Source organism: Pinus tabuliformis, chromosome J, assembly GCF_031772625.1.
Source record: "Pinus tabuliformis cultivar Carrire ecotype Pingquan chromosome J, CPIR1, whole genome shotgun sequence".
NCBI lineage: Eukaryota > Viridiplantae > Streptophyta > Pinopsida > Pinales > Pinaceae > Pinus > Pinus tabuliformis.
In genome coordinates this window covers 1161669120-1161957477 of record NC_142295.1, presented here as the reverse complement: position 1 = coordinate 1161957477, position 288358 = coordinate 1161669120, and the positions used below count along the sequence as shown (strand labels likewise).

General features: G+C 36.5%; 1 protein-coding gene across 1 annotated transcript; it reads right to left on the bottom strand.

The window, feature by feature from the left end:
• Positions 1 to 93719: 93719 nt before the first annotated feature.
• LOC149231221 (transcription factor bHLH146-like) lies at positions 93720 to 95019 on the bottom strand. The gene has a single exon (XM_089376233.1). The coding sequence runs from the start codon at positions 94668 to 94670 to the stop codon at positions 94101 to 94103; it is 570 nt and encodes a 189-aa protein (XP_089232359.1). The 5' UTR covers positions 94671 to 95019; the 3' UTR covers positions 93720 to 94100.
• Positions 95020 to 288358: the final 193339 nt, after the last annotated feature.

The following is a 288358-nucleotide window of genomic DNA, read 5'->3' as shown; positions in this document are numbered from 1 at the left end:
CCATTATTTGTCCTCAACACCTTTATCTTCTTCTCTGTCTGGTTTTCCACCAAAACCTTAAATTCTTTAAACATGTCAAAGACTTCAGATTTTTTCTTAAGGAAATATATCCATGTATTCCTCGAGAATTCATCTATAAATGATACATAGTACACAGACTTACCTAATCATGGAACCTTCACAAGTCCAAACACATCACTGTGCACAAGCTCTAATATATGTTTCTCCCTCTTACTATCAGAGGGGAAACTCACCTGATTCTACTTACCATATACACAATTTTCACAGAAATCGAAATCCAGAGAGCTATTAGTAATACCTTCTACCATTCCTTTACCGTGAAGTATCTAAAGGCCCTTTTCTCCAATATGTCCAAGCCTTTGATGTCACAACATGGTCTTCTCTCCAGAGACCACTAGATTTTCTGCTCCACTTTCAGGAACCACAGAACTATTGCACCCATCAATAACAGTACTACCTTGTAGCTTGTACAAATTTCCAATCCAAACTCCCCGCATCAATACCTGTGCTCCCCGAACCATCTTGCAGGTATGATTCTCGAACATTGTTTTTACACCTGCACCATCCAGCTTGCTTAGAGAAATCAAATCTCTCGCCAATGCAGGAATATGTAGAACACCCGGAAGTGTTCTAACCCTTCCACCTTGCAACTTCAACTTTACTTTTCCGCGACCAATGATTCTAGCCTTCCTGTCATCCCCCAAGAAGACATCACCACCATCATATTTCTCATACTCGGAGAACCACTCTCTATGGGGAGTGAAGTGAAAGGATGCACCTGCGTCAATCAACCATGCCTCATGATCTACATGTGTACTTCAAGAAGCCAAGTACACATTCCCACCTTCATTTGAGGTGGTTTTTGCCTCGGTAGAAGGAGCCTCATCAGATCCCTTTCCTTTTTCAGGAGTTTTAGATTAACAGTCCCTTTGGTAGTGCCCTTCCTTTCCACATTTCCAGGACACCACCTTTACAAGTTTTCCTGGAGATTTAGATCTCCCTTTAGATTTAGATCTCCCACTCAATGACTTATTTTTGTTTCTGTTCTGGGTCCACCCTCATACCACCATTTTGGCTCTCCATATTTTTCTGTCTCATCTCCTCCATTAGCAAGGCTGAGACTATTTCATCAAACTGCAAAGTAGTTGCATTACTACCTATTGCAATTACTAGACTATCCCACGAATCTAGTAGAGAACACAACAAACTGATGCACTTATCTTCATCTGAAATTTTAATATCAATAGATGCTAATTGACTTACCACAGTATTAAATGCATTTCGATGCTCTGTCATCGAGTCTCCATCTTTCATCGTCAGGTTATACAACTTTTTCTGCAAGAACATTTTATTCACCAGAGACTTATATTGGTACAAAGTCCCTAACTTGTCCCACAAAGCCTTCACCATAGCTTCCCCTGATACATTCTACAATACTGAATATGAGACACACAATCATATTGTGCTCTTTGCCTTTTGATCCAACTTCTTCCATTCTTCCCGGACCCCATAAAGTGGGGTTAGGTGCCCTCAAACCCCCTATTAACTACGTGGAAAAAATATAACACAACCCAACATAATGTTGGGTTGTGTTATATTCTTTACATGTAGTTAACTACGTGGAAAGAATATAACACAACCCAACATTATGTTGGGTTGTGTTATATTATTTCCACATAGTTAACAGAGATTTTCCCCTGGATCCAAAAACCGGGACTACCAGCTTGATTTTTCATTATGTTCCTTTCAATGTTATAATACATATTTATACATGCTGAAGCATCCAATACCATGGATCGAAAACCGTCACGTCCAATACTATGGACCGAAAACCATCGTGTCCAATACAATGGACCGAAAACCATCGCGTCCAAAAAACATGTGCAAAAATCATGCACAAAACGGTAGGTGGGTCTGCCCAACCTAACATAAGGTCCAAAACCAAAATTTTCGGGGGCACTACCCTAAACCCCATAAAGTGGGGTTACGGGTGCCCCTCAAACCCCCTATTAACTACGTGAAAGAATATAACACAACCCAAAATTATGTTGGGTTGTGTTATATTCTTTCCATGTAGTTAACAGGGGGTTTGGGGGCACCCGTAACCCCACTTTATGGCGTCCGTGGGAGCTCCCCAGAAAATTTTGGTTTTCGACCCTATGTCAGGTTGGGCAGACCCACCTATGGTTTTTTGCATGATTTTCGCACATGTTTTTTGGATGGGATGGTTTTCGGTCCATTGTATTGGACACGATGGTTTTCGGTCCATAGTATTGGATGCGATGGTTTTTAGTCCATGGTATTGGATGCTTCGGCATGTATAAATATGTATTATAACATTGAAAGGAACATAATGAAAAATCAAACTGGTAGACCTGGTTTTTGGATCCTAGGGAAAATCTCTATGTATATGTGTTTTATGTGTTCTGCTCTCGTATTATTTATTTTATATGTTTTAGAATGTGTATGCAAGTAATTTATGTAAGGGGTTAAAACCTCTCTCTCCCTTTCTCTGTCAACTCCCTATGTCCCCCCCCCCATCACTCTCTCTCTCCCCTCCATCCTCTCTCTCTGTCCCTCTCTCTCTGTCCCTCTCTCTATCCATCCATCCCTTGTCACTCCCTCTCTCTCCACGTCTATCTCCATATGCCTTAGTCTTTCCTCCCTCTCTCTCCACCTCTATCTCCCTATGCCTTAGTTCTTTCCACCCTCTCTCTCCCCCTCAAACTCCATATCTCTCTCCCCTCTCTCTCTTCCTACCTCCTTCTCTCTATCTCCCCCCATCACTCTTTCACTCTCTCTTTCTCTCTTTCTCTCTCTCTCTACCCTCCATCTTTGTCATTACCTCCCTCCCCCTCTCTTCCCTTCACTTTGCTTGCTATCATCACCTGGATCCTTAGCTAAGATAAATCTATGTTGGTTCTTACTAATATTTATATTATATAAATTTCACATCTTTAAATACAAAAGTATTCTCATTTTTTATTTTATTAAAACCTTAATTTAATTTATATGGGAATAATTTTAGTAGTCGTGAGGATAAAGGGTTTATATATATCTCAAAACTAATTACAACCATTTTCCTATTAGCTTCAAATAAAAGATGTTATAAAATTAAATTAAATTAAAATATTTTTATTGTGAAATAAGTTATGGTTTTTCGGCATGTGGTATTGATAAGGCATGATATTGGCCCATGGTATTGTAACAAAGCCTATTTACAAGTTAATAATATCCATGGTAAAGTGGGGGTGAATATCGATGGTTAAGAATCTTGTCATATTGTTATAAAATATTTAGATTGTGAAGTAAGATATGATTTTTTGGCATGTGTTATTGATAAGCCATGGTATTAGCCCATGTTATTGTAACAAATCCTATTCACAAGTTCATAATATCAATGACAAAGCGGGGGTGAATATCCATGATTAAGAATCATGTCATATTCTTATAAAGTATTTTGATTTTGAAATAAGTTATGTTTTTTGGGCATGTGATATTGATAAGCCATGGTATTGGCCCATGGTATTGTAATAAAGTCTATTTTCAAGTTAACAATATCCATGGTAAAGTGACAATAAATATCCATGGTTAAAAATATTTTCATATTGTTATAAAATATTTTGATTGTGAAATAAGTTATGTTTTTAGAGCATGTGGTATCAGTAAGCCATAGTATTGGCCCATGGTATTATAACAAAACCAATTTTTTACAAGTTAATAATATCCATTGTAAAGTGGGGGGTGAATATCCACGGTTAAGAATCTTGTCATATTATTATAAAATATTTTTGTTGTGAAATAAGTTATGGTTTTTGGGCTTGAGGTATTGGTAAGCCATGGTATTGGCTCATGGTATTGTAACAAAACCTATTAACAAGTTAATAACAAAATCAAAATATAACAAATTGAATTTTTATTATTTTTATTATTAATTGAGCCAACATTTAGATTTTTGCACTCATCCCCATACTTACTTTTATTATTATTAGAAATGTTTACATACTTACATTACACCTACACATCTACTCTATACTCTATAAATATTGTATTTATTGTTTTTTAGGGAGGGAAAATTTAACATTTTTGAAAAAAAACAGCCTTAATTTAGATGTAACAAAGCCCTCCTAATTCTAGTCTTCATGTACTTTCTAAAACAAGTAGTATATTTTCACTTTTCATAGGGCGGAGGGAAAACTAGTAGATATTTTCACTTTTCACGGGGCAGGAGGGAAGCGACAAGAAGAACTAGTTCAAAATTCACTATTTTTTTCATCCTTTCTTTTAAGTTTAAGAGTAGCATATTTTCACTTTTCGCAGGGCAGGAGGGAAAACGAGATTGAATAGTATTTTGAATTAAGGTTTCACCAATAGGAGACTGATATCGAACCCCACCATTGGATCTTCAATCCATTAATGGCGCCCATGTATGTTTCATTTCTAACCTCGCTTCCACCCCACTTTAAGTCTTCTTCCACACAGGGAGGAGTACACACACCTCAGATCCCCCACCATTGGATCTTCATTCCATTAATGGCAGCCAGGTATGTTTCATTTCTAGCCTCGTTGCATTTACACCCCACTTTTACTCTTCTTCCACACTGGGAGGAGTACACACACCTCAGATCTTTGGTTCAAAATTCACTATTTTTTTCGTCCTTGCTTTTAAGTTTACGAGTAGCATATTTTTGCTTTTCACAGGGCGGGAGGGAAAACGAGATTGAGTAGATTTGTGAGTTAAGGTTTTACCTCTTCAATCCATTTATGGCACCCAGGTATGTTTCATTTATAACCTCCCTGCACTTCCACCCCACTTTTAGTCTTCTTCCACACAAGGAGGACTAGTTCAAAATTCACTATTTTTTTCATCCTTTCTGTTAAGTTTAAGAGTAACATATTTTCACTTTTCACAGGGCGGGAGGGAAAACAAGGGAACATAGGTAAAAGCATATGTATTTTTCCTTCTTTTATGGTTTATCTCTATAGAGTTGATTTTTCTAGGTGTACATTGTATGCATCACAAAATTTCTCTTTAGGAAATCCTATTTTATTCTTTCGAAGAAAAACTCTCTGGGGAGTCCCAATGGAATGTTTCCCCACATTCATGGATGGCATCCCTCTGCCAGCACAAAACTAGCCAAATACCAAGTAACTTTAATGACATTCATTTGGGCTAACCCCTTGGGCTCAATAAATCATAATCAACTACATTGTTTTCCATATTAACATATTGATCCTATTTAACATTTTGTTAGAGAAACCATAACAATCCAAGCTTGTTACTATTTTTATTCTAGTTTTTAATTACTTCTTTGGTGTGGTGACAACTTTATATGACTATAGAGATGTTTATTTTTGTCAGAGTATAGTGAAAAGTAGATTCTCTCTTACATTCTACCTTGTCTATTATGTATTGACAGAGTTTAGCTTCATTAGTTGTGACCAAAGAACTTTGTCAGGCATGTATACAAGGATTCTTGTATCACTATTTATAAACTGAACATTGTCCTTAAAAAAGAAAAGTAGATCCTTAATGCTACATGTTTGTATCTCAGGGAACTTCCAATCCTAATAAATGAGGTGAAATTTAAGTGTTTCCAGAATCCAAATCTCAGGTTTTGTGAATTCACTCATATGTGGTCCTAGAAAAGCAAACTGAAATTTAATTATTTCCAAATCTTAAGTTTTTTGAATTCACTCATATTTGGTTCTAGAATCTTTTGAGCAAACACGAAGAATTTCTTTTAGTTGCATTCAAATTTTCAAAAAATAATACTAAATTTCTCCTTGACTAAAATTCTCCTTGAAATGGCTTTGGGATTGAAAATTTTGTAAATATTTTTAGGGAAGCAACCCAAAATAATTTTTCTAAATTAGAGTTTTATAACACTAGATACTAAAACAATCTTCTATTTTCTGCTGCAAATGTCTGATAGAGTCTTCCCAGAAACTGATCAGAAAATTGGGTAGATGTGCTAGACGGACTAAATAATTTTTAATGAATAATCACTTAACATAAATGATATATTAGGTTGCATAAATATATAACTTAGAAGCATGAAATGAAGAATAAATCTCAACGAGATTGACATATTCTTAATTGAATTGAATGAGGCTAAGAACAACTTTGACTAGAGGGTGTTCAAAATGGCATAATTTTGTTCTGGTTGGATAAATTTAGAAGTAAAAATCAGCAATTTTCTTGCTGCATAACTTGGGAAAATTTTTGTATCTCAAGTCTCAACCTTATTGAATAGTATGAGTTATGCCTTGCAATGTTGAGATATGTTGTGATACCACTTGCTAGTAACCTAAACACTTTGTATGAAAATTTAGTTGTGAATTTTACTTGCAAAGGATATAAGTGAAAATATAGATTAATTGTCCCTTGTGTATAATTTCCTTGAAATTCTGCTACTGCTTGAATGAATAAATCTGAAACTATTTGTTGCATGAAGACAAAAAATATCTCTACCAATTTGTAGTGGAATACAACAGAAATAGAACATAGTCACACTATAGCAAAAAAAACAAATTTTCTAGGGAACCCAACTGGGAAAACCCTCTGTTAGATGTAGAAATTTAAAATACTATCCATATTAGACTTTGAGACACCTTCTTCAAGACCAGTTACATCGATGCTTATTGCTTTCCATATTGATTTTCATAAGCATTAGGGTTGTTGTCCGTCAAATCAGAGTATCTAGAAAGTGTCTCTTTGATTTCAAAAAGCAGATCATGATCAACTTCATCCAAGAATCCCATAGAAGGCTCATCAGTAGCAAGAAGAAAGGTCTTTTTTTTATTTTATTTCATCACAAGAATCCATCATTCTCATTGATTTGTCTTCATTTCATTCACACTCATTTTCAACGTTAGATGCAAAAGGTAATTTAGTATGATATAATCCTTAGGTAACCACCTCAAACATATTGTTGGTTAATTTATGTTGTTTGAAGTTTATTGAGTTTGATTTTTATCATGAAACTACCAGAAGCGTACTAGCATGGGTGAATTCATTATCTTGATAACAATGTTATGGTTTGATCTAGTCCTTGAAAGGAACTTATAGTTGATGGTAAGAATTTCGCAGTCCTTTCATTTTTTTATCTTCACATATAGCAAATATCTTTATGTTATAGCCTCTAGCTAGATATATACAGTAATTGCCACTCAAAAGCTGGATGCCATCATTTTGGATCTTGAGCTTACTCAAATTACCTTTGATTGAGTTGAAAATGTCATTAGATCTCATTATATTGTCTATTGCAGAGCATGAATCCAATTTACCTTTGTTTTAGTTAAAAATGTAATTAGATCTCCCTATATCATATTTTGTAGAGAATGAATCCAATTTCTCATAGTCCATTTGCTTGAGGTATAAGAAAGCTACTTTAATTCATTAAACTTAATTTTCATATTCTATTTACTGATTTTGATTTTGCAGGCTACATCTGCATTGGAAAAGGGGCATATTTAATGAAGTGTGGAAGGAGAGGGAAGCCTTAGTTATGTCCTTTCAAACTTTCTAAGGTATGTAATAAATTTTTAAAAAAATCTCCATAGAATGTTTTGCTTTAACTTATTCTTTTGATAATGTATTATTTATGTGATCTCCCATCTCTCACACACAACCAAAGTCCAGACATACATTGTTTTTTGGGATATGTGGACAATGGACAGATTTACACTAACCATTTATCTAGAAATTTACACTGTAGAAGATCAAGAATTTATATTTGAATATTTCCTTGCCACTAAGTTAGAGTTGAAGAGTCGAACTACTATTTTTCAGGAATATACCTCACTTTTAAATCAATTTATTGTTGACTTTGTATAGACCTTCCATGGGAGGGCAAAGAGTGATCACTACCATTGCTTAATATTTCTGCAGACCAAGTAAAGATTCCAAATGTGTATGAATTAGTGGAACCTTGGAGAATCTCAAGAGTGGCACTATTGCAGCAACAAGAAATTCGTTTATTTTGAGTTCTTCATTAGTTCATTGATAGTATATTGTTTATTCCATACAATACCTCAACAGTGTATGATCAAATTACACTTAATATTGTCATAATATTTTGACTTACCCTCTTTTAAAGGGAAACTAGAGTGCATGTCAAGCTTGCACATCACAATTGTATCATGCAAAGTTTACCTGGGACACGTTTTGTGGATCTAAGCAGCAAGATACCTATTGGAATTCAAGAGGCAACAATAATACAAAGAGGGAAAGAGGTTTCACAGTTAACTTGGATTTCACATTATGGTTGGAGTTGGTTTGTTGGCAAGATGTTGGATACCCCAACTTCCTTTTACGACTGAGTGCAAGATTCAATCCTTCAGCATATTCCTTGCTCAATTGTCATTAAGTGATGGGTTTTCTCAAAAGTGTTGCACACCTATAAACTTTGCTAGAGTTGTTCTTGAATCTTCAGAGGTGGTTATCTTTTCAAAGCACACACGTACAAGAAGAGGAGAAATAATATGCCCGGCTAACTTGAAGTTATCTACCAATGAATAGGGTGTTCCCATTCATAAACCTAATGACTCGCTCTACTTCTTTCTAGTGAACAACTTTTGGACTTGCTATGAATCGTGAGACAATTCCAACCCCACAACTATAAATTTCTTATTTAAATCCATACCCAATAGATTAGGATCCGCACAAGGAGAACTTCATTCTTGTTTCAAAAGAACCTGCAATCGACTTGTACGATGCTATTTAATCTTTTCTGTATTTATTCGCATCCTTGGTTTGTGACATAAATATGCAAGGCTACCTTGCATTTTCTATACTAACAATCCTAAAAAATAATAAAGTATGCCCAAATCTATCATTTCAAATGATCTATGTAGCTCACCTTCTAGTTTTTCAATTATCGAAATTGTTACCTATATTGATGAGAACTTCTACAACCAATACCATAGTCACAATATGTGTTATAGTTTTATCCATGCTTCTTTGAAGGTGTTTCTCCTTCAGTAGAGCATCAATACACTGTAGTTTCCATTTAGGGAAGAAGTGTACCCAGTAGCAACCGTGGCCTGTGTACAGATTGGTTGAATGCACATTAGACTCTATATGTTGCTTTGAAGGTGTTTCTCCTTTAACAGTACTTCATATTAGTAGATACTTTTGGTCTGCACCTTTAGTACATGCATGCAATCTTGGGACACATGTCGTAGATTATAGTTTTCCTATGAGGTTGTAGTAGAGATGAAAGAAGTGCATCGATTTTAGGCTTACTTAGTATGCTTTTATAGTTTGACTTAGATGTTCACTTTCCTTTATTTAGGTGTTTTTCTTAGTGTTGTTTTATGCACAGATTTATCTTTAAGAAAAGAGCACAGTAGAGAAGGGTTCTATATTTTGAGCAGGGGACACACTTCTAGGTAGGAGGAACTCTATTCTAGGAAGCTTTTGCCATGTAGGTTAGGTGCTTTATCTGAGAATCCCAAGAGGTTCTATTGTAGCAATAAGAAATTCGTTTATTTTGAGTTCTTCATTAGTGCATTGATAGTGTATTGTTTATTCCATGCAATACCTCAATATTGTATACATCCATATTTAGTATGCTTTTACAGTTTGACTTAGATGCTCACTTTTTTTAGTTTAGGTGTTTTTCTTAGTTCTGTTTTATGCACAGATTTATCTTTAAGAAAAGTGCACAGTATAGAAGGGCTCTATATTTTGAGCAGGAGACACACTTCTAGGTAGGAGGTACTCTATTCTAAGAAGCTTTTTCCATGTATGTTAGGTGCTTTATCTGAAAATCCCAAGAGGCGCTATTGTAGCAATAAGAAATTCATTTATTTTGAGTTCTTCATTAGTGCATTAATAGTATATTGTTTATTCCATGCACTACCTCAATATTGTATGATCAAATTACAGTTAATATTGTCATAATATTTTGACTTACCCTCTTTTAGAGGGAAACTAGAGTGTGTGTCAAGCTTACACGTCACAATTGTATCATGCATAATTTACCTGGCATGATTTTTGTGGATCTAAGTAGCCAGATACCTATTGGAATTCAAGAGAGAACAATACTACAAAGTAGGAAAGAGATTTCACAGTTAACCTACCTTTCACATTATGGTTGGAGACGTTTGTTGGTAAGATGTTGGATACCTCAACTTTCTTTTTATGACTAAATGCAAAATTGAATCCTTTGACATATTCCTCTATCAACTGTCATTAAGTGATGGGTTTTCTCAGAAGTGCTTCACATCTATAAACTTTACTAGAGTTGTTATTGAGTCTTTGGATGTGGTTATTTTTTCAAATCACACACATACAAGAAGATGAGAAATAATATGCCCGACTAATTTCAAGTTATCTTCTTGTGAATAGGGTGTTCCCTTCCATAAACCTGACGACTCATTCTACTTCTTTCTAGTGAACAAATTTTGGGACTTTTCCTGAATTCTGAGACAATTTCAACCCCATAACTATCATTTTCTTATTTAAAGTTATACCCACTAGATTAGAACCCACATAAGGAGAATTCCATTCCTATTTCAAAATAACCTGCAATCGACTTATACCGTGCTATTTAATATTTTATGTATTTCTTTGCATCCTTGTCCTGTGACATAAAGACACAACAAGTTACCTTGCATTTTCTATACTAACACTCCTAAACAATAATAAACTATGCCCAAATCTGTTATTTCAAATGATCTATGCATCTCACCTTTTGGTTTTTCAATTATCGAAGTTGTTACCTATATTGATGAGATCATTGACAATCAAGGCCACGGTGACAACATCTATTATAGTTTTATCCATGTTGCACTAAAGGTGTTTTTCCTTCAGCAACACTACAATACATTATAGTTTCCATTCAATGGAGAAGTGTAACTAGTAGTAGCATTGGTCTGTGTGCAAATGGTTTAAATTCACAATAGACTTTATATATTGTTTTGAAGGTGTTTCTCCTTCAATAGTACTTCATCTCACCAGATCCTTTCAATCTACACCTTCAACAAATGCATACAGCCTTGGGGTACATGTTATAAATTCCAGTTTTGTTGTGAGGGTATAGTAACGATGAAAGAATTGCATTGATTTTAGGCATCTTATTGTTGGTGTATGAAAGCATGCTTGTATAGTGTTTCCCAAACTTATATCAAGTCATATTTATTATACTTTTATAGTTTGAAATAGATGCTCACTTTTCTTAATTTAGGTGTTTTTCTTAGTACTATTTTATGCACAGATTTATCTTCAAGAAAAGTGCACAGTAGAGAGGGTTCTATATTTTGAGCACGGGACATTCTTCTGGGTACGAGGTACTCTATTCTAGGGAGCTTCTTTCATGCATGTTAGGTACTTTATCCTAGACAGAGTTCCAAGTCCTTGCCTCCTTGACAAAGTCCCTGCTAGACAAGACACCCGTGGATAGAGTTCCAAGTCCCTAAATTTTCCAAAAACCCACCTAACCCTAGCTATATAGCCTAAAATCCTTTACGTTCCAGTCATTCTTGGCTGTGATTTCATAGTGAGATCCCTCTCTGGTTTGGTAGGGCTAGCTACCAAACTAAAAGCTTGGTCTTTGGTTACCTCTATTGATCTCTTCATCAACTGATGACATTATGGAGGATAACAGAGGGCATGAAAACTAAGGAGTGCCAAGGTGTTCTAGTGAATGTCAGGTTTCCAAGTCATGGAAAAATGCAATGCTAGTTGTGAGGTCATGACTGCCAAGGTGTGTTAGGGAATGATAGGACATGTTAAGATGTGTCAGATAGTACGGAGACATGTCAAACAAGCTAAGATGTGTCAAGTGTTAAGGCATTCCAAGATGTAAAAGTGTTCCAAGTCCATGCCTCCTCTTCTTCCATATTATATCCACTTATGACATTTTCCTTGCAATATTTGGTGCATTTCATAGTTATAGGTCATTTATAGGTTATAAAGTCTTCAGAGTTTCACTTCTAATTGAGTATTCAACTGAACATATTGATTCTCTTATACATAACTATTTCTCTTTCCACCCAATTTTCATAGCTTCAATAAACATTATTTAGGGACCTACATCTTCGATGTTGCTTTGCTTGTTTAGTAAAATATTATTGAGACTTTAATTTATTGAAAGTTGTATAATTTACAATTTATGAAGTTTCAAGGTCTAATGTTAAAAAATATAATTCTTTAATGGGTGCTAGCTCAATGGAAGAGCACATGCTTTATAAGTAGGAGGTTGGTGGTTTGATTCCATCGTACCCTGACATCCATATGGAATGGAGACGATCAATTTTTGGTGACAGAGGCTCTTTTTACCATCACCAATGAGCTTTGGTGACATTTTTCGACCCTCACCAAAAATATGAAATGGTGACGGTCAACGAACACCACAATATATAGGCATCAATAGTGATGACCCTCAAAGGTTAGTAACCATAAATCGTTGTTGTTGATATGAAATGGTGACGATCGTTGTCCATCATTATATTCATTATTCGTGATGGACATTAAATATCACCACAGCACCTATACTTCTAGCAATGCGGATTTTGGTGATGTTCAATGAACGCCACCATATATATGCACCAATAGTGACGGCCATTAAAGATCCATCACAATAAATCATTATTGTTCATATGAAATGGTGATAGTCACTATCCATTATTATAATCAATATTCATGATGGAACTTGAATGTCACCATAACACCTATACTTTTGGTGATGCCACCTTTGGTGACATTCAATTTTTGGTGACTGAGACTATGGTCCATCACCATTGCTCATATGTAATGGTGACGGTCGCTATCTGTCATTATAAATCATTATTGGTGATGAACTTTGAATTTCACTACAACATCTATACTTTTGGTGATGCCACCTATGGTGACATTCAATTTTTGATGATGGAGGCTATGGTCCATCACCATTGCTCATATGAAATGGTGACGGTCGTTATCCATCATTATAAATCATTATTGGTGACAGACTTTGTTTTTCACTACAACACCTATAGTTTTGGTGATTCCACATTTGGTGACGTTCTGTTTTGGTGACGAATGTTGTTTTGACCATCACCAATGAGCTTATGGTGACATTTTTTCCCCTCACCAATGTCTTTTTTTCTTGTAGTTAATTCATTGTCGATGGCGGAAACCAAAAGAATCTCATTCCAGTAGCGATCATGAAGTGGCTGGGACAACCAACCATACTACAGTCACAACCATATAGCATCTAGTGGCTTCACCAAGGATGATATCTTTACGTTCGCCAGTAGTGCCACCTTACCTACAAGATCAATCCCTTCATAGATGAGGTATTGTGTGATGTGGCACCGCTTGATGTTTGTGATGTATTATTAGGCCAACCATACTTGTGGAAGCGATATGTTGTGTATTAGTCAAGGCCTCGAACTATTATTATTTCTGTCTAATGCATTATACAAGATACCGGAGGTAGCCCCACCCACAGCCACTTCTTTGATATCTACTAAGAAAGGTTGTAAGATCATCTCCCAGACTAGGAAGTTTATTTTCTATCTGGTTCACCCTCAAAGTAAGGGGAAGATCTTAGCCACATCCATGGCCCCCAGGAAGGGTTCTTCCATGTAGCAGAAGCAGGTGGATACGTTCATGAAAGAATATAGAGACATCTTCTGCTCACCCACAGGGGTATCGTTGCACTTTCAGGTCAAGCATTCCTTCAATATGACTTCCGGAGCACCTCTACCCAATGGGCTGATCTATCACCGGTCCATTGTGGAAAATTCCAAGTACAAGCAGTGACATGATTACCATCAGGTACCATACAAGTTTTAATTGGGCGACAAAGTATTGTTTCATCTACAGAAAGAACGCCTTACAAGATCCCATCAGAAGATTAGACCACTATGATATGGTCCTTACACCATTACCAAGGTTGTGAGAAACAATGCTTTGGAGCACAGTATTCCCCCATTCCTTCTCTTGCACCGAGTGTTCAATGTGGACTGCCCTTGACCATTCTTTCCACCATTACTTGACACATCAAAGGTTGCAGAACAACTCACCAGGGACCAAGTTCAGTAGAAGTTTTCTCATGTCATGGAGGAACTTAACGCAATGGGGACAATTTCTTCCTAAGGGGGCAGGACTAATCCAGGTGGATTTTGGTGGACACCCACCTATCCCACTTGGACCCCTACAACCATCTCTTTCAGTCTTTACATTTGCTTAACTATAGCACAATTTACTATTTTTGGTAGTTTTTCGGGTCTTGGACTTCCGGAATCGTTTTGAGGCCCTAAACGACATTTTTTTGGAAACCTAGAAGCATCATGTGTCTATGGCCCAATTGTTTTGACTCAAAAGTTGTAGTCCTAGGATAGATCTTTCTAACGAAGTACTGTGCACATCAAACAGAGATCATATGTCAATGTTATGATCCCAAGAAGTTGATGTACCAATTCACCCAAACGAAGCCCATAGTTTGGCACTTTATCTCCTAGGGTTAGGTTTTTGGATGTTTAGGATTTTCCATAGTTTCTCAACAATAAATAGACCTTCAAGCCTCATTGTAACATAGTTGAGAGGCATGTAGTTGCCACATCTCTTCTGAGAGATAAGCTACCATCGCCCTAGTTGGTTTATTTTCATTTCTATTTGTAAGCATATTTTATTATTTTACATTAATGAAATGAAGTATTATTTCTACTGCATTTCAGTATTTATGGTTATATATGTAATTTTTTGTGTTCCTGTTTAAATCTGGATGAGTGGTATTAGAGCGGTCTGGTCTTTCTTTGTTTTTCTTTGCATGTCCCCAACGAGTGTGGTATATAAGGCATTAGGAATTGAACTAGTTGAACCTTTGCAAGATCAACCTCACAAATCCTGACAGCCTCCCATAATGAATGAAAAGAAAGACGAGCGGGTAGGAGATCCTATAAAAATATTGCTCGAAGAAGCCCTTGAGCGACAAAGGAATGCGATGATGGAAAAATTTGCCCAGATCCTTCAGTGGCTACCCAGGGGTGACGCATTTGCTTCCAACATCTACTCTGGAAACTCCACGCCCTTTAAGGTACAAGTTGGCTTTGAAATCCCCATATTCAAGGGTTAGATAGATGCAAATATCATTGATAAATGGTTAGATCTGCTAGAAGGGTATTTTCTATTCATGATTTTTCCAACCGGGAAAAGATTACCTTCACTCTTCTCAAAGCAACCCCCCACGTCAAGGATTGGTGGGAAACCTACTGCAATCAGAAGGATGAATGTACAAACTCACTATTTTCAGCTGCACCCACATGAAATTTGTTTTGCGATGCCATTAAGGAGTAGTACTACCATGTCAAAGGCTATGAGGATAAATACATAAAGTGGACCATGCTATGGCAGGGAAGGGACCAAGATCTGTCGGAGTTCACAAATATTTTTCATACCCTTCGCACCAAATTCGGTATCAAGGATTCGAAGATGCACTTAGTAGTCAAATACCATGACTTTCTACATAGGTACATCCTAGACATGATGGAGTTCCTATACATCTCCTCGCTCAGCATGGTATAACGATACACTGTCAAGATTGATCAGAAGTTAAAACAAAAGAAGTGATACTTTGGATCCAAGAATCCGAAGCACAGGAAAGGTTTCCCCAAACCACAACACCAAGGAAAAATCCAAGACGTGTGACCTAAGACAACTCAATGAAACTGCAAGAAAATAACAACACCACAAAGTCAATTAAGGACAGAGGAAAGTGGTGTGAGTTCCATAAGAGCCTCACTCATAACACAAGTGAGTGTCGGACCAAGTAGTCATCCGCGGCCAAGTTGAAGTCTTCAGAATTAGATGCATTTTCTGACCCTAAGGTAAAACCCGACAATGGGAATGACAAAGGGAAGAAAATCATTGATGCGGAGAATAGTGCCACTGGTGCCACCACCAAGGACTAGAAGAATGAGCCCAAAGATCTAGAGGAGGGGGAGCATCTTTTCCACTCACAAATGTGGGTAAAGGGTTCGCCATTGCAATTCATTGTCAACACTAGCAGCCAAAAGAACCTCATTTCAGTAGAGGTCGTGAAGTGGCTGGGACTACCAAACATACCACACCTACAATTGTACAACATTGGGTGGCTTCACCAAGAACGAGATCTTTGAGTCCGCCAGCAGTGCCGCCTTGCCTACAGCATCAAGCCCTTCACAGATGAGGTATTGTGTGATGTTGCATTGCTTGATGTTTGTGATGTATTATTAGGCCAACCATACTTGTCGAAGTGACATGTTATGTATGAGTCAAGGCCTTGTCTATTATTACTTTTTTGTGTAATACATTATATAAGATACTGAAGGTATCCCCACCTATTGCCACTTCTTTGATCTCTGTTAAGAAGGGCAGTAAGATCATCTCCCAGATTAGGAAATTTATTTTATGTCTAGTTCACCCTCAATGTAAGGGGAATATCATAGCCACATCCATGGTCCCCAGGAAGGGTTCCTCCATGCAACAAAAGTAGGTGGATACGGTCATGAAAGAAGACAGGGACATCTTCTCCTCATCCACAGGGGTACCATTGCACTATCAAGTCAAGCATTCATATGATCTAACTTTCGGAGCACCTATACCCAACGGGTTGATCTATCATCACTACATTGTGGAAAATTCCAAATATAAGCAACGACATGGTTAACATTAGGTGCCACACAATTTTCAAGTGGGCGACAAAGTCTAGTTGCATCTGCAGAAAAAACGCTTTACAACAGCCCATCAAAAGCTCAGACCACTCTGATATGGTCACAAAATTCCCCCATTCCTTCGCTTACACTGAATATTCAATGTGGATCACCCTTGACCATGCTTCCCACCATTACTGGACACATCAGAGGTTTCATAATAGCTTACCAGAGACCAAGCTCAGCAGAAGTTTCCTCATCTCATGGAGGAACTGAATGTAATGGGGACCATTGCTTCCTAAGGGGGGAGGAATGATCTAGGTGGATGTTCGTGACCACCCACCTATCCCACTTTGACACCCACAACTGTCTCTTTCAGTCTTTCATTTTCCTTAATTATAGCACAATTTAGTATTTTTGGCATTTTTTTAGGTCCTGAACTTCCAGAGCCATTTTGACGCCCTAAATGATGTTTTCTGGAAACTTGGGAGAAACATTGGCCCATGGACCGATGTTTGTCACTCAAAAGTTGTATTCCTCGGATAGATATTTCCAGCGATGTACTCTGCATGTCAAACAGAGATCCTATGCCAAAGTTACGACCCTGGGAAGTTGATGTACCAATTTACCCAAATGGGGCCCATAGTTTGGTGCTTCATCTCCTAGGGTTAGGTTTTTGGATGTTTAGGTTTTTCCATTGTTTCTCAAAAATAAATAGGCCTTTGAGCCTCATTGTAACATAGTTGAGAGGCATTTAGCTGCCACATCTATTCTTAGAGATAAGCTACCATTGCCCTAGCTAGTTTATTTCCATTTCTCTTTGTAAGCATATTTCAGTATTTTACATTAATGAAATGGAAGTATTATTTCTCTTACATCTCTATATTTATGGTTACATCTATAATTTGTTTCTTTCTTGTCTAAATATATATCATTGGTATCAAAGTGGTCTTCTCTTTCTTTGTTTCTCTTTGCATGTCACCAATGAGGTCGAGATATAAAGAGTTAGGGCTTGAACTGGTCGAACCTTTGCAAAACTAGCCTCACAAATCTCAACGGCCTCCCATGGTGGATGAAAAGAATGATGAGGGGGCAGGAGATCATATCAAAATCTTGCTCGAAAAAGCCCTCAAGCAACAAAGGAATGCGATGATGGAAAATTTTGCCTAGATCCTTCAGCGGCTACCCAGGGGTGACGCATTCGCTTCCAACAACTAGTATGGAAAGGCCACACCCTTTAAGGTACAAGTTAACTTTGAAATCCTCATATTCGAGGGTTAGATAGATCCAGATGTCATAGATAAATGCTTAAATTGGCTAGAAGGGTATTTTTTTGTTCATGACTCTTCCAACCAGGAAAATATTACTTTCGCTCTTCTCAAAGCAGCCCCCTACATCAAGGATTGGTGGGAAACCTACTGCGAGCAGAATGATGAAAGTATAAACTCACTATTTTTAGCTGCACCCACTTGGAATTCAGTCTGATATGTCATTAAGGAGTAGTACTACCCTATCAAAAGCTATGAGGATAAATACATAAAGTGGACCACGCTATGGCAGGGAAGGGACTAAGATGTGTCGGAGTTCACAAATATTTTTTATACCCTTCACACCAAGTTGGGTATCATGGATTCTGAGCTACATTTGGTACTCAAATTCAGTGGCTACCTACATAGGTACATCCAATATGAGATGGAGTTCCTGGAAATCTCCTCGCTTGGCATGGCATACCGATACGCTGTCAAGATCGAGCAGAAGTTCAAACAGAAGAAGCAAGACTTTGGATCCGTGAATCCAAAGCAAGGAAAGGCTTCCGCAAACCACAACACCAAGTGTTGGAAAATACTCAGAGGTGGGGTGAATCATTATTCCTTAACAATTATCACTTTTAAATCTTTTTAGAGCATTAGTTAATGTTCAATTATTATTAATTTTTATGCAGTAATAACAATAAATAAAAGAACCCAAGAGGCACAAATATTTTAGGTGGAAAACCCCCTCTGGGTCAAAAAGCACCAAATTATTTTCTAGTAAATTCTTTAATCTTCATCCCCAATTCAAATGAAAGCAACAACTTCCTAGAATTGTAGAAAAGCATTCTTCTCTAGCTCCCACTGGATAGATGCTCCAACGCCCAAGAGTCTTCAGTAGTTTACTGAACGGATGCTCCAACACCCAATAAGCTACAACTAACCCTAGCACCACCCTACTATCCTAAATTTTTCACAGGATTGAACCTGTTGGTGACTTCATGCACCAATCTAGCACTACCCTACCACCCTATAGAAGAATAAAAGAAGATTGGACTCCCGTACCAGGGAAAATGATCCACTTTACAATGATATAGAATGATGTAGAAGAAGAAGACACGCTAGACCATAACCCCAAATATGACACAACCACCTAATGATGATCCTAAACCTCCCAACACTACCTCTTAAACTCTTGGAAGATAGACACTTGTACAACTTTTACAAATATGCTTTTACAATGACTCTGTACAATGATACTTTTATAATGTCTGTATGTAGTGCTGCCAACTTGAAGACTTGTTGTGGTGAAATTCTTGCTATTGTTCTGCACCTTGATTGCTGCTCTTGTGATGGTACCCTTTCTCATTCTTCAAGACATTAGGTTATGCATTGATTCTTCTCTTGATTCATATATAATACCTGCAAAAAGTCTTCAAGGAAATATCGATGACATGATAATAGGAAAACTTAACTCATCCTTTAGAGCATATGTCAGTGCTAAACAAAAACAAAAAATTAGAATACAAAGATCCTAATGCAATTAAGAGATGAACATGCATACATAGAAGGGTCTTACCTGTATCTTACCTCTGCTACATTATTTTGCTGCACCTTGCTCTTTGCTACTCTAGAAAGTCTGGTCCTTTGCACCACTTGACTACAATTGATATAGTTTTTCTTCCCTTCTAAGAGCATGATATTTAATCTGATGTATCTTTGTGATTTCAGATCCCCAACATGTTATCTACAGTGCTTTAGAAGCCCTCTAAGTCTTCTTTCCAATGCCACAAGTCTGACCCGATTTGGACTCTTCATGACAAAGTTATGCTCAATCTCTCACAATGACCTAATTACGGACTAGTTGAGTAGAGCGAACTTGTACGATGTGTCACGTGTCATTGTTTCCTCTTTCAGCTTTGAAATCGATACACATAAAACTAAATTCTATGCACTATCTTCAAATTTTTACAAAATTCCAATCCTCTTCTCAGAGAGAGAGTTATGACGATTTTCGCAAGGTCACTTCTTTGAGATGAAATTCAGAAGCTTGCAAAAATGATAACTTACACAAATCATAGCTTCAAAAATATAGCAAAACAATATCATAAAAAGGTCACAACTTTCATCAGGATTGCGACTGAATTGGGTTTTAAATTTAGAATCTAATACTTTGCAAAAATGAAGTTATAGTGAAAATGCCACGATCGCTACATTTGGAGGATATATGAGATTTCTTTTTATAGAGTTGAGAGGGGCTTCAATGGAGAATGTTGGAGGGATTTTAGGAGCTTGAAAAATTATTAATTAATGACTATTCAATGACAAAAACCAATTATGAGTGCCATGCCACAACCCCATAGGGCTTTAACCCACTAATTGGGGTTACTAACTTCAAACATGAATATCTCTCAATCCATGAAGAATTACTTAGCGTGCCATATATGAACAAAAACATCTCGACGAGTAGAATCTATCTGGAAGATACTTGACTCGAAATAGAGTAATTTTTCAGGTCAAAATTCCCTTGCAAGATCAAGGTAGCCCCTGGTGCTGCTTGGGTTGACATCAATGATAACCTCAGATCATCTTTAGATCAACAATATCCTACTTTGGCATTGATGGCAACACAATTACTCCCCCTGTGATCAAGGCACCTCTTCCTATTACCTTCTCTCCCCCTTTGAGATCAATGCAAAAGGGTAACTCCTCTGACACACAACCATCCTTCGGACCTGTACACACTTCCACTCCCCCTTTATTTTCTAAATAAAGAAAATCTAATGAGAACTTGGGAGAATCCCAAGCTTTTGGTGAAGATATTCAAATGCTTCACGAGGTAAAGGTTTAGTGAAGATATCATAAATTTGTTCTTTTGTACCAGCATATTCAAGTTTGATATTCTTTTCAACTACTTGTTCTCTAAGAAAATGATGTTCTATCGGAATGTTTTTTATTTTTGAATGCATGACAGGATTCATGGAGATGCTAATGCCACTGGTGTTATCACAAAAAATGGGAATAGGCTCACTGAATTGTACTTGAAGATCTTGAAAAGTTTGTTTCATCCAAAGGACTTGAGTACAACAAGCTGCCACTACAATGTATTCTACTTCCACTTTAGATAACGAGATTGATGTTTGCTTTTTGCTCAACCATGATACGAGATAACCGCGTAGATAGAATGTTGCTCCACTAGTACTCTTACGATCATCAATTCTTATTACCCAATCGACATCTGTAAAGGCTTTAATAATGAGATTGTTTCCCTTTGGGATACCACAGGCCATATTCTGTTGTGCCCTTTAGATATTGATGAATTCTTTTGACGACAATAATATGTGATTCTTTTGGTGCTGCTTGAAATCTTGCTACTTGTCCAACTACTTGCCTAACATCTAGTTGTGAGGTTGTTACATATTAAAGACTGCCAATCATAGATATGTACAACCTCTAATCCACATCGTTAGATGAGTTGTCTATGCTCAATTTGCAACATGTTACCATAGGAGTAAGGATGGGTTTGCAATATTCCATTTTGAATTTCTTGAGCATTTCCTTGATGTACTTGGCTTGACATATAAATATTCCTTTCTCTTGCTGAGATATTTGAAGCTCTAAGAAGTATGTCAACTCACCAAGTAAAGACATCTCAAACTCACTTTGCATCTTTGTAGCAAATTTCTTACTTAGTCGATCATCATTTCTACCAAGGATTATATCATCCACATATACCTCAATGATTATTAAATTATCTTTGTCTATTTGTACATAAAGATTGCCATTAGTAGTACCTTTCTTGAACGCTTGTTGACATAGATATCTGTCAAGATGACCATACCATGCTCTAGGAGCCTACTTGAGACCATACAGAGCCTTCTTTAACTTGCACACATGGTCTTATTTTTCTGAAAGTAGAAAACCTTCAGGTTGTTTGATGTAAACTTCTTCTTCTAATTCTCCATTCAGAAATGTTGACTTAACATCCATTTGGTAGACTTTTATTTTTCTTGAACATGCATAGGTGAGAAACATCCGGATGGCTTCCATTTTGGCAACTAGTGCAAATGTTTCATCAAAATCAATTCCTTCCACTTGTGCATATCCTTTGCAGACTAATCTTGTCTTGTTCCTGGTAACCTGTAATCCTTCAATTGTTTTGCTCCCTGTGAACCTTTAATGAAACTACCATCTTGTTCAAACTACCTTCTTGTCAATCATAGACTTGTGCCATATAATGTTGCATAGAATCCTCTTTTACAAACATTAAGGATTGAAGAAGCCAGATTGTTCGAAATAGTGAGTCACCTAATGGGCCATATTGACTTGAGTCATTATCTGAAGAAACTGCTAATTCCTCATGACCTTTTTCTTTTACTAATCTTGAAATCATAACTGTTGAAACCTTGTTATCTGCTTTGTTGTCCTATACCTGTTTCCTTTTCCAAAATTTCTTATTCCAAGAATATCGAGCCATAGTTATGACATTTGAAGCATTGAATTTTGTCCATAGGCGATTCCATCCAATATCTACAACCACGAATGCTATGGCCATAGTTATTGCATTTGAAACATTCAATATTTGGCCCATCTAGCACGTATTCTCTTTTGATAAAATCATCGTGGAACCTGTCTCGTGATCCTAAAAAATTGCTTCTAGGGTTTTACAGATAATGATTATACCTATCAAAAAATTCATAATCCCTAGCCATATGTCCACAATTAGCAAATAAAAATAAATAACCATTAAATAAATGAACATACCTAGAATATTTTTCCTTCTTCTTTGGAGACAATGTTGTAGTTTCTTGTGGTCCTCTGTTCTTGATTATTTTGGTCTTGTTCTTTGGAGTTGAAACATTCTTCTTTGGATTTTCACTTTGATCAACTTCCTTCTTAGAATCATCTTGCGAAGCTGTGTAGCTTGTACCTTCATCAAATGGAGCTTTACCATCTTTAATCGCCTTCATTTTTGCTTCTTCATCTATCTTATCTTGTAAGTATTCTTTTTATGATCCCTTGAGTTTGTTGATCTCATCAAGAGTTGCATGAAGTTCTTCTTGCTTTTGAGCAAGATCTTCTTGAAACCATCTTTTGAAGATCCTCCCTTTTTTTTGCGTCCTCAACCTGTAGCTTGAGAAGAGTGGTCTTCTCTACTTCTCTGTTGAGAGCCTGTATCTGTTCCTTCTATTTCTCATTTTCAATCCTAAGCCTGTTTATTTCTATTGAATATGTTTCTAATTCCTTTTTCTTTTGGTCAACAACAGATATGTATCTTTGATTAGGTTCCTTCCTTTCAATTTATGCTTCTTGCATCCGTTGTGTGATCCTGTTAATCTCTACAAATGATGTGTCGAGTTCTTGTTGCTTCTGTTGGATGTCTCTCTTGAGGTCTCGTGTTGCTATATAATTGATTTCTTCCAACTTATTTTGAAGTGACTCTTCAAAAAATTTGTGTTATTCAAATTCAATTTATAGTCCTTGAACTTTTTCTTCACGAGTATTGGAACGGATATTCTCGGCCTTGAGCGCTTTTATAAGCTTCATTGCCTCCTTAGAAAAGTCTTCTATGGTCAACCGTCTTCATCATACTCAGAAGGATCCAAGTTTTCAATAAGATCTCGACCTGATTTCTTTGTTGAATAGAGATTATGAAGCTTTTCCCAAAGAGCTTTAGCTATTGAACATTGACCAACTTTTATTTTCACAAAATTTGCCAGAACATTCAAAATTACATTCATGGCCTTTGAATTGTACCTTTTAGCTTCATCAATAGATTTGTCTCCAGAAACAATTGATTCCCATACTCCATGTTCCTGCAAAGGTACTTCCATTCTAGATTCTCATATCCATTAATTATCTACATCAAAATCAAGGTTTGGTACACAATACTCACTTTCTTGAGATTTTGTTGTAAATGTACCTTCCTTTGAAATCCCTGTAACCCACTTCTTTGACTTTCCCATCTCTATGCTCTAAAAACTGACTTCCAACAGTTAAGCTATTATTGAAGGAACCAAGCTCTGATACCAATTGTTGGAAAATACTAAGAGTGGGGTGGTGAATCAATATTCCTTAGCAAATGCCACTTTTTAATCTTTTCATCGAATTAGTTAATCTTCAATTATTATTAATGTTTATGTAGTAATAACAGTAAATAAAATAACCCCTCTATCTCAAAAAGGTGGAAAACCCCCTCTAGCTCAAAAACCACTGAATGATTTTCTAATAAATTCTTTAATATTCATCCCTAATTGAAATGAAAGCAACAACTTCCTGGAATTCTAGAAAAGCATTCTTCTCCAGCTCCCACTAGATGGATGCTCCAATGCTCGAGATTCTTTAGCAGTCAACTGAATGGATGCCCCAACACCCAATGAGCTATAACTCACCCTACCACCACCCTACCACCCTGAAGTCTTCATAGGCTTGAACCTATTGGTGACTTCATGCACCAACCTACCACCACCCTACCACCTATAGAACAATAAAAGAAGAATGGACTCTCGTACCAAGGAAAATGGTCCACTTTACAATGATATAGAATGATGTAGAAGAAGACACACTAGACCATAACCCCAACTATGAAACAACCACCTAATAATGATCCTAGACCTCCCAACACTGCCTCTTAAACTCTTGGTAGATAGACACTTGTACAACTCTTACAAAGATGTTTTTACAATGACTCTGTACAATGATACTTTTACAATGTCTGTATGTAGTGCTGCCCACTTGAAGACTTCATGTGGTGAACTTCTTGCTGCTGTTCTGCACCTTGATTACTACTCTTGTCATGCTACCCTTCCTCATTCTTCAGAACATTATTTTATGCATTGAGTCTTGTCCTGATGAATATATAATAGCTACAAAAAGTATTGAAGGAAATACCCATGACATGATAATAACAAAACTTACCTCATCATGCAGAGCATATGTCAGTGCTAAACAAAAAAAACAAATTAGAATACGAAGATCCTAATGCAATTAAGAGATGAACATGCATATATAGAAGATACTTACTTGTATCTTACCTCTGTTGTATCATTTTGTTGCACCTTGCTCTTTTCTACCCTAGAAAGTCTGGTCCTTTGCACCCCTTGACTACACTTGACCTAGTTTTTCTTGCCTTCTAGGATCATGGTATTTAATCTGATGTATCTCTACGATTTCAGATCCCCAAAATGTGATCTCCAGTCCTATAGAAGGCCTCTAAGTCTTCTTTCCAATGCCACAGGTCTAACCCTATTTTGACTCTGCAAGAAAAAGTTATTCCCAATCTCTCACAATGACCTAATTATCAACTAGTTTAGTAGAGCGAACTTGTACAACATGCCACATGTCACCATTTCCTCCTTCGGCTCTGAAATTAATACATAGAAAACTATATTCTGTGCACTATCTGCCACTTTTTACATAAGTCTAATCATCTTCTCAGAGAGAGATTTATGACGATTTTCCCAAGGTAACTTCTTTGAGATGAAATTCAGCAGCCTGCAAAAACCCTAATTTCCACAGATCATATCTCTGAAAATATAGAGAACCAAGATATTAAATTCGGTCACGACATTCTTCAGGATTGCGAATAAAATGTATTTTAATTTCAGAATCTAAGACTTCGTAGAAATGAATTTATAGTGAAAATTCCATGATCACTACATTTGGAGGATATATGAGATTTATTTTTATAGAGCTGAGAGGGGCTTCTATAGAGAATGTTGGAAGGATTTTAGGAGCTTAAAAAATTATTAATTAATGACTATTCAATGACCAACACCAATTATTAGTGCCATACCACAACCCCATAGGGTTCTAGCCCACTAACTGGGGTTACTAACTTCAAACATGAATATCTCACAAACAGTGAAGAATTACTTAGTGTGCCATATATCAGCGGAAACATCTTGATGAGTATAATATATCTAGAAGATCCTTGACTCGAAATAGAGTAAGTTGTCAAGTCAAAATTCCCTTGCAAGATTAGGGTATCCCCTGGTGCTGCTTGGGTTGACATCAATGACAACCTCAGATCATCTTTAGATCAACACCAAGGAAAAAGCCAAGATGGTGTGACCCAAGACAACTCGTCAAAGTAGCAAGAAAAGAACAACACCACGAAGTCAAAGAAGGACACAGGAAATTGGTTTGAGTTTCATAAGGGCCCCACTCATAGCACAAGTGAGTGTCGGTCACTGGTGGCCGAGTTGAAGGCTTGAAAATCAGATGCATGTTCCGACCCTGAGTCAAAACCTAACAAGGGGAATGACAAAGGGAAGAAAATCATTGATGTGGAGCCCATTGCCACTGTTTCCACTGCCGAGGTCCATAAGAATGGGCCCGAAGATCCATAGGATGGGGAGCGTCTTTTCCACTCACAAATGTCAGTGAAAGGTGTGCCGCTGTGATTCATTGCCGACAGTGACAACCCAAAGAACCTCATTCCAGTAGAGGTCGTGAAGCGGCTAGGAATACCAACCATACCACACCTGCAACCTTATAGCATCGGGTGACTTCAGCAAGGATGATATCTCTAATTCCGCCAGTAGTGTCACCTTCCCTACAGCATCAAGCCCTTCACAGATAAGGTATTGTGTGATGTTGCACTGCTTGATGTTTGTGATGTATTATTAGGCCAACCATACTTGTGGAAGCGACATACTATGTATGAGTAAAGGCCTCGCGCTGTTATTATTTCTTTCTGTAATACATTATACAGGATACCAGAGGTGGCCCCACCTACTGCCACTTCTTTGATCTTTGCTAAGATAGGCAGTAAGATCATCTCCCAGACTAGGAAATTTATTTTATATCTGGTTCGCCCTAAAGGTAAGGGGAAGATTGTAGCCGCATCCATGTCCCTTAGGAAGGGTTCCTCCATGTAGCAAAAGCAGGTGGATATAGTCATGAAAGAAGATAGGGACATCTTCTCCTCACCCACAGGGGTACTGTTGCATTGTCAAGTCAAGCATTCATCTGATCTGACTTCCGAACACCTCTATGAACCGGGTCAATCTATCGCAATTACATTGTGGAAAATTCCAAGTACAAGTAGTGACATGATCAGCATCAAGTACCACACAAGTTTCAAGTGGGTGATAAAATCTGGTTGCATCTATAGAAAGAACACCTTACAAGACCCAATCAGAATCTCAAACCACTTGAATATGGTCCTTACACCATTACCAAGGCTGTGGAAAATAATGCTTTGGAGCACAAGATTGCCCCATTCCTTCGCTTGCACCAAGTGTTCAATGTGGACCACCCTCGACCATGGTTCCCACCATTACTGGACATATTAGAGGTTGCATAACAGCTCACCAAGGACCAAGTTCAACAGAAGTTTCCTCATCTCATGGAGGAACTTAATGTAATGGGGACCATTTCTTCCTTTGTGGGGAGCAATGATCCAGGTGGATGTTGGTGGGCACCCACCTCTCCCACTTGGACCCCGACAACTACCTCTTTCAATCTTTCAATTTCCTTAATTGTACCACAATTTACTATTTTTGGTAGTTTTTCGGGTCCTAAACTTTCGAAGCCGTTTTAAGGCCCTAAACGACGTTTTTGGGAAAACTTGGAGCAACATGGGCCCATGGACCAATGTTGCTCACTCAAACGTTTTAATCCTCGGGTTGATCTTTCTAACGAGGTACTATGCATGTCAAACAAAGATTGTATGCCAAAGTTACGACCTCGAGAAGTTGATGTACCAATTTAGCCAAACACGGCCCATAGTTTGGTGCTTCATCTCCTAGGGTTAGGTTTTTGGATGTTTATGGTTTTCCATTGTTTCTCAACAATAAATAGGCCTTCGAGCCTCATTGTAACACAATTGAGAGACATGTAGCTACCACATCTCTTCTTAGTGATAAACTACGATTTCCCTGGCTGGTTTATTTCCATTTTTGTTTGTAAGCATATTCAGTATTTTACATTAACGAAAGGAAGCATTATTTCTGCTGCATCTTTGTATTTATGGTTATATCTGTAATTTATTATGTTCTTATTTAAATCCAGATCAGTGGTATCAGAGCAGTCTACTCTTTCTTTGTTTTTCTTTGCATGTCTACAATGAGGTCAGGATATAAGGAGTTAGGGCTTGAACTGGTCGAAACTTTGCCAGACCAACCTCACAAATCTGAACGGCCTCACATGGCGGATGAAAAGAAAGATGAGGGGCAAGAGATCCTATCAAAATCTTGCTCGAAGAAGCCCTCGAGCGACAAAGGAACGTGATGATGGAAAACCTTTCCCAGATCCTTCAGCGACTACCCAGGGGCAATGCATTTGGTTCCAACATCTACTCTGGAAATGCCACACCCTTTAAGGTACAAGTTAACTTTGAAATCCCCATATTCGAGGGTCAGATAGATGCAGATGACGTAGATAAATGATTAAATATGCTAGAAGGGTATTTTTCTATTCATGGTTTTTCTAGCCGGAAAAATATTACTTTCGCTCTTCTCAGAGCAGCCCCCTACGTCAAGGATTGGTGGGAAACTACTGCGAGCAGAATTATGAAAGCACAAACTCACTGTTTTCAGCCGCACCCACTTGGAATTTGTTCCAGGACGCCATTAAGGAGCAATAATACCCTGTCAAAATCTATGAGGATAAATACATAAAGTGGACCACGCCAAGGCAAGGAAGGGACCAAAATGTGTCAGAGTTCATGAATATTTTTCATACCCTTCGCATCAAGTCAGGTATCAAGGATTCTGAGGTACACTTGGTACTCAAATACTGTGGTTGCCTACACAGGTACTTCCAAGACGAGATGGAGTTCCTGGACATCTCCTCACTTGGCACGACATATCGATACACTATATCGAGGATAAGTTCAAACAGAAGAAGTGAGACTTTGGATCCGCAAATCCGAAGCAAGGGAAAGGCTTTCCTAAACCACAGCACCAAGGACAAAGCTAAGACGGTGTGACCCAAGACAACTCGTCGAAGCTGCAAGAAAGGAACAACACAATGAAGTCAAAGAAGGACACGGGAAAGTGGTGTGAGTTCCATAAGGGCCCCACTTGTAACATGAGTGTCGGAGTGAGTGTTGGACCAATCAATCGCTAGTGGCCGAGTTGAAGGCTTCAGAATCAGATGCATGTCCCAAACCTGAGTCAGAACCTAGCAAGGGGAATGACAAAGGGAAGCAAATCATTGATGTGGAGCCCAGCGCCACTGTTTCCACCGCCAAGGTCCAGAAGAATGAGCCCAAAGATGCAGAGTAGGGGGGTGTCCTTTCCACTCATAAATGTGGGTGAAGGGTTCGCCGCTACAATTCATTGTCGACAATGGCAACCAAAAGAACCTCATTTCAGCAGAGGTCGTGAAGAGCCTGGGACTACCAACCATACCACACCCACAACCGTACAACATCGAGTGGCTTCACCAAGGACGATATCTTCGAGTCCGCCAGTAGTGCCACCTTCCGTAAAACATCAAGCCCTTAACAGATGAGGTATTGTGTGATGCTGCACCACTTGATGTTTGTGATGTATTATTAGGCCAACCACACCTGTGGAAGCAACATGCTGTGTATGAGTCAAGGCCTCGCGCTATTATTATTTATTTGTGTAATACATTATACAAGATACTGCAGGTAGTCCCACCTACCGCCACTTCTTTAATCTCTGCTAAGAAAGGTAGTAAGATCATCTCCCAAACTAGGAAATTTGTTTTCTGTCTTTTTTTCCCTCAAAGTAAGGGGAAGATCATAGCCACATCCATGGCCCCCAGGAAGGGTTCCTCCATTCAACAAAAGGAGGTGGATACGGTCATGAAAGAAGATAGGGACATCTTCTCCTCACCCATAGGGGTAGTGTTGCATTGTCAGGTCAAGCATTCATCCGATCTGACTTCTGGAGCACCTCTACCCAATGGAGTGATCTATCGCCACTCTATTGTGGGAAATTTCAAGTACAAGCAGCGTCATGATCAGCATCAGGTACCACACAAGTTTCAAGTGGGCGACAAAATCTGGTTGCATCTGTAGAAAGAATGCCTTACAAGATCCCATAAGAAGCGCAGATCACTCTGATATAGTCCTTACACCATTACCAAAGTTGTGGGAAACAATGCTTTGGAGCACAACATTCCGCCATTCACTTTCTTGCACTGAGTGGTCAATATGGACCACCCTCGACCATGCTTCCTGCCATTGCTGGACATATCAAATGTTGCAGAACAACTCACTAGGGACCAAGTTCAAGAGAAGTTTTCTCATCTCATGGAGGAAATTAACGCAATGGGGACCATTTCTTCGTAAGGGGGGAGGAATGATCTAGGTGGATGTTGGTGGCCACCCACCTATCCCACTTGGACCCCCACAATTTTCTCTTCCAGTCTTTCAGTTTCCTTAATTGTACCACAATTTACTATTTTTGGCAGTTTTTCGGGCCTTGAACTTCCGAATCCATTTTGAGGCCCTAAACGACATTTTTGGGAAAACTAGGAGCAACATGGGTTCAAGGATGGATGTTGCTCACTCAAAATCTTGTAGTCCTCAGATAGGTCTTTCTAACGAGGTACTGTGCGCATCAAACGGAGATCATATGCCAATGTTACAACCCGAGAAATTGATGTACCAATTTACCGAAACGGGACCCATAGTTTGGTGCTTCATCTCGTAGGGTTAGGTTTTTGAATGTTTAGGGTTTTCCATTGTTTCTCAACAATAAATAAGCCTTCGGCCTCATTGTAACACATTTGAGAGGCATGTAGCTACCACATCTCTTCTTAGAGATAAGCTACCATCGCCCTAGCTGGTTTATTTCCATTTCCATTTGTAAGCATATTTCAATATTTTACATTAATGAAATGATGTATTATTTATGTTGCATCTCTGTATTTGTGGTTATATCTATAATTCATTGCGTTCCTATTTAAATCCGAATCAAATTTTCTCTACGTAACGGATATCTGCATATACTACACAGTTTAACGTTTTGTTTAGTTCTCAAACATAAATACCCAAACATTGCACAGTTCTAAAAATACACAAAATTTAGGCACAATCACTCATTTGTTGCTCAAAAATCCCTTGAACTCTCTAGGACTGACTCTGTTCTTCCACTCTACAAAACAATATCCATCCATCATCTTCAAAGAGGCATTGTTCCTCCACCCTACAAAACAACATCCAACCATCATCTTCAGAGAGGCGTTAAGAATCAATGATCCCTAAACCTACAAATTGAGAGTCCCTTGCAGCCTCTTTATACAATGATTTTCTCGAAAGAAGCTACAAAGAAGTAATGGACAATGAGAAGTTCACTTCAAAGCCATGATAGAGGTGGTTAAAAAATGCATTCATCATGCTTATGTAACCGTTCAGGCGATTGGGAGTTGACAGTTGAAGCAGTTGTCGATTGTGGGATCTAAGGGCCCAAATTTTTTCAATCGTTTAATAATCAATCAAACAATGCAAAAGGGTAGAAAGTGGTAACCTATAGGAGTTGATTTCAAAAAGAAACAAGGATATTATTATTTTATATATTTTAAATTTATTAAATAAAACACAAAATAATTCATTTTATTATTCATTCTATTATTTGTTTTCCAACCTGGAAAAAAAAGTATTTAACAACCCTTTCTCTCATAGTCAATTGGTATACATATATATATATATGTGTGTGTGTGTGTGTGTGTGTAACTTCTATTAAATCATTTAATGATTTAATCCATTTGCGAGAGTAAAGAGAACCAACCACCGATGCGATTTTGGAGCTTTACTATTAGTTATATTTAATTTTTTATCTTTTTTTTTAAATAATTTATATTTTTTTGCCTTCTATTTAAAAAAGTATAATTATAGAATTTAGGTTTTTGTGATTTATATTTATTTTTTAAACATTTTTTTTTGTGATAATCACGTTAAAGTTCATTTGTGGTCATGTTTTGAACTAACTAATTTAATCTATCCCCAAAACAAGATGAAGAATCAAGGTATGACAATAAGTTAAATAAAAACAAATCATTCCTACCACTATAATTAAACAATTACTTTTAACTGAATAAAAAATTAAAAAAAAATATATTTGTTAATTTAAATAATTAAATAAAATATATATACCATTATTAATATTATTTTTATATAAATATGAGTGTACCTCACAACCATTTTGAATTCATAAAACTTTTAGTCAGTCTTCATTGCGTGTTTGAAATTCTTGCACGCTACTCAATAAGAAGTTGGCACACATGGGCTTGCAGTTAAATCTAAAATAGAGGTACGGCTGGGTTAGGTGTCAGTTTCCCTCTAAAATTTTATTGTTTATAACATTCCCTACCAATAAAACATATAAAAATAAAACAAATATCCGAAAAGACATAGCCATTCCTTTCCTCCAGCACGTGCTCACGTGATATCCTTCTTACCATAATATATATATCGATGCACCAAATAATCACATGGGGTGGCGCACGTTCCGTTACTGTATATATTACCACAATAGAATCTTCAACTCAATGTCATGGCATTTATCTCAAAATGGTTGACAATTTCTTAAGGAACGCAAATCTAATATAACCACTATATTCAATATATAAGAAGAGAACATAAATGTTGAATATTAATGATAATATACTACCCGACTTCTATAATAAAATGAATTGGGAGTAATTAAACTAGGAAAACCAATATATTTTAGCTAGGATAATAAGAGAAATTAACGATGCCACGGTATTTCAAAATTGTAGTGTGAGGGTTACCGAACTATGTAAGCAAAGTTTGCTTCTGCAGCGTGGCTACGAGCACACTCTTACCATCCAAAAGACTTGGTGGCATGTTCTCGTGAAAATGCTGATATTACCCACAATATCACTCCATCCACCAAACTCTGATCATGTTTTTTTTTTTTTGGGTTGGGTAATTATATAAATTTTATTTTAAAATAATTTATTTAGTGAATATAATTTATGTGGATATTTTTGTTATAAATAATATAATAATTCATTTTTTTATTACAAAATTTTGATAGAGAACTAGTAACCCCTTTAGATATATACAATATCTTGCAAGTCACATATATTATGAATTTATTTTTGAGTTAATTGATCGAGATTTTTGAAGACCAGAGATTTTCAGAATTGGAGCCTTGATCCTGACTCCAATGGGACACCTATCCTTCAAACCTTATTATGATGGGTCATGTCTCTTGGACTTGAACCCGAATGGATGGGATGACAAACCACCATCCCTATACATTATAGGTAATTTTTCTTTCTTAAAGACATTATAAAGCTAGGTCAATCATTGCCCCTTGTAGTCTCTTTCATTGTGCCTAGGGGTAGTCTATTGGCTAGTATAAGGTAAATATGTAGGTGTTAGATATTAGATGTTAGACGTTAAATGTAACTATTTTTTTAACTCAATTTTGTCATATAAATATACACATGAAATTAAAATATATAACATATAAATAGTAATTATAAATTAACATCCATTTTACCATATAAATTAAAATAATGATTTTGTAACCATATTTAAATTTAATTAATAAGCACATAAAAATTAATACCATGAATATTATTAAATGCTAAATAGGATTTATTACAATACCATGGGCCAATACTATGGCTTATTAATACCACATACCCAAAAATCATAACTCATTTCAAAATCATTTTTTTAAAATATTTTAATTTAATTTAATTTTATAACACTTTTAAAATTAAAACATAATGCTTACAATAAACATATAATATAACAAGATTTTTAACCATGGATACTAACCTCCATTTTATGATAGATATTATTAACTTGTAAATAAGCTTTCTTACAATACCATTGGCCAATACCATGACTTATGAATACCACATGCCCAAAAACCATAGAAGAATCAAAATATTTTATTAGTATTTTATTTTTATTTTATTTTATACCATTTTAAGAATTAAATCTAAAAGCAAAAAGCTATGGGAAGATATTGTAGTGGTGTAAATGTTTGTAAACATTTACATGTGTGGTCTATTAAAAAATAATAAAAAGTTAAAAGTAATTTCTTGACCTTCTCTATGGTTGACCTTCTCTATTGTAAACATAGTAGGTAAAGATATTGTAATATCCTGTAAACATTTTGACTAGGTCAAAATAAAATTAAAAAAATAAAATTAAATAAAATTAAAAAATTAATCATGAAAATTATCGATAAAACATTTTGACTTTTCCAATTACATAAAACTTAAATAAAATATAAAATGTAAAATTAATAATTATGTTTATAATTATAATTAAATATAATTAATAATAAAACAACTTTAGAATCATTTAACTTTGGATCCACATAGTGCCTAAAAAGATCAAATTTCTTGAAATGTAAATTTATTTTAGAGCCAAAAGAAATTTGATATCTTTTGTCTCTTTATAAGTCCATAATTAAAATGAATCTAGAATAATATTATTAAAACTTGAAATAAATCATAAATGTAAAAAAAGCTGTTTTTTTTTAAATTTAATTATTAATATTTGATATTTTAATATAATTAAATTATTTTATATAAATAGGTTATATAATGATTAAATGATTTTGTTTTTAAGTATAAAAATGTTTCAAAATCTTAAATAAGATTAAGTTTGATAATCTAACTTATAACTTAATATTAAATAAATAATATTTATCTAATTAAAGAAAAAAAACCTAAATTATAAAATACAATAGGTGGGATATTAATTTCATTAAAAAAAATAAATTATAAAATACAACATTTCAGTACTAAAAATTGAGGTAAAAATAGAAAATATCAACCATACCAAATAAATTATATGGTTAGTGTTAGTTATTACCAACTAGGTAAAAATAGAGAAGGTCGCCCATATCAAATAAATTATATGGTTAGGGTTAGATATTACCCACCATAAAGATAATGGTATAATACGAAGATCAAAATCCATGACAATTAAAAATTTTATTATATAAATAATAAAAAATAAAGATTATATGTATTTATAAATAAAAGGGTTATTTAAATAAGATTATATGTGTTTATACCGGTGTAGTTTGACTTACAAATAAAATGTTTTTTTTTTTTTTTGGGTAATTCCATGATATAATTTGAAGTAAGAATGTGATATTTTTATGTTTAAAATACATTCTTGAATGTATAAATGGATTTAACATTGAATTTTTTTCTTGGGCACTTGAATTCTATAGATTAAACAATTTAATCTCAATTTTATTTTATTTTAAATCTCTTTAGGATTTTGATTAAAATTAATCATAAATATGCTTTGAAGAAAGACTATTTCATCTATAAATTAAACTACATCATTTATAAATGGAGTTACTTTAAATATAGTTAAAACAACAAATATATCTTATTATACGATAAAGTACTATTTTTTTAATAAATAGACATATTACTTTCAAAATTTCAAATTCATTTTTTTTGAGGTTTGAACATCTGATTTCTACTATCTTAAACTTAATCAATCTACTTATTAATTAGAAGAAGACCAATCCAACCACAATAAAATTCTTATCACCCCGATAAACTTATTCTAACTTTTAAAAGATATATAGAATGAATATGTTGATGATCTTTATCCAGCATCCATAGCTGAATGGTTAAAGCGCCCAACTCATAATTGGCGAACTCGGATTCAATCCCTGCTAGATGCAGGGGAATTGCACATATCCATTATTGATGGAATGGGAAGAAGTAGAAAGAATAACACCAAACAACTTTATAATATCATAAATACTAATTTTCTAATAAGCGTCCTAACACGTTCAAAATTTTAGATTCATTCTTTTTTTAATGAACATCTTAATTTTTAATTGAATGAAGTTTTTTTTACAATTATGCACTTAAGCTAGTGTGTTATTGCTAGGTCGGTTTAGGACACGTTGTAAACCTAAGCTATTGTGTTATTCCTAGCTCGGTTTAGGACACGACGTAAACGTTGTTGAAGTAGCACGTGCAATACCAATAGTATTTTATTGACATGATTATATACAAATTGTCTTCTAGGTTTCTTTTCGTTCACTCATGAATGATTACACGGTTTTATAATAAACTTACAAAAAATAATATTTTATGGTTTTATAAAAGTTTACTCAGTAACCCCTATATCACTTCTCTAGCCTAAACTCTTACCCTTTATTCAAATTACAAAATCTATGATGATTATATTGAGCTCACTAACCACATTTTTTTTTTAATATATACTATTGTCCATGGTTGCAATTTCATCGGTAAAGACATTTAAATGGTAAATGTATTAAATAACATGAAATGCATGCTTCTGATTCGAGTCATTGTATAAGAGGAGTAGATTTGATTTATTTTATACTTAGGTGTATTTTAAAATAACTAATCGTCTCCTCTATATTATCTAAGTTACCAACAACTCTGGGCTATAACTAAATTGATCATGGGTACTATTTTTTGACTTCTCTCGTTGCCTAGTGATTGCTTATTTATTTAAGTATTTTAATTTTTTTCATCACGATTTGGATTGACTAAAACATAAGGTATTGTGAGTTTGTATAAGTTTTATTAATCAATTGTAAGGATGTTTTAGTATTTTGTGTAATCTCTTAACGATATTACATTTGTTTATAAATTAATATCCTCTTCGACCCCATTAAAATGGATTGATAATAATTTCCCTTTCGTGACTAAAACATAAGGTATTGTGAGTTTGTATAAGTTTTATTAATCAATTGTAAGGATGTTTTAGTATTTTGTGTAATTTCTTAACGATATTACATTTGTTTATAAATTAATATCCTCTTCGACCCCATTAAAATGGATTGATAATAATTTCCCTTTCGTTTTTATAATTTATAAATTATGGATAGTTGTGATAGGAAATAGTTCTCCAATTATTAGGGTTGAATTAATGACAATGTAAAGAAAGATACTAAAACTATCTTTTCAAATTAGTTTATGTGGATTAATGTAAACAAGAATGTGGGACAACAATACATGTGGAGAGGAAGCTAATCTCTTTTAATTTTATCTTAAAAGTATTTTGAAGTGAACTCTTAATATTTTAAACATGTTAATTCTTTCTTTAAATTTGTATACAATAATAAACACTACTCTCCTCTAATAATTAAGTATTAAAATACAGAATGATATAAGCATGAGACAAAGTAAATAACTAATAACTAATGAATCCTAGTTGACATTAGGTAACACATTTCTCCCTCAAACATGTAATTGAAAATGATGAATAAATAAATTAAATATTACTTGTGGGTTCGGTCCAGGGGATGACATGGGTGTTGAAGAATTGATATCTTTATAATAATAATTTTGTTTATAGTAGCAATCTAATACTTCAATTTTCCATGGGAACCTCCATCACCAAAATCCCACACTCTTCCTTGTTTGCATAAGTTATAAACTTCAACTCCACTTCAAAATACGAGTAGAAAAATAAAAAAATATTTAAATCCCAAATATGAGCAAGAATGTCCAATCCAAAGACAAGGGTTTGTGTGTAAGGCAATGATCATAAAAATACAAGATTAAATTCTCAATGAAATCATTCAACATAAAGATACTAATATGGTAGTTGTCACTTCTAACATATGATCCTTATTTATACTATTAGAAATTGGTTAAGTTCATTGCAATGGAAATGAAGGATGTAAAATGTATGAACTTGTAATTTTTGGTCAAGAGCATGTAATTAATGATTGTTTCTTTTTACAACTTTTGGAATGGTTAATAACCTTGCATGAATGGAAAGACCATATAATATGCTTGTCACCCAATGTGAAAACATGTATGCCAAGTAAAAGTATCTTTAAAATGTATTTGAGTGAACAAAGATATTGAAATAGAAGTATCTTGGATAAGTGAGTTATTAATGATAAGTAATGAGCAAATAATTATACAAAAGATAACACCTAATCTATGAGGTTAAAAGTGAAGCTAAAGGCTAAAATACATTAGAATACTATTGAGGAATTTGATAAGTGGAACCTGATAGAGTCCAAAAAACTTAGTATTAGAAAAACATCTATAAAGAAAACCAAAGTATCGATTTTATTTCTTCCCCAAGGTAGGCATACACATGCTTAAGTAGGAAGGAAAACTATTACCACCATAAAATTTCTCACTTACACCTTATTCAATTGTTCTACCAAAATATATTACAATGGTATGTATAACACTCATCCTCCAGCCCATCTACCATGACATGACCTCAGACTTATGAGAATGAACCAAGTCACCTCTCAAATTTGACCAAAAGTGGATAACATTAATAATTAGCCAAAAATTGTACTCAAACATAGATAATTGGCCAAAAAGAGCACACAAATGGAAAAAGTTAAAGCCCATAAAATATGCTCACTAAAAGATCCTTTTTTAGCCTAATCAATGTAGTCTTAATGACATGCTATTAATATGTGAACCTCAACAAACACTAATTTATATTAGTAAACATTGATATACTCACCTATAACCACCATATGGCAGAGCATGTTTAAGGATTTCCACCATACAATTATAAATAAATCCCTTGAGGTCACTCATATAATTCAACTAGTATAAGTAATATAATGAAACTAGAATACCACTAGAATATTGACAATGCCTTTTTCTTGATACCACATTCTAGTCACTTTATCTTCTTTGTTAACTAGGGTTTCAGTTAGGGCACACCAAGGAACCAAAAAAGTCATCCTAAGGAGGAGATTGGAAGGGTGTGCTTTCTAACCTCCATACCTTGCATTCACAGTGTTTAAACTTGAATTTTTTATTTTTATTTTTTAATAGTAAAGCTCACTTCTTTTTCCCTTGATTTCTACACGAAAACTTCACCATCTAGTTTCCATTTATAATACAATTATTGGCTAGTTTTCTGCACTAGTCTAGTAGAATTTTTTGCTCTATTTTATATGCCATATAAGTGCAAGTTTTTCCCAACTTTCTTGTAGCATACCTATTTTAATTCCTAGAGAAATTGTCATAAATTATGTTAAGATTGCATTTGCTGGCATGAACATGGTACGATTGTGAGAATCCAAACTAAAATGTTGTTATAAAACTGGTGGCCTTGGTGCAGGCGATATAGACAAACGTTCAAACCCTTATACAATTTCCTCTAATTCTGGCTGACTCTCTTCTTCAATCCTAGCTGGAGTATCAGTCATCTATTCTAGATTGACTATTTATAAATTTTCCCTTTTCAACCACTATCACCAATCCTTTTCCATTAATCACCCAACCCTTGTATCAGAAACAATTTTCATAACAAAGCCCCTTTTCTTCACTATCGGAGTTGTAATTCCATAGGAATCATGTAATTCACTATCGACGCTCTTTAGAATGGAAATAACGCAAATATGTGTAAAATATAGTATCGACAGTTTCAATTGCCCATAATGCAATTACATATAAAACACTATAGGAGCAATTTTCCCCAAAGGAACGCGTTAACACGCAAATACACTATCAGCGGGGTTTATTCCATAAGAAATAGAATAACACTATCGGCGGGTCGCTATTGGCGATTCCACAAGAAATGGAACAACATTATCGCGCTACACTAATGGCCCTTTCCCGATGCAATAACACTATAGTATTATCGGCAATCGTAATCAACGGCTTCAACGTTCCTTCACCAAGATCTTTCCGTTTAAAACTTGTGATGTGATAATGCTTCACGGACCTGATAGACTATAAGCCCTCCTCTATAATATTTCAGATTCGAATGTGTCACAACTTTGGATTTCGGTGGTTCAAAAGGCCAATCCCTCTCCACTCAAGTGTTGCGCTGCGATAGTGCTTGTGGACCCAATATGGGTATCAGCCACAATTAATAAAATTTCAAGTTCGGATTCTCAATTCAGACTAAGTTTTTCGCTGGTTCTTAGTGTAAACCACAATTTAGCTTGCGGGACTAAACGATGCGTAAAATGGAAACAAAGCATGATAATATGAAGGAAACACATTCAAATTGACTTCAATCAAAGTATTAATTGGGAAACCAGGCCGAACCACTGTTGTAAAGACTTAAAATAAAGCACGCATGAGAGCCAAATATATGTGTAAATAACAGATTTAATAGACAAACAGGTGTTCAGATGCATAGAAAGGGTTTCGAAGGTCACAATGCCTCTGAGATCGAACAATACACAGAGATATCCTCCTCTTTCCTTAAGCAATATGAGATAAAACCACTCGGTCAAAATCCCTTTACAATAGCATAAAATTTACATATATACTAGTTCATTCTAACAACTAGATCCTAAAACAGAGTCTAAAATTTATTACTTCTATCAGTTCCACGAGGCATTCTCCTCGAGAAGCTCCACTATGCTAACTAATCATATATGTTCTATGAGGTATTCTCCTCGAGAACCTCCACTACAACTTAACTAATCAACACTTATTACATCATGATTTATTCCTAGATTCTATCCCTATGCTTAACTAGAAAACATGGAAATTGATGGGTAAAGGATCCCACTCCTTTGGTTGTAGATTTTTATTGTATTTTTGAAATAATTTTAAAGTATTTTCCCTCCAAGTCTCATGCTCCTGCATCAGACCACTGAGGACAAAATTCTTCATGGGCTCCTGTCCATGAGCTCTTCTACAAAACTGCCCAACTTCTGTAGCATGTTTTCTGTTACCCAGGTAGCTTTAGCAATTGGTTTTTCCTTCCATTTGACCAAATACTGAAAGTACTACTATCCTCTAGTTTTCTTGAACACTTTCTTGTCCAAAATCCTTTCTGGCTATAATTCCTTTGTTGTAGGTAATTGTTTTACCTAATCAATTTCATGTGTCTCCTGATCCTTTTCTGTATCATCTGTAGTTTCGCCTTCATACTTGTACAAATCAGCAACATTGAAAAAGATATTCAAACATGAGGGGGTAATTCATTTTCATATGCATTTACAAAAAAATTTCCTTAATACTCTGCATGGTCCATTTTTTTTGAACTTCCATTTATTATACTCCCTCTTTGAAATATTTCCTTCCTTAGGTGTGCTAAAACCAAATCTACAACTTCAAAGTTCACCTATCTTCTTTTCATGTATGCTCTGGTTTTTTACTTGATGTTGCTATCTTGTAGCTATTGTTTCACCTATTCATGTATTGCTTGCATTTCTGAAGAAAAATATTCACCCTCTGCACTTCTCATCTCATCTTTTCCCAAGTTTCTTAACTCAGATACTCCTCTTGGATGAATTCAATAAACTATATGGAATGGACTCTGCCCTGTACTCCTGTTAGGTGAGTCATTATATGCATATTCAACCTGTGCCAATACTTGATCCCATTGCTTTGGATTTTCTACAGTAAGACTCCCTAAAATATTACCCAAACTCCTATTTACAACTTCAATCTGTGGATGATAGGCAGAACTGAAACTCAGTTTAGTTCCCAACTTTTTCCATAATGTCCTCCAGAAATGTCCAACAAATTTGGAATCCCTGTCTGAGACAATACTCTTAGGCAACCCATGTAATCTTACAATCTCCTTGAAAAACAAATTAGCAATGTGATTAACATCACTGGTTTTATAACATGGAATAAAATGTGCCATTTTTGAAAATTTGTCCACTACAACAAAAATTGAAACATTTCCTCTTTGAGTCTTTTGTAAGCCCAAAACAAAATCCATACTTACCATATCCCAAGGCTTATCTAAAATTCGTAATGGAACATACAAACTTGTGTTTTGGCTTCTTCCCTTTGTATATTAACAGACTTTGCAAATTTTCACATACATTTCCACTTTAGATCTCATTTTCAGCCAGAAATAAAATTCGTTCAACTATTCATAAGACTTATCTATACCAAAATGTCCTGCAAGTCCACCACTATGTTTCTCTTTGATTAAGTTCTCCCTCATAGAACAGTTTGGTATGAACAACTGATTTTTCTTAAACAACAGTCCATCTTGTAAGAAATAATCCAACCATTTATTCCTATCCATCAAAATAGGATTCTTACAATCTTCAAATGCTTCTTTAAAATCTAAATCTATCTCATACAATTCTTTAAGAAAATCAAAACCCAACACTTGAATTTGACTCTCTAGATGTATTTCTCCTACTTAAAGCATCTACAACTTTGTTTGATTGGCCATTTATGTGCTTCAAAACAAAATGGAAACCTTGAAGATACTCTACCCATTTGGCATGTTTTTTGTTAAGCTTTGGTTGCTGCATAATATACTGCAATGCATGGTTATCTGAATAAAGTATGAACTCTTTTTGACATTAGATAATGTCTCCACTTGTTCAATGACTATACAACTGCATAAAACTCTTTATCATAAGAAGAATAACTCTTCTTTGAATGATTTAGCTTTTCACTAAAATAAGCGATAGGTCTATCTTCCTAACTTATAACACCTCCAATAGCTTCTCCACTGGCATCACATTTCACTTGCAAAGGTTTACTAAAATCAGGTGAAACCAAAATAGGTTTTTCAGTGATCTTCTTCTTCAACAGCTGAAAATTCTTTTCTACTTCAGTAGTCCATCTAAATGTATGTTTATCCTTCTTTATGGTCTCAATGTTAGGAGCATTGATCTTACTAAAATTCCTTATGAATTTCCTATAAAAACTAGCAAGACCATGAAAACTTCTTACCTCAAAGACACTTTTAGGTGAAGGCCACTCCATGTTTGCCTTGATCTTCTCTGAATCCATCTTCAATCCTTTAGCAGAAACAACAAAACCCAAATACACTAATTCTTGTTTCATGAATGAACGTTTCTTCAAATTCAGCAATAATTTCTCTTGCTGTAACCTTTGTAAGACATAGTTCAGATGTTTCATGTGCTCCTCCTTAGACCTGCTACAAATTAATATATCGTCCAGATATACTATTACAAATTTACTAATAAACTCTTTAAGAACTTCATTCATGAGTCTCATAAACATAATTTGTGCATTTGACAACCAAAAAGGCATTACTCTCCACTCATACAATCCTTCATTTGTTTTAAAGGAAGTTTTCCACTCATCCCCTTCTCTTATCCTTATTTGATGATACCCAATCTTAAGATCTAGTTTTGTGAAATACTTTACTCCACTCAAACAATCCATCAAATCTTCAATTCTAGGTAAAGGAAATCAGTACCTAATTGTGATTTTATTGATGGCTCTTGAATCATTACACATTCTCCAGCCTCCATCTTTCTTTGGACTCGACACTGTTGGTACTACATAGGGACTCAAACTCTCTCTGATCAGTCCTTTGTCAATCAGTTCCTAAACCTGCTTCCTATCCTCTTCATTTTCTATGGGAGTCATTTTTTAAGCTACTTTGTTTCGTAGATTTGCTCGAGGAATCAAATCTATATGATGGCTAATTCTTCTAATGGGTGGTAACTCATTAGGAAAACCATCAACAATGATATCACAATAGTTGTCCAACATTTCTTGAATTTCAATGGGTAAATTAGAAACTTTAGTAGAAATCATTATTACCTTGGGCTTGCAATTTACAACAAAATTTACCTCATTCTCCTCAATCTGCTATAAGTATTCCTTTCCTCCTAGCAATAGAGTTTTTGGATCAGTCTTCTTTCCTGATGCATCCTCTTCTCCCATAGGCAGCAATGTATGATTGATAGCATCTTTACCAAGCTTGTAGGTTTTTATTTTCCCATCATGCATAGCTCCTTTGACATATTGCCAAGGTCTTCCAAGCAATATGTGACACAAATCCATGGGCATCACATCACATACAATGTTATCCTTATATTTGCCCAACTGCAACTCCACTTCACATTGTTCATTCACTAGCAACTAATGTCCCTTTTGTAATGATGACACCTTGTAAGGTGTTGAATGTTTCATTGTCTTCAACTTCAATTTCTCCACCACTTCTGTAGAGACCAAATTATCAGTGTTGCCACTATCAATGATCATCTAACAACATTTCCCTTAAACCTTACACACTGTTCTGAACAAAGTCTTTCTTTGCGATGGTTCAACTATCTCATTTGCTGGCTTGAGTAAAACTTTATTGACTACCAAAGATTCTCCTCTCTCTGGTACATTTTCTTCTTCTGCCACTATTGTTGCTTCTTCCTCAACTTGAGCAACAATTGCATTCCCTTGACTCATTCCTACATTCTTTGGGCACTCAAAATCTCTATGTCCCAGTTTTTTACACCTGTAATATCTTACTTCTCCTCTTCTGCCTTTGCCTCCTCTTCCTTTACAAAAACTCCATCTGCCACTTGCATCACCTCCTGTGGGTGCACAATGGTTTGAGTTGCTGCTAGCTCCATCTTTAGGTGTTGTAGATCTTCCTCTACCACCTTGACTTCCTCTTCCTCGAAAAGTACCTCTTCCTCTGGCAGACTTCTTCCTTATGAGTTTCTCTTCATCTTTCAGTACCATCTAATAAGCTTCTTCTACTATTTTAGGAGATATTATGCTTATCTCATCTTGAAGGTCCATCCTAAGACCATTCAGATATCTAGCCACCTTCTCATCTATATCGTGAGTCTGTCTAGCTCTTATGCTTACCTTATAGAATTCCTCTGTATATTCTCTCACTGTCATAGACCTCTGTCTAAGATTCTACATCTGTCTGAACAAGTTTTGCTTATAATTACTTGGTAGAAACTTACCTCTTAGCTTCACTACCATCCTATTCCAATTTCTGATTGGTTGCTTGTTAATACTCTTTCTTTCTACCTACACTCCATCCCACCAAAGTGCTGCATGTCCTTTTAGCTTCGTGACAGCACACTTTACTTTCTTCTCATCTTCTATTTCTTCATAATCAAAGAATTTCTCCATGCCATTAATCCAGTCTATCAATTCTTCTGGATTCAATCCTCCTTCATATATTGAAACCTCAGTCTTTGGCCTAGCTTTAGATCTCAATATTGATTGGAAGAACCTCATCTCAGGAGTAACTACTATAGTTTCCTCCTCTCCTCTAGTTTCAACCTCAGGCTCACTAATATCTCCATCATCTATATTCCTCCCTGCTGTTAATGCTTCCAATCTAGCCTGCATCTGTTGCACAGCTTCCATCTCCTCAGCATTTGCAACTGGTTGACCTCTTCCACCATGTCCTCATCCTCTTCCAACTCTGAAATCCATATTAGGTTTCATTCTCTTGCTTCTGAGATTTAATTAAGTGTCAATAGGTTGCTCTGATACCACTAATGGTGGCCTAGGTGCAGGTGATATAGACAAACTTTCAAACCCTGATACAATTTCCTCTAATTCTGGGTGACTCTCTTCTTCAATCCCAACTGGAGTATCAGTCATCTATTCTAGACTAACTGTTTATAAATTTTCCCTTTTCGGCCACTATCACCAATCCTTTTCCATTAATCACCCAACCCTTGTATCGGAAACAATTTTCATTATAGAGCCCCTTTTCCTCACTATCGGAGTTGTAATTCCATAGGAATCACATAATTCACTATCGGCGTTGTTTAGAATTGCAATAATGCAAATATGTGTAAAATATACTATCGGCGGTTTCAGTTGCCCATAATGCAATTACACATGAAAAAACACTATCAGCACTATTTTCCCCAAGGGAATGCATTAACACGCAAATACACTATTGGCGGGGTTTATACCATAAGAAATGGAATAACACTATCGGCGGGTCACTATCGACAATTCCACGAGAAATGGAACAACACTATCGCGCTCCGCTAACGGTTCTTTCCCAATGCAATAACACTATAGTATTATCAGCTATCACAATCAATGGCTTCAAGGTTCCCTCCCCAGGCTCTTTCCACTTAAAACTTTCGATGCGATAACACTTCACAGACCCGATAGACTATATGTCTTCCTCTATAATATTTCGGATCCAAATCTGTCGCAACTTTGGATTTCAGTGGTTCAAAAGGCCATTCCCTCTCCACTCAAGCACTGCGATGCGATAGTGCTTATAGACCCGATATGGGTATCAGCCACACTTAATAAAATTTCAGGTCTAGATTCCCAATTCAAGCTAAGCTTTTCACTCGTTCTTAGTGTAAACTAGAATTTAGCTTGTGGTACTAAATGATGCGTAAAATGGAAACAAAGCACGCCAATATGAAGGAAACACATTCAAATTGACTTCAATCAAAGTATTAACTGGGAAACCAGGCTGAACCATTGTTCTAAAGACTTAAAAGAAAGCGCTACGTGAAATCCAAAGATATGTGTAAATATCATATTTAATAGACAAACAGGTGTTCAGATGCATAGAAAGAGTATAGAAGGTCACAATTTCTCCGAGATCGACCAATACACAGAGATATCCTCCTCTTTCCTTAAGCAATATGAGATAAAACCACTCAGTCAAAATCCCTTTACAATAGCATAAAAGTTACATATATGTATTGGTTCGTTTTAACAACCAGATCCTAAAACAGAGGCTAAAATTTATTACTGCTATCAGTTCCGTGAGGCATTCTCCTCGAGAAGATCCACTATACTAACTAATCCTATCTATTCTGTGAGGTATTCTCCTCAAGAACCTCCACTACAGCTTAACTAATCAACACGTATTACATCATGATTTATTCCTAGATTATATCCCTATGCTTAACTAGAAAACATGGAAATTGATGGCTAAAGGATCCCACTCCTTTGCTTGTATATTTTTTTATATTTTTGAAATAATTTTGAAGTCTTTTCCCTCCAAGTCTCATGCTCTTACATCAAAAATAGTATGCATGTATTTTATTAATAAAAATGTTGACACATCTAGCTAGGGATGTGAGCATCAATACATATTATGATACTAAAAGTTGGAGAAAATGACGGATGTAAGAAATGACATCAATATGTCTAAATATTTTTAGCCACCTCTCCTAAATTCCCTTATAATTCCTGATAAAAACTTGTGATAATTACCCTCCATATTCCTTATTGATGTAACAAGATTATCATTGCATGTAGTAAGTGTAAGGACCACCTTCCACCAACATGATATGAGTGGGATGATGTGCGATCACACTTTTGAAACTTATCCATGGGAATGAGTGTCCTAGGGACTATGCCCACAAAACAGAAGGGCATGTTCGTGGATGGAAAAGTCATTATTGGGGATTACATGAGGTAGTTCACCTTACAAAGGGATGAATGAGTGAAAGGGAAGTTCATTGGAAAAAGAAAAATGATATTATACCTATTGAGACACCTATGATAAAGTGAAAACAAGTTTGACTATTTTTATCTAGTTTCCCTTCATCAATTACGTTGAAATAGTTAAGGGAGCCTTTGATATCCATATGGATCTAAGTGGATTATGAATTATTAATTGTTAGGTCAGCATGTGTTGCACTAGTAAGGGAAATGTTTGAGGTAATTGTTGAAGGCTCGAAAATATCTACCTCAACATCAGGGAAAACCACTTAGTCAGGAACTTAGGGTAGCTCTTTCTCCGTTTGGAATGGTGGCTCCGACTGGGTATATGGGACCAATTTCCCTTAATAAAATATATAAAATTGGATGTGTTATATAAGTGAGGGGTTGATTATGTAAATGAAACTAAGAAACATAAATATATATAATTAAAATATCTATCCTGGGAATTTTTTTCTATATATTTGAATTATAAAGATCTCAGATTGAACATGACAATATATATTATCAAATCCTTTATGAGGTTAAAACAAATAAAGCTAACTAATGTAATTAAATAGTTAATTAAACTAGTGGTTGAAACACATCATGCATATGATATATCTTTGTTCATTCATATACTTAAAAGATTTCAATTAAACACATCAATAGTGATAAAGCTTAATTGCTAGCAAAAATGTCTATGATAAACACAAATGTAGTAACCATTCAAATCATAAACATAGTACTAGTATTCAGATAATAGTACCTAATAAACATTAACTCTGCTCATAAGTGAAAAAGTGGTGGTTCCTATTTCTATTAAGATTCCTTCAAGCTACAATAGTGCAAACCAGAATATTTCTTGCTAAAATTTTGAACCCCTTTCTTCATAAAAATGATGGGGATTTATAGTTCGTAATCAAAGTACAAATCTATAAAATTTCCATAGAATACTGAAGTGTTTTTAACAAACACTACTAAAAATAAAGTAAAACAAAATAATAGATTGCAGTTGCAATAATTGACTATCCATTTGTCATCGAATCTCGCATATATCCGTTGTTGGCTTTAATTCCGTTGGATTATGGAGTCGTATAGATATATGTGCAGTGAATAACACATTGTTAAGTGCTAAAAGTAAATGAGTGGTTATCTTGGAGAAACACCTCAGCATTAGTCACTGATTATGTGGTTTGACTAGGAAATGCCAATGTCATTCCAAGTCAATCTTTGACAAAATTTTTATTCTCTTGCCATGCTTTAGTCAACAATTTTACATCTGGCCTATAAAGATAAATACAAGGATAAGTGGAAACTTTCTAACGGAATAATTACTCAGAGCGAATAATCAATTTCATATATATGAATCTATGTCTTTTATTACAAAAATCTTAAGAAATTGTTACGCAACAATGAAATTGTTTAGCACTTTTAAAATCATAAAATTGTTACATTTAGCCATTAAATGATAAAAGGTTGATTCACCTGGGATTTGTTAAAAATAAGCACATCAGAGGATCTTATCGGAGAAACTTTATGGCTGAATCGTTGAAACATATAATATTCTCATCCTCCGATAAGCTTATAGATTTTCCTATATCAGAGGATTGAAAGGATAACAACTGATTGGAATTCTCGAGATGAATGTTGTAAAATGAGTAGTAGAAAGTGTATCAGATATCGGAGGTCATGGAAATATTAGAGATCGGTAATCGGAGTATCAAAGATGTATGGGTTATCACAGATTGGTGATGTCACATATTAGAGGATCAGTGGGAATGAATATCAGAGGTCGGAAGATTGGGAAATATCGGATATCGACGGATGGAGGATATTAGAGATTAGGGACATGAGCATCATATTGAGAACGTATATATTGGAATCTCCAATAATGCTACATGGAAATCATGTGGGGTAGGGCCTTTGCTACTATATTTACAAAGGAGCGATTTTATCACTTTTAGGCTTAAACATTTGAAAACTCAATCGGGGAATGTTTTAATCACAATTTCTCTTTAGAGGATATGTTGACGTATTTGAAATACCCTGATAAATTTTTTCCAATAAGATATTTTAAGCAAAATCCAATGTTTGTGAATATGCGTCATGGACCTAAGCTCCAATATAAAGGTTTCGATAAGGAAAATTTGTCATTTTAGTCAAGTTTTTGGAAAAATGAAACCAATATTATCTTATTTTATTGAAACTTAGAGGATTTTATCCTAAATTAAAAAGAGTCCCCCATATTTTATTACTTCTACTATTAACCATAATGGGGGGGGATGTTTATTAGTACAAAAATTGGTGACATATTGGGTGAAACAATTATCTCTCTTAAAAATAAATTAAGGTTTAAACAATTGAATAAGAAGACTTAGAAATGTAAAAATCTTGAAGTTTTTCTCAGTAAAAGTTACTCTGAATAAAATAACTTATCATCATGTGAATTATCTTATAACATGTTTATTTATGAAAATCTTTATTACCCCTGTTGGTCATTCAATTAGTTATAACGATAAATTTAAGAACTATAAAGGCTTAGCTTTTAAGATATACCTATTTCTCACTGGTAGAGCCACTACTGCTAGCAGGAGTCCATAGCCTCAATAGGGTTACCATTTAACCATATATATACCAGTATCCCATCCACTTATAGTAATATTCTTATAGGTATTTAATATTTTCTTTTAAAATTTTGTTTTAAATTTCACTTGAAAGTCATTGTCCTTGTTTGGTAACCCGATTATGACAATGCCATTCACATGTTATAATGATATTGAACAAGTCGGCTCATGATGAGACCTCTTGTCATATGGTTATATAACCATAGGCCATTATCCTGATTTGGTGGCAAGCATTGATAATGTTAGTATCATTGGCTTCCCATGAGCATGGTAAGTCAACGCATGATGAGACCTCTTATCTTTCAAGATTTATATATTTTTGAATTACACTAAAATTTTTTAAAATTAGTTGATGGGGAGGTATATTCACTCCTTAAGAGTAATGGATGTCAGTTGAAGCCAAAATATGCTAAAACTTCAAAATAGTCTTTACTTTTTAAAGAAAACCTTTTCATGAGCAATCATAGGATAACCTGAATTTATAAGTTTTCAAGATATAAAACATTTACAATTTAATGGATATAAATATTTCAGAGTTTTTTAATAGAATAAATACTAAACTTCAAATTTATAATCATTCTTTCTAAGATCTCTTCTCTAATCATTCAAATTTTATGTAAATGATGAGAGGCCCCAATGTGAAGACAAAAGTGTATTACCTAACATTACTAGGATTAAAGACACCGGTATATACATGTGGTTATTTACATATTTACAAAATGATAGGTATTCTTAAGAAATATATTTTTTCAAAACAAGCCCATTGATGGGGAGAGTGTCCCTCTTTCCCTATAGATCTTGGAGGATAAAGGTTGATGGGCCTAGTTTGTCAATGATCTAAAATGGGTCTAGCCATAATATCTAAAGCTTAGTGTGTTTACCTTTTCCTCCGTGAGCTTTGTCCCATTTCAGAACTAGATCGCTGATTTCAAAAAATTTATTATTAACTAAAATTTCATCAAAATAAGATGTAACCAATTGTTGATGATGGGTATCAACTTGTCTTGCTTTCTTCTTTTTTTCCTCTAGCTTAAGAATTTGGGATATTCTTATTTGTAAAGAAGAGGTAGGTTTTTCTTCAATGGATTAGATTAGGGATAATATGGGATAGCTAGATTATGAGGTAGGATAACTTATTTTCCGTACACTATTTGGAAAGGAGAAGGGCCTACAGATACCTTCTGAGTGATTCTATTAGCCCATAAAGAAAAAACTAAAGCTTTGTGCCAATTTCTTTGATTTTGGTCAACTATTCTTTTGATTATTCTTGATGAGATTTTTATTAGTAGATTCTACTAAGTCGTTTCCTTAAGGGTAGTAATTTGTAGAATGCTTAAGTTTAAAACCCATCTTAAGAGAAAATGTCGTAATGGTATTTCCTGGAAAATAAGATTCATTATAAAAAACAAGGGCATTAGGAATACCAAACCTAGTAAGGATAAGTTGATCAATAAATTCAATAATATTTTCAGAATTGGCCACCTTGAGGGGTATTTCTTCCACCCATTTAGTGAAATAGTCTGTAGAAGTCAATATGTATGTATGCTACTTGGAAGAGTTAGGACCAATATCACCTATTGTGTCTAGTTCCCATTATTCAAAAGGTTGTTCAATGTTAACTGGTTGTAAAGGTAACGCTAGTTTCTTTTGTCTTCCTGAGGCAGTCTGGCAGAATTTACATTTTCTGAGATAGGCATGAGTGTCCTTGAATAAAGTCAACCAATAGTATCCAACATGTAGAATTTTATGAGAAGTGGTGTCTCCACCATAGTGTCCAACAACTAGTCCATGATGTAGCTCTTGCAAGACCTTTTCAGCTTCATACCTTTCTAGACATATTAGCAAAACAAAATCATAATTCCTTTTAAATAAGACACCATTGACAAGTTGATATTCATTATCTTTAAGTCTAAGAGCTCTTTTCTTATTTTAATTGAGTTGTATTGGAGAATAACCATTTTTCAAGGGAAAAATAAGATCAACATATTGAGATTCAGTGTTGATGGGACATACCTCTATGATTTGGACATTATTACCTGAATCTTCATCAGTTGAACTGTCATAAGCTCCAGTAACTAACTTGCAAAAACCTTGACCCCTTACTATTTTAACTGGTTTGATGTCCAGTTCATATTCTTGTAGGGCAACAATCCAATTTTCCCTTTTCTCTCCCAATTTTTTTAGGATAAGTGGTTTTCTGAAAATAGGGAAAGGAACAATTACTTTTATATGTGTTTTTAGGAGGAAAGGCCTAAAATGTTTAATTGATTTGACCATTGCAAATCCTTGATTTTCAACCTCTGAATAATTTAGATCGGCTCCCTGTAAATTTGAACTAAAGAAGGAAATTGGAGCTTCAATTTGTTGCTCATTAGGTTGAGTTAAGACTGTTGCATAGGATTGTTTGGAGGAAAAAGTATAAAGAATGAACTATTTGGCAAAATTAGGAGTTGATAACGAAGGGACGTCAATGATTTCCTGTTTTATTGACTCAAATTCTTTTCTTTCGATCAGCCCCCATTTGAAAATTGACTTCTTCTTTATCATAGTCAACAAAGGAAGTACAATTTGAGAGAAGTCTGGAACACATATCTTAACAAAATTAATCTGTCCAAGGAAGGATTCCATGGATTTTTTTTTGTGTGGTAAGGGGATTTCAAATATCGTCTTGATTCTAAAAGGATCTATGAAGATTCATTCTTTCGACACTACAAAGCCTAAAAGTTTTCCTTTGTCAAGAGCAAAAAATGACTTTTTAAGATTTATGAAGATTCCAAACTTTCTACATCTTTCAAAGATCTATTTTATATCATGTAAATGATTAACTTTTTCTTTATAATAATTTGTAATTTTAGCTAGATACACTACGACTATCTTATTGATCAAACCTCTAAAAGAAATATCCATATCTCTTTGGAAAGTAGATACATCATTAATTAGTCTGAAAGGAATTTTTTTATAAGCATAGGTTCCCCAGTTAGTCCTAAATGTGATTTTCAGTATGTGATATCGATGTAAAATAACATAATTGTAACCTTAAAATCCATCTATGAAAGAATTTAATTTAGAACCAGCAACATATTGTAAAATTTGTTCCATTGGCAGCAAAGGAAAGCTATCATTTTCACATACTTTGTTTAAATTTCTAAAATCTATATAGATACCCATATTCCCATTTGTATTTCTAACTAGCACAAGGTTTGAGACCCACTTAGAAAGTCTGACTAAGAAATTTATTTTAGGTTTAAGAATCTTAAATAGCTCAATTATAATCTGATTTTCCATGTTTGGGTGGACTTTCCTAAGCATTTGTTGGATTGGCATGGCATTTGAAAGCATATGAATATTGTGTTGAGTGATGGATGTGTCATAGGTTTTTAGATCATCATAATTCCATGCAAATATATCCTTGTATATTTTCAACAAATGAATGAAAGCATATATTTCATGTGGTGAAATTCCAAGGCCCAAATTGATGTTTTTGAGGCTTATGATCAAATACTAAGTTAACAAATTCAAAACTTTGACTTGAACTTTGAAGCTTGCAATTAGTTACCCTTTTTAATCTATCTTTCAAGTCATATAAATCTTCCATTTTAACTACAGTTTTAGGTAAATAATTTTCCTGATAAGCTCTATTCAATTATTTGTGATGTTCATCTTCATTGATATCAAATTAGAGTAAGACCCTTCAGATGTTAGAAAACTCAAGATGTCATTGCCATCATTAAAAACTCACGAATTAGTAATGTTATTTGGAATGGAGGGGAAAAAAATTAATTTGATAGAAAATCTATCTGGATTGAAATATTCACATGAAATGAGTTTGGAAGCAACATTTTCTTGGAGGTCATCACTAGAATTCTGTTGAATGCAGTGAAATGAGACATCAGTTCTTGGGTTAAAGATTGATAATGCTTAAGGTGACTAGAAACACAATGGATTTTTTTTCTAACTTGTTTGATAACAATCTTTGAGTCACCAAAAAATTTAAGGTATTTGATATCAAGACTAATAGCCTTCTCTAAACCATGTGCCAATGCTTCATATTCGACAACATTTTTGGTACAGTCAAACTCTAATCTGCAAGCTAGCGTAGTTTCTTCTCCATAAGGATTAACCAAAATGCAGCCAACTCCTACTCCTTCATTAGATTTCGACACATCAAAATAAAGGGTCCAAAATACACTATCCGGCTTATTTACATGGTTTTCTACAACATTAATAAACTTAGAAGAATCTATTTGGGACAAATTTTCAATTTGAGATGAAACAAAGTCAACTAAAAAAGGAGATTCTTGTGCTTTAAAATTACCAAAGAAAGACTCAAAGGAATAACTTCCAAGAATGTTGTTTGTAAAAACTATTGATTACTTTTCTTCATCAAAATTAGTCACTGAATGTTTCATGTGTTTTTCCCTATCAACACGAATTTGATTAGGTTTTCGATTGTAGGGAAGCCACCTTTGTGACCAATCCATTGCAAAGTAGCCATGTAGTTTTTGAGACTAGTATCTACTTAGAACAAGACCATAAAATTGAGGAATGTCTACAACTAATATATCTATTATTTGAGAAACCTTTGAATTGGAAGCTAATCTTACTAAAACATAATTCTTTTCTCCCAAAACTTTGACTTTTGTGTGATATAATTGAACAATTTGATTAAAATATTTATGTGGTGTTATATTCAATTTAAGACATACAACATAAGGCATGACATTTGATGATGCACCAAAATCCACTAGACAATAATATACATTCTTGTTAAAAAATTCAAAAGTCAATAAAAAGGGAGGAGTATGGGCATTTGATCTATCTCCAAACAAAACGGAATCTGATGAGTTAATCTTATTTGATGAGACATTAGCATCTTTCATTTTCCCTTTTGAGGCCTTTGGAGTGATACCAGTAGGTAATGGAGATGAAGGCACTGCATTCAATTCTTTAAAATCTTCTGCTGATTTTCTAATTTACTAACCTCATAAAGAGAAATGTTGGCTTTGACCTTTTTCATGTCTTTGGCAATATTATATTCCATAGTGTTAGAAATTATCAAATTATTGGATGAGGAAGGAGATTTAGAAGTAGTCGGAAGAGAATCTGAAGAAGGAGTAGAAGACTTCTTAATTACTCTTTTTTCCTTATTAGGGAGAGTAGGGGACTTATACTTTTGATTTGATGGAGATGAATTACCAAGTCCCTTACTTCTAGTACTTATTGGTAGGGCCTCTTCTTCTTCTTCTTCATTTTCCAAAGTAGTTAGGAGGAAATCCCATAACCATAATCTTTTTTTGATTCTTTTTCTTGGGATTCTTCAACAGCTAAAGTTAATTCTTCCTCTTCATCATCTTGATCAAATTCAAAATTTGATATAATGGCAGGTGGTTTTTATTATGTTCGCTATGTCCTCTTGAAAGGATGAAATGGATTTTTCGAGGTTTCAGCTACTTTCCTTTTAATTTATACCATTTCATTAGACATTGTGCTCTGAACCTTTTGTAATCCTTCCAAGACAAAAGGGTTCTTGGGAGCTTTCTTCTTCGATTCATCCTTAAAAGTAACTTTTTTGGTTTGGTTTCTTTCATCAAGGGAAATTTTCTATTCAAGAGAAAGCATTCTATTTTCTACAGATAGATCTTATTTTATGTTACCAAGCAATATTGTTTTGTTGGCTCTATCTATGAGCATAGCAATATGTGAAGGAAGAAAAAAGATATAGCATTCAATATGTACATTGGTCCTTGGTCTAGAAGTGGTTGGGATATTATTCAGTAATTTTTTGAATCTTAAATTAAAATATTCGATTCTTTCAGTTGGATTGGTCTTAAGATTTGATAAGTCATCAATCAAGGTGGTAGTTTTTCGGTCATCACCAATTTTCAACAAAAATTTCTTTTCGAACATATCCCAATTTGTTATTGATACAAAAGGAAGAGAAAAATACCATGATCCTACAAATCCTTCAAATTTGTATGGAAAGATTCTGATAACACAATCTTCTTGACTGACTCTATTCAGATTGATGGCTAACATGAAATTATGAATATGTTCCTCTACAGGGAGGCCATCAGGATTAAACTTAAGAAGCCACCTCTCTAGGTGTTTTTGAAAAGGGTGTAATGGTGGATCCATTTGTACTACGCCAGGGTTATTCCATGGTCTTTGGGTCATTTTGGGACTACTAGGAGTAGAAGAAGTAGTAGAAGATGAGGAGGATGGAGATGATTGAGTCGTTGTGGAAGATGTTCCTGTAGTTCTACTCATTATAGTTTCACTAAACAATTGTGTTTGAGAAATGTGAATGGATAGAATGGGATATTGTTTAGAAGAACATAAAGAGGCAGTGGAAGTCGAAGGACAAGGAAAAAGAGTAAGAGGGGAAGATGGAGATGTAATATCGCTAGAAGAAGAATGAGTTTTTGGAGTAGTTTTATTTCCTCGATGAGTGGTTAATGGGAAATCAAAGGGTTTAAATCCAAGTTTTTCACTTTGGGATCTAGTTAATACACTAGAAGACTGTAAGGATGAGGAAACACGTCGTTCGGATATATCTCTTTGGACATATTTTTCTCTAGAAATAGAAATTCCTTGCAAAATTTGGATCAAAGACTGAACATCAGGAGGCTCAGTTGGTATTTGCGAAGAATTTTGGCCAGCTGACTTTGGATGTGTGCTAGGATTTTTGGTGGATTTTTGAACAACTTCATATTTTGGATTAGGAGATTTGGAATGTGATCTAGAAGTTAGTGGTGATTTTGAGGGAGACTAACTCTTAGAATGACCATTTTGTTTAATAGTGGATCTTATTTCCATTCATAGTTTTAAGGCACACCTTCTACCACCAAAAATGTTGAAGGCTCGAAAATCTCTGCCTCAACATCAGGGAAAACCACCCGGTTAGGAACTTAGGGCAGCTCCTTTTCTATTTGGAATGGTGTCTCCAATTGGATATATGGGACCAGTTTCCCTTAATAAAAGACATAAAAGTAGATGTGATATATAAGTGTGGGGATTAATATGTAAATGAAACTAAGAAACATAAATATATATATATATATATATATATCCCAAGAAACCATTTTCTGTATATGTGACTTATAAAATCTCGCATTGAACATGACAATATAGATTGTAAAATCCTTTCTGAAGTTAAAACCAATACATATCAGATATCTTTTTCATTCATATACCTAAATGTTTCAATTAAACACATCAATAGTGATAAAGCTTAATTTCTTGCAAAAATGTCTAAGATAAACACAAATACAATAACCATTCAAAGCATAAACAAAGTACTAGTATTCAGATAATAGTACCTGATAAATGTTAACGCTGCTCATAAGTGAAATAGTAGTGGTTCCTCTTTCTATTAAGATTTTTTCAACCTACAGTAGTGAAAACTAGATGCTTTTTAGAAACATTCCATAGAATACTGAAGTGGTTTTAACGAACATACTAAAAAAAAATGTAAAAGATAATAATAGATTGCAATTGCAACAACTTGACTATCCATTCGCCGTCAAATCTCGCATATATCTATCATTGTCTTTAATTCAAGTGGACGATGGATACATATACGCGTTTGTGTAGTGAATAATGCATTGTTAAGTGTTGAAAGTAAAAGAGTGGTTATGTTGGAGAGACACCTAAACATCAACCATTGATTATGTGATTTCACTAGCAAATGCCAATGGCATTCCAAGTCAATCTTTGATAGGTTTTTTCTTCTCTCAGCCTTCTTTTTCGATGATTCCTCCCATGCTTTAGTCAACAATTTTACACTTGGCTTGTAAACAGAAATACAAGGATAAGTGGAAACTTTCTAACTGAAGAATTACTCAGAGCGGATGACCAATTTCATATGAATCTATGTCTTTTATGAGAAAATTATTAAGAAAACGTTATGAAATAATGAAATCATTTAGCACTTTCAAAATCATAAACTTGTTACATTCTACCATTAAATGGTAAAACATGGATTAACATGGGCTTTGGTACACATCAACACATGAGAGGATTTTATCAGAGAAATTTTATGGTTAGATCATTGAAACATTCGATATTCTCATCCCGTAATAAGCTTATAGAGGGTAGTGGCTAAATTTATAGGTGGCAAGAGATATTGGAGGTCCTATATCAGAGGTTTCATATCGGATGATTGAAAGGATAACAAATGATTGGAAGTCTTGATATGAATGTTGTGAAATGCGTAGTGGGAAGTGTATTGGATATCAAAGATTTTGGAAATATAGGAGATCAACAATCATAGTATTGTAGATGTATGGGTTATCGCAGATCGGAGATGTCTCATATCAGAGGATGAGAGAGAATGAATATTAGAGGTCGACAAGTCTAGAAATATCGAAGATCTATAGATGGAGGATATCTTAGTGACATGAGCATCATATTGAAAACACAGATATTGGAATCTTTGATAACACTACGTGGAAATCTTGTGCGTTTGAACCTTTGTTATTATATTCGCAAAGGAGCGCTTTGATCACTTTTAGGCTTAAACATTTCAAAAATCAATTGAGGAACGATTTAATCGTGATTTTTCTTAGGAGGACATGTTACCATATTTGAAATATCTCGATAAATTTTTTCCGATAAGGGATTTTAAAGAAAAGCCAATGTTTGTGAATATGTGTCTGGACCTAAGCTCTGATGTAAAGGTTCTAATAAGGCATATTTAGGATTTTAGTGAAGTTTTTGGAGAAATGAAACTAATATTATCTTATTTTATTGAAACTTGAAGGACTTTATCCTAAACTAAAAAGGTTCCCCCATATTTTATTAGTTCTACTATTAACCATAATCGGGGGGTTGTTGAGTAGTACAACAGTACTATACAACACTAAAAGGGTTTCTTGGGGTTGCAGAAGCTAGATAAGGAACAATTCAAAATTGTGGAGGCCCTATTCATAGTAGGAAAGAGAAGAGACTTTCTTGTCTTATGGAAATCTTGGATATTTTCCTTCAGCCAACCCATATCTTAAGTGCTTGTTGAACTATGCCAGTGGTGTCATGACCTGGATTAAAGTTGTATATCTATAGAAAGGTTTATGTTCAACTAAGCCTATGTTTGTCTAAAAAAGGATCCTTCCGAATTAAATTGACAACATTGAATTTAATGTAAGTCTCTCCTTATTTATGACACGTTTATATCTATGTGTGTGTGTGTGTTTGCATGAACATGTGCACATGTGTTTGTGTTTGCATGCATATGTGCACATGTGTCTGTGTGTGCACGCGCATGTGCACAACTACTTTCATTTCCACTCTTGTTATTATGAAAAATGTGTATATTATAAAAAAATCTCTGTAAAATGAGTAATTTATTGAACATAATTGTATGGATTTTCATGTCGATTTAAGAGTAAATGAACTCCTTATTTTATTATGGGATTTAACATGATAAATTATTAGATTCGCAAAGAGGTTGAATTCTAAGTATTATGACATGATAGATATGTACATTGATTTGTTATCTTGCATTATTTACTTTGAATATAGGGTATCATTAGTTTCATTGTCTAGACAATTGTAGGCTTAATCCATCTAGTGATGACCATTTCTTGAGGACTGCTATGCATGTTATTTCTCATTTCTCAGTTGTCACAATTCTATATTTCTTGAATGGATATCTATATTGAAGAGAAAGTTCATGCCTATAGTATGAATGTTAAGAAAACATTATGGACTAATTAAGTCATTATTTTTATAGAACATTTATGTAGTCTTATAATGTATTCATCTAAAAATTTGGTTATTCATCATATCTTTGAATCTTTCTTTTTTTAATATAAGAGCCCAGTCTAGTTCTATGTGAAAATTCTAGTTCATTTAGGTTCATGAGAATGCAAAATTAATGAAGTTTTTTACTTAATAATCAAAGGACCATATTTTTTTGGAGAAAATTGAACTTATAGGTGAGTTACTTAGCAAAGTTTCTCTACCTTGAATTTTATTCCTACAAAAGATAAGGAATCAACATGGTGGTTGTTGAATTGTGTGATGTGGTCCATGAATCTTCAAATTATAAAGAATGGCCTATTGTTTACATGCGTCCTACTTAAAATAATTGTGAGTATTGTGTGGGTTGTCATTTATATACCTAGTTACGTTTTTATAACTATTATCATATCCACATGAGTGGTCTATTATTATAACATACCTAGCACCCTTTATACCTTTCTATGGTTTCAAGGAACCAAAATTTTCCTTCACCAATGTCATTTTTAACTATGATACCACACTATAAAACCCACACCACACTTGACCTGAAGTGTCACCTTAATGAAGTAGTGTTATGTATTTTTCACTTTTGTTACTCTACTTGAACCTTAATTCTAAGGGAAACATCACCTTTGGCTCATTGAGAGTTTTACAATGACATAAATTTCATCAAAATACAAGCATGAATCACCAAGAAATGGTCGTTTCAAGATTTCATGTTTGATGCCACATTACCATGATCATGCAACTAACATCTTGGGGATTTTAATTTCTAAAAATAAATAACTGTCTAACTAGACATTAATTTTCCAACCTAGGAAGTGTCTTTTAATTTCAAGGTAGTCGACAAAATCTATGCAGGGAACTACAAGAGGCTAATACTAATACTACATGAAATTATATATTTTATTGATCTTCCTACTTAATAATGGAAAATATATCTTATCCTCACCCTTGCAATATCATAGATTTAGAAATATCTAATAAACATAGAAGATAAAATGTAGAGAGTAGATGACAAGGCTAGAAATAAATGTTGTTCCTAGATTTAATAAAAACTATACTTAGAGAAATAAGATTTGGATGAATAGGTAATAAATCATACTAATTTGGATAACATTTCAACTCATAAGCTCAATTAAGAAACATCATACAAGAGCTGCAATCCTAGTCTGATAGGCTTTCACCAAAAACTATCACTAAGTAACAATAATCAGTATTCAAGAAACATCATTGAGAAATTAAGGAATATTGATGGTGCTGGACCACCCAACATGTAAGGGGATATCCCTAGTAAGAAGTCCCAATTGGACCTGAGACCATTTGGTGTATGAGTCCCATCAGTCAGTCGTACGTAATGCCTTGACCACGATTCCGCATAGAGGCATGTAAGATGTCTCTGTCGGTAGCAAGGGTGCGACAACTACAACAAGCCAAGGAAGGTGCATGAGAGGTTCAAACACACAGAGGTTGAGATGAGTGCACCCCTTGGAAACCTATGATCACACAGAGTTAAGAAGGGAAAACACAACAAAAGATTCATCACAACATGGAAGGAAAGTTAGCTAGCAATCCAAAGTGATGGCTAAACAAACAACATGTTTCAGACAGATTCATACATACATACACAAAAATGTCCATACATGCATGCGTAAACAAACAAATACATATATTATTTAGAGTAAACCAGATAGCATAGAGTACAATAAAACATATGCATGAAACGTGTTGGCTCTATTATATTAATAAGTGTAAGTTCCATTCATACAATACATCCATGTCTAACCACTAGTTCTGAGAGTGGAACATTACAGCCATAACCACATCCTCCTCCAAAGAGATATACTAGCTCTGCATGGTGGAGAAGCCAAGGGTCGTTACAATACTGTCCAAGCTCTCTCTAAGGTAGTCCTATCAGAGGATTGGTTGACCAAAAGCCTTTACAATGAGTTATGAGGTTCTATTTATAGCAAAGAGTGGGGTGACCCTTGACATTCCCCTTTGTGACAGTTCATCTACCCTCATGAATCTTCATCTACTCTATGGCTATTACATCCAACTATCGACACTTGAACTTCCACTTGACAAGATGTTACATTATAATGCACATGTGCCCATGTGAGACAAAATGGCTTGAGAAAGCCATGCAAGGCATCACCAACACTCGGTCCACTATGATGAGACCGACTCTTTGACATGCTTGTGATGGTAAAGGCGGTGGGTTGATGCCAAGCTTGGTTGTCCATGATGGTTTTCATGCACTCCATGGTGACATATTGTTGAAGTGAACTCTTGCCTCCATTGCATCACAGTGCATTGGTGTAGCTCCTCCATCCAAATCGTCTGATAACATGCACATGGTCTTCTTGGGTGGAGCCAAAATAACAACACACTGATGCATAGTGTCTGTGTTGATCTTCCATTGTGTGCTGGTGGTCATATGCATCAACTGTCAACTACATGTTCAGCTCTTAGGTGAGTGTTCCAAATGGGTTAGATCGCATACGTTTGCATAATGACATGCATGTTGTTGAATTCCCTTGCATGCGATCAACAACACCACTCATAATGTCTACTCTATTCCAGTTGTAGGGATGAATCTATAACTTGTACGGGCACAATTTCATCTGTCTATGCATGTTGTGCCCACTGCTGCACCTATTCCTGCTACAACTCATTCTCTCATATTTGCACCTCTTGTTCTTCCTTGAGTTTCTGCTTGAGTACATGCAACTCATTCTTTGTTCCGTTCTTTTCCTTCATGTGATCTTCATGTTGCATCGTCACCTTATAGTCTAAGTCTCCAAATTTACTTTCACCACAAGTAGATCTGCTTGAGTTTGCAACTTTGTTTTTCCTCTATGTTGTCAACAACCTTCCTCTTGCATTCATTGCATCGGCATGCTGCTTTCAACTGTTGTTCATGGTGATGCTTGTTGTGATGCAGCTACCATCATATCTTGATGTCCTTGTATATGAACAACTTGATGTCTTCGTGGGTAGGCAAGTTCATATACTCTTGATCGACTGCATCCCCAAGCTTACTTTGAATGGTTTTCTCAACTATGCTCTCCTAGAAACCATTATACGTATGCTACCGAGAGGCACATGAACACCTTCGATACCTGGAGACATAGCAACAATCATGGCAAGAAATCTATCAGTTGAAAGCCAAAATGAACTTGAGAACTGGCTTGCAACATACCTGTGTGACTAATCATGATGGTTGCATAATTTCCACCAGGAGGTCAGGAGACTGACTGCCAAGACTGCATAAGGCACAATACTGACTTTCAGAATGCGAACTAGTTGCTAGAACTACATACTGCATAGTCCAGCCTGGCTCCTGACTCGTGGAATTACACAATGCCCAATCCTAGCTAGCAATGGTTGCAGGCCCAGTGACTGCATTCTGCAATTTTGTAGGCCAGCAATCACTGTCCCTCAGAATTACGCAATGAAAGACTCAAGGATAGTCACTGGGAAGAAATTCACATTCACTTAGAGGAAGGAAAAGCCTTCCCTTTCAATATTGCACAATGTTGTCTTGGTGAGGTAGTGTCCGGGCCAAGGCTGGCCAGAATCACCGATGGGAAACTGAAAGAAAAAGTGAATGTGAATACATGGCGATACTAAGTGTAAGCATAAGTGAATCATCATGCATGCAAACAATGAATGAAAGATTCAAAAAATGGAACAACATGCATGTGGGTGAGGCAAGCCACCGAATTGGTGATCGTTCATGAAAAATAGTTTCATGCATGCGATGGCAGTGAGATGTTAATGAAAACTGAAATGGTCATGCATGCAAGTATGTATCAAAACAACAACAAGCGATCACTGAAATCAGGCAGACAACATTCATATGAAGCAAAACACAAAAAGCGCCAGAAATGAAACACAAGACATGAAAAGCGGGCCTACCCTAAAATAGTTGAGATGAATGTGCCAATGACTCCTACATGCAATGTGGGATGTTGGAGCTACAAGGCCGATGTGAGGAATGAGCTCTCCAGAATCTGATTCGTGAGTTTTGATAAAATCGAAAAGGTAATGTCCATGCCATAAATATAGGAAGAGTGACACTTGGTGGGAGGCTTTTGAAATGATCCTTGCATGAAACCTTCAGCTGCTACAAGTGCATCCTTGAATCAAGGGATGCCTTTGCATGCTGCCTTTGGAGAATTAGCCCATGCAAGCAAATTATTTTTACTCGGTCTCGGAGGGAACGGGTCAACTCAACTGCACATGCAACAGTCTGCTTAGCTGGGAGAAAAAAACACACATTTCTAGGAGGGAGTTGGGTTGGCTGCCAAGAGGGATTGCGCAATTTCTTAATGAATAGTGATAGGTGGAATTGTGCAATTCTGAAGCCCAGCAGACTGCCAGAAAGAATTGCACAATTTCTAGAGGGAAGCCTGGTTTCCCTCTAGAATTGTGCAATTTCTTAAGGGAGCTTCTCATCCTGTAGCTGGAACAAGTCCAGAGGAACAAATTTTGAGGGGAATGCAACAAGCTCTGATGGAAAGGTTTTCATTCTGCAAGAAAATCACTGAAGCTTGAGTACTTGATGAAGAAAGACATGCTATTGTGAAAGGTTAGTAGGGAGGCTCCAAAACGAAGCTAAGGAAAAAATTTGGAGGGTGGTTCTAGCCACTACAACAGTTGGCGCACACTAGTAGAACTCCAGCTCTCTGAATGGACCTCGTTTGTGACAAAACAAGTCTAACACCTCTGAAAGTATTGCTTAGTTCTCATTTTTTCTTGGTTTCCACACTTGCTTGATTGTAATATGTAGCATTTTCCAAGCTCTTGGTCAATTGACACACATTCCAAGCCAAGTCAACATAGTTGTTTCGATTGGGGTTGAGGGGTATATTAGTGCACAAGCAGTATAGTCATCAGAGTCATATTTTCATCTCTCGTGGTTCTCCGCTACCAGCAGGCCTAGACAGTACCCTAATGGAGTCACATAGGAACACAAGCATGGCTCCACTTGCACCAATCATGGTTAGTACCCTGACGGAGTTACTTGCATCACTTCTCTGTGTTGGAAGCCTTTCTCTTCTTTCCCCTTATTTATTTTCATTTTTTTCTTCAAATATTTTCACTTTTTTAATTTTCTTTTTTCATCTTCATAACTATGCATAACACTTATTCATTTTAGAGGTGGAAGAGGGATCTCAACTTATTGAAAGAAAAAGAGGTTGTTCCTATAGAGAATTAGTTTATTATACCTTTAACATTCCTATTAAGGTTTCCCCCCTCACCTTACTCTACTTGACTGAGCTCACAAGGATTAACCCAAAAACAACCACCTAGAGTAGGTGATACTAGTTAGCATGCAAGCGTTGTGTTTTCACCAAGGTTCACTTCAAATAGTACGTATTTTCCATTGATGTATCATGGACCAAAGACAACAAGTTCTTATATAGGAGAGCGGAAAACAGATGACCAAATGTTGATAGTTGTACAAGTCCTCTTGTACTTTACCCAACTTGTTTCAAGAGTCACACACAGTCCATGCGAAACTAACCTACAAACAAAAACAAGAAAACCAACCAAAAAGAAAAGAAAGAAGCAAAAGCAAAAGTGGAAGCAAAGTGAGTAAGAAAACAAACACACAAAGAAAGAAGCAAACATGCATGAAAGCAAACAACTCAAAAGAAAACACTACTCCTACTCCTAAGCTAACACTGCATGGGCCTGATCACATGAAGTGATACTTCCAATGCATCCATTGATCCATTGGTTGACCCATGTTGGTGAAGGCATCGTCCGTGAGCAACACAGTTGTGCAGGCCACTAGCTGTGAAAGATACAACAATGAATACAGACACACTCTAAGCTTACAAGCATCCACAGAACAAAAATGAGTGAAAGCACATGGCATGCAGTCTGTGGACATACCATGGTGCTGTGTGACACTACGTGTAGAGTTTAAGCATGTGCACAGTCTTGACTATGATATGAAATCATACGTGAGGAAGGTAGAACACTTACATTTCACAAGTGTGCTTGCTGAGTAAGATTCGTCTAATGCATGAACAATGGGATTGTGTAGTTTGAGTAGAGGGAGTAAAATATGAGTGTTAGATTGATCTTCAATGCATACAGATGAGTGACGAGGAGCCTTTCATGTTTGAACAATATCCTAATCGGAAGTGAAACCAACCTCAGGACAACGAGGGCCTGACATAACCATCAGCTCGGGCTGAAGTGCCTCGACAGTCTGTGGGGTTTCAACTTCATTGACAGATAGATCATTGTAGACGACTGTCTTAGATAGATTAACAAGGATTGAATCAACATCATGAATAGATGAAGAAGTAGAGAGATCACGACAACCATGATCAGAAAATTCAAGATGTTGGTCGACATCTTCATGATTCGATGAATTGCACAGAGGGGTAGATGAGAAGCAAGAATGTTCATCCTCTGCATTCCTGGAAAATATAGATGAAAATAAAGTGGATGTTCAAAGAATGATCGTTCCTCTCTGTTTTTCGATGATGGACTGACATCCAGTGTATCCTACGAATGATCAACGATGGGTGCTTCATTAGATGGAGATACACATGAAAAATCAGGGATGGGAGGATCACCAAGGAGGTCAGGAAAAAATGGAGGAGGTATGGACAGATAGGGATGGTCCTCTATTGCCAGTGGATGTTCAAGATCCCAATCAGGCTCTTCATGAATGTCAGTGCATGTTGGTTGTGCAACACCAACTCCATCGATAGATAAATCCTTGCTCAAAATAGGTGTAGAGTCTGGAACGGAAGAACACAAGGCAATGTCATCTGGAGGATTACGCTAGTTTGAAGATGGAGGTTCAGGTACAAAATACTCATGACGAGGTATGGGACTCACAACCAAGTCTGTGCAAAAATTAGAAGGAGCGATGTTGGGAGGATGTGATGGTTGAACAATTGTGTGTGCATGTTCTCCCACATCACTCTGCGATGGTGGAGTTGTTTGATGAGGGGATGGTGGACAGTCAGTTGTGATAATGACCGTGTCCATCTATGATTATGCAGCTCCATCACCGAAGTATGTTGAGTGGGGTTTAAGCTTGAACTTCTTCCTAGGATTGACAGATTCAACAAGGTAGTGTTTGAATCTATCTATGGGACACTGAAATTTCATCTAACTTTTAGGGGCTTCAAACATGAATAGATGAAAGCGCTCCAAAAACTCCATAGGTGATTCGTGTGGGGCCTTCCATTGTTTTAACAATTTTTTATCAAGCACTTTAGGATCAAAATGGTGGAAAACATATTTGATTAGATCACTGAACTGCTTGAATGAGTGCACAGAGTTATGAGGTATTGTGTCATACCATTGTGATGGGTGGTCGCGAAGTGTGTGTGTGAGCAGCAAACAGACCTCTACTTCATTAAAACCTTCCATGCCCTACGTGAGCACATGGAAGTCATCTAAGTGCTCAGGCTAGGCCACTTCACCTTCACCATCGTACGTGAGTTGTGATAAGTGATCCCATAACTCCCTCTCGACATGAAAGATATGTCTGTTGGACAGACATGCTGGAGGGAGAACTGTAACAAACTCGATGATAGATGTGTGAAGATTCAAAACAGATGATGAGGGCTCAACTTGTCATTTGGCCATCCTTCTAGCGCCAAAATGTGGACGTGTTGGACCCGCCAACATGTTAGGGGATCTCCCCGGTAAGAAGTCCCAATTAGACCTTAGACCATTTGGTGTAGGAGTCTCAGAAGTGGGTCATACAGTAATGCCTTGACTGAAATTTCGCATAGACGCAAGTAAGATGTCTCTGTTGGTAGCAAGGATGTGATAGCTGCAGCAAGCTAAGGAAGGTGCATGAGAGGTTCAAACACACGGGGCTTGATATGAGTGCACCCCTTGGAAACATGTGATAGCATGGAGTTAAAGAGAACACACGAGCAAATATGCATCACAACATGGAAGGCAAGTTAGCTAGCAATCTAAAATGATGGCTAAACGAACAACACATTTAAGAAAGATTCATACATACATACACAAAGAATTCCATACATGCATGCTTAAACAAACAAATACATATATATTTTAGAGTAAACTAGATGGCATAGAATACAATACAACATATGCATGAAATATGTTGCCTTTGTTATATTAATAAGTGTAAGTTCCAGTCATACAATACATCCATGTCTAACCACTAGTTCCGACAGTAGAATGTTACAACCACAACCGCCTACTCCTCCAAAGATATATATTATCTCTATGCAATGGAGAAGCAAAGGCTCATTACAATAATATCTGAGCTCTCTCTAAGACAGTCCTATCGAAAGCTTGGCTAACCAAAATCCTTTACAATGAGTTATGAGGTTTTATTTGTAGCAAATAGTTGGGTGACCCTTGAACTTCCCCTTCATGATAGTTCATCAACCCTCATGACTCTTCATCTACTTTATGAATGTTACATCCAACTATTGAAACTTGAACTTCCACTTGACAAGATGTTACATTACAATGCGCATGTGCCCATGCGAGACAAAATTACTTCAGCAAGCCATGCAAGACATCACTATCACTCAGTCCATTGTGATGAGACCAACTCTTTAACATGCTTATGATGGTGAAGATGGTGAGCTGATGCAAATCTTGGTCATCCGCGATGGTGTGCATGCACTCCATGGTGACATCTTGCTGAAGCGAACTCTTACCTCTGTTGCATCCCAGTGGATTGGTGTGGCTCATCCATCCAAATCGTCTGCTAACATGCACATGGTATTCTTGGGTGCAACCGAACAAGCAACACACTGATGCATAGTATCCATGTTGATCTTCCAGTGTGTGTTGGTTGTCATGTGCATCAATTTCCAACTACATGTTCAACCCTAGTTGGACTTGCTTCTTGTCTTTGCCCCAGTGAGTATGCCAAATGGGTTATATCGCATGCATGCACATAATGACAAGCATGCTCCTGAATTCCCTTACATGTGATCAACAACACCACTCACCATTTCTTCTCCATGCCAGCTTTTGGGATGAATCTATAAATTGTATGAGCATAGTTTCATCCGTCTGTGCATGTTGCGCCTTGTGTTGTACTTGTTCCCGCTGCAACCCATTCTCTTGTCTATGTAGCTCTTATTCTTCCTTGAGTTTCTATTTGAGCACATTCAACTCCTTCTTTGTTATGTTCTCTACCTTTGCATGATCTTCATGTCACACCGTCACCTTGTAGCCTGAGTCTCCAAAGTTTCTTTCACCACAAGTAGATTTACTTGAGCTTGCAACTTTGTTCTGCCTTTGTGGTTTCAACAACCTTCATCTTGCGTTTGTTGCATCTGATATGCTACCTTCAACTATTGTTCATGGTGTTGCTTGCTGTGATGCTACTATCGTCATATCTTGATGTCCTTGTGTACAAACAACTTGATGTCTTCATGGGTAGGCAAGTTCATAGACACTTGATCGACTGCATCTCCAAGTGTACTCTGAACGGTGTGCTCGACTCTTCTCTCATGGAAACAATTGTACCTATGCTGCTAAGAGGCAAATGAACACCTGTGATACCTGGAGACATGGCAGCACTCATGGCAAGCAATCTATTAGTCAAAAACCAAAATGAACTTGAGAACTGAATTGCAACATACCTGTGTGACTGATCATGGAGGTTGCACAACTTCCACTGGGAGGTTGGGAGACTGACTGCCAAGACTACGCAAGGCACAATCCATGCTGTCAAGAGGCTGATTGGCTACTCGAACTGCATAAGTGAATGATCATGCATGCAAAGAGTGAATGAAATATTCAGAAAATGGAACAACATGCATGTGGGTGAAGTGAGTCATCGAAATGACAACCATTCATGAAAAAAATTTCATGCATGCGATAACAGTGAGATGTTAATGAAAACTAAAATGGTACCAGCACTAGCTAGTATGTATCAAAATGACAGCAAGTGCTCACTGAAACTAAGCAGACAACATTCATATGAAGCGAAAAACAAAAAGCGTTGGAAATGCAACACAAGACATGAAAAGCGGGCTTACCCCAAAAAAACTGAGATGAATATGTCGACGATTCCTAGATGTAATGTGGGATGTCAGAGCTACAAGGTCGATGTGAGGAATGAGCTCTACATCATATGATTCATGAGTTTTGATAAAATCAAAGATGTGACAAGCATGCCACAAATCTAGGAAGATAGAAACTTGGTGGGAGGTTTCTGAAATGATCCTTGCATGCAATCTCCAACTGCTACAAGTATATCCTCGAATCAAGGGATGCCTTTGAATGTTTCCTTGGGAGAAGCAACCCATACATGAAAACCAATTTTTCTCGATACTAGAGGGAACGAACAACTCAATTGCACATGCAAAAATATGCTCAGCTAGGAGAAAAAAATGTGCATTTCTAGGAGGGAGATGGGCTAGCTACCTAGAGCGATTCCATAATTTTTGGGCAGATCAGCTGACTGCTACCCAGAATTTTGCAATTTCTGGGCTGAGAAACCTTGCTGGGAGGAATTGTGCAATTTTCTCAATGAACAATGGCAAGCAGAATTTACAATTCTGGAGCCGAGCAGGCTGCCAAACAGAATTGCGTAATTTCTGGAGGAAAGCCTAGTTTCCCTCCAGAATTGCACAGTTTCTTGAGGGACATGCTTAGCCTACAACTGGACCAATTTCGAAGGAACAACCTGTGAGGGGAATGCAACAAGCTCTGATGGACAAGTTGTCATTCTAGAAGAAAATCACTCAAGCTTGACTACTTGACGAAGCAAGACATGCCGCTATGAAAGGTTGGTAGAGAGGCTCCAAAACAAAGCTAAGGCAAAATTTTGGAGGGTGGTTGTAGCCACTACAACATGATACAACAAATACATATCTAAGGAAACAACAATAAAAAGCAATGCAACAAGATATATAATTATCGAACATATAAGATAAGTGAAACTCAAACTAACTATTTACCACTCAGCTAAAGAAACAAAAACTAATTAGAAAGAAACAACACGAAACTGAACTAATATATTTTACATATGTGAGACAACACCTCGTCGAGGGGAGTGGGCCTAACTGCCCAAGAGTCAATCTTCCTTTAGAAGAAACAAAGATCAAAATACAAGTAAGTGAAAATAGAAATTAATTGATAGTTCTTTGCATTAAAAATTCTCATAAATTAAATATAATTATAACTCAATTCGTGGATTTGTCTCAAGTTTAAAAATTTTTCATCATCTACCAGAGGTGACTTCCTCTATTTATATATTACAATAGAATTTTGTGAAATGAGGAATGTCCTAAGAAGCAAGGATTCTAAGGACGTATTTTCTAATTTAAGTTAAATATTATATATTCGATGGAGAAACAGAAAACTATGTTACTAAAATTAAATCCTTATCATAAGAACAACCCCCTCTTGGATCTTTCCTTCCAACGAAAAAGCGTTCTAGATGTAACTGATGTTGGTATGCTGGTGTTGCCATAGATGTCACCCGATGGATATCATGACTCATATGTTTATATTTATGCATTTATTATGCATGTCATGTTTTCATTGTATTAAGAAGGTTTTCATGGTGCTTCAAAAGCTTTTCATGGTGTTAAAGGGTCAGAAGATAGATGACATGTTGTCTCATGTTCACTCCTAAAGCTGACCTACTAGCTAGAGGTGACCTGATAGTCGCATAGGGAGATTAAAATGTTTGGATGTCTTGTCATGCTTATCAATGTCTTGATGTTGCAAAGGCGTTGTATAAGTTATCATGATTTATCAAGCTCATTTCTATAGTTAAGCTACATTGTTGATGCCACTTGATTGAGTTCCTAAATTCATGAGTTTGCTCTTGCACTAATGAAATCTATGTCTTGTACAAGCTCAATATGAGGTTTTAGAGTTGTTTCTAAGAATGTTCATGGCTTCAACAAGTCCTACATATGCTACAGAAGTTGTTCAATTAGTTTGGCAAAGTTCTAAGCTGAACGGAGTTGAGTTCTTATATTCTTTGCCATAACTGTTGGGACAAAGGGTCATGGGTTTGGCTCAAATTCTTTAACCAGGTTTCTTTGGTGTTATGTGTGTGGTTGTAATCTTTTTAGCCAATATTTTATAGTGTTATAAGTGTGACTGAGGCCTAAACTAGAAATTCTCCACATTCCTAGTGCATCTTAGGTATTTTATTGGTTTTTTTTATTGTCGTGTTCAAGACATTTCATTAGAAGGTCGAAAAAAGGTTAACTAATTTCTAGAAGATGATTAAAGTGTAGAATGGATCTCATTAAGTGAAGTTAGTGGAAATATCAAGTCAAGGATATGAATTTGTATAAATTCAAGTGTATGAATAGAGTTTCTGAGTGCTCCATCACCTGTAACATTTACTGATTTAATCATCTCAGAAAATTACAAATAGGAGAATGCTATGAGGTTATTTGGTTGGTTATTTAGAGAGAGTGAGAGCATGTCATTGAGAGGGAATTGAGAGAGAAAAGATATAGATGTAGCTTATCGCTCAATATTGTAGAAATATTTTTGTGTGTTGTATGCAGGAACCGAAGATTAGATTTGATGAGAAGATGAAAAGGTTGAATTTCATCAGAGTATATGTTATGTACTGATTTGGTTTTCATTGTTGCTATTGGTTGGATGGATTAAGATATTTGCATGGTGGCTATTTATGCATATTGTATATCATATTTCATTATGCAGGTTTCAGACTTGGTTATGTAGATAATAATGTTCAAAGAAGAGAAGAGGTGGTGGAAATTGATTGATTGAGAGAGACAAATTGATATGGATATTTGTTGTTGCTAATCAATCATGTTTATGTTGTATAGATTGTTTCATTGAAGATATTGGAGTCCACTACGAAAATGAATAAAAGAATGGCTCTGAGAGTTTGATAGGGGTGGTACATCCTTGTTGGTAGAAGCTAGGAAACCAATATGGTGGCAACTGTATCTCCATCTCTGGTGGTAGATAGTCCAGTAGTAGTTGGATGAGGCTCGTTGAAAGTCGTTACTTTCAGGAAGTGGTGATTTGTAGAGTTGTGTGAGTAGAGAATTCCTAGCTGGTGGTTAGCAATAATATTGATTACAGGCATGGTGGGTATTTGTTTAACCTATTTGGAGGTGCAATCAGTTGGATGAGAAAGAGACATTCTATAGTGGCACTTTCAACTACAGAGGAAAAATACATGGCATCCACTCATGCAAGCAAGGAAGCATTCTGGTTGCAGAGATTGTGTTCATGTATGGGGTTAGCATAACAAGATATAAGGATAGAGTTTGACAACCAAAGTGCAATTTTCTTGGCAAAGAACCCTGCTTATTAGTCAAAGACAAAGAACATTGATGTTCAGTATCACTTTGTGAGGGATATGGTTGAGGACAAAAATGTGTTGCTGGTAAAGGTGGAAAGTTTGAAGAATGTTGCAGATGCATTGACAAAGCTTGTGAGCACTGAGAATTTTTCTTGGTGTAGAGAAACAATGGGAATTGTAGGGGTGGACCAATGACTAAGCTTTCTCTTGTGACACCCTTTGTGGAAAAGAAAACAACAAGTGGGAAAATTTTGGGTGTGTGTTATATTCTTTCCACGTCTAGTCGCACGAGCGAGGGAGTCACATGCAGCGGTGTTTCAGGGGGGTAGTAGCCCCTGCCCCAGGAGACTTTTTTTGGACCCTATATTAGGTGGGCTAACCTACCTATCGTTTTCTGTATGGGTTTTTTACATGATTTTGGGCATGATGGTTTCCTGCCCATGGTATTTTGTACATCTGATCAAGGGAACTATGGTTGTGTTCTAGTCTAGGGTTAATGGATTTGGGTTTATGAATGCTTCAACATGTATATATATGTATTGTAACATTAAAAGGAATATAATGAAATATCAATCTGGTAGTCCTGATTTTGGGATCTAGGAGAAATCTCTGTGTATTTGTTTTATATTTTCGTCATTTTTTGTTTACTCGTTTTAGAATTTATCTCCCAATAATTTATTTACAAGGTTAAAACCTACACATGCGGAGTATGTGCATTATGATCTTATTAAGGACCTCTTTCTGGTTGTTAGTATGGGGATGGAATGCAGTGCACATGGTGAGCTTGTTGTCCAATAGTGTCGAGAGGCTTGATTATAATTTGCTCAGGAACCTACTATCTCGATATGATATAATAGTGTGCAGGATCCAAAAGTGTACCCACACTCATTCAAAGAAGAGTTTGGTAGTGTCCTCTGTTGTGATACTCTTCATGCAGGCCACCAATATGGTCATCTTAGAAAACATTTCCACTACCACAAATTCACAGTCATTACCTTCTTGGTAGAAGGGAGGCCAGACATATAATCCATGGATATGGATTCCCAAGGCTGGTTGGGAGTAGGAAAAGGATTGTACAGGACTTTATTCTTGATGCTTGGCTTGGCGACGGCGCAAGAAGTGAAAGATCTGATATGCTTCCCAACATCCTCTTGGAGTTTTAGCCAATAAAATTAATTTTGTAGTACAACCATAGTTTTATCCACACCAAAGTGTCCTACAACCTGACTGTAGTGCGCCTCTCAAATCATCTTGGCACGCTCGCTTGAGGGAACAAAAGGGTGGCCCAGGTAGTAGAATAATGTGTCATGGAGGTCAAAATTAGGAACTTTCTTTCCATATAATAGCATCTGGTATGTGGAGGAAAACTTTGGATAGTTTTTGTATAGTTGCAGCCAACTAGAAGACTCGTGGCCACAAGTGTTGAGAATGGTAAGGACCAAAAAGCATGGAAAATTTTAGGGGCTAATATTCGCAAGTGGGTTAATTTTCCATGGTTTTTCCAAACCAAAAAATTCCAATTTCCATTTTTTTCTAAAAATGGTTCACCCAAATTTTATAGTATAATTTTTTTTTACCTTAAAAATTGTGAAAGTTGTATAAAGAATATATATAAAAATATTAGAAATTTTCATGCTTTTACAAAGATATCAACAAACATTTTATAATTTTAAATTTAGAGAGTAGTAATATTCGCCAAGGTTTCTAAACTTTTAGACAAATTATCATTCTTAAAATTTTCCTTGCCAAAAAGTTGTGAAGCTTTATTAGAGTGGTCAGGGTTGGGCAATACTGAATGACTTGGATGTTAGTTGGATCCACATGCATGCCTCAGTCATCTATGATGTAACCTAGATATTGGACTTGGCTCATGCAAAAGGAGCATTTCTCCTAGTTGGCACACAGTTTGTGTTGTCATAGGGTTTGAAGGACCTGCTAAATGTGTTGCAAGTGTTCTTCCCAAGTCTTGTTGAAGATGATGATGTCATCCTAATAAAAAACCATGAATGATTTGGTGAAGGGCCTCATGATGTCATCCATTAGCCTCGTAAAATTAGCAAGGGAATTTGTCAACCTGAAGGGCATAACCAACCATTCAAAAAGGCCTTCTTTGGATTTGAAGGTGGTCCTCCATATATCTATAGGCTCTTTTGGAACCTGGTGATAGCCAGACTTCAAATCGATCTTGCTGAAATACTTGGCCCCCTTGATTTGGTATAGAAGGTCATTAATCGATGGGATTGGATACTTGTTCTTGAAAGTGATTTTATTTAGTGCCAGATATTCAATGCAAAGTCTTCGAGTCCCATCTTTCTTTTGTACATGGATAATCAAGCTCGCACAAGGAGGGGAACTTAGTTGGATGTGACTTTTTTGCAAAAACTCCTGGATTTTACGCTTGATCTCTTCATTTTCTAGAACTTAGTGTCGATATAGTAGCCCATTGAGTAGAGGTTCTCTGGGAGTCAGATTGATCAAATGCTTGACCTGGCAGTGCAAGGGCACCTCTGTGGGTGAGGAGAAGATGTCCCTGTATTCTTCCATGACTTTATCGACCTACTTCTGCTGCATGGAGGAACCTTTCCTATGGGCCATGGATGTGGCCACAATATTCCCCTTAATTTGAGAGTGAATAAGAAAGAAAAAAAATTTCCCAATCTGGGAGATGATCTTACTACATTTCTTAGTAGAGATCAAAGAGATGGTGGTAGGTGGGGCTACCTTCATTATATTGTATAACTTATTACCCTAAGAAATAATAACATTGTGAGGCCTCAATTCATACATGTCTTGATGCTTCCACAAGTATGGTTGCCTTAATAATACATCACAATCTTCAAGAGGAGCAACATCACACAATACCTCATCTGTGAAGGGCTTAATGTTATAAGGAAGGTGGAACTGCTGGTTAATGTAAAGATCTCGTCCTTCGTGAAGCCACCCAAAAGTGTACAACTGCGGGCGTGGTGTGTTCAGTAGGCCCAACTACTTCATGACCTCTACTAAAATGAGGTTCTTTTGACTCTCGATGTCAAAAATGAATGGCATCGGTGAACCCTGCACCCACATTTGTTAGTGGAAGAGATGATCCCCCTCCTCTAGATCTTGGGGCTCATTCTTATGAATCTCGGTGGTGGGAACAATGGCGTTGGGCTCCACATCAATAATTTCCTTCCCTTTTTCATTCCCCTTGTCAGGTTTTGGCTCAAAGTCAGAACATGCATCTAATTATGAAGCATTTAGCTCGACCGCTAGTGACTACTTGGGTCGACACTCACTTGTGTTATGAGCGGGGATCTTATGGAACTCAAAGAACTTTCCTATGTCCTTCATTGTGTTCATGGTGTTTTTCTTGACATGCGCCTATGACGGGTTGTCCTGGGTAACTTTTCCTTAGATATGTCCTTTTTTCTATGGTTTAGGGGCACCTTTCCCTTGCTTTAAATCCATAGATCCAAATTCTCGCTTCTTCTATTTGAATTTCTGCTCAATCTTAGCAACATATTATTAGGCGGTGCCAAACAAAGAGATGTCTAAGAATTCCATCTCGTCTTGAATGGACTTGTGCATATAATCGCAGTACTTGAGTACCACATGCCACTCAAAATCCTTGATATCCAACTTCGTGCAAAGGCTATGAAAAATATTTGTGAAATTCATCACGTTTTGATCTCTTCCCTATTGTAGTGTGATCCACTTTATGTACTTATCTTCATAGCTCCCGACAGGGTAATACTGCTCCTTGATGGCATCTCGAAAAGAGTTTCAAGTGGTTGCAGCTGAAAATAGTGAGGGTTCCCTATCGTCCTTCTACTCAAAGTAGGTTTCCCACCAATCCTTCATGTGGGGGGTGGCTTTGAGGAATGCAAAAGTAATATTTTCCATATTCAGAAAATCATGAACCAAAAAATACCCTTCCAATAAATTTAACCATCTATCTATGGGATCTGCATCTATCTCACCTTCAAATATGGGAATATCAAAGTTGATTTGTACCTTAAAGGGAGTGGTGACACTAGAGTGGCTACCGGATGGAGATGCGTCTCTTGTGGGCATTCGACAAAGGATCTGGGCAAACTTGTCCATCATCACATTCCTCTATCGCTTGAGGGCTTCCTCGAGCATTATTTTGAATGGATTTCATGCTTCATCATCTTTACTTTCTTCTGCCATGGGAGGTCGTAATAGGAAAATGAAAATGTTAATGAAATTTTCATGTAATGGTGTCCTGAAGAGATAAAATATTACTATGGATTTATGTTGCAATGAATGAATGATGAAGAGCAAGCTATGGAAGGTGACATGTGGTAGTAGTCCACATATAAGCCATTTTTTGAAGAATTAGAGGACATGCATGGACATTGTGGAACAATTGAAGAGTTGCACGAGCCAATAAAGAAACTGAAATTTGAATCTTACAACAAAAAGACAAAGTTGAAGCAATTTAGAGGCTTCAAGATCTGGAAGAAAAGAAAAAGGAAAAGAAATGTAGTTGATGTCATTTTAAAAAAAATTGTAATCCTAGCTAAGAATTATACTAGTAGGCATATTAGTTTAAATTTTCATCGTTGTTATTAACAGGGAGTTTTCGAGAAAATAATATTTTAAATTGTAAGCCTAGCTAAGAATCAGACTAGTGCACATCTTAGGTTAAGTTTTTGTTGTTGTAATTAATGAGGAGTGTTGGAGAAAATAATTCCAATGACCCATTTCCTGTCTACTAGGTGTTATAACTGTCAATTCATGTGTCATATTTAGTTTGAGTTCAATTTAGTTTTGCTAAGTTTAGTTGAGTTTAACACTAGTCATTTATCACTGCTTGTCTCCTATGTAATTTTATTTAATTGTTATTGAGTAATGAAAATACGTACTTCTCTCCATATCTTTCAATCTTAAAAACTTTTAATATAGAGTTTTGTGTACCTCAATTCCCAATAAATATTAAGATTTGGGACCATATACAATTTCTTAAAATCCCACCCTCCATTGAAAAATAAATAAAAATTTATTATATGAATTTAAATTAAAATAAGTTTCAAATAGTTAAAAAATTATACACGTGCTAGAGAAAAGAAGAAAAGAGGAGAGGATTGTGGACCATTCTCATACTAATTTCCCAACAAAGTGTGATTTAATATAGGCCGAAACTAGCTCCAATACTAAAAAAATATCTCTATGAGAAATATTGTGCAACATATTTTATGTTGCTTTTAACCATCTAGACAAAGACTTTACATGATTCAGGTCCGGGTGTAACGAAGGATCCTTCCAAGACCTTTTTACTTTCGTGACATGTTAAATTGCATTTTAAAAGAACATTAATGAATACATTTGCATGCAGAAAAGAAGAGGAACATAATAATCATCAGCACATGAAAACATAAGACGTTGATAATGGAGATCGTTCAAGAGGGACTACGTCTCCAGGCCCCGGTGTCAAGATGGTGTAGGCCGCTACATTAAGTGCTTTCAATAATGGTGATGTAATAAGAGATGATGTCGCGATCATACAAGGAAAAATGTCCTCAGGCAGGAGTGGCTCTAAGAGATGTTCCACAACTGGAACTCTTAATCAAAAGACTCCTATCAGTATGACACAAAAACATGCATGATGAGTATCCCGCCAACATGGCACAAAAGGGATCTCAAGGAAAAACATGCATGATGACAACAAGAGTATCCCAACAACATAAAACAAGGGATCTCAAAACATAACATGATGATTTATGATAGCAAGTACATCACATAGAAGATTCCACATCAAATCAAGCAAGGAATCATGACAACATGTAATAAACAAGATCCTGCATCAACATCAATCAAGGATCTGTGCAACATAATGCATGAAGAAAAAGTAAATGAACACATCATATACCTCACAGCCAAGGACAATCTAAAGAATTGGATGTCACACCGCTGAAGCCGCTTGGACCATCGATCTCAATGCATCGATCGTATGAAGATGACCAATCGTACATGAATGAGGACATCTACACTAGCACTTAGAAAAGTGACTAGAAGAAGAAATAAGATAATGAAAAATCTGAGTGTATCATTAGATTTGTGGCATCGAGTAATGCTGAATCGACTGTCCAAAATCTAAATTTTGAGAAGTTGGGAATTCAGGCTCAAGGAATCTTTTAGATTCCCATGGGATTCCTAAAAGATTTTTCTCCATGGATGGAATCGAAATCTGAAACTCAAATGGCGAATCTGATCTCGCCATTGCGATCCCTGTGGAAAACCATGGGAAACAAGTATAAACTTTACTATATTCCGACATGGAAAAATTTTACCTCCTTCGGAAAATTTCAAGGCTCATGGTTCCACGTGCATTCTAGAAATGACCGAAAATGCAAAAGTCTAATGAAGAAACGGATAGTTCCATTGCTCTCGTGGTGATGAGAGGTTTAGAATCCATATAAAATTTGTAAATTTTTTACAATGTCAAAATTTTGCCCTCGTACAAAATTCATGGTTCCTGCATTAAAAATTTAATTAATCCACCTTGAAATTCATGCTTGTTTCCTACCTCCTCGAACTGTGTGCATGGTAAAAAATATTGAGTTTATATAGAAAATCCTGGGCGGATTTATCAATATGAGTAGTTACGGCTCAATGGTAAAAGAGGCAGATGGTTGAGGAGGGGTCGGGGGAATCAAATCCCACCCCTCCATATATAACTTTTTTTTTAACACCGAATTTCGTTTACCCTGCAGTATGCCTTATTGAATAAAGTTTGCATATGGTATTTGGTGTGAGCAGTTAATGCATTAACGTTGTTTAGGGCCGCTCGCTTGGGCATTGGCCACGTGGGCCAGGTGAGTTCGACCCCTGCTGGTCCGTTAACCTCCGCTGTCAGCGCACTTAAAATCGGCAATCGACATTGTTCGAAATCAACGATCAACACATTTTAATTATCGGGGTTCAACGCATATATTGGCGATCAGCACTTTTGTTGGCGTATGTATCAACGCGTATGTATCGGTGATATATAATGGGTCAGGGGGATAGGGTGTGGGACGGGTCCACTGCCGGTGGCATGCCCACCCCGATATACATTGTTTAATAATATATGCCATGGAGGAGGGTTCGGTGGGGGTTATGGCCACCGATCCCTAAACAAATATATAAATATATTGTTGTTTTCGATTACGATTGCAATTTGGCTGGTGGGAGGTTGTGGCCCGTCGGCCTTATAATAATTAAAATATATATTCAGGGGTGGCGGGGGTGTGGCCTGCTACCTCATAATTATTATTATTTTTCTTGAATTATATAATGAGGAGTTATTTTTGAACTTATTAGAAAATAATGGTCATTGGGAAAATTAACGAGGCAACAATTTCGACAGTTTTCGGGAGCTAGGTTTAAGCCTCAGGGTCGGTCAAATTGTAGGACACTTAAACCTGGCCCACAACCCAATTATGACCAAATTTTTGACTAGCCCGTTCTCCCTCATATGAGCTCGATTTAATGAACCATTCGCACCTCCTCAATCAGGACAATCAGATCTATGCTCTAGTCCTGGGTCGAAGTCATTTTGAGCACTTTGATTTTCAAGTGTTCATAAGCCCTCTTTGTCCTATGTGTCTTTATGGAGCCACCTGGATTAATCCTCCCCACTGAGGAGCTTTTGGTCCTCCAAAAGCATGAAAAATAAACTACAACATTCTCTGTACCCTACCTACATCACAAGCATCCTAAAAAGGTCTCACTTCCATCTCCTTCACCTTTGTTCTTCGGAGCCTTAAGCAATGAGCCGACACTTGCTAGCTCTGCAACCTATAGTACATTGTTTCGCAAATTACATGCTTGAATGACATGACGAACTAATGACCCAAACGTCCCACACTTGCCACGAGTTTATAACACATACTCGGTGGTCAAGTTTACATCGAGATGGATGAAACACCCCAACTAGGACAACAATGCCAACCTATCATGGTTTCTTCAACAAGTGATGGAAAACACATCATCACTGCAACACATGATTTACATACATAAGCCAAAACATTATTGTTTTGACAAGCGATGGAAACATAACATGACTTTCAGAGTTTAAAATACGACTCAAAACATGACCAGACATCATTTTTTCTAAGCAAGTGATGGAAACACATCATCACTTTTACATTTTAAAATGCAACAAATGATTTACAAAATAATGATCATGAAATGACAACATGTCTAGAAACCATTTTTCACTTATCAAGGAGAATGGGTCGCCTCCGTGTGGCGTTTTTGCTTGTCGAACAACTACTTTACCTGCTTCACGCACTGACGCTTTGTCTTTAAGGTGCTACTCTGGATGGAGCCTCCAACAAGTGGCTCTTTGATGGCCATTTCTGTCGCAATGACTCTAGTAGGTTTTCTTCCTCCATATCTGCTTAACCTGCTGTTGCGAGGGTTTTTCACACCTCATCTTTTGGAGCGCTGCCATCCTTTTCCAACACTTAGAAAAGGTATGGTTAGGTAAACCACAAAAGGTACATGTTTTTTGATGCCTTGATATTCGTTCATTATTAACAACATGATCATAATCGAAATGAACATTCGAAGATCGAAAGTGATCATATCTTCCCTTTCTGTCTCTGATGTCAGTATGGTGATGAGAGCTTGCCTCAGCTCTTTCCCTACAATGGGCACTATCGTGGGATGATGGGGAAGTGTTCTCACCATTCTCTTTCCTAGATGATTTCAACAATGTCTTGGATGATTCTAACACCTTCAAGCACTCTCCTTTAGTGTATCTCGAGCTTACAAATCAATGTTCATGCACAACCTCCAAAGGTTGAGTTATGCCTTGGTTATTAACACCAAGTTCGTCTTTCTCCTCATGACTCATCCTTGTAAGGAGCCTCATGTTTGTCCCTGTAACTGAGATCTCCAAATCTCCAACAGACATCATACTATGAGAAGATGAAACCAAAAGGAAATCAACATCTTTTACCTCCTTTTTCGATTTGGAAAGAACTGATGAGGTTTTCTCATCATCCGTTGTTGGTGGTTCGCTAACTGTCATGCCGCATTCCCCAACTTCTTTCCTGACATACCCAAGTCCTGCCTGATGGGGTAATTCCTCTACTTTGATGGGGTTGACAATTCCTTGGCCATTAACACCCAAGCCTTTTCCTTCATACCCATTCTCTTCAATAGTTAGGAGCCAATTCATGTGGTATGATTTTCAATAACACCGAAATCATCATCAAGAAACATACATGAAGATGGAGAACTACTTTTTACCTCGCATGGGTTACGCTGCAGCTTTTCCAAGGCCTTGTCCTTTGCTTGCAGCTATCATAGAAAACTTTGTTTTTCCTCATTCTCTTTATGTAGACACGTCTCCAATTCATCGTTATTTGTTTGAAGATTTTGCTTGTTTTGCTTCAGTTCTTCCATGGCCTCGTCTGTGGCTTGCAACTGAAGTTGCCATTGTTCCTTTTCCTCTGTCTCTTTCTGTAGAGTTTCATACATGATTTCCACTCTTTTGGAAATGTTAAGCTTGGTCTCGTACATCGCTCTTTCATCTTCTATCGCTGCACGTTGCATTGTTCACACTAGCATTCACATCAAAGCAAAGACCGCTCTGATACCACTTGATCCAGGTTCGGGTGCAATGAAGGACCCTTCCAAGACCTTTTTACTTTTGTGATGTGTTAAATTTCATTTTAAAAGATCATTAATGAGTAAATCTGCATGCGGAAAATAAGAGGAACATAACAATCATCAGCACATGAAAAAATAAGACATTGATAACGGAGTTCATCCAGGAGGGACTACGTCTTCGGGCCCTAGTGTCAAGATGGTGTAGGCCGCTGCATTAAGTGATGTCAATAATGGTGATGTACACAAGAGATGATGTCGTGATCATGCAAGGAAAAATTCCCTCACGCAGGAGTGGCTCTAAAAGATGTTCCACAACTGGAACTATCAATCAAAAGACTCCTATCAGTATGACACAAAAACATGCATGATGAGTATCCCACCAACATGGTACAAAAGGGATCTCAAGGAAAAACATGCATGACGACAACAAGACTATCCCAACAACATACAAAAAGGAATCTCAAAACATAACATGATGAGTTATGACAACAAGTACATTACATAGAAGATTCCACATCAAATCAAACAAGGAATCATGACATGTAATAAACAAGATCTTGCATCAACATCAATCAAGGATCTGTGCAGCATAATGCATAAATAAGAAATAGATGAACACATTATATACCTCACAACCAATGTCCATCTGAAGAAGTGGATGTCACACTACTGAAGCTGCTCGGACCATCGATCTCAAGGCATCGATCATATGAAGATGACCACTCGTACATGAATGTGGACATCTACAATGGCACTTAGAAAAGTGACTAGAAGAATAAATGAGAGAATGACAAATATTAGTGTACCATCAGATTTGTGGTGTCGAGTAGTGTTGAATTAACTATCCAAAATCTGAATTCTGAGAAGTTGGGAATTCAACGCTCAAGGAATCTTTTAGATTCCCCTAGGATTCCTCAAAGATTCTGCTCCATAGATGGACTAGAAATCTACAACTCAGATGGCGAATCTGATATCGCCATTGCAATCCTTGTGGAAAACCATGAACAACAAGTATAAACTTGACTATATTCCAACATGGAAAAGTTTTACCTCCTAGGAAAAATTTCAAGGCTCATGGTTCTCCTCCATGTTTTTGTTGAAATCATGGTTCCACGTGCATTCTGGAAATGACCGAAAAATTTAGAACTTTGATTGATAAATGAACAACATCATTGTGCTTGTGGCAATGAGAGGCGTAGAATCCATATAAAATTTGTCAATTTCTGACAAAGTGAAAATTTTTCCCTCTTACAAAATTCATGGTTCCTGCATTAAAAAATTAATTAATCCGCCTCGAAATCCATGCCCGCCTTTTTCCTCCTTGAACTATGTGCATGGTAAAAAATACTGAGTTTATAAATCCAGGGCGAATTTATCAATGTGAGCAGTTATGGTTCAATGGTAAAAGAGGCATATGGTTGAGGAGGGGTCGGGGGATCAAATCCCGCTCCTCCATATGTAAACTTTTTTGTTAACACTGAATTCTATTTACCTCGCCATATGCCTGGTTGAATAAAGTTTGCATATGGTATTTGGTGTGGGTGATTAATGCATTAACTTTGTTTGGGGCCGCCCGCTTGGGGGCCGGCCATGTGGGTCGAGCGGGTTCAATCCCCGTCGGTCTTGTAACCTCCACTGTCGACGCGTTTAAAATTAGTGATCGGTGCTGTTTGAAATTGGTGATAAATGCATTTTAATTATCGGTGATTGGCACATATATTGACGATTGGTGCTTTTGTTGGCATATGTATCAGCGATATATAATGGGTCGGGCGATAGGGTGTGGGCCGAGTCCACCACCGATGACCTGCCCACCCCGATATATAATGTTTAATAATATATGTGATGGAGGACGGTTTGGCGGTACAATAATTAAAATATATATTTAGGGGTGGCGGGGGTGGTAGCCTGTGACCTCATAATAATTATTATTTTTCATTATTTTTATAATGAGGAGTTATTTTTAAATTTATTAAAAAATAAGGGTCATTAGGAAAATTAACGAGGCAACAATTTCCACTGTTTTCGGAAGCTAGGTTTAGGCCGCAAGGTCCATCAAATTGTAGGACACTTAAACATGGCCCATAGCCCAAGTTTGACCAAAACTTTGACTGGCCCATTCTCCCTCATACGAGCTCGGTTTGACGAACCGTTCACACCTCCAAGATCAGGACGACGAGATCTACGCTCTGGTCCTAGGTTGAAATCATTCTGAGCACTTTGATTTTCGAGTGTTCATAAGCCTTCTTTGTCCTGTGTGTCTTTTTAGAGCCACCTGGATCATTACACTTAACACATATAACTTACATCACTTCTCATAGCCCTTCCACACTTTTCTAGAGAATTATTTTTTAGAATGGTATAGTGACAATTTTCTTCATAATTGATCCTTTCCACCATTTACAAGAAAAGATTATGATGTGTGGGCCATTAAGATGATGACCATGCTGTAGACTCATGATGTTTGGGATCATGTCCAGTTTGAGTTTTCAGAACCTAAAAATGAAGAAGAAGAATTAGCCCTCACTAATGCATAGAGGGAACTATGAAGGAAAGAAAAAAAGAAGATTGCAAAAGTGCCGCAACTTATCTAATAGGGAGTGGACCAAACAGTGTTCTAAAGATTGTGATCACGTCTTCAGCAAAGACAACATGGGAGACCTTGGAGAGAAGCTATAAATGTATGGCCAAAGTCAATATTTTTAAGTAGCAGAATACTAGGACAGACTTTGAATGTCTGTAGATGAAGGAGACAAAGGATATCGATTCTTTCATGAATCAGGCCATGACTGTTGTAAATTAGTTAAAAAATTATGGTGAAGAAATTAAAGGTCAAATAGTGATTGATGAGGTCCTCAGATGTTTTTCTACCAAATTTGATGTTGTGGTATTAGCTATAGAAGAAGCCAAGGATTTGGCATCACTAATAGTTGATGAGTTGATGGGATCACTTCTATCACATGAGGCAAGGATAGATAGAAATAAGGATTCCACTTTAGAAACCTCTTTGAAAAGACATGTTTATATTTCAAGAGACAAAGGCCAAGGTAGAAGTAGATCAAGAGGCAGAGGACGAGGTAGAATACATGGTGGTTAGAGAGATTACCAAGAAGAGCATGAATATGAAATTGGAAGCAACAATAGAAGCTTCAAAAATAATCAAAGAGTTGACAAATCAAAGGTGAGATCTTATTATTGCAATAAATTTTGTCACCATGCCCATGATTGCAGGAAGAGGTTAGTTGATCAAGGGAACTAGAGAGCTAATGTCACTACAGAGGGTACTAATTCCATGTTCCTAGATTTCCATACCATACATGAACCTTATGATAATGTATCATTATTAGATAGTGGTTGCAATAACCACATGACTTGAAACAATAATTTGGTTGAAAATTTGGATCAATATGTGAATATAGAGGTAAATTTGGGGACTAGAAAAATTGTGGATTTAGATGGTAAAGGAGTGGTCAACATTCTGACCAGGAAAGGGGAGACGAAAAAAATCTTTGAGGTATATTATGTCCCTGCTATCAAACATAATTTGATAAGTGTTGGTCAATTGACACAGAAGGGATACCAAGTTATCTCTCGAGGAGAATAGTGTATTATATATGACAAGCCCCCAAGAAAGAAGCTGGTAGAAAAGGTGAAAATGACGAGGAACATACTCTTTCCTCTAATTATGAATTATGGTGATCAGGTGAGTTCTTTTACAGTTGCATGTTCTAACAATTATTGGTTATGGAGCTTTCGATTTGGACACTTTCACTTTTCTGGTTTAAGATTGTTGTAGTGGAAACATATGGTTATATGATTACTTCCCATCAAAGAACCTTCTACTACTTGTGAGTGTTGCATCTTCAGAAAAAACACCATGAAATGTTTCTAAATGGAGTTGCATACAGGGCAAAGAAACCTCTTGAGATAGTGCATACAGACATGTGTGGACCTATGAGGACACAATCGGTTGGTGGAAGTTGTTACATCCCCACTTTCAATGATGACTATAACAGAAAGACTTAGGTTTAATTCTTGAATAAAAAATCTGAAACTTTTGCAAAGTTCAAAGAATGAAAGGCCTTAGCAGACAACCAAAGTGATCGATAGATCAAGGTATTGAGGTTAGATCATGGTGGAGAATATGATTCAAAGGCATTCCATGATTACTGCAAACAACATGGAATCAGAAGACAATTTACAACTAGATACACACCACAACAGAATGGTGTAGTAGAGAGAAAGAACATGACAATTATGAACATGGCAAGGAGCATGTTGAAAGGAAGAAACTTGTCTAATGAGTATTGGGAAGAAGAAGTTGCATGTGTTGTTTATGTGATAAACATATCTCCTACAAAGAGTGTGATGAACAGAGTACCAAAAGAAGCATGGTCAGGTATGTCTTGCAGTGTATCTCATCTCAGAGTGTTTGGATGTGTAGCTTATGCACATGTGCCTAAAGAGCTAAGAGGTAAGTTGGATGATAAAAGTGAAAAATGCATATTTACTGGTTATAGTGAGCAATCAAAAGCTTACAAGTTGTATAACCCTGTCACCAAGAAAACCATAATTAGCAGAGATGTTGTGTTCAAAGAACATGAGACATGGAATGGGACTATAGACAAAACAGTTTATGCACAAGTGCCACGGATGGAAGAAGATGATGTTGCAGAAAAGGAGGATCAAGAATCACAGGTGAAGACACCAAACAAAAACACACCAACAAGGGCTCCAAGATTTTTTGAGCAGCATGGATCTTCAAGCAGATCAACAGACCAGAATTCTCCCAGCAGTCAATCAGGTGATGAATCAAGTGATGCCAAGAGAAAAATGAGAAGTTTGAAAGATATTAATGATGATTCGGATGTTAGTTCAAAATTTGCATTTTTATCATTCCAACCTTCTTCGTTTGAAGAAGCAACCAGAGATGAAAATTGAGTGCAAATAATTGATGAAGAAATTGAACCTATTGAAAAGAATGATACATGGGATTTGATTTATTCTCCAAAGGACAGAAATCTCATTGGTGTGAAATGGGTGAACAAGACAAAGTTGAATGAGAAAAGTGAAATTGATATATTTAAAGCAAGACTTGTAGCAAAAGGATTCTCATAGCATCTGAGAATAGATTTTGGAGAAACATTTTCTCTGGTAGCTAGATTGGATACTGTGTGAGAAGTTCTAGCCACAACAACCCAAAACAAGTGGAACGTATGTCATATGGATGTGAAATTAACCTTCTTGAATGGAATTCTAGAAGAAGAAATTTATGTGCAGCCACCTCTAGGCTATGAAGTTGAAGATAAAGAAGATAAAGTTTACAGGTTGAAGAAAGCACTCTATGGAGTCAAAAAAATGCCTAGAGCTTGGTACAATAGAATTGACAACTATACCAAGTGCAACCTGCATATGACACCTTAAGAGTAGTAGAGAGAAGAAGCGAGGTTGCATAAGACTCTGTGAGAGAAACATTTGATATGTGTGTGTATTCATTGAAAAAATGAAAATATCAAAAACTTGAAGAGGAGAATGAAAAAGCCAACTTCTACCAAGCGAGTGAAGGCGAAGAAAATCCATCAATCAAAGTGAGGGTGAGATGGATTGTTGTGTTCAGCTAAAGAGAGTCAAATTAAAAAAAATTGTGACAATAATGCACCCCGAGACAGTTAAGCCAGAGTGTTATAATGCATCTCAAATAGTTTAAAGACGACGTTATGTCTCACCACTTACATAATTTTCTACCTAACATAGCCACACATCATCGAAGACTGTGTTAACAAATTAGCGACACAAATTCCATTGCAAGCGTTATACGCACGAACCCAATTGGGAGCACAATGAATTAAAAAGTAAAATGAAGCGGCAATTGTGTGCATTGGAGTGTTGCGCTCAAACCAATTCATTCGTTTGTTTACCTTAAAAAATTCCTTTCAAGACCTTTTTGAAAAAGTGATTCAATTTTTTTTTAAAAGGGGTTTATGTAATTTCTTAAAAGGACTTTGATGGTATTGTTTTAAACATGATTGTGTATTTTTTTTTAAATGGATTCATTGATATATATTTTTTTTTAAAAGGACAAAGGTTTATTTGAAAACAATAGTCAATCAAATTTGTTTTTTAAAGACGGTCTATTAAAAAAGAAAGAGGGCGTTGTTCAAATCGGTTGTGAGAATTGTAATAATTTTTTTTAATAGAAATAATGGATTTTTTTTAATAGAAATAATGGAAGAGAGATTTGTGAATGATTTTTGGAAAGTATTTTACTCATAGAGAATTTGTAGACCATTTTGTTTTATAGAATTTAAGTGGAAGAAAAGCCACAAAAGAGGCACAAACATAGGCAACAACGATATCTGCAAGTTTATTTTCTTGTTGAACTATAATCAGCCAGCGTCAACAAATAAGAAAATAAAGATGTTGAGAAAATAAAAGAAACAACATGATCTATTTGAATTATTTTTTAAAGACATAGAAGCTAAAAGGAAAAAAGATTTTTTCGCATTAATATGCGCAAAGAAATGCATAGATGAAAACATTATTCCCCTCATTACAGACACAAAGGTAACCAAGAAGGCTTGGGATACCTTTGAGAGGTGTTTTGGTGTAAGGGGTAGTATTCAACTTGAAGATGAAGGTGGATCTATAATAATATATCTATAGCGAGATGAAGAGTTTGTTGAATACCACTTGAAAGTGGATGACAATGATGATTGGGTGTTATCAGAAGCAGAGAAAGAGTGCATCACTGTTTGTGAATCCCATTGTGCTCAGCCACAAATAGATGACCATTCAATGAATCCAACAAGAGAGCTTGTTGATGACAATGAAGTTTCCATTGGAGCAACCAATGCTATAGTGAATCCAACAATTATAATTGTTGATGTTACCTTTGATCAAGAAAAATTAGGTAATGATGAGTGGTTGTACGTGATGCAACATAAAAATATCATAGATATGATGTTAGTTGGGGAGAAAAATCCACTTGGGTCTGAAAACCAAGTGGAATATGATCTGTTTGCAGGAGCAGATGCTAGTAATGAAGTGGAAGCAGCAGAGGCTTAGAAGAAAGTGCAAGAGGAGAAATCTCTCACTGCAGAGTAGAAAGAACTGAATCCATATGATTTTACAGATATTTTAAAACTTAACATTGATTTTGAATGTGTAGATGTTAGCATCAAGTAGGAAGAAGCAACAAAATTTGAAAAAGAATTAAAACTTCTTGAAACATGACTTGAAACACCATGTTTTAATGATGTTTGCATAGAAGTTGCAATAATGAATGTTGAAGGCAACATGGATGTTGTAGAAAATAAATAAGTTAATGAAATTTTCATGCAATGGTGTCCTTGAGAGAAAAAATATGAATATGATTTATGTTGCAACAAATTGATGATGAAGAGCAAGCTATGGAAGGTGACATGTGGTAGTCGTTTACATAAAATCCAATTTTTGAAGAAGTAGAGTACATGCATGGACAACTTGGAACAATTGAAGAGTTGCACCAGCCAATAAAAAAACTAAAATTTGAAGCTTACAACAAAAGCACAAAACTAAAGCAATTTAGAGGCCACAAGGTCTTGAAGAAAAGAAAAGGAAATCCAACTGATGCCAAAAAAAAAAAAATTGTAAGCATAGCTTAGACTCAGACCATAAAATATCTTAGTTTAAGTTTTAGTTGTTGTAATTAAAGGGGTGTGTTGCATAAAATAATTTCAACCACCCATTTCTTATATGTTAGGCCTCATAAGTGTAAATCCATGTGTCATAGTCAGTTTGAATTCAGTTCAGTTTAGCTCAGTTTAGTTGAGTTTCACTATAATCATTTATTACTCGTTGTCACCTATATATTTTTATTAGTAATGAGAATATTACTTCGCTTCATATCTTTCAATCTTAAACATTATTTAATATAATATTTTTCATACCTCAATCCCCAATTAATATTAAAATTTAGGACTATATATAATCTTAAAATCTCACACTTCATTAAAAAAAAATACTTTTATTATATGAATTTAAATTAAGATAATTTTCAAATAGTTAAAAAATTATAAATGTGCAGAAAAGAAAAAAAAATAGAAAAATATAAAGTTTTTCATACCTCAATCCCCCATTTATATTAAAATTTAGGAACATGTATAATCTTCTTAAAATCTCACACTTCATTTTAAAAAAAAATTACTTTTTATTATATGAATTTAAATTAAGATAATTTTCAAATAGTTAAAAAATTATAAATTTGCAGAAAAGAGGAGAGGATTTTGGACCATTCTCATACTAATGTCTCAAGAAAGCATGGTTTAATATTGTCCTAAACTAGCTCCAACACTAAAAATATCTCTCTATGAGAAATATTGCCCAACATATTTTAAGTTGCTTTTAACTTCTGTTACATGGGAACCATTCTCAAGAGTTTGGGAAACTCCTTACAATGGTTCTCGCGCTCCCGTGAGCTTTGGAACTGTATGGGAACATTCCCTTTTCACTAGGAGTTGCAATGGGAGCTTGGGAAAGTTCAAGGAGATTTGAAGACTGTTTGGGAACGTTCCCTTTTCACCGGGAGCTACAATGGGAACTTCGGAAAGTTCTAGGAGCTTTGAAGACTGATTTTTTTTAGTTCCGGCATTCCTTAGGGTTGGGGAATACAAAGTCTCTAGGGAAATATGTTGAACTCCCCACAAAACATGAGCCTAAGTTGAAACCTTCACAAGAAGAAAGGCCAAAGACATCCTTAGCACTTATATCCTTAATTGAGAAACTCGAGAAATCTCTTGATGCGTTAGGGAAGTGTGTGGCACTTCGACGTAAGGGCGATATCTGAGATATCATGTTGATGAGTATTTATTTGATTGTTTATGTATATATATGGCAAAAGATTGGGTGTACATATTGTATGTGGCACTCAATGCTTAACATTAGAGTTGCTTTACTTTTTCTTTTAAGAATAACTAGAAAAACATATGTAAAAACTGTTACTTTGTATTGTAAAGCCAAATTGTTTCCAAGATGTGTTATGTGTCATAATGAATTTGACATTTTAATATTTTATATATATAAAAGGAAGCTACTCACGGAAAGAGATACCCAAAAATATATATTTATATAAAAGAGAGATTATATATTTATTATTTATATATTTAAATTGATTTGAATATTTGAATATTTTGATTCAATATTAATTTTGAATATTATATAAATTATATAATTAATTTTATTTTTTATATATATTGTTAATTTTTTTATTATATTGGAAAATCTCTAACCCTTCCTAGTACCCAAATTCCCAACATTCCGACATTCCAAAAACTTATACAACATAACGTTTAACCATTTATACAAAAGCTTTACACTTAAAGTCATACAACTTACATCACTTCTCATAGCCCTTCCACGCTTTCTTAGAGCATTATTTTTTAGAATGCTATAGTGACAATTTTTTTTTGTAGTTGATCCTTACGTATAAGAAATATTTCTGTATTTATTTCTCCGTTTTAATAATTTTTCCCATTTCGACAGCTTCCTTTCTGGTTCATCCTTACCATACAATACAAGAAACCTTATTGTATTTTTTTTTGACAGATTTGATAATCTTTCCAATTTTTCCATGGCTCTCAGCTCTAAAAACAAGCCCAGAGGAATTTCTTGCGAACCAAATTTGATTAGTATCATTTCTACTTGTGGGCGAGCGAGGAATCTAGAAGGTTAATCAGAGAAATTACCTCTTAATTAATTTAAAATAGACTGAAAGAGAGCCTTCTTTATAAATTTAGCTCGATTGCAGGCCATGTGTTGAATAAGAATATCTGATTTCTCATTTTCCAAACACTACTGAAATTATTTGTAAATCTATTCCAGGCCATGTGTTGAATAAGAAAATCTGATTTCTCATTTTCCAAACACTACTGAAATTATTTGTAAATCTATTCCCACCACTAAAATTCCAAAAACTAGAAACCATTTACAAAAGTTAGGAAAAAAATTTATCTCCACTACATTCATAATCCGGTGGACCCATCAATCGGCAAAACCAATTCTGTATCATTGTTTGGAAAAAGTCCCAATTAATGAATGTTCTAATCCATGTGGTCATTGACCTTTCCCGTATCTAGCTATATCATCGTTCCAGGATTTTTGCTTCATTCAGATGTGTGGATGGCCTCGTGGGCAATGATTAGGACATTTAAGACAGCTTCCATCGCACTCATCTTACTCGCTCCTTAGTTATCAGATCCATCATAGATTTAATCATGGCTGTTAACTACAGGATTATTTTGTATATCTAGAGTTGTACGTAGGCTGAGACTAATAATGCCACCCTGATGGTGATAGAACCAGCAAGTGTACCGTATACGGATCATTGCGCAGCATAAAAATCTGTGACGTGGATGGCGATTATGATCAGATCTACGAAATTAATTTAAAATGTGTACAACGTTCATCACTTTTCTAAAGTTCTTCTACACATTCAGTAAATTAAAGAAAATAAATATATCAAAGCACCCCTGAAATTTTACGTTCTACAGAACGTTTAAACATATTCAATGGGAAAAAATTTAACATATTGAATGGGAAAAAATTTGAAAGATGAAAAGTAACCTGTAAAAGAAATTTGAAACCTTAAATTTAGATTTGATGTGGGAGTATTTAGGTGATTTGTCGTTAAAGACTTCATTTTTTTTAAGCTTTGCAGTTTTCATCATATTCAATATATCACTTTGAAATAAAAAATGGAATCTATAACTTTAAATTAAAAAATACCTTAACAAAACATTTTGTCTATCTAAAATTTGCAAACTTGATTTAAACACTATTACAATATATTTCATAAACAATTTTTCCTGTATTATAAAACTGAACTATTATGGTTAGAAGATTTTCCTCCTAAATATAACTACCTGCAAACCTATCTCAAAAAATAAATAACAGTCATCAAATTTTGACTTAACAGACCACATAAATTTAAAATTTCAGGCCTAGATCAAAATAGAACTTTACACTATCAAATTGATTAACAACATCAGCAATTTACATATGGAAACCTTCGTCCTCTTCGATCTTGATGAAGTTGGGTTTCTTTGTGTCTACTGTGGGTCTTTCTTAGCTTTTAAGTTACTTGTTTTTGATGTTTATCTTTGTTTTCAGAATTTGTTATTTCAATATTTCATTTTTGATATTTTATGGGAAAGAAGTCTAACAATCTTAATCTTTTGCTTTATTCCTTCGATAAAATTTTAGAATCGTCCTGATTATTGAATGCATATTTTCTCATATATACTGGTTCCTTAAAATGAATTTAACGAACTGGACAGTTGATTACTTTGGACTTCATAAACCAACTTCTAATATTTACATTTACTCAGCAGTACAGACCAAGAAAAATATTCATTTCTTTACTTTTGCCTATGCAAACGCGAAAATAAAAAGGACCCAGCAGCTCGGTTTCCTGAACAAAAAAATATTCCAAAATTTTCCTTTACCTGTGCTAGTGCCTTCATGTTTACAAAAATATGATTAAAGCTGGTCAGTGAAAACTTAAAAGTTGACATGAAAGAAATACACACATATTTCATCATTTCCTCCTGATGGGTTATTTCCCGAAACAGAAAACAAGCGAAAGTTCAGAAATGTATCACAATATCATTTGTGACCGGATTCAGGAAAGATTTTGATATATTTCTCGAAAACTTTACACAAATTAGGATCCTACGCCAAGCCTCCTTGAGCGAGGAGCAGTACCTATACAGAGAGTAAATTTATCGGCCTTATACAGCCATACCATACAGTGAGAAACATTCGAGGTAACAACCAGCTACATCCTCGTTGCCTTCATATATACACTGCATAGTTAAAATTATACAGACAAGCAAGCAAGCTCGTGTATATACCATATCAGACCTGTGCAGCGCAGGATGCTGATCGGTCCTGTAGCGGGGTGGACTCGACCACACGACCTGCAGAATTCGCAGTGTAGAAATCTGCAAGAGCTTCCAAACCTTGAACTTGCATTTGAAGATTCAAAATATAGTCGGCGGTCTCCTGAAAAAGTGTATGAACTTCCATTTTCTTGCCGCCGGGAACAATCTTCTGCAGAGTCCGGAGTCTTCTGTCAATGGCGCCATGATCATGGCCGTCTGTTTCAAGATCAACATTATTACAACATTTTCGATGGAAAGATGCCGATTTCATTTTTCTCGCCAGCGTTATGAGGGAGGATTTCTTCTTCTTCGTCATCGTGATGGTCTTTTTTTTGGACATGAGGCGGAGGTTCAGAGCTCGAGTCCAGGCACAGCCCTTATTGGCAGTGCGAGCCAAGCACATGTCAGCTGCGAAACGAATGGCTCGCTGGCGCTGCGGTAGGCTTGAGCGTCTCCGCTTGATCTTCTGCAGTTCAGGGAGAAAATGGGTCAAGTAGATTCGAACTCGAGACATGTTGCTGCACTTCCCTTCCATGGCAAGCATAAAAGTAAATTTCTAAACCTTTGGCGAGACAGATCTGAGATACAGTAGATCATGAGGCAGCCATATATATGATATTCACAGATGAAGACAATGGGCTTCTCCGCACTTTCCCCGGAGCTGAGTCACATGAAACGGATTTGGCGGAATTCTAGAAAATCCTGTTTCCGATGCGCACGCTACGGAAAGCCAGTCAAAGCCAGCTCACAGGCCATATCCAGATGGTTCTGTTGAGGTTAGACGAATGGGAAAGGCACAGGCGGCCGAGAAGAGAAAATATTTTAATGGCAAAGATGAGTACTAGCCTATTCCTTTAGGACACAGTGGCAAGTCCAGTTTCCGTGCCGATTTCTTTATCAACCCTCGTCACATGGTGGCATATGAATGTCGTTTATTCCAATTTCCAACCAGTCATTCCCATGTGCGCGCCTGCACCCTTCGCTAGGGTTTCCATCTGCGTAATTATTGCGACGTTTTTAGCACCGCATTACTGCGGGCCCGCGGGGTCGTGTTTTCAATAGCTTCACGAGATTCATGAAATCAATATATACTAAATGTGGCCACGGGCTTTCCCTGTTTTCTGAGTATTTTATTGGTGGTGGAACGGACAGAAGCCTGCACAACGGGTATTTCAACGTTGCTGCAACCGGCAGCAGCCCTGTTGAAGAGAATTTAATGTTCTCATGTTGGGAGTTTTACGACATCATATTGTGTGGGTTTTGCGGACAGAAAGACATAGGCAGGTCACATGTGAGATCCTTATTGAAAAATTGTGGAAAAAGTAATTTAATAAGGAAATAGCAATGTGGGCGTTGTCTAACGATGTCCGGTTTTCTTTGTCGTGGTCTAACCCTGCTCGTTAATTTTGCAATTTTTATAAATGCACGTTATAGTGTCAAATTTAAAATTTAGGTGTTTTACAGGTTTTTGATGATTTTGAATTCATTTTCACGATTATTCAAACACTATTATTATTGCAAAAAAATTTGGACCATTTTGGCGGCTTTAGTAATTCCTCTATGTAGACATTTTCTTGCTGCAAATCAGTAAAAATAAAAAATAAAAGAAAGATGGATTGTTTAAATCATTTTTTACTCTGAAAATAAGTTCATGATAGTCACTAACCGGTAGGGCACCCAAAATCTTAGACATTTGACAGATATAATCTACATTTAAAAAAAAATCAAATTTTATTATTTTCAAAACTAATTTGCGAACTTTTTAAACTAAACTTGGTGAAATTAGGAAAAAATTACAATTCTCCAAAAAAGACTCAGTACATATAAATAGAGTAATTCAATAAATTGATTATATATTATTTTAATTCACTTATAAACATTTTAATTCTGATGAAAATAAATGCAAATGGTACAACTTTTATATAAGAATACTTACTTTATAATCTAAAAAAATTCCAAATTTAGAAATACTATCATTAATTTTAGACCAGAAAATTTGTTTTCAAACATTTTAATTTTAAAAAATATTTTTATCTCTTTATATTATTCAGTTATTTCAATCTTTAAAGATAAGATATCAAATAAATCTCTGCATAATTTAAAATCATAAATGATTTATTCATCTCAAATCATTTGAGATTATTCGATTATTAATTATAACAAATAATATAATATAACAATTAAAATAATAATAAAATCATTTTTCCTCTGACTTATATGGAATGATGATACATGAGTAATTTATATATTAAAATAATTTAGGTTTAAAAATGTTATATTTTTTTTGGTGTAAGTTTGGTAGTATTTTTCTTTTTTATTAATTATATGTAAAGCGAGTTATAAAATATATGTCTAGTGGTCTTAACGAGTTCGAAGGAAATCAAGTCTATTGGCTATTGATCAACATCATATGCCATCCAAAACATAAATAGTTTGAGGATGTCCATCTAGACTATATACGCTACTATGTCTACTATATGTTTAAACTTACTACTTACAATGTAAATGCTATAAAACCAAATCATTGTAACAAAAACATAAAAAACTATCATGAGGTTCATAACTTCTCGACAGTGAGTCATCTGACAATTCTATGGGAGTCGGGACCTTTGCACTCAACCCTGGAATTTCATTCTATTGTAGGCTTTGTAGTTATTTTTCCATGCAACCAAGGCAGACATTCTGGTGGTACTGTTGCACATGTACTGCTTGGATCTCCCACTGAATATCGTTCAGGGTAGGCCCCTCTTGCCGGGTTTGCGGTAGCTCCTCCAAATTCTTGGTAGTTGTCATTGCTTTTCCCAATAAATTCTTCATAACCTAGTGGAGTTGGACTAACTGTTTGAAGATAATCTTCCTACCTCAGTTGTGTCAAGGGTCTAGAAGCAGGGGTTCCCAATCCTCTATTGGAGATGACTCTGGCACAACCTTGGTGTTCAATTCCGCCTCCCATGACGACATTAGGCACTTCACTTGTGCTGGGGTTAACCCACTGTAAGCATGCTTGAGGTTTGGCATGTTCTCCTCCCGATTTTTCTTCCTCTCTTCCACTGGATCTTGCTGGTCAAGGCCAATGACGTTTTTACTTTGTTGTTGTTCTCATTACAGTTGTGGTGGCACCCTCTTTTCCCCGGCCCCACCTCTGCCTTTACCATGCTGCATTCAACCAGAATTTCCTTCGACATTGGAACCTCCCAAGCTCTTGCCTTGGCACAGAGCAGAAGTGTTGGAGTCAGAGGGAGAAGTAATTTAGACATACCTAAAATAGTAATGTATGCAGAGGAATTAAAAAAAAACATCCAAATGTCTGTATTTTCATCCATCTATTCCCTATGGAACGCAATTATTGTGTCGTGTTTCCTGGTCAGAGGAGTGAAACTCAATTTCACCCCAACCCCCTCATGATTTTCCTTCGTCCTCTCTGTGCCGAGACGTAGGTGAATTTCCTCTACCTGAATCTCTATTGTCCACAGGTCCAACAAGTCCTCTAGCTCCAAGAATTAAGCCTCACCATAACAAAATTGACACACACACATGTGTTGTGATACTCCGAGTCCCTGTTCATGCCCCTTTGGGCTCGCATTTTTCCCAGAGACCAAACCTTGGCTAAATTGATAGACCCACTGGTGTTTGTTAACCTTGACTCCCCATTCATGCCCCTCTAAACCAGAAAATTGTCGGAAGACCCGACCATGACGGTATTGACGGACATACTGGTAAAAGGATGTGCCTAGACTTGACTGCATTCCCTCCCTCTGACTCTCTATTCTACCCGAGGATTGACTAGGACTTTGGCTTCAAGAGTTAAACCACGCTGCAATGGTAGACACACACGTATTAAGGTTCCCCAAATCTCCATTGATGCTCCAATGGACCAAGGGTTTTCTAGGAGACCAAGCTATGGTAGAATTGCCAGACACACGAGTTTTTGGGGGCCTCAACTCCCCATTCCTACCTCGCTCAACCAGAAGTTTACCCGAAGACCAAACTATAACAGACTGAACAAACATACTCGTAATATGAACCCCAGACTCCCCATTCATTTTTCTTTGGCCCATAAATTTGTCGCCCGACCGCAAGCTCTCAAAACTACCTCGGTCCCGTCCATGTCTCAAACACCTTGATTTAAAGGGTGCAAGAACAAAATTTGTGACATGAATGTCGAGAGAAAGACCCAAACCCTCCATGCATGCCCCTTTGAGCCAAAAGAGTTCCATACAACACTAAAATTGAAATTTTGGGCATCAACAGCAATAAACTCAACCAAATTCTACCATAAACATGCAGAACCATCACCCATCCCTGCCAATCCAACCTCCTTTCTTGTAACATCGTCTCCATTTCTAGAACAAAGAAGGCCTTAAATACATATGCGACCCTGTTTAGCCGAAGCTCTGTTGGTGTCATCTTGCTGATGGCGTTGATCTCTACTCCCGCAGGCGAATTCCACTACCCTACTATCGGTGTCTACTCCCATAGGCGAGCTCCACCACAGACCATGCATGCGTACAATGACGACCCTCACCACCTTTCACGCTTGTATTCCCTCCTTTGCCATTTGTCTTCCCAATGCGACTGACACTTGTTACGAGTCTCTCTAGACCTTTATTGTCTTACACATGTGGAGACGTAGGGTGGGCTACCCACCTGCCCTGCTCCTATCCCTTTATGCATGATGACGATCCACACGGAGGCCTCGCACCCCAATCAAAGTGTTTAAAAATAATATATTAAAATAATTTATGTTTAAAAATAACTTATGTAATTTCAAAAATATTGCTTATTATTTACATGCAATTATAAATAAAACCTAAAACCATAAAAATAAAGTCTATAAAACATTACTTATTTTATCTTTAATAAATCACTATTTAATTTTTATTCTCCGCATCATCATTTTCCAATGTAATTTTCACCAATTAAAATGTAAATTTATTTCTCATAAATGTTTTCCAAATCATCTTCAATGTGATTTAAAATTTTTAATATATATAGGGGAGAGATTCCTAATGTTGTGCAGGGACCAGTAATTGATATAGTACTGGTCCCACCAAGCCACCATAAATTGAGACTTTTGAAACCAAAATTTAAACAAAAATAAATAACATTAAGTATAAATAAGTATTAATTTATGTCCAAAATTTCCTCATACATTGACTGGGCCCACAACTGTCCATAAATAGTATTTTACTACTTAATACTGCAAACCATATTGACCCAAGTAGAAAATAGCTAAAGCCATAAAGGCTTCCAAAATGGTCTATTCCAGAAGTACAAAGCAGCAGTCACTTCAACCCCCACTCATCAAAACTGCAGCTTTGCATTCCAATAAATATGCCTACCTGCGCATAACAAAAGGGAATGTATGTCAGCCATAATTGTTGTGTTGTTCAACAACTAAACACCCTATGTTCAATAAATGACACCCAGACCCAATAACTGCAATAAATGACACCCAACTCACTCTATTTCTCATTAAAACAGATCAAAGCACATGGATCAACAAATAACCAATTCCCAACCATTAGATCACATCAAATTAAATCCATACCACACATTCAAAATGAAGCCATTGCAATCCATGTGCATCCATGTCCACCAATTAAATTCAAGTCCCCAAAACTATAAAGGAAGTCCACCCACTATTGAAGTTGCATCTTATGCTTTCAAACTATTCAGTAAACTTGAAGACAACATCACAAAACAGTGGCCAATATATCCAAGTTAGTTATATGAATTACAACTCATTCTTCTTACAGTTCTGTTTTCATTGTTTTCATTTATCAGATTTCTTACATGATCTGTCTGGCCATAACTGCTAGAAGGATACCTGGATGGTTTCACAAACAGCCATTGAAAGTCGTTGTTCTTACAGTTCTGTCCATAGGGTTACAGTTAACCTTTTTTATACAGAGTTCATGTATGTGTTCTAGCTTATTATGGCAACACTTATTCGATCATCAGCTTCATAGTGATTACAGCTTACATATCACAGAGGTTACGTATGTCATGTTGCTACTGTAGTCACAGCTTGTTTAGCTTATAGGAATTGAACCTATTGAATACAGTCGTATCCATCTAATCAACCAACTTGGTCATAGCTCTGATTACATCTTATGCTTAAAACGTGTTGTTTTTTGTATGTTGAATATGGATATGCTTACCTTATGAACTATGATGAAACGATACAAGCTCTGATCATAGCCTAAGCTGAGTAACTATTTAGTGATACTAATGAAGCTTGAGACTAGTGATAAGGAACATGTATTACTAAGGGTCTATGTTTCTTACATGTTATGATAGTGTTAATTAGGGATATACCTATACATATTACTTATAAGTTAGAACAAGTATACTAGTATGATTATGGTCAGAGTACTGGAATTGATGAAACTCGTGTATCTTACTCAATACGTGTTCTAGTATGAAGCTAAGTTGTATAAGCTATATAACATAATACATTGAACAAAGGTATGTATCATATTCAATGGATCTCATTCATCTTATCACTAGTAAGCTATATACACTAAAAAGCTCGTATTAGTATCTAAGCATGGTTTTAGTTCACCCTTATCTATGAGTGAGCTAGAACAAAGCTTGTATAATTACATATGTTATATATATATTAAAGCTGAGTCCAGTCTATTAGGGAGATAACCAACCTGTGATACACGTACTTTATCATATCTATACATGTATTTCTTAGGTTAGTACTAATAGGTAAACCTTTAGATGATGTTACTTATAAAATATCTGTGTTATTACTTATGTCGAGTTTAATGAGAATGAGACAAGCAAGTGATTAGGTAAACAAGCATGGTTAGAAAGAGTCACGTGTAACTACTGTGTCATAATTCCATAGCTTGTCATAAGCTTAGATAAGGTACAAAGATGACAAGCTAATCAATATACAACATGATATCCCGGGGTTCTCGCTCTTAGTCATTCATATTATATAAATACATTTTCTTATTGGTAAATAGAGTACCGTTCTCTCCATAATCAATACATATGGATAGACTGTAATCATTGTATACGCATATCCTAATGTAACAAGCTTTGTTTCCTCATTACTTTGATTTCCATGGTTCTACTTATGGCACTAATTCAACCATTAGTAATGATTACACTCTACTCTATAGGGTAAGTACATATTGAATAGACCTTCGTATTACCTGTATTCCCTAATCTTTAACAGGTATAAGGAGAATGACGTAATTCATACATGTTTACATACCTCATTGGTTTAGCTGTATAAAGCTATTGAAAGTAAATGGAAAATGATATTTGAAACAACTATCATAGAATCCTACTTGAATCCATATAAAAGTTGCTAAATTGATGAAATATGGATTTACTTGGAATGACATTTGCAAAATTTTGACACTGCCCTGTGAAAGTGAAACACATTTACTCTCATTATGAAAACAGATGAATACATGGAAAAATAGCTTAATTGCAAAATTTCTTGGATCACTTTGGGTTTGGGTTATAAGAATTTATAAGCAAGTGCTACATTTTCGGTCATTTGGTGCCATTGTCAGCCTACACAACATATGTACTCCACAAAGATCATAAAGAGTTACAATTGGAACTAGTGGACTCTTCAAGGAATCTGGCATAGATAGATTTACAAGGGTTTAAAGCAAAAACACTTAGGCTATGTATCAAAACCCTCGATCCATTATAAGGCTATTAATACATGCAAAAAACAACATTTCAAATGAATCTAATCCACATCAACAAGAAACAACATCAAAAACACAAAACAAGTAATGCAATTCGATTTCCTATAACATAAGTAATACAATTCGATTTCCTGTAACATACATGTTGATAATTTCCTGTAATAAAGGAAAAGTATTTTTGCAAAAGTAATAAAGCATAAATTACAAATATTCTAATGTCTAAATGCATGCAATAATTTTACAGGTTGTTGCATCTATGGCAAAAGGAAGTTACTCTGCTCATACAAGGAGAAGAAGGAAGCAAGGATTGTTGCAGCACAACGTTGAGCAGATGAAAGGATTGAAAGAGATAAAGCAAGGCAAGTTAAGGACCAACAAAAGCAAATGGCAAGACAGGAAAAGGAAAAACGAAAGGCACAACAAATGCTTGAAAAGGAACAAGGGATGATCAATATGGTTGATAATGATACAAGAATAGCTAATGAAACTAGGATTATTTCAAACTCATTGGACTCCATTGCAGATAATACACCATTATTCCAAGATCTCATAAACATTCAAGTGCCTCACTATCAAATTGAGGGGTTACCCACTTGCCTTATTCCTACCAGAGTTGGTGCCAATTCTATGTATGCTCATTACACACCTCCACTTAATGTAGGGGTTAGTAGTGCAAATGTGAGGTATGGGTACTCAATACCTCCATGGTTGGAAACTGCAAATTGGAGTCAATCATATGGTAGCAATCAACCATTTCCTAATCAACCCTTGACAGGTACGCCAACCTACCTGGCTGAAGAAGGTAACTCAGGGAGTTTTGGCACTCAAGATTCTCAGGGCCATAAAGAATAGGGGTGTCATATGTTTTTGGTTGTAACCACATTATGATGTGGATTTTGGATGGATTGTGTCTTTTTCTTGTCACAGAAACATTCAGGCTTACAACCTAGGTTGTTTTATTGCTTTGAAATGCTAACAACATTATGGTTCTATGCATTCACTACATTGAAAAGCCGACAGTAGCTTGGTTGGTTGTAAAGCAGTTTTATTTGCGAGCTAAGAACAAATGATATCAGTCCACAAAAGATGCTACAATGATAACTTAGATACTTATTCCCCTTTTGAAATTGTTATGTCAATTCATATTATGTCTTGGGGCATCTTTTTCCACTACAAAGATGAACAATATTTCACAAAATAAATCACTTAATACTTCACCATTAGCTTCAAAATGATGCTCCAAAGACTGATAAGTGATTTCTTATGGATATTAAACCTTATAAAAATGATTTCTTCTTACTGAAACAAGTACACCAGATCTCGAAAAGCATATTTCAGATATCAGAAAACATATACCAGACCTTAGAAAAGCACTTGGAAAGTCACCAACAGAAAAACATATGACTTTATTAGCCTCTTATGGTCAATGTGCAATGGTATTGGGCTTATTATTATTGTCTTATGGTATTTATTAAGTCACAGTAGCAATATGCTTCAGATCTAATTATTCATTGCAGTCAAGAAGGATCATAGAAGGTAGGCCACTGTAAGCAGTTTTTCAACTTTGAAAGAATAACCTAGATCTAAGTAAGCTTACCTACAAGCACATACTTCTGTAAAATATCTTAACTCTCAAACACATCCATCTTCTATTGAATAAAGAAAGAAGTTAATACACAACAATAGCTCAAAACCAAAACTCACTAACCAACACAGTGGCGCACCCTACATTTCCTTTCTTAGATAACAAAATAAGGTAAAGTAAAGTCTCTAAACACTTGCAATAAGAACTTGGTTTCACTATGTCAAACCCTAACCCTACTCAGAACACCTAGTACACCCTAGCTCCATGGATAACTACACATCAGGCAAATCTACTGGTGCCTCCTATAGAACTAAGCTCTCATCCAGAAATAGACAACTCCCATAAAAGCACCTTGGACAGCCTAAGGATGTGTGCTATTTGAGAAACGGACCATGCATGCACCCTCAAAACTGAACTAAACTTAAAGCCTACACAACATATGTACTCCACAAAGATCATAAAGAGTTACAATTGGAACTAGTGGACTCTTTGAAGTCATTTTCTTCATTTTTGAAGTAATTATTATTTAAATTTGCTGAATAAAACTTGAAACACTAAGATAATAAGACACAGAGCTGCAAATAAATTCTCAACCATAAATAAGTAAATAAATCCAACAAATCTGATTTTAATATAATCAAATATGTAGTCATATATAGTTCTAAAATAATTGAGCTAAGAATTGTTCCAAGGAAATGAACAAAATGCATGTGATAGAAAAAATTGAATGGCATAGGCAGACATGGGAGATAGTCTTTAGGAACCTAACCCAAGTTACTGCAAGTACTAATAAACTATATGGAATGTTACGGAAGCTCGAAAGGTAGTTGAAACAATAAAAGATAAGTCAATAGGGCCAAATTTGTCAAATTACATGAGTTCGAACATAAAATAATCTCTTTGGGCACATCGAAACTCAAAATCCAAAGCACTTAAATTGAAGGATGTGAAGACCAAGATTTTCATGTCATTCAATCGCTTATTCAAATCCAATATTACCATCCTCTTGCCTATCCCATGTTTTAGAAATTCTTTGATGATGATAAAGAGTGTAAGGTTGTTACTATTGCAAACCTATCATGGAGGAATTTGGTTACACAAGAAAATTCCCGTAAATGCAAAGGATATCCAAGGAGGAATAGGATGTCATTAAAACATTCTCTGTTCACGCTCCAATATTGAAAGGCAGCCTATAATATGGCAGGGACCTGAAGCCTCACAATCTCTTGGTGGATAAGCAAAGAGGTGTAGTAAAAATAGCAGATCTTGGCCTCAGAAGATCATTTACAATTCCTATTAAGAAATATACACATGAGGTGAGTTCTTTAACTACATTTTCCACATTTGCTACTGGTTTTTGTAGAAATTTTCTTTTAGATTTGTTAAATTTGTCTTAAATTTGGAGTCAGTTCCCTTTAAGAAAGACACTTATCCTAACCGCCAAATTCAAATGTAAATTATATCCCCTAGATTCAAAACTTGTTACAACATAGTCCTCAGAGTCAAGCACTAGAACCTAGTACCATACACTACACATGTATGTTCCAAGAGTTGCAGCGTGAACCAAAGTTTAACAGTGGGAGAATTAAATTAATGGTCTGATGTGTCCTAGTGCTTTAAATCCTAACGTATAGCTTGGGAGATCCTCTTCATATCATCAGGTTAGGCAGTGGTTGCGTGGACCCCACTTGCTTTGTTCCAACCTGGTGTAACACCTTGGTTGATCCGGGTTTAAACTGGAATGGAACAGATTAGAGATATAACCATAAAAACAAAGATGTGGTAGAAATAACACTTAATTTCATTAATATCAAATATTAAAATATGCTTACAAACAGAATGGAAATAAGACTAGCTCAGGCGATGGTAGCTTATCTCTGAGAAGAGATGTGGCAGCTATATGCCTCTCAATTGTGTTACAATTAGGCTTAAAGGCCTATTTATTATTGAGAAACAATGAAAAACCCTAAACATCTAGAAACCTATTCCTGGGAGATGAAGCACCAAACTATGGGCCTCGTTTGGGTAAATTGGTACATCAACTTCCTGATGTCATAACTTTGGCATACGATCTTCGTTTAACGTGCACAATACCTTGCTAGAAACATATATCTGAGGACTAAAACTTTTGAGCAACCAACATCAAACAGTGAACCCTGTTAGTCCTAGTTTTCCCAAAAATCCTCGTTTATGGCCTCAAAATGGCTCCGGAAGTTCAGGACCCAAAAAACAACCAAAAATAGTAAACTTTGCTACAAATAAAGAAACTAGAAAACTAAAAGAAATAATGGTGGGGGTCCAAGTGGAATAGGCAGGTGGCCACCAATATCCAACTGGATCATTCCTCCCCCCTTAGGAAGCAATGGTCCCCATTACGTTGAGTTCCTCCATGAGATGTGGAAACTTTTGCTGAACTTGGTCCCTAGTGAGCCACTTGCCCTGGTGAAGGAATTGGTCTGCTTTGAGAACTCGATATAGTTGGATACTTTGCTATCAGGTGTTCCTTATTTGCATGTCCATGATTTGATCATTTGTGTCTTATTCCATACAATGTTGATTTAACTTTGTAGGTGTGAGTTGTTCTGCAATGTTTGTTGTGTCCAACAATGGTGGGAGGTATGGTCTAAGGCAGTCTACATTGAACACTAGGTGCACGCCAAGGAATGGGGGAATGTTGAACTCAAATGCATTGTCTCCCACAACATTGGTAATGGTGTAAGGACCATATCAAAGTGGTTTGAGTTTCTGATAGGCTCCAGTAAGGCGTTCCTTCTACAAATGAAACCAGACTTTGTCACCCACTTGAAACTTGTGTGGCACTCGCTGTTGATCATGTTGCTGCTTGTACTTGGCCTTTCATTTCTCCAGAATTTCATGGACCTACTGGTGAATATGTTGGATGTACTCAATGAATTTTTTTTCCTTATCATCTTCCAACTCAACATGACCTGAGTCTACCTAAGTAGCTGCAAATGGTATGGCCACGTCAATGGGACATAGTGGCTGTAATCCGAAGCCCACCTGAAAAGGGTTGTGGTCAGTTGAGCTATGGAGAGCTTTGTTATAGTTGTGCTGGACATAGGGGAGGCTCTCATCCCATGTGTGTGGATGCTTTGAGTTGTACATGTGCAAAATGTCTATGATCATCATGTTGATGATCTTTGTTTAGCCATCAGTTTAGGGATGGAAAGCTGTGGACTTAATGAGCTTGGTGTCCAAAATCAACTAAAGACTGTGGCATCCCAAAGTGTACCTACACTTGTTCAAAGAAGAGTTTATAAGTGGCATTTTTTATGATATTCTTCTTGCAGGCTGCCATAATGGTCATCTTCGAGAATCTCTGGATGACCACAAAAACACAGTCATTGCCGTGCTTAATAGAAGGAAGGTCCGACATGTAATCCATGGAGATGGATTCCCAAGGTCGACTATGGGTAGGCAGTAGAGTATAGAGGCCTTGCTTCTTGATGGTTAGTTTGGCAATAACACATGCAATGCATGATCTAATGTACTTCTCGACATCTTGTCAAAGATTCCACCAATAGAAGTACTTCTGCAGTACTATTACCATTTTCTTGACCCCGAAATGCGCAACGGCCCGACTGTAGTGTGCTTCCCAAATCATCTTGGCTCTCTCGTTTGAATGAACACAAAGGTGTCCCAGGTGGCATAGAAGGGCATCCTCGAGGTGAAAATCTGGAACTTGTTGACCCTCCAAGAGTGTCTCATATGTGTGGCCAAATTCTAGGTTTTTTTTGTAGAGAAGTCACCAATCAGAAGTCTCGTGCCCACAAGAGTTGAGCACGGTGGTTAATGCCATGATCGATGGCCAGTTGAAGTAGTATGAAAAATTATTGGTGTTTCCCCTCTTATAATTGATATTCAAATGGAACTATTGCAGGTATGTGGACCACTTCTAATGGCGATCATTCTACAACTTCCCTTGCATCTATATGAACTACAAGGGTCGATGGTCTATGTGGATGACCGTTTCCTTCCCAAAAATGTAATGCTTCCATTGTCAACATGCCTACACAATGAAATACATGTCTTTGTCATAAGTGGGATACTTTTGAACTATGCCTGGAATTGTCTCATTGTGATATTCGATTGAATGCCCCTATTGAGTAAGGACTAACCCAATAGCATAGTCAGAGGCATTTGTCTCGATCTCAAATGGTTGTTGCAAGTCTGGTAAAGTGAGCACTAGTGTAGAGAAGAGGCGACATTTCAACTCTGTGAATGCCTTCTATTGAGATTCTAATCCAGGAGCATCTGGACTTAGTCAACAATGTGATTGTATGTTCACATCTTATGGCTAACAAGAGATGAATTTCATTGACCTGAGTGGTCAAAATCAATTCTTAGTAGAGAGGGTTGGATCTCTCTAAAATTATCTTTACCACAATTATTATAATGATTAGAATATTATATTACTTTTAGAATAGGAGATAAGTTGTTAGTATAGGTGTGTATCAGAGCTTGAGAATAGGGATTTAATGGTCAAGTTGATTAAAAAGAGATTGAGTTGTCAATGCAGTTAGGATAGGATTTGATTCATAAAAGAGAAAAGAATGTAATGATAGAAAGATCAGATGATCGAGAACAGAGTGAGTAAGTGAGAGTTTGAGTGAGGGATAGGGTTTGAGATTGAAACAGAGGTTAGACAAACTATTGTAAATGACCCAAGAGGGCCAAGACTGTGTAATTTCCATTTTATTAAATAATTGATTGAAGTATGGTGTGGACGCACTGTTCTGGTGCAAAAATTCATTTGTAGTTGTGTATCGGTGTTCTAGACCCTAATCGGGTATTTTTCTCTGTTTAAAGACTTATTTATAAATCACAGTTGATTAAAACAAATTTCTCAATTTTGGAAATGAGCTTACTGCGTTGTTTTGTAGTAACCAAAGAGATGGCAGTAGGCAGTGCTACCTCCGGTATCCTCTACAACTTATTTTCCAAAGTAATAATAACAACGCGAGGCCTTGAATCATACACAACATGTTGCTTCCACAAGCATGGTTGGCCTAATAATGCATCACAAACATTAAGGGGAGAAACGTTGCATAATACCTCATCCATGAAGGGGTCGATGTTGTATGGAAGGCGACACTACTGGCTCATGCAAAGATCCCTTCCTTGGTGAAGCCACCAGATGGTATACAGTTTTGTGTGTGCTATGGCCGGTAAGCCTAGCTACTTCACGAACTTTGTGGAAATGAGGTTCTTTTGGCTCCTACTATTGACAATGATCTCTAGCGGGGAACCCTTTACCCACATCTGGGAGTGGAAGAGGCACTCCTCCTCCTCTGGATCTTCAGGTTCCTCCTTCTAGATCTTCGTGGTGGCAATGGTGGCTTTAGGCTCAGCATCAATAATCTACTTCCCTTTGTCATTTCCCTTGTCGGGTTCTAACTCAGAGTTGTAACATGCATTTGATTCCGAAGCCTTCAGCTCTACCACCAGTGACTACTTGGCCTGACACTCACTTGTGTTGTGAGTGGAGCTCTTATGGAACTCACACCACTTTCGTGTCTCCTTCTTCATCTTCGTGGTGTTGTGATTTTCTTGTGGCTTTGACATGTTGTCCTGGACCACCCCGTCTTGGCTTTGTCCTTTGTTCTGCAGTTTGGGGGCACCTTTCCCTTGCTTCAGATTCACAGATCCAAAGTCTCGCTTCTTCAGTTTAAAATTATGCTCGATATTGACGACATATTGGGATGTCGTGCTGAGCAAGGAGATGTCCAGAACCTCCATCTCATCTTGGATGTACCTGTGTAGGCAGTTGCGGTACTTCAGTACCAAATGTTTCTTAGAATTCTTGATACCCAACTTCGTACGAAGGGTATGCAAAACATTGGTAAACTCTGGCACATCTTCGTCCCTTCCCTGCCGTGGCATTGTCCACTTTATGTATTTATCCTTATAGCTCCCGACAGGGTAGTACTAGTCCCTGATGGCATCCTGGAATGAATTCTAAGTGGGTGCGGATTGTTAGGGTCCTATAATTATTATAGGGTTAGTTGATGGTGATTATTATATTTGACATGTTGTAAATAATATTCCATATTGTAAATTATTTCCAAATTAGGTCAAAACCTTAAGAAAAATAAAAATATATGCTTACAAGATGAAATGTAGCATTAGAGGATAATTAAGTATGTTTAGATTAAATTAATCAAATCATTTAAATGTGATTAAATAAAACTATGATAAAGGCCTTGGTACTATAGTTTGATTTTATTGTATGATTGAAAATGACAAAAAGGGATTTTTTCACATGGGTTTAAACAGTTGTAGTTTTTCTGCTCTTGGATCCTCTCACTCCATAAATCCATGGCTCACAATTCTTTTCGGTCCCCCTTCTCCATCTTAGATTTACATCCAGGGGGGTGGTCCGAAAAGATGGTTTTACCCCGCCTATCCCACGCCACGTTTCTTCCCCTTTGTGTTTCGCACCCCCCCATCATGATACCCCCAACCACTCTGACCCCCCTTTGAAAATTACTTACCACCTTCCTACATACCACTCTCCTTTCCCACCATCTTTCCTGCGCACTCCTGGTTATGTTACCCTCCATTCCCCAACTGCTATGTCACCTCCCGCATCGATGTCATTCATCTGTCCCATGATCAGTTGAAACTATGTGTTTTCCTATACACCACATTGATTTCAAACCTGGCTTTCAAACCAATGAGGGCTAATTTTTAGAAACAGAAAGAAGTTTTTTCTTCCAACATCCTTGTGTACAAAAACCTCTCTCTGTTTTCTAACAACTATTATGTTTTGGTATATACAGATGAAGATTTGCAGACATATTTTCCCAAATTTTCCTGTTTAGTCATACTTTGGTAGAACATATTGTGGCCAATCAGAGATGACTCTTGAGAAACTGGAAGAGGTTTGTGCTCCTAATATGCCAAAGTAAAATAACCTACTTTATATTTTACACACAAATTGCATAACTAGAGATACATTTACATATTTACAACCTATTTTTTGGAATGTTTAAAGTCCTGTTTCAGTCACCTTTTTGCAGAGAATATTGGGAATAGATGGAGCTGAATTTTGGGAACCTGAGAGATTTTTATGTCAAGAACATATTTATCTACAATAACCTCTCTCATGTTTTACAGAGCTATCTCGGATTGAGATATACAAAGTCATGATTGGACCCTATTTTTAATAATTTCGAGAGGACGATTCTCAAAAACAATTAGCCAGCTCATCAACTAAGATACCTTAGTTTTGAATGTCCTACATTTTATTTCTATTTGCATAAAACAGTTTAGGATATTTGTTAAAAGATCTTGAGATTTTTATCAAGATATTTAGTTTAGATATTTGTAAGCTACTATGTCTACTATATGTTTAAACTTACTACTGACAATGAAAATGCTATCCAACCAAATCATTGTAAAAAAAACATAAAAAACTATCACAAGGTTCATAACTTCTTGAGAGTGAGTCATTTGACTATTCTATGGGAGTCAGGACCCTGGCATTTCATTCTATTGTAGGCTTTGTAGTTGTTTTGCCATGCAACCAAGGCAGACATTCTAGTGGTACTATTGCACATGTACTGCTTGGATCTCCCACTAAATATCCTTCAGGCTAGGACCCTCTTGTTGGGTTTGCGACAGCTCCTACAAATTCTTGGTAGTTGTCATTGCTTTTCCCAATAAATTCTTCATAACCTAGTGGAGTTGGACTAAGTGTTTGAAGATAATCTTCCTACCTCAGTTGTGTCAAGGATTTAGAAGTAGGGATTCCAAATCCTCTATTGGAGGCGACTCTAGCACAACCTTGGTGTTCAATTCCACCTCCCATGACGAAATTAGGGACTTCACTTATGTTGGGGTTTCCCCATTGTAAGCATGCATGAGGTTTTGCATGTTCTCCTCTCCATTTTTCTGCCCCTCTTCTGCTGGATCTTGCTAGTCAAGGCCAATGATGTTTTCCCTTTGCTGTTGTTCTCTTTACAGTTGTGGTGGTGCCCACTTTTCCCCGGCCCCACCTCTGCCTTTACCATGTTGTCTTCAACCAAAATTTCCTTCGACACTAGAACCTCCCAAGCTCTTGCCTTTCTAAAGAATTTCAACAACATTTTTTAAAGTTGTACTTTCCTGTCATTCTATCATCAACAACATTTTCGAAAAGTTGTAATTTCTGAATCACCATTTCTATGGAATTTTATCTAATATTTTGGAAACTATAGTCGCTTTGGGAATTCCTCAATGATATTTTCTATGTTCCCAAGTGGTGTCTAAACTTCCTTCGATGTCACTGGATGTTTTACAAGAACCCCTCCAAATTATCAAGGGTACTCTCCATATCCCCAATGGCACCCTCTAACAAATCACTATCATAAACGCCTTGACTAGGGTACTCTCCAAATCACCAATGGCACCCTTTAACAAAGCACTATCATAAGCGCCTTGACTAGGGTACTCTCCAAATCACCAATGGCACCCTTTAACAAAGCACTATCATAAACGCCTTGACTGAGGTTTGGCAATTCTACATCCCCACAATCCTAATTACTAATGAACACCTTCGGTGCGATTTGGGTGCGCTTAATGGCACTGCTAGATAACTTGGAACATTATTTAAATTCCCCCCACGTGGTTTAGGAGTTTCTGTAGCACCTCATCTCCATTGAATATGGCACTATCCTAAGAAGTGGGAATGTGTAAGATGATTGTTTTTGAGTTTGATGTTCGTGTTAGGTGTAAGTTCCCCTCATTAGGAGAAAGCATACAGGGGACAATTAAATAAATCTTAATGGATTATATATTTCCTATTATAAAACAATATAAACTGTATAATGTAATATGTATGTAATATTAATAAATAAATCCATTTTCCTGATAAATAAAGATGTGGATTTGAAATTTGTCTAACCTAGAAAGAAAACGTGTTATTATTTGAAATTTTATATAAATTTAAGTTTAACTATTCTAAAGATTCTTCGGGATGTTAAATATGTTTATCTATTAAAAATAGAATAAATTATATAAAATTATAATCTAATCAAATATTTTATCACTAAAAGTTTTCACTAACTCTATTCCATTTAAAATATTATATATATTGATGCAAATTTTCTTTTAGATTTGTTAAATTTGTCTTAAATTTGGAATCGAGTCCCTTTAAGAAAGGCACTTATCCAAACCACCGAATTCAAATGTAAATTATATCCCCCAAATTCAAAACTTGTTACAACATAGTCCTCAGAGTCAAGCACTAGAGCCTAGTAGTGTACACTAACATGTATGTTCCAAGTGTTGCAGTGTGAACCAAAGTTTAACAGTGGGAGAACTAAATCAATGGTCTGACGTTTCCTAGTCCTTTAAAGCCCAATGCATAGCTTGGGAGATCCTCTTCGTATCATCAGTGTTACAATGACGCTCAAAGGCCTATTTATTATTTAGAAACAATGGAAAACCCTAAACATCTAAAAACCTATTCCTAGGAGATGAAGCGTCAAACTATGGGCCCCGTTTGGGTAAATTGGTAGATCAACTTCCCGAGGTCATAACTTTGGCATACGATCTCCATTTGACATGCACAATACCTCGTTAGAAACATCTATCTAAGGAATAAAAATTTTGAACAACCAGCATTGGTCTATGACCCATGTTAGTCCCAGTTTTCCCAAAAAACTTTGTCTAAGGCCTCAAAACGACTCTAGAAATAGTAAATTGTGCTACAAATAAGGAAACTGGAAAACTAAAAGAAACGATGGTGGGGGTCCAAATGGAATAGGTGGGTGGCCACCAATATCAAACTGAATCATTCCTCCCCCTTTAGGAAGCAATGGTCCCCATTACGTTGAGTTCCTCCATGAGATGTGGAAACTTTTGCTGAACTTGGTCCCTAGTGAGCCACTTGCCGTGGTGAAGGAGTTGGCCTACTTTGAAAACTTGATATAGTTGGATCCTTTGCTGTCAGGTGTTCTTTATATACGTGTCCATGATTTGATCATTTGTGTCTTATTCCATACAATCTGGATTTAACTCTGTAGGTGTGAGTTTTTCTGTAATGTTTGATGTGTCGAACAATGGTGGGAGGTATGGTTTAATGCAGTCAACATTGAACACTGGGTGCAGGCCAAGGAATGGGGGAATGTTGAGCTCAAATGCATTGTCTCCCACAACCTTGGTAATGGTGTAAGGACCATATCAGAGTGGTCTAAGTTTCTGATAGGCTCCAGTAAGGTGTTCCTTCTACAAATGCAACCAAAATTTGTCGCCCACTTGAAACTTGTGTGGCACCCGATGTTGATCATGTCATTACTTGTACTTGGCCTTTCATTTCTCCAGAATTTCATGGACCTACCGACAAATATGTTGGATGTGCTCAATGAATTTTTTTTCCTAAGTAGCTACAAATGGTATGGCCACATCAATGGGACATAGTGCTGGAATCCCAAGCCCACCTAAAAAGGGTTGTGGTCAGTTTTAGAGCTATGGAGAGCTTGGTTATAGCTATGCTAGACATAGGGGAGGCTCTCGTCCCATGTGTGTGGATGCTTTGAGTTGTACATGTGCAAAATGTGTACAATCATCCTATTAATGACCTTTATTTAGCCATCAATTTAGAGATGGAAAGTTGTGGACTTAGTGAGCTTGGTGTGTAGCATCGACTAAAGACTGTGGGATCCCAAAGTGTACCCACAATTGTTCAAAGAAGAGTTTAGTAGTGGCTTCTGTTGTGATATTCTTCTTGCAGGCCACCATAATGGTCATCTTCCAGAATCTGTGGATGACCTCAAAAACACAGTAGTTATCATGCTTAATAGAAGGAAGGCCTGACATGTAATCCATGGAGATGAATTCCCAAGGTCGTCTAGGGGTAGGTAGCAGAGTATAGAGGCCTTGGTTCTTGATGTTCAGTTTGGAAATAGCGTAGGCAGTGTAGGACTTGATGTACTTCCCGACATCTTGTCAAAGATTCGGCCAACATAAATACTTTTACAGTATTATCACCGCTTTCCTGACCCTGAAATGCCCAGTAGCTCGACTATAGTGCACTTCCCAAATCATCTTGGTTCTCTCACTTGAACGAACACAAAGTTGTCCCACGTGGCATAAAAGGGCATCCTAGAGGTGAAAATATGGAACTTGATAACCCTCTAAGAGTGTCTTGTATGTGTGGAAAACTCTAGGTCATTTTTCTAGAGAAGTGGCCAATCAGAAGTCTTGTGCCCACAAGAGTTGAGCACGGTGGTTAATGCCATAATCGGTGGTAAGCTAACATAGTATAAAACATTATTAATGTTTCCCTTCTTATACTTGATATTAAAATGGAACTATTGTAGGTATGTAGACCACTTTTGATGGCGATCATTCTACAACTCGCCTTGCATTTGTATGAAATACAAGGGTCGATGGTATGTGTGGATGACCATTTCCTTCCCCAAATGTAATGCTTCCATTGTCGATAGGCCTATACAATGGAATACTTCTCTTTATCATAAGTGCAATATTTTTGAACTACATTTGAAATTGTCTCAATGTGATATTCGACTAGATGCCCCTGTTGAATAAGGATTGCCCCAGTAGCATAGTTAGAGGCATCTGTCTCGATCTCAAATGGTTGTTTCAATTTTGGTAAAGGTGCAGAGCAGAGGCGATGTTTCAACTTTGCGAATATCTTCTGTTGATATTCTGATGCAAGAGCATATGGACTTAGCCAACAATGTGATTGTATGTTCAGATGTTGTGGCTAAGAAGATATTAATTTCATTGACCTGAGTGGTCAAAATCAATTCTTAGTAAGGAGGGTTGGATCTCTCGAAAATGATCTTTACTCCAATTATTGTAATAATTAGAATATTGTATTATTTTTATAATAGGAGATAATTTGTTAGTATAGGTGTGTATCGGAGCTTGAGAATAGGGATTTAATGGTTGAGTTGATAAAAATAGAGATTGAGTTGTGAATGCAGTTAGGATAGGATTTGATTCATAAGAGAGGAAAGAATGTAATGACAGAGAGATCAGATGATCAAGCACAGAGTGAGTAAGTGAGAGTTTGAGTGAGACATAGGGTATGAGATTGAAAAAAAGGTCAGACAAACTATTGTAATCAAGCCGAGAGGGCCAAGACTCTGTAATTTCCATTTTGTTGAATAATTTATTGAAGTGTGGTGTGGACGCACTATTCTGGTGCATAAATTCATTTGTAGTTGTGTATCGACGTTCTGGACCCTAATCCAGTATTTTCTATGTTTAAACACTTTATTTATAAATCACAGTTGATTAGTATTAAGGGTTAATATTGAGCTTAAGCGGCTTTCTTAAAATATGAATTAAGCATATGGGTAGTATTTCGAAAGTGGTAAGTTGTAAACGATATTTCTAAATTTCATGTGATTAACCTTAGCAGGTGACACGTAGCATGAGAAAACTACTTTTCTTGCACCCTCTCGACCTGATATCAGTCGTGCAAGAATCTGCACGAGATTGCACAATAGCCATTCGATTGGATAGGTCACATCGATGGTGGAGATTTGTTATAGACATATTTGGGCACATCAACCCAAAACTTATATGTCGATGCATTAGGGCTCATCAACCCCTAAAAGAGTCTTTTCATACCCTAAAGAAGTATAGTCATATGAATACATCATTCCCCAAAAGTTCCATCTGAGAAACCATCCAAAAATTGCCTAAATTGAACCATAATAACTGCTCTGCTAGAAAAGTGTGATGCATATTAAATGGTACACTGCCAGGGTGTGATGCATACTATTTAGGCCTTCTATTGGGTGCAATGGGCGAGGATGGACAAGTGTCTGGGACATTGGTCAATTGGTTGTTCATGGAATCTTCTAGAAACTTCTCCTGTGCCACTTGCCTCTCTAAATTCGCCTAAAAATGAATAAGGGATCTAGGAAATCATCTCAAGTCCCTTCTCTTGTGGAACCAATTGTAACAAGTGGAATGACACTAATCAAATCCCATAGATGACTCACACCCTTGCAAACATCTAGAAATGGATCCCTCATCCAAGAGATCTAGAGGCTCAAATATTGTGAATTGCAAGGGAGTGCTGATAGATTGTAATTGAGGAGAGAGAATTGTATTATTGTTGGTGTGATCTTTCTATTTCATGAGGTGAAGAAGGATTGAAGCTGGGAGGATGATGCTATATCAAATAACTGGGTTGTAATTCTCCTTTCTATTGATAAAGATCTTCAAGTTTTCTCCCATATGATTGTGCAATTGTGAATGTTATCATTTGTGAATGCTAACATTTGTTCATTATATATCTGATTCTGTAATGTTTATGTTGTAGTAGATCACGATGCTTTGATAGTTCTTTGTTGCTGTACTTGTACATGTACTTTCCAAGCGTGTTAAGTATGGGGAGGAGTCGCAGTATCTACCAAAGGGGAGAGAGATCAAGCAAGGGATCAAGCAAAAGTTCCAGGTTGGTTCTATTATCTTTCTCTTATCTGTTACACATAGAAGAAATCATTGAACTGCTTTAAACTATTGTTTCTACGGTAGCTGCCAAACCTAGAGGGCTAGCATTCTTTAGGAATACTAGTTTTCCCAGAAACAAATTGGCGACTCCGTTGGGGATTGAACGGACGTTTTTTTGCTGTTATTTTTTATTTTATGTTCAATTTGATAAGCTATAGATAGAGTCTGAAGTCAGCTAGGTAGCCTTCGAACTGCTCTTGCTTTGCGATTGCATAGTAGATGAATGTTCCTTCAGTCAATCTCCAGTTTAGTTTATGAATTAAACATTTGAATTGCAAGCACATATAGATGCCCTCTTGGTAGCTTATTAACCTCTCAATACATTCCATCATACTTTGATTATTATTGTTCATCAAAACCCAACTTAATTCATTGAAAACAACTCCACATTTGAGCCAAAACCCATTTCAGCTGCGCTCCCTGGACCATCGCACTATGTTCCAATGTGACTCAGTATGCATAGCACCTATCGAGTATAGTAAGTGCAATGCATCTCAATTTCTGTGAAATCTATGTGCGATGATTGACTGAACTCTTTTTCCATCTAGAAATTGAGGGTTTTTTACCTTGTTTTTAGTTTTCTTTGGTTGTTTTGCTGCATATGAACAGTGCCTCTTTACTCAAGCTTACTTGCATCACTTAGATCAGCCTCGATTACATTAAGATTAGTGAATTTTTTTGTGTATTTGTTCGTCATTTACAATCCTTTGTCGAAAAGTTGTTTTAATCGATTTTTTGCTTTGATACAAAAAGTGTCATAATTATCGTTTTGTGTCAAAAAGAGAAGTGTCATAAATTCTTCATGCCCTTGATAATTGATTAAACTTTTCTTCATGTATTTGATTTGATCTTTTTATATTCAAAGTGTCGGAAGCATTTTTATTCAAAACTGAAAGTTTCATTTTCAATCTTCCTTTCCATTTCGAAGAAGAAATTGTCGAAAATGTCGTGTTGAGTGAAATATTTCAGATCTTTGCTGCATTTAGTTTTATTTTTTGCATCTTTCACATTAAGGAAAGAAAAAACAAATACATGCATTTGCATTTAGCATTTTTTGATTTGTGTCCAAAAAGATGATTTAGGGAAATGCACTAGCGTGTGCTCTTTTCTCTTTGCTTAAAAGCACTGTTATCTTCTTTCCCTAGTAGCTAGGATTTTCATTGCTCAAATAAACAAAGATTGTTTATCATTGTAGATTGCATGTTAGGAATTTCAGATCGTCGTCATGCACTGAACCATTGAAAGGAAAACTCTAAACAAGATCAACTTTAAAATGAATTTCAATGAACCTAACAACCCTTTGGAACTTAACGCAACATATCTAGAGGTCTAGGCTAGTGACATGTTCCGACTTCATTAAAACTAGTCGCTATCATTTTCATGGAAGGTTGGGTGATTCCTCCTCCTTGATACGATAAGTGCTAGCACAGACTTGTGCTCCCGTACTGTCGCATATATATTTGGAGACCACAATAGGCTTAAATCATTTATCCATAGGAAACCGAGTCTGTCGCCTTATTGATCACAATGCACTGAACACAACCTTCAGGAAGATTGACTGTCGTACATAAGTCCTTGGTTTTCTCTTTAATTTATCACCACGGTGTATATTGCAGTTTTACGATTGGTTTGGTAATCCCTCTGTCTAGATTTTCCAGAGTAGTCACTTTCGTTCCTTTTCGACTCTCTAATAATCCCTAACATCTATCAAAAATGCATCTCTTACATCTATTTATTAAATTGAATAATAAGACTAGTTTTCCACTAATTCTTTCACATCCTGAAGATGAACCACCATTGATGGTTCTAAACGTTGATCAACAAGTAACCTCATGTGATGAATCTAGAAGATGATCTACACATCTATGAAGATCGCAGAAACCTAAGAGATAGAAAAAACAAAAAAAAGGTCCATCTGAGCACCTGTCCTTTCAGGCTCATTAAAAATAGAAGAAGACTAGAGTCATCTTTAGTGGTTTCTCGACTCTTAAAAACTGAAAAAGCAAAGTTGTTTCCAGGCATCATTAAAATTAACTGAATTCGAAATAACATCATTTTCCCCTTAATTTTGAGTTGATCAAATAATCTGCAATCGTGGAAGAAAGTCAATCAAAACCCCGACGTTCGCGGAGACTAGCGAGTCAACAATCTTTGCCTCTAGAAGTAAAGCCAATCCAGACAAAGCGGTCTCATTTAACTGAGTCCAATTCATCTGGTTTATTTGAAACTTTTGTTTCAACATCATCAGAGACTCCAGTTACTTCGATTATTTCTGGTACATCTACCTTTAGAGAGGAAGTTCTGCAGTTACAAGAGGACATTAGAACTAATCCTAGTGTAATGGTAGACACTTTTGTACCTGAACAACTCCATCTGGAGTTGATCCAGAACCCATTTCAGTTCAAAGCAAGGCTACATTTAAACCAGTAGTTGTTCAAGAACCTCCCTTTGAGACTGAAGTTCATTTACCTGAACATCTGGATGTTGAGTTTCAGTATTCAAAAGGTGTCACCCCTCCAGTATCTGTCACTGCAGAAGCTATACCTTCTTTGGCTCTAGAAATCTTTTATAGACCTAACGGTCTACCTCTTCCACCTGGTCTAATTACTATAGAGGAGATAGCAAAGGTTCCCCCATCTAGTACCCCATTTCATTTTGTAACTGGGATTCATTTGTATCCTTCTACTCCTGAGTTTGGTTCTTTTAATCCTTCTTCATCGCAAGTTCCTGTCGAATTGCTTGGAGAGCTTTTGGATAGACTAAACATGTCTGAGCAACCATCAACATCTAGGAATGTGTCATCTGATGCAGCTATGGTGGAACCTTCTGCTGCTATTCCTACAATGTTTCTTGGTACACATGAGTCATTTTTATATGGTACACCATCTATTCTAGCTGGTTATTGATCACCAGCTGGAGTCCACTGAGGGGCTACTTCAGCACCATGGTCTACTCCTATTTATTCATCCGGAGTCCCATCTGGTTTTTCTTATGTTGAAACTCAGCAATTTGATCCTGCATACCAGTGTCAATTTTGGCAAACCAATTTTCAAAGACCAATATATCCTTTAAACACTGGATTGCCGCCATATGGAGAGCAGTATGCCTATTCACTGTTTCCTCCTAGGGAACAACCATATGAGAGTTTCCAACAATATTCAGGTCAAACTGGAATTACATCTAGTGGTTGGATACCAATACTGTCAGAACAACGAAGGATTGTATATCCAACGCAACCGATCTGACCTATGTCGAATATTCCCACTACACCTGCTATTACGACTATGTCGCAAACACAAGCACAACCTATTGTGTCTCAACCTCAACCTGCTCCTTCTTCCTCGCAACCTCAAGTTTCGAGGCAGAAGACTCAAGTCTCTCAGGTTGTGATACAACAACCACTTGTCTCTACGGCTCAACCGCAACCTCAGGTTAGTGCTTCTTTATCTGGAATGACTCAGGCACCAACGGGTATTGTCAATCCGCAACTTGGTCAATCTTCCGATATTGGGAAACAGCAAATGGTCCAACAACTATGGCTGGAAAAATACCAAGAACCGCAATTCCAGCAAAGCCAACCTCATTTTGGACTTGGTTTACAAGCTCAGACTATATTTTTTCAATATCAAGCCTACTGAGGACCTGGGAAACAAGGGTTTGTAGATTATGGACAACATCATTTTCAAACAGGTTATCAACAACCACACTATACGAGTTATGTCCAACAACCTTATCAAGGTTACCAGCAATAGATGCCTTATGCTAGTATGCAAAGACCTACTACTTAGGTGATTCCATATTATCCTGGGTATGCTCCACCCAACCTGAATCAACATTTGCCTTTTTTAGCAACTCTAGAATTACTAGATTTGAATTGGCTAATGAATGGTCCAATTGCATACACCCTTTGGTGGTTGGTGATTCCTCATAAACTCCCCTATAATATTCATAAGTTCAATGGAAATCTGGGTGAAGATCCATCGAATCACGTAATGAATTTTGATTTGTGATGCTCATCTAACACTCTGAATGATGATTCGATTAGACTTCGCCTTTTTTAGATAACACTTACTGGTCCAGTAGCGAAATGGTATATTTAATGGCCTAGAGCTTCGTTTAATAACTTCACCATCCTTGCCACTACTTTTCTAACCCACTTTTAATTACCCATCAGGTACAAAACTGGAACAGAACTCCTTACCAATTTTAAACAGACCACGTCTACTCACATATCTGATCATATTCATGAGTGGCGGTGTCATTGTCGAATAGTAAAGATGTATGTTCCTGATCAACTTTTAGCTGAGTGGTTTATTAAGTCCTTATTTCCATATATCACTAAGGACGTGGTGAAAGGAGGAGTTGTCACTGAAGAGCAAGTCATTGCTTGTGCCCAATATTTAGATTTAATCTATACACAATCTGGCACACTCTACAGCAAAATTCCTGACACTCCTAGACCAGCCTTTCCCGTTCCACCTCCTCCTAAATCAAGTAGGGACTCTCATGCCAGTGACGGTGTGATTGGTTCCTCAAGCACGCAAACCACAAGAGGTCCATCTGGTCAAGCTCTTGCTATTTCTAGTCAAAATGCAAATGACAATTCTCTTGCCTCGGAGATTAATGCTGTGTCATCTGACAAAGGCAAAAATCCAAAGAAACCATGGGGCAAGAAGAAAGGGAAAAATAATAAGAAGAAACAGGAGAATCCTACTCTTGAAAAATCATCTAAAAACCCTACTGCGGCAAGGAAACCTCCTCGTTATCCATGTTTGATATGTAACAAGGATCATTTTACGATAGATTGTCCACATCGATCTGAGGTTTCAAAACTTTTGAAGGCTTCGAATGCCTCAGCAGTGTTGACTGATCCGTTTCCAAACCCAGAAACTCATATGGTTGCTACTAATAATGCTTCCAGATCCCAAGTGCTAATGCTATCCATCGCAAACAAGAAAAATGATGTTTTGGTATCGACAAGGAGTAAAGATTATGGGAATCCATCGTCGTCAAACAACTAGGCTACTGATTAACCTAGTGGTTCGACAATGACTTCACCAAAAGTTGTTCCACCCATTATTCCTGAATTAACTATAAAGCCGCCAAAGGGAGTTGTACATAAATCGACATTTAATCCTCATGCTCGAGTTGCTCAGAATTATAATATAGTGGAGGTATTGCAAAATTGTCCCTCCCAAAAGCAGGCTTTGTTATCAGCAATAGGTGAGATCGATCCAGCGGATTCCAATCTTGTGGTCTTCAATCATACTGGATATTGTAGAGCTATAAAAGGGTCTCTTTCACCTCTAATTATCTCACATTAATATGTCAATCCGGGAGCACTTGGTTATTACAAAGAGTGACTCAATCCGAGGCTATTTGTCAGAGTAATGCTAGTAGTACAGTGTTCTACAAAAATACAAGAGTAAACAGATGCTTGTCTATAACTAAGTTACTTCAAATGACTAAAGCACACGCTCTTAAAACTAGGCAACTGATCAGTCAAGGGTTCGGTGACGATAACCCATCCCTTTGGAAACTGACGGAAAGGAAATTAAAGCATGGAAAATCACACATTCAGAAAACCAAGCAACTTACCAGTCAAGGGTTCAGCAGCAATAGCCCATCCCTTTGGAAACTGATGGAAGGGAATTTAGAGCATGGATCACGGGTCTGGAAGTGAGGCAGTGAATGCCGAGGCTCACTACAGCCTTAGATCGTCTCTCACACCAAATTAACAAATGCAAGTAAATGGAACAACGAATAGCAAAATGGAACAACAAATAAGGAATTGAACAACAAATCTGGAATGGAACAGCAATAAGAAAATGGAACAACAATCAAACAACTAAGTCTCACGAGTCGTAACCAAACTTAATCTATTAACCCAAATGCACTCTTCACAATCAAATACAATCTTTCACTCTTAAGACGAATCAAGCAGAACTCACTAATGGAACAGCATTAACTATGAATAAATTATGGAACAGCACCAATAGATCATACACACGTAACACACTGGAACAGTAATCTGATCAATCATAATTAACAAGAATATGACTGTGTTTCCAAATAGAACAACATTATTTCTGAATCCAACAATCGTGAAGAACACAACTTCAAATAAATCTATGGCATAAATGTTCAGTACAAGAGCTATGTAACAAAACAGTAATAATATTCGGCCAAGACTAATAATCATTCAATCAACTCTGAAAGGATCAGTAATATAATGCAGAGTCAATACACAATTCTATCTGTAAAAACCTTAATGGATTAATATTTAATAGAGCATGTAATGGCGATTCATAAAGCATATCAGATTACCAGATAACAATGATAAGCAAACCACACAGAAATCAAATCGTAGTGATACAGAAGCAAGTGTCCTCCGGGGCCGGGCCCTTAGCCTCAAGGGTACACCACTTTGAGTTAATCCAGACACAGAGATAAGATAATCACCAAGTTTATATTAATGCATAAGACAAAAGTACAATGAACCAGTTCTCAACGAGACTCGATGATCAAAGTTGATCTTTTACAGAAAATTACATAAAAGTATATTATCCAGGTTAACAGTGCTGTCCCTTTATATAAAGGTGACGGTGGAGATGTCTAAGTAACAAGATAAATAAAGCAGCGATCCCTCGGGATCAAAGATCCTGAGGGATTCGCCAAACTATCAATCCTTAATCTTTTCTTTCCTTCTCCGCCAAGCTGGTGTCTTCTCCTCCTTTTCCGGGCCGATTTGCTTTGATCTGCTTAGCCTTGTTTGCATTCAGTTTCCCTTCAAAGGGACAGCAGTTATCTCATCTTTATCTTTTCCTTCGGAACGGCAACTCTTCGTTTTCACCCTTTCCTGTACAGAAGAATAACAATTATCAGTGATTAAGTCTTGCATATTAATTCTCATGTTTTTTATAATTATTTATTGTTTTCCAGATTCATGATACAAAAAGGTTTACAAATTCTACTGAAAAGCTATTGAAATGATCATCAAAAGCATACCTTTTTGGTACTCCACACACCCCCCTGCTTACCCTGTTTCATGCCCTCATGAAAACATTGTAGTTGACATGCAAGGCAGTGAGAGAATAGGCTGGAGAAGGAATCTCATGTGGAGGCCTACAGCCATGATGAGTGACTAGATAGTCAAAGAACTGACCTATTTGACCCTCAGGCATCTCATACAGGGCTTGATATCCGGGTGCAGGGTGCCAAATAATTGAACTATGAAATCTATATCCTAACTAGGATGGCCCTGCTTTCAAAATGCTCTCGCCATAGAGGTTCAAACGGTTGGTAGCTAATTCAAAATTCTCATACTTAAACGGTTCCCTGAGCTGGATGTTTGGATTAGAGATTCGGTACCACAATTTGGTTGCATCAATGGCGAGGTCTTTGATGGAAACAAAATACTCTAAACTTTGTCGAATGAGTGCCTCATGCATAGGTCCTAACGTTTCAATGACACCCAGAGTTCTCATAAGGTTTCTACGTGCTTTCCATAACCGCACTGGGTCCCTAGGCTCAGCCCTTACCCACAAGTCTAGGCCATTTTCCTGCCTCTGGAAAGTGTTATAGGCTTTGAGCCATTTAATCTGATTAACCCCGAATGAGATGAATGCTTGTAATTGAATGTCCCCAATAGAAGGACCAGGGTTCAATTCAGTCTCCTGATCTAGCACGAGGTTATGCAAATAAAATTCACACAGCAATCTTTGGACCTTCACCCCATAATGTTTACAACAGTCTATAAAGTCATTGACAGTGTTGATTTGTATAGGGGCACCTGCTTTAACAACTTTTATTTTTAATTGTAAATATCGTTCTAGTAAAAACAAAGCATAGTTTTTGGCAAGGGCCCTACATGCTAAAACGTCATTGTATAAAGAAGACAAGGTATCCATCTTCTTGATAACAGTATCTAGCCTACGGGTTACCTTTGCAGCTTTCTCTTGTTCCTTTCGCCACCCTTCAAAGGCCTGGCTTTCGGATTGATTGACATTCCTTAATTGTTGCTGTAACTCTTCATACTTCTCACGGGGGACCATTTGCTCTCTAAGTTGTTCAGCTTCTTGCTGGGCTTGCTTCATCATCTTATGCAAGGTCCTTGTCTTTGGATCTCTTTTCCATAGGTCAGTGGAGGCCAGGAGTTTTACCTGAACTTTCTTATTATGCTGTTTGGAGTTCAGAACCCTTATTACCCCTGAGGGTGGTGCCTCTGTCTCGATCTCCTTGTTCTCCTTTTCTTTTTTAACACGAATATCAGCTTGCTGCTGTTCCTTTTCAAATGGAACAGCAGTCTGTTCCTCAACATCATTTGGAATAGCCATATGTCCTTCAGCATCATTTGGAACAGCATTCTGTTCTTCAGCAGGGTTTGGAACAGCAGGGCGATCGTTGGTCCTTCGCCTTTTTGCCTTGCGGGATTTTACTGCAGTGGCCCTCTTTTTCTTCCCTGCGGTCTTCCTTACCTTCTAGTTTTCTTTCAGAATTCTAATTTGCTGTCGGAGCTGGGCTATTGTATTCAATAATTTTTGCCGTTCCTTTCGCAATTTCTTAATTTCCAGCGTTTCATTAGAAGGGACAGCAGGCTGTCTACTGTGGTCTGGACCATGACTAGTCTCTGGGTCTTTTTCCTGGGGTGCTTCCTCACTGTTCTGCTCTGGCTGTTCTGGGGTAGGAACCTTAACTAGTTCCGTCTCTTCCTGGACAACTGCTTGTTCTGCTCCTACTCCCTCTGGAATTTCCTCTGGTGACTTGGGAACAGATTGTTCCTGTTCAATATCTCTTATCTCCGCTTCATCATGAACAGGCAGATTTTCTTCTTCTGCCTCTGCTGCATGTGGTTTTTCGGATGTGTTTTCTTCTTGGGGTTTGTCGTGGAGGTCTGCTGGACTGGAAGGTTGGCCATACTCACCCATATTGGCCAAAACTACGGCCAATTCGTCTTCTCCCACTGGGTCTTGTGGTGGGATACCTTCCTGCTGTCCTATTTCCTCCTCCTGCTTGGATTGCTCAGTTTTTGCCGCGGAATGCTCAGCTTCTGTTTCTGTTTCCGAATGCTCAGCTGCTTCCTCATTTTCCTCTTCGGATTGCTCAGCCCTCTCTTCAGATTGCTCGGCCTCCTTTTTAGATTGTTCTATCTCTACTTCTAGTTGTGAGGGTTGCTCGTCCTCAATTACCACTAGCTGGCTGGTGCTTTCCTGGAGCTTTTCCAGCCTTCCTCTTATTCGAGCTAACTGGGCTGATTTTCTGGGCCTCTCTTGCTGTTTCGGTGTATCGGTGGCATGCTTACGCTTTGCCGATTCCGGGTGTATTTCTGGTCGTGTAGATGCACTAGCAACATGTTTTTGTTTTACCAATTCTCTGCGTTTTTCCAGACGTTCTGGTGTGCTTGTAGAATGTTTACATTTTGGAGATGGTGCTGTCACTCCCCCCTCAATCATTGCAATCAGTTCATCCCAGCTGCTTTGCTACTGGGTAAGACTATGACTAACTACTAATCGAATTAATCCATGGTTACTGACGACTGACTCTACATGCTGTGCCTTTTTTAGGCTTTGTGCAGCATCATGCAGTAATGAGTTTAGAAGTGCAGGTAGATTTACAGAGCATTTTTGCTTTAAAACAGCTAAGAGTTTAAGATGTTTTGGCCTTACCACGTCTTTCCTCCCCTCGTAGGTAATGTAACTCTAAACTGTTCTTGCTAATTCAATCCAGGGTTCTCCAAGAGTTGCTGGCAGAACTCCCTTCCCCTTAATTGTCAAGCTTTGGCCTTCGTCCTGGAAAATTTCCATGATCTTCTGTAATCTTTCCTTCTTTAGTTTCCATACTGGTCCGGTGGCTGGTAGTCCCGAGACTTCTGCAATTATATCGTCGGTGACCGCTATCCGCTTCCCCCTTACTGTGGAGTGGTCCTCCTGCAGGTTCTGCAAAAATTCCATCGCTACTGTTTCATTAGACTCCTGCAGGTGACTAAGATAATTCAGCCAGCCTGCTCTTTCCAGGATCTCCCGGGCAGCAGCGGAGACTGTCAACTTCTGAGGTTCGCTTCGAATTGGCCTTCCTCCCATGGTTTCACTGTGGATCCTCAATGGAACAGCAACTGCTTGTGCTGTTTGAAACACAGAGAGGGTGCTAATCGCAAGCTTCGGAAAAAAAACACAGAGTATGCAACAGAAATGGATTATGAACAACAACTTGCGTAAAAATAGAAATGTCATGCCGTTAAGCATAGTTCAGGGAATAATGAGGTTAACCTCCCCCCCACACTGTGATAGGCTGTCCCAGCCGTGAAATAATGGAGCAGCACCTGATCTGCAACGGAGTCATAAAGGAACATCGTATGAAGTTATGCCATGTTTAGAAAGACAACGAATTACTGAAATCAAGGCAGAGAGTTGATTGCATATTACGTAAGAGGCTACTGTGATATGATATGAGGCTGGGGGATAGGACGTCTATCGTACTTTCCAAATCTCGAGTGGTCATTGTCACTTCCTTTGCCATGATTGGTGGTAATAAATGTTCATGCGATGTATAAATCGGGAAATAATATATGATTAGTTCCTTAGTATATAAGAGACAAAAGAGTATTAGTATCGTACCCATTGGTTTAACCAATGTGAATTCAATACCATTAACAGTGCTCTGCTGCCGACAGCTGTCCATAACCTTGGCAGAGTTGTTTTTTCACCCCTGGAACCATGATCCTTTGTGTATACTTAGGAATGTTGTTATGTCAAAGTGTAGGCCATTATACTGGCTTGGTGACCAGTTAACCATAATGCCATTCACGAGGAAGGAGCGAAAGGTGGGCAGGCCGGCTCGTGATGAGACCTCCTGTTCCAAGGTTCGTTTTTTTTTTTATATACCTTTTGGACCATATCCCTGGTGTGGTGGCCATAGTGGGAATGCCACTTCACTTCCATCCTAATGATCATGGTAGGTTGGCTCTTGATGAGACCCCCTATCCTGCATTTGACATCTCATAAATCATGTTCACACATTTTTTCTTTTTCATAGAGTACTTTTCTTTATTTATACACAAAGGGTGGTTCAACACTCCTTAAGAGTAGGAATGGTGGAAGAAGTCTTATCATCTCAATAGGAAGATATAAGCCCTTTGCTCTTATTCCTAAATAATAATCAAAGAGGGTTAAAGGGATCAACATGATAAAGATAACCAATCAGAGCAAAATTAGTAAAACAATGACAACAAAAGATAAGAAATAAGTATCTCCTTCCTTTTGTCCTCTTACCAATGCAAAGCCTTATAAATATAGCGATATATGATTTGCGGATTTCGGTATGTTTATATTCATTGCATAAGTGAATAGCTGTATCTTAAAGACTTGAAAGAATATGGGCAAGAAGCATCCTCTATTAAGATCAACAAAAGGCTGTTTCACAGGGAGAGCAAAAGTATGCTAGTGGTGTTCCTCTTGGAAAAAGACAAAGAATGCAAATGCCGTTCCTTTTTAAAATCAGCAAAGATAATAAAAAAAATGTTATGAAAAAAAATACTCAAAATGCCGTTCCTTTGAAAAAGGAACAACATCAACCAAAAATGTTGTTCCTTTGAAAAAGGAACAGCAGCAATCAATAGTGTTGTTCCTTCGAAAAAGGAATAGCAAAAGAGGCAAAAATGTTGTTCTTTTGGAAAAGGAACAACAGAAATCAAATATGTTGTGCCCTTGGAAACGGGACAGCAAACACACCGTAGTGTCGTTCCTTTTGAAAAAGGAACAGCAAAAATCCAAAATGTTGTTCCTTTAGAAAAGGAACAGCAGAACAAGCAAAGCCGTTCCTTTTGAAAAAAAAGGAACAACAGAAATCTAAAAAATGTTGTTCCTTTGGAAAAGGAACAACAAAAAAAATCGAAAATGCTATTCCTTTTGAAAAGGAACAGCAGAAATTAGAAAATCAAGAATGTTGTTCCTTTTAAAAAGGGACAGCAGAAAATCCAGAATGCTGTGCCTTTTGAAAAGGAACAGCAAAACACGCACATGCCATTCTTTTAGAAACGGAACGACAAAAATTGAAATTTTGAGAAAGCAAAAAAACATTTAGTTCAAACATATGTAAAAGAACTTATGTACAGACTGTAAAAAAAAAAGAAGAATGAATTCCTTAATGAATTACAGGTGAGGAAGATTTCTCTTCCTCTCCTAAAATCTCCATATTAGTGTCTCGACGTAGCTGCTGGCAGAAGGACTCCCGAGTAAGTGGTTTACGATAGAGACGAACTCGATGGCCATTCACTTTGAGGGCGTATCCAGAACCGTCAATGGTGATTAACGTGATGGTCCCATTGTCATGCACCTTCTGGATTTCATATGGTCCCAACCAACGTGTCTGGAGTTTACCAGGGAAGTCCTGAAATCGAGAGTCGTATAACAGAGCCCAGTCTCCCTCATGGAAGACTTTGTTTTTGATGAGCGCGTCATGCCATTTAGCCCGCTGTTGTTGAATCAGTGTTGTATTTTGTAGTGCAGAGAGCCTAATTTCGTCCAATTCGTTGATCTGCTATAGTCGATTGATTTGTGCCTCGCTTAGATCTAGGCCAACTTCCTGTGCGGTTCGTAAGGTTTGGATTTCAAATTCTATGGGAAAAATACGCTGTTTTCCAAACACTAATTGATAAGGTGAGTAACCAGTGGTGCTTCTCCATGTTGTTCTGTAAGCCCAGAGTGCTTCAAGTAGTCTGGCAACCCAATCACGCCTATGTGACGCAATGGTTTTCGTTAGGATTGATTCTATTATCTTATTGCTGCTTTCTACCTGCCCATTCGCCTGTGGGTGATATGGAGTAGTAATTTTATGCTGGACGTGATAATTGTTGAGTGTTGCAGCTAATTTATTTCCAACAAATTTTTGTCCTCCATCTGTAATTATTTCCCTTGGAAGGCCATAACGTACAAATAGATGGAACAGGAACTGTATTACAAAATCTTCTGTGGCTCTTGGCAATGCTTCGGTCTCAACCCATTTGGTGACATATTCTGTTGCCACCAAGATATATGCTTTCTGATTTGATGATGGGTTGATGGGGCCAATGAAATCAAGAGCCCATCGCTCGAATGGTTCAATGACTAATTGTGGCTTTAGAGGCATCTCATCAGCTTGACCAGGTTGTCCTGCTCGCTGGTAGCTGTCACAGGCTTGGACAAATTTCTTTGCATCTTTGAAAATCGTGGGCCAGTAGTATCCTGTCTGCAATACTTTATGTCCAGTTCTACGCTCAGTGAAGTGTCCGCCACATGGTCCATCATGACAGGCTTTTAGGATGTCAAAGATTTCATCTTCTTGAACACATCTCCTGATATGCATGTCTGCCCCTGTGTGAAACAAATAGCCCCCAATCCACGAAAATCGAGCACTCTTCTGAACAATTTGCTTGTGCTCATTAGGGGTTAAGTGTTTTGGTAGCTTACCTACTGCAAGGTAATTGGCAACATCAGCATACCAGGGTGTTTGAACAGCAACAACAAACAGGTGCTCATCTGGAAATTGATCTTCAACTGCTGTTGCATCGATTGGCTTTGGTATTCTTAAGAGAAAATCGGCTACAGGGTTTTCTTTTCCAGGGCGATCCTTGATTGTCATGTCGAATTCCTGAAATAAAATCAACCATCTAGTTACTCTGGCATTTGTGACAAGCTTATTTGCTAAATATTTGATGGCAGAATGATCTGTATATAAAATAACAGGATAGCCTATAATATAATGTCTAAACTTATTGACAGCATGTATCACAGCTAGGAATTCTTTTTCAGTAAGAGTGTAATTTAATTCAACAGGGGATAAATTTTTGCTAATGTAATAGATAGCATATGCGTTTTTATCCTCTTCCTGCCCAAGGACTGCGCCAATGGTTGTATTAGAGGCATCAGATGATATCTGGAATGGTAAATCCCAGTTTGGTCCTCGAAGGACTGGGGCTGTAGATATGATCTTCTTTAGATCTTCGAAAGCATGGTCACATTTTTCTATCCAAAGAAAATCAACATTACCAGTTAGTGCATATAAAGGTGCAGCAATGTGCGAATAATGTTCTATAAATCGTCTATAATAACTAGAAAATCCAAGAAAGCTGCGTACCTCTGTTTGAGTAGTAGGAGTGGGAATAAGTAAAAGTATTTGGATTTTAGCCAAGTCTACCTGAATTCCGGCTGCTGAAACATAGTGTCCTAGGATAAGTCCTTTGGTCATCATCATGTAGCATTTTTCGTGGCTTAAGCAAAGACTGGTAGCAATGCAGCATTGTAGGACTTTTTCTAGGGTGTCTAGTGCTGGATCAAAATCATTTCCATATGGTGTAAAGTCATCCATATATACTTCAAGTCCATCATTTATTAAATCTGCAAAAATGCTAAGGATAGCCCTTTGGAATGTGGTAGGAGCATTACATAGGCCAAAGGGTAGAACTCGATAGGCAAATGTTCCCCAAGGACAAGTAAAAGTAGTTTTGTCCTGGTCTTCAGGGGAAATCTGAATCTGATTGTATCCACTGAAGCCATCCAAGAAAGAAAATAATTTCTTTCCTGCTAAAGTGTCTAATACTTGGTCTATGAATGGGAGAGGAAAATGGTCTTTTTGTGTTGCTTTATTTAGTTCACTATAATCCACACAAATTCTCCATTTTCCATTCTTTTTTGATACCACCACAAGCGGAGAGACCCATTTACTATCAGAAATAGGATAGATAAAATTAACATCTAAAAGTTTATGAAGTTCAGCTTTTACCACATACTTTAGATGAGGATTAAGTCTTCTTTGCAGCTGACGAACAGGTCTGGCATCTTTTTCTATATAAATGTGGTGTGTACATAATTGGGGATCGATTCCTTTCATATCAGGGTAATCCCATGCAAATGCTTCTTGATATTTTGTTAACAGATGGATGAGCTTCGTTTCCTGTTCAAGTGTGAGATTGGCATTGATACTTAAAGTTTTTCCCGGTTCAATTTCCACAATTTTACTATTTGTAACAGAAGTAACAGGTATCGTTTGGTCATGTGTATCTTTCAAAGGATCTCCTTCTAATTCATTATCAAATGCTGCTTCTATCATGTGACACTGTGCACGGGATCTAGATTCAGTTTGCCTAATGAAATTATTAATGGCATCATCTTCCGTTTGATCTTTAAAATCAAGTGCCTCTTGTATAGTCAATGGAGATCTAATGTTATTAGTAAGGTATGATACAGGGTGTTTATTAGTTTTGATTATTGTGACACTTGGCTGCGCTGGAGGGTATAAAACTAAATTTTTGATATTCGGTCCTCTGGTTATAATCATATTTCCCTGCCGGTAGCCAATGTAAGCATCGGCAGTGGCGAGCCAAGGTCTACCTAGAATTAGCGGGTGTCCATCAAGTCGGGTTTTTGGATTGATTATCAGGAAATCGGTTGGATATTCCCAGGAGTCTACAGAGATCATGACATCATGTAGAGTACCCTCTAGTCTAACCACAGATCGGTCAGCTAATTCTAACATAGTAGAAGTGGGTTCTACAGATGTAATGCCGAGCGTTTGACAAGTAGTGGTTGTCAAAATATTAATTGCAGCTCCTAGATCCACTAAGGCATTAGACAGAGTCTGACCATAAATTTGAACAGTTACAATTGGATTTCCTGGGTCTTCATATTTAATGGGTGTTTATTTTCCGGATAGTAAATCAGATAAAGTACCGACTACTTGGACTCTTGGATTAGTTGTTATATTCCTCCTCGGTTTCTTGATGCACAATTCTTCGATAGTTTTTGCGTATATAGGAATGTCTTGAATGGCTTGGAGGAATGGGATTTTTATGTAAAGATTTTGTAATTCCCCCAAGATGTCAAAGTCAGGATATTGTATGGGTCGAGGTATGACTAATCATTCTGGGAACAGAGGAGAGGATGTGGTTGCTTGATTATAAGTCTACTGCTTGTTTACATCTTCTTGTTGTGACAGATGTTCTCTTGGTAACTGATCTTCAATATGAACTGTTTTATCTCCCTCAGTTTGAATTATATGCCCAGATCTTAACTGAAGATCATTGCACTCCCTCAGGTCGGGTCCTATTTCTGGTGATTCGATGATTTGGAGAGATTGGACCGGTCTGTTATTTGGATTGGGATTGGGTTGGGCTGGGAGTTGCGGTCTCAGATTAGACTGGGGATTTTGTTGTAAAGCTGGCAGAGTAGGTTGAGGGAGCGGAATAGTTCCTGCTGGCTAGTGCATCGGTCTTTGCCAGTTTGTTTGCCAGGGTGAACTTTGTGAAGTAGGGGGAGTCCATTGTGGAGGATATGGGCCATTTTGCCAATATGGTGGAGTGTAAAGAAAATTCGGCCAATCAGATTGGCTTGTCTGATTCAGCCATGGGTTTGAAGAAGGAAATGATTGTGGTGACTAGTTTGAAAATGGGGGTTGAGATTGATTTTTCCACATACCATATTGTTGAGCATTATACTGTGGAGGCTGAAAAGAAGAGGTTGGGTCTGGAAACATACTAGATTGTCTCGGCTGCCACTGGCGACGCTGGTTGATCAAGTACGCCGATTCTGGTTCTTCTTCCGCTTCCTTATATACCGCTTTCAATCCAGGAAGTGAGGGGCAACTCTCTGTAAGGTGATCTTTTGTACAGATGGCACATGTTTGAACTGTATCCAACGGACATTCTTTGTGGCTATGTTTTTTCCTGCATCGGGGGCAGAAGATCGCCAAATTCTGTTCTGCCTCCATCTGTTTCTGTTTAGCCTGCACAATATTGAGTTGTGTAGTTAGTGTCCCCAGAATATCAGTTTTAAAATTTTCTAACAAATTTCCAATTTCTACACGTGTTACTCCTTCTGTTGATACTTTGTTATCTCTTGCAAACCGATCATATTCTGCTGGTTTTATTCTTTTGCTGCCTCTCGAACTCCTGATACATAAGTCAATGATGTCAGCAAAATTCTCTTGATAAATATCCCCTTTTCCCATGATGTTTAATGTTTCTATCCATTGTTCCTTCATGCCCCTTATCAATGCAGTTTTTAATACATTATCAGGTAAAGGTAGTGATGCATAAGGGGATCTTTGTAGATTGTACTGAAAACGTTCCACATATTCCTCTAATGTCTCATTCAGTTTGGTTGTCATTTGAAATATTTTGTCTTTTAATTCTCTGGACCTACAATAATCCTGATATTTCTTTAGAAAGGATTCTTTCATTTGATCCCAATTGTTGATAACCCCACCACCTAGTCCCATGAACCATCTTAAAGCAGCCCCTTTTGATGTAGAGGGAAATAGTTTCAATTTCTGGGGATTGGTGGTGTAATCATATCCCCTGCATAACACATCGAATTCGAATAAAAATGCATCCGGATCTTCTGATGTGAGACCGTGAAATGTAGGGATATGCTGAAGAGGGATAGCTTTCATGGGTGCATTTGCTGTAGAATCCACTATAGGATATTGTAATGTAGAGATTTGAGGATTTGGCTGGTTCTGAGCCATAGGATCGAATATATGCCAATAACCTTCTGGGATATCTAGGAGGGTACTCCTAGGTTGAGAGGGAACGGTTTTGACAGGGATAGTTTTAATAGAACTTCCTTTATCTGGGATAATAAGAATGCCTGATGTCTAAGGAGATTGGATTCCTCCAACAATGATTTTTGCAGCACTCCCCTTATCTGGGCTATTTAATGGCTGATTTGTCTCAATAGGAGATTTTGGTTCCTCGGTTTCCCCTATTTCTCCTTCTCCTTCACAAAAGTTACTGAAATTTCCTTCCTGCAATAGTTCTGGAGTAGAATTTCAATTTCTTGAAAGTCCTGCTCTTCAGTTTGACTATGCACCTCAGCAAAGGCTACAGATGGTGATCCTGTGGCCTGAAGGGAACTAGTAGGTTGTTTAGAAATTATTTTCCTAGGGCCTACTAATGGCTGAGATTCTATTTTCTTATAGATTTCGTCTATGAAGGTCGTTCGGCCAAGGGTCACCGACCCCTTAGCTTTTTCGGGTTTGGATGGAGGTTTGATATTCTTTTCTGGTTTTTTCTGCTTAGTCATGCACTCAAATGAACTACTAAATTCTATTCAAACAAAGCAAAAACAAATCTGTTAGGAAAGCAGACAGTGGAGCAGGGCTTTTACATGCTCCGCACGTAGGTTCTTACCTTCCATTTTTAAGATCCAACTCTTCCCTAGCACACTACTCTGAAAAGACAAATGGCTACACTCTTTCCCTAGCAACGGCGCCAAAACGTAGAGCTATAAAAAGGGTCTCTTTCACCTCTAATTATCTCACATTAATATGTCAATCCGGGAGTGCTTGGTTATTACAAAGAGTGACTCAATACGAGGCTATTTGTCAGAGTAATGCTAGTAGTACAGCGTTCTACAAAAATACAAGAGTAAACGGATGCTTGTCTATAACTAAGTTACTTCAAATGACTAAAGCACACACTCCTAAAACTAGGCAACTGATCAGTCAAGGGTTCAGTGATGATAAACCATCCCTTTGGAAACTGACGGAAAGGAAATTAAAGCATGGAAAATCACGCATTTAGAAAACCAAGCAACTTACCAGTCAAGGGTTTAGCAGCAATAGCCCATCCCTTTGGAAACTGATGGAAGGGAATTTAGAGCATGGATCACGGGTCTAGGAGCGAGGCAGTGAATGCCGAGGCTCACTACAGCCTTAGATCGTCTCTCACACCAAATTAACAAATGCAAGTAAATGGAACAGCAAATAAGAAAATGGAACAGCAAATAAGGAATTGAACAGCAAATCTGGAATGGAACAGCAAGAAGAAAATGGAACAGCAATCAAACAACTAAGTCTCGCGAGTTGTAACCAAACTTAATCTATTAACCCAAATGCACTCTTCACAATCAAATATCAATCTTTCACTCTTAAGACGAATCAAGCAGATCTCACTAATGGAACAACATTAACTATGAATAAATTATGGAACAACACCAATAGATCATACACACGCAACACACTGGAACAGTAATCTGATCAATCTTAATAAACAAGAATACGACTGTGTTTCCAAATAGAACAACATTATTTCTGAATCCAACAATCGTGAAGAACACAACTTCAAATGAATCTATGACATAAATGTTCAGTACAAGAGCTCTGTAACAAAACAGTAATAATATTCGGCCAAGACTAATAATCATTCAATCAACTCTGAAAGGATCAGTAATATAATGCAGAGTCAATACACAATTCTATCTATAAAAATCTTAATGGATTAATCTTTAATAGAGCATGTAATGGCGATTCATAAAGCATATCAGATTACCAGATAACAATGATAAGCAAACCGCGCAGAAATCAAATCGTAGTGATACAGAAGCAAGTGTCCTTCGGGGTTGGGCCCTTAGCCTCAAGGGTACACCGCTTTGAGTTAATCCAGACGCAGAGATAAGATAATCACCAAGTTTATATTAATGCATAAGACAAAAGTAGAATGAACCAGTTCTCAACGAGACTCGATGATCAAAGTTGATCTTTTACAGAAAATTACATAAAAGTATATTATCCAGGTTAACAGTGTTGTCCCTTTATATAAAGGTGATGGCGGAGATGTCTAAGTAAAAAGATAAATAAAGCAGCGATAAACTATCAATCTTTAATCTTTTCTTTTCTTCTCCGCCGAGCTGGTGCCTTCTCCTCCTTTTCCAGGCTGATTTGCTTTGATCTGCTTAGCCTTGTTTGCATTCGGTTTCCCTTCAAAGGGACAGTAGTTATCTTGTCTTTATGTTTCCCTTCGGAACGACAACTCTTCGTTTTCACCCTTTCCTATACAGAAGGATAACAATTATCAGTGATTAAGTCTTGCATATTAATTCTCATGTTTTGTTATAATTCTTTATTGTTTTCCAGATTCATGATACAAAAAGGTTTACAAATTCTACTGAAAAGCTATTGAAATGATCATCAAAAGCATACCTTTTTGGTACTCCACAGATATACACCATAGTTACCAACCCAACTCGCTTTCCTTATACAAGTAAAAGCCCTAAATAAAAATGTTCATCGAACCATCACTGAAGAGGGGGCATCTACCTGTATTATTTCAATGAGTTGCTGGAAAACTCTTGGTTCACCACCCTTGTCATGATCATCAAGAACATTAAAAGCATTTAATGGAAGAACGTACACTCCATATGGTATTTTAAGTAGCCTGGAAGTTGAACTAATGGGCAAGATAGTAGATATTGAAGTTGAGGTCATTGATGGACTCCTTGACTACAATATTTTACTAGGAAGGCCCTACGTTTATGCTGTGTCTATCATTGTGTCTACATATTTTAGAAAGATTGCATTTCCCTTCCAAGGTGGAATCACAATCGTTGACCAACTAGCCTTTTTTGCTAACAGTTCACAAGCTACTGGAAGCATTCCATTGATCCATGGAAGTTCACAATCGCTTCAAAATGTTGGAGTAGGTCTCCTAAAAGACCCTTCCTTAATGGGTACTTTTGCCCTCCCGTCTCCATCTAGTTTCGCGGAAGTGGCCACAGTGGAAACTTGTCACATGATCTCTTCTACATCATATGAGTTTAAGAAGAGTTACGACTATTTTGAAAGTGAGGATCATCGTGAGGAGTTGCCGCCAAGCCCCATCGAATCTTTGTAGCAGTCAATTTTTTGGACTTGTGCGGCAAACCCTAGTCCACACTCAACAAGGTTTTTGGTAGATAGGTCTTTAGAATATGGTACCTCTTCTGATGCTTGGTCTTGTATACATTCCACAGATGAAGGAATCATCCGATCAATGATGATAGGAGAGACATCGTGGGAAGATTATCATCATCATTCCCACCTTTGAGATGACAATGAAGATTATTCAAACGACCTCAATCACCCTTAAATTGTTGATTTTTTATTAACTTCTGTAAATAGAGTAAATTCCGAGCGAAATATATCCAACATTGAAGAAACTATCACTATTAATATTTTGACCAAACCTAATATTGTAGAGAATATTCACGTTGGTAAATCTTGTTCTCTATCAGAACTAGATAACTACTGTGCTCTTTTTCACACTTTAGAGATGTCTTTGCATGGTCATATGAATAAATGCTAGGCATTGACTCGACAATTCTTGAACATGAAATCAAGATGTATCCAGATGTCAAACCAGTACGACAACGGATTTGACCTGTTCATCCGAAGAAAGCCACTGCCATTAAAGCAGAGGTTGAAAAACTTTTACGTGCTGGCTTCATTTACCCTATACCTCTCACTGATTGGGTATCGAATATTGTTCTTGTGATGAAAAAAAAATGAATGATAATAGTGTGTGTTGATTATAGGGATGTAAATCAAGCATGCCAAAAGAAAACTATCCTACACCCTTTATCGACTAGATTATTGATGAATGTTCCGGATGTGAAATATTTTCATTCATGGATGGATTTTTGGGCTATAATCAAATCAATATCCGCCCACAGGACCAGTCAAAAATTGCATTTATGTGTCTATGGGGCACATTCGCATATCGTAAGTTACCTTTCGGTTTGAAGAATGCAAGGGAAACATTTCAGAGGGCAATGAATTATGCCTTCCATGACATCAAAAACATAGTTCAACCATATCTTGATGATCTTCTTGCTCATTTGCGAAAACGAACTGATCATCCGCAACATTTGAGAGCCATATTTTTATGTTACCGACACTACAAGATATGACTCAATCCGCACAAATGTGTTTTTTGTGTTGGCTCTGGTCGACTGCTTGGTTTTGTAGTTTCTAAGGATGGAATTCGACTTGTCCCATTTAAGGTTCATGCAATTATTGACATGCCCCCACCTTCAAATTTTCTTCAGATTCAGAGACTCCAAGTGAAAGCTAACTTTCTGAGGAGGTTCATTCCAAATTATGCTGAACTTGCTAAAGGTTATGCACGTCTTTTGAAGAAAGGGGTACCCTTCCATTGGGATCAGGTTGCACAAGCTTCCTTTGATGCTCTCAAAGATTCCCTAATAAAAGCATCATTAATGTATGCTCTTGACTATCAAAAAGACTTCAACATGTATCTCGCCGCTGCAGATACAACCATCGCTATGGTTTTAGTGCAAGAAGATGACATAATTGAACATCCTATATATTATTTAAGTCGTAATCTTAATGATACAGACAAAAAGTACTCTTATGTTGAAAAGTTGGCTTTAGCAGCCATTCAAGCAGCACAGAGATTTCGACACTATATACTCCTTCGCAAAACTACCGTTGTGTTAGATTGCAACGCTATGACATACATTTTGTCACGTCAATTCGTGGGGGGAAAATACTCCAAATGGATAGTCATCTTGCAGGAGTTCGATCTGGAATTCATTAAATCCAAATCAAAGAAGTCTCTTGTCTTTGTAGAGTTACTTTGCGACCTTCCCTTGTCCTCCAATGATTTAACATCAGAAGCATCAATCATGGATGAGACTCTGTTTCTAATATCATCAAGTGATCCGTGGTATAGAGATATATTGATCTATCTCCAGACCCAAACTTTTAGGCCTAACACCTCTCGCTCTAAATAGTAATGTACTTGATACCAAGCCAAAGATTATCTAATCCTTGGTGATACACTTTATCGTCGTGGTGTCGATACGATTTTACGAAGGTTCCTCACGCATGAGGAGGCCGAAAAAGTTTTGAATGATTGTCATTCAGGTGCTTGTGGGGGGCATCTATCTGGTTATGCTACTGCACAAAAGATCTTACGAGCTGGTTATTTCTGGCCCATCATATTCAAATATTTCATAATTGCAATCAGAAGTTTCCATGCTTGTCAGATTTTTGATCGCCAAACCAGATTACCACCTACACCACTGCATCCAGTCATTGTTGTTGGCCCATTCGCTAAATGGGGCATTGATTTAATGACATGTAACACCACCTCGGCCGTGGGGCATGGGTATATTATAGTCGATGTTGATTATTTTACAAAATGGGCCGAGGCGATGCCTACATTGAACAACAGCGGCAAAATGGTTGCACTCCTTTTTTTCAATCATGTAGTTTCTAGATTCGGTGTCCCACAGGATATAGTCATAGATCATGGGTCGCATTTTTGCAATCACATGATGATCGAATTAACTACCAAATTAGGACTCTCCCATGATAGTTCTACTCCATATTATCCATAGGCTAACAGACAAGTTGAGGCAATCAACAAAGTCCTTAAGTGCATGCTGTAGAGAATGATTGGAGTCCATAAATGGAATTGGCATTTAATCCTATACTTAGCTTTGTGGGCATATAGGACTTCGGTGAGAAATGTGACCAGATTTATGCCCTTTTAGTTGGTGTATGGTCTGGAAGTAGTTTTACCAATTTAGTGCGGAATCTCATCCCTCAAGTTTGCAATCGATCTGCTTCCCGAAACATCTGAAGGAGAGGCTCGTTTCATGGAATTAATCCATTTGGATGAAACCTGTCGTGATGCCACATTGGCTAATGAAGTACATAAGAATCACATCAAGGCAAAATATGACAAAAATGTTAAGCCTCGTGTCTTCTCAAAAGGTGACCTAGTCTTGCTTTATGATCATGATTCTAACAAATTAGGAGTAGGTAAATTTGAACCATTATGGATGGGCCCTTACATTGTTAAACATGTATTGACAAAAGGAGCCTATGAGCTAGTCGATTATGATGGGATTCCACTGTCACAGCCCCGAAATAGGTTGTATCTTAAACATTACTATGCTTGATTAAGTGTAGTAAACTCATTGTACATATGCTTTCATTGCATTTTTGAGTGTTTTATTTTAGAGTTGTCATTTTGGTTAGGTAATCCACTTCACATTTGTTGTAGATGTCAGGCTTTTTGGAACAATTTGTTGGGTATGCCGACGGAGCTAGTCGTAGTACATAGAACCTATCTTCTGTGGCCTGGGCCATCTTCGCTCCAAGCGGCGAGTTAGTGAGTTTCAGGGGGATATGTATTGTTCTATCGACGAACAATATCGCTGAGTATAGCGCATTAATTGAACTTCTCTCCGATGCCATTTCACATGGCATACGCCGACTCATTGTTAGGCTAGATTCACAACTCATCATTCTATAGCTTACTGGCATTTATTCCGTTCAGAACCTAGCTATTTATCTCATGTTCCTAAGAGTTAGGATTTTGGAAAGACATCTTGATTCCATACAATATCAACACATTTCCCGAAACTTAAACACATTGACTAATTCATTAGCAAACTATGTGTTAAATAGACATTTGTAGCATTTGTAAAGAAAGCATTTCACATCAACATTTGCATTAGGATTTCATCACTTAGCCAAAATAAAAATCCAAAAATCAAAAGTAGATAGCTGTTTATAGTTTTCACAAAATGTTTTGTGTCCATCACAAGATCAGTCATCTAACCAAGAAACTCAAAATGAAAATAGAAAAACATCCTAAACTAGTGATGTTGGTGATAACATGTCACCGCCTATGCTATCATGCGCAAGAGCCTAGTCCAATGACTTTGTACACCAGTAGCATGGCACTGTAACTTAAAAGGTAACTCATCAGTCCTAACATCCTGAATGCCGAGAGTGAGGCCCTCGATCTGATCCTGCACCACTTCCAGGGTCTATGATATATCCAAATCACAAAGGACGACCCTCCCTACAGCCTCTCCTGCTGGAGCGTCATCTGCTTCCTGTGGGCATGCCACTGGTCGCACTGGTCAGATATCTACACACAAATATGAGTTTTCTTAGTCTTGGTAACATCAAAAACACAAAAAAATTATAAAACTAAAAAAACAAAGATGCGACCAATAATTTTACCTATATCACTCCAATGCTCACCAGCTGGTAATGCCAAATCTGGATCACCTTAGAAATCCATCCCAACATATGGATACTCCATAACCACCATCTCCTAGTGGTTGGACCACTCGAGAAGGGAATCTAAGAAGGAGATCTGTGACTAGCTGGCATGTCTAGCCATAAGGTCCACCCATATCTACATCCGTGGTTCCCTCGGTGCTAGCAATCCCAGTGAAATGTTTTGAGGTTGCCCCAGTGGAATTCTTTCCAAAGTAAAAGCAGTCAATATGGATCCATAACCAAAGTTCTTGGTTCTTCCATTCTTTACTTTGGACAATTGTTCTTTTATGATAGGAAGTATCACCTCACACCAATTGAACACCTTCGGTTCTACGCATTCCAAGGCATATTGCATGTAGGATTTGTTCACTAAATGTAAGGCCGCGCTGCAAGCCAATCTAGGAAACGTAAATAGAATGGTCCTCAAAGGTCGATCACTAACATCTCAGATATTAATCTTACCATCTCTACTGGGTTGAGATCCGCCCTTGCAGAACTGACGAATGTAATCTTTCACAGATTTGCCCCCACGAGAAAATCTTGATAGTGAAAGAGGGGCACCATGCCTCAACAAACCCGTCAGAAAATAGATATCCTTAGCCGTGAAAGGAATAGATTTACCTCTGATCTAGAATACCTGGTCAATAGGATCCCAAGCATTGAGAAGGTACTGCAACAAATTGATTTGCTGTCTCATGCTAGATATGTGGAAAAATTTTAGTAAACCAAAGTTTCTTAATGCATCCACTGTGCCCTGGTCATGTAAAGAAATCATATCCTCCTCTTCACGTTATCGTTCACACCATGTGACAACCATATTAATCCAACAAATATCTTAAATGCAAACAATAGATGAGGTAGGATCCAATTTTGAGCAAAAGCAGGTAAAAGTTTGATGAAAAAACACTGTATAAAGTTCCGTTTCTGCACCCATCACACCTTGCCTTTGACAAAGGTGAGATGCATAATGACTGGCTTGTTGGCAACTCAGTATGCATCGCACCTTTCGATACTAGCTAGGTGCGATGATTGAGGAACGAAATCTTTAATCCCCAGGGGCCTAGAAAAGTGAAAAAACTTGCTCAGAATTGAGAAAAGATGGAGTGAAAATGAAGAGCCCAAGGATAGGTCCTACTTGGTCCTGATGGCACAGAGAATGGTCCACAAGATCTCTCGAAATCGACTAGTGAAATTTGAGGGGGAAAACCACTTCAGAGCTCCAAAATCCCAAATTTGAAATGAAATGATGAAAATGAAATGTTAAAACTACTTTTTATGTTTACTATTCATATATTTCAAAGTTTAATGTTAGTTTTAGTTCATTTCTCATCCATATATATGTATTTCTAATCAATTTGATGCAGTTTTGAGTAGGCTGAATGACTAATGAAATAATCTGATGTGCTAAACAGTGAATTGAACATCTTTGACTACCAAGCAAACTTTTTGTCTTCTTTTCGAGCTTTGATTCAAAAATGAAAAGAAAACTATAGAGTCCTCTTTAAACCCTTTTCAGACTCATTAAACATGAAAAGATCATCGAGCGCTTGTCTTTTCCAGCTCGTTAAAGTATTGGAAATGTCATCCCTCCTATATTATTTTTTCCTTTTTCGGACCTGAGGGATTACTTTACGAAAAAGAACTTATGGAGTTTTCTTTTCATCCCTTTTCAAACTCTCTAAACATTAAAAGGACTGAGTTATCCTTGTTGTTAAACTCGTTAAAATAATAGCGACAAACTTGTCCATCTAGACGAGACCGAGTTTCACTATCGCTAGACTCGTTAAAATATTAAATAACGACAGGTTTGCCCGAAGCGCGAATTATAGAACAAGCATTTGTTATCCTCCTCAAGCTTGACAAAAATAAAGAGATACTGGTTAGTAATGACTAGGGAAAAAGGGAAAAAAATTGAAGAATTTACGGGAGCAAGTCGCTCTTGAACATGACATTTTCACTTCATCTCCATTATTGAGTTGGGTTGGGTTATTCCGTTCACCAGTTATCACACCATTGGTCTTTCATACAATCCATCTTTTAGAGTTAACACTACCAATTCATCTCAGTGTCACTGACATGTTCAAGAGAAGTCATTCAGTTGAGAATTCACCATCCAGTTAATGTCTCATACACTGCAATACCTCCTACCTTAATTTTTTCATGCCACCATTCCTGAACCTTGTGTTGTCAGTTCGTTTTCACCTCCAGAAATCATTTGCATTGTTTCGTGTCATAGATGTGGGATACATCAAGGATCTTCTACGACGAGTCACTTCTTATCGACATCAGCTCATTATCCAAGAAGTTGACTTAGAAACAACCCTTTTAGTGCTTTGAAGCTTGCATACATCAATGGCAGGTTTCTCACTTCTGGCAACAGGTTGACATCAATGGCCTTCGACCAAAAGATTTTGTGTGGTGTTCAACATCAGATCATGCATTCACACCACGTGAATTGTACTATAGTACCTTGAGGATCATTATCATTATCGGTGATCCCTTTTGCATCTGTTAAAAGCTCACATCATTGGCTAGTAATCAGGCAATGTCTTTCCATGTTCGACTTCAAAACATCTATTCACATGGTTTTACTTGTACATCGAGCGAAGATTGAATGAGTTTGAAGACAACGGATCTAGTTTCATCCATCCAGGCTGTGATATATTCAGGGAAATAAAAACATCAAATGTACAAAGACTCTACACAGATGGTCATCCTAATCATGGATTGTGGCTCTATATCTATAGAATCATGAGTCTGTATCTGTAGACAACTATCTGTTCTATGTACATGAAATGAAATTTATAAAGCTGAGCATGGGAATACCTCCCTCCACCGGATCATGAAAATGATATTATGATGATGTATTGTATTGTAACTTATGTAGGTCACCTTCTAGTTCAAAACTTCAGATCCTCATGATAAAGCATTTCACTCGACATGAATATTTATGACCTCATGCTTTAGGGGGCAACTGTTATAGACATATTTGGGCACATCAACCACAAAATTATATGTCGATGTATTAGAGCTCATCAACCCCTAAAATATTTGTTTCATACCATAAAGGAACATAGTCATTTGAATACATCATTCCCGAAAAGTTCCATCTAAGAAACCATCCAGAAATTGCCTAAATTGAACCATACTGATTGCTCCACTAGCAAAGTGTGATGCATACTAAATGGTACACTGCCAAGGTCAATGCATAATGTTTAGGCCTTCTATAGGGTGCGATGGGCAAGGATGGACAAGTTTCTGGGACATTTGTCAGTTGGCTGCTCATGAAATCTTCTAGAAAGATCTCCTGTGCCACTTGCCTCTTTGAATTCGCCCAAAGATGAATGAGCGATGTAGGAAATCATCTCCAATCTCTTCTCTTGTGGAACCAATTGTAACAAGTGGAATGACACTAATCAAACCCCATAGATTATTCACACCCTTGCAAACATCTATAAATGGATCCCTCATCCAAGAGATCTGGAGGCTAGAATATTGTGAATTGCAAGGAAGTGTTGATAGTTTATTATTGAGGAGAGAGAATTGTGTTCTTGTTGGTGTGATCTTTCTATTTCAAGAGGTGAAGAAGGATTGAAGCTAGGAGGATGATGCTGGATCAAACAACTAGGTTGTAATTCTCCTTTCTATTAATAAAGCTCTTCAAGTTTTCTCCCATATGATTGTGCGATTATGAATGTTATCATTTGTGAATGCTATCATTTGTTCATTATATATCTGATTCTGTAATGTTTATGTTGTAATAGATCATGATGCTTTGATGGTTCCTTATTGCTGTACTTTTGTAGGTACTCTCCAAGCATGTTAAATATGGGGAGGAGTTGCAAGATTTGCCAAAGGGGAGAGAGATCAAGCAAGGGATCAAGCGGAAGTTCCAGGTTGGTTCTATTATGTTTCTCTTACATGTTACACATAGAAGAAATCATTGAACTACTTCAAACTGTTGTTTCTAGGGTAGCTGCCAAACCTAGAGGGCTAGCATTCTTTAGGAATACTAGTTTTCCCAGAAACAAGATTGTTCAGGGTAATTGGCAAGCCGATGACACGATATTGGTTGGATCTAAAGGAGTGAAATCGGCGGTGGGAATTGAAGCACTTGAAAAAATGAAAATTCAAAGAAGGACCAATGATGATTGGTCAGGAGGGTGGGACCCTCAGGAGGAAATACACGTACATAACCTAATTTAAGCACAGTAGATTGGTTACAAAGTTAACCATTAGTCTAATTTCAGACTACCACCTCATTTTAGTCATCCTCCTACATCATTTTTGGTATCAAAGCAAGGATCAAGTTTTTCTACAGTAAACATGCCACTGAGGAGAGGAGCTGGCATAGGTCGGGGAAGACCTGTAGCGAATGAAGTTCCGCTGGATGAGATTTGAAATCTATGTACAAGGATGGAGACAATGGATACTGCTTAGAGGAGAGCACCTGATGAAGGAGATGCCAGTGCTGCAGAAGAATATTCTGAGGAATAAGAAGAGGGTGAAAGTGAACTACCAAAGTTTTCAAGATATTGGCAAAATGAAGTGGAAGACCAAAGGTGGAAATACCTTTATATGATGGGAATCTCAATGTAGAAGAATTGATGGATTGGATCAGTTCATTAGACAAGTATTTTGACTATGAGGAGGTTGATGATAAAAAGAATGTGAAATTTGCAGTTATCAGATTGAAGGGTCATGCAACTATCTAGTGGGATGAATTATAAACATCCAAAGGGAGAAAGGGAATCCCAACATCAAACAATGGGATAAAATGGTAAGTATATTAAAAGCCAAATTTATGCCAAAAGATTATCAGTTAAATCCTTTTAGACAGTTACAAAATTTGAGGCAAATGAAAAGGGAATGATGGTCAAAGAATACACTGAAGAGTTTTATAAGTTGAGAGTTAGAGTAGGAAATGGAGAGGATGATGTAAAAATGGTAGAAAGATACATAAATGGGTTGAGATATGACATACAGGATGAAATCAGGTAGTTGAATTTGAAGACAATTGAAGATCCCTATTAAGCAGCTTTGAAGGCAGAAGAGAAGATGTTGAGTAAGCAAAATCAAAGGAATAGAGGAAAAAGTTCAGCAAGAGGTAGAGGTACTACCAGATGAAGATTTCAACACCCTCAGGGTGAGGTAGGAGGTTCAAGTAGTAGACCACCATAAAGAGGAGAAATTAGTAGAGGAAGATTTGCACCTAGAGGAAGAGGTCGAGGAAGAGAAATTCAATGTTACACATGTGGAGAATGGGGACATGGATCATGGGATTGTCCTCATAATAAAGTAACAAATCAGAGGAATGTGAATGTGGCTAAGGAAAGGGAAGAAAAACCTCAAATTTCAAGCAAGGAAGAATCACCTGAAGTAGGAGAATCCTTGTTGTTGAAAAGGGTATTGCTTAAGGCGGAGAAAGGGACATGAGAACCAACTCAGAGAAAGAGTTTATTCAGAACTACATGCAAGTCCAAAGGAAAATGCTGTAAATTGATAATTGATAGTGGAAGCACTAATAACCTTGTTTCTACAGAAATGGTGGACAATATAGGACTAGTGAAAACATTACACCCTACTCCTTACAAAGTATCATGGCTACAAAAAGGACATCAGCTTATTCTGACAAAACAATGCAAGGTAGAGATACAGATTGGTACTTATAAGGATGTGATATTGTGTGATGTAATGCCAATGGATGTATGCCATGTGTTGCTGGGAAGATCTTGGAAGATTGATCGAAAAGCTATTCATGATGGGAGAAGAAATACTTACACTTTGGAGAAGGATGGAAATAAACACACACTGCTACCATTGAAGGATGAAGCATGCAAAGAAGCGCTTGGAAACAATGTTATGCTGACGAGTGGGAAAGAATTGCTACAATAAGTCAAGAAGGATGAATAGATGCGTTTTTCTTTCATAAGGAGACCTAAGGTAATTTTAGCTTCCACAAACTTATATTATTTATCTGAAGAAATCAACACTCTGTTGAATGATTTTGTTGATATTATTGTGGATGAGTTGTCAAATGCATTACACCCATCAAGAGTATTACTCATCATATTGATCTAATACCTAGATCAAGTTTCCCAAACAAAGCAGCATATAGGTTAACTTCTTAAGGAAATGCAGAAGTTGGAAGACAAGTACAGGAACTGATGGATAAGGGATTAATTAGAGAGAGTCTTAGTCCATGTGTTGTAACAAGAGTACCCAGTCCAAAGAAAGGTGGTGAATGGCATATGTGTATGGATTCCAGAGCCATAAAAAAGATAACTATCAGGTATAGATTTCCTTTACCACGCATGGTTCATTTGATGGATTTTTTAAGTGGGTCAAAATATTTTTCTAAAATAGATCTGAAGAGTGGATATCATCAAATAAGGATTAGAGAATGAGATGAATGGAAGTCTACATTTAAAGCAAATAGTGGGTTGTATGAATGGTTAGTGATGCCTTCTGGACTCACTAATGCATCGAGCACATTCATGAGACTAATGAATGAAGTCTTGAAGGAATATGCAAAGAAAGTCCAAGAAATTTGGAACTGGCCTACTCCAAGAAACATATTTGAGGTAAGAAGCTTTCACGGTCTTGCAAGTTTTTATAGAAAATTCATCAGAAGTTTTAGTCAGATTGTGCACCAATTATTGAAACAATCAAAGAGTGTATTCAACCATTCAAGTGGACAGAAGCAGTAGACCGAAATTTTAAGTTGTTGAAGAAGAAAATTACAGAGAAACCAGTTTTACCTTTACCTGATTTTGGGAAAGTTTTCCAAGTTGAAATTGATGCTAGTGGAGTTGCAATTGGAGCAGTTTTGAGTCAGGAACAGAGACCAATAGCCTACTTTAGTGAGAAACTAAATGAAGTTAAGAAGAAGTATTCTTCTTATGATAAAGAATATTATTCTATTTGCAAGCTTTAAAAAAATGGAGACATTATTTGTACCAAAGGAGTTTGTATTATATTCTGACAATCATGCATTACAGTTCGTAAACAACAAGCCAAAATTGAACCAGAAACATGCCAAGCGGCTATAGTTTTTACAGAGTTTTACTTTTGTGATAAAACACACAAGTTGTAAGTTGAACAAATTTGTTGATGCTTTGAGGAGGGTAAATTTCATTGTACAAGAAATAAGAGTTGGTGTTGTAGGATTTGAAGAAATGGTTGATATGTATAAAGATGATGCAGAATTCAAAGATATTTATGCAGTTGTACACAATCCAATAGTTCATAATAGAATTCAGTGGTTAGATTATCTTATCCAAGGAGGTTTAATATTTAAAGGTAACAAATTGTGCATGCCCAAATGTTCTATGAGGGAAAACATAATCAAGGAGAAACATAGTGGAGGATTATTTGGTAACTTTGGACAAGACAAAACCTTTGCTCAGGTGAATGATTTTTAATATTGTCCAAAGATGCAAACTGATGTTAAGAAATTTGTTGAGAAGTCCAGAATCTGTCAACATGCTAAAGGGAAAAGCCAAAATACAGGATTGTACCATCCATTTCCAATACCAGACCAAACATTGGATGCAATTAGTATGGACTTTGTTTTGGGGTTACCTAGAGCTCAAAGAGGGAATGATTCCTTTTATGTTGTGGTAGATAGATTTTCCAAAATGGCACATTTCATTGCATGTAAAAAGACTAGTGATGCAACACATATTTCTAATCTATTTTTTTCAAAGGTTGTAAGGTTACATGGATTGCTTGTAAGTATTGTGTCTAATAGGGATAAAAAGTTTGTTGGGCATTTTGGAGAACTCTTTGGAAGAAACTAGGTGACAACCTTAGTTTCAGTTCAGCATACCATCCTCAAATAGAGGGACAGACTAAAGTGGTAAACAAAACTTGGGAAACATATTGAGAAGTTTAGTGTATAACAATCCTAAGAAGTGGGATTTAGCGCTTGCTCAAGCTGAGTTTGCTTATAATGACACTCCAAATCGAAGTACTGCGATGAGTTCATTTCAGATTGTTTTTGGAATGAATCGAAGAGGTGTTTATGAACTCAAAAATTTGGGTAAACAGGAGACAAGAAGTGCAAAAGTTGAAGAGTTTGTAGAGTAGATGTAGAGACTACAATAAGATGTCAAAGATAGATTGTAGGAAAGTAGTGGAAAATACAAACAGAGGGATGATATGAGGAGGAGAGAAAAATAATTCCAAGTGGGACATCTAGTGATGGTATACTTGAGAAAAGACATATTTCTTGTTGGGACTTACAATAAAATAAAGATGAAAAAGATAGGGCCATGCAGAATTGTGAGGAATTTTTCAACTAATTCTTATGAAATTGAATTTATAGAAGGGATTAGAATATCACCTATCTTCAATGTTATAGATTAGTATCCATACAAGGAGACAAAGTCAGAGCTACAGAAGGAACTTGTAGGAGATGAAGTTCAAACTTTAAATTGGGAAGAACAAATGCCAAAGACAATAAAGAGGAGGTGGAAGATATTTTGGAGAAAAGAGTATCCAAATGAACTAGAGGACAAGTTTATTTTCAATATTTAGTCAAATATAGGGGACAACCAATGGAGGGTGCCAGTTGGATAACAACGGAAGAAATACAAAAGTATGGAGTCAATCCTCAAAGTTTGACAAAGGATTATTTTCTTCCCCGAGAGTATGATGCAGGAGCATCCGGACTTAGCCAACACTGTGATTGTATGTTCACATGTTGTGGCTAACAAGAGATGAATTTCATTGACCAGAGTGGTCAAAATCAATTGTTAGTAGAGAGGGTTAGATCTCTCGAAAATTATCTTTACTCCAATTATTGTGATAATTAGAATATCATATTATTTTTAGAATAGGAGATAAGTTGTTAGTATAGGTGTGTATCAGAGCTTGAGAATAGGGATTTAATGGTTGAGTTGATAAAAATAGAGATTGAGTTGTGAATGCAGTTAGGATAGGATTTGATTCATAAAAGAGGAAAGAATGTAATGCCAGAGAAATTAGATGATCGAGCACAGTGTGAGTAAGCAAGAGTTTGAGTGAGAGATAGGGTTTGAGACTGAAACATAGGTCAGAAAAATTGTTGTAATCAAGCCGAGAGGGCCAAGACTCTATAATTTCCATTTCGTTGAATAATTGAGTGAAGTGTGGTGTGGGCACACTGTTTTGGTGCATAAATTCATTTGTAGCTGTGTATCGGCATTTTGGACCCGAATTGGATATTTTTCTCTATTTAAACACTTTATTTATAAATCACAGTCGATTAGTATTAAGGGTTAATATTGAGCTTAAGTGCTAAACCTTTCCTTAAGCAGCTTTTTTAAAATATGAATTAAGCACATGGGTAGTATTTGGAAAGTAGTAAGCGGTATCTCACGCACCCTAAAAGATATAAACGATATTTTAAAATTTCACGCAATTAACCTTAGCAGATGACACGTATCACGAGAAAAATACTTTTCTCGCACACTCTTGAACTGATATCAGTCGTGCAAGAATATGCGCGAGATTACATGATATCCATTTGATTGGACGAGTCACATCAATAGTGGAGATCATCCTGGCTAGTTGGCAAGCAGAGGACGAGATATATGTTGGATCTGAAGGAGTGAAATCGACGGCATGGATGGAAGTGCCTCAAAAAAGGAAAAGTCAAAGAAGGACTGGTGGTGATTGGTCAGAAAGGTGGGACCCTCAGGAGGAAATACACGTACAGAATCTGATTTAAGTGCAGTATATTGGTTACAAAGTTAACCAGTAGTCTAATTCTAGACTACCACCTCATTTTCGTCAACCTCCTACATCAGATTCAAATCAAAATAATTTTTCTTTCGCTCCTCCCTTGGTGACTTGACTCAAGGGCCAAATTATATGAGAGAATCCCAACACGAACTTGCAATAGAAATTAGCAAGACCCAGAAAGTTGCGGAGCTCTGTCTGAGTGGTTGGGGCTGGCTAATCTCGAATGACTTGGATCTAGGCTAGATCCACATGCACCCCTTATTCATCAATAATGTATCCCAGATACTGAACCTGCATCATGCCAAAAGAGCATTTCTCAAAATTGGCACACAACTTGTGTTGTCGTAGTGTTTGGAGATCCCGTCGGATGTGGTGGAGGTGCTCTTCCCAACTCTAGATGAAGATTAGGATGTCATCCAAGTATACCACTACAAATGAGTTGGTGAATGGCTAAAAGATGTCACCCATCAGCCTCATGAAGGTTGTAGGAACATTCATCAACTCAAAAGGCATAACCAACCATTCGAAAAGGCCCTCCTTGGCTTTGAAGGCAATCTTCCACACATCGGAGGGTTCGATTGGTACTTGGTGATAACCGTACTTCAAGGAGAACTTGCTGAAATATTTTTCTCCCTTGAGTTGGTCCAAAATGACATCAATCTATGGGATAGGGTACCTATTCTAGACAGTGATCTTGTTCAGCGCCTGATAGTCAATATAGAATCTCCAAGTCCCATCCTTCTTCTGTACCAACATGATTGGGCTCCCACAGGGTGATGAACTCTGCCAGATGTGACCTTTTTGCAATAGCTCTTGAATCTGCCTCTTGATTTTTTCATTCTATAGAATGGATCACCGGTAGATTGGTCCATTGGGAAATAGTGCTCCTGGGGTCATATCGATGGAGTTCTTGAGCTGACAGTCCAAAGCCACCCCTGTGGCAGAGGTGAAGATGTCCTCGTACTCCTCCACGACCTTGTCCATCTGTTGTTGTCGTGCAGAGGGGCCTTGTCTGGAGATCGTGGACACCATCTTCTTCATTCCTTGAGGGTGTATCATCACGAAAACAAATTTCTTGATTTTGGAAATGACCTTATTGCATTGTTTTGCAGTAACCAAAGAGATGGCAGTAGGTGGTGTTACCTCTGGTATCCCGTACAACTTATTTCCCAAAGTAATAATAACAGTCTGAGGCCTTGACTCATACACAACATGTTGCTTCCACAAGTATGGTTGGCCTAATAATACATCACAAACATCAAGGGGAGAAATGTCACATAATACCTCATCCGTGAAGGGCTTGATGTTGTATGGAAGGCGACAGTTCTGGCTCATGTGAAGATCCCGTCCTTGGTGAAGCCACCCGATGGTGTATGGTTTTGGGTGTGCTACGGTCAATAAGCCAAGCTTCTTCATGACCTCTGTCTAAATGAGGTTCTTTTGGATCCCATAGAGGACAATGATCTCTAGCAGGGAACCCTTTACCCACATTTAGGAGTGGAAGAGGTGCTCCTCCTCCTCTATATCTTTGGGTTCCTCCTTCTGGATCTTCATGGTGGAAATGGTGGCTTTAGGCTTTGCATCAATAATCTGCTTCCCTTTTTCATTTCCCTTGTTAGGTTCTAACTCAGATTCGTGACATGCATATGATTCTGAAGCCTTCAACTCAACCACTAGTGACTACTTGGCCTGACACTCACTTGTGTTGTGAGTGGAGCTCTTATAGAACTCACACCACTTTCATGTGTCCTTCTTCATCTTCATGGTGTTGTGATTTGCTTGTGGCTTTGACAGGTTTTCTTGGGCCACCCCGCCTTGCCTTTGTCCTTTGTTCTACAGTTTGGGGCACCCTTCCCTTGCTTCAGATTCACAGATCCAAAGTCTCAATTCTTTAGTTTAAAATTCTGCTTGATCTTGATGGCATATTGGGACGTCGTGCTGGGTGAGGAGATGTCTAGAAATTCCATCTCATCCTGGATGTACCTGTGTAGGTAGTCGCGGTACTTCAGTACCAAATGTTTCTTAGAATTCTTGATACCCAACTTCGTGCGAAGGGTATGCAAAACATTGGTAAACCCTGGCACATCTTCGTCCCTTCCCTACCGCGGCGTTGTCCACTTTATGTACTTATCCTCATAGCTCCCAATAGGGTAGTACTACTCCTTGATGCCATCCCAGACTGAATTCCAAGTGGGTGCGGATTGTTAGGGTCCTATAATTATTATTATAGGGTCACTTGACAATTATTATTATATTTGAGATGTTGTAAATAATATTCCATATTGTAAATTATTTCCAAAAAGGTCAAAACCTTAAGACAAATAAAAATATATGCTTGTAAGATGAAATGCAACATTACAGGATAGTTAAGTATGTTTAGATTAAATTAATCAAATCATTTAAATGTGATTAAATAAAACTATAATAAAGTTCTTGGTACTATAGTTTGATTTTATTGTATGATTGAAAATGACAGAAAGGGATTTTCTCACATGGGGTTAAACAGTTGCAGTTTTCCCAGTCCTCGATCCTCTTTCTCCATAAATCGACATCTCACAATGCTTTTTAGCCCCTCTTCTCCATCCTAGCTTTACTCCAAGGGGGGGTTGGAAAAGATGGTTTTACCCTGCCTGTCGCATGCTACGTGTATTCCCCTCTGCATTTCGCACCCTCCCTCACAATACCACCAACCACTCTGACCCCCTCCAAAAGCTACTTACCACCTTCCTACATACCACTCTCCTTTCCCACCATCTTTCTCGTATCGACATCATTCATTTGCCTCATAATCAGTTGAAACTATGTGCTTTCCTATGCACCACATTGATTTCAAACATGGTTTTCAAACTAATAAGGCCTAATTTTCAGAAACTGGAAGCGGTTTCTTCTTCGAACATCCTCATGTACGAAAACCTCTCTTATTTTTCTAACATTTATTATGTTTTTGGATATACAGATGAAGCTTTGTACACATATTTTCCCAAATTTTCTTGTTTAGTCATACTTTGGCAGAACATATTGTGGCCAATTAGAGATGACTCTTTAGAAACTAGAGGAGGTTTGTGCTCCTAATATGCCAAAGTACAATAACCTACTTCATATTTTACACATAAATTACATAATGAGAGATACATTTACATCTTTACAACCTATTTTTCAGACTGTGCAAAGTCCTCTTTCAGTCACCTTTTTGCAAAGAATGTTGGGAACAAATGGAGCTGAATTTTGGGAACCTAAGAGATTTTTATCTCAAGAACATATTTATCTACAATAACCTATCTCATGTTTTACAAATCTATCTTGGATTGAGATATAAAAAGTGATGATTGGACCTTATTTTACAGAATTTTGGGAGGAAAATGCTCAAAAACAATTAGCCACCTCATCAACTAAGAGTTGCAATTAAAGTCGAATTTCTTTTCTTTGTCAACATAAATCCATAATGATAGTGCCAAGTAGATACATTATTTTTTAATGTCCTACATTTGATTTCTATATGTGTATAAAAGTTTATGATATTTGTAAAAAGATCTTGATATTTTTATCAAGATATTTTAGTTCAGAATTTGGACAAATACTTCATCATTTGAAATAAGAAAGGGTTGGGACTTGTAAAAAGAAATACTACCACTATTGTAAATCTGATCATTGAGATTTAGTGGCCATATGCATTAATACAAGCAATTTGTTTTAGGATTCTTGTGTCATATCTATGTGGTGAAGTGCTTCTTACTGTATTTCGGTTTCTCTTTGTTTTTCATATGTATTCTCTTTTCTTATTTGTTAAATAGAAAGTATAAGTACATAATTTGTTTCTTAGCACTCTATACTCAGTGTTGAAAATTCTAAATGTTTTCCTCTGATATCAAGTTAAAGAATTCTTAACTTGTCTTTAGCTTCAATTGAATCTATTTCTCTTCTTCCACTTCATTTCATTTAAATCTAAGAGATCCAATAATATGCCTACCTTGCCCTGTTTCACTTAAGCTTGATACTTCTACAAATTGATCACCCCAAGCTCTTCTAACTCTATTGCCCAATGGCCTTCCCTTGTTTTTCAAACAAACCAATTCAAAAACTAAACTCTGAGCCCAATAACTAGCATGAAATTCCTAGTAAACAAAGCTTAATGTCACAAAGAGATCCCTCTCTGAGTTTAGGAGGGCTAGATCCTAAACTCGAAAGTGGTTTTGATGTTGCCTCTGTGTTTTCTTCTTTAGCCTTGAAATTATGGAACGCTAACATAGTGGGGACCATACTGGGGAAGGACATTTTATCTTCCTCAGAAAAGTGTATCAAGTTCCAAATATGATTGCTAATGTTGAACAGTAATCAGATGCAAGAAGGTTGGATTATTCACCTGGCAACTCCATGTTCAAAGTATCTAGAGCTTCAAAGTTTTCAAGGTGACTCCACTGTCAAAGAATCCAGATTTTAGAGAATTCATGGTGACTCCAGAACATGTTGTTAAGATTTCTTGCTAAACAAGATGAGAGGGTATGTGGCAAATCTTTTATCTTGTGAAGTTTTAAAAGGAATCAAGGAATGAGTTAGCAGAATTTCAAATTGATGAAGCTTTTTTAAGGACCGTGTTTCATCATTTGATATTGAGAAAATATCCTCCTGAAAGCAAAAATTATTTTCTTGAGTTAGGTGCTGAAATATTTGAGAAGGATGTTAAACTTTTGGATCTTCAGATTCAGTCCTATAGTTTCCAAGATCCTAAAAAAATCTTAAAATCTTCCTTCTCCAATACAAGAGGAGATTGTATTGCCTTTTTATTTGCAGATTGATGAAAATTTTGTTTCAGAATACGAGACTGAAACTAAAGAGTTGAAATCAAGGTTTAACCTTAAGGATACAATGGATGAGATCATCCATGATCTACTGGTCATTGAAGGTATACAAGGTAAACTAGTTAATCATGCCTTTATTGATCATGTAGCAGACTACATGGACGTTCTTTTTAGCTTAACTATTTAACCATGTTTTCATTATAAGGAAAAGATCCATCTGCACTTGCCATTACATATTACAGCCTTGATTTTGGGGACAAAAAGTAAAGCTATCCATTTGTTTTTGCTAACAGGAAGTCAAGCAGTCCACTTGTTTCAACAACTACTTGACTGGCTTCATTGGAATTTTTGTATTATTTGAGTCAGCGTGATTTTTAGTAGTGTAGGGTAGGTAGCAGTGTGGAAATAACCTCAGTACTTTGAGCATTTTTCCAAGAATTCTTTCAAGTTTCAGTTTCAGTTTAGTGTTTCAGATTTTAGTTTGCAGAAAAGGTTTTATTTTAGTTTGAGATTTTTAGTCACAAAGATTTTATGGAAGAGCATCTTGCAGATTCGAGATCAACCCAATGGATCAGGCTACTAGTCTACGGTGTTCTTGACAATTCACCAGGAAGTGCCATCCCTAGCTAGATCCATTGTTAGGGTCCTATAATTATTATAGGGTCATTTGACGATGACTATTATATTTCAGATGTTGTAAATAATATTCCATATTGTAAATTATTTCCAAAAAAGGTCAAAACCTTGAGAAAAATAAAAAAATGTGCTTGCAAGATGAAATGCAGCATTAGAGGATAATTAAGTATGTTTAGATTAAATTAATGAAATAATTTAAATGTGATAAATAAAACTATAATAAGTTCCTTGGTACTATAGTTTGATTTTATTCTAAGGTTGAAAACAACAAAAAGGGATTTTGCCACATGGGGTTAAAAAATTGTAGCTTTCCCGCTCCTCGATCCTCTCGCTCCATATATTGACGTCTCAAAATCCTTTTCGGCCCCCCTTCTCCATCCTAGCTTTACCACCAAGGGGGGGTTTCGAAATATGGTTTTACCCCATCAGTCCTTCACTATGTGTCTTCCCCTCCGCATTTCGCACCCCTCCTTCATGATAACACCAACCACTCTGGGCCCCCTTTGAAAACTTTTTACCACCTTCATGATTACCACTCTCCTATCCCACCATGTTTCCCACGCACTCCTGGTTATGTTACCCTCCATTCCCTGACTACCACCATCCATGTCATTCATTTGTCTCATGATCAATTGAAACTATTCATTTTCCTATACGCCACATTGATTTAAAACATGGTTTCCAAACCAATGAAGACAAATTTTCAGAAAATAAAAGAGGTTTTGTCTTCCAATATCCTCATGTACCAAAACCTCTCTCAGGTTTCCAACATATATTATGCTTTCGGATATACAAATGAATATTTGCAGACATATTTTCCCAAGTTTTCCTGTTTAGTCATACTTTTTTCAGAACATATTGTGGCCAATCAGAGATGGCTCTTGACAAAATGGAGGAGGTTTGTGTTCCTATTATTCCAAAGTACAATAAACTGCTTCATATTTTACACAGCTATTACAGAATGAGAGATACATTTACATCTTTACAAACTATTTTTCAGACTGTGCAAAATCCTGTTTCAGTCACCTTTTTGTAGAGAATATTGGGAACATATGGAGCTGAATTTTAGGAACCTGAGAGAGGTTTATCTCAATAACATATTTATCTACAATAACCGCTCTCATGTTTTATAGAGATATCTTGGATTGAGATATAAAAAGGGATGACTGGACCCTATTTTGTAGAATTACAGGAGGAAAATGCTCAAAAACAGTTAGCCAACTCATCAACTAAGAGTTGCAATCAAATTCGAATTTCTCTTCTTTTTCAACATAAATGGATAACGATAGTTCAAATTAGACACATTTCTTTTGAATATCCTACATTTCATTTCTATTTGTGTAAAACAGTTTAGGATATTTGTAAAAAGATCTTGAGATTTTTATCAAGATATTCTAGTTTAGAATTTGTATAAATACTTCATCATTTGAAGTAAGAAAGGGTTGGGACTTGTACAGAGAAAGACTACCATTATTGTAAATATTATCATTGAGATTTAGTGGCCATCTACATTAATACAAGCAAGTTGTTTCAGGATTCTTGTGTCATATCAATGTGGTGAAGTTCTCCTTACTATAATTCGGTTTCTCTTTGCTCTTCATATGTATTCTCTATTCTTAATTGTTAAATAGAAAGTATAAGTACATAATTTGTTTCTTAGCACTTTGTACTTGGTGTTGACAATTCTAAATGTTTTCCTCTAATATCAAGTTAAATAATTCTTAATCCCTCTTTAGCTTCAATTGAATCTATTTCTCTTCTTCCACTTCATTTCATTTAAATATAAGAGATCCAATAGTATGCCTACCTTGCCTCGTTTCACTTAAGCTTGATACTTCTACAAATTGATCACCCCAAGCTCTTCTGACTCCATTTCCCAATGGACTTCCATTTTTTTTCCAACCAATCCTATTCAAAAAACAAACTCGAAGCCCAATAACTAGCCTGAAATTCCTAGTAAAGAAAGCTAAATCTCACATAGAGATCCTTCTCTAAGTTTAGGAGGGCTAGATCCTAAACTCGAAAGTGGTTTTAATGTTGCCTTCATGATTTTTTTTTAGCCTTGAAATTATGGAATGCTAACATTTCTGAAAAAAGTGAGCTCATACTTTCATCCTTCTGCTCATAGTAGGTTTCCAACCAGTCCTTGTTGTGGGGTGCGGCTTTGAGAAGAGAAAAAGTAATATTTTCTCGACTAGAAAAATCATGAATAGAAAAATATCCTTCTAGTAGATTTAACCATTTACTATGATGTCTGCATCCATTTGGTCCTCAAATATGGGAATGTCAAAGTTTACTTGTACCTTAAAAGGAGTGGAACCTCCACAGTGGTTGCTGGATGAGGATGCGTCGCCGGTGGGCAACCGTTTAAGGATCTAGGAAAAGTTATCCATCACTGCGTTCCTTTGTTTCTTGACGGACTCCTCGAGAAATATTTTGATAGGATCTCTTGCCCCCTTGTCTTACTTTTCTTCCCCCATGGGCAGCCGATGGGGCTTGCGAGGCTAAACTCCTTATATCCCAAACTCGTTGGGGACATGCAAAGAAAAATAAAGAACTAGAAAACTGCTCTGATACCACTAATCCATATTTAAACAAGAACATAGTAAATTGTCGATATAACCATAAATACAAAGATGCAATAGAAATAACACTTCATTTCATTAATATCAAATACTGAAATATCTTATAAATAGAATGGAAATAAGACTAGCTTGGGCGATAGTAGCTTATCTCTGAGAAGAGATGTGGCAACTACATGCCTCTCAATTGTGGTACAATGAGTTTCAAAGGCCTACTTATTACTGAGAAACAATGGCAAACTCTAAACATCCAAAAACCTATCCCTAGGCGATGAAGCTTCAAACTATTGGCCCTATTTGGGTAAATTGGTACATCAACTTCCTAGGGTTGTAACTTTGGCATACGATCTTCGTTTGATGTGAACAATACCTCGTTAGAAATATCTATTCGAGAACTACAACTTTTAAATGAACAAGAATAGCTAGTGACCGATTTTGGTCCCAAATTTTCCAAAAAACGTCGTCTGGGGCCTCAAAACAACTCCAGAAGTTCAAGACTCGAAAACTACCAAAAATAGTAAATTGTGCTACAAATAAGGAAACTGAAAAATTGAAAGAAACAATGGTGGAGGTACAAATCAAATAGGTAGGTGACCACCAATGTTCACCTGGATCATTGGTACACCATATTGTGACCTCTCGATGAACCCAACTTCTGAGTCTTCATTCGATAATAATATGGAAACTGTTGGTGCTCCCCATCAGGTATCACTACCTAGATGACATGTCCCATTCCCTTCTCTATCTAATTGCTTATACTTGGGTTCTAATAATTCTTTTGGGGTTCATCCTCTGGACATGACAACTCCAGCTAACAGAGATTTGTTTGTTCCCCCCTCCTGTCTATTGATGATCTCCTCTCGACTCTTAAGTTAAACCCATCATGACTTGGATTTTCCAGGCCGTTAGTTAGATCTCAAGCAAGTGGCGATCTCGACGCTCGTTAATTAATAGATTTTCCAAAAAGTAAGAATTGGCTAAGTGCTGGCTCTTCCTGGCTTGTTTTTTGTCTCTACCAAGTTAATTCCTCTCAACCCTCTGTGTTCCTATGGATCCTTTATTCGGGCATGTGATTCTTGTAGGAACTTATTCTCCCTTTTATGCCCTCCTGCAACCACTCAATGTAATCAATATACCTCACAAACATAAAAAAACGTATTAATTAGAAATATATGCACACAGAGAGTTATAAAAGAAATAAGAGTGGATTGCAGAGATTATTCATTCGGTATAGATCTTTCTAAAAAAAAGAAATTATAACACTTTCCCTCTCCCTCTCCCTACTCTAGCAGGTAGTCCTTTTTATTAATAATGTGGCCACAAATACATTTGGTTCAAGATCCAAAATAATAGGATCTTGACTTAACAAATTAACAAACAAATTTATGTCTACCTATGAAACTTTTACAAATAAAAGTAGCTTCCAACCTCCAGATAATTGTTAGCTACATTTGGATTAATAGTCATTTATTACAACCACACACTCCATACTAACTCAAACTAACTAGATTCCCTCTAGAATTACATAAAAAATAAATTAATTAAAATAAGTGCAATATGTTTCTGCCTCATACACAGAGACTTCAAAACTTTCATTGACTCCTATCTATGAGGTCCCTTTTTTTTCTGTATTAATTGATAATATGCCTAAGGTCTTCCTTTTGGTGGTTTCCCCATTTAAGTATTCATGTGGTCCACTGATGCCAAATTGTCTTGGTTGGGTGGAATCGAAATAACACAATTGCAGAGCTCTTAGTTGATGTTTATTGCTAGATATATTTAATTCAATGGGTTTTCTCTCCTCTTATCCAGGAAGTCAATAAAAACAAGGTTGTAAAGATGAACTCGAACCAACCCTTTTGTTTTAGGTTGGCTTGTTGTTCTAGAATTTCAACCCTTGCGACAACATTTTCTAGTCTCAGTTCACTTTCATCTCCAATACTTTCTTCAGATTCTTTCCTTGTTTTGTCCTCTAATGCAAGATATTGTTGTTCATTTCTCTGAATCTCCTCTATGATGACTAATTCTAATGTTCATTGCTGCTCAACTTTCGTTGGTATCCACTGCTACTCCTGTTGCTCCTGTTGCACCCACTGCTTCTCACTCATAAACAATACACTTGTTTAAGTTGTTTCTATATCATTTTCAGCCCTAATAGGACACACTATATGTCATTTTGCTTCTTTCTCAATCATGTATGTATTCTTCCATCCATCATAATTTACCCTTCAATTATATTTCCATGGTCTTCCAAGAAAAACACTGTAGACATCCTGCAACAAACTCAAGTTGAAAATCCATATAATAAAGTTAATAAAGGAAAAATAAGACCAAAGTAACGTGACATGTATTCCAAGTTGAATGTTGGGAAAAACATCATACTGGGTGTTCATTTGGTTTATTATGGCTAACGAGAAATTGGAAAACGCAATGGCAAAGGCTTTGAAGAGGCAAGAGGCATTAATTGGTATTTTTTTTTATGAAAATTAAGGAAATTAGGAGAAAAGGAAGGTGAAAGGTCATAGGTTGCATATGAGGAGGAAAATGAAGAAAAATAATGGAAAGTTAAGAAAATAGAGGCCTCAATGTTAAAAATGTTTCTCAGCTCTCTCTGTATTTTCTCTACTCTCTCATACTCTTACACACTTAGAGAATTCTTCGAGAACTCTAGAATTGGAGAATGGAAAGAAAAGGAAGAACAAGGAGTGGAAAGGGAAGAAAAGATTAAGTGAATGAGTGTTGGATCAACTAGCTGCAATGATAATACTTGCAGGCATCAAGTTGCATCAATGATTTCATTCCTAGTTTTGGCATGCATGGTGCATGCATATGTGTATTTGGTTCTTTTGATGTCATTGGCATGGGTTTTTCTAGGGGTGACAGTAGTTTCATTCTTGCCTTGTCATTTATGGATAGCTGTGGTTTGATGGGGCTCTTTTACTTGGTTGAGTTGGATTACTGGATGGTTTCAAAAGTAAGTGGGGTGGTCTTAGAAAAATTGCCAAAGGCCTAGGAATCCCTTGACTAGTAAATGGAAGGATGCATATTAAAGCCTGAGGGTGGTGATAGAAAAAAATTTCACGGTTTATGTGGAGATATCTTGAGGTATCCATGCTTTTCTAGGGCCTAATGATCCCTTGAGTGATATATGGCAGGATTGCGGTAAAGCCTGTAGTGCATGTTCTTTATTTGGGCATAGGAATCCCTTGACCAGTATATGGCAGTAAATTATAAAGCCTAGTTGTATAGATGAGGGTTTCAGGCCTAAGAACCACTAAACCAATAATGGTAGGATACATAGTAAAGCCTAAGGAAGCCCTGGTTGGTTTCTTTGTGAGTCCCACATTCATGCTTAAAATATGGCACATGGGTGATTGCCTAAAAGAAATATTTGGTTCAACGAAATCTATGGTCAGGTGGTATGTGGAAGTCCCCGACTTGGTTGGATTTGCATATGTTAATAAGATATATTTTCCTCTTGTCTATTATGTGTAAATGAACTTGTTATTATGTAGCTTTAATGGTTGTTCTATCATTGATATTTATATAGTTACATGATGGTTACAAGCATGGTTTATGATATACTTTAGTTATGCCTCTCATCATGTTCTGGTTAGTAGATGAAATATTAATGAATGAATTACCTAATAAATGATTATGTAGCTATTGTGAGAGAGCATCATAACTTCTTGATGATTATGAGATAAGTATGGAATCCCTATGTTCAGATGTGTATTTATGACCTATACATTACATGTCCATGATGTATTTGACGAAATATTGGTCGTTAGGATGATTCAGGTCGAGTTCTTTTTCAAGATTTATAGTAGAGGCCTTGTATTCTTGTTATTTATCACTTTTGAGTGTTTCATCAAGTTGTAGGTATAGGCTTGGGTCCTAGCCCTAAACAACTGGCTCAGATTTCGGGGTCATTGGTATAGAACTTCTTGGAAAGGACTGTAGTCGCATGGAGGCCTTGTTGTCAGAGAGGCTAGAGGGTTTTAGTCACATGGATGGCTTGTCATGGGAGTGAGTGGGGGTCTAGTTCATCTAAAAATAAATTTAACTTAGGGGTTGGGCATATAGAGTGGTTAGTTAGCCGTTGGGGGTCCTTTAGCTCCTAAGGAAGGTTAGTTTGTTTTTGGTTTGTTGATTCCACTTCCTTAACTGTACTTGGGGATTTGAATCATATCATTGTAACTCTTCGTCACATGTTGACTCTGGTAGGCTAGTTAGCTTAGGTAGATGTTGGATGAGGGTGTTACAAAGTGGTATCATAACAGGTTCCATTCTTTTTGGGTGATGTCTGGTTTCTGTTCTCTTTGGATTATGTCTTGTTTTCATTCTCTTTGGGTGATATCTGATACCACATAGCTGTTTCAGAGCATGGTTCAACCCTTGGACTGCATGGGTGGAATGTGCTTGTCATGCATGCATGTAGGTTGTATATGTGTTTGATGTGTATGCATGGCGATGGTCATTGTTGCAGTTGTGTTGTCATGTGAAATTTGATGATGTTTTTGTTGGAATGTGGTTGTCATGAATGCGTGTCGATTGAATATTAATTTGTGTATGTGTGTTGTCTATGTTGATGTATGCATGCATTGTTATGGTTATAGATTTCATGCCTGAGGTCATGGTATTCAGTTCGTATTGTCATCCATGGTAATTGGATAATGATGTAGATGATGTTGGTATATTGTTATGATTATGATTATACATCTATTATACTAATCCAGTTGATCTTGCAGATGAGATATCCTCCCCTGAACTATAATTAGGTATGTTGGTTATGTTTATATTTTGATTTAGCTGACATGATATACTTGCAGGAAGAATAAGATAAAAAATGACTAGAAAAATGGTGGATTATAGTTCATGAGGGTCTCCCTATGGATTAGATGAGCATCATGGTGATGGGTACTCTCCTAACATAATAGAGACTTTGAGAAGTCTGAAGGAGAGTATAAGGAGTTACAAAGAAGACAATGAAAAAATCATTCGGTCACAAGAGAGACTTTCCAGGGAGTAGGACAAACAAGAAGAGGTTAATCCAGTTATCCTTTTGAGTTTGTGAGATGTGCAGAGATAGGGACTACTTAGGATCAGTCATGGACAGGTGGACATGACTAATGGAGCCTATGTTAGCAGATCTAATGATGGACATAGGTCAAATATGGATGATACTATTTTGGATGGAAGATTCTTGGACACACCTGATATGATAGGTATTGGACATGGGCATTACTTTAGTTCTGATTGAGATACGTATCATGATCATCATATCTATCATCCTTATAGGAGGAGTGACAAGGGATATTTTATGTACGACCTCAAGAAATCCAAGCCACCTACATTTGATGGAGAAATCAAGAAGTCATAGGATACATAAGCTTAGTTTACTGGGATGAATAAGTTCTTTAGATCGCATGATTAATCTGAGAACATAAAGTACATGATAGCTACGTTCAGTCTTAAAGGTAAAGCAGACATATGGTTGTAAGACGTGAAGAATGTCAGAGGTATTTGGGAATAAGATTTGACTTGGAGGGAGTTTGAAATAATTTTCAAGAACAAGTATATATCTAAAAGATACAATGATGATAGGGAAAAATAATTCTATGAGATGAAGATGGGATCCATGACCGATCAGGAGTATACGAGCATATTCTTGGAGTTTTTGAGGTATCTGCCTTATTTGATGGAGGAGAAGGAAAATATTCAAAGTTTCATTAGTGGGTTTCTGATCACATTCAAAGACAAGATCATGTTTGATGAGCCTAGATGGTTGGAGGAAGCTATCAGGAAGTTGAAACACTATTATGAGCAATTGAAGTGTAAGAAAAAATCTCAACAAGGTTGGAAAGGGAAATACAATGCTAAGGAAAAGTGGTCATTAATGTGAACAATACCTAAGGATGTAGGTCAGAAAGTGAATGTTGTTCCTTACAAAAAGTTTAATGTAGTTGGTAGGGACATGGATCAGAACTTGGAGGACAACAAAATAAAGCTGAGGTAAGGGAGAATTTCACTATTGGATATGTGGAAAGGAGCATCTCAACAAGGATTGTCCATCATATCAGGGTGACAGGCCTCAAATCTACAGTGCACATGAAGCGCATATAGTTGGTGATGTTGGGTAGAGAATTCCTCAGATCTATGCAACATTGGATAACAAGCAATCAAATCACCATGGATCTATTATCGAGATGGATGGTAAGGTTTGTGATCAAGTTGTTTCTATTTTGATTGACCCTAGATCTAATTATAGTCATGTTAATCCTCACTTGGTTGACATATATGGCTTGAGAAAAGAAGTGCATGCAAAGTCTTGGTTAGTGGAGTTGGATACAAGTACAAAGAAAATAGTTCATCACTAGGTAAGAGCTTGTGCATTTGAGATGAATGGCATGCCTACATCGGTATATTTGAACGTACTTATGATTGGATCATACAATATGCTATTGGGAATGGATTGGTTGTATCCTCACAAGACTGAGGTGGATTTTATGGCAAGGCTACTGAGTGCTTGGATGACAATGGGGAACAATGAATCTTACAGGGTAAGAAGAAGGCTACAATAGTGAGGATGGTTATAGCTATGCAAGAAAAGCACATTTTCAGGAAAGGGTGTGTGTTATTCGGAGTGCATAGTTATAGTGACAAAGGTAAGGATGTTGAGGATGTAGAGGTCTTGAAAAGGTACTCCTTTTTGCAACATTTTGAAGATGTATTTCCCACAAAGATTTAAGGATTGTTGCCTCATTGAGAAGTGGAGTTCTCTATTGAGTTGGTACCAGGGGCATCACCATCATCAAAGGCACCGTATAGGATGAGCACTTCGAAGTCAGTGGAATTGAATTTGTAGCTAAAGGAAATGATTGACAAGGGATACATTAGAACACACATATCTCCTTAGGTTCAACCAATGTTGTTTGTGAAGAAGAAGGATGGTACTCTCGGGTTATGCATTGATTACAAATAGTTGAAAAAGGTAACCATCAAGAACAAGTATTCATTGTTGAGGATTGATGACCTATTTGACCAATTGAAGGGAGCAGTAGTGTTCTCAAAGATTGATTTGAGATCAGGATATCATCAGGTATGCATTAAAGAGGAGAAAATCTACAAGACTTCTTTCCGTACTAGGTATGGGAATTATGAGTTTGTTGTAGTTCCAATTGGTTTGGCTAACACAAAATCTACTTTCATGTGCTTTATGTATAGTGTGTTACATCCTTATCCAGACAAAGTTGTTATTGTATCCATTGACGATATATTGATATATTCTAGGAATGAGGAAGATCATGTTGAACACTTGGAAACAATATTGAAATTGCTAAGAGAGCATAAAATATATGCCAATATTAGAAAGTGCAGTTTCTTTAAGACATAGGTACATTATTTCTGACATGTGGTTTCCAAGGAAGGCAGAGTAGTGGATCCAGAAAATATCAAAGCTATTATGGAACGGGGAACTCCTAGGATTGTGGATGAGGTAAGGCCATTGATGGGGTTAGCAGGTTACAATTGGAGGTTCATTAGGAACTTCTTGCAAATTGCATATCCTATCACATCATTCTAGAGAAAAGGTAAGAAATTGGAATGGACAGAGGAATGTGCAGCGAGGTTTTAGCAGTTGAAACAATTGTTGACAAATGTTGGAAATAATACTGAGAGGGGGGGTGAATCAGTATTATCACAACAATAAAACTTTTTCATTTCCATATTCAGATTCATATATGCTACTGCCACAACTTCTTATGCTTCAGTTAGTTGATCCTTAATGAGTGCATTAGAACATTATCAACCATATTAATAGTAAACAAGTGCAGTAAAATAGAACAGATCATCACACATAAGCCACACACATGAACACCATGATATAAGGTGGAAACCCAATGTGGGAGAAAACCACCTGCTGCAAGTCATCTCAATCTTCTTCTTAATAAGAAAATCCTTTTACAATATTTCTGTACTAGTGCAATCTTATACCAGTACACAGGCTTCCACCTGCAGAGAGCTACAACCCTCTCTCGTTCTCCAGTCTCTCCTGGAAGGGAGCTACAACCCCCATAGTTTTTGTACTAGCCGATCCATTTACTAGTACACAGGCTGCTACCTGCTACAATGCTCCAAAGTTTTCAACTGCTACTGGAAGGGAGCTACCACCCCCTTAGCTCTTGCACTAGCTAAGATACTAGTACGTAGGTGTCGGCCTACGATCTTCTCTCCTCCAGGTACCATGTTTCATACATTTTCAGACTGGATACTCCTAAAGCACAACACATAATCTAAAAGGCCACGTTTCATCCAATTTTCATACTGGACCCATTAATATCATTGAAGCACATAATCAATCAATCTTTTGAATCACCCAAACACCAGATCAATACGTATACAAGGATAATATATGTGTTAGCATCCAGATCTAGTCCATCAGATTACATAGATATGAGTCATTATGATCCTGATCTAATATTAGTTCTCATCCATCAATACTGAAGCTAAACACACTCAACCAAACAGGATATGCAGAATACTAACACCTTTAAACTGTCATCAGAACCCATCAACAACCAGAACCACCTGTGACTTCAAATATCATAACAATGAACCAAACCTACATACATACGCGCTTACACCAAAGCCAACCCGCGTACAGATCTATAAATATTCAAACATGACTTGCAGCGATTTCAAACTTAAGTTATACCCAGTTCAGATCATTACAAGAGTGAGTATACAGATCTAGAATAAGCATAATCAAATATATAGAGATAGTTCATTTCAAACCATTTGATCCCGATCTATCCTTAGATCTTGTTCTCCATCAACCAGTGAGATCCCTCTTTAGCTCAGATCCAGATCTGCACCATAACCCAATCACAGTATTCCAAATCTAGCACTTTATCAGATATTCAATAATTCAGAAGATGCTTTGCCAAATGATCTCCTTCCTCTTTTATAGCCTTAGTCCTTTCTCAATACCACAGTCCAAAACCATAGGATCAAAAAACTGTTGGACTAATACCATGAACCAACCATGAAACTGCGTGAGATCAACACTTTTAGATGCAATACCACGGACCAAAACCATAGGATCAAAAACTATCGGACTAATACCATGAACCAACCATGAAGGTGCGTGAGATCAACACTTTTGGATGCAATACCATGAACCAAAACCATAGGATCAAAAACTATCGGACTAATACCATGAACCAACCATGAAAGTGTGTGGACTTTTCTTTTGTATGAAGGGAACTTTTCTCTGCATGAAAGTGCGTAAACTTTTCTCTACATGAAATAAACTTTTCTCTGCATAAAAGTGCATGAACATTTCTCTACATGAAATAAACTCTTCTCTGCATAAAAGTGTGTGAACTTTTCTCTACATGAAATAAACTTTTCTCTGCATAAAAGTGTGTGAACTTCTCTCTACATGGAATAAGCTTTTCTCTGCATAAAAGTGCGTGAACGTTTCTCTACATGGAATAAACTTTTCTCTGCATAAAAGTGCGTGAACGTTTCTCTACATGGAATAAACTTTTCTCTACATAAAAGTGCGTGAACTTTTCTCTACATGAAGGAAACTTTGTTGCACTATAATTTATCATTTGTGTGATTTGCCATCAAGGACAACACTTGTCTCATAATTCCAACAATCTCCCCCTTTGGACTTGTCATACTGAGAATTGTCATCTGATATCTCTTCCGTAGATTCATCTAGATATATATAAGTGAGTTGATCTTCTATGAGTTGTTTTCCATCAAGTACAACACATGCATCATAATGCCAACAACAAAGGCTCAAGTTCTAAAGATTGCAGATCCAGATAAAGAGTGTTTGGTGTGCACAGATGCTTGTAAGAGAGGACTAGGTGGAGGCTTTATGCAGGAGGGACAGGTGGTTTTCTATGAGTCAAGGAAATTCAATGAGCATGAGAAAAATTATAAGATGCATGATCTTGAGTTAGAAGTGATCGTCCATGCATTTAAGATGTGGAGGCACTATCTTCTTGGCAGGAGGTTTGTATTGATGAGTGGCCATAATGGATTGAGATACCTGTTTTACCAACTGAATTTGAATTCCATACAAGCTAGAAGGTTGGCCATGATTAATGAGTTTTACTTTGAGATCAAGTAAATTAAGGGAAAGGAGAACAGGTGCAGATGCTCTTAACAAAAGAGTGTAGGTAAATCATATAACAACTATGAGTTCATATGGGACAAATTTTTAGGATCAAATATTACAGGAAAGACAACAGGATGACATGTATAGGGAGCTTAGGCACATGTTATAACACCAGGGTACATGTGATCAGGATGTGGACTATCATATTACAATGAATGGTTTGATCAGGTTTAGGAACAAGATCTATGTGCTGGAAAACAGTGACCTCAAGAAGCTTATCTTGAGTGACTTTCATGTTGATTTGTATTCAGGTCACCCCGGATATCAGAAGACATTGGTAGTAGTTAAGAAGTTCTATTACTGGCTGAAGTTGAAGAAAGAGGTGACAGAGTTCATGGCTAGATGATTGTATTGTCAATAAGTAAAAGTAGAGTGTAAGAATCCGGGTGGCTTACTGCAACCAATTCCAATTCTAGAGTGGAAATGGGAGGTCATTTATATGTATTTCATCATAGGTTTTTTGAGTACATCTAGACAACATGATTCCATGATGGTTGTGGTGGACATGTTGACAAATGTAACACACTTCATTCGAGTGAATTCTATGTATTCAGCTAGTGAGGTAGCAGAGGTCTTCATCAATGACATAGTGAGGTTGCATGGTGCTCCTAAGAAGATTGCATCAAGAAAATATGCCAAGTTCACTTCTAGGTTCTCGAGAGAGTTGTTTTTAGGATTTGGTATAGAGTTGGATTTCAGCACAAATTATCATCCGTAGATAGATGGATAGACAGAGAGGATCAACGAAATTTTGGAGGACATGTTAAGAATAATGTTATGCATCAATAGTAAAAGTGGGAAGAGTACCTTCCACTAGTTGAGTTTACTTATAATAATGGGTATCAAGATTCTCTAAAGAGGAGTTTATTCGAGGCACTCTACGGGAAGGGTTGTAATACTCCCATTGGTTGGAGTGATCTGGTGAGTAGGGTGTTGATTGGAACAAACATGTTGGTAGAGATGGAACATGAAATGTAGGTTATCAAGAAGAATCTAAAGGAAGAAAAATATAGACAGGAGCTTTATGCAGATTAACACAAGTCATTTAGGGCGTTTTAGGTTGGGGAGCATGTGTAGTTGTGCATCAAGCCCAAGAAGATCTCCTTCAGGATTGGGTGATGTGGGAAGCTGGAACCTTTGTATTGCAGGTGCTTTGAGATCCTTAAGAGGATTGGACTAGTGGCATATAGACTTGCACTACCTCCGATAGTGAAATTCCATGATGTTTTCCATGTTTCATTGCTTAAAAGATATGTAAAGGATGTTGGTCATGTTATTGATTGGTATGTATTGCATGTGGAGCCAGAAGAATAATTCTAGCCAGAACCTTAGTGCATTTTTTAGAGAAAGATGTTCATGCTTCAAACTCGAGAAATCAATAAAGTTAAAGTGCAGTGGAAACACTTTGGGCCCGATGAAGCTACATGGGAGATGGTTGATCAGATGCAGGTTATGCATCCTTCATTGTTTTTCGGTTGAGGAAAAGTAGTTTCTGTATATGTATATATGTGTATGTAAATATTAAAATGTGTTGCGTTATAAAGCTCCAATAAGCAGTATGTGTGTCATGTTGTTATATTTGTTATGTTGATTTTCTTTCTAGCAAGTTGATAATTGTAAATAATGCATCAAGCTAAGCTATCAAGCTCCATGGGTAGTATGTTTTGGTTTGCGAACGTTTTATTGGTTGTAGGTGTCATTGAACAATGAGGATGGTGTTCCCCTAAGGGGGAGGGGTCTATAACAACCCTAGGTTAAAAATCAATTTAATAAAGTTAATAAAGGAAAAATAAGACTAAGGTCATGGTACACATACTCCAAGTTGAATGTTAGGCAAAACATCATAGTGGGTGTTCATTTGGTTTTTTATAGCTATGGGGAAATTGGCAAAGGCAACGTTAAAAGTTTTAAAAAGTAAAGAGACATTAATTGGCATTTATTTGTGAAAGTAAAGGAAACTATGAGAAAATGAAGGTGAAAGGTCACAGGTTGCATGCGACGAGGAAAATGAAGGAAAATCATGGAAATTTAAGAAAATAGAGGCCTCAATGACAAAAACACTTCTCAGGATCAATTCAAAACATTTTGTCAGTTAAGTTTTGAAGCTCTCTCTCTGTTCTCTCTACTCTCTCATACTCTTACACACTTAGACCATTCTTGGAGCACTCTAGAATTGGAGAAAGGAAAGGAAAGGAAGGAAAGAGAAGACAAAGGGAAGGAAAGATAAAGAAAACAAGATTTGGATCAAGCAGCCACAACGAGATAACTTGCAGATATCAAGTTGCATGTATGATTTCCTGTTATGAAACTAGCTCACAAAAAGATAGAAAGGATAGATGAACGCCTTAGAAATAAGCCTCTTCAAGGGGGCAACCTTCTTTACATTACACAAATGAACAATTCTTGGATGATACAAATGACAAGAACTCTTTTCTATATATAGGAGTCTAAGGGGTCATAATATAATCAGAGCCGACATAACAATAATAATGTAAGGTCACAAAAATAACAATAATGCTTCTATGGGGCACAATAATAACAATAAGGGGACTACATGGGCACAAAAATATAATAAGGGGGTTGTACTAATAACAATAAGGGGTTACACTAGTAGTATAGTGACCTAACATGCCCCTTTACTTCAAAAAGTGTTGTCGTCAATGCTTGAGTAGTTCTTGATGCTTCTGTATAAAATTCTTGTCGTACCATGTGGAAGATTCAGTGGGTAAGTTCTTCCACTTTATGAGATACTCTGAAATTGATCAATTTCGAAGTTTTTGGGTTGTTGTTTCTATGACTGCTCCAGTATCCAATATGATTTTTCCTTCCTCATCAAGTTCTGGCAATATTGTTTGAACTTGGACCTTCTGCAACTTTTGAATGAGTGGCCACACTTCTTTGTCCTTCTTCCATTCATCCCATCCTTAGTTTATCCAATTTGGTTGGAAAATAGAAATATCATAAAACAATGCTTCCACATCATCATCCTTTCTTGAGAGTACATCTGCAACAACATTTTGCTTCCCCTTTTTGTAGATGATTTCAAAGTCATAACCAAACATATTTGTGATGCATTTTTTCTGTTCTTATAAAGATACCCTTTGTTCTAAAAAGTATTTAAGACTACCATGATCCATTTTTACCTTGAAGTGTCTTCCCATTAGGTAAGGTCGCCATTTCTTAAGTCCATGTAGTATTGCCAACATTTCCTTCTCATAAATAGCTCGCTTGAGATGTGGCCGTAAAAATACCCAATCGCCTACATCAAAACTTCTTTCACTGTGATGTTGATTTTCCTGTTGATTCATTCGATTCTGCACCAAAGTGGCATTATTCTTTAAAAGCTAGAGAACTTGTTGTTGATGCTCGATGTGATCTTTCACTTCTTTAATCTTTTTCTTCTTGATATGTCCTTCTATCCCGAGAGCTTAAGGAGTGGTAATTTCTTCCAATGCATTACAAGATATGGTTGGATTGATTACTTGATGCTCGATGTGGTCTTTCACTTCTTGAACATTTTTCTTCTTAATATTTCCTTCTATATTGATAATTTGAGGAGTGGTAATTCCGGCTAATGCATCACATGATATGTTGGATTCATTTCTTCTTTCTGGATGTGATCTTTCATTTCTTGAACCTTTTTCTTCTTGATATGTCCTTCTATCTTGAGAGTTTGAGGAGTGGTAATTATTTGATCCAAATGGATCCTAAGATCTTCTAAGTCTTCATATGGTTAAAAACTATTGCAAAGGGAAAACCTTTAAAATGGGCAGATAACACTATTGGGCATGAAAAACATGGAGAAAACTTGAAAAACAGCCTTATCGGCGATCAAAGCAACTTTAAATCGGAGCTGTCAGATCTAGCCAATCAACGGTCCAGATCCGATCGACGAATCGCAATCGGTGGTAGCAAAGGGAGGCTATCAATAGAGACCACAAGGAATATGCAACAACGATTAGTGGGGTCAACGAGGACCGTCGATCAAGTGTGTAGAACGATGGCCCATGTTGCATTGCAATATCACGTTGGCAAACCATAGAGGAGCGGGGCTATATACATATACATATATGTAATGTGATGGCCGGACCTGATAACAAAAATAAATGATGTTTGATATATTTTGAAATCTGGGAAACGTTAATTTCCTTTGTATTACACATTTCCAACAAATGAATAGATTACGAAGGAAATGTGCTCGATGCGATATTATGGACTCGATAGGGTTTATTAATGATGTTGAATACTATTTCAAGTTTGATATGAGCGGGATTTCATGTTTTAATGTATTTTTTAATATAAAATGGAAATCACAAAATAGGCAGGATTTCGGGAGGTCGAAAGGCGGTAAATGGTTTGGGCTAATCTCCACCCGATCCCATACAATGTTTGCCATGTGTCCAGGCTTAGGAGAGAGAAAACCACCCTCATCAGGCAGTTAACCTCCATACAAAAGAGCTGCCTGAAACGAACCACAACCATTGGATCTAGATCTCCCAGATCAATGGTGGAGATGCAATATAGCTACAAAGGAGGACCCAATAGGAGTTATAAGGTGAATTTATAATATTTCAAATCCGATGAACCGTGATTTGGTGGATTTTCTGATGTTTTGCACCGTTTCTCTATGTAAATAGAAAACGACCAATTTTGGGATTTCAAAGGCACGATGATGCATTCTGTTACAGAACAGGTGGCCACCATCCCTGAAAGCATTTAGTAATGATTGCTAACGCTTAGAGGGGGATCTGAGCAAATAGAGGTCGGGAAGCCAGAGAGCCCAAGAAGGTGAAACGAATAGACAGCGCTAATTGGCTTTAAAGCCACAGAATACAGATTGACAAAAAATAGGTAGGAAGTGCTGAGACAGAGCAGAGATAGAGACAAAGAGTGATAGAGAGAGTTTGTGTTCTCACAGAGGCTTGAGGGGTTCAAGAAAAACTCTTGCTATTGTATCTGTTGGGTGTTGAGACTCAAATTGAGCTCGTACTTTTGTAAAACTCTGTTTTTGAAGACATAATAGAGAGGTCACCACTGAAGGCTGGACCAAGAGACGTAGCCCAGGAGTGTTGGGTGAACTCCTTATTAAATTGTTGTGTTTATGTGTGTTGTCTATTATGTTCTTTAACTACTTCATTGTCTATGTATTTCACAATCTTATCGATCCATTGCCCAAGGTAACATAGGCATATCCATGCACATGAGTCTGTAATACCTTAATAATTGTCTTGGATCTCATTATCAAATCAAGTGGTATTAGAGCTTTAGGTTTTCTAAGGTTAGACAAGCTTGTGGTGGCCTGATGAATGCTAACTAGGTCAAAGCTCAAATTAGGAGAAGAAGAACTAGTTGAGACTAACCCAGAAATAGGAAAGTCTATCCTATGGGGAAAATGGCAGAAGAAATTCCCTTGGAATTAGACTCTCAGTTCATGGACAATTTCATGACCATGAGAGGCATGGTAGAAGAGATGTATCGATAATTTAATAAAGATCGAGGTGAAGATCCTTCAACCTCCAAACAAGACAAAGGAATAGAGGAACCTCTTCTAGATGGCCATTCAGAAGGTAAAGGGAAAGGAAAGGAGCCTCCTCTAACAACACCTCCTTCTAGCCCTTTGATTAAATTAGATGTAAAATTTGATTTGCCAATATATGATGGAGAATTAAATGTAGAAAAGCTAGATAGCTGGATTAGACAGATTTATGTATATTGCAGGGTGTAGAACATCGATTCAAAAAGGAGAAAGATTTAGCTGGCCAGCCTTCGCCTTGGAGGAACTGCCCTAGTGTTGTGGGAAGGTAGGACACAAGCTGATTTGAAGAAGCATGGTAAAATTCTTTCTATCTAGAGTGAATTTGTCTCTACGATTATAAAACAATTCTATCCACTAGCTTATATGCAACAAGCTATGATGAGTTGGCAAACTCTTCACCAATTAAAGGGGCAAAGTGTACAAAGCTATACCTCGGAATTTAGAAAAGGATCTTTAATTCTAGGCATTTCTCTAGACTCACCTGAAACTTTGCTGAAGTATATAGGTGGTCTACATAGCAATTTGAATTCTCATGTTTAACCCTACTATCATAGATGAGGTATAAGTTCAGGCTACACATATAGAGGCTAGAGGAAAGAATGTGAACCTAGAGATTGGGTTATCATCAAAACCCACTACAAGAAAGAACAAGGAAAAGAGGAAGCAAAAATGGAAAGAGAGGAAGAAAAACACAGTATAGAAAGAAAAACCTTCATGCACTCACAACAATAAGGATGGACATGATGATGAACATTGCTGGTCTTTGCATCTGAAGCTGAAACCTAAGAAGTTCGATGGCAAGAAGAAGAAGACTGTTGTTGCTATTCAGAAATATTTACGGTTAGACTGAAGTGATAAAACAACAGTCACATCCACAGGTATAAAAGGTAAAAATTCTGAAGCATCTACTAGTAATTCTGCACAAACTATTGATAATGAAGAAAATGAGAGGAAAATACATGAGCTTTTTCATATTAGAGTTATCTCCAAGCATCAAAAGGTTGATACTTTATTTGATAGTGGTTCACAAGTAAACTTAATTTCTGAAGAAATTGTAAAGAAGTTGGGACTACTAACCACACCTCACAAGAATCCATATCCATTAGGTTGGGTATGTGATAGAGAAAAGTTACAAGTGACTAGAGAATGTAAACTTACGTTTTCTTTTGCGTCAACATTTGTAGATGAGGTTAAGTTAGATATAGTTCCCTTGGATATATGTGGTATTGTTTTAGGAAGTCCTTACTTGTATGATATAAAAGCCATTTTCTATAGAACTGAAAATAAGTATCAACTCACAAAAGATGGAATCAAATATATTGTAAGAGCTCATCAACTCAAAAATAACTACACTCTCATTAACTTAGGGCAGATGAAAAGAATTGTAAATTCATGTAAGCAATTTTTACTAATGGTTGTAAAGGAAAAGAAACTTGATAAAACCAATGTATTTGAGGGCTATGATGCTAAATAGAAAGCTGATTTAGAAAAAGTTGTTTCAGAATATGATATCCTATTTCAAGAACCTAAAGGTCTGCCACCCAAAAGGGAAATTGTACTTGATATTCATTTGTAACAAGATGCTCCATTGCTTAACATCGGAATGTACAGGTATAGGAGCTGCACGACAAAGGTTTCATAAGGCCGAGCACTGAATAAAATAATGATCAAGAATTGTTATCCTCTTCCTCACATAGATGATCTATTATATCAGTTGAAAGAAGTTGTTTACTTTTCGAAGTTGGACTTGTGTAGTGGCTACCATTAGGTTAGAGTTGCAGAACAAGATGCATGGAAGGCTGCTTTCAAAACAAAACAAGTGATGTATGAATGGATAGTTATGCCCTTTGGCTTAACTAATGCTCCTAACACTTTCATGGGAGTTATGAATGATGTACTCCAACCTTTTATTAATGATTTTTTGATTGTATATTTAGAAGACATTCTTGTTTTTAGTAAAACATGGGAAGAACATTTCAAGCATGTAAAGCAGACTCTAGATGTTTTGAAAAAAGAAAATCTCTATGTTAAATTATCAAAATGTGAATTTGGAAAAACATCTTTGAATTATTTGGGTCACATTGTAGGGGGTGGTGAATTGAAGATAGATCCCTCTAGAGTTCAAGTCATTGTGAATTGGCCTAAACCCAAATCTACTACAGAAGTTAGGAGCTTCCTAGGAGCAACACAATATTGGAGAAAGTTTATTGCTAACTTTTCCTTCATTGCAGCTCCCTTATATGCTTTAATAGGATTGAACAAGGTGTTTCAGTGGGGAGGCAAACAACAGAAAGCCTTCGACACCTTGAAAGAAAAAATTAGTATAACACCAGTACTAGAATTGCTAGATCTTCAAAGACCATTTTAGATTAAAAAGATGCTAGTGACTATGCCATGGGAGCAATATTGATGAAACATGGTAAACCCATATGTTATCATTCTGAGACATTAAATTTTGTAGTAGTTAATTATCCCACATATGATAAATAATTGTATGCATTAGTGCAGAGTGTGAAAAAGTGGAAACATTACCTATTGGGCAAAGAAATATTCATACATACTGATCATCAACCACTTCAATATTTACACTCATAAACTAAATTGCAGCAATCAAGACACTATAGGTGGATGGGTTTTCTACACCAGTTTCATCTTTTCATCAGGTATAAGAAGGGCATACACAATAAAGTTGCAGATGTGTTATCCAGACCAATTATAAATGCATCTAATATACTTAAGCATAACTCAGTATTGCATGAAAGGTACATTGAACAATATGCTCAAGATGTAGATTTTAAAGATGTATATGCAACTTTATGTCATGGCAAAAAAGTAGAAGAATTGGATTATCATGTTAAGGACCAACTCTTGTATCATTTAGGAAATTTATGCATTCCTCAAACTAAAAGAGTTAACATAATACGAGAAGCACATACCTCTCTAATATCAGGTCATTTTGGTGTAAGTAAAACAGTTGCACAACTGCAAAGATTTTGTTATTGGCCAAGAATTCATGAAACAATTTCTAGATATATTAAAGGGTGTACCATGTGTGCTAAAAGCAAACCCAGCAATAGAAAACTAGGCTTGTATGCTCCACTTCTAGTTCCTTCTCATCCTTGGGAAAGTGTTTCCATAGACTTTGTTGGGGGATTACCAAAATCTAGAAAAGGTCATGACTATTTATATGTTATTATGGACACGTTTAGAAAAATGTGTATTTTAATACCTTGTAACAAGTAGATTATAGCTGAACAAACAACAAAGTTGTTCTTTCAACATGTATGTGTTCATTTTGGGTTACCCACTTCTATTGTCTCTGATCAAGATTCCTGATTTGTTGGGAATTATTGGTCAAGTCTATGGGATTTAATGGACACCAGACTGAAGAAGACCACAGCAGTTCATCCACAGATATATGGCCAAACAAAGGTCGTCAACTGGACAGTGATCCAGTTGCTCAGGGGCTATTGTAGCAATCATCCCAAGCTCTGGGATGAACATTTATGTTATGTGCAACATGCTTACAACCGTGCTAAACATTCTTCTACACAAAGATCTCCTTTTGAGACTTGTTTTGGTTTCACACCAAGGTATCCCTTGGATTTTGTCTTTAATAAGGACATAGTAGTTGATGGAAACAGTGATGTGGACAAAGCAACCAAGTTCATTGGACATATCCAAGAAATTCACCAGGCAGTGCAGGAACAGTTGGAGAGAAGCCAGGCCAAGTACAAGGCAAGGCATGATAAGCATCGAATTGAGCATAGCTTCCAAGTTGGTGATCAAGTCTGGCTATACATCAGCAAAAACATAATGCAAGGTGAACATAAGAAGTTGAAGCCAATAAGGTATGGGCCTTTCAAGATACTTGAGAAAATTGGTTAGAATGCTTTTCGCCTTGATTTTCCAGCTTACATGCACATCTATTTAGTAGTTAATGTAGAGAACTTGAGACTATTTGAACCTTCTTCGATTGAAGATCCTGTAGAGTAAAGTCAGTTGCCTTCTATTGATGATCTGTTTTTTGAACATCTCAATGAGTTGTAGGAAGATACAGTTCTGGACAGGAAGGTCAGAAATATGTGCAGAGGGGATGTTGAGTACCTCATAATCATACTCAAAGGTTCAAAACCAAGCAGTGCAAGATGGATAGAGATTGGACAAGTGAGGAAGTTGCATCCTCACTTGATTGATGCTTAAAAACCAACTTTTGGTGGTCCAAAATCTTTTTCAGTGGGAAGGCGTGATCTAAATGGATCGTAAGACCCTCTAAGTCTTCATATGGTGAAAATCTATTAGAAAGTGAAAACCTTTAAAAAGGGCGGAAAACACTATCGGGCATGAAAAACATGGAGAAAAAATTGAAAAACATGCTTATCAGCGGTCAAAGCAACTTTAAATCTGAGCCGTTAGATCTAGCCAATCAACGGTCCAGATCCGATCGGCAAATCACAATCGGCAGTGGCAAAGGGAGGCTATCAACAAAGACCACAAGGAATATGCGACAGTGATCAGCAGGGTCAACAAGGGCAGTCGATCAAGCATGCAGATCGACGACCCACATTGCATCACAATATCATGTCGGCAAACCACAGAGGAGCGGGGCTATATACATATACATATATGTGATGTGATGGCCGGACCCGATAACAATTATAAACGATGTTTGATATATTTTGGAATCTGGGAAATGTCAATTTCCTTTGTATTTCACATTGCTTCTAAATGAATGGATTACGAAGGAAATGCACCCGATGCGATATTATGGACCTAATAGGATTTATTAATGATGTTGAATCCTATTTCATGTCTGATATGAGCAGGATTTCATGTTTTAATGTATTCTTTAATATAAAAGGGAAATCACAAAACATGCAAGATTTCGGGAGGACCAAAGGCAGTAAATGGTTTAGGCCAGGCTCTGTCAGATCCCATACAATCGCTACCACTTGTCTAGGTTGAGGAGAGACAAAACCACCCTCATCGAGTGATTAACTCTGTATGAAAGAGCTGCTCGAAATGAACCACAACCATTGGATCTGGATCTCCTAGATCAACGGTGGAGATGCGATATCTCTACAAAGGTGGACTTGATAGGAGTTATAAGGTGAATTTATAATATTTCAAATCAGATGAACAATGATTTGGTAGATTTTCCTGTGTTTTGTAGTGTTTCTCTATGTAAACAGAAAATGACCAATTTTGGGATTTCAAAGGCACGATGACCCATTACGTTACAGAACAGGTGGCCACCATCCCTGAAAGCATTTAGCAATGATTGCTAACACTCAAAGGGGGCTCTGAGTGGACAAAGGTCGGGAAGCCAGAGAGCCCGAGAAGGTGAAACAAATAGACAACGACAATTGGCTTTAAAGCCACAGAAGACATATTGATAGAAAAAAGGAAGGTAGTGCTGAGATAGAGCAAAGACAGAGACAGAGAGTGATAGAGAGAGTCTATGTACTCAGAGAGGCTTGAGGGGTTCGAGAAAAACTCTTGTTGTTGTATCTGTTGGGTGTTGAGACTCAAATTGAGCTCATACTTTTGTAAAATTCTGTTTTTTAAGACATAATAGAGAGGTCACCACTGAAGGATGGACCAGGAGACGTAGCCCAGGAGTGATGGTTGAACTCCTTATTAAACTATTGTGTTTATGTGTGTTGTCTATTATGTTCTTTAACTGCTTCATTGTCTATGTATTTTGCAATCTTATCAATCCATTGCACAAAGTAACATAGGCATATCCATGCACATGAGTCTGTAATACCTTAATAATTGTCTTAGATCTCATTATCAGATCATTCTTGCCAATGCTTTACAAGATATTGTCAGATTCATCTATTCTTTCTCTAGGGTTGGTTCCTAGTGTATATCCTCTTCTTTTAATGTTTCTTGATCCTTTTCTTCCTCCTCTTCACAATTAATGTAAAATAATTTCATCTTAGAACACTTACGACCTTTAATGTATTTGTTATCACAATTGTAACAAAGTCATTTTACTCTTTTTTCTTCGAATTTTTGTGGTGTCACCCTTGTAGGTTGTGGAAGGCTAGTAGAAACAACACTTCCATGTTTATAGTTGTGAGGGGTAGAATTCCTTGTTGCATAATTTTTCTTTCCACTTTTCTTGCCAACCTGAATGCCTTCTCCAATGAATCAAGTTCCCAAAGACGAACCTCATGTTGAATGTTATCCTTTAAAGTCCCTATGGAGGCATCAATCCTCTGCTTCTATGGAATATCATTTTCCTTTATATTCAATTTTTGAAAGTCCTCAATGTGCTCTGCCATTGAACACTTTTGTTTGAGATTTATCAATTCACTAAAGAAGGTGTTTCTCCTTGTTTCCTCATAATGTGTTATCATTTCCTCTGTGAAAATTGACCATGTGACAAGTGGTTTACGAGAACAACGCTCTTTATACCATAAAAATTGATTTAGTTCTAAATAATTAGATGCAATACATACCTTTTGTAACAGTGGTACACCATGTAGATCAAAATATTTCTCCATTTGTAGTATCCAATTTACCAGATCCTGGCCATCAAACTTCCTCATCTTGGTTTTTCTTGATATTAGGAGCTCAATCTTGAAACAATTGTAAATCTGTAATTTCAGAACTTTTAGTTCTGAAATTGCGACCCGTTGTAGTCCTATGCATCCTCTTTTCGATGCCACCAGTCTGATCAAAATTTGATTCTCCAAGAAAGAGTTATGCACAATCTCCCAAGATGACCTGATTATATACCTTTTCAAAATAGCAAACTTGTATGAAGTGCCATATGTCACTGTTTTGACCTTCGGATCTAAAAATACACACAAAAAACTACAGCCTGTCCTATTTCTTAAATTCTGATGAAATTTCAATCTGATGCTCAGAGAGAAATTTATGGCGATTTACCCAAGGTCAATTGTTTAAGATGTAATTCGAGAGTCTGCAAAAACCCTAATGTCCTCAAATAATATATCCAAAAATATAGCGAGACAATATCTGAAATTCAGACCCAAGGTTCAAACTGATTTCTTCTCAAATGGTTTTTTCTTTTGAGCTTCTAAAACTTTGTAGTTATAGAGAAAATTCCATGATGACTTGTTTTAGATGAAATTCTAGAGCTTGCAAAAACTATAACTTCCTAAGATGATATCTCTAAAAATATAGTGAGCCAAGCTCTAAAATTAGGACCTGAGATTCAGAGAAATTTTGTCTCAAATGGGTCTTTATTTTAGGTTATGAAACGTTGCAAAAAAAAAGTTATAGAGAAAATTCCATGATGACCTATTTGGAGCAGCGAAAAACCTTGAATCCAAAGCTCTGATACCAAATGTTATGAAACCAACTCACAAAAAGATAGAAAAGATAGATGAACACCTTAGAAATAAGCCTCTTCGAGGGGGAAATCTCCTTTACATTACACAAATGAACAATTCTTGGATGATACAAATGACAAGACCTCCTTTCTATATATAAGAGTCTAAGGGGTCATAATATAATCAGAGCTGACATGAAAATAATAATGTAAGGTCACAATAATAACAATAGTGGGGTTCTATGGGGAACAACAATAACAATATGGGGAATATATGGGCACAACAATATAATAGGTGGGTTGTACTAATAATAATAAGGGGTTACACTAGTATTATAGGGACCTAACATTTCCTCACTAGTTTTGACATGCATGGTACATGCATATGTGTATTTGGTTCTCTTATTACTATTGGTATGGGTTTCTCTAGGTGTGGAAGTGGTTTCAACCTTTCCTTTCCATTTCTGGATAGTCATGGTGTGATGAGATTCTTTTAATTGGTTGAGTTTTATTTCTGGATGGTTTCAAAACTGATTCAGGTGGTCTCAGGAAAATTCCCAAAGGCTTGGGAATTCATTTACCAGTAAATGGCAGGATACACAGTAAATCCTGAGGGTGGAGACGAGAAAATTCCTCACAGTTTATGTGGAGAGGTCTAGAGGTATGCATGCTTATTTAGGTGTTAGTGATCATTTGACTGATATATGGTGGGATTTAGGTAAATCTTGTAGTGTATGTTATTTTTTTGGGCCTAGGAATCCCTTGACACGTATATGGTAGGATAAATGATAAAGCCTAGTTCTATAGATGGGGTTTTTGGGACTAGGAATCACTTGACCGATAATGAAAGGATACAAAGTAAAGCCCGAGGAATCCCTAGTTGGTTTTTTTGTGAGTCCCACATTCATGCTTGAAATATGGCATGCAAGTGATTGTCTGAAAGAAAGATTTGGTTCAACCCAATATATGGTCAGGTGGTACATGGAAGTCTCTGACTTGGTTGGATTTGCATATGTTAATAAGAGTTATTTCCTCTTATGTATTATGTGTAAATGCACTTGTCATTATGTGGATTTAATGGCTATTCTATCATTGATATTTCTTTGGTTATATGCTGCTTACAAGCGTGGTTTATGACAGACTTGCATTATGGCTCTCATGTTTTGGTTAGTAGATGAAATATTAATGAATGAATGGCCTCATAGATGATCATGAAACTATTGCTAGAGGGCATCAGACCTTGTTGCCAATTCTCAGATAAGTATGGAATCCCTATGTTTAGATGTGTATTTATGACTTGTACATTACATGTTCATGATGTGTTTGACGAAATTTATGTCATGTTTATGATGAATTGTTTCAGGTTATTGGTCAAGATTTTCATTAAAGGCCTTGTCTTGTTATTTATCACTTTTGAGTGTTTCATCAGGTTCTAGGAAGAGGCTTGGGACCTAACCCTGAAAAAATGGTTCAGATTTTGGTGTCAATGACACCACACTATCCGAAAAAGAATACAGTCACATGGAGGCCTTGACATGGGAGTGATTAGTGGGTTTCATTCGCATTGAGGGCTTTTCATGGGAGCAACTGGGGATATAGTTAATATAAAAAGAAAATTAACTCAGTGGTTGGGCACCTGGACTGGTTGGTTAGCCCCTCGAGGTACTATAGCTCTAGAGGAAGGTCAGTTTGGTTTTGGTTTTTCAGTTCCACTTCATTAACTATACTTGCGGAGTTGAATAATAGCATATTAACTCTTCGTCACATTTTTACCTCGTTAGGTTGGTTAGCTTGGGTAAATGTGGGAGGATGGTGTTACACGTTCATATGTATAATGTCACACACAACATGGTCCTTGTATATTGCAATCTAGAATTCCAACTGACATTGCTCACTTACCATCATTTGTTAACCCTTCTACAACCATGAGACTCTATATGGTGCAATATGTGACATCCTTTCCAGCTAAAATTTCTCCACCATCTTTTTAGAAACCAAGTTATCAGTACTACCATTGTCTACAATCCACTTCCAACATTTACCTTGTGCTTTTCAAGTTGTCCTGAATCAACTTCTTATTTCCATGGGTTCATCTACATCTAGTACTTTCTTCAACAATTTAGATTCTCCTTCTTCTGGTGAGTTGACACATTCTTCCGCTACCTTTGGAAGTTTAGGTTCTAAGTCTGCTTTTGCTAAATGTTCCCCCTTTTGTTTTCCAAATTTTTCTGGACATTCAAAGGAATAATGTCCCAGATATCCACAACTGAAACATCTCACCTGCTCTTTGCCTCTACCTCTGCCTCTCAAAGGAGTCATCCTTCCTCTAGTATTTAGAATTTTCTCTAGCTCTATTTGATGGTTTGAGTCGCTAGATTCTCCGTTTTGTTGTCGCTCATCCTCATACCTTGCTTTCTCATCAGTTTCCCCTCAACCTTCTATGAAACCTAGTATGGTTCCTCAATAGATATCAAGAACATTAGACTTAATTCATCTTGAATATCAAACCTCTATCCATTGATATACATGAAAACTTTCCCAAGTGTATCTTCTATGTACCCTGATCTAATATGTACCTTTTCAAATCATCATATTTTTCTTAAGATTTTGCATATTTCTAAATAAAATTAATTGATAATATTTGGGAAGGAACTTACTTTTCAATTTCGTAGTCATCCTACTTGAGTTCTTGATCTTGGATTTTTTCTTCAAAGCCCTTTCTTCTTCCACTCTATCACACCACAAAGCTACATGTCCTCTCGATTTCGTAACAACAAATTTGACTTGCTTGTCTTATGCCAACTCTGCATACTCAAAATGTTTTTTCATTACATTAATACAATTTATCAATTATTCTAGATCCAAACTACCACTATATGTAGGTACTCATGCCTTTGACCCAAAACATGGACCAAAAACCAACTTCAAAAATCAAACTTATAGGGGTTATTTAGATCTCTCCTCTTCCTCTTATGGAATTTATTCTTCCTCACTGGTATCAACTATTTGATCATGATGAATGGCAGCCTTCATGACTTCCAGCCTTCACCTATGAGTCCTCACTTCGTCCCTTAAGTATACATTTGAATTTGTTAAACCTCTTCATCGATATCTACCTCTTCCAATTCTAAATGCCATTAGTGAAAAATAGACCAGTGATAGAATAAATTTCAATCAATTAAATAAAAATTTATTTATTTCTTATAGAGAACTTACCGCTTTGATACCACCTTATGCAAATCTGCCTTTAGATTTGCAGAAAGTTCCTTCAATTCAGAGTCGATTCCTTTTGGAAAGGTGATTAGCCAAACCACCTAATTTAAATGTAAATTATATATCTCAAAGTCAATTCTTGTTACAAAATCACCCTTAGAGTCAAGCATTAAAACCTAGTACATTACACTATGTGTGTATGTACCAAGTGCTGCAATGACAACTAAAGTTAAATAGTGGGAGAATAAAATTAATGGTCTGGCATGTCCCAGCCCTCTAAATCCCATTGCATAGCTTGGGAACTCCTCTTTGTATCGTTGGGTTAGGCAGTAGTCAGGTGGGTTCCACCCTCTCCATTCAACCTAGTGTAATACCTTGGAACACCATATCATGGCCTCTAGGTGAACCGAAGATCTAGGCCACCATTCTATGATAATATATAAATATTTGGTGCTTCCCTCTAGGTATTACCACTGGGATGATGTGTCTTGGTCCCTTCTCTACTCCATCTCTTATACTTGGGTTCTAACAATTCTTCCAGGGTTTATCCTCCAGGTTTGACAGCTCTGGATGATGGAGATTTGTATATTTCCCGCTATCATCTATTGACGATCTTCTCCTGGCACATAAGTTAACCTCGTCATGACTTGGACTTTCCTTGGCATTGGCTAGATGTTAGGAAATTGATGATCCCAACACTCATTAATTAACATATTTTCCAAAAAGAAAAAATTAGCTAAGTGTTGGTCTATCCCAACTTGTCTTTGTCTCTGCCAAGTCAATTCTTCTTGTCCCTTTGTGTTCCTATGGCTCTTTTATGCTGTTCTATGCTTATTATAGGCACTTCTTCTCCCTTCTTTGCTCTCATGCAACCACTCAACACAATCAATATACCTCATAGAATTAAAAGAAAACAACAAGAATTACAAATATATGCACACACAAAATTATAGAAGAAATAAAAAAGGATTGCGAAGATTATTCATTCGGTACAAATCTTTTGAAAAACAAGAAATCATCACCTACTTCCCCTCCTTGCTCTATAATCCTTTTTATTAATAATGTGGCCACAAATACATTTGGTTCAAGATACAAAATAATAAGATCTTGACTTAACAAATTTACAAACAAAAGTATGTCTACCCATGAAACTTTTACAAATAAAAATAGCTTCCAACCTCGAGATAATTGTTAGCTACATTTAGCTTAATAACCATTATTACAATAATACACTCTATAATAATTAAAACCAATTAGATTCCTTCTAAAATTACATAAAAATTAAATTAATTAAAATAAATGCAAAATACTCTTGTATCATATATTCAAATAATAGTTTTATTATATTAGAAATTATTATGGTTACATTATGCATAATTGTATTTGAAATATAAATGTTCTTGAGCCTTACATTATTTTGTCAATAATAAATTAATTAAAAGATACAATAAATTTCTATTATCACTCTGATATTTCTTTCGAAGTTAATGATGGAATAAAAGCCAAAGGTAACCACAAACCACTTTTGGAGATCAAGACCTAGCCTTCGTGATGCTCAGAGAGGGCTCTCTCTTTATAATTTAACTTTGTTTTAGCTAAGAAGATTTTAGACTAGTTGTTGTTTGCACTTGGGTTTTGGTTTGAATTTGGGTGGTGGGATCACTTTACTTAGATGAATAGAGGTTTGATTTTACCATTGGGCTATGGGGTCGAATCTGAGACAAACAAGACTAGGTTTAGTTCTAAAAACAATGTCTATAGGGCAAGATAGATGAGTAACTACAGATCTCAAAGGGTAAACGGTGAAATGCTTTCAAAGTAGATCCAGGGAGAAATTAAGGGTTCCCTATGCCAGACTCTGGAAGGAATGAAAGAATTCAATCGGGATGGGAGAGCAATTAAGGGTTCTCAAATCCTAGTATGAGAGGAAAACATGTAAATGACTAACTGTGCAAAACAAAGTGTACTTAAACAAATTCTGAGTGATATTTCTAGTTAATTCATTCAAATTTAGAACACATTTAAGATTATGAAACACATAAGAAAGTAACAAAGTCAAACAAATAGCTCATCTCATGAATCCTATAGTGAAATGCTTTTATTATCATCCTTAGGTTTTAAGATCAAAATAACTCTACAAATGTAAAATAATCCACCATAATACTTCTAATTATGAAGTTTTATACAAAAAAGAATTACAAAATATCTCAAATTGCATTGAGAACCAATCTAGTAAAAAGAAATATCTTCATGCAAGAAGATAGAGACAACTATTGAACTACTTCTTGTTGTCCCTATTGTTTAGGTTCTGTTGGTTTTGCTCTTTGATCTTCTACCTTTTTACCTGGTTGGTTGTTTGTTCTTCACGCTGGATGTTCTATTGTACTTTAACCTTTCATCTGATACACTTTAACCTTGCTAACCTGTCAATATCCTTTTACTGTGTTCTTTTACTTTTTACTGTACATTTATATTTTTACTGGGTTTTTTCCTACAGTAAATCATCTAGCCTTTCCCATCATTCCTCATTTGGTAATTCAATATTGAGCATGTTTCTATATATTTCATCTTCCTTTGTGTATTTAGCAAAAGTTGGCTTATTAATAAAAGGTGTTTTACCTCATGCTAGAAGTAAACCAAGTTTTCAAAAGTTTGGTATAATAATTTTCCTGTTGGTATACCCTTCATGGATGAAGTGTTTACCTGATCTCTAGCCACTTACCTGATCTTCTTATTGTAATCTTCCTGTGTCATTAGTTGGGGTCTGTATGATAGGAGGAATGTTCATTGGCTCCCCTTGTTCTGGAACCTGCAGGAAATAGTTGTGATCAAATTGTCTTTCAAGATCAATGATTTTGTTCTCTACATCCACAACAGTGTTGTCCATATCAATCAATGTCTTCTCCACCCACTCATCCTGGTTAGAAAACTATTCAATTTCAAGTCTTGGGTGGTGGATGTATGCTCCCAACTTGACCCTCAGTCTAAGCTTGTTTATGACCCCATGAGGGTCATAGTGCCACATGAAACTTTTACTGAATTTCATTTGTTGAAGTAATCTGTCAGTCTCTGGTCTAGCCTCTCTGTTGTTGCAAATGAATGGGCCCATTTGGTTTTTCACTTTGAATTGTGTTTTCTTCCTATAAGATAGGAATTGGACCTCATCAGAGTTGATGATTTGTCTAAAGTATTCAAGAGAAAATATCCTCATAGGGAGGCATTTGGGCAACTTATAGGCGGCTAGCTCACAACCATAAATTCCGATCTCAATGTGGTTTTTTGTATAAGTACCAATCTCCCACCTTGCTATTCTTGGCCAATTGTAGTACTCTCTTGATCTCTGGGTTGATTCTAGGCTGAGTCTTAGAAGTCAGCATGCTCATGACTAGGTACAAAAAAGAGTCTATGAAGTCTTTGTAGGTGAATGCTGTGGAAAATTTCTAGACCAATGGTGTCCAGTAGATGATTGATCTCTACTTTCCTTTGGTGTCCTATTTTTGGATCCTCAAAGGGAACTTGTATGTTTGGTAATAAAAAAACATATAAAACAACACTGAATATTATTTGAAAACTCTTTCAGTGGGAAGTCTGGTTAATTGTTCATGCATTCTGACTACATTGAACTGAGCATAATCATACATAATAGTAGGAGGCTTTCCTTGAGTGAAAATGGATAGGATGGCCATGATGACCTCATCCACTTCCTCATTTGATGTGTATCCTAGCATGCATGAGAACATGGTGATTATGCACCTTCCAGTCTCGAAAAAAAGAGTGGAAACATAGGGTGGAGTGTCTGTAGGAGTATGGCATTCCTCAGTGATGAAATTATGGAAAACTTGTTTGATTTTGAATGGGTATAGTGTGATGTATAGGTCCAACATATTTCCAATGGACAGAGGGATCTGATTAGGGCTAGGTTAGATTTCTAGCATCTTGTTGATGGATTCAATAGTAATGGTGAATAGTAACTCAAGGTTTGGTGCCACAATAGCCCTTTGGCTTGGGAAATAATAGGCATGACAAAAATGTACGATGTCTGGGAATGGGTGAACTTCTGGGAATGTATACTTGGGCAAATTGGATTCTGAAAGGTGAATGTCATCTACATGGTTTAGAAACATATCCTTACTCCAGCAGTGGATTTTCAAAAGGTGGCTTGGAGTAGTAGTGTCTTTAATTTGGAAATCCCTATCTGATAGGGAAAAAAGGTCAATGTCTAGGTGAGGGGTTGACACAGATATGACAACCAGAGAGGTTTGGGTAGCCATATTTAGGATAAATGTGGGAATCAGGCTTATACAGGTTGAGGAAGTGAGGTTTTGAGAACTCAGCTGCACTGATAGGTTAATGGAAGTTTGTAGGATAGGGGTTTGGGTATCTAGCGGGGGAAATGTTCTCAATTTAGGGAAAATCAATTTAAATTCAAATAATGATTTCTTGAATTGACAATACTTTTTTAAACTGAGAGGGTTTTTTTTGCTTTGTTATCAAAATACCTTGAATTTAAGGTTCAGACTGCAAATTGGTGTGAATGGCGACTGCAGGGGGTACTGTGGCTTCTGTCGTGCACTTGAGGGCTGAATTGGGTTTCCAGAGCGTGTTTAGGAGGTAGTTGGAGGTCAAATCTAGTTGCAGAAGCTCAGGGTGGGACAAGAAAGCTTAGGAGGCTTTCACAGAGCAAATGAGCGAAAAAGGGTGAAAATGGGCATCTTTTGCCTTTTAACCGAAAATGGTTAGAAATTGGTGAGGAAATTCATTATGAATAGTTATTTTTTTCACTTACGTGAGGAGGTGGTTTAGGGGGGCATCGCACTGCTTTTGGCCATCAGGTAGTATTTTCTTGAGAGCATGCGAGTTCACATAGTGTTACGACATAGCCGAAAGGGGCTTGGCCAATACCATTCATATCATGCACTCTCAGGAAGGTAAAGTTTGGGAGGTGAATGGTTGCGATATGGATGCGCCCCGTTAGATCTGTCGGTGGCAGATCGGATGGATGTCATGCGGTGAAGCTACATGGTGGGAAATCAAGGCAGAAATTAATGGGGTCGAGGGGTTAATTACAATTGATTTGTAATTAATTTACGAGTAATGGTAGGATTAAAAAAATAATGACTGGGGTTTATGTAGCAGGATTAATTTAGCACACCGGACTAGCGGGTTAAAAAGATTTATATCAGGACAAAGTGGATATAGTGGAGTTTTGTTAAGAAATGCAGAGGTAAACAAAACTCAGGCTAAAAGTGGTTTTATGGGTATTTTTGGTGAAATAGGGGATTAATAATGGGGAAATGATTTTTTCAATGGGGAATGGGTTTCACACTAGGGAAAAGGTGTTTTTTGGGTAGGGAATTACTTTGGAGTGTAATTTGCTAAGGAATGTGTGAATCCATGGGGCAAGGGTGAAAATGAAGGGAAAAGGTGTCTTCATAAGAAATGATGGGGTAAAAGGGGGAATTAGTAAGTATTTAGTGGGCGGTGAAAGAAAATGAGATGAAGTTACCCAAATGACTTGTGAACATCCTTTCACTTTCATAACTTCTCCTGCACACTAAAACACATGATTAAACATGATAAATGCTCTTATGCTTCAATCAACTTTGTACTTTCTGCAAATTTTCTTCTACTTACCCTTTTACTTACCCTAACATTTTTTTCTTCACTTTGTTGGGTGTATTTAAGCTAGCAGACCCTTTCCTTTCCTTTTGATTTTGAAAAGTAAACTATCTACTTCTAACCTTATATCTTCCAATGGCTTAGATTAAGCTTATGAGCAAATTTTATTTCTCTACGTATCTACTGATCTGCCAACATTAAACAGTTTGGCCATATCTTTATTCTCTAACTATAAACAAGAAATTTAAAGGATGAAGTAGTCAAGATTAAACAATTTGACTATCATGGTTTGTGGCATGTATGACAAGTTGCACACAACCATTATTTTAGACAGCAAATTAAAGAGTAGTGGCACCTGGACTTGCACAATTTCATGATCTGTTTTTGTTTGGGGTTCATACTTCTTCATTTTTTTGATCTTTTCTTATTCTTTTTGTCCTTTGATATTTCTTTTAAGACATACCCTCTTTACATTTTTTAATTTTTATATGGAAAACTTTTGCAAAAAGCAAAGGTATGTACAATATTACAAGACTTAACCATAGTCAATTAAAAATTATGAATCCTGTTATTATAGGACTCTAACAGTGGCTCCACATGGGGATGGAATTTCCTGGTGAAATGTCAAGAACTCTAAAGATTAGTAGCCTTTGAATTGTGACTGTAGTTACCTTGTGAAATGTCCTTCTATGATTATGCTTTATTGATAGTTATGATAGTGAACCCTTCAAAGCTCAGGGCCTTCTCTCCGGGCTTCAACTTTAAAGGATTACCATCGAATCCAACCTACACTCTACAGTGTTATGTACAATGACGCAAAGTAAAGTGAACTATTATTAGTCATCGGAAAAATAATTCTTAAGCATTCTACCATTAACAGTTCCTCTTGGTAAATCTGATCCATCTATCTCTCTCAAGAAAAAGGCATTGTTGCCCCTGTAACCATAAATGACATAAGGCCGTTGCCATAAAAAATCAAATTTCCATGCTTGCCTTGGTCTTCTCTCCTTGAATCCCACTTAAGGACTTTATCTCCTGTGTAAAAATCATTTGCTTTAGTCTTTTTATCAAAAACCTTCTTGATTTTTTCCTGGATTACCTGTGATTTTACATATACTTCTTCTCTAGTCAGCTGTAGGTGTATGGTATAATTTATTCTTCTCTGAATATCATTTGGTTCCACCTGTAATTCCTGGATGATGTTCATCACTAGCACTCCCAAAGATGATGGAAAAACTGCATCCATCCCATATACTAACTCGTAGGGAGATGTGCCAATGGACTTCTTAGTAGTTAGTCAATCTGCCCATAAGGCATTGAATAACTTCTTGTTCCATGTCTTTTTGTTATCTTCCAACAATTTCTTAATGATATTGACCATGATTTTATTAGATGATTCTGCTAGTCCATTACCTTGAGGGTAATAGGCTGTGTAGTGGCCAAGGGTGATGTGGTATTTGTTACAGAAGTCTATCATTCTCTTGGATTTAAAGGCAGCTTCACTATCAGTAATGAGCTTCCGGGACATCGAAATCTTGACAGGATATTATTCTCTAGAAAGGAGATAGTGACAGTGTCTGTGACTTGTCTAGAAGGCATGGCTTCTATCCATTTGGTAAAATAGTCAGTAGCTGTTAGAATCCACTTGTGCTGAGTTGAGGAGACTAGATTTATTTATCGAATGAAGTCTAACCTCCATTGTTGAAATGGCATTTTAGTGGAAATTGGTTTAATACGTAAGGGTAGAAGTTTTCTCCTTCCCTCAAATATCTAGCATTTATGACAGGAGGTCACAGGTTTCTTAACATCTACAAACAAAGTGGGCCACTAGAAACCAACCCTCAAGATTTTGTCAGCAGTAGTCTTCCAGTACAAGTGTCCTCTAGAATCCCTTGCATGAAACTCTTGCATGATTTTATCAGCTTCATTTTTCAATAAACAATTCAAAATAATACCATTATTTTCTTTCCAAAACAATGCATTATCTATGATACAATACTTTAATGAATTCATCTTTAAATATCTAGCTTTAGTTCTTGTTAAACCAGGAGGAGCTTGTAAATTTTGTAATACAAATATAATATCTACATACCAGGGTGAATCAGTAAAAGGTTCACTGATCAGTGGAGTCACCATCTCTTCCTGATAATCAAGGGCACTAATGAAGTTTATATCAAGGGCCTGATAGTTCGATTCAACCATAAGTTTGGCTAAACCTTGGCCTTTGATAAGCTTAGTTGGCTTTATCTCTATGTCATATTCCAATATTGTGGCTATCAATTTGCCTCTTTTCCCTTTAGGCCCATTTTGTGTCAAAATACCCTTAACTACAGAATTTGGAACATAAGCAATAACATGAGAATACAGAATGTATACTCTAAAGTCTTTGATAGCCTTTACTAAAGATAATGCTTGTTTTTCCATAATATTGTATTCGAGTGTGGCATCTCTTAAAGATTTACTAAAAAACGAAATTGGCTGTTCATATTCTTGGTTGTTCTTTTGTAGCAAGACTACTACAATGGTGTGTTCTAAATCAAAAGAGAAAATTCTAAAATCCTTGTTAAAATCAGGACTTATCAGCACAAGAGTCTTGGTCAAGTCTTCCTTTATGGTTTTGAAGGATTTTTTGGCCTCCACTGTCCATTCAAGTGCTAAGTCCTTTCTCAGCATGTTATTTAATTCTCTAATTAGTTATGCTAGATTTGAAATGAATTTCCTATGAAAGTTTATCTTGCCTAGAAATGACTGTAACTCTCTAATGTTTATAGGATGGGTAATGGTTAAAATGGCCTCTATTCTAGCAGGATCTATTCTAATCCCATCTTTAGATATGATATGTCCCAACAGTTTTCCCTCTTCCAGACCAAACAGTGCCTTTTTGGGATTTAAAGAAACCCCAAATTTTCTATATTTGATAAATACTCTTCTCAGGTGGTCTAGGTGTTCATCGTCATATTTAGAGAAGACTGTGATGTCATCTTGGTATACCTCTAGGAATTCATAGATCTCCTTGGCAAAAGATATATCCATAGCTCTTTGAAATGTGGCACCTTCATTCATTAATCCAAAAGGCATCTTCAAATACATGAAGGTACCCCAAGGAGTAGTAAATGTAGTTTTGGCTTGGTTGTCCAGTGGAACTAAGATTTGGTTATACCCAGAGAATCCATCTAACAGTGAAATCCTAGACAATCCTACTACCCTCTGCAGGATATGGTCCATTTTTGATATAGGATAGTTATCTTTTAGTGAGACCTTGTTTAAATTTCTGAAATCTACACAAAGTCTAATTTCACCAGTCTTTTTCCTAGTAGTGACTAAGTTTGAAATCCAATCGAAGTATCTAATGAGGGTTATAATTTGGGCATCAAACATTCTTTTAACTTCTTTCTCAATAGATGGCATGAGAACTGGGTTTATTCTCCTAAGTTTCTATTTGAAATGTTTATGATCTTCTTTTAGAGGTACTTTGTGTTGGATGATGCTGGTGTCATAAGATTTTAAGTCTTCATAACTCCAGGCAAATACATCCAGGAACTCTTTAAACATATTGATATATTTAACCTTTTCCTCTGGAGGTAAGGCATTTGATATTTTAATGAGTTTTGGTTTATCCTCAGTTCCTATGTTAACCTCTTCTATGTCATCTTTCAAAGGTTCCATTTTGGGTTTCCTAGCTACATCATTAGAGTCAAACAAATCTTCTAAAGGGACTAATCCCTTAGGCATAAAATTATTTTTCAGATAAAGAATTTATGAATCATCATTCATTATTTCTTCAATCTCTACATTTTCTAAACTATCTAAAATATCGGTTTAGCTATATCTAAAAAATAGTCAGTTTAGCTATATCTAAAATATTTACATCTGTGTTACCTTCTATATTATTGTCTAATGTACAGTCTGTATCTATCTTACAATTCTGAAACTCACCTTCATTGTTCATGAAATTGTAAATCTGAGAATCCTAGGAGAAAATCTGCCAATACTTCAAGTTGTCTGGTATAACAGGCCTATGTTTGAATTCTACAGTGTACTGATGGTGAAATGGCAATTTACAGGTACTAGAAAAAGTGGCCAGACTGTGGGCTTACATGTTTTATTTTCTAGGAATGGCAGCAAAGTTTGCTTCTAGGAGGTCTTTGATCAAGTCTAGGATAGTTTTCCTATATTAACCAAGTCTGGGATTGTTTACATAGTATTCACCATTAATCTATTTATTAATCAGCTCCGAGTCTCCCTTGATGGAAAATATTTTGGTTCCAAGTTTCCTAACCAATTGTAACCCTAGAATTAGGGCTTCATATTCATCCATGTTATTGGTACACTTGAAGTTCAATCTGAAAACAAGTCCCTCAACATGATTATTCTCCATATTATGGATCCACACTCCTGCACTAGCCCCTAACCTATTGACAAATCCATCAAAGTATAGATGCCATAAGGACTCATGAAAAATGTTCTCACTATCAGTTGTTCTATATTTAAGGTCTTTAGCTGTGATTTCCTTATTGTAATGTTCTTCATTGTACAAGATAAAAGAGTCCATATCTAAATGCATGGAGTATATGGGAAAGTTTTGTGGTTTTTCATCACTACTCACCATGTATTTCATCATGGTCTCTCTATATAGTTTTCTTGGTTGGAAAAAAACAGATATGGTGGCATAAGACATATCTAACTGCAAGGATCCCTACAATTTTGCTCTCCATGAGCGAGATAGTATCATTCCATATTTGGGTGGGATGTCTACAACTACTATGTCCATTAGAATACTCTTGCAGTGCACTGGACAAGAGTTACACATAAGTCCTTGATCAAACCAAGGCATTTAACTTGGCTAGAGTCAAAAGAAAACAAATCCTTATATGGTCTAGTAATGTCTAGGTTCAGTCTCCACATGCTTGCCTTTGGCATCAAATTATGGGATGCCCCTGAGTCTAACATAGCATTATGCAATATTTTGTCATGAATGTTCAGGCTAATGTAGAAAGGAGGAACTCCCCTTGCTGACAAATGCCATTGGCCTCAAGGACAAACAATAATTCATGCCGATCATAATTCAAGTTAACAACATCCGCTCCCTCTCCTATGTTTAAAGTTTCAGTTATCTATGACCTATATGATTCATTCTTTACTAGTTCAGTCAAGGGAACTGATATCTTTAATTTTGATATTTCAGTTTTGATGTTGAAATGGAGTTGAGATTTATTTGTTTGATTTAGATCTTCCTTAACCTGTGCAATTTGTGTGTTCTTATCCTATTTCACAGTACTAGGCATTTCAATATGTGTTTCTACTGTTTTTCCTTGATTTTTATTATTTTGATTGATTTCAGTGGAGGTTATATCTACAGTTTTAGGGGTAGAAGTCTCCGGTGTTCCCCTAGGGAGGATTTGTAACACTTTGGTAACTAGATCTTCTTTTGTTATCTTAGTCTAGGTCTCGATGGAAGTTTTAATGGGAGTCTCATTGTTATTTTTACTTCTTAAGCTATATTGTTTTTGTACCTCATATATAGCTGACTCATATCCATGTTTAAAATCAAAGGATTCACTAGGTTCTAACTGAAACTGCTACAACCTATATAACTCCTATTCTTCTTGAGTAAGAAAATCAATGTCTCATCTTTGGTTTCTAGTAAGTTTATCTGGGTATCGTCCTCTCCTTCTTGGTTCTATGAACCCTCGCATAGTTTTCTTGGAAGGGGGCCTAATCTGTTGATTTGGTGTAGCATTTTTTCGAGTGTTAGGGTTCTTCCTAAAATTTGGGTTTCTTAGTGGGGGTTGTTGTTGATTTTCCCATTGAATTTTCCTCTCCATGTTTTCTAATCTATCCATTATTCTTTTGAAAATCTTAGCTAAAATATCTACCTTTCCATTTGAAGTGGAAGTTTCCTCTTTAAATACAACTTTATTTTCATTTCTCATTCAGGCTTTCTTGGCTAATAGGTTGGCCTCTACACTAACAACATTGATTTGCGTTTGTTCCAGTGTTTCAAGTGTTTCTTTCCCTTAATTGGTATGACATGTCAGCATCAAAACCATCAGGGAATTTAACTAATGCTAGGTTAGGTGGAGGCTTAATATTGGATGGAATTGCATTATAGATATTATTAAACCTAGTGTAATAGTCCTAAACTGACTTGTTAGGAGCTCTTCTAATGTTCTCATATTCAGAAAGTATTTGCAATGGTTTTTTCTTTTTCTCCCATCTATCAATGAATAATCTATGAAAATTAGCTACATCTGCAATATGGTTGGCAGGAAAGGCTTTGAACCATTTCTTAACATCCCAAGTTAAAGTTTGGGCAAACAACCTCATTTGGACATCTACTTCATATATCTCATGCAACTCAAAAAAGTCAGACATCTTGTTTACATGTTTTTGGGTAGTGTACTGACCAGTAGCATCAAACAAGAAGATTTTAATTAGATAATCTACGGGCATGGCGTGGAGTTGTGTAGGTAAAACTAGAGGTGCATATCAGTTTTCCATAGCTGTGATTCTGGTTTGACTAGGGGGTAAGGAACTGGTACTTGAGGAAGTGCTTGAAACTGATGGAGATGAACTAGATGATGGTGAGGATGGTTGATGAATTATTGGTTAACGAGATCAGACAATGGTGGATACTATTGGTGAGGTTATTGTGAAAGAAGGTGTATTTACAGCGAGTGAAGACTGAACATAAATTTCAAAGGCAACGGTAGTGATGGAAGCTAGTTCAATAGATCATTCAAGGTAAGCACTATCTATATTGCTGATCAATGTAGAGGTCTAGGCTTCTAACTTGTCAAAAGAATCCAAGACAAATTTATCTAAATCTGGACGTATAACCCTTTTTGATTCAGTGGGTTGAGTAAACTCAGGGTCTAAGACTGTTTCATGGATGACATTCTCAGATTTAGTTCTAAATAACGAGAGGTCAAATGACAAATCAAAATGGACTTCCTATAAAGTTGAAAACTCCTTAGGGAGCGAATTGACTATGACTAACTGGCTAATACTTGCCTGAGTTTCTGCTATTTTGGGTTTTCTTAGAATTCTGTGTGGTTCATCAACTATAGTTGCAGGGTTTGGATTTGGGTTTTCCCTGGTATACTGAATCTTCATGGGAGCCATAATTTTAACTTTTTAAAATGTTTTTATGAATTTTTTCGAGATTAACTTCAGAAAATGATGTTAAGGGGCTTAAGATGAAATTTAAGGTTTCATTAAAGTTTTATGAGACTGAGGATCGAAGTCCCCAGTATGGTCGCCAGAAATGTTATCAGTAATATATTTCATAGGAAGTTAACGAAGGAAGAAAAGTCAAAGGTAACCACAAACCACTTTTGGAGATCATGACCTAGGCTTCTTGATGCTCAGAGAGGGCTCTCTCTTTATAATTTAAGTTTGTTTTAGTTAAGAGCATTTTAGGCTAGTTATTGCTTGCAATTGGGTTTTGGTTTGAATTTGTGTGGTGGGATCAATTTACTTAGATGAACAATGGTATGCTTTTACCATTGGGCTATCGGGTCGAATGTCAGACAAACAAGACTGGATTCAGTTCTAAAAATAATGTCTACAGGGAAAGATAGATGACTTACTGCAGATCTCAAAGGGTAAATGGTGAAATGGTTTCAAATCAGATCTAGCGAGCAACTAAGGGTTCCCTAGGCTAGACTCTGGAAGGAATGAAAGAAGTCAACTAGGATGGGAGAGAAATTAAGGGTTCTAAAATCGGGGTATCAGAGGAAACATGTAAATGACTAACTGTGCAAAACAGAGTGTATTTAAACAAATTCTGAGTGATATCTCTAGTTAATTCATTCAAATTTAGAACACATTTAAGATTATGAAACACATACGAAAGAAACAAAATAAAACAAAGAAGATACTTCACTGCAAATAGCTCATCTCATGAATCTTGTAGTGAAATGCTTTTATTACTTGCTCCATTCTGTTGACTTGAAAGTGGTACAATCACCCTTAGGTTTTAAGATCCAAATAACTCTACAAATGTAAAATAATCCACCATAATAATTCGAATTATGAAGTATTTATACAAAAAGGAATTACAAAATATCTGAAACTGCATTGAGAACTAATCTAGGGAAAAGAAACATCTTCATGCAAGAAGATAGAGACAACTATTGAACTATTGCTTGCTGTCCCTATTATTTACATTCTGCTAGCTTTGCTCTTTGATCTTTTTCCCTTTTAGCTAGTTGGCTATTTGGTCTTCACGCTGGATGTTCTGTTTTTCTTTAACCTTTCATCTAATACTCTTTCATCTGATACACTTTAACCTTGTTGACCTGTCAATATCCTTTTACTGTGCCCTTGTACATTTTACTATACATTTATATTTTTACTGTGTTTTTTCCTACAGTAAATCATTTAGTTTTTCCCATCTTTCCTCATCTAGTAATTGGATATTGAACATATTTCTGTATATTTCATCTGCCTTTGTGTATTTGGCAAAAGTTGGCTTATTAATAGAAAGGTGTTTTACCTCATGTTGGAGGTAAAACAAGTTTTGAAAAGTTTGGTATAATACTTTGCCTATTGGTATACCCTTCATGGATGAAGTGTTTACCTGACCTCTGGCCACTTCCCTGATCTTCTTATTGTAATCTTCTTATGTCATTAGGTGGGTTATGTATGATAGGAGGAATGTCCATTGGCTCCACTTTTTCTGGAACCTGTAGGAAAGAGTTGTGATCAAATTGTCTTTTAGCATGAATGAGTGTGTTCTCCACATCCACAACAGTGATATCCATATCAATCAAGGTGTTCTCCACCCACTCATTCTGGTTAGCAAACTGTTCAATGTCAGGTCTTGGGTCATGGATTTATGCTCCCAACTTGACCCTGAGTCTAACCTTGTTTATGACCATATGAGGGTCATAGTGCCACATGAAACTATTTTTAATTTCATTTGTTGAAGTAACTTGTCGGCCTCTGGTTGACCCTCTCTCTTGTTGCAAATGAATGGGTCCATTTGGTTTTTCACTTTGAACTGGGTTTTATTTCTATATGCTAGGAAGTGGACCTCATTAGAGTTGATGACTCGTCTGAAGTATTCAAGAGCAAATATCCTCATAGGGAGGTATTTGAGCAACTTATAGGGGGCTAGCTCATAGCCATAAATTCCAATCTCAATGTGGTTTCGGTACAAGTACCAATCTCCCACCTTACTGTTCTTAGCCAATTGCAGTACTCTCTTGATCTCTATGTTGATTCTAGGCTGTGTCTTAGAAGTCAGCATGTTCGTGACTGAGTACACAAAAGAGTCTATGAAGTCTTTGTAGATGAATGTTTTGAAAAACTTCTAGACCAAGGGTGTCCAATAGATGACTGATCTTTCATTTCCCTTGGTGTCAAATTTCTGGATCCTCATAGGGAACTTGTCTGTCTAGTAACACAAAAACATATAAAGCAACACTGAAGATTATTTGAGAACTCTTTTAGTGGGAAGTATCGTGAATTGTTCATGCATTCTGTCTTCAATGAACTAAGAATAATCATACATAATAGTAGGAGGCTTGCCTAGAGTGAAAATGGACGGGAAGGCCATGATGACCTCATCCACGTGCTCATTTGATGTGTATCCTAGGATGCATGAGAGCATGGTGATTATGCACCTGCCAGTCTTTGAAAAAATAGTGGCAGCATAGGGTGGAGTGTCTATAGTAGTATGGCATTCCTCAATGATGAAATTCTGGAAAATTTGTCTGATTTTGACTGGGTCTAGTGTGATGTACAGGTCCAACATATTTCTAATGGATAGAGGGGTTTGATTAGGGCTAGGCTAGACTTGTAGCAGCTGGTTAATGGATTCACCAGTAATGGTGAATAGTAACTCATGGTTTGGTGCCACAATAGCCCTTTGGCTTGGGAAATAGCAGGAATGACAAAAATGTACAATGTATGGGAATGGGTGAACTTATCAGAATGTCTACTTGGGCAAATTGGATTCCCAAAGGTGAATGTCATCTACATGGTTTAGAAACCTATCGTTACTCTAGCAGTGGATTTTCAGAAGGTGGCTTGGAGTAGCAGTGTCTTTAATTTGGAAATCCCTATCTACTAGGGCCAAATGGTCAATGCCTAGGTGAGGGGCTGACACAAATCTGAAATCTAGAGAGGTTTGGGTAGCCATCTTTAGGATAAATGTGGGAATCAGGCTTATACAAGTTAAAGCAGTGAGGTTTCGAAAAATCAGGTGCAGTGATAGGGTAATGGCAGTTTGTAGGATAGGGGTTTGGGTATTCAGCAGAGGAAACGTTATCAATTTAGGGGAAATCAATTTAAATTCAATTAATTATTTCTTGAATTGACTCTATGTTTTGAAACCGAGAGTGTCATTTCTAGTTTGTTATCAAAATACCTAGAATTTAAGGTTCAAACTGCAAACTAGTGTGAATGGCAACTGCAGGGGGTATTGTGGCTTCAACCGTGCACTAGAGGGCTAAATTGGGCTTCTAGAGTGTGTTCGGGAGGTAGTTGGTAGTCAAGTTTGGTTGCAGAAGCTCATGGTGGCATAGAAAAACTTAGGAGGCTTTCACAGAGCAAATGAGCGAAAAAGGGTGAAAATGGGCGTCTTTTGCCTTTTAACAGGCAACAGTTAGAAATTGGTGGGGAAATTCATTATGAATAGTGATGGTTTTTGCTTATCCAGGGAGGTGGTTTAGGGGGGCATCGCACCACTTTTGGCCATCGGGCGATATTTTCCCAAGAGCACACGAGTTCACACAGTGTTGCCACGTAGCAAAAAGGGGCCCAGGCAATACAGCTCATATCGCACATTCTCGCGTGGGTAAAGTTCTAGAGGTGAATGGATGTTATATGGATGTGTGCCATCAGATCTAAGGGTGGAAGAACAGATGTCTGTCATGCAATGAAGCGGCATGGTGGGAAATCGAGGCGGAAATTAGCGGGGCCCAGGGGTTAATTACAATTGATTTGTAATTAATTTAATTATAATTATTGCGGTTTATGTAGCAAGATTAGTTTACCGCGCCATAGTGGTGGGTTAAAAGAGTTATATCAGGAACAAGTGAATATAGCGGAGGTTTGTTAACAAATGTGGGGGTAAACAAAACTCTGGCTAAAAGAGGTTTTATCGTTATTTTTGGTGAAGTAGGGGATTAATAAGGGGAAAATGATTTTTTCAATGGGGAATGGGTTTCACACTAGGGAAAAGGGGTTTTTAGGTGGGGGAATGACCTTGGAGGGTAATTTACTAGGAAATGTGTGAAACCAAGGGGCAAGGGTGAAAATGAAGGGTAAAAGGGGAAATTAGTAAGTATTTAATGGGGGTGAAATGAAACGAAGGGAAGTTAGCGAAATGACTTGTGAACATCCTTTCACTTTCATAACTGCTCCTGCACACTTAAACACATGATTAAACATGACAAATGCTCTTATGTTTCAATCAACTTTGTACTTTCTGCAACTTTTCTTCTACTTACCCTTTTACTTACCCTAATATTTTTTTCTTCACTTTGTTGGGTGCATTTAAGTTAGCGGGCCCATTTCCTTTCCTTTTTCTTTTGAAAAGTAAACTATATATTTTTAACCTTATATCTTTATATGGCTCAGAATAAGCTTATGAGCACATTTTATTTCTCTACCTATCTACTGATCTGCCAAGATTAAAAAGTTTGGCCAGATCTTTATTCTCTAACTATAAACAAGAAATTTAAATCATGAAGTAGTCAAGATTAAACAATTTGAATATCATGGGTTGTGACATGTATGGCAAGCTGCACACAACCATTATTTTAGACAGTGAAGTAAAGAGTAGTGGCACTTGGACATGCACACTTTCATGATCTGTTTTTGTTTGAGGTTCATATTTCTTCATTTTTTTATCTTTTCTTATTCTTTTTGTCCTTTAATATTTCTTTTAGGACATACCCTCTTTACATTTTTTAATTTCTATATGGAAAACATTTGCAGAGAGTAAAGGTATGTACAATATTATAAGACTTAACCATAGCCAATTGAAAATTATGAATCCTATTACTATAGGACTCTAACACGTTCAACTAAATTAATATTTAAAAATTATTTAAGATGATTTCTGTTATTAAAAACGTTATACATAATTGTATTTGATATATAAATATGTTTGAGCCTTATATTATTTTGTCAATAATAAATTATTAAAAGACATAATAACGTTCAAGTAAATTAATATTTAAAAAATATTTAAGATCACTGCCCCTATTAGAAACATTGTAAACATTCATAAATATTTTATAGACATTTTGTTGATTATATAATTCAATAACAATACATAGATGAAAAATAGAAAATAGTAAATATAATAATTATAATAAAATATGGAAAATATCAGATATAAAATTGTAAATTATTGAAAATATATTAATTTTTTTAATATTTTTTTTAATATGATTTTTTTAATTATTTAAATAATTTATAAAATAAATTACAAATATATTTATTATTATTATTATTTAATTTTAAGGTCATGACCAAGCCAGACACTAAATTGGTGTATGAAACTGTTTTGTTTATGGGACAAGGATCTTTAGGTAGAGATTTGTAAATTAATAGTTAATTTATATTATTTTTAATTTTATTTAAAAATAACTATTAAGATTGAAATAATAGTTATTGAGTGAATTAAAAAGTGGTTTTAAATGAGTAGGGAAAATTTTAGGGATTAATATTTATAACTGGGTTAATTTTCCATGATTTTTCTCAAAAAAAAATATTTGTCATCTCTACTTTTTCTAAAATTAATATTTTACCTTAAAAATCCCCAAAATTTTATAAATATTATATAAAATCACAACCTATTTCAATATTTTTACAAAAAAATTGCCAAGCATTTTATAATTTCCATATTCATCAGTAATAAGATTGACCAAATTTTATAAACATTGAAATAAATTTCCATCCTTAAAGTTTTCCTATAAATGATTATAGTAATAATAGTAACAACACGATGTATACATATATACTAAATATGGTTGAGTTGTCATTAGTTTTAAATTTTAGTATTGTTCATCACCATTGATGTTGGTTTTGATTAAGTTTGTTTATTGTAAGTTGTATTTCTAATTTTAGTTAGGTGATATATTTTTGTATAAATGGGTGATATATAATTTTTTATTATTTGAAATATATTTTTTTAATAAATAATTTTATTTAAGAAGACATTGGTTTTGCATAAATTTTGTATGTATGTGAATATAAAACTAAAACATTTAAACTATGCTATTTATATTTTTATTTTCATTTTGTTTCTAAGTATAATTTGGTATGGAAGACTCTCATGTGGATTTGAAAGACCTATGAAATGTAATAAGTTACTGTATAGAATTCATGCCATATAAGAGTTAGCCATTAAGTCACCAAATTTATAGTCACTAGTTTATATGTGGTGGGATGATTGATTGAATGATTTTTTTTTTGTCAGTTGAGTAGATTTATATTAAGGTGGAATAAAAAGAGGACATATGATAACTCTTTTGGTGTTTCTATTATCCTACCACTAAAAACCATACCAATATCATGACATTAACTATTTTCTTAGAAAAAACATCAACTACTATCTATATATGCTTTTACATACCAAAGTTTGGCTACCTACCCTAGTTCCTTCCTAAAATTGATATTAAAAATAATAACATAACTTTAAAACTGTTATAGCTCAAAATATCACCCCCTCATATTTAACAGGGAATAGCACCATATTGACTATTGAGATGTAGAAAATGGTCAATGGAAGCTTCAAGAAAACTCATGTTTTTCACTTGCAGTACTAGCTAGACACTAGAAGACAACGTTGTTAGGCCTAAAAATGCTCCGAGTTGAAGGGCTCAATAGTTCTCTAGTTACACTACAAGAGAGAAATGAAGCAATAGTGTGAATGGATAAAGACAAATAAGGTCAGTATATATCACTTTTCGAGGATAAGGATGAAAGGATCAGATCAATCATAACCAACAAATTGTCTAGGCTCAGTTTGATCACTCTTATAGTCCATATATAAACGTAATTCCATCCATGGAAGAAAGGCATAAAGGTTTAATGTGATGAAATGCTCCTGAAATATGAAATTGTGGGATTCATCGCAATACGCCACATAAATTAGTTTCCTTGAAAATGAACCTTGGTGAGAGGCAGAACATCGATCAAGGACTATGGATGAGTGACAAATGTACACCATGGCATAATATATGAAATTGATTATTTCCCCTAAGAAATCATTTTATCTTTATTAGTTAATTTATTTTATTTTGGTTTCATGCCAAAGTTAATGGGTTCTTCAGGAAGATGGATTTAGTGAATTTTTCTTATGTGTAGGAAACTAATGCGGGGAAATTAAGAGAAAATATTTATAAGGACTCCTCTAGCTGGCTTCTTTCAACATCCACCTCTTAGTAGAAGGTGCACCATAATCCTCCTCCTCATTATTTCCTTTCCCTACATGTGTATGATAGCGGGATAGATAGGTTAGGAACACTACTTTTTGTGACAAGCCCTGGGTAGGATTGTGGCTTCAAAGTACCCTATCATTGCAAGGGAAATTTACATTAAAAAAATCGGTGACTCCATTGGGGAGCTCCCATTCAGTGTGTTTCTGCAGTATTTCTCTAGTAGTAGTTTTTTTTTTACTTTTCTTTGCTTCGTATAGTGATTAGGAGTCATACAAAAACTGGTTTAAATCCCTTTTGCATGAAAAAATCATATTTGGGTTAACAACCCTTTCATTTCTCCTCCACATGCTTAAAAGAGCAATGTTACCAGTAACAACAGTCTAGTTTTCTCTCTGAAGGAGCATTGTCAACCATTTTAGTGCTATGTTAACTCTCTAACACAGTGTTGACACTTTCAACCAAGCGATTTCTTGGATATCTCCTTAAATTTCTCTAGTTTTCTTACATACATTTGTGACTACTTCTGTCTTATCTTTAGATTTATATCATCATGCCTTCTTTTCTATCAAAAATCTCTCATCTAACTCAAATAGGTGGATTTTTCTTCCTTGTTAGGGTGTTGAATCCTCTTGGGTTTGATTCCTGACAAAGAGATTAGGGGTTAGATACCTCTCTGTCACCATTATAGTATAACCCTTCATTTTTTTATTTTTGTATAAGTGTGAATTAAGCATTGAATACTTTCCTTTCAGAGTGTGTCCTTTCTTTGTATTAGGGTTTTGGTTTTGTGAGTGTTTTTTGGTGTGTTTCCTTTTTTTTTTTCTTTCTATTTTCTTTCCTTTTGATTCTTATGTGTGTTGTAAGTCAGATCCATAAATGAGAGGGCTATACAGACTGCCTTTGTACTACATTTAAAAATATCTAACCTTCCTATAAATAGGTTTCATTAAAATAAAAGTATTTCATGATAATTTCTTGCAAAACTTTATTTGTTCACAAGTCATAACTCTATAAAATTTTCATGTAATTTACCCTTGAGTTTAAATAACATCCATTGAAATTAAAATTTATAAAAATCTATTCGACATATTTTATTTTTTCTTGTAGTACACCCACATTAGCTTAGGCTTTCAAGGCCTTGGAATAGGTTGGTGAGGTAAAATATTTAGTGTTGCTAAAACAAACACTAGAATCTTAAGTTAGGGAGTGGAAATTTATTTGGTGGCATGGTCTATATGTATTCATGGGGTCTACTTAGGGAGGCTTCGAGCTCGATACCCAACCTTTACATCTGGATCCAATTAACAATTGTTCCCCCAGGCTGGGTAATTGTTCATGCTAACCATATTTGCCATATTATTAGGAAAATTACAAGGGTGATGCCCCAGGGGGGTACCTACTGGACCTAAGGTACACATTCGTTAATACTCACTCAAATCCCCTAGAGGCTTTTTGTGCATAATTAAGGGTACTTTCATGAAGTGCAAAGTTTTTAAGAAGCAGACACATGTAATTATCCTAATAATATTTTCACAATTGGCATGGCCCATAATCAACAAAGCTTCAACCATGGGATGATCCCTTTGAACTCTTGGTTTGAATTCTTTCTCCTTAGATTTGATAGGTGTGTGTTGTTTGGTCATTTTTAGTTGTCTTAGGATATTTGTTTAACACATATATTTAAACCTTCTCATCATTCTCGTCACCTAGAGGGCCTTTCACCCCATGAGGTGGGTCCACTTCCTGTATACATAGACTTAATTCTTCCACTACCATAGAAACACTTATTTTGGGGGTTAGTTTGGGTGATAATCGAGGTGCCAAATAGCTAGCTCATGAAGTGGTTGACCATAGTCTTCCAACTCATCCCTTTTCACCTGTCATTCATATCTTGTCACCCATCTTCGAAGGTGTGGTTGTAGACTTGTCTGGATATTTTCACAATCCTTTCTTAGAGAACATTGGAATTAGTATCAATTCCATGGAAATACATAGTTTCCAGACTTGTTGTCACTCATGGTATCCCCAAGGCTAGTTTTATAACTTCCTCTATGACCACAAGTCATATCCAAACTAATTTTGTTGGAATTGTCCTGTTTCTAATAGGATATTTAGGGATCCAGTCTCCCTCCATTTAGCACCTCCAATATGGGTACCAAAACATAATCGACTATTTCCACTCAATTAGTCTTTGGTTTACTCTCTCGCTCAACTACGAGTAGCATACCCACATCACATGTTAAAGGTTCAAACTCCAAATTCACATCTACATTCATGGGGCCCACTATTAGTACTCACATATTCGTATGTAGTTCGTTCATATCTAATGTTGGCTTCTCATCTAAATGGAATACTCTTACTCAATCCATGTCATTCCCTAGTACAACTAGGTGAGCTTATGTTTTCGGTGGATTCATAAATATTTGGGTAATTAATCATTAGGCGGATCCAATTTCCAGGGTAATTTACAACATCGTAGGGGCACCATCATTGGTATTATGTTTAATCCTTGGGGTACAAACTTATTTGGTCAACCTTTCTATCCAAGAGAATATTCTCTTGATTAATCATTTAGTCCTGGTAGTCAACAACCTTTCGCGAATCCTTTTTTTCCTTGGGGCGCTAACCTTCATGATGTGTACATGGGCCTTACATTTAACTCCTTTGGTCACCCACATACTCGAGTTATCCCACGTCTAGGAATTACGCGATGGGTGGAGCACCACCTCCACCTAGGTCACAAAAAGCACCTACTACCCTAGGAATTGTTCCACTAACCTTTCTTCATAACCCTCATGTGTCATGATCTCTCAAAGTTAATGAATTGTTGCATCAAGCACAACCCTACATGTCCAACGGTCCCATTTGAACTGCTAGTTGACATTCCTAAGTTCAATGGTAAACCTAGAAAATACCCTAAAACTCATATTACTAATCACCTCTTATGATTCTTGTCGAAGTATTTTATGGATGATATCATTAGGTTATGTCTCTTCCAACGTACTCTTACCAACGATCCTGCCAAATGGTAAATTACTATAGAAAGCATCGCTTATGATAACTTAATGTCTTTAGCCCATAAATTTGTAGAGCATTATAATCTTCCTCTTAAGTGTGAAACTAGAATTTATATGATTAGTAACTTTTGTTAGGATACATCCACCCACATTTATGATCACATACATGAGTGGACAAGGAAATGAATCTTGTTCTAAATCAATTTTCCTAATAATTTATTTTGTGACTGGCTTACTATGACCCTCTTTCCTAGGATGATTGAAGACATTGCTAAGGTAGGAGTCCAAACCAACGGACAAGCCATCAAGCATGCCCATCAATTAGACTTTATCTATTATCAAGTCGGTATTTTGTATGAAATCATTCCTAATTCTCCTTAGTCATCGAATGGTGTATTGAATGATAAGATCGGACCCCATACCGATGTATCGTCAAGAAACATAGGCTAGTTAACCACTCATATTGGCCAAATGAACTTGAATTCTAGTGCCTTGTTTTATAATCCCACTACTCAAACTCCTAGTGCTTCTACTCAAAACTACAAGTTGAACTCTGTCCAGTCAACACCTATCAATAAAAATCAACAATCTGGATTTAAAATGATGAAAACATATTGTAATAACCCTTTGAATACTAAGAAAAGAGGGCCTCAAACCCAAGAGACCAATAGGGTGGTATAAAAGTGAAAAATAAAAGTAGTCATCTTCCTAGAAAAGAAAGATGTGGAAGACCACCTTACTCATGAGTGTTCTTGGATTGGTGGGATCCATCACTAATTCTTGCAACAATCTGCTACTTGTTAATTTTTTGTCCTAATGAATCCTTTTTATGCCCAACAACAACATATGGTTGTGAACACTTGACCTCCTCTACAAGGGGGGAGTGAAGGCAAGTCTTTTGATAATATCTCGTTATGCGCAAAATATATCTTTATGGTGGAACAATTCATACATGTCACAACTAGAGCACATAACTATGATAATCCTTATAGTACCACTTCCATATCAGAACATGTGAACCCTCCTCCACTTAATCGTATTATTCACTTTTGTAAATAATTCTTCAACATCATTATATATCCTCCTAAAGGTACACTTTGTAAGATTATGTATAATCGCAATGTAAGTGTTTCTCACAACTATAATATTGCTAAGGATTTAGCCAAATAAACTACTGCTATGTCCCCATTTAAATTTTTGCAAAGCTTGCCCATGCAATGCAAGGATTTCTTACCTACTATTGGTGGAGTAGATCCCTCATATTCAAATATCATCATCTTTGATCCATCCTCATGGAAACTCCTTCTGACACATCATTTGGCCTTAGAAATAATGGTCGACATATTTGGATGACACATTCATTGGAAAGGTTTGGACAAAGGAGGACTTTCCTATATCATGTCATCAAAGTGTTGGCAAGCTCTTGGTTCATGGAATTTTTCACCAATTAAGTTTGTCTTAAAGGCCTTTGATGGGTGTACCTTGCAAACTGAAGGGGTATTTACTTCTTTTCCCATCAAGTTAGGGGGTAAAATGATATCAATCGAAGATGAAGTCATCAATGCACTATTATACTATAACCTCATACTTGGGAAAGCAAGTTTTATACCATGGCTAATATTTTTTCATCTGTCTTCCATGTCATGATGCTTCCCTATTAGGGTAAAATAACCATTGTCACCTTGTTGTCCTTTTGCAAGCCAAACTTGCATTTCCATTTGTAGGAAATTCCCCTTCGATCATTGAAAGATTTGTAGCAACTGATGGCAACTTTTCACTTGCTTCTTATTGAAGTGTTGTAGTCAACGAGAACTATTAATATGATCATGTCTCTTAGTTATGATTTCAATGGATTTGATGATCCATATATAATCCCTTCTCCTTCATTCGTTGACATGTATGATGATTAATGATTTTGGGCCTTTTTGAGTTAGCATATCAAGTCATATACGAGGTAACTATTGGCCCTGAGCAAAGTTATTTTGATGATGCTGAGCTTGATGCTTACTCCTTACCTGCCAGATCCATTGATCATTCCAGTTCTAACAACTTCTTCAATATTATGATACCATCTACTCTATCCTGGGAATAATATAAACATCGATCATATTTCCTTCCTTCTTCTAAACATATGAATGATTACTTTGACAATCTCATTTCATCACGAAATGTCAATTGGGCACAATATCTCAACATGAAACATGATGTACTCTTTGAAGCGAACTATGTTAAAATTTCACATATCATTCCCATTGGTATTTCTGAGCAACCTTGGGCATTGAAAAACATTATGATCAGATCATATTACACTCCAAATGAGATCAATACTTACGCTACTCATTTCAAATAATTCCACAATGTATTCACATGTTATTACAAAGAAATTCTCGGCATCGATCGTTGTATTTAAGAGAATTATGTCATCACCTATGAAGGCACCAGGGAAAATTAGTAATGGATAGCCAATCCATACTCCCAAAGTTGCTATCATTAAGGTAGAAGTAAATAAATTACTTAGAGTGAAGTTCATCTATCCACTTTCTTTGACAAAATGGGTTTCCAACATCATTATCATCACAAAAAATAGGGAATTATTCATCTCTATGTTAACTATGAGGATTAGAATTAAACATGTCCAAAAGAAAACTACCCAACCCTACTCATTGATCATATTATGAATGAATGTGTACATAATAAAATATTTTCCTTCAGGGATGGTTTTTTTGGTTGTAGCTAGATAGATATCAAACTAAAAGAACAACATAAATCAACTTTCATTTGTCCTTGGGCTATGATCATGTATAAGAAACTAACATTTGGTCTTAAAAATGCTAGGTCCACTTTCTAGCAAGCCATATCTCATGGATTTCCTAAAATCAAGTGAATTTTGTAGGCATACTTGGATGAGCCTTCTGCTCACTCTACTCCAGAAGGTGATCATCCTGCACATCTATGAGCTATATTTAGGCCTTGTTGCTAGTATAATATACATTTGAATCCACACAAATGCATATTTCGAATTGTTTCTAGATTACTTTTATCCTTCATTGTGTATAAATATGGGATCATGGTTGATCCTCTTAAGGTCAAGGAAATCATTAACCTACCACCTCCTCACATTATCAGTCAAATTCAATGTTTTCAAGGAAAATAAAATTTCCTACATTGATTGATTGTTAAGTATGCTGAGATCAACAAGGGTTTTATGCACCTCCTAAAAAAGGATACACAATTTGTATGGGATGACCAAGCATAAATAACTTTCAATGCCTTGAAAGAACCTTTGATGTAAAACCAACTACTGTGCCCTCCTCACTATAGTCGAGACTTCATTTTATATATGGTTTCCTCTTATTCAACCCTTAGAATTGTTCCTCTCCAAGAGTATAAGGACCACAATGAGCACACCATCTACTACCTCAAGAGAGTGCTAGTGGGGGTGGATCTTTGCTATCAATACATCGAGAAGTCGAATCTAATTGTTTTCTTAACTATTGAACGGTTTATACATTACATTATCTTGTGTAACATTTTCATAGTCAATGATTCCAACCTCATGCATCATTTTATTAGCAATCAAGTCCTTGGGAGAAGGTACTCCCAATGGATAGTTATCTTGCAGAAGTTTGATTTGGAGTTTGCATCTATGAAATCCAAGAAATTGTTTGTCTTCATAGAGAACTTATTTGATCCCCCACCTAGTTTTAATAAAACAATGGTTAATTTATTCCTTGATGGAACTTTATTCCTCATTAGCATGTTTGATCCTTCGTATGGGGATATCCTCCTCTATTTCTAGACTCGAAAGTTTCAGCCTTATTTTTTCCATGATGATTGTTGATGCACTTTCCACACCATCAAACAATATCCCATCATAGAGGATACCATTTATTACCACAGGGTTGAATTGGTGTTACATTTATGTCTAACTCATGAACAGGCTAAACATTTTTCAATGATCTCCATGTTGGACCATGTGGCAGCCATATCTCTAGGTTATCCATTACCCAAAAAATCCTATGTTTTAGGTACTTTTGATACACCTTTTTTTACCCCTCTTGTAAATGTCACTATGAATTGTAATTCATGTAACTATTGTGGGAATGTAACATAATGCCTAGGCTAGAGGAGTGGATACATATTCCAAGATATGGGGAGGAAGAGTTGCTTATAAATATAAACCACTATAGTGATTTTATCACCTATCTCCATGAATAAATTATGGTCTTGTAGTTTCAAGAATTAAAGAATGTTTTGAATTCCTAAGAAAAGGACAAACCATACAATTCTTGATCTTATGGAATGCATTGATGTGGTCAACATATAAAGAGAGGACAAGAAGCAAAAATCCTGACAAGAGACAATGTTGGGGGGGGGTGTCGACTTACAAATTATTGGTTATAAGGGATGATATGAAGAGAATATACACTCTAACATGCATAGAGGGGAGGAGAATTGAAGAAGAAATTGTTGAAGTGAAGGCCTAAGAAATCTTAATGTATGTGAGATATTAAAAGTGCGCTGAGGAGTGTGGTATAAATATAATTCTTTTGTGTTGAGGAGGTGGAGTTAGAGTGGACTCCAGATTTCTACTTAGTGCATGGAGATTTTGTGTCCTCTAGGAATTCTTGTGGTGTTTTCAAAGGTGGAGACCTTGAGGGTGCACTCTGCATTCCCATGATAACTAACAGATAAAGGCATGGTGTAATTTGGATTCCTACGTTACATAAATGGAGGAATTGAGGGCTATAGATTTTTATATTATGAATCATGTGGAGATACGATGGGCTTTAGAGTCCTACCACTTTTTAGTGGTGGAGCCACTATGTGTTCTATGCTCCTACAAAATCTTGTAGGTGGAACAATGTGTTCTCTAGATCCTTGAAGTGTTTAGTGGCTGATAAACTATGTGCTTTTCACACCTTCTTTGCAGGTGGACACAATGTGTGCTTTAGATTACCATGTGATTTGATTAGTTAGACTAGTGTGAATATCAGTTGAGCACTTATCTCCTCGAAATTTGAATCCGGCATGGTATTGGCTAGTTGCAAGAAGTATTATTATGTAGCTAGTCTATGATTGAGAAGAGATTCAACGTCCCTCTTTCAATTTCTAGTCATTTAAGTTATACAAATAAGTGTATTTACGTGTACTTATGTGCAAAATTGAAAACACATGAGGTTGTTATGTTTATGAAAATGAATGTATCAGCAGTATTATTGGAGGAATATGTTACACCTAGTTATTTACAATCAGATGGCTATGTGAATGTTCTGATGGTTTTGAAGGGCAGTGTAGAGCCTTTGTTGTCAATGTCTTCTGAAAATACAAAGTTATTTACATGGTCTTATATGAACACTAGATATTTTCAGTTAGTTTTTATAATGTATAGATATAATCATTTGGCATGGCCATGTATTCGTGACTTATTAGGACTATTGATTTTCTTTATGCTGGAATGTATGATTTATCACTAGCTCTAATAGTAATGTGAAATACATAGTTTCAGGTGGGCAATGCTGCTACTAATGCATTGAGTTGCAAAGTAGTGTAGCCATGGTTTGGACTCTTTTTGTGTAGGTCAGTGGGCACGTCGATAGCTACAATGATAGATTATGGCTAGTCTTGATAATTGAAATGTTAACATGTAATGGGAGTTTAATTAATATGAATGTTATTATTCTGAGTAACACTATGCCTCAAGGCAAGTAAGTGTAAATTCCTCGAAATCCTAAAAGTTGTAAGTGTAAGTGTCATAAAGTATGAGACTTGTATCTACGTCATAGAAGTCTTCAACATGAATTGTATCAAGGATGGAAATTCTTCTCAGGTTGGTGGATGTGTTCGCGAGTTCAAACATTGAGGCCTTTGTGCTCATTAGAGAAATTTTGAGGTGAAAATTGGGCCTCAAAGCCAAAATGTAGGACAAAAATCAACTTTATAAGAACCAATATGATTCAATATGATGATTTCAACCATGGGGGATGATTCACAATTTTTTATTAAAAATGCAGAAATATAAAAAGATAAAAATTAAAAAAGCTACCTTTTGAACTCGTACTTTCCACTTATCCCCCTACAATTTTACTCAAATTTCGAGTGGGAGCACTTGTTGGATGCGGAATTAAATTTTTCATCTAAGGAGTACCCAAGTTTCATAATTCCAATGGACCCTATGACTCAAAAAATGTGAAATACATGAAAATGAGATTGCAATGATGTTTTTTCATGTATTTTATATTTTTTTTTTGTAGTAGGGTCCATCAAAAGTATGCAACATGGGTGCTCGTTTGATGAAAAATTAAATTATGCATACAATGAGTGCTCCTAGTAAAAATTTGTGTAAAATCGTAGGGAGATTAGTTGAAAATATCAGTTGAAAAAGTAGTTTTCCTTTTTTTCTCCAAAACTTAATTATGTAATATAATCTTATTTATTTATTTCCACTATCATTTTATAATGTTCCTTAGGAGGCCCATTTTAGACCTCAAAATTCCTCTAATGTGTGCACTTTTGTGGAAGTGCTAGATTTGGATTAGTTTGGATAACTAGAGTAGAGAGCAAGTAAAAATGGTTAAATCCATGGTGGGGCCCATTTGGGTTCTTGAATATGAAATCCAACTTTATTTCAAAACAGATGTTGCATGAAATACAAAGTGGGTCTCATTGGGTGAGCATTTGACATGAAGCCAGATACATTGTTAAGTGGTGGTTGTGTCCGGAATTTGGGCTATCCATGGTAAAGACCAGACATAAATGTTTGAGGCACTAGATGTGGGGCAAATGTGGAAATATGGGGTTCAATGAGTTGGGGTTCAGCAAGGTTTTCCCGGGTGTAAACATGGTGTGCACATGGGCGATTCACTCAATGAACCTATGACATATCACATGCATTTAGGGCATACTAAATAATACATCGAATTTTACTACGTATTGGAAAATACCTCTAAAAATCACATTATTTAACCCCATACCAATACAAACCCAATACACATTTCCAATTAAAAAATACCATACTTTCACTAGATATTGTAGGTATCCATTTTTTCATTAACATTTTCTATGCCCCTTTATATTTTTTCATTAATTTTGAGATCCTTTTCTTTATACTTGCCAATATAAAAACCCTTTACACCCTAATATATGCTCAATATATTATGTCATTTTTTCCTCAATATGTATCCCCCAATATCAACCCAAGTGGTATGGTATTTCTCCCCCAATGAAGCCCCCCGTGGTTCTGCACTCGAATAACCCCTATGACTAGATATAAAGGAAATTGTGAATGATGTTAAGGAGGTTAGGCTAGTGGGAGTTACGAGTAAGAATTACATGGAAAGGGCCAAAAGATTGTCCTTGAGACAATGTAGGTGCCATGTAGGCATCATAAATGATGTTGTAGGGCAACTTGGGCTACACGTGGGTGCCACATGGAAACACTTAATGATAGGGCATGAGTTTATTGGGGTAATATTTATGGCCCAAAACATTCAATCTAGAGGTTAGACTTAGGTGTAATTAATATCATTGAATAGCTCTTGACAAGCTAAATGTTGGTGTTATGCAAAGATAATTATGAAAAATTTGTAGGAGAGGGAAAGTTTTAAATCCCATTTCCATAAAGAGACCATCGAGGTTGGATTAGTTGAAGGTAACAACTCCCATCAATCTTAGAAGCTTAAGGGAGTGGGAGCGAGGATTGTAGCGTTGTAATAGAGCTCCCAACTTCTACACCTAGAATAAATGCACCTAAGAGGAAATATTTTATCTCCATTACAATGTGGAATAACACACTGTGTGTTAATTTAAAAGGATGATTTTTTATTGTGTGAAATTGTCTGCTGATTGTAGTTTGTATGATGTATGCATGTATTTATATCAAACTTGTGAAATGATAAAAATGGAAGATTCTGATATGTTATTTTTTAGTGGTAGTACTAACCTAAAATTTTGATGTTACAAATAACCTAAAACCAACATGCTTATTGTAGATGAACCAAGGTGATAGCTAAATGTCTTTAATTGCATTTTTGTTGGCTAACAATTATGTGTGTGTAACAACGCCTACGGAGGCACCAAAGAATTTCGAGAAGGTAAAGGGATGAGAAGAATAATGCTACATTACAACATTGATAGTTCTTAACATGGTCATGTGGAAGATTTAGTGGAAAAGAGGAGAGAGGAAGACTCCCTTGATTGGATGGAAACCCTTAGAAGTTTAAGAGATGAGTTGAGAAGTTTTAAGGTTGACAATGAGAATATTTCAAAGCTCACGAGAGAAAAGAAGAAGTAAACACAATTATACCATAACTTGTCATATTTGTAAATATAAAAAAAACATGACCTAGTTTCTAGTTACCTAGGAAGGTATAAATACAAGTAAAGTCCATCAAGACTTAGAAAGGATGAAATGAGGAATGATATTGTAGAAAGAAGTAGATCTGAGAAAAGACATAGGAAGAAAAATGAAGATATAGTGAGAGTTGAAACTGTACTGGTTATGTCAAATATCAAGAAATGTAGTTAGGAGAAACCATATAGTGCTAAAACTAAGAGACGCTACTAGTAGAAAAAGAAAGAGAATGATTTGATACCAAAATAATTAAAGAAGGAAAAACCACCTATATTTGATGGAGAGTTGAAGACAATTAAGGAAGTTGAAGCATGGATACAATGAATGAAGAAGTACATCCAAGTAAATGATTATTTTGAAAATATGAAGGAAATAGTAGCCATTTTTATCTTGAAAGGTAAACCTAATATTTGGTGTGAAGACCTCAAAAATTTCAACATAAGAGTGAAAGAGTTGCGTGGGAGAAGGTTTGAGAGGTATTTTTAGAAAAATTACCTATTTGAAAGGTACTATGATAGCAAGGTGAAAGAATTATATGACCATAAATTAGGGCACTTGATAGTTGACAAATACACCAACAATTTCTTAGAGTTGGTGAGGTATATGCCTTACATTAAGGACGAGAAGGTGAAAATGTAGAGGTATGTCAATGGATTTCCATAGGAATTAAGGGAATTAACAGGGTTTTATGAGATAAATACATTGGAGGACAACATTCAAAAAATGAGGTACCTATATGAACAATCCATGCATAAGACTAAGTTCCATACTAATTGGAAGGCAAAGAGGAAGCCCAAATTTAAAGGAAAAGGAAAAGGAGTTGCAAGACCTCAATCAGGAAGAAGGAATGTGATGCTTACTGGTGAGCTCCAGTATTGCAGCAATAATGCTGTAACTCCTAGGGCTCCCTTTTTTACTTTTATAAACCCGGTAGTTAGTAACAAACTTGGAAGCGACGATGTTGTATGCACAAGTACTAGCTCTTACTACAGGCTGTCACTTGATCAGCTGGCACAAGTTCGCTAGGAGCTCAAGCCAACTTCTATGAGTTCTCAGAAGAATCTTTTAATTGTGATGGAAGAAAGCTAACTCAAAATATGCTATTCTACTTACAAAAAGAGGATGAAAAGCTGAAAGGAAACGCAAACCCTAGCAAACCCTAGTTTTACCCATTAACCCTACCTTTCCCAAAAAAAGAGTTGAAACTACTGAAATAGATGCCATGGACTATTGTCAATGTAAAATTCATGTAATTAAGATAATTCTAAATGAAAATGTCGAGGAACCATCTTTTTGTACTTTTGAGCAATTTTATGCAAAATTATTATGTTTGTCTTTTAACTATTTGTGACTGTGTTGAGGTTTGGTGGCGAAGGGAGATGGAGTTGGCTTTTGCAGATGATGAGGAAGGTGTGGAGGGGTCCTAAGATGTCCCTAGCACCCTTATGGAGATTTCCTTTGCGACCAGATTTTGAAAAATCGCTCGCATGAACATCTACAGGAAGGCTGCAGGGGATCTATAGGAAGTTCTACAGGAAGAGGTTGAAAGTGATTTTTGAAGGTTTGGAGGTGGAAAAATGGTGGGAACAATGAAATTAAGGTTGGATGAGGGTGTTAGAGGGTCTAGGACTTTGTCGATGAAGACCAAACATGAAGGAGATGGTTGGATTGGTTCAAAGGATAGGAAAGCGATTTTGCACAAGAATGTAGAAATTAGGGCAGGTTGGGAAAGTATGGCGAATGAGTGGAGGAAATATTGAGAGATGGACTGAAGCAGGTTGGGTGATGAAAGGATGATAAGTTAGAATGCGTTTCAAGTGAGTTTCATGCCTACTTTTGAAAAATGACCCAAGTAAGAACTAGAAAAACAGAGTTTTACCTATTTTAACCTAATTCTAACCTAAAAACTAGAAAAGTGCTGAACAAAACTTTATGGGCAGGAATTTATGCAAGAAAGCTATGAAAAATAAACAAGGAAGAATCCAAGCATGTAAATACAACTAGCATCAACTTCTCCAACTCGAAATCACACACTAGCAATTGCATTGGGAAGCAAAAATAGTGTTTTGGTGGCAGCAAGAGTGCCTCGGTCTCAATTCATGGTGCCAAGGAGGAAGAAAGGAGATCAAAGCCTACTTGGTAGCCTTTTTGTGGATCATTTTATATTATTGCAGCAAACTATCTAATTAACCTGAAGCAAGAACAACTATTCTAATCATCAAAAACAACCTAAGTAACAAAGCAAAATTTAACCTAAACAAAAGAAATTATTTCATGAATGCAAGAAAAGAACATATACATACACAAAGGAGGTGCTGGGCACTTGGGTTGGGCCAAAACCGAAGAGCTATAGCCCCCTCAGAAAGATCAGAGTTGGTTCAAGGCTGGCTTCATCTTCATTGATCAAAAAATAATAATTACATCCCAAAACTGTCTGCAAAAGGAGCTCAAAAATGAGTTGAATACAAGTGCTTCACTAAAGTGTGAAAATAATGTATCAAATGGCTAACCTACTAAGGCTCGAGGCCTTCTTATTTATACAAGTGAGGACTCCCAACAATCCTCGTAAGCTTTAGGAACTCGGCTGCCAAAACTGCTGAAAACAATGACTTCACCAGACCTGCTCGGTTGCCCCTTGAAATCATCATTTTTGGCTGTTGTACTCCGATTTGTTGTCAGAGAACTTGAAGAAGGGGTTATTTAATGCAGAATACACCCCTCCTATAAGTCCTCAGCCCTGTTTCTTTGAATTATGTTGCCAATCTGCTCATAAGTGCACAGTCTTGGTCCAAAAATGTCTAAAAATCTGCAATAAACACTCATTAAACTTCGTGGTAAAGTGACTATCCCCTTTCACTCAATTGAAATAAATATATTGAAAAAAATGCACAAAACTATGGAGAATGGTGGATGAAATGGAAACAATAGGCAAAATGAGCCCATATAGCTACCCATTTCTGGGGCTCATCATCACTCCCCTGCTGAATGGGTTGCTCATCTTCTGAGAAACTAATCCAGTTCTTCATCCTTGATAGCTTTAAAAGCTTCCCTAACATCCCAAGCTTCTGAGGTGATTTCCTCTTCCCTGTCATGAAAATCTGCCTTTCTGTCCACTTCCTCCCATTGCTTTTGTTCTTCTACTTCCTTAACCCCTTCCAAGAGTCCTAATAGTAGTGGAGGACTAAACTTAATGCCAATCTAGTTGGCTTTCAAGTTTTGCATTGATCTTTTGTATAGGGGCACTCTCACCAAATCCTCTCTCATTCTGGTCGGGGAGTGATACTCCCTGATCTTCAAGCTATATGACAAGGTATTCCATCTCCTCATGCAAGCATGAAGGCAATCATCACCAAATAGTCTTTCCATATCCTCAAAATGGGCAATATCTAGTGCTTGCCTTTCAACATAATCCGAGAGAACTTGAGGGTTGCTTGCGTGTTAATGAGCATATATGAGAGCTGAGGGGTCTTCCGGTTCTGCCCTGATTAGTAGGGGCTCATTCAGTTCTTTTGCTATGATCTGTTGAACTTCTACTGCTCTTTTTTCCTCATGGCTCATCCAAGAAGCCATGGCCATGAGCTGTAGGTCTCCCAATGTAGCATTGGGATCCCAAAAGTTCATATCAGGGAGTGCCATATTATGTAAGTATAATTTCTCTAATTTGGCCTTATCCTTAGCTGAACTAGTAGCACACAGATGCATAAACTAACCGTAATTTTGGAAAGGGATTGTGCCCCTTTGGGCCAATGTTTTGATTTGGAACTGGAGCTATTGGTCTTTAAGATACAATGCATAAGATCTAGCAGGTTGTCTACATTGCAAGGCTTCCATTTCCCAGATGGCCATGCATGCCATCTGGCCTTCTCTTTCTTGCAACTGCTACTTCAACATCAGCAATTCAGCTGCTGCCTGAGACTCGCTTTCTTGTTGCTGCTTTATCATCATTTTAACATCAAGTTGTGGCTCTTCCTTTTGTTGTAGTTCCTCTACTGCTTCCTGATTTGCTACTATAGTTGTTGTTCTCCAAAAACCTGTGATATATTTTCCCTTTGAGTTTCCTGTTGCTGTAACTGCTTTTTTAGCAGTGCATTTTCCTCCTGTAGTTGGGCTCTCTTAATGCTCTCATTTTGTCTCACCATTGCCAACTCCCTTCTTAATTCTTTCAGCTATTCTTCCATGTGGCCTATATCTGCAACTCCCTTGGATTTAGCAATTTTCATCCAAGTGTGTGTTCTAATTCTTTCTTGCTCTAATTCAAAGAAAAGGAGTATAGCGAATTTCTATGGGATGATCTTGCCACCATCTAGAAAGTTGTAATATGAGCCAAAATTAGGCTGAGGACTTGGTTCAAGTATCTCTTCGGTCTTGTCTTCTTCTTGTGACTGTTTCACCGCCTCCTCTTCTAATTTTTCAGTCTCCTTTAGCTTGGCCAGCATTTCTTGTAGAGAGGTCTTAGCTTCCTGTATAACTATTTTTGTGTCCATCAGTCCGATTCTTTCCTTCCAGGTGGAAGTTTTGGGACTTCCTCTCTCAAAAGTGATAAATATTTTGGAGCGAGATCCCTCCTTTTTCTTAGTAAGTTCATCCTCAATTATTATAGGTTCTTTTGATGGTGGCTGGGGCTTTCCCACCTTTATCGTGGTGCTCCTTCTGGCCTTGAAATACATGGATTCTTCTCTTTTTCTTTTTCCCTTTTGTTTTGTTGGAGTGCTCAATGTAGCTAGCACAACTGCTACTTCTTTTGCCAAGGTTTTAGGGGAAGTTTCTCCCTGTTGTTGTTCCCCTTCATCTTCTGCTATTTTTGTTTCAGTCTCTGCCATTTCTGGTAATTTCTACTCTTTTTCTTATTGGGTCCCTGCCTTGCTTGTGGCAGTCTTTTTTTGGCCTTTCTTGGGATTTTTCTTTTCAACCTTTGTCCTTTTTCTCTTCTCTGATTTTGAGGTTAGCTTCTTTTCTGCCTTAGGCTCAGCAGTAGCTTTATTAGATTTCTCCTTTCCTTTCTGTTTCTCCTCTGTTTCCTATTCTTCCTCTGTTTGAAGGTGTTGTGTCTCCTCTTGCATTTCTTCCTAAATTTCCTCTTTCTCTTCCTCCTCCTCACTGCTAGATGGGCTGATATCCTCAATCAAAGTTTTGATGTCATATTCACTAGACATATTCCTGAAAATTTCCCAAGATATGGGAATGGTATAGGTGTGTAAGGCATCTTCTACCAACAGTTTGATGAGCCCATGGTTGGCCAGCTGGTATGGGAATCCTCCATTTAGCTTGGTACTACATTCTATTAAAGACTGGAGAAGGAAATATGGGAGACTCAGTTTTCTAACTGGAGGCAAGTCCATCCCATACCTCAATTCATGTAGTAACCTGAAGTGATAGCCATAAATTATGCTAAACCTACCTTCACAAGTGATATATTTCATTATTTGGTAGCTTAGTTCATTCCATGGAGGAGGTAAGCTTGTCCTTCTAACCCCATTTTTATCCTTTACAGGATCCTCCCCAGGTTGAAAAAGTGTCTTCTTGGCAACCTGTCCCAATGTTTTTTACTCCTTGCTCCAAGGGAGCCAAGGGGAAGGCCTATGATTTGATTGATAAAATTAGATGTAAGTTCTAGGGGCAGGCCCCTGAAACTAACTATGGCATGTGTTTTCGAATGGGGTCATAAGGCCATCAAAAATTCTTCAGTCACCGCATCATCATATCATGTATTCTTTCAAAGAAAATCATCTAATTTGCCCTGGTGAAGAGGGCCACCACCTCAGGGTGCTCATGCAATTGGTTGGAGTTCAAAGGCGCCTTCCTCATAAAACCTCCTAGCATGGTGTTGATTGGTTTCTGAAGTGCTTAGGTGAGGAGAAAAACAACAATTTCAAAAATCAAAAAGAGAGACGGACAACTGAGTTTTGTTTTTTTCTCTAAACTGTAGGAGGAATTTCCGTGTGCTCTTTCTCACAGCATCAAATTGCAATATTTTCCTTGTTTCAAACTGCTCTTATCCTAAATTTGATTTTCTGCTTTGGGAAAGAAAATATTTTTTGATAGAATAGAGGATAAATAACACAGGGTTTTTCTCAGAGAATAGACAGATATGCAAATTCGATTTTTTCACATAGGCTAGTTTCTATGATTGTAAGTGTTTTCTTTACAGTAGAATATGAGAAAGAAGAAGGCAGACTTTGAATGCAGAGGAGAAAACAAAGAACTGTGTAGAACTCAGGGAAAATATGCAGGGAGACTTTTAAACTTCATTCTCCTTTCTTTCAATCCAATGCTATGTTTTTAATCCACCACCTTATACAAATAAGTCATATGCAGGGAGGTTTCCTGGCCTACCTCGTTTTAAGCTCGAATTCTAACAAAAATCCTAGGTTTTCCTTCTATAGGGCTACTCTTTGCCTTTCCTGGAGAATTCTTCCTGTAGAAATTTTCCGGCTCCTGTAGAATGCAGCAAGGCTCCTGTAGAGCTCGATAGGCAGGAGGGTTTTGAAAAAACTGGCGGAAAAGTAGCAAAGGATGATTGGTTTGCTGCTCTGAAGGTGGTAGATGAACACTGCATTCGAGAGCTTCGTAACATGCAAATGAACCAAAAGGGTGGTAGAAGCTTGGAGTGCATTGTACTTAACTATTGGCATAATCCGCGGTGAGGAGATGAGGTGGCCGAATGGGTACATTATCCCCATCTGGACCGTTGGTCCGACACCAGTGTCATTATGGTTCCTCATGCCACCTAACCGCCGTCACCTCCCTTACTCCCATTATCCATCGCCACCACTATCTGTTTCAAATGCCTTCTTCCTGAGTTGACATGTCGCACGTGCTGACTACGTATCTGATGAGCAGTTTGAATTTGGACGTGGCTCAACTGAATTCCACGAAGGTGTGTGAACTGAACGAGGGTGGCCAGTTAGCTGGCCATTGATTCCACATAATTGATTATTCCCACTTTTCATGTAGTTTTGAAATATTATTCATGCAATCGAGGAATAGGTTTAGGCACTTACCTGCTCAATCACTGTTGTGTTATGTATATTTCTGATTTTGGCACTTCGTTTCCTCGTGGTTGTTGCTGCTTGCACTGGCTATTGCTCTTGCACTTTGCATGCTCAGCCTTGGCTTGTTTTGATGATCTCTCATTCAAACATCGCTCCTTGCATGTTTCATACGTCTTGTTGCACTAACCCTCTCTATGGAGTATGTGGTTCAAAGGAATCAGCTGCTACAAGAATCTTGTAGGATTTCTTGTAACTGCTTCTCCTTTTGAAATTCAGGCTAATATTTGAGTAGGGTCTCGATTGAAAAAAAATCACAACTGGAAGATATCAGGTAGGAATGAGTAAAAATGTTGCTGCCTTTATTTGTCATCATTTTTGTCTTTTTTTGTTTGTTTGTAGAATGAATGAAACAGAATTGTTGTATGTGGTTGTGCAGGGACACAAAATAAAACGAGTGGAAATGTAGGTGTACAGGGATGGAATGGAGAAATAGGACAATGGATGGTGGCAAAGAGGTTCACAGGGCTGCTAGACAAACTTCCAACCCCTGAGTTCTATTTTACAATGGATTTTGGCCTTCCTGTAATTTCTACAGGATCGTCCTGTAGAAAACACAGAGTTTCCTGTAGGATGCAAAATGTCAGAACAAATGAGACCAAAACTTGGGAAAGGATAATAGTGATGGGGTGATGGACTGTGAAGGGTGCATGAAGCTTGGCCATGTCCTTTCTTCTGCTGTGACCCTCCTGCAACCTACAATATATTCGAAAGAAGTTAGATTTCTCTTTTTCTCCTTTTTCTTTTCCTTTTTTCCTTTTTTTTTTTTTTTTTTTTTTTTTTTGAGATAGCTTGGGCACCTCCAGGAGGTTTTCACCCTCACTGTCTACCTTGGGCACCTCTAAGAGGTTTTCACCTAGGGATATTTTATTCCATTTTCTTTTTTCTCTATTTTTTTCTTGTTTTTTTTTTTTTTTTTTTTTTTTTTTTTTTTTTTTTTTGTTTCAAGGTGTGGGTGGAGTGGAGACAGGGACCTTCTCCACTTCCAACACTGATTTACCCAAAGTATCAATGAACTCCTGCTTGGAAAGGGGCTTCTTGTAGATCCTCAATCGATGCCCATTGACGAGCATGGGGATGGCTTCTTCATTAATGGTCCGCATAAGAATTGAACCATTCTCATTGTATTTTTCTACTATATATGGTCCTAGCCATCTTGTCCATAGCTTTCCCTTGAAATATTTGTATCTTGAATCATATAGTAGCACCCAATCTCCTGGCTAAAATTGTTTCTCTTTGAGGTGTCGATCATGCCACATTTTTCTTTGAAGTTGGACTACCTCTAAGTGGAGAAGGGCCTGCATTCTCTATTCATCTAATCCATTTAGCTGAAGCAATCTCTCCCTCTGTGCATGGCTGAGATCTAGGTCTAGCTGAGCTGCCATCCTTAATGTGTTATATTCAAATTCAATGGACAAGAAAGCCTTCTTCCTATAGACCATCTCATAGGGTGTGAAACCTGTGGTGTTATAGGCCCAGGTGGCCTCAACCAATCGGTCTGCCCAATCTTTTTTGCTACTTCTCACTACCTTGGTAAAAATCCCTTCTAAAGCTCTATTAGTGACTTCCACCTCTTGATTTTCTTGTGGATGATAAGGGGTGGAAGTTTTGTGCTTAATCTTGTGGTGTGTGAGCAGGTCCTCAATCAGATTGGAGGTATAATAACTCCCTTGATCTGTAACTAACTCTCTTGGGTAGCCAAACTTGTAGAAGATATTTTCCCTTAGAAACTCAACGATTTTTTCTTCAGTTGCTGCTTTAATTGCCTTTTTTCTGCCCACGTTGTTAGGTAGTCTGTGCACACAATGATGTAAGACTTCTGTTTTGAAGGAGGGTTGATAGTACCCACGAAGTCCATGCCCCACTTCTCAAATGGCTCAAAAGTCACTTGAGGTTGCAGGGGTATCTCATCCCTTGGAGTCAATTTCCCCATCCTTTGACATCAGTCACATTGGCTGATGTATCTCCTGACATCTTGATGAAGAGTGGGCCAATAGTAACCTGCCTGCAAAATCTTGAAAGCAGTCCTCTTTGCTGCAAAGTGCCCCACATAAGGTCCATCATGACAGGTTAAGAGGATGTCAAAGACTTCCTCTTCCCTGACACATCACCTCAAAATCTAATCTGGGCCAAGTTTGAATAGGTTGCCCCCAATCCAAGTGAATGGGGCACTTTTCCTCACGATCTTGCTCTTCTCTTTTGAGGACAGGTGTGGTGGAAACTGTGCTGAAACCAAGTAATTTGCTATATCAGCAAACCATGGAGAGAGTACTGAAATAAAAAATAAGTGTTCATCTGGCATTTGATCATCCACCATTCCTTCTTCACCTGTAGGCAGATCTAGTCTAGACAGAAAATTAGCAACAACATTTTCCTTACCTAGCTTATCAACAATAGTCAAATCAAATTGCTGCAACAAAAGTAACCATCTAATGATACGAGCGTTTACATTTGGTTTATTCATCAAATACCTAATTGCAGCATGATCAGTGTGTACAAATGTTTGATAACCAGTGATGTAGTGTTTGAACTTGTTTAGAGAATGGACTACAGCTAGGAGCTCCTTTTCAGTTACGGTGTAGTTTAATTCTGCCTTAGACAGGTTTTTACTGACAAAATATATGGCATAAGGTAGGTTCTCTTCAACCTGCCCTAAGGATGCTCCTATTGCTTTGTTTGAGGCATCTATGTGTATGTGGAAAGGTAGGGCCCAATTTGTACCTCTGAAGATTGGGTAGTTACCAGCTTACCTTTCAAGGCATCCAGAGCCTCCTGACAGTTGTCATTCCATATACACTCAACATCTTTCCCCAAAAGACCAAACACTGGAGAGGCTAGCTTGCTAAAATCCTTAATGAATCTTCTATAATGCCCTGCTAAGCCTAAAAAACTCCGAACATCTCTTACTTTTTGAGGAGGTGGGACCCTTTGGATAATAGCGATCTTGTTGGGATCCACCTGTAATCCTTGCTAAGAAATTGTATGACCTAACATGGTCCCTTCAGTCATCAGGAATTCACATTTTTCAGGACTGAGGGATAGATTCATTTCAATACACTTGGCTAAAACTTTTCCTAGGTTATTTAAAGCTTCCGGGAAGTTAGAACCGTAAGGGGTAAAGTCATCCATATAGATCTCCACTGAATAATGAACCAGTTCAACAAATATGCTCAGTAATACTCTCTGGAAAGTGACGAGAGCATTACATAACCCAAAAGGAAGGACCCGATATGAAAAAGTACCCCATGGACAAGTGAAAGTGGTCTTATCCTAGTCTTCTGGGCTGATTTGGATCTGGTTGTACCCGCTAAACCCATCTAAGAAAGAGAAGAACTTCTTCCCTGCCAGGCCATCTAACACTTGATCTATGAAAGGCAAAGGGAAATGGTCCTTCTTGGTGGCCTTGTTACGTTCCCAATAATCTACACAGATTCTCCACTTCCCATTTTTATTTGGTACTAGCACCAAAGGAGAAACCCATTCGCTATCAGAGATGGGGTAGATGAATCCTGCATCCAACAAATTTTGCAGTTCTTCTTTGACAATGTCCTTAAGGGCTGGATTCATCCTCCTTTGAGGCTATCTAACTAGTTTACAATCTTCCTTAATCTAAATGTGATGAGTACAGATAGAAGGGTGGACTCCCTTCATCTCCTTATAACTCCAAGCAAAAGCATCCAAGTGATTCTTCAATAAGTGACACAGTTCTTTCTCCTAAGAGGTGGACAGGGAGGTGTTGATCTTCAAAGTTTTTTTTGGGCCAAATACCACGTTCTTGACTCAGTGGGATGTCGGATCAGCCACATAGAGATCAACTAAAGGATTAGCTTGGGTTTCTTCCACCAACTCTTCTAAGGGGAAAACACTGGGGGGTGGATTTTGGATCAAGTTTTCAATAAGATCATCCTCAGTTTGCTGACCCCCCATGGTAGTTTCTACTGTACACAATGGTGTGGAATAGACTTCATCCTCATCTTCCTCCTCCAACCAGAGGGGTAAATCATGTTCTAGTAGAGGTTGGGCAGGAGGATAGAGGACTAGCTACTTGGACATATGCCCATTCTTGATTGTCATGTTCCCAGCTCGACAGCTAATGTAGGCATCTGTTGTAGTCAACCAAGGTCTTCCCAGGATGAGAGGATACCTAGTGAGCTTTTCCTTTGGTTGGAGAACCAAGAAATTAGCAGGGTACTCCCAGGAATCGATAGAGACCATGACATCTTCCACAATCCATTCGGGGGTCACAGTGGAGCGGTCTACTAACTGCAATATTGTCAAGGTCTTTCTTAGGGAACCCTGAAGGTTGAGCTTGAGCATAGTGTCCCTGGTCATCACATTAATGGCATGCCCTAGATAAATCAAGGTATGGGGGATTATGGTGCCATTGATGTGGACATCGACTACTGGACTCCTAGGGTCTAGATATTTCAGACAAATTTCTTGCCTCAACATCAGATTGGACAGTTGTCCTATGAAATTGATAGTTGGAGTATCTATCCTTTACCTGCCTCGGTGTTTGAAGCACTTCTCCTTGATCATTTTGTTGTATATAGGCACATCCTTTATGGCTTGGAGAAGGGGTATTTTTACACATAACTGTTTCAGTTCTCCCAGAAGTTCAGTTTCTTCTAGGGTCGGTTGTGTGGTTCTAGTTAGTCTCTCAGGAAAGGGTGGAATGGCTTTTGGTTCACTTTCCTGTTTCTCATCTTCATCCTCCTTAAGAGGATTTCAGCTGTCTGGGAGGACCTTCCCAGATCATAGGTTGATCTCCTGAATCTCCACCACATAGGTAGGGCATGTTGTTTCTGTAGTATATACCTGCTGGGCTTATCTGTTATTGGGGTTCAGGTTTGGTTGAGTAAGTATTTGGGGTTGTCTTGGAGGAGCAAGAGGTAATGGTTGTAGTTGAGTAGGTGGTGGAGGCAAAAGAGCAGGAGGAGAGTTGTATTGGGGCCTCCACCCCTGATGAGGTGCATTCCATTGAGGTTGTGGCTGAACATGAGATTGAAACGAATGAGCAGCAGGCTGAGTATGGTATTAAGATGGATACAACCAAGGAGGGGGTGTGGACCAGGAAGGATGAGTAGGGGGACCCCAAGAAGGTATGTAAGTGGATTGATTTGGGTTGTAATAAGTCTGAGATGTCCCTTGCATTCCCTACTGGTAAGGTCTGGGTCCATGCGGCCTCCTTTGGTTCATGAAGTAGAGTGGTTTAATGGCTCCTTCAGCCCCCTGGTACATAGCTTTAAATCTGGGTAAGGACAGACACTGATTGGTAGAATGGTTTTCTTCATAGACGAAACACACTTCTACAGAGTGCGATGGACATTCATTCCTAGGGTGCTTTCTAGTGCATCTGGGACAAAAGATGGCCAACGCCCTCTCAGCTTCCTCTTGGTTCTTTTGGATTCGCAAGGTATCCATTTGCATGGAAATAGTCTATCTCATCTCGCTTTTGAAATCTTCCATTTGATTTCCAAATTCGTTTTTAAGGAATGAACTAGATATGGGGGTACTGGCTAAAAGTTGACTTCCCCTACCTCTTTTTCTGGCTACCCTCGAATGGTTTCTAAAAACAGTTTTTTATGTCATCATAAGGTAGCTGGTAGATGTCTCCCCCAGCTAGCAAATGGAGGGTATCTAGAAGGTCTTTAGGAACTCCTCTAAGCAGAACCAACTTCAGAGATTTGGGGTCAAGTGTGCACCTAGCCCTTTTGTAACTAAGTTGAAACCTCTCTTCATAGTCTTCTAAAGATTCATCACTTCCCATGGTCATTCGAAAGATTTCTTCCTTTGTTTCCTTTGAGCTATAGTAGTCCTATTATTTGTTGTTAAAGGCTTTTTGCATCTGAGCCCAAGTTGTGATATTGTTTCCAGGTAACCCCATGAACCAACGTAGTGCTGCATCCTTGAGGGTAGAGGGAAAGAGTTTCAACTTTTGCTCGTCTTCTGCATAGTCATAGGTTCGACAAAGGACAACAAACTCAAACAAGAAGGTATCAGGGTCTTCAATAGTCAATCCATGGAAGTGAGGTAAGGCTGAGGGACTTATGTTTTTCATCTTTGTGTCCCCATTGGTCTCTCGGATGGGAAAGGTACCTTCTATTCTCTCGCCATTTCCTCTACCATTTTTGTTTTCAGCCATGGTCTCGGGAGGAATGTTTTCTTGCTCTTCTTTTTTTATAGGATCTTCGTATATCTCTAGAGGTTCACCTATAGGTTCTTTTGGATCACTGCTACCAAAGAAGAGAGAAGGGTGACTTAGTGATGTGTTGGGGGTGTTGGGTAGGAATTTTCTGAATTGTCTCTGTTCCTACGAGACATGAAAGAGAATCTCTTTTTTTGAATTTTTGTGTTTCTTTTTCTACTTGTACCTAAAAAAACTTGAAATGGATTGAATAGAAAATTGTAGCTAACTAAAATAAAACTTGTTGAAATGAAAATTGCTGAATTGAAATGAAAGCAGGAGATATCTAATCTACTTTTGCTGAAATGAAATTGCAGAATTGAAAGGAAAGAAGGAAATGACTAATTTACGCTTACTGAAATGAAATTGTAGAATTGAAATGAAAGTAGGAAATGTCTAATTTATGCTTGCTGAAATGAAATTGCAGAATTGAAATGAAAGCAGGAAATGTCTAATCTACGCTTGCTGAAATAAACTACTTAGCAGAATGTTGCAGTAGAAAATAGAAGAAAAGCAGTAATCACAAATACTCTGATGCTTCCCTAGCAACAACGCAAAAAAGAGTGGTGAGCTCCAGTATTGTAGCAATAATGTTGCAACTCCTATGGCTCCCTTCTTTAATTTTATCATCCTGGTAGCTCATAACAAACTTGGAAGTGACGGTGTTGTATGCATAAGTACTAGCTCTTACTGCAGGCTGTCACTTGATCAACTGGCACAAGTTCGCTAGGAGCTCAAACCAACTTCTATGAGTTCTTAGAAGAAGCTTTTAATTGTGATGGAGGAAAGCTAACTCAAAAGAGGCTATTCTACTTGTAGAAAGAGGATGAAAAGTTGAAAGGAACCGCAAACCCTAGCAAACCCTATTTTTACCCATTAACCTTACTTTTGCCAGAAAAAGAGTTGAAACTATTGAAATGGATGCCATGGACTACTGTCAAGGTAAAATGCATGTACTTAAGCTAATTCTGAAGGAAAATGTGGAAGAACCATCTTTTAGTACTTTTGAGCAATTTTATGCAGAATTATTATGTTTGTGTTTTAACTATTTGTGACTGTGCTGAGGTTTGGTGGAGAAGGGAGATGGAGTTGGCTTTTGCAAATGGTGAGGAAGGTGTGGAGGGGTCCTAAGAAGTCCCTAGCACCCTTCTGGAGATTTCCATTGCGATCAGATTTCAAAAAATCCCTTGCATGAACGTCTACAAGAAGGCTGCAGGGGATCTACAAGAAGTTCTACAGGAAGAGGCCGAAAGTGATTTTTGAAAGTTTGGAGGTGGAAAAATGGTGGGAAAAAGGAATGAAGGTTGGATGAGGGTGTTAGAGGGTCTAGGACTCTGTTGATGAAGATCAAACATGAAGGAGATGGTTGGATTGGTTCAAAGGATAAGAAAGCGATTTTGCACAAGAATGTAGAAATTAGGGTAGGTTGGGAAAGTATGGTGAATGAGTGGAGGAAATCTTGAGAGCTGGACTAGAGCAGGTTGGGTGATGAAGGGATGATAAGCTAGAATGCTTTTCAAGTGAGTTGCATGCCTACTTCTGAAAACTGACCCAAGTAAGAACTAGAAAAATAGAGTTTTACCTATTTTAACCTAATTCTGACCTAAAAACTAGAAAAGTGCCGAACATAACTTTATGGACAGGGAGTTATGCAAGAAATCTATGAAAACTGAACAAGGAAGAATCCAAGAATGTAAATACAACTGGTATCAACTACTCCAACTTGAAATCACACACTAACAATTGCATTGGGAAGCAAAAACAGTGTTTTGGTGGTAGCGAGAGTGCCTTGGTCTCAATTCATGGTCCCAAGGAGGAAGAAAGAAGATCAAAGCATAATTAGTAGCCTTTTTGTGGATCTTTTTCTATTATTGCAGCAAACTATCTAATCAACCTGAAGTAAGAATAACTATTCTAATCATAAAAAACAACCTAAGTAACAAAGCAAGACTTAACCTAAAGGACAGAAATTATTTTATGAATGCAAGAAAAGAACATATAAATACACAAAGGAGGTGTTGGGCACTTGGGTTGGCCCCAACCCCAAGAGTTACAGCCCCCTAAGAAAGATCAAAGCTGGTTCAAGGTTGGTTTCATCTTTTGGGTCTGATCACTTACCAAACCTATCAAGGGACAACCCACGTAGAGCCATAAGAATATTGACATATAACTTGTAAATTATTAGACTTGTAGAGAAAACCAAATGCAAAGATATTGTACCATAGTGAGAGCAGAGTGATGCAAGGCCATATAATGTGCAAGAAGTAAAGAAAATGAAATATATGGCTCAAAATGTTCCAAAACATTATGCCATGTTAGAAAATAGGCAAGTCAATAACCATTGATCGATGATTGAGATGGAAGGTCTGGTTAATAAATAACATGTTTGCATTATGGTAAACATTGGTTCTAATTTTAGTTATGTAAGTCCACCAATTGTACAGAGTGCACTACAAAAGATAGAACATGAAAGGTCACGGCTAGTTTAGCTACCCATGGGAATTGAAAGGAAAGTTGAATAAGTGGTGAATTCATACCCAGTAGTGAAAAACGACATGTCCACCTCTCTCCTGAGAATGAACCACATTAGTTGGTTCGAAACATCAACCAAATCCTAATGATGGGATTAATCTGAAATACATTTATCTAGACTTGAACTTGTTGTTGGCATTAATGATGCGGTGCAGTGTTGTTGGTTGGCATTGATGTCAAACTCCTTATGGTGGCTCTCATGATGTAGATGTGTGATTGTCCACTAGATTTGAGCTCATGCATAGGTTGTTGGCCCACTAAGTCATCATGATCCATGTAGTGGTATGGTCATCTTGTTGATTGTAGTGATTTTGATGTTTTGTTGATGTTCTTGTTACTTTCAAAGGAGTTCCAAAAATATGGAATAATGTTTCAAAGTTTTCATGTTGTCCACTCCTCATATATGAAGATGAGTTGCAAATGGTGATGGGGAACAAGGATTAAGAAGGAATTTTTTTGGGATGGCCTTAAATTGGATATTCAAAAGTTTGTGGAAAAATGTTTGGCTTTCCAACAAAATAAAGTTGAAACAATTAAGACCTCAGGTCTATTTCAACCTTTATCCATTCCAGGCCAACGTTGGAAGGAAGTTTCAATGAATTTTATCATAGGTTTACCCAAGTCCGAAGGAAAGAGTGTCATCATGGTGGTAGTTGATAGATTTACCATGTATGCACACTTTTGTGCATTATCGCATCCATTCAAAGCCAGTACACTTTCTATTACATTTATGGAAATAATTCAAAAGCTACATGGAAACCCAAAGATTATTGTAAGCGACAGAGATCCCATTTTTACTGGAATTTTTTGGACAATATTATTTTCCTGTCTTGGTAATCAGTTAGCTCATAGCTCATCTTATCATCCTCAATCTGATGGGCAAACTGAGATAGTAAACAAATGTTTGGAAGGATATCTTCGTTTCTTTGTATTTGATAAACAAACACGATGGGTCAAATGGTTGCCTCTATCTGAATGGTGGTATAACACTTCCTTCCATACTGCAACAAAAATGACCCCATTTATGGCACTTTATGGATATCATCCACCATCCATCACATTATATTTAAGAGAAAATTCTAAGGCTCAAGCAGTGGAACATCACATCGAGCATCAACAACAACTTCTCCAACTCTTAAAGGATAACCTCACATTGGCGAAGAATAGAATGAAACAACAGGCAGATCAACATCACAGTGAAAGAAGTTTTGATGTAGGTGATTGGGTATTCCTACGACTACAACCATATAAACAAATGTCCCTGAAGCAAGCTAGAAGGATAGTAAATTATCACCAAAGTATTATGGTTCGTACAAGGTGTTGCAAAAGGTTGGTACTATGGCATACAAATTGGAGCTTCCTGCAACGTCCCAAGTGCACCCAATTTTCCATGTTTTATGTTTAAAGAAGGTTATTGGTGACAAGCTCCCAGTTCAAACAATATTTCCAAAACTTGACGAGGAAGGAAAAATCATATTGGAACCAGAAACAGTCACAGAAACAAGAACTTGACAGCTATGAAATCGATCAATTTCAGAGTATCTCATCAAGTGGAAGAACTTATCCGCTAAAGATTCCACATGAGAGGATGAGAATTTTTTACAGAAGCATCCAGAACTATTCAAGCGTTGAGGACAATGCTTTTCAGAAGGAGAGGGGCATGTTAGGTCCCTATAATTCTAGTGATTTCCCCATTACTATTTTCATTGTATCCCTTATTGTTATTATTGTGCCCCTATTGTCCCCATATTGTTATTAGTGTGCCCCATAGAAACCCAATATTGTTATTATTGTGTCCTTATGTTATTACTATTATGTCAGCTTGATTATATTATGACCGCTTAGACTACAATATATATAAGGGAGGTTTAGTCATTTGTATCATCCAAGAATTGTTCATTTGTGTAATGTAAAGGTGGTTGCCCCCTCGAAGAGGCCGAATTCTAAGGTGTTGATCTATCTTTTCTATCATATTGTGAGCTGGTTTCTTAACAGTTTCCATGATTACTGGGTATGGGAGGAGTCCTTCCATCATTGTAGATGTCACCATATTTCTAAGGAAGCTAATTAAGTTGTAGTCTAATGATGCCAATGATTAAACATTAAGGAATGAGTCGAGAGTGAACATATGGGTATTGGGGGGACAAATTTCCACTAGTTAACTTAGTTTCAACAAAGACCCACCTACCCTAAGCCAAGTTACCAAAGTCAAACAATTAACTTACATTCCTTGATGAGATATTTTCCTCACTCACCATGGTATCTACGCCACTAATTTGGCTAATCTTCCTTGGATCGCATGGGAATGACATGCTATAGATGGTAACTAAAATGATAGTCGTAGGTGTTGAGTAAAGGATGACGAGAGCCATGGTTCATGCTAATAAATGCCTCAAATTTACATGTATTCGAGCCCTATAGGTTGCGAGGGTTTCCAGGTACGAGATGACTCCTTCCATCATTGCATAGGTCACCATATTTCTCAGGACGCTAATTAATTCATATCCTAATGATGTCAATGATTAAACATTGAGGATGCGGGGCGAGTGAAGGTATGGAAATTAGGGGAACAAATTTCCACCGGTTCACTTAATTTCAACAAAATTAAGAATCCATGTGAAGAGGGGGGGATAATAAATATACTTTATAGACATCGATTAGGGGATGATAGTTTGGTGAAAGATTCCATTGATTTATACTTGTACTTCTGCCAAGAGGCAAGCTTTGTTGCACAGGAGGTCAACATCACTATTCAGACCCCAAAGGATATGGTAGGGAAGGTAATTAGGGAAAGATCCTAGAATACTAATGATGTGATCAAATATCAGACTTGGCATATTATCAATTGGGGGAGTTTTTGTTCTAAGATGTCAAATGTTTAGGAAGGAGTCACCTATGATAGATATATCTTTCATGCCCCTTATGGATTCTAAGGTTATCCCCGAGAAAATATCGTACATCTCCACCTAATTATTGGATTTTATACCAAGCCCTCGAGAAAATTTGCCCATAATTATTCCTTTGGGATTAAAATAATACCTCTCCCTCCTTCCACCCATGGTTTAATTAGATTTTGAATTATTACTGACCTAAGGAAAATTGGTAGCACTTAGGAGCATTTCTTATTTTTGAAGAGGGTTTGTCGAGTTAGTTTCTACCAACCCTAAAATCGGTAAAAGAAAGAAACAAAGAAAGGTATACAATGCTATCAAGATTGCTAAAACTTAAAAACAATCAATCTCCCCTCTCCTTACTAGAAAATGAAGGAAGGCATATGTGGACGAATGCATTGGAAACCATGTTTCAATTGCTATGGTAGAAGGGGTACAAGTAAGAATGTGTAAGAGGGTTCTTGAGGAAAAGCCTTCAACCTGCCATCAAGAACAATTTTTCTTGTTGCTAGAAGAGAACCTGACTGATAAGTTTCACAGTGATAAACATGAGGAGGGTTTAGAAGTAAAGCTTGGTGAAATAGGGGATTTACAGGGTCAAAGAAAATCATCCAAACCTATATAGAGAAAGAAAGAAAAATATGTTACTTTAGTTGAGATGTATGGGATGAGAGAACCCCATATAAGTCCCATAAATAAGCTTAGGCTCAGCTCCAAATTGCAGCAGAACCTATCCTTAAAGGATCAAATCATTGATCTTGTTGATACACCTTTAAGGGACATAACAATCAACAAAGAGGAAGCTTCAAGTTCCTCTAAAAATAAGAAGATCCAAAAATAGAGTAAAGGAGAAAAATAGGGCCCCAAGGAAAATAAAAGAAAAAAGACAAAACAAATTAAGACAAGCAATGTGGACCTCTTGTTAGAAGCAACATAAACATTAAAATGATCATTGAAAAGGTAGCGCTACTAGATGTTTTGGTAGCACTGATATTTGATTTTGTTTTTGACAACATTACTAAATAGTTTGGCAATGCTTTCATTATTTTGATTTTGACAACGTATACCTAGATATTTTGTTAGTGGCCGAATAGTACTCCTTGGCAGTACAATTTTGACAACGATAAGGATATGGATTTTGTCAAATATTTCTAGAGGCTATATTTGTACAATAAGCACTATCTTGGAAAGATAAGGTAAGGTCATGGCATAGATGAAAAGGAAATTTTTATTTTGAGTAGATCAGTCAATATCAAATCAGGATATTGGGGCTATAAAAAGGGGGTTTTCCATATTATGTTCAAGATCATCAGGAACCAGTTCAGATCCACATATTCAACATATTATATAGCTACATGCCTAATTTTTTTCCACCATGGATTATGTTTCAAAGTGTTAATGCATCACTTGTTCCTTGCAAATGTATTTTTCAGATTTCATTTAAAGTTATCAACGTATGTGTATATTTTTAGTACTTTGTAATTAAAATTTTCCATATATTATGGATTTCCATGCTTATGTAATTTTTGAATAAATTTGATGAAAAAGTAGAGAGAAGGGCTTGTTTCTGAAGAAAATGACATGTGTTGTATTTGAATCCATTTTAAGATTAACAGATATTTCAAGGAAAAAATATTTGAAGTCTTATATCAAAGATTTTATTAGTGGTGCTTATCAGTTAATTTTCCTAGTAATGTTTTTCCTATGCAATTCCATAAGTTCTTTTAGTCTTCCCATTTGAAACAAAATTCATATAACTTTGCAGAATTCATTTGGTGTTGTGCTTTACAGGTTTCAAGTACTATCACTTTTTCTTCTAATATAAAAAAAAAAATTCAATTTCATTCTCTGTATTGATGTTTGCTTCCTTTTTGACTATCAAAATGATAATCATATATTTAAATAAGTGTTATTCGTCCTACCTTTGAACTCTGATTGTTCTCCCACTAGATCTTGAAATATTCATTGGAATGACATCAGAGTTGTAACTTAGTTGAAATATTATTATCATGTGTGCACTTTGATATGATGTAATATGATTATTGTTTCATTTCATATGTTTTAATATTAGATATATAACAGAGAAATCAATTATTGCATGAAATAAATAATAACATTTCATTCTAAATTTTTTTTTTTGCAGAACAAGGATCCTCTAGAAGATTTGAGTGATCCTCATCACATAGTTCCAGATCACGTTGGGTCTGATGCTGAGATCGATGATTACGCTCATGATGACACAAATAAAGATGATAGTGAGCCTAATTCCGATACAGACGATGATGATGATGATCAGGATGATCATGATCATGATGGTGATAAGTGAGTTGTTGGTAGAGCTAGTGGCATTCATGACTATATAGACTACATCATGGATCATTTTTTATATATTGTTATCATGTTGATTTTCATGGTTATTATCATAGGTATCATTTTCAAGGCCTCCATTACCATATTATTGAGTAGTCTCTTTTTGACATGTATCATTTTGACTTGTATAATTTTGTCTTACATAATTTATCACTTTTATTTGTATCATATGTACATGATGTATTATTTTGACTTATATCAACTGTTGGACATGTAACATTTTCACATGTTATTGATCTAATAGTATATTTGAATTTCACTTGTTTTAATTATATATGATGATGATGTTATCGGCTCGTCAATTTCTTATATATTGAAATTGGTTGATGATTTGGATGCATATTTATTACGTATGATGGTTTTGATTTACGACTCATGATGGATGTTATCAAATTAAATCAAATTATAGATATTTAACTCACTTATTCTAATTATAAATGATGATCATGTTACAATAATTATATTGTTATTTTAGATATACTGAATGTTGTAGACTCTCTTTCGATGGTATTTAAGAAGTATAATGATGTTTTTATTTTTGGAAGGATTTTTTCTCACCTCTACGAAGAAAGTGAGATTAAATATGCATGGGGATAGGGGTGACAGCCAACAACCAGGAATAGTATATGGAGTTATTGCAAGGGTTGTAACTCAAAATATAACATAGAATACAACAACTAAAAGTCTTTGGCAGCTCTAAAATTGCCATGCAACAAGCCATAAAGTGTTGCACAACAGAGCACTTAAGGATTCCATTTCTTTTGCATAGAATCAATTTATCAATGGGTCAATTTCAATCGATCGATTTTTACCACATCAAAAGACATCTCTATGATTCAACGGATCAACTGGAAAGCATGGGAGTCTTATTAAATCTGGGAGATACGAAAATAAAAGGGGAAAGATCATCATTCAAACCCATGGCATACTGGCAGAGAGGTACTCAGAAATTGGGCACCTCCATGGGTACATTAAGCTCGATAATAATGAACAATTAGTGCAGTCAAGTCAAATTAAATGCATTTTAATTATAATAAATATGAAGCGTCATATTTTTGTGGGAATTTGTGTTTTCATGGCCACCTAGAGCAGCTATGTAAGCCCAAAGACGACACCAGACAAAGAACCCAATGATGATTTGATATTTATTAAGGTACAAATGTGTGAGATCCATATACTGGCGCATAAATATTTGTTTAGCAGAGGGTTGAAGATAATCCTTCATAGGTATCATGATGATCCATTAATGGATCCAATGCAAGTGGACATGCATAGATAAAAAGCCTTCAATGAAACTGGACTTGGGAGTAGGATTGGGATAGGAATTATACTATTATATATGAAGAAGAAGGGCACTCAGGATGCCAAAGTGAAATTTTCTTATTTTATCACAACAGTGAGATGGTTAGTGCAATATCACAACAGTGAGATGGTTAGTGCAAGAGTTACAAGCAATAATGGTGTGTGTTGAAGGAGAGGAAGGTGGCAAGATCGACGTCCATCTGGTCATGATCGTAACGATAGTGGAGTTCCTAATTACATTGACATATTGCCAAGAAGAGATCCTAATTACATTGACATATCGGCAAGAAGAGATTTAATTGATAGAGAACAAAGCCTAAATGAATTCCTCTCCCACAAAATAGGCTTGCTAGAGCTAAAGTTGGAGCGTCTATAGTTGGCAATGGAGATGATGCAGTTTAGGGTGGAGAATCTAGGCTGCAAGCTATAAGGCAATGAGATGGTGCACAATGTGGGAAATATTGCAGTTTATGAGTTTGATGAACTTGATGGGAATAAAGGTCAACCAATATTGTCTAATGTGGAGCATAGCTGGAGTTCTTAAGAGTCCGCAGAAGATAATTTGCACTAAGCCAAGGGTTCCAAGTCCAACACCGACGACTTTGGGGAAAAACGACATGCAATAAGTAGCAAATGTATAAGAAGACTGGGTCACTGTGATACATTCGGATTAATAAATAATTAACTTTCAATATATATATATATATATATATATATATTAATTATTTTTAATGGAGTTTTTTTGGAGAGTATATGGGGAAAATTTTCTTAGTATAATAATACGTGTTATGAAGAAACTTGTGTATGTAATGGGATTAGAATTTTTGAAATAAGATGGAAATACTATGACACTTCATATAAAAGGTTCTGGTCTTCAAATCAAATGATTTTAATACCAGTCAATACCCGTTCATTTAAAAAAAAATGACTTACTATATAATCATATAGCTTATTTAATAGACATGATGTATTTAACCAATTAAATTGAAATAAAACATATTAATTTAACTATATGTGAAATAATAATCATTTCTTGAAGAAAAAAGAAGCAACAACGGAAGTCAAATTAGAAGCAATCCCTACACCTAACCGGCTGGTATTCTTGGTACTATTCCAGATATTTTGGAGAAAAAAAAAAAGAAAAATCAATAGAATCAATATTAGAAGCCAATCAATATTAAAAGCCACAGTAGAAGCAAAAATGGAAGCAAAATGAGAAGAAAAGTAGGGCATAAAACTAGAATCCAAACCAGAACCTAAATTGGGAGCCAATCCTGGCGTGATTTCTGGCGCTATTCCTAACAGAACTTTTGGCGTATTTTCGAGTGAAATTTTTGGAGTTATTTCCACCGTTATTGACGTTGTTATATCCGGCGCCGCTATTGATGTTCTTATTTCTAGCGTTATTTTTCATTCTATTACTGTGACTATTGTCGACGATATTATCATTAATATTTTCGCCGTTATTATCGTTAATATTTTCGACACTCTTTCCAGCGCAATTTCCAGTACTATTATCGTTGCTATGGCCATTTCTATTCTCGGTGACATTATCATTGCTACCCCTGGCGCTATTTCCAGTGCTATTGCCGACGTTATTTCCGGCGGTACATACGGTGTTATCGCCGACTTTATTTCCAGTGCTATTTCCGACGCTATTTTCGGTGGTACATATGGTGCTATCACCGAAGATATTGACGTGGCTACTTATGAAACTGCTGTCAGTGCTGTTATCAGTGCTACAAACAACGCTACTGTCGGCATTATTGTCAATGCTACGAACGATGCTACTATCAACGTTTTATTTTCTGACCCTAAGATAGGCACTACTCTCTGTGTTATTTTCAGTGTGACTTAGGGCGCTAAATTTGGAGTTACGATAACATACTTGGTTACACCCATTTCTGCGCCAGAGAAGGTGTTCAATTCATGCACTGGAATACACTAAATTCTGATGCTATTTTAGGCACTAGTTTCCTATTCTGTTGTTTTGGAGTTATACATAAATGTTAATTCCAATCCAATTGATAATATTGTATATATTTTGGTTTACCTAAATAGAACTCAAGTAAGCATTTTCTTTGATGTCAACGTGCAATTTATTTTTATGTTAGATACTTAGCATATAAAATGAAAAGAAGCAAAACAATTTTGAAGTATCTCCGTGATAAAATTGGTTATGTATTGATATAGGAATTATAGTTATTAAAATTTTATTAGTTACAGAAATTCAGATTGGAAAAGTTGTCTGAATAATAGGAGGTATAATTCATGTTATATGTTGAACATGATTTTAGCATAAATAGCTCTAGATATAAAAAGAAAACATTCACTTTCATTATCTGCAACAAAAGTATAGCACAAAGTAGCTGTTACAAAACATGCGAGGGAATCTGGTCTTAAGAATTTTGCAAAATTTACAATCCACATGGTCGATTTGTCGTAGCCAAAATGATATTCAAATGGCTACGAGTCTAATTTTTTTCTAAAATAGTAAGAACATTTTTATAGAATGTCATTTTTTCTTTGTTATCGGTTAACACAGTGTGGTTGAGATTATGTATTATAATACAGAAGGGAAAGTTGCAAATATTCACGAATGGACCACAAAAGGTCAAATTATTGAAATTTCAAAGTCATCTCAGAATTTCAAATGATCAACGTAGAAGAGAATATTTAGGTTTGATGATTTGTTTGTGTTTTCCTAAGCATAATTAAAAAAAATTAACATGTACATATCTCGTTGAGATAATATGAGTTTGAGATAATATTTGTTGAAATAACTCAGGAAAGGATTTTGAGTGATTATAAAATCTAATTGTTTTATCAAATAAATAAATAAATAAATAAAACAAACAAACAAGATTTCACTAATACAAATCATTACTAAATTAATGTATTGCTACATTATTATGAATGGTAGTATTCCTTCATGTACTTGGAAACCTTTCAAATATATGATGTAATGCTATATTATCATTAATTTTTTCAACCCAATGTTTGACTTATTTTTTTATTCTTTTTATTGTATTGCTCCATTATTATGAATGGTAGTACTCCTTCATGTACTTGGAAACTTTTCAAATATATGATGTAATGCTCTATTATCATTAATTTTTTCAGCCCAATGTTTGACTTATTTTTTTATTGTATTGCTCCATTATTATGAATGGTAGTATTCCTTCATGTACCTGGAAACCTTTCAAATATATGATGTAATGCTTTATTATCCTTAATTTTTTCAACCCAATGTTTGACTCCTTTTTTTATTCTTTGACCGATACTTCACGATAGTGTCAAAAATTCCTAAATGGAAAATTGTTGTACATTAAAATATTAAAATCTATCTTCATGAATTTACATATATATTTTCATATTAATAATTTGATTCTATGCCTTTTATTAACAAATATCTTCTTCGCTGCTAATTGCCATCTCTATGTTCTGTGCTAAAATAATTTATATGCATGGATAGAAAAACTAAGTGTCATGGAAGACGTGCTGTATTAAATTTAATTAATACTATTCTGTGCATGATTCTAAATTTTACTAAATAAAGTAGAATAAATAGCAGCCTGATTAACATGTATAGATTGACTATTATGTATACTTGTAGAACTTTTTACTATAAAATGAAAATAGTTCTCATCTATATATCATTTCCCCCTTGATAATAAACTCTTAAAAGTGACTTTATTTCTGAGTCTATGCGGGTATACAATATTTAAATTTTATGATTATTTAGGCGGTTTATCCGGTATTCAATAGGACTTGTTAATTTATGAGTTGATTTTTAATGTAATTCACTTGCAAGGAAAAAACCCTAACATACTAAACACATTAGAATATTCCTGCGTTATAATTTATTCCAGATATATTTAGTGTTTTATCAAACATTTATTTTCTTAAAATTGTACCAATCGAAGAATTGAAAGAATTTATGGATAACAAGTATAATTACTTCTGAGAAAATATGGTTATTATTATTATTTTTTAAGAATTTTTGTAATAATATTTTTTATTATTTTTACACAAAAAACTATAAAACATATTAGGTTAGATTAGAATTTTAGAGTTACATAATTTTCTTTTATGTTTGGTAGGATTTTTCGATTTTCGAGTTTACATGTCTATTATTCACCCAACTACGAGGAGAGAGTAGCACAAGATTCAAACTCAATGTTCAATGAAATTTCATTCTACAGCCATCACCACTTGAACTACTCTAAGTAAACTTTAAAATTACATATTTGATAATATTGAAAATTTGAAAAAATTGAAACACAAAATTTTTCATAAAAAACTTGAATGTCTTTTCTAGTAAATAAACATTACCAATATAAAAATCGTATAATATTTAGAAAAATCATATGATATTACGATTAGATTTACTTGAGTCTCCCAACTCATTCAAATCCACGGGTTTCCAAACCCATGAAATTGATATCACTTGAAAGTAACTTAGTAATTACTCCTAAGTTTACCATTAATTAGTTTTCTTTCTCATAGATAATGAGGGAACTTAAAAAAAATAGTGAAATTCCCACTTAGTGCCTTTGAATGTAACTCCTCATTCATACCCTCACATTGGTTACCAAGTAGTGGATTTCATCACCCCCAACAAATGGGGATTTATAAGTCCCCTTTTAGATCTTATGAGTTTCTTATAATTTCTTAGCATGAATTAGGGATGAGAATTTATGGGGATTTATAAGTCCCCTTTTAGATCTTATGAGTTTCTTATAATTTCTTATCATGAATTAGGGATGAGAATTTGTTTTATGAATGTAACTATTTATAATAACAATAAAAACTATAAAATATATTTTCTTTAATCCATTGTGAATGAATAATAATGCTCTTACTACATTAACTATAATACAAGTTGTTTACTACATTAACTATAATACAAGTTGTTTTTGGTTGATTTTAAGTAAAAACAATCTACTGCTTACTTTGTTATAATGAGTCCTTTACATAATAATTGATAACAAACATTGAATTATGTTATCTACCTGAATTGAATACAAATATACGTAGCCTTTTATCAATATAATGCCTTAATGCCTTTCTCCATGATCAATAGTTGATGCAACATACAAATTTGTTAATATTAAATCTAATGTGTAATTTTTTTAATTATATTTATTCATTTATTTATATTTTTAATAATTAGCACACAATTTTTTTCACCCTCATTAAATTGTTTTACAAATTATAAGTTATCAAATTTTAATTACATATTGTTTATTATCTTTATTTGTGTGGATTTGTTTGGATTAGTTATTTGTGTGGATTTGTTTGGATTAGGATTAAAGTAAAGAGGTTATTCGTTTATCTATATATTATGATGAGAAATTATAAGAAATTATTTTAAAATATATCACGAATATAATATAATTTAGAGTTTAAATTTATGTTTGATAAGGTTTACTTGGTTTTGTATTGATGATGACCAGGTACATTATTAAAGTTCTTTTAGATGTTAAGTTACCAATTTAATTCCCTACCATATTCAGGTGTTATTCTTAAAAATAATTATAATGTAACCTCGCCAATATCAAATTTAAAAAAAAAAAAACTTATATGATAAAGCTCTTTCCTAAATATATAAACTTTATGGAACTCCAAAATAATTAAAAAATATTTAAAACATTTTAAAAATAATAATAATAATATCTATTTTTAAGGTCACAGCCATGTCAGACACCAAATTGGTGTATGAGATCCCCTTGTTTGTCGGACAAGGGACCTATCTCTGCGCAACAATTTGATTGCTAAGTCTACGAAGGCATACATACTCTACCCCTTTTGGTTTTGAACCTGTAACCTTTTAAGAGAAAACATATGCTTTTATAAAAAATATTTAATATCTATTTACGTTTTTAAGATTGAGAATATCTTACAATTAATATACCAATCATTTTAATTACAAAAAATTGCAAAAATTTATTCCACGAAAGCAATATAAAATTTTCACATTTCCATCCCTACAATTATTTCTATCAAATGAAGAACAATTTATATTACTATTGTATTAGTCAAACAAAATGGAATGCTGCGTTGAATCAATTTGGAATATATGAATGAATGACCAATCCAATATAAGCAATCATCTAGATGACTTCAACATTCCTCTCAATTGCATGCCAAATGAATATACAAGTTTTCCAAATCTTATGATATTCTGTATTCGAAAGGAATTGAAGTGGTACATTGAAGAATGAGTTAAATTCATTTTCGAACGATATTCCTTCTATGAAGAAATATATAAATTGATTTAGAAGAGATTTAATTATGTCAAAGAAAAACGAATATCTACAAGGAAAAAAAACAATTACTCTGAATGGCCCAAAAAAATATCTTATTACAAAACGGATATTTTATATTTATTACAAAGCGGATATTGTTTAAGGATGACTTTGAGGTTTTTGAAAAAAGTAATTCATACAATTAGATCACTAAAAAGATATAGTTATTCGTTAAAAAAAATATTTACTATTAATGATTGGTTGGTTGAGGAGCCTCAAGATACATGATCACTATATACATTAGACACACATATTACTAAAGTTCTTAGATATAAATTAGCATAAAAATTTAACCTTTAGTATGACAATATTTTAGTAAATTTGAAGATGCAAAAAATACTGGACACACATATTACTAAAGTTGTTAGGATATAAATTAGCATAAAATTATAATTTAACCCTTATAATAGTACGATAATATTTTAATAAATTTGAGGATGTATATGTTCAATATATATATTTGATCAATATATGTGGATGCACTAATCTTGGGTAAGATTTATCATCCCATCATAGGGTTATCTACTGTTGTTGGATCCCTTTCCTTATTTTTTTAATTAAGACCATACATTTATTTTCACTAAGTATAAATAATTAATAGTATATGAAATTTAATTAATAGTATATGAAAATATAAGTAACTGTAACTAAGGTTGTATTAACTTCAGGTGGATCGCATCCAAAGAGAAAAATGTCATGGCCATCCTTAGATGACACATGAAAAAGTGGATTTTATTTTTTATTTCTGTGAAAGTATTTCTTACTAGTGTTATGATTACTTATGTTCATTTTTTTTGGTTACATTTGGTTGAACACATTTAGTTAGCTAGTGTAGTGAGTTGGGGATGGATGTTATTCATGGATACTTATATGAAAACACAATTTGTTTATAAGGAAACAATAACTTTTTGAAAGGTGCGGAGTTAAAGGTTATATTTTTAACTAATTTTTAGGTTTTATGTATGAGTACTTGAAACATAATATTGTGATGAGAAATTTTTAGAGAGGCATAATAATAAACAAATGAGGAAACACATATTTTTGGATGAAATATATCTATATCGCGTATATATTGGTATAATTTTGTTATTTAAAAAATATGTATTTTTTTTTTCTGTAAAAATGAATAATTGTAAATGAGGATGAATAACATAAAAGCAATAATTTAATTTGTTTGAGAAATTGGTGTCATTGTATGAGATGAATATAAAATGATAGTAATATATAATCATTTAGGAGGTCAATCCATCAAATTTGGCTTCTTGTAAAATTATGTTCTTAACAACACATGAAATGTACAAACACATGGCGAAAGGAGGAAATTCGTAAATTGGGACTACCGAAAAGGAGAGTAAGTTAGATTCATTAATCATAAGAAATGGATGTGAAAGGATGCAATATAATGGATTGGTCATGAAATTAAGTGCATAAAGTATAAGTATCTATAATTATGTATTATTACAAGTTTAAGAATTATTATCGATTGTAGTATGGAAATGTAACACACTCCTCTCACATCTACCCAAGCAATTGACGAACCGGGGTGAACATGTGACGAGAAGTTACTATGATATGATTCAACTCCATATGTGTTTGTTAAGGAAGTGGAATCGACAGAAACAAACCATACAAACCTTCCACATCAGCAACATACCTCCTAGGAGTCATCCTAACCAGTTCGGTAACTAGCCCCTGAGACCACTTGAGTCTTTAGACCATTAAACCCATGTATGCTCCCTTGATATGGGCAATCATGTGTCCAAGAGGCTCTGGATGCTCCCACAACATGGATATGCATACATCCAGGGAATTTTCTTCCCAATGTTGTTCATGCGTCTGTAGGATTTGAGCCACTTTTTCAGACCCAGAGCCCAGGTCATGGCCCAGAACTCAGTGACACTTTCAAAATTGAAAGATAACAAGAAAATAAGGGAAAAAATGAAAATACTTGAATAAGGACTTGATTGGACCCGAGCCATGAGAGACATTTCATAAAAAAATGTCACATTTATGTAATCTATAGGTTTAACCAACATATCTAAGCATAGAGGCCTCAAACTCATATGAAATTAGCTATGAGGCATTGTTTCCTTATCACTTTAGCTGCATGATCATCTATTAGGCCATAGATACATTTTTCATTCACTTACAAGTAAAAATGTGATGAGATCCATACATAGCCACTATCATAGTACATATTCATAACTAGCATAATAGCAATAAAAATACCAAGAAATCACATCCAGATCATCAACATATAAACCAATACAATACTCATGAAATAACAAGGATAAATAACCTCATATTAATGTTGCAAAGGGAAACCAGTTGTGGGAATTCCACAAACCACCCGACCATAGACATGGCTTAGCCAAATCTCTCTTTAGTCAGTCACCTCCATGCCATATTCAAAGCATCAATGTGGGATCTCATAAAACACATCAATCAAAACCAATCCAATGCTTCCAAAGGCCAACCACCTCAACCCATCGAACAATAATTCCACCTCAATATCATAAGTTGCAAAACCAATCACCAAATTGGTCTCTACCCGAGCCTTGCAGGGCTCCATAATGTTTGTTCCAACCAAGGTTTCCATGACTAATAGCTCGATCCACAACTTACTCCAAGCTTCCACAGATTTTTTGGAACAAGGCCTTCCATGATAAGTAACTCAATCCTGCAAGGGCTTCTAGATCATTTGTTCAATGATGGCCTCCAGGACTAGTAACTCAACCCAAGCTATTACAAGGCTTCCAGAGTATTTGTCGAACTAGAGCTTCCAGGAACTGGTAACTCAACCCAAACTGAAGGGAACATGAGAACCAACCAGAAAAACAAAGAAATGAACCTAAAACACCATGGCTATCCAGGAAATGGTAAGGCTTGGAAAATCCACTATCAATCTAGGTAATCCTCCATGCCAATACCTCCTAAAAACCAATTTTGTATAAATCAAAATATTGAATTAGGCAGTTTTGTGAAAACTGTTCCAAGGCGACTTGTTGCCTGGTCCAAATCAAAAGATAATGACCAATAAACCACACGAATATGCCATGAATGCCAAAACTAGTGAGGAAAATAAATGCGCAACTCAGTACCTACAAGCAAAACACCATGTAGTTGATGATCCCAATGTCCTCTTATGATTTCTTACTCTTCCTTTGACTTCTTGATCCAAAACTCCAAGTATGCCACACTTTCCAAGAGTGCTCCAATAAAACTCTATGTCTCCAAGAGTATGTGAGAGAGAGAGAGAGAATAGAGAGAGAACTCCACAACTGAATTGACAAAAGTATATGAATTGATCCTTAGGAGCCTTTTTATTAATGAGGCCTCTATTTCTTCATTTTCCATTAGTTTCTTTCATTTTACTCCTCACATGAAACATGTTACCTTTCACATCCCTTTTCTCCTAACTTCAATTATTTTCGTAAATAAATATGCCAAAGATGCCATTTTTCCTTTCCATATCCTTTGCCATTTCCTTTGCCAATTTCCTTAGCAATTAATCAATCACTAGTGATCCCCATCACTATGACTTTTACCCAACATTCATCTTGGAATAAGTGTCCCATCATCTGTGGTTATTATTTTTCCTTTATTAACTTTTATTACACGGAATTTTCATGAGGGATGTTGCAGAACCATCCTCCTTGGGGGAACACCATCCTCGGTGATCAACAACACCTGCAACCAACAAGGATGTTGTAAGAAAAACATATTGCCCATGGAGATTTATAACTTAGCTCATTGCAGTATTTATGATCATCCTGCTGAGAAGTAAACCAACATGACAACATAACAAGTATAACATCATAATGACATGAAACCCATACCACTTATTGGAGATATATAACATAGCTCATCATGGTATTTACATCCACATACATATGTACATATACCAAACATCACGAAAACAAGTACCAAAAACATATACCATAGACATATATCAAAACATCCACTCAACCAGCGAATAAGGAGGGATACATAGCCTACATCTAACCCACCATATTCCATGTAGCTACATCGAGCCCAAAGGGCTTCCATTTTTGTTTAAGTTTCTCTATTTCTTGGTTCCGGAGCATGAACATATTTCACTACAATATACACTGAGGCTTCTACTGGAATTCTCCATCTAGCTCCACCTACAATACAAACGAGTCAATCACATGATAAGAATCATTAACATACTTCTTAAATAATGACACATGGAAAACATCATGGAATTTTACTGTTAGAGACAGTTCAAGTTGATAGGCTATTGGCCCAATCCTCTCAATAATCCTAAAACGTCCATGAAACTAGGGTGCTAACTTAGCGCATGATCCAATGTGCAAGGATATCTTCTTTGGTTTGATGCGCAAGTAAACTTGTTCCCCAACCTAGAACTCCTTGAACAACTTATTTCAATCTGCATAGCTCTTCTTCGTATCCCGTGTTGCTTTCAAATTATTCCAATCCGGTCCATGTCTACCAACATGTCCAGTCCAATCAACACCATTTTAACTGGATCACTCCAACTGATGGGAGTACTATAAATCTTCCCATACAATGCCTCAAACAGACTCATCCTCAGTGACTCTTGGTATCCATTGTTGTAAGTGAACTCTACAAGTGGAAGGTACTCTTCCCACTTTCATTGTTGATGCATCACATATATACAAAACATGTCCTCCAATACCCTATTGACCCTCTCTGTCTTTCCATCTATTTGTGGATGATATGTTGTAATTAAGGCCAAAACTGTGCCCAAACATACAAATAACGCCTTCCAGAACTTAGAGGTGAACTTTGCATCCCTGTCTAGCACAATATTCTTTGGAACTCCATGCAATATAACCACATGCCTAATGAAGACTTGTGCTACATCACTCACTGAGAATATAGAATTTACTATAATGAAGTGCGCTACCATTTTCAACTTGTCCACCGCTACCATAATGGAATCATGTTGTCTCACTATCCTCGACAAACTTGTGATAAAGTCCATGGAAATTACCTCCCATTTCCACTATGGAATCAAAAAGGGTTGTAGCAGTCCACCTAGATTGTTACACTCTACCTTCACCCGCTAACTATCCAAACACCTAGACACAAACTCTGTTATGTCTCCCTTCAAATTTAGCCAATAATAGAATTTATTCATTCATGTTAGCATCTTTTGATAAAATGGGTGACCTGAATATGGTTTCACATGAAACTCCATCAACATCACCTTCTTGAGCTCACTGCTATCTTGCACATATATCCTATCCCTAAATCTAGCCAATACATTTGTTGTGAGACAATATTCCACATAAAGTGCACCTGCATCTGTACCTATACATGTACCACTACTTGTACCTGTACCATTACCTGTACCTGTACTTGTACTGTGCTACAACCTATGTACAATCTCCATATACCTGTCATCTTGCTGACTTGCCTGCAAGATCCTATCCTACAAATTTGTCCCATAGGAGCTCATAGTTGTTATGTGATTTTATGATACCCACCTACTAAGATAATCTGCCACCTTTTTCTCTTTACCTTTGATATACCTGATCTCAAAGTTGAACTCACTTATCGTGGCCTACCACCAAACCTACCCCCCATTCACATTTGGTTGGTTAAATAGACACTGCAAACCACTGTGCTCACTTATTAATCCAAACCTCCCACCAAGAAGATAGTTCATCCACACCTTCAATTCATGTATGATTTTTTCCAACTCAAGATCATGTGTTGGGTACTTTTGCTTGTTCTCATTCATTTTTCATGACTCATAACATAGCACCTGTCCATCCTTCATAATGACTCTACAAAGTCCTCTCCTACAAGAATCTGTACATACTACAAACACTTTGTCTAGATCTGCAATCTTTAGGATTGGTGCATGTGTCAACAACTTCTTGAGCTGCTCAAAACTAGCCGCACACTCCTCTATCCATTCAAACATCTTATATTTCATCTGCAATGATGTGATAGGATAAGTAATCTGCAAGAAGTTCCTGATGAACCTCCTATAATAACTTGCTAACCCCATGAAGTATCTCACCTAATATACATTCCTAGGAGTTGGCCACTCCATGATATCTCTTACCTTTTCTGGGTCCACTACTATGCCTTCTTTGGAAATCAAATGTCCCAAGTAGGGGACTTCAGTCTGAAATAAAATGCACTTGTTGACCTTAGCATAAAATTGATTCTCTATCAACAATATCAATATTGCTGCTAAGTGTTTGGCATGCTCTTCTTAATTTTTTTTTTATACCAATATATCATCAATTAATACAATGAAAAACTTATCCAAATAGGGACGCAACACACTATGCATCAAACACATAAAGGTAGCTGGAGCATTAGTCAAACTGAATGGAACTACAACAAACACATCATGCCCATACCTAGTTTGAAAAGTTTCCTTATAGATGTCCTCCTATTTAATTCATACCTGATGATATCTGGATCTCATATCAATCTTCGAGAACACTACTACTCCCTTCAACTGATCGAACAAGTCATCAATCCTTGGTAACAGATAATTGTTCTTGATGGTAACTTTGTTCAAATTCCTGTAGTCAATGCATAGCCTGACAGTACCATCCTTCTTCTTCACCTAGCCTGACAATACAATATTGGTGCGCCCCATGGCAATACACTTGGCCTAATGTATCCCTTGTACAACATTTCCTTCAATTGTAGCTTTAACTCTACCAACTCAGGTGCACTCATCTTGTAAGGTGCTTTCAATGTTGCAGCTATCCCTGGCACCACCTCAATAGAAATGTATACTTCCCTGTGAGGTGGAAACTCTAAAATATCCTTAGGAAATTATACATCTTGAAACTTTAATAGAACTAGGTACCTTCTCAAAATATCTGCATCCTCAACTTCCTTATCTTTGTCACTAGAAATTTGCATTGAAAATAACAAACACCCTTTCCTACGACTATGTTTAGCCTGCATAGTTGTCACCATTCTAACTGATGTTTCTTTATTCTTACCCCACAAGAATCTTTGTTCTCCATTTTCATCCAATCACTCAATAGATTTGTCATAACAATCCACCTTCATTCTATAAAGGTACAACCAATCCATGCCCAATAATATAATGTATGATCCCAATGGTAATACATTCAAATATGTTGAGGTAGGCATACCATTCAAATCAAATTCACAAGCTCTTACCCAATGATGAACTCTTCTCCTGGTACCTATAGCCAACAAAACTGACCAAGATTTTGTATTCACTACTTTATTCAAACCACACATATCGACCAAGTCAAGACTAACATAATTGTAATTAGATCTAGGTTCAATTAAAATAGAAACAACTTGATCAAAAATATTACCATCCATCTCAATAATAGATTCCTCATGATCTTCCTATCTATTATCCAGTGCTACATAGATCCTAGGAATACTCTGTCCAACATCTCCCATTGGCTATGCCTCCTAAGCACACTAGATCTATGGTCTATCACCCTTATGCTGGGGAAAGTCTCTCCTATGAAGCTCTCTTCCACAAGTCCAACACTGCAAAGGATTCCAAGCTTCATCTTTATTCTGCTCCTCAAATCGAAGTCCCTGTCCTCTATCAGATGCATTGAACTTCTTAAATGGTACTATATTATTTTTACTACATGTACCCCGAGGTCTTTCTCATTTCTTGTCCCATTTTCCTTTGTTCCTAACATTACCTTTCTATTTTAACTTAGTCTTAGATCTATGCTTCGATTTCTCATAGAAATTATTTAGGTTTTGGATGGCCCTTCTAATGATCTAGGCTCATCGAACTCAATTCTATCTTTGAACACAATTGGTAACACACTAGTGAATCTATGAATATTGGCCTTCTCCTCCTCGAGTTAAGGCACATACCTCAGTAGATCCAAGAAATTTCTAGTGTACTCCTCATCTGTCATCGATCCCATCTTTAGCTCATAGAATTATTTTTCCCCGTCATCAAAGTATCTCTTGGATAGGTACTTATTCTTGAGTATAACTTGAACTCATTCCAAGTTAAGTCCTCCTCATGAATACCTCTAACATTATTCACATATTTCCACCAAATATCTACTTTACCTTTGAGACTGAATGTAGCTATTATAGCATTCATGTTCTACGAATAATCATGCAACCTAGAGAAATTCCTCATACCAAGCATCCGTACCTCTCGATCCTGTGATTTCTTCATCTCTCCATCAAATGTAGGTGGCTTTTCTTTGTTAAAGTCATCTGAAAAATATCCCCTATCACTCCTCATGTAAGGATGATAACAATGATGATCATCATGCCTGTCAAAACCAAAGCTAGAATGGTACCTATGTCTATCACCATTCCTATCTAGAGTATCTAACAATTTTCCATCTCTAACCGTGTCATATCTATCCGATCTGTGACCACCATGAGACCTTCTCCCATATTCACCATTAGTTATGTCCTCTTGCTCATGGTTGATTTGAAGGGGTCCCTATCGCTACAATTCTGACAAACTCTGAAGTATCATTGGATTTACCTCTTGTTGTTTCTCCTCTACATATATGATTCTGTCATTGCCTGCCTTACAAATCCTTATTTCTTCATTTAAGCTTCTGAGTGTGTCTTTCCAAATCAAAATAATGTCCAATGCCATGCTACTCATTTGATCCATAAGGAGAGTCTCGGGAACTGTAGTATACCATCTTGCTAGTCTTCTTTGATATTCTTCCTACAAGGTGTATCATGTCAGCTAAACCAAATCACAATAAAACAACATACCTTAGCATAATTCGGGGAGGATACCTCATCTGCAAGACCAAAAAATCACCGTAATACATGTATAATATAATCATGACACCATATAGAAATATAATGCATATTAAGCATATAACCATATAACCATCATTCTAGCTAGAGTCTAGTCATCAATCCATGGCCATATCAACTACACATACCATGACCTCATGCATGACAACAACCACTACATCACTATACACTTGACCCCATGTGAATGCTAATGTGCATAGAAATGCATAACCAACCAAACACTCATGACCACACACTCCAAAATGACACCATCAACTTCCCATGGCGACCTCACTCCAACCATAACCCATAACATACAATTACAACAAGCACATGGTATTATAACACAGGAAACACATATGCAACCGACATGAATGCATGACCAACACACAACCCATCCAGTCTGAGGAGTGAAGCATGCTCTTACACCACAGTGTAACACCCTCCTCCCACATCTACCCAAGTAACCGACCAAGAGATATAAAGATGCAATGAGAAGTTACTATGATATGATTGGACTCCCTATGTGTCAGTTAAGGAAGTGGAACCGATGAAAACACGTCATACAAACCTTCCAAATTAGTAACATAACTCCTAGGAGCCATCCCAACAACTTAGGTAACCAACCCCTGAGAGAAACTTATTTTTTAGACCGCTAAACCCCCAGACGCTCCCTTGATATGGGTATGCATGCATCTAGGAGGCTCTAGATGCTCCCACAACATTGATATGCATGCATCCACGGACTTTTCTGTCGAGTGTTGTGCCCACGTCTATGCGATTTGAGCCAATTTTTTAGGGATAGAGCCCATGTCATTGGCCAAAACTCAATGACAATTTCAAAACTAAAAGATAACAACCTTATAAGGGAACACAGGAAATTACTTGAACAAGGAGTTGACAGACCCTTACTAGCCATGACAATAATTTTGTCAAACATTTCACAATTTTGTAATCTATAGGTTTAAACAATAGATCTGAGCATAGGGGTCTCATACTCATCTGGGATTCACTATGAGGCATTATTTCCTTATCACTTTAACTGCATGATCATATATTAGGCCATAGATACATTATTCATTCATTTACAATTAAAAACATGATTAGAGGCATACATAGCCATTGTCATAGTACATATTCATAACCAACATAGCAGAAATAGAAATGTCAGAGAATCACAGCCATATCATCCACATATAAATGAGTACAATACTCATGAAATAATAAGGAGAAATAACTTCATAGTAATGATGCAAGGGCCAACCCATTGTGGGACTTCCAATAACCACCCAACCATAGACATGGTTGAGCCAAATCTCTCTTCAGCTAGTCACCCTCGTGCCATATTCCAAGAATGAATGTAGGATCTCATAAAACACATCAATCAAAACCATCAAGGGCTTCAAGAGGCCAACCACCTCAACTCATCAAACAATGATTCCACCTCACTATCAGACATTACAAAACCATCACCAGATTGGTCTCTACCCAAGGCTTCTAGGCCTCTAGAGTGTTTGTTCCAACCAAGGCTTCCATGACTAGTAATTCAACCCACAACTTACTCCAGGCTTCCAGAGCATTTGTCCATCTAGGGCTTCCAGGACTAGTAGCTCAACCCACCAAGGGCATCAGAAGATTTTGTCCAACCATGGCTTCCGAGACTAGTAAATCAACCTAAGCTGTTATAGGGCTTCTAGAGCTCTTGTATAACGAGGGATTCAAGGAACTAGTAGCTCAACCGAAGCTGAAGGAAACATGAGAAACAACCAGAAAACAAAGAAATGAACCCACAACAACATGGCTATGCAGGAAATGACAAGGCTAGGAAATTGCACTGCCAATCTAGGAAATTCTCCATGCCAATGACAGATCATGACCAATAAATCACATGCATGTCAAAACTAGTGATAGAAACAAACATGCAACTTGGTACCTGCAAAGGAAAACCCGATGTAGCTGTTGATCCTGATGTCCTCTTGTGCTTTCCTAGTCTTCCTTTTCCTTCTTTCTAAAAAACTCCAAGTATGCCACACTCTCCAAGAGTTTTCCAAGAAAGCTCTGTGTCCAATAGTGTGAGAGAGAGAGAGAATATAGAGAGAGCTCTAAAACTAAACTGAAAAAAAGTATGTGAACTAATCCTTAGAAACCTTTTTATTAATGAGGCCTCTATTTTCTTCGTTGTCCATTATTTTCCTTCATTTTCCTCCTCACATGAAACCTGTGACCTTTCACCTCCCATTTCTCCAAATTTCCATTATTTTCATAAATAAATATGCCAAAAATGCTAATTTTCCTTTCCAAAATCTTTGCAATTGCTTTGCCAATTTTCTTAATCATTAATCAATCACCAGTTATCCCCATCACTATGTTTTTTTCCCAACAATAAACTTGTAATAAGTGTCCCATCAACCATGGTATTATTTTGCCTTTATTAACTTTTATTACATGGAATTTTCACTAGGGTTGTTCTAGGAAATTTGTCTATAAAAGAAAATACAAACATATCTTATCATGAAAATATATTACTATCATTTTAAAATGGACTGCGAATCATTAAAAACAAACATGTGATTGTGGAGTATCCATTGAATTTAATTGAACAAGTCATTCAAGGGGTACAAACCCAATATAATTACAACTTAAGGAATTAGTGTTATTCAAAATATAAATAAGTTGGATTATACGCCTTTTAAATGAGTGTTTTTTAAACATAAATGGTTTTATTTTTTTTTTTTATAAAGGAGATTTGTTACACAATATGTAAATAATGAATTATATTTTGTTACCATACATAGAAAAATGCTAACATTTTAGGTTAAACAATTTGATTTTCCGAAACATTAGGAACATGTTTTCTTTTGCATGTACATTGAATGTGTCATGTACCTTTTAAGAACCAACGTAATTATCTAAATTTACACCACATTTTTTTATTATTATACTCCTTTATGAACTTATTCTTATATGTTCTCCACTATTAAAGAGGGAAAACATTTGCACTATCGCCAAATAGTGTATATTAATGTGGTCTATGTTGTTGTTCAACATATCCATAATGTTTACTCTACATTCATGGTTTATTTATCAAACCAAAATAGTTGGATCTATTCCTATCTTCAATTATGTGATTATTTTATACCATAGGTGGTTTGATTATTTTATACCATAGGTGGTTTACTCATTAGAGTTATTTGTGGTACTTAATATTTGCACAACAATTTCTTTTATATGATTTATATCGGGGCACTATGGCCATATTCAAAACTAAGACTTATCCCCCAACCCATATTTATATCTCCCTTATAACATCAATTCTTTGATATTTAATGTGTTATAAAACAGTTATTGTGTAACAGTTTGCTCATCTACGAGGTTAAGAAATATTGGGTCTCAATTGTCTTAATGACCACATGACAATGGCCACATGGTGTGACATGTGACATACTCTAGAAAACTCACCATAGACACATGAATGATAATACATAAATGTTACAGATTAAACATATATATCCAATGGTGGACATTGTTTGTTAGAAGGTTATCATAACTACTCCACCTACCCTCCTCCACCATCTCCTCTATCATTTCCATCTCTGGTTTTCATGGACAATGCTCTGCAAAGATTTAATAGTTTCTTTCCTTTATGAGTTATTTCTTAGCCCCAATGGTGTTTTTATGGTAACTCTCTTCCTTTACCAAGTGTTTTATCCTATGTCTAATAATCATGTAGACTGGTGCGGCTAATACTAGGAGTGCCATTACATGTGTCAAAAGGATCAATCCTTTTTCTTGGATATTTTCCATAACTATTAATTCCATTTTTTTTTTTAAAGGATTTCCTTCTTAATTGGCTAATTTACTTTATCATTTGACTTGCATGCCAAGAATTAGCGATATCTCCCTTCTTGTTACCTTAGTTAAGCATAGGGAACTCTTCCCTTTTCTTCTTCAACTCCCATCTATGGATTATGATTCTCCATATATATATATATATATATATATATATACACAAGGTCCCTTAGTTCTTGGCTACGACATTTTTTCCTCTAGGGTTGCTCAGGAAACCAATAAGGAATTTGTTCCCTTTTCTCTCATTTTCCTTATACATATATTTTCCATTAATTTTCAACATTAAAATTTTTCAACAAGGGAAAATAAGTAAAACCCTCATCATGCTTCCACAAGAGAAAAAAGGTTTTGTCCTCCATAAATTTTGTTTCCAGGTAAAAATGCATCCCCTGTCATGCATATTCATTTATTTAGAACTATTTTTGGTTTTTTCTCTTGTCATCTACTTTTAACAAAGGTTAGTCGTGGATAAGGAAATGAGAGAAAAGGGAAGAAATTCCTTGATGGTTTCCTGAGTGACCCTCGAGGGAAAGAAAGTCATAGCTAAGAACTAAGTGGCCGCTTGGTTCTTGGCTATGACTTTCTTTCCCTTGAGGGTCACTCAGGAAACCATCAAGGAATTTGTTCCCTTTTCTCTCATTTCCCTTATCCACGCATTTTCCATTTATTTTCAGGGTTAAAGTTTTTCGACAAGGGAAAATAATTAAAACTCTTGTCGTGTTGTCACAAGAGAGAAAGGTTTTTTCTGCAATCAATTTTGTTTACAGGTAAAAAATCATCCCTTGTTATGCTTAATTATTTATTTAGAATTTTTTTTTCCTCCTATCCACCACTGTTAACAAAGATTATATTTTTGTGTATATCATAGGTTTTCTCAAATTTGATGTTCCAAAATTGAACAAGAGAAATGGATTTTTTAGGGGTTTCTAATTTATAGCTTATTAAGTACCCATTTCTTATTCTTTATTTATGTTGTAGGCCATTAAATCTAGAGGTTAATCAAATTTTATTTTAGTAGGGTTTTATGTAAAACCATGGTAGTTGAAACTACAACTGCTCAACAATTTATTATTGTTCTGTTTTATGTGCACATGTCCATATGCTTATAGGCTATTCATATGTAATTTTGGATTTATATTTTAAAATAATTTTTTCTTGGCTGAGACCATGAAGAACTTGATCGTAGTTCTTGACATTTTTTGTAAATTCTAACTTTTGGGTTTATGGAGGAAATTTATTCATTGACAATAGTTGTTATAAAATTTTATATTCTTCATGTATTCGATTATTAATTACTACTCTTTATAGATAAACATTTATTTTGAATATTTTGGAATAGGGAATTGAAAAAATACTTTTTGACTTTAAGATTTCTCCCCTTTCTCACATAGGATTTTTTTTACCATTATTTATGGATATATGCAAGTGTATTTTCAAATAAGATCTTCAGTCTAATGTATTTTCATGTTTTAATGCATACATTTTTCTAAATTATGGATATACACTTACTTAATTTCGTTTTCACCATCCTCATCTAGGGTGACACTAGATGCATAACTCCTATATCAGGGTTTCTTGAAATGACCCCAAAAGGTCTCTTATTAAATAAATGGGGATTGCATGTTGTTTTAGGTTAGCACAACAATCTTCTTTGATTGAAAACCCATAACCATGATATCCCTATTTCTATTCCTGTACATGAATTAATTTAATTATATACTTTTATGTTCTTTTCATAATATAGTGGATAATGATAAGCCTATGTGCTTTCCTTTTTTTTATATACTTAAAAGTATCTGTACAAATTCTCCTAATTCTATACTTTTCCAAATGGCTTCCATTGAACCTAAGAAAAGTTGATACTGGACTCCTTGTATTTATTTTTTGCATCAATTTTTCCTCATAGGGTTCATCAAATTAGGACTACAAAGATTCAAGAAAATGCATTGAAGTTTTCCTTCAGTGCTTGTCTATCTCTGCTAACCTTATTTAGGCACACATATATCTTTTCTTTGATTTAAATTGTACCTATAAATGATTTTACTATATTATATTAAAACTTTTGAACATGATTAAACATGTAACTGGAATAAAGAATTCACCCATAAAACATTTTCTCAATATTATATTTGCACTCCGCCTTCTTAGTGAACTTGTTAATACAAGAATAAATTACAAACATAGAATAACTAAAAGACATGAATCACCAATTTTTATTCTTATATATGAGTATTTTGAAAGATAATAGAAGCTACCATGTTGCACCCAACCAATGAAATGCTACCTCAACTATTCTCCCTGATCCTCAAGTTGTCCTTCCTGATATGAAAATTATCAATATTCTTAGCAATCTTCATCATAATCCTAGCAACATCCTACTTGAATTGAGTCTTCTAGGACCAATCATTCCCTCCCACTAGTACCTTTAGTTTCATATTTCCTTTTTCTCCGACAATCTATCTTCTTGTTTTGCATTCCATGACCTTTCTCCCTCATCATGACAATTATGGTGGTAGGAATCCTCTTAAAGATGCATGATTTATTTTCATGAATGTGACAATTGTCACTTCAAAATTGTCCTTTCTTGGACCACAACTAATTCATATCTTGTTCTTAATAGTTGGCAGTCTGACTACTGATGTCATGGCTTATCTTATATTTCCAAATAAACATTGAATGGAGTTGTTAATATTTCATTTTTAACAATATATTAATATTTATATATGGCAATCAACTTCAATCTTTGCCTCACAACCAACATTTCCAAAATATTTACAAATATATATAAATAATAATGTTTGCAAAAGAAATTTCACTCGGGGGTATCATGGAAGGGAAAGCCGATTTTTGAAAATATATTCATTTCAATTATTATAGTAGGTTAAGAGAATGATGATGTAAATGTAAGTGGTAAAATAAATGTAGGTCATAAGTAGGATTAGAATTAGGAGCGTAGTGATCTAGGTATTCATTCTACTCTTAATGGTTTTTTTAATACATATATAATATGGTGGTTTCATATTTTTGTTTTGTGGATTTAAATGAATCAACATTTTTAACTTTTTAACTTATAAATTGTATTTTGATGATTATAAGTCATCCAATATTTATCTCAATCACTACGCATACAAAGATATCATCACGAAATATTTATAAGGTTTAAATATTTCAATTGACTAAATATATAATCTCCAATATTTTTATTATTTTCTTTGATAACATTAATAGATACACACTCAAATAACTCAAGACACTATAATATTGTGGCGAACAAATCTCTTTAATATATTCTCATTTTCAACTTTTTAATTTTGAATTGTTATTAATAATTATTTATTAAATAATTCTTAATAATATTAAATCATTATTAATTTAATACAATTTATTTGGTTAATAACTAAATATTCATTAGATTTGAAATTATATTATTTAATTATTTATTATTTATAATAATCTTAATAAAATATTATTCATTAAACCTTATATTTTTATTATATTATATTATATTATAAGTTGTTATAAAATAAATTACACAGATGAAACTATATCAAGAGCACCATTAAAATTGTTTCAAGCATGTAATAATACTGAGGTAATAATGTATTATTAATAAAAAGATAGGTGCCACATGTATAACGTCTTGTTTTGAGCATCCTCTCCATTAACGACCAGCTAAATTTCTATGAAAGAATTATGCATAATTTATATGTGGATTTAATGATTTTACAACAAATAAATTATTAATAATAGATATCTTTTATAGTATTTTTCATTTAATAATGTGATGTGTTGTGGCTTTTTTTAATGAAATTTTAATATATTAGGTATGTTTGTGGCATATCAAACAATATTTTATTAATAAGTTTTAAAATTACATTATTTAACCTTTTACCAATACAAACACAATATACTTTTTTAATTTTAAAATTTTTTACTTTTACTAGATATTACAGGTATTCATGTTTTCATTAATATTTTTTATATTTTTCTATAAGTTTTCAATAACTTTGAACTTCTTTTTTAATACCCGCTCCTATAAAAACCATTTACCCTCTATTATATATTCAATATATTATTTCATTTTTCCCTTAATATATATCCCCAATATAAACACACGTGGTATGGTATTGCTCCCTAATAAAACTCTCGTATTAGATATTAAATAAATAAACATGATGTATAGTAAATACAAATTAATATATTAATGATATACACAACATACTACCTAATACTAAGATCAATGCTCTATAAAGTAATTATGGTAAAAGAAAATTTTAAAAGCTAATTTTTTATATTTTTTTTCTCTCCAAAATAATTCATAGTTTCAATTATTTTTTAAAATCATTTATTTTTAAAATCATTTATTTCAATGGTATAGGATAATAAATATCTAAAAATCACCCAACAAAAAAAATTGAATTTTTAGAAATTTGATTATTTTTATAGGATTATCATTAACTATTCTATAAGTCAAATTTTAAGAATTAATAAAATCTATCCTTCCAAATTTTTACAATTTAAGATTATTATAGATAATAAAACAAGTCAAACTATGATACTAGATGGCATCGTAAGTGATGTGGAAACACAATGTATGTGAACTAACCAGGTTTATAAGGGGTATAATGACTTAATGTATAAATTTTATACATGACTATTGTACTTTTTTCCTTCGTGCAAATGTCCTATCTTAGCATCGGTTGGAAAGCTAGTTCCAAATTATTGTAATCGTGGATTATCTTTAGTGACTCACATCCCAACTTAAATTGAGTTGGTTTCATTTACGTTTTTTTAAGTTATAATACTACCATGCAAGCTTTTCTTATGTTCGTTCTCATCCCAAGCATTGTGCAAAGGGGGTTTAATGACTCTAAGGGGTAATCGTTGCATAAATTTCATGTTATTAATTTTGCATCGTTTGCATACAACAAGATATGCATGATAATTTTTTATATTCATCACTTTTTGGATGTTAATGCTTAGCCATCTTTTTAAGCTTATTTATGTATATACCAAACAATCACATGTGGAAAAAATGCAACCCTATCTCATTTTAATGTCACTATTGACGAACTTTAGAATATCATTTGCAATTTTGATTTAAAACTTTAATTTCTCATATAGCTTGTATTTTTATGTTATCCAATCACTAAAGACCCTCATTTATGCAAAGATTCCATAGTTTCTCTTTTGGGATAGTGATAATGGCCTTTTTTAAATTATTAAAAAAATTTTTTATCTTGGTTCATCCTAAGTCTTTTTTATGATTTTTCCAGGCAAGGAAATGGTCAAGACCAAAGTGCTATAGTAGGAAATCATCTTTCTATTGATTTCTTACTTTTCTGCGATGATCCTCCTTATGAGATTGAAAAGCGTTGGGTCAATCGTAGGGATTATGTAGTTCTTAAAGTGTTGCTTAGTTGGAAATTTATTTTTGAAAATATTATTGACTATGGTTATAATGTGTCCATCAAAGAAGTCATTTTTCATTTTATCTCTTTTTTCTAAGATTTCTCTAACGACTTTTCTTCTCCAATGCCTTATTTTGATATGATCTCTTAGAATCCTCTATGTAATTTCTAGTAGTTAGTTTTTCTCTTCGTTAGATTACATATATGTGAAATAATTAGCAATAGGGTCCCTATGATATCTTTGACTATGATCTATACTTAATTTTTTAATTCCCTCTAAAAACACTTTCTACTAAACTTTACTATCTACGACATTTCTTCAACATTTTTTTTTTTATTAACCTCACAAACATATTATTTTGTTAATCCGTAGCTAACTTATATAAAGTGAGATTTTCTTTATCCATATTCCTTATATGTTTCCATTATCGCTTTATATTATTTTTATCTCTTTATGTTCTTTACTGAGCAATCGGTTCTTTTGGAAAATGTTTCGTATCTCCCTTGTTTTAATTCATTACGTTTATAATTTTCTTTTGTTGTTGTTTATTTTCATTAACTCTTTGCATAGATTTCATATTTTGCTGATTTCATTTTTGGAAACTTTGGGAAAAGAATATTCCACGTTTTAGGATACATTTTAGCGAGTAAGAGTTACGGTATTTTGTGGTGATTTTGTTAGTTAAGTATTTTTTGGTGAGATTTACATTTTTTTTTTCATATTTGGCTGATTTTATACTAGAACTAGTTTTAATATTAGATGGAAGAATGATATACCCAAATGAAAATGAAAATGAAATATGTTGTTGCCAACATTGTGCAAGACTATATTAAGTCTAGATGATTTTTTGGACATTGTAAATGTAGTATTTTATAGAGAGTAACATGGCTTGCCTAGTGAAGTACCGAAAGGTAATAATAAAAAAATAATAATAGTGGAGACCATTCAATGTAAGGTGGACCAAGTACACTATATTATCAGAAAAAAGCCACTATGATAATTAGTAGTTAATAAATGTAATGAGATCATATTATAGAATTTGTTGTTGTTTTTTTTTTAACAAGATCGGATAGTTGTTATATCATCAAAAAAGGTTTTGGAGCAAGCTCCTTTTACATTCCGTTGTTCTGATATGATAAACTAAGCAATTAAATAGGCACGCAGACCTTTCTTTTGTGCTTGGTATCAAAAATTCAGAAGTTTTTTTTAGCTATTCTAGAGTACTGTTTTACATATTGACCCGCTAAGAAAACAAATTTACATAGCATATTTCACAGATTTTATGGTTTGTAAACTGGGAGAATATATTCTGTGGCCTTTTCCATATGTTTTGCATTTTGCTGTTCCTTAAGTTTGTTGTTCCTTGTGCTGTTATTCATTCTGCGTGTTGTCCTTTGCTGCTGTTCCATCGACTTGTTGTTCCTTTCGTCTATTTTTCTTTCATTTGTTGTTCCTTATGCTGCTATTCCTTTATCTAGTTGTTGTTCCTTCTTCTGTTGTTCGTTGTGCTTGTTGTTCCTTGCTATTGTTCTTTCGGCTTATTGTTCCTTCGTTCTGCTATTCCTTCGGCCTGCTATTCCTTCGACTACTGTTCTTTTTGCTGATGTTCCTTTTGGTTTCTATTCCTTCTGGCATTGTTCCTTCTATTGCTGTTCCTTCTGGTTGTTGTTCCTTCTACTGTTGTTCCTTCATCGTCTTGTTGTTCCTTCTGTTGATGTTCCTTCGGCCTGTTGTTCTTCAGCCTGTTGTTCCTTCAGCTATTGTTCCTTCTACTCCTGTTCCTTTTGGTTGTTGTTCCTTCTGGCACTGTTCCTTCTGCCGTTGTTCCTTCTGGTTGCTATTCCTTCTATTGTTGTTCCTTACTCTTTTTGTTGTTCTTTCTTTTGTTGTTCCTTCAGTCTGCCCTGATTTTCCCCAATGCCTTTGCTTTTCTCCTAAAATTTCTAATCCGAGCTATCATCACTGACACCTTTCATGTGTTGTTCTTCGCTGACATGATTTTTCCTTTGACTATCTGAGTTTTTTTGAATTTCCTGATGGCTGCGGATTCCTTGTTGCACTATACATTCTCTTCCTTGATGTTTCTCTCTACTTCTTCTGCGCTGTCCTATTGTATACCAAAACTTCATTCTTGTCATTTTTCGATGGGAGTTATGGCACGCTGAGATAGTATTCCCCCTGATTCTCTCTGATGATTCCTTCTTCCTTCTCCACAACCTCATTTGCATGATGATCCGCTTGCTTATTATGCATCATCAAGACGTGTTTGAAGGTTCATTTCCGGATCTTGCTGAATTCCTTCTAGTTCTTTGAATGATTCAGCTCATAAACTTGTCGTTGGGGTTCCTGTTTCGAGCCATAATCTCACTTATGATGGCTGAGTCTCCTATGATGATATGATTTTGAATTCCTTTTTTTTGAATCAGCCTTGTTCCCATAAGTAAATTGTATGCTTCTACCTGATTATTTGACATTTGTCCCAATCGCCATTTGTAGGTGGTTATTTTTCTCCATTTAGATCATAAATTATTCCACACGCTTCTGCTTTTCTGGGATTATTCTTTGAGGCTTTTTCAAAATACATACAGTGTCTATTCTGAGTTTTCTTCCAGGTTTCCAACTCCTCTTCCGTCATTCTTAATTTCCATTTTCCTTTTGTATTTTCTTTCCTCTGACCTTTATACCCGTTGTTGCCTATTATGGCCCTGCTAAGCCAATCCCTTTCCTCTTGTTGGAGAATGCATAGTCTGTTGGTGCAGTTCCTTTTGTGTTGAGAATTTCGGAAGTCATTCCCCAAGTTTTGGATAGTGTTTTCCCAATTCTTGGGTTTTGATTTTTGAAAATGCTCTTGTTTCGAGCAAATCAGATTTGCCAACATAACACTGTTGGTATACATTTCCATATTCTTAAAATCGTGGCTTTCTTCTTTGTTTCATAAGGGTAAGCTTTCTCAAAGTTTCCAAGAAATTTTGGCAATGGTTTTTCAAATCTTAAGTTAATTTCCAATGGTTGTATTAGCTACTTCCAGCATTCCTTTGAGAATTCACACTCTTGGAATAAATGTTGTATGTTTTCTTCTGCTTGTCGGCATAAATGACATCTTGATGGCCCTTGAATGCCTCTTTTTGCTAAATTTTCTAGAGTCAAAATCTTCCCCTTTAACAAGGTCCATATGAAATTATTTATTTTTGGCAGACTTTTGATTTCCAGGCTAGTTTCTAGGGGTCCCATTCCCAGTGATCAATCTGCTCTTGGAGGATATTATATCTAGATTTAACTGTGTACTTCCCATTGTTTGGATCCCATAGGTAGCTGTCTTCCTCATCATAATGGGTAGGAGCTGCCCCTTTTAAATGTTGTTTGATTTTTTTCCATTGTCCTTCTAGGTTTATTGGAATGGCTGGAATTTTCCACTCCTGCCACTCCTTCTGGTTCCATAGAGAGATTGAATGTATAGTGTTGTATCCATTTCTTTTAGCCATTCTTGAATTCCTTCAACTTCTGGGAGATTTTGGATTTGATCTTTCCCCACGACCCTATCCTCCCATATTGAAATGGTTTTCCCGTTACCTGGAATTTTTGAGATGTGGCTTCTCATTAATGGAATTACTTTTTTAACTAGCTTCCATACTTGGGAACTTTGTTTGATTGGGCTGATTCGTTTCAACAACTTTTCTTTGGATCCATCCATGTGTTTGTTAATTAGGATTTTTTTTTTTCCACCAGCTTTCTTTACTTGTTATGAGTCTACACACTATCTTCATACAAGAGCTGCATTCATTAGTCCAAACATTCGAATAGAAAGCCCTCCCTTTTCATATGGTAACACTACTTGATCCCACTTGACCAGGCTAAACTTCTTGTTTTCCTGCTTCACACCTTGCCATAGAAAGCTTCTTATAATTAACTCCATTTGTTTATGGACACTTGTTGGTGCCATATGTTTGTGCGTAAATCTACCTCAGGCTCAGAAAGGTAGGATCTAGGATAACATCAAACCACGCTTAGCCTGGTAGCTAGCCCTACCACGTCGAGAGAGGGCTCTCTCCTTGTCAATATCGGAAAAATATGATCAACGGGGGCTTGAGATGACTGATATGAATGCTGATATTAGGCTAGGTATGTGTGCAAAATAGCTTGATTGAATATAATGATGTTTTGTTGGCTCAAATGGAAAGGAAGATTTGGGTCTGGGGAATGAGGCTTAGTTTTGCAGAGATCTCTATGGGGTAAGGTAGGCAACTGATTTGACACTTCAAATTGAATGAAATGGAGAGATTTTGAGAAGTGAGGAGTTTAAGAGGGCAAGAAAACCTCAAGGATCCTCTTCAAACAGCTGAAAACATCACTAACAAAGCAAACCCTAGGTAAAGCACTGCAAAGTCAATCGATTCTACCTTTATCCTTGTTTGTTTTAGTTAAGAATAAACAAAAGAGATAATGGCATATATAAACACATATAAACTTACAATTTATAGAAGGAAACACAATACCAAAGCAAAATGCTACATGAATCCCATAAAGTGCTGCAAACCCTGGTCTATTCCTTAGCCAAAACTGTTGAGATGAGTATACAATGAAGCTCCAAACTTTCTCAAAAGTCCAACCATGCTAATGACTGAAAAAACATAAGATATAGGCAAACAACAACTCATCCTAGCCTCCAGGAGTCAAGCTCATGAGTTTAGGAGTTGTTCCAACAAATTCTAAACCGAGAACTAAAAAGTAGGTAGTGGAACAGCTTACCTCTAAAAACTAGGAAACTGATTCATTCAGTTGCAAACTACCTTTTGATGGATGAATCTACCTCTATGAGTGAAAAATTATCATAATTACATCAAGATCCATCAAGTTACATTAAATTACATCAAAAATTTGACATTTAGATGGAGAAAAGTCAAACTGTCAAGAAACTAAGAGAAAAACATAGTATTTTTGGTCAAACTGAGCAAAATTTCTCCAATGCGCCGAACTGATTTCCCTATGCGTAATGCCTTTTTGCAGCTACTTTTGGAGGCCTTACCTGTGTCCAAATTTGTTCCAAGTGGGCTTTTTGGAGAGGTCTGCTTGTCTTCTTTCTAGTGGAAGTGGAATTTTTAAATTTTGCCTCCATTTGCTCCTCCAGAACTAAGTTCTTCCAAGACTACTACTTGTGTCTTAAAAAAAGGGGCAAAACGTTCATTTTTAGGGTGTTTTTGACCTTTTTGGGGGCTCAAAACCTGTCAAAATTTCTTGGCCATTGGTGAGCATGCATATTTTTTCATAAAAAATCAAAAAATTAAGATTTTTAATCAAAAGGAGACCCCCATCAAAAGCAAGCACTAGGTGGCATGGCGCATTGGGCAGAAAAACCTGTCTTTTGGCCCAAAAATTCCAAAAATGCAAAAAGTGTCCCAAATTTTTTGAAATTTGGGCTTTGTGTCCTCCATTAGGTGCTATGCTATGCCAAGGAATCTTTGGTCAAGATCTGAAGTTTACCTTTCACTTTTTTCCTCCTCGATCTCTTCTTCAACTTGGCCTTCAAGTTCCTGATTCTAGCTTGGCACACCATATTCCTTGACAAATAGTGATACTCAACACATTTTTCTCATTGATGGCCTTCTCTAGCATCCTCTCTAAGTGGATATTAGTCCTCTCCAACTAAGACTCACGATCAGCATTGATTTCTTGCTCAAGTGTTGTGAACTTTACTTTCCTCCTTTGGCAGCTTGTCAGTTTTCTCATATGTTTCGTAGCTCCATTATGGTTTGCTGATCCTCTAGTTGTTTGTTTCTTTGCTCCAGATATTTGACAATCCACTTAGCTCTTTGTAAATTAAGAGACAAATGTTGAATGTCGGCTTGCTGCTCTTGGATGATCTCTCTAAGCTTTGAGCTTTGTGGGCCCAAATCAGTGTCATCATCCTGAATGAGAACGAAATCGATATCCTACTCACCTGAAGGCCCCTAATCATGTAATGGCCTCTTTCCTTTTTCCTGAACCTGTTGTGCCGATGAAGGAAGCGAGACCCTTTCCACCAGGGTGGAGATAATACTCACTTTGCTACTGCAAACAACCTTCTAGTGCCCTTTTTATAGGTGACAAACATCGGCACACTAGCAGTCTGTGTCTCATGACCATCCTGCTAATGTGAAGGTCCACCTATCTCTAGGCTGTGGGATAGCAATTAGGGTTTAGGAATTTGTAACTAGGGTTTGGGATAGTGGGAGTTAGGGATATGGGAATTAGGGAATTTAGGAATATGGAAATTAGGGAATGAGTGGATGAAAGGGGAAAATGAATGGAGGAGTCAAAGAGTGAGGGAGTGATGGAGTGGACTTGGTAGCAAAAACTCCAGGAAATTGTTTTTGAGCAAAAATTGCAAAGAGGTAGGGTTTGAGTTTTATCACACTAAACCACCATAAATTTTAAGGATTGAGCAAATTTGGAAATTTGAGGGAGCTTATGGTGAAATCGGGCTTGCAGCTTTATGCGTCGAGCCACAAACCCAATGCGCTGCGCCTCCTGTATGCGCTGCACCACAAACCCAATGTGCTGTGCCTCCTGTATGCACCGTGCCAGTATAGTTTTTACATTCTGGAGGGTGGCCCAATGCATCGCGCCGCTCACCTAATGCGCCACGCCCCTGAACTTGCACAGTTTTGCTTCAAACTTGCTCCTTTTTCCAACACGACCTTCTCTTGCTCAATATTTCTCCTTTGAATGCAAATGAGCTCTTTGAACATGACCAATGAGTTATATACAAGAGATTTTGATTTTTCACTTATAAAACCCACTTTTATAATGTTTGCATTGTGACTTACTTTTTCAACTTTGTTTTTGGGTAGTTTACTTCATTTTTGCCTTTGATGAACTGAATGATTTGATTTTTTGTTTGCCTTGCAGGGGATGGAGTTGCTGAAGCTTGGTAAGGTGACCAGGGTTGCCATTGAAGTTGCTTACATATGAAAAAATTGAAATTACATTAGATTTATACATAAAAACATAAAATACTCTATTTTTCCTCAAAACAGGGTTTTGAGGAAAAATCAATCACTGAGTGAGTGATCATGAAAATTATTGTTGCTGGAACTTTATTTGACCTCCCATGTGCCTGCTGACCATCACTAAGAATTTTGAGGCCTTATTAATGAAACCCTAGTCCTAATGAGACCTAAAACCCGAAAAATGACTTTTACATATTAAAGACAAAAATTGACTACAGAAGATCTGAATGAATGAAAATAGGCCAGCACATGAGGGAAAATAAATAATAAGCCACTACTGTCAGATGATCCGTTACCCTAATGGAATGCAGTTGTTCGGGTTAGACACCTAACATGTAATGCAACAAGAGAATTTGATCACTGATGGAGGGATGAAGATACCGACACTAACACCATAATTATAGCATATTGATAAATCAGTAGTGCTTCAAGAAGAGCTTTAATTAGAGTCACCCTTCCAGCCATATTTAACCACATCATTCCCCAATTTTTTTATCTTAGCTTGCATTTTTTTGATCTGTTTTGTCCATATTTCAGCTTTCATGCTCTCTTTGGAGATTGGGAGTCCCAAGTGGAGGAAATGGCTCCATCTTTCTTGTGCTGGGATTTCCATGATTTGGGAGATCCTTTACATAATTCTAGGCAGAACATTCTAGCCATAAATCCTGTATTTAGTGTTGTTTAATAGCCCACCTGACACAAGTAGGAATTTATGCAATGTTTTTTTAAATCTTTTGGCTATTATTGTTGATGCTCCTCCCAGCAGTAGAGTATCATCTGCAAACAAGGAGTGATTTATGGTTTTTATTCCTTTTTCTATTCTTATCCCTGTTATAGCTCTTTCTTTCCTTTGGGCTTCCAGAGCTCTGCTTAAAGTCTCTGGTATTATTATGTAAAGAAAAGGGGAAAGAGGGTAGCCTTGCCTGAGACCTCCTTTGCTTTGTAAGAAATCGCTGGGTCTTCCATTTATGAGAGGGGCTATCCATGGAGTGGAGATGCATGCCTGAATCACACCTATTATTTCTTCTGAGAAGCCAAGTTTCTGGAGGAGAGTGATGAGATAAGGGTGGCTGACCCTATCAAAGGCATTTGCCATGTCTAGTTTAAGTATCATGCCTTTCTCTTGCTTCTGGATACTAGAATGGATAGCTTCCTGGAAAATTATGACATTATCAATGATTTGTCGGTTTGGCACAAACCCTCGATTTTCAGATATGATTTGAGGCAGCACTTTCTTGATTCTATTGAATGTAATGGGATTTGCCTCTTTTGGGACAAGCGCCAGATAGGAGGATTTTGTATTGCCTCCCATTTTTTTTTTTTTGAAGGTGTTTTTCACCATTCTTATGAAGTCCTTTCTTATTGTATACCAGTGATTTTTGAAGAAAGCTATGGTGAAACCGTCTGGCCTTAGTGCTTTATCCGGGTGTAGACTCCATATGGCATCCACTATCTCTTTCTCTATTGGTGCTTTACACAAATCTGCATTTTGTCCTCTCTTTATTTTCTTTTTTGTGTGTTGCAAAATTTCTTCATACTCAGCCATTTCATCTGTGGCTGACAAAAGATCTTTGAAATGCCTGTGGGCTGCCTTTTTTATTTCTTCCACTCCATCAATTTCTTGATTTTCCACTTGGATATTTTCTATCTGATTTCTGGGTCTTCTAATCTTCGTAGAATTATGGAAAAAAGACATGTTCCTGTCACGTGCCTTGAGCCATAAACTCCTGGGCTTTAGTCTGGCCTCTTCTTCATCTTTCTTGTTTTCCCTATAGACTTCCCAAAAGATTTCTCTATCTTTTAAATAGTCCTGCCTACTTTCTTGTTTGCCCTCTTTCTCCATTTGCATGCTTTCCATTTTCTGATGGAGCTCTTTTTTCTTTTCTTTTTTTTTTGTTCCTCTATTCTAGCCCATTCTTTAACTTGGCTCTTAAATTTCTAATTTTTGTCTCCCATATGTAGTGGGGTGAACCTACTACTCTTGGTTCCCATACTGTTTTAACTAACTTGTTGATTTCTATGTGTTGTCCCAGATTGAGCTATATCTAAAGGGGAGCGGGCCCTGGTTCGCCAGCTTACCCAGAGGTATTTAAATTGGTTTATGATCTAAAGCAGAGGAGTGGATGATTTTTGATTTTATAGAGCTGTATTCTGATGCTATACTTTCTTGAATTAATATCCTATCCAACCTTTCTTTGATATTACTTTTACCTACTCTTTTGTTGTTCCAGGTGTATTTCCCGTTGTTTGGGGGAATGTCAAGAAGGTTATGCTACTCCATAATTTCTTCTAGAGAGTTCCTAAAGGGGTCCATTTGATAATTTCCTCCAAATTCTTCCTCAATACTTCTTACCAGATTTAAATCTCCTCCTAAAATCACCTTCTCTGCTTGAATTTCCTGTAAGATTTCCTTCAAAGAAACCCAACACTGTTCTTTATCCTTATAGAGGGCATAGATGTTTATGACCCTGTACCTCTCCCTTGTACTGATTTTCTTGAGGTACGTTATTATCCAATGCTGATAAGTTTTCTTTTGAATCAATTCCCATATTTCTTTTTTCCATATTGTGCATATGCCTCCAGATGCTCCTATTTCTTGCATGGCTTCCCCTTCATACCTCCTAATCCTTTTTTTGATATTTTTGGTGTCTTGATTGCCTACCTTTGTCTCCTGGATCATTAGAACATCTAGGTCTTCATTTATTAATATATCTCTTGCTACATTTTCCTTAATGGTTGACCCCATTCCTCTACAATTCCAGGAGACTATTATCATTATTTACCTGCTTGGTGGTACACGGTGCCCTTCCCTTTGGGTTGACTTCTCTCATTGTTCCCTGTACTCTTCCCTAGGAAAGTGTCCATAGGTTGCTACGTTCTTAGAGCCATTTCTTTTGCTACTGCTTCGTCCCTTAGTTCCTTGTTTGTCTTCTTTCCCGCTTTTTTTTTATTTTCAGTATTAGGGAGTGCTTCCTTTGCTTGCTTTCTGGTTAAGATTCTGTCTACTGAGGAGGGCAGAGAGAGGTGGGGATTTGAGATTCTAGAGGAGTGGGGAGAAGCGTTAAGGGAATAAGGAGATCTAGATCTAGAATTGGAATGGGGAGATGGGGGAGTAGAGAAATCCAATGGATCAAATGGGTTTGCAGTTGCAAGGTTTGCATTCGGTGAGATAGGCTGGGATTCTGTGGATGTTGAGGGCTGCAAAGAGGAGTGGTTTGGTTGCTTGTTTGTAGCTTTTTTCTTCATAACCTGTTCCCATTTATTTTCTAGTTCCTCTATTTTTTCACTTTTATTTTCTTTTCTTTTTTGTACATCTATTTGCAAAATGATTGTATTCATGACATATCTTGCATTTGAAGGGAATCTGCTCATAGTCCAGCTATTGTATGTGCGTCCACTCATCCACTTTGATTTTTATAGCTTTTGGGAGGCCTCTCCCTAGATCCACTTCGACACATATTCGGGCGCATGCATACATATTTTCCTTTGGCTGGCATCGATCAATGTACTTCCCCACTAAATTTCCTATGGCTTTAACTAAGTTGTCTCCCCAGCAGTGGAGAGGGATGTGCGGCAATCTAACCCAGATAGGTACAGTGCTTGGGACATCCATTTCTGGATCAAAGTCTGGGGTTCATATGTTCAGATATAGCCCCCTGGTATCCATGAAATACTTGGACATCCATTTCCAAAGTCTGAAAGATCCCCCTGGTATCCATGAAATACGGACCATTCCTGAAAATCAAGTCTCGATCCTCCTTGGTCTCAAAGTGAAAGGTAGAATATCCTCTTCCACAAAACCTAACTGAGATTTTTCCATTTATTGAAGTCAACCAGTTTCTTTCTACCCATTTTTGCATAGTCCTCGGTGATGGCCACAGCCCCGTGAACTACCTTACTAATCTTCATTCCGCCAGGGAAAGAGCTGCTTTTTGTGGGAGGGTTGGAGGAAGAGATATCTCTGGTATTTCTTCCACTCTTTTAACAAACTTGGAGACTTCTGGTCTATTCTTAGCCAGTCCCATTGCTGAAATGAGGGAGGCAAATGCTTTGGCTGTTTCGTCTGATTCCCAATGGTGGACTAAATGATGATCTTCATTCTATGGTGGATCCATTTTCTCAAGCCTCAACAGCAGGAGGCTACTGAGGGAAGCAGTGAATTGCTTGCTGCAGGGAGATGTGTGAACTCTCTAGTCTAGAAGAGGTCGATCCTCAGTAGATGGATGCCATTGAGGAGGAGTAGCCCTCTGTCTCTGTGAGTTGCAGCAGCAGCTAGGGCTGCGCGTGGGTGGCCTAAAGATCTCTCATGTCTATTTTTTCCTCATATAGAATTTGTTGTTATGATTAGAGTTCTTTTCTAATTATAAATAAGGACATATAAGTCTATATGGGATGTGTCGAAGAATATCTTGAAATTTGGTTGCCTGTCAGCCAAAGAAGCAACTAGAAGAAGTCATGCCTTTGATGAAGCAAATGACATGGAAGATGAATATTTTTTCAAGCAAGACCATTAACATTTTATTGTCTTTGTCATGTCAATTCTAATTACAAGTGGCACGCCACATAAATCCACACATTTGACAAGATGTGCCTTGTCAAAATTTGATCCCCAAATATATGGTCATGATCCCCAAATTGAGATGTTAATGGATGCTTAGCGATTAGTCAAATTTGGACTTGTATATTGATTCAAGATAGCATTAATATTAAAAATATTTTGGATAATTTTTATGGGCCTTGAGCTACCCTATTCGACCCATAAAATTAAAGAAAATGTACATTAATTTGGCCTCAAAGGGTTATTAATGTTCGCTCCATAATTTTCAAATTTCAAAATTCATTTTTCAATATTGTTAAGGTCGACTCCATGGTTAATGGGTAAATCAACCCCCTCTAGAAGTCCCCTCCTCTATATATATGAGCTCAAAAATCTCCATGAATATCATTAATTATTAACGTATATATCATCTATTATTTTTAGTTCCACAAGCCTTTTAGAATTATGCTAATATTGAGCACTAGACCAAATTTTCTAATGTTTTCAGAGCATGAAGGTTGATTTATTTTGTGATTATTCTTCGTTGGATAGTGGCAGATTAGGATGCTAATTCATCTTAGTAAGGCACACCTATCCAAGTCTGAATTTTTCAAGGAAAATCCAAGTTGACCTGAGGCTAAGTTCTATGTTGGATCTGTGGTAGTTTGGCTAGCTCATAGGTTGAATTTCAACCCTCTCTAAGGTCCTATCTCTGGGATAGGGATGCAAGTTTTATGTCCTAATCTAATCCTAAGGTAGGAAATAGGGAAAGGGTTGTTTTCTATGGCTTATTCAATTTATTATGAGATTTGGATTGATAACTTTCTTCGTTCATTTTTCTAAGGTTGATCTGACACTAACTTGAGGAGTGCTTCATTGGATTTTAAAGGAATTTCTATTGAATATTCTCGGCTTCCCGTGAGGATCATTTTACACTGGTTGAAGCAGATTCAATAAATATTTGATACATAAACATGTGTTATTTCGGTGGTTTTCCTCTCTTTCTTCTTCACATCTGATCTTGAGATGGGTTAACGATAGTTTAAGTTTATTCATGTGAGCTTATTCAAATATTTATGTATGTTATTTCGTATCTAAACTAAGGATCATTTCAACACCCATTTCTATTACATATTCAAGGATTGAATTCAGACTAGGGAATAGCTAAGACTCCTCAACCTACTTGAAAAATCACCTTTTAATATGATGCTAATGACATTTTTAGCTCCAACATATGAAGAATTAAGTAATTTAAGTGAAATGATGATTCACCCCTTCTTAATATTTGCAATAGAATATTTTAATTGAGAAATCACATAAGGAGATAAACTCAACTACAATTATTCTTTTACACATCCCATAAGGAGTTCTATATCGACATTTATAACTAATTAGAGAACTCTAATAATAGAAAACTCCTAACTACATAGTAAATTTTTTTAATGAGGCTCAATTATATTTATTCAAGTCTAACTACTATAATGAACCTTATGTAATAATATAGTAAACTTGACCTACATTCTATTGAAATGAATTTAGTATTATAATATTAATATATTGGTTTGGTACATCCATAGGTACACCACATTACCTAATGAGCCTCTGTATAGCAACAAGAATGCTGCAAATCCCAAGGATACCGACTTTAATTATCAACCTAGGGTTCGTACAAACTTAAGAGGTATCGCCACTATATGTAACATACAATGTGTCATTCCTTTGTTGTCATGAGAGAAAATAAATAATGCCTATTTGCAGGAATGAAAGACTGAATTTAAAAATGTTTGTAAAGTAACATGAAATCCTTTATCTATTTATTAACACACTTTGCTTGCAAAAAAACCCTATTTTAACCCTATTTGTCACATGTGATGTTTTAACTAATCTAAGCATGAAATCTGATCTAGAGTGTACTAACTGCTATGTGCATGTGTAAATATAAAAGAACTCATTTTTTTAATCTTTTTGCTTTATAAATGCAAATGCTAATCTTTCCTTGATCTTTGGCATGGGAGACAGGTGTGGAAGAAAAGCAGTACAATGATTTTAATGGACTGGAGGTCCAGTAGGGGCCTAATTCTAGCTTCAATGATGAATTTTCTCAATTCGGTGTCAAAATAGACCGCTACAGGATGTACTAGTTCTCCTACAGGATCCCTTAGTTCTCCTACAAGATCCCCTGTTTTACTACAGGATGTTAGAGATTTACTATATGAAATTATAATTCATCCAATGACCAAGAAAATCAAATCCAAATTGGATGGGACAATCTTTTTATCGACTAGGATGTCTTAGGTCCCCATTACAAGTGGAATCACTCAAAAATACCTCTGTTAACCCATGCTAAAAAATAGCCGAAAATTACTAGTCGAAAATCTAGTAAATCGAGAACTAATGAGCTAGTGAATCTTTAAAATGCCTAACCTAATCAAGTGCAAATGCAATGGGGTAATTCTTGCTATGAACTAGAATGTTTTTGAGATCTAATACAAGTGGAACCAATTAATTGGAGTTTGTTAGTATGCTCTAAAAAGTAGCAGAAATTTACTGTTCTTTTCCACAAAGGAGTTCCAGAAATCTAGATTTGGGAATAAGAAAGTTAACCCAAGTAGCTCAATGATCAATATGACCTTCAAAAACTTTTCCAACGATGAAATGATGCTTGTTATCCAAAAAAATAACTTACATTAACCATTTAACCCAATCCTACAACAGGAAATCATTAATACTAAATGCACAAATAGAAAGAAATAAAAACAAGAGATGCATGTGAATAAGAAGTGAACAAAAGAAAGAAAATGATACGGAAAGGCTCTAAGGCTCCTAGGATGGCCAAGCCCAAGAAAAATCAAAGAAATATCAAGGAGAACAAGATTTAGAAGCTAAAGATGACACTAATCTTCATTATGTTCATCTATACAATTACATCCTTGCAAGAAAATACAATGGAGCTGCAAAAATATGAGTCCTCTCCACAAGAACACTAATAGAAATCTCTCCCTAGAGGAAAATTCGAATTGTTACTTATACAAAATGATTATGAATCATTCCCCATGAATGGAGGAAGCTTTCCCCACCAAAATTCATTGATTAGTGGATCTGGCTGTGAATACTAGGAATCTGCCTTAAATGGTGGGGAACACATTCCTAGGTTTTCTCAATCATTGGAGTTTCATAGGCTGTGCCATAATTCCATAATATCCTGCTGATTTATTATTTAATAGTGATCCTCCTGTAGTAGGGAGCAAGTCCTTATATTATCTCCTCCTCCAAATCTTCATAATCTGCCCAATATTCTCATAATATTCCACAAAAATAAATAATATTAGGCACACATATGCAATTATTCATAAACCTTCCCAATGAATATATTAAAGTTAAAAATACATTATCTAATGCAAAAAGAGATGTTTAATGTGCTGAAGGATGGTCATAGGCCTTAATTTATGTTTAAGTTAGAGGCATGGGCCTTAATTTATGTCTAATTTAGATGCCCATCATACCCCCTGCTAAAAGTGTTGTGTTGGCATTATGTTTTCTGGTATGACTGTATGTTACAGATGTTGTACTTGATGGCAACTCCAGTGGCAAGGCTCTCAGTTTGTTGAAAATTAAGAAGGACGCAGGAAACCAGTTCAGGAGGTGCGTACCCGCAGGTACACCATGTAGGGTCCGCGTCCAGCGACGCTGGCCAGCCGTTCAGGGGGTGCGTCCACCCAGTGCACACATTTCAAGGCAGAGAAAAAGCATGTGGGGGTTTCTTGTGTGGTATCTAGCCGACGGTTTTGTGCTTCTATGGTGTCGGCTCATGGTATTGTTCCATGTTTTGGGGAGGAGCTTGCCTATAGCAAAGGAGTTCATTTGGATTGAGCATTGTCTTTGGTTGAATATCTTATTTGGTGAGATCTAGTCCAGATCTAAGAGGGCGAATCTTCTAATGGACTGTGATCTCTATGGCGCATGATCAGATCTGTAGATCTGACTGTTTGGGTTAGTCTTGAAGTCTTCATATCATTTATATCTGAAGGGACGCAGGTTCAGTGGAAGAAAAGTGCGCCGGGACGCAGGTACTGTAAAGGGCAAGTGCGCCGAGACGCAGCACAGTAGAGAGAGACCTGCGTGGGGACGCAGGGCGATCAAGGTTCAGGTGCGTCTCTGAAGCAGAAGGACGCGGCGCGATAGTGTTTTCAGGTGCGTCTCTGTAGCGAAAGACGCGGCGCGATAGTATCTTTGGGTGTGTCCCTGAAGCAACAGAACGCAGAGCAGTCAAAGGAACAGTGCGTGGGCACGCAGCGGAGCAGAAGGATATCTGCGTGTGGACGCAGAGTAGTAGAAGGTTAACGACGTCTGGTCGCAGGCCACAGAAAGAAAAACTGCGTCTCTGTTTTAAGATGTTCTGTTGATTGAATTTCTCTATTGATAAGGTGTTCTGGGTTAGTTCTGTTGTTGCTGATCTGATATCTGTAGTGATCTATATCTGTTATGTACTTGTTGATTATCTGATGCTTTATGAAAAGAAGTAGGGGGTTGTAGCTCCCTTCCAGGAGTAGACTGGAAAACGAGAGAGAGAGAGAGAGTTGTAGCTCTCTGCAGGTTGCAGCCTGCGTACTGGTAAAGGACTGCACCAGTACAAAATCATTGTAAAAGAAGTTTCTAAATTGAAAGAAGATAGAGACATATTGCAGCAGGTGGTTTTCACCCACATTGGGTTTCCACCTTACATCTTGTGTTCTTTGGTGTGACTATCTGTTTTTCATGCTCATTATTTTATGGTACTGACATGCTAAAATAATTCAAAGATCAAATAAGGAAGATTTATTAAATTGCTAGATAATACTGATTCACCCCCCCCCTCTCAGTATTATTTCCAACAATTGGTATCAGAGCAGGTCCTTCAGAGAAGCTTGATCGCTTGAAGGTAGATCGTTCATCATGAGCAACTACGAGAGAGAAGCATCAATCAGGCCACCGATTTTTGATGGGACAAACTTCAATTATTGGAAGGTAAGAGTTACTGCATATCTTCAATCTCTTGGTACAGAAGTTTGGGACATTGTAGAAATAGGCTATGCTTTTCCTTCAGCTACTCCTACAGATCCAGCTGAGAAAAAGAAGTATGAAACAAATGCAAAAGCAGTCAGTACTCTATTAGGAAGTATATCCCAAACAGAATTCATGAAGGTAATGCACTTCAAATCAGCAAAAGAGATATGGGACAAAATGGTCACGAGCTATGAAGGAGATGAACAGGTAAAACAAGCTAAACTTCAAACTCTCAGGATTCAATATGAGACTCTCAAGATGTATAATGATGAAAGTGTTGCTAATTATTTTCTTCGGGTAGATGAGATTGTTAATTGTATGAAAAATTTGGGTGAAGAAATAAAAGAGGCTATAGTAGTTCAAAAGATTCTAAGATCATTATCCCCCAAGTTTGAATCTAAAGTATCTGCAATAGAAGAAAAGGAAAATCTCCGTGTTCTCACTATGTCTCAGCTACATGGAATTCTAACTGCTTATGAAATGAGAAAGGGAGGTCCATCAGACAGAAGGGAAGCTGCTTTTAAGGCATCAGGCAAAGAAGATTACTATGAAGCAAGCCATGTTCCAGAAGAAGAGGAAGAAGAATCAAATTTTGTCAGAAATCTTCAAAGGGGTTCTGGAAGGTTCAGAGGTAAGCTACCTTTCAAATGCTTTGCTTGTGGAAGAGTAGGTCATTATGCTGCAAAATGTCCTTATAAGGATAAAGGAAAGGAACCTGCTAGATGGAACAAGAAACAAAGTGCAAATAAGAAAAGCTACTACACCCATGAAGATAGTGATGGTTTATCAAACAGTGATGAAGATGAACAAGGTAATAAATATAAGTTGTTAATGGCATTTGAAGATGATGATTATGAGGATGCTGTAGATGTGAATAACCTCTATGATGAAATTACTAGACTCAAGAGATGTATAGAAGAAAAGAATGTGATCATTGATACTCTACAATTTCAAATTGATGAAAAAGAAAAACATCTTGAAAAACTAGAAGGTGAAATTGTTGGTCTCAGAAAAGAAATTGAGAAAACAAAAGCTATTAATCTTAAGTTTGTCAAAGGATCTGAAACTTTGGATGAGATTATCAATGTGCAGCGGTCTCCTCTAAACAAGACAGGTTTGGGTTACAATGGAGAAACCTCTCAAGCATCCACCTCAAAAAGTTATCTTGATGCGGCAAGAAGAAATGAGCAGAAGAACAATGAAGATAATCAGGTAAAGCAGGGACAAAATACAAACAGAAACTATCAGGGGCAATCCATCTTAAGGGTGAACAAAAGCTACAACCAGCCACAGGTAAAATCTTCTCAGTTTGGTTCAAGAATAGATGAAAATAGAAATTACAATCAGTTGGCAGGTAGATTCAATAACCGCAGAAGCTTCTTCAATGGACAATGCTTTTCTTGCCATAATTTTGGTCACAAAGCAGCTCAATGTGTTGCATATAAAACAATCATGACTAGGGAAGCTCAAAAACAAAGAAGTATGACAGGGATAACAAAAAGGACCTATAACAACTTTTCGGTTCTTGAAAATGAAGTCGAATGTTCTATTTGCAATAACTTTGGTCATGAAGAATCTGAATGCAGGAGCAGGTTTCAGCAGAAAAAGGAGCAAGCCTCAAGCACCAAAACATGGAGAATAAAGGAACCTCAAACAGAAAGATGTGGAATAGCATTTTATGCAGAGGGACAGGAAAATCTATGGTACATTGACAGTGGATGTTCGAAGCATATGACAGGTGATAAAGAAAAACTTGAATCTTATTCTGTTCTAGAAAAAGGAAAGAAAGTCTCTTTTGGAAACGATACTCCTGCAATTATAAAAGGAAAAGGCATTGCTCAGTTAAAAGGAAAGGTCAAGGCTGGAAATGTTTTGTATGTTGATGGATTGAAGCATAATCTTCTAAGTGTCAGCCAGATGTGTGATCAAAGGACCGAGGTTATTTTCAGATCGAATGGATGTCTTGTTCGTGATCTTGATACAGGTAAAACAGTACTCAAAGGCAAAAGAACTCCAAATAATCTGTACATATTTGAAGAAGGACAACAACAATGCTATCTGAGCAAGGATGAAGAGCACTGGTTATGGCATCGAAGGTTGGGACATCTAAGCTTCTCACAAATAAGGAAAGCATGCAAATATCAGGCAGTTCGCGATCTTCCAGATATCAAAATTCCTGACAACACCATATGCAGATCATGTCAGTTTGGAAAACAAACCAGGACTAACTTTCCAGAGAAGGAAGGATCAGCTAGCATGCCTCTTGAGCTAGTACATACAGATACATGTGGTCCATTCAGGAAAAGAACACCTAGAGGAGAGGAATACTTGATATTATTTATTGACGATTTCTCCAGGTTTGTCTGGTTAGGACTTATGAAGCACAAAGATGAAGCTTTCGAAAAATTCAAATCCTTCAAAGCCTTGGTTGAAAATGAATCAGGTCACAAAATTAAGTGCCTCAGATCCGACAGAGGTGGGGAATTTACTTCAAATGAATTTTTCGATTTCTGTGATGAACATGGCATAAGGAGAGAATTCTCTACAGCTAGAACTCCTCAGCAAAATGGAGTTGTTGAAAGAATGAACAGAACAATCCAACAAATGGCTCGTGCTATGCTTGATGAATCAGGAACTCCCGCAACTTTCTGGGGTGAAGCTGCACATGCTGCGGTTATTATTCTCAACAAGACAAATGTCCAGGTAAACAGCACTCAAACTCCTCATGAGCTCTGGAGTGGTAAAACTCCTTCGGTAAAGCACTTCAAAATCTTTGGGAGCAAATGCTATATCAAGAATACTGATGAGCAGCTTGGCAAACTTGAACCTAGAGCAGATGAAGGCATTCTTCTTGGTTACTCTCCACATAGCAAAGCATACAAGTGCTACAATAAAAGACTTGGCAGAATTGTTGACAGCATTGATGTGGTGGTTGATGAGAAGGGATACATTCCTAGGCAAGTACATCGGGAAGATATCGAAGAAGATGAAGGCTACCCTCAAAGACAGAATGATGAAGAAGAAGAACCTCAAGAAGAACCTCAAGAAGAACCAGAGGAGCAGACAAGAATAGAAGAGAAAACTCCATCCAGATATGTTCAGAAGAATCATCCAGAATCTCAGATTGTGGGGCAGAAAGAAGCAGGTGTACAAACAAGAAGAACAGTTGCAGAAGCCTCAAGCTATTTGGCATTACTATCCTCTACTGAACCACAAAATGTGAAAGAAGCATGCAAAGATGAATGTTGGGTAAAAGCAATGGATGAAGAACTTGAGCAAATCGAAAAGAACAACACTTGGGAGCTGGTTCCTAGACCAAAGGATAAGAATGTTATCGGAACAAAATGGGTCTTCAAAAATAAATTGAATGAAAATGGAGAAGTAATTAGAAACAAAGCCAGACTTGTTTGTAAAGGGTATGCGCAGCAAGAAGGAATAGACTTTGAAGAAACTTTTGCTCCTGTTGCAAGACTTGAGGCCATCCGAATGTTCCTTGCTCTCTCAAGTTTTCAAAACTTCAAAGTATTTCAAATGGACGTGAAATCAACCTTTCTGAATGGAGACTTGGAAGAAGAAGTGTACGTTGAACAGCCAGATGGGTTCATTCTTGGAAATGATCCAAATCTTGTATGCCGATTGAAAAAGGCTCTCTATGGTCTCAAACAAGCTCCAAGGGCTTGGTACTACCGGTTGGACAAATATCTTCATCAACAAGGTTTTTCAAAAGGTTCAGCAGATAGCAATCTGTATATAAAAGTTGAAAATGACAAATTGCTAATACTTGTTGTGTATGTAGATGACATTATTTTTGGTAGCAATGGAGAAGCTATGAGTCAAAGTTTTGCCTCGGTCATGCAGAAAGAATTTGAAATGTCCTTGCTAGGAGAACTGACATATTTCCTTGGTTTGCAAATCCAACAAAAGGAAGGAGGAATCTTTTTATCTCAAACCAAGTATCTCAAACAGATTTTGAAGAAATATGGCATGGAAGATGCAAAACCAGTATGTACACCCATGGTCACAGGATGTAGTCTTAGTGCAAATGATGAATCTGCAGCAGTACATCAACCAACCTACAGATCTATGATTGGAAGTTTACTATATTTGACAGGTACCCGACCGGACATCATGCATGCAGTTGGAATAGTTGGAAGATTTCAGGCAAATCCGAAGGAGACTCATCTTCAGGCAGTAAAGAGAATCTTCAAATATCTTCAAGGGACTCAAAATTATGGCTTATGGTATCCTAGAGATACAGATCTTTCTCTTCATGCTTATACAGATGCAGATTGGGACGGAAGCGTGGATGACAGGAAAAGCACAAGTGGTGGTGCGTTCTTTATGGGTTCCAGACTGGTATCTTGGTTCAGCAAGAAACAGAGTTCGATCGCCTTGTCTACAGCTGAAGCGGAATATGTTGCTGCTGCATCTTGTTGCACCCAACTTCTTTGGATGATGCAGACTTTGCAGGATTTTCAAATCACTTGTACACCACCAATCCCCATCTTATGTGATAATACAAGTGCAATCAGCATCTCAAAGAACCCTGTTATGCATTCAAAAACCAAGCACATACCAATCAAGTACCATTTTCTCCGGGAACAAGTGCTTGAACAGAAAGTCAAGTTGGAGTATGTTCCTTCCAAGGAACAAGTTGCTGATATTCTCACCAAACCATTGCCAGGGACACGTTTGAATACTTCAGGCAAAAGCTGGGGGTTGTTGATGCATCATCTTATTGTTGAACATCTTCTTATTGGTGGTACAGGCTCAGGGGGAGCACATAATGCATTGTTGGCATTATGGAGAAGGAGATCTTGGAAATAGCTGCAATATGTCTCTATCTCTTTCATGGTGGATCTCTAGTTATTTGTTGCAGATCTGAAGGAGCATGAGCTTAGGGGGAGCATACCCTTTGCCCTTGATGTCAAAGGGGGAGAATGAAGCTGAAGTTTGTAAGGTTGCCATCAAGTCCAAAGGGGGAGATTGTTGGCATTATGTTTTCTGGTATGACTGTATGTTACAGATGTTGTACTTGATGGCAACTCCAGTGGCAAGGCTCTCAGTTTGTTGAAAATTAAGAAGGACGCAGGAAACCAGTTCAGGAGGTGCGTACCCGCAGGTACACCATGCAGGGTCTGCGTCCAGCGACGCTGGCCAGCCGTTCAGGGGGTGCGTCCACCCAGTGCACACATTTCAAGGCAGAGAAAAAGCATGTGGGGGTTTCTTGTGTGGTATCTAGCCGACGGTTTTGTGCTTCTATGGTGTCGGCTCGTGGTATTGTTCCATGTTTTGGGGAGGAGCTTGCCTATATAAAGCAAAGGAGTTCATTTGGATTGAGCATTGTCTTTGGTTGAATATCTTATTTGGTGAGATCTAGTCCAGATCTAAGAGGGCGAATCTTCTAATGGACTGTGATCTCTATGGCGCATGATCAGATCTGTAGATCTGACTGTTTGGGTTAGTCTTGAAGTCTTCATATCATTTATATCTGAAGGGACGCAGGTTCAGTGGAAGAAAAGTGCGCCGGGACGCAGGTACTGTAAAGGGCAAGTGCGCCGAGACGCAGCACAGTAGAGAGAGACCTGCGTGGGGACGCAGGGCGATCAAGGTTCAGGTGCGTCTCTGAAGCAGAAGGACGCGGCGCGATAGTGTTTTCAGGTGCGTCTCTGTAGCGAAAGACGCGGCGCGATAGTATCTTTGGGTGCGTCCCTGAAGCAACAGAACGCAGAGCAGTCAAAGGAACAGTGCGTGGGCACGCAACGGAGCAGAAGGATATCTGCGTGTGGACGCAGAGTAGCAGAAGGTTAACGGCGTCTGGTCGCAGGCCACAGAAAGAAAAATTGCGTCTTTGTTTTAAGATGTTCTGTTGATTGAATTTCTCTATTGATAAGGTGTTCTGGGTTAGTTCTGTTGTTGCTGATCTGATATCTGTAGTGATCTATATCTGTTATGTACTTGTTGATTATCTGATGCTTTATGAAAAGAAGTAGGGGGTTGTAGCTCCCTTCCAGGAATAGACTGGAAAATGAGAGAGAGAGAGAGAGTTGTAGCTCTCTGCAGGTTGCAGCCTGCGTACTGGTAAAGGACTGCACCAGTACAAAATCATTGTAAAAGAAGTTTCTAAATTGAAAGAAGATAGAGACATATTGCAGCAGGTGGTTTTCACCCACATTAGGTTTCCACCTTACATCTTGTGTTCTTTGGTGTGACTATCTGTTTTTCATGCTCATTATTTTATGGTACTGACATGCTAAAATAATTCAAAGATCAAATAAGGAAGATTTATTAAATTGCTAGATAATACTGATTCACCCCCCCCCTCTCAGTATTATTTCCAACATGTTGCTCATCCTCTGAGCAACTTAGTGACCTCATTGTGCCCCATTCATGGCCCGGGTGGCCTCTCTCTTGTGCATTAAGAATCTTGGTTGCAAGTTCTGCAAGGACAAGCCCAAAAACATATTTGTGCAAAGAGAAATACTTATTTCTTGAGACCATTAGTTTGCCTTCTTCCCCTTATTCAAGTTCGTCCTTGAATATTTTTCATTTTGGCAAGGTCTTCCACATCGTTATCAACCTTCTGCTACCTTGTTCAACCGTTTGGAAACCTCTTAAACCTTCAAAATGTCTTTAGATGAGAACTAGGACATCCCGTAGAAATTTCTGTCAAAACTACAAGAAACCTTGTTAAAACTATAAGAAACCCTTTTTGAGCATAAATGATAGTTTGAGCCTAGGACAGGCCCTCAAATTGACTCCCATTCCTTTCTCTCATTTCTCTAACATCTTTTAGGCTTTGGACAAAAGCTAGAAAGAGATTAGAGACCTATTGGAAAGTATATTTTCATCATTGTAGTTTGAGTTATGTTTTGATGGTGGATGTCTCATTTCCTTTTATTGCCTTCTTCTTCTCTCTTGCGGCCTATATGGTTGCTTAATGTCCTTGGAGTTTTCTATTTTGATTAGGTCTCTCTTAGGCATTGTCATTTTGGGTTTTAGCACATTTTTTTCTTTCTTCCTTCTTGTAGCATCATTCTTCCTTACTGTAGTAGTCATTCCTTCTTCCTTCAAGTCTTCTAATTGTATGGGAGTGATGAGAAATGATGTAGGTTTGTGAAAATGGAGAGGATGCTCTGTTTTCTTTTTCAAGAAACTTTCAGGGTGAGGTAGGGTTTTTTCTTGAAATTATGAAATGGGATGGATGAATGATAGATGGATAGTGAATATGAAGTGGATGGAGGGCTTGGAGTGCTGTGGTGACTTGGCCTTTGCAAAAATTACTTCTTTTAACTGTTGTCCTCATTTCTTGAAATCATCACCCTTCATAATTTGACTTTTCAACATTGCATGAGTGAGGGAGTGAGCTATAATTAACTAGTTGAAGGTAGCTGAGACTGCTGACTGTCCTTAGCTTATAAAACCTCATCTCTCATGCATTGACAATAAATTTCTAACTATAATATGCTCAAGAGAAGAGGTCAAGAATATTGCATACCTGTACCTACCTGATAGTTTTTGGAGAGACATGCATGATGCTACTGAGTTGATGTTGTTGTGCTTCTCATGACTCAGGTACATCTTCTTGACCGCCTTTCTCTTTTTTGTTGATCTTATTTTGCTAATGGGTTGTCTTCTTGTTGATGTGTAGGTCATGGCTTCCTCTGTTGTTGCTGAGCTCTAGAGGAGTTTCATTGTGCTTGTAGTTATTCTTCTCCTCTTCCAATCATGGTGCTGAAGGTTAGGCCTGGAGCACATTGTTACTTCCAAATAGGTTTTTGTAGCTGCCCTTTTCTTCAAGGTTTATGGCTTTTCTCTATTGGAGGGTAAATAAGTATTGGAATGACTAGAAGGTGTGGCCCTATAGTGACATGATCATGATGGGTGTTGGATGAGATGTGGTGAAGTCAATGTCATTTTTTCCTATCCAAAAACAGGCCTACATCATAATATTTCCATCGGACTGCCTTTCCTATAGATTTTTAGAACTT

What these genes read in the sequence shown, in the direction of transcription:
- LOC149231221 (XM_089376233.1), bottom strand. Translation starts at nt 94,670, where the DNA reads ATGCTTGCCATGGAAGGGAAGTGCAGCAACATGTCTCGAGTTCGAATC.